The sequence below is a fragment of the Nymphalis io genome, chromosome 1, assembly GCF_905147045.1.
Source record: "Nymphalis io chromosome 1, ilAglIoxx1.1, whole genome shotgun sequence".
In the NCBI taxonomy this organism is placed as follows: Eukaryota; Metazoa; Arthropoda; class Insecta; order Lepidoptera; family Nymphalidae; genus Nymphalis; species Nymphalis io.
The window spans coordinates 1,124,447-1,334,607 of record NC_065888.1 but is presented as its reverse complement, the minus strand read 5'-3'; the positions used below and the strand labels follow the sequence as shown (position 1 = coordinate 1,334,607).

At 33.6% G+C, this 210,161-nt stretch overlaps 8 protein-coding genes across 15 annotated transcripts; 6 read left to right on the top strand and 2 right to left on the bottom strand.

The window, feature by feature from the left end:
- Positions 1 to 574: 574 nt before the first annotated feature.
- Positions 575 to 2,108, bottom strand: LOC126771347 (nucleoporin Nup43). The gene is made up of 3 exons (XM_050491205.1): positions 1,679 to 2,108; positions 1,388 to 1,559; positions 575 to 1,267 (listed from the first exon to the last, which is right to left on the bottom strand). Exons 1-3 carry the CDS (start codon positions 2,029 to 2,031, stop codon positions 767 to 769), a joined length of 1,026 nt encoding a protein of 341 aa, XP_050347162.1. The 5' UTR covers positions 2,032 to 2,108; the 3' UTR covers positions 575 to 766.
- A 278-nt stretch (positions 2,109 to 2,386) lies between these two features.
- On the top strand, positions 2,387 to 4,200 carry LOC126771356 (queuosine salvage protein). The gene is made up of 4 exons (XM_050491215.1): positions 2,387 to 2,601; positions 2,708 to 2,923; positions 3,001 to 3,460; positions 3,830 to 4,200. The coding sequence occupies exons 1-4, from the start codon at positions 2,494 to 2,496 to the stop codon at positions 4,057 to 4,059; spliced, it is 1,014 nt and encodes a 337-aa protein (XP_050347172.1). The 5' UTR covers positions 2,387 to 2,493; the 3' UTR covers positions 4,060 to 4,200.
- A 625-nt stretch (positions 4,201 to 4,825) lies between these two features.
- LOC126771079 (uncharacterized) lies at positions 4,826 to 97,295 on the bottom strand. 5 transcript variants are annotated; one of them, XM_050490783.1, is made up of 14 exons: positions 97,093 to 97,295; positions 67,654 to 67,770; positions 66,563 to 66,663; positions 66,121 to 66,267; positions 16,949 to 17,151; positions 10,965 to 11,105; positions 9,949 to 10,060; positions 8,920 to 9,558; positions 8,550 to 8,667; positions 8,400 to 8,443; positions 7,919 to 8,282; positions 7,631 to 7,775; positions 5,678 to 6,307; positions 4,826 to 5,416 (listed from the first exon to the last, which is right to left on the bottom strand). In XM_050490783.1, the coding sequence occupies exons 1-14, from the start codon at positions 97,194 to 97,196 to the stop codon at positions 5,105 to 5,107; spliced, it is 3,177 nt and encodes a 1,058-aa protein (XP_050346740.1). In that variant the 5' UTR covers positions 97,197 to 97,295; the 3' UTR covers positions 4,826 to 5,104. The 5 variants fall into 5 exon arrangements, 4 of the variants coding, with proteins under 4 accessions (XP_050346740.1, XP_050346758.1, XP_050346748.1 ...); XR_007669512.1 differs by lacking the exon at positions 4,826 to 5,416 and having other exon boundaries at positions 6,190 to 6,307; positions 6,836 to 7,775; positions 97,093 to 97,291; XM_050490814.1 differs by lacking the exon at positions 4,826 to 5,416 and having other exon boundaries at positions 6,190 to 6,307; positions 7,251 to 7,775; positions 97,093 to 97,291.
- Positions 97,296 to 99,380: 2,085 nt separating this feature from the next.
- On the top strand, positions 99,381 to 101,088 carry LOC126781244 (uncharacterized). The gene is made up of 2 exons (XM_050506140.1): positions 99,381 to 99,575; positions 100,639 to 101,088. The coding sequence occupies exons 1-2, from the start codon at positions 99,381 to 99,383 to the stop codon at positions 101,086 to 101,088; spliced, it is 645 nt and encodes a 214-aa protein (XP_050362097.1).
- A 2,756-nt stretch (positions 101,089 to 103,844) lies between these two features.
- LOC126771374 (uncharacterized) lies at positions 103,845 to 105,899 on the top strand. Its single transcript, XM_050491241.1, has 2 exons — positions 103,845 to 104,395; positions 105,154 to 105,899. The coding sequence occupies exons 1-2, from the start codon at positions 104,018 to 104,020 to the stop codon at positions 105,703 to 105,705; spliced, it is 930 nt and encodes a 309-aa protein (XP_050347198.1). The 5' UTR covers positions 103,845 to 104,017; the 3' UTR covers positions 105,706 to 105,899.
- Positions 105,900 to 108,031: 2,132 nt separating this feature from the next.
- Positions 108,032 to 114,386, top strand: LOC126771483 (proteasome subunit beta type-2-like). Its single transcript, XM_050491383.1, has 4 exons — positions 108,032 to 108,143; positions 111,213 to 111,406; positions 112,975 to 113,137; positions 114,215 to 114,386. Exons 1-4 carry the CDS (start codon positions 108,032 to 108,034, stop codon positions 114,373 to 114,375), a joined length of 630 nt encoding a protein of 209 aa, XP_050347340.1. The 3' UTR covers positions 114,376 to 114,386.
- A 24,758-nt stretch (positions 114,387 to 139,144) lies between these two features.
- Positions 139,145 to 193,098, top strand: LOC126771252 (uncharacterized MFS-type transporter C09D4.1). Of its 2 annotated transcripts, none has more exons than XM_050491043.1 (7): positions 139,145 to 139,804; positions 178,864 to 179,088; positions 187,739 to 187,880; positions 188,423 to 188,622; positions 189,170 to 189,384; positions 189,925 to 190,030; positions 190,264 to 193,098. In XM_050491043.1, the coding sequence occupies exons 1-7, from the start codon at positions 139,439 to 139,441 to the stop codon at positions 190,423 to 190,425; spliced, it is 1,416 nt and encodes a 471-aa protein (XP_050347000.1). In that variant the 5' UTR covers positions 139,145 to 139,438; the 3' UTR covers positions 190,426 to 193,098. The 2 variants fall into 2 exon arrangements, with proteins under 2 accessions (XP_050347000.1, XP_050347008.1); XM_050491051.1 differs by lacking the exon at positions 139,145 to 139,804 and adding an exon at positions 152,564 to 153,177.
- An 894-nt stretch (positions 193,099 to 193,992) lies between these two features.
- LOC126771101 (putative uncharacterized protein DDB_G0277255) lies at positions 193,993 to 209,168 on the top strand. Of its 3 annotated transcripts, XM_050490827.1 has the most exons (16): positions 193,993 to 194,220; positions 194,423 to 194,642; positions 196,103 to 196,258; positions 196,792 to 196,875; positions 197,689 to 197,739; positions 198,617 to 198,704; positions 199,941 to 200,118; positions 200,672 to 200,796; positions 201,348 to 201,464; positions 201,619 to 201,708; positions 202,772 to 202,914; positions 203,688 to 204,439; positions 205,119 to 205,286; positions 206,184 to 206,294; positions 206,617 to 206,665; positions 207,488 to 209,168. In XM_050490827.1, exons 1-16 carry the CDS (start codon positions 194,067 to 194,069, stop codon positions 207,633 to 207,635), a joined length of 2,634 nt encoding a protein of 877 aa, XP_050346784.1. In that variant the 5' UTR covers positions 193,993 to 194,066; the 3' UTR covers positions 207,636 to 209,168. The 3 variants fall into 3 exon arrangements, with proteins under 3 accessions (XP_050346784.1, XP_050346793.1, XP_050346802.1); XM_050490836.1 differs by lacking the exon at positions 201,348 to 201,464; XM_050490845.1 differs by lacking the exon at positions 203,688 to 204,439 and having other exon boundaries at positions 202,772 to 202,895.
- Positions 209,169 to 210,161: the final 993 nt, after the last annotated feature.

Here is a 210,161-nt window from a genome sequence, read left to right as displayed (position 1 = left end):
CAAACCGGAACACAACAATATCAAGTATTGCTGTTTTGCGGTAGAATATCTGATGAGTGGGTGGTACCTACCCATACGAGCTTGCACAAAGCCCTACCACCAGTATATATATGATCTGGGAGTCTTACCGAACTAGGTTTAGCGTCGTGGGCTCCACTATTATAACATTTTCGTAAGATTGATATAACTTTTACAATATTCACCACTGCAAGATTTACTTGAGACTGTTAACATTTAGTAAAATTAATATTTTAACTAAATATGTAACAAAAGCCAGACAGACTGGACATGTCAATTTTTGTCACGATCGAAAAACACAAACATGTTCGGCTAAAGCTCATTATTCAAAATTTTATTTAGGTAACAACTTACAAAAACCTGGCAATCCTATGTATGAGCGATTCCTCTGAAACTCTGTCACTATAATATATAGAGCTATAATATGAGATAAAGGAAACAGTTTTCTGTTATTTAAGTGTAGGTTCTTTCAATTATAATTGCTTTTTTAAAAAACAAGTTTCTTGTTTTAAATTAAAACTCATTTTATTTGTTAAACACAACTATAATCACATTACACAATCAATTGTTCCTGTTTGAGACAGAATAAAAAAATTATAATGTGTTTGAGCACATGTGTTTATTGGTTCATTGGCTGAATCGTTTTTAACCTAAAACATTTAAATATTCTGAGCTCTCCTTTTACAAGGAAAAAATTAATTATACATGTATTTGCTCGGAATGCAAAACAAACAAAAAATTATATTATTCAGTACTTGAAGTTTTTAATTAAATAGATAGCTTCATTATCAGCACCACAGAGTATCCTTCCTCTGTCACAGTGCAGAGAATTGATCGCCTTATGTAGAGTTGGCATTAATGAAGTAACATTTAATGCAGTTTTATCATCCAATGGAGCATATTCATCTAGACCTTTCTTTGTCAATGTTTCCATATTCCAATCCCATATTTCTCCAGAAACAGAACTTGTGAGCAGCTTATTAGGATTTTCAGGGTGGAATTGCATTTCTGTAATACCAGCAGCATGAGCATTCAGTAAAGACGTCGGGAATTGATTCACACGGAGGTCCCACATAGCAACAGCACCCGATTCACTGCCGGCTAATATAATATGAGGTTGTGTAGGATGTCGAGTTATACATGTCGCTGCCAGCTCATCTCCAGCGAGCAAAAATGCTGCAACAGGCTTATCATTTGTTGATCTCAAATCCCATATTTTCATGTGACCTCTGATGTTGCCTGTTATTACCTGGTGAAGAATGACAAACCTTTGAGAAAAAGCTATATTATTAAGCTATTTATTATATACTTTTAAAGTTATTTGTATAACAATTTGGCATAAATAAATGTGTAAAGAAATATTTATTACCTCATTTAGTTTGATAAAACAAACAGCATGCAAAGAGCAGCTATCTGCTCCTTTAATACTTCGTGTTATGTCTCCTCTTCTACTGTTTAGAATGTTTATATTACCATCTTCACCTATGCTTGCTATGTCTCCTTCTAAGGTATCCAATGATGTGCATGAACATTTCTCTGAGCTAAAAAAACATTTTTTAATAACATTTACAGCCACAAAATGAATTTATAAATTATATTATATTATATTTGGAAACAAATGTTTCCAATAGGTTAATGTGATTGTTTTTTTTTTATTTACCTAAAATTGTGTAATGTTTTCCAAGTATGAACTTCTTTTAGAGGCGTCTGTCTATCATAGGCGCTTACTTCTAATATTCGAACGTCTCCGCTCGAAATAGAAACAGCAATTGAATTCTTGTCTACAAACTTTATATTCGTTACATCCCCGTCTACCTTGTACTCAGATAATTGTCTTGGATATTCAACTTCTTCATCTTCATTAAGAGACTCGAAACTCCAAACTTTTATAGAGTTTTCTTCATCATCCCAACTTCCAGTAAAGAAATGTTTAGTTTCAACATAATCTTCGGGTATCCATCTTATTTTATTGATCTTTTGTGAAACAAAAGTACCCTGCACATCTAACGGCATTGTTTAGCAAGTTACAATTATAATTTGGTTAGTTATTACAGTTATATTATTGAACACAAAAAATCCGTTTATGCGGTTTTAGGTTAACAAATTGTCATTGTCAATGTCAAATAATAATATAAAAGTCTAAAGCGTATTCCAATAAACGCTTAAATCCAAATATGTGAAGTAAAAATCAAATTCATTATATGATAAAGTTGATCAATAAAATATCAACATTTAAAAAAAATGAATATAGTGGTTGAGTTTGGAATTCATTTGTTCTTGCTTAAAATGTCCACCACAGTATAATAAAGATCTTATATTTTTTTCAACAAAAATGTCATTGTCAGTGTCAAAAGTTGGCTTTGTTGACTCGAGATTTTGATTTAATTTAACGATAAGATACGTTTGTAATTGTTAAAAATTATGTGATATTTATAAAGAAGTAATTATAGAATTTATTATAATTCTACAGGTATCATGGTGCGTAATGGATTTTTATCACCAGCGGAATCTGGTAAATTTATAAATACTCGAGCGCAACACGTTCACATTGACGAGGCTGGTTTAGAAAAACTTTGTAATGAGGTAGGTGATATAAAACTTAAAAAAAAGTAAAAAATAAACTATAGAATATAATAGCTTCTATACGCTATCTAACTATCTATCTTTTAAATTTGTATAATCTTAACAGGTGTTCTCATCTTTGAAAGATAATAAACTGCAAATACCAGATGCAGGAGCAGACTCAATTCATCCCAATAAAGATCATCCACATGCAGTTGACTGGATATTTGTTACGGATTCTTTGAACTTCTGTTTTTGGTCACAGAGTAAGGAAACACAGTGGACTGTTAATGGATATACTGGCTACTTTGCTTTAGAAGCAGCATTACATAGAGCTTTAAAGGTGCAATTATACTGTTTTTTTTATTTATTGAAATTACATAAGCAGGTCAAATTAATAAAATTAACTAATTGTTTTAGGAAGGACATGACATCACTAATCCTGAATATTACTCAAAGTTGACTGAACAACAACTATCACACATCTTGAGAGGTGACACCAGTGCCAAAATACCGTTGTTCAATGAACGAATATCTGTCCTACATGAAGTTGGAAGTATATTGATAGAAAAATATGATGGATCATTTTTGAACTGTGTGAAAGAAGCTAATAAATCTGCATTTAAGCTATTGGAGATTGTTGTGAATAATTTTCCATGTTTTCGGGATGAAGCCATGTACAAGAAACAAGGAGTTTCATTCTACAAAAGGGCCCAAATATTAGTAGCAGACTTGTGGAATTTCTTTGATGGTACAAGATGGGGAGAATTTAGAGATATAGACAAAATGACAATGTTTGCCGATTACAGAGTGCCACAAGTTCTGGTTTATTTTGGAGTTTTGAGTTACAGTAATGAGCTGATGGAGAAATTAAAAATTGGTGACTTTTTAATTTAAAAAAAAAAGTATAATTAAGATTTAACAATCCTTTAATGCAACTGTCATTTAGAGATGTTGAAAAATCTAATTAGCCAATTAATATGTAAATTTGAATCATATAATCTATTTGTGATACAGAATTATTTTCAGTAAATATCAGAAACATGTATAATAAGTACGACTGCTGTACAACTTTATTAATTTCTCTCTTTAATTTTATTTTTTAGATAAGTGGTTAAATTAAAGTATTAACTTCACTTTATTGTTATTTCTTAATCCTATGTATGGATTACCATCGGATTATTTCACATTTGACAAGGTCACTAATTAAATGAATGCCATTATGAGCCAACATTTAATATTTTTACAGATGATAACATTCCAAGTGGATCAGAAGAAGAAATAGAAATACGAGGGTGTTCAATACATGCCGTTGAATTACTCAAAATGAAGTTACAGGAACTGATAAAAAAAACTGGTCTAAATTTTGAAGTTCCTAATTCAAGCCTCATTGATTATTATCTGTGGTGCTACAGACGGAAACATGCTAAAAAATTGGAAGTAGTTCCCTATCACAAAACCTTAGGAATATTTTATTGATTATCTGTGATTATTTATAATGTTGAAATTTTTAGTTTTGTTATTTACTGTTAAGTATTTATGTTTGTCGATATTATGAATAATTAAAAATAGTATCAACAAAGTATATGCAGTATTTGGAAATAAAACAACTTATATTTACTGTTTAATTTATTACAATAATTGACCTCTTTTTCTACATCACAAAAATATAATGGTGTCTCAAATTTTTACGGAATTTTAATTGATTGTATTTATGTTTAATTACACAATCATTATTTATTTTTATAGTCATTTGTTAAAAGAACTATTTATTATCTGTGGATTTCATCTTATGATAGTTATTGCACATCTTAAGTCACTAAATACCAAGTTAATCATATGATTACACACAACCTCGAGATATAACCTACCTACCCACTAGTAATGAATTTTCTATTTACAACTTATATAAATATAAATTATATTTTAATTTGGAAATATAAATTATATTATACTTTGGCTTTAGCTATAAATGATTACAAATGGCACTAAGTATTTACACCATAGCCTAATGGATATGAATTTACTATCTACTGTGACCATTTATTATTTAATTATTTTAATTATATATTACGTTCAACAATTTAATTACAACCACACCATAATATTTATACCGTAAGGAACTGCTTAGTGTTTTGAAGATATCCATATTTTTTTTGTTTGTGCATAATGGCATGGCCCGTTTCTATTGGACTTTCTAATTGAATTCTTTCAAATTTCTAATAAAATTTAGCGGTTTGCACTATTTTTGTTTTGGAACTGAAACTGTACTCATAAATTTTTTCGTCTATTTCGTTTTTTTTTTTCATCGAACTACTAACTACATAACTAATTTACAAAATAGTAAATAAGCCGTAGTCATAACGGAAGTTAATTTAACTTAGGTAATGGAAATCAGAAAAATGTTTACTTATAGAATTCAGTTCTCCATAAAAGAAGTAGCTTTTAAGTAATTAATACATATTAATTAATGATTAATATTTTCGAGACTGGCTTTCAAGAAGATTCAATAGCGTAATACAACTTATTTGTTGCTAAATCTTTCTTTTAGACTTTCGAAAAAGGCTAGCTTTGTCTTAATCGTTCCAGGTTCGGGAACTGGACTTCCTGGTCTACTGGATTCCCTCGTTATATCTTCTGTACCTTCTGGTATTTCTTTGGCTCCACCTGGAACTTTAAGGGGGGTTGCCATAGACAACTTAAGTTCTTCCCTGAATTCCTTAGATATACTTCTCGCAGTGAGGCTGTGCATATAATTCAGCTTGGAAGCAGGTTTCGCGTCTGAACTGAGGATATTCTCTTTGCTTTTCTGTCTTTTCAAAAGAGGCTGTGGCGTCTGAAAATGTATAATGATTGCAAACTGATGTTTTAGAATTTAATATTAACAGTACCTATGAAATAAATTGCCTCTAATGTCTGATGTAATAATATCTCAAATAAGAGATTACATAAATTTGGATGATATTTAAATGACGTTAAATACGTATAGTATATTATGGTTATAAATGTCTTAATACATAGGGGTTTTCATCAAGCATTGTTCAAAAAAAAAAAAAGATCAATTATACGATAAAATATTTTCGTAGTTGTTACTGACCTTGACAGGTTCGCTGAGGCTCTCCATGCTGACAAATTTCCTCGCTAGTTCCTTCACACTCGGCAGATGAGCTAACTCGTCTAAATCACTAACTTGCTCTGGTTCCTCCTGTAAACTGTCGATTGTTACCGCTTCCTCCCCGACATCACTGCCTTCAATGGACGTTTCTCCTGCAATGTTCTTATCAGGTATATCGATGTTGTCATTTTTGTCAGTCGTTGCGTATCTCGTTGATATCTTATCTTCTGGTTTACATTTCACAATCTCACCAGTTTGTACGTTATATATTTTAATTGAATCTTCAACACTGCTCGAAGTTAGTGAATTTTCTATGCTCGATGGTGATTTCTCATGTTCATTAATTTCTTTATCTGTTGTTAATGTAAATGATTTTTTATCGGAATTATAAGCGCATTGTAAAATTTCTTCGAATTTTTTGTCTGTATCTTCATCCGTATAGCCGGGCTTAGCAGCAAATAGTGTATGTTCATTAACATCTTCATATTCTATTATTATTTCACTTTTATATTCGTTTGGCATCGTTGTTATTGATACATGCTCGTTATCTTTACTGAATTTCGTGTACTGCTGATTGGTAGCAATTGTGTTGAACTGATGTATTAATAGTCCCTGAAAGCATAATTGACATGATAGTATCTAATATATGATTTTATCTTTGTGATAAATATATTAATGATTTGTGGTCTTTTTGAAGATATTAAGATTATTCAGTATTGTAGTTAGGGGTTTTTATTTCATTGATTGAATCATAAAATCAATAAACATACAATCTGTTATACTTAAATAATTGTTAAAACGAATAAAATTATAATAAATAATAGGTTTACTTTAAATATAAGTACATAATTTTTGCAATGATTCAAACCGCGATACTGAATGAATTATCTGAATTTTGTGAGTGTATTATTTTATGAAATAATCAGGAAATACCCAAATAAGATAAACCGTTACTCAGGTTATTTAAAAAACGTGCGGGTGCTGATTAATTTCCTTGAGACAATGGTGATTGTTGCGTTGTTATAAATATTTTAGTCGAAGCGTGAGTGCTGTTGCCTTTAAAACGAAAATACGTCTTGTTAGTTCGATGGAAAGCTTTGAGTTAGTCAAGATTTTGCACCAAAAACTTACAACACTCACCACTAACTTCTTGGAGGATTACTGTTGTTATAGAACTGAAAACTTTTATAAAAGAACACAAATCTATGAGTGCAGTTCTAGTCATTTATCGTTAAAAGTGCAGAGTGCTGTTAGTCAGTCAAATTTTAAATTCATCATGCCAACTTTTACACTCGCAGGCATTTTAGTATAAGTCGGAAATATTACGGGGCTGCAAGTAATGCTTTCACCATGTTCGTCTAAAGGCTATGGTTATGAGACATGAATGAGTTCATTAGAATAAATTATGTTCGACAGTTCGGCTATGTACGTACTGTACATAGTAAACGAATATTCTTTCTGATTTTCGGTATCTTATTTATCAGTGAGTGCTATGGGGGTGTATTAATCGGAACTTTTTGATCACCACAGATCTCTACGAAAGCCGTCGCTTAACCTTACGCTTCCACCGAAAGTGAAATTGAGGCCAGGCCGACGCTTCGAGCGAAAGCACAGGTCATCGCTCCTCAGCGTGCTACTCCGCCTAATATCTGCGTATTTTTCGAAAAGGTTCTCCATGATCTCGGGCGTTTTCGGTATTTTAAGCCTAACTACGTCCCCGTCGCCGTCGTCGGTGCCGGGTCCGACGCCGGGGCCGGCGTCCGGGCCGGCGTCGGCGCCGTCCGAGTCCGAGTCGGGGCGTTCGCGCCTGTCGGTTTCGAATATGGGGTTGATAGCGAAGTTGGGGCTCGCGTGGCGCGGGCTGAGGGCGGCGCGGGCGACGCTGTGGCGCAGCGCGGCGGCCTCGAGCTCGCTCAACGAGCTGCTGGCACTTACTGGCGAGGCGAAATCTCTATCGAAATTCTCTAAGCTGGTCGATTTGTTTATCGAACTCGAGGGAGAGCTCGCGCCGTCGAAGGCTCCCCTCTTGCGCTCGCCGGACGACGATCTGGCCTCTTTGATATAGTAATCCCGCCCGTATCTACAATGTTTGCGAAATAAACAGAAATATATTTATATGTATATACATGACTTATAGCGTAAAAACATAAAAAATCGTCAATTTATTTTTACATGCAATTATAATAAATTGTATTCTTAATAAATATAATAAAATGTACCGACCTCTTAAATTGAGGAACTTCATCTGAGAGCACGTCTTTTAAAACCTTGGGCGATGGGCTCATCGATCTTCTTTCATTCATACTATCATCTGTGCTTATGCTTAAATTCAACTGTCGTTTATCCATTTTAACATGAACATACTCTTCCATGGAATCCTGTCTGTGAACTTCATTATTAGTTTTTGGAACGTTTTCGTCAGACGGTATATTTGGTTCTTCTAAATCTTTCTTAGTTGTTATAATATCAAACAACGAGGAAGTATTTTTAGCGGAAAGTCTCTTTTTGATAGCTTCTGGGGAATATGGATTGTTTGGCATATCCACGTAGTTAAGCCACTTCTTGCGTTCTCTATCAGCTATAGACCCTAAAATTAATGATCTTTATATAAATAAAAGACTACCATTTTTTTGTTGCTGTATAACAGGCAACCCTTGCGCCTTACAAATAAGTACATAAAAAAAAATGTTAATAAATATCCTACCTGGTATTAATTCCTCTTCTTTTTCAATATTAGGCGTAGAAAATCTGTAAGTAAATAGAGATATATAATGATAAATTGGAATTTGTATTTCTTATGAATTTCTATGGAATACAGTAAATATTGTAACAAAATTTTTAAATAGTAACTTACTGTTGAGGTTCGTCGAAATGTTTTCTACGCAGACTGTCGGCATATCTCTGAACTGGTAACGCTTCTGTTTCTTCGTAATCTTTCTCGCGCTCCGAGCGGCCCAGTGTGTTCGTAGATTCTAAAGCGATAGCGGATAAAATTAAAAAACGATTACTATATAACATTTGTAAAAAATCGATTAATTTTTTTTTCTGAAGGATATCGTTCATTATTTATTTTACATTATTGATACAAATAGCATTGTTGTAAAAGTAGGTCATATCGTAGCCATAATAAATAATAATAATTTTGTAATGTTAGTGTATTTAGGATTTAGTTTTATTAGTTAATTATCCTACTTTAAATAACATATTGTCATATTATATTTTACCTTTAGCATGCGTCGTAATAATCGAGTCCGGTATGTCTGTACTAATGCTATCATTTTCAAAGATTTCATCGTGACCGTTTAAAGTAGTTCTATGAATTTCTTCTTTTAAATTAAACTCTGTTTTTGTGATAGGTCCGCTATCAACGCCTAACACAAGTATAGAGTCATGAGTATCGTCCTGTGAATAGACAATATTTTCGTTGTCCACATGTTTTTGGGTGACTAAATTTGAGTTAGTAGCCGTTATCGGTTCCTCGTTTGTATTATTTTCATTTTCTTTTTCATAATCTTCGGTTCCATCGATGATCATTAAGCTGTCCGGCTCGAAGTCAAATTCATCTACTTTAGGCTTGCCTCCAATGACATGTTTGGAGTTTAAGACTTTTTTGATATCGCTTGTGTATTCTAACTCTTCTTCATTATCGGTTGCATTATCAGAAAGGTCTGTAGTGTCATCTGCATCTCTGTCGCCGATGAGAGCTCTATATTGTGTATTGGAGTTCGGTACCAGCATTGGAACTGGTGCTGACTGAATATTCTTTATTTTTTTCTTTTGGAACAACCAATTTTCCTCCCAAGTTCCATCGACCGCCTGTATATCACTACCGGAGACTTCATCGAAGTCACGAAGTTCGGTATCTGTAAATTATTTTATTTGAAATTCAAATATTAAGCAGAAAGAAACATGTAAATCATTTTAGTTAAACATTATCTTATAATTTGTTTATTACGTATGTTTACCGTTATTTGAGTATTATTTATATTCATGATTGTACTCTTTGCATAAAAATAGTTTATTAAGCCAATGGAATTAAATTATAAAGAAAATACTGAAGATAATAATAATTTAAACGAAATAAGTCATTTTAATTTCGTATTTACAGTCTCAGTTCAGGCACGATATTATGATCTTCGACTCTTGAACTCTGTTCTTGTCCTCGAGTTCTGTTTAATGGATGACCTATGTAAGTGGCCGCTATTGAATAATTATGTTGATGGTCGAGATAACCTTGAATAACCCTTAATTACCTGATGTATGTACTATGTCTCCTCCAAATTCAGGGAAAGGTACACGTCGCGGAACTTCAACCGCATCGTCTGTGCCTTCTTCCCAGTCAGATGCATCGTCTTCATCGCGAAGCTGGTATGAATAATAATTATCAATATGTATATTACTTTTAATAGCTATCTATGTGTTATTCCTGACTTGATAATTTTGGCGTTAAACTTTATGATTAAAGTAATATTAAGTTATTACTAATATAACTTATTTGTTTTATTTGAATGAGAAGGCTACGGTTGATGTTGGCAGTTTCCATGAAGGTTTTTTTAGTACAGTCAACTTACAAGATGTGCCGCGTGATTCGTATCTTTATTCACAAAACAAATTACCCGGTATTAAAAATATACCGGATATTAACGGCTGGTAAAAAATATTAATGCTTAACCAAATATTATAGATGGAAATACGAAAGTTGAGGAAATATATTAATAGACATTCACTTGAAATAAAAGTTTTTATAAAACTAAAGGGCTGTGTTATCTCTAAAAATTGTAAATTACTATTATTAATTTTCCGATAAAATCGGAGTTTTTTTAAAAGGCTATTTAACACTTTGTTAGTATCACTGTAAGATTATTATTAGAGGAAAAAAAACCAACAGTAACATAACAACAACGAATACAAACGGATCTGAGATCAAAGAACTCGTTACAAATAAATTGGTACGTCATGCAAATAATTGTTTATCTCATAATGGGTCGAAAAAAAAACTCCATATTTTGATTTAGCTTCATCATTCACTGACTAAAAATTCTTATCCTACATACATCAAGATACTTTCGACGATACAAAATACGCTATGGTTCAAGTCAATTTTGAAACTCAGAAGTCGTCAGAATTTTTGCTGACAATTAAACAAATTGTAACAATTTTTGTTTACAACTGACGGCTATTATAGAAGCTACTGTCACAAGTTTGCAATTTTTCTTTTGTGGATCGCAGTTTTATTTTATTGAATATATAAAACTAACGTAACACTTACGGGTGGGGTGATATCTCTTGTATTTCTAGAATTAAGAGAGCGTGGGGATGATCTATCAGAGTGTGAAGGGCTCGCGCTGGCGGAGTGTATCCCGCTACTGCGTCCGCCTGAGCCGCTTTCAGTTTGGTAACGTTCGATGACCTGAAATAAAAAAATAAAATAAATCGTAGCGATATCGATCATATTTGATAGTTACCTCTAATATAATCACTATTTCCAATTGCATATAAGTAAGTATTACGATATAGCCGAGATATAAGAACGCGTGAATCTTAATTGTGGGTTCAAACCCGGGTAAGCACCACTGAATTTTCATGTGTTTAATTTGTGTTATACGTGAGTAAACCTGCATGTGTTTAATTTCAATGAAATTCTGTCACGTGTTATTCCACCAACACGCATTGTAGCAGCGTGGTAGAATAAGCTCCAAAAACCTTCTCCTCAAATAAAGGAGAGGAGGCCTTAGCCCAGCAGTGGGACATTCATAGGCTGTTACTAAGTATTACGAGAATACAGAGACAGAGAATATATACGACACATATTTAGTTATTGCCTAGCAAAAGATGTAATAAACACAAATTAAGCACATACAATCTCAGTGGTGCTTCACCGGATCGAACCCGCAATCATTGATTCTTCAACCACGTTTTCTATTCAGTGAGCCATTTCATCTTGTAGGTATCATGACTGAGCTAATTGGACTAGTATGGACGCAAGTTTTCCACTATACAATAATTTATTCGTCAAATATTTCCTCTAACAAGAATGTTATTGTATTATTTGCAAATAAAACGTTGCTGATTGCTATTTCAGTGACACGCTTTATGCAAATAATTATTGTATTTCCACTTTTCGATATTTAATTTCATAATTGTATGAATCGATCGAGTTTCAAGTTTGTTTTCACTGATAAGCAGGTGTTAACTTATTGTATTTGTAGTTTAGTATTTGGTAATTTGTCGCGAAATGATCGTAAGTTGTTATCGTGGGAGCATGAAATCGCATTTCTCAGACCTTGAAAAATGATAATATACTACGAGATACCTGTATTTAATGATAATTTTACATTAATATATTCATTTTCGTAGATTTTAATATGTATTTATTTAAAACTTTAAATAATTGCGGGATGTTTAATCTATATAATTTAAACGTAACGCTTACATACGAAATTTTAGCTAAAATTACTAAGAAATATTTATAATTTTAAAAATATATGTATTTTGGTATGTATTGTGATAACAGACTTTTTAGTTCAGTACACACATATATTTAAAAACAATTAAAAGTATAATATATTCGTCTACATAAGAGATTTCCGTAAAATAATCTGTAACCTGTAAGGAAAGAAATCATCTAGTTTTGTGTCGTCACGTAACAAACTATATCAAGCAATAGAAACTATGAATACAATACCTCGTTTGTATCGGGAAAGTAAACAATGATGAAACTGTGCAACATCTTCATAAAAACCAACGATAAGATTATGATTTTAATTAGGCCGACTGCTGCTTTTAATTGCGATATAAGTATTGAACAAAGATTCACACGGGAGAGATCGGTCGCTACTGTGATGCGAGAATGCGTTGAACGGAATAGGGTTGACAATTCGAAATTTAAATAAATGAAAACTTATACATTATTAAAAAAAACATTATCTAAAAACCTCTTCAATCAACACATAACCACCACTAATTTGATATACGTGCATGTAATATTCGCTATAACTCAATTTTAAAATTGAATAAAATCACAAATAAATCCAATCGATAAAACAGTTATAAAGTCTGATAATAGATGTCACTTTTACTAACAAAATAAGTAAACTCACCCAGCTGATCACATACAACATTAATACTCCTAAAGTCATATACAAACTCAACATACTGGCCGGTAATATAAGTCACACTCGCATTAAAAAATATAGAACTCAGCCCACATCAGCACAAGGCATAATTACGCACGCTAATTGTGAAAAAGAATTAATACTTACCATTTCTTTATACCGACGGTCACTTCGGTCTATCTGTAGCTCAAACCGATCCCGTTATCACGATAACGTCTTATCTAAGGATAGTGCGATAACGCAAATCGTGAAATCACTCGCTAGTCTAAATGTAGAAGTAGGGAATGTATTGTTGTAATCCGGATCTTTAAATCGCATATCATTTATGAAGCGGCTCAGATTTAATTCTCGAACGGTTGCAACGTTGATAAGTTGTTTTTTTTTTTAAATTGTTTTGTAAATATTTAGTATGTTTCATAACAGATTGTAACCTGAAATTTTAGTGCTTTTTTATTTTCTATAATACGTTTACAAAATAAGAATAAGGTATGGATTGTAATTAACGGAATAAACTTACAGTTTTTTTGGTTTATATACTGTTTGTATTAATTTTATTGACTAATATTATTAATTTTTTAGAAAAATCAAAATTAAGACTTGGTCGAAAAATATGTTTTAATCAAAACGAAATAGTAGTTTTTAAAATAATTATTAAAACACAGATATCTTTTGTTTTGACCCCCAGTGATAGCCCTTAATTAAATGAATGATGCGTAGTTCGATTATTTCAGAAGTCGTAAGGATTCTTCGCAAATGTTTTGTTAGCATGGTTTAGTTGGAAATAACCTGTTTGTGTGTAATAGAAGGTTAATATGGTACATGGTTGAAACATTTAATTATTCTACATCTTATTTAAAAAAGTAACGAGAAATCCAATACGATGACACTTATCATATTGATTTTCTTAATTAAAGAAATTATATTAAAATACTGGACCGCATATTTTATAAATTAACAAGAACGCAAATAACTTATAGTTATATTATAATGTGAGTAATATTATAATATATATTCGGATCGGTGTGATTTATTCATCTCATCTCTATCATCATCATATCGTAACCTCAGTTACATTCTAGAACATGTAATTTCCTATACCGTCAGTTAAAACTTTTTATAATTAAATATTTAAATTACAGATACATAAATATATATCATTTTATATAAATATATATTTTTTATTCGCGCTTCAAAAATGAAGGAGTTTCAAACAAAATTTCATCCCCTTTATCACTACGGGTTAAATTTTCAAAAATTTTTACTGCCAAAAAACCCGTATGCAAAATTTTTAATTTTTTTTTTTTAGTTTGTCCTGTGTCTTGACATGTTAGTTATTATATATATAATATATATAAAGGCTGTTTAAAGTGAAACGGTCATTAAAGCATTACGTAACAACAGCGACAAAGCCCTTCTTTTAATAAATATAATTAAAACGATTTATTTATTAATGAACCTTGACAATTGTTTGTAATTGTCAATTACACCCAGCCAGTTGTTAAGTTAAGATATCATGTGCTGATTAATGTTTATATTCCTTAAAACTAATTAATAAAGACGGTGTTATCGTACATATTAGATTATTCGTGACGTCATTTACAATTGATTGCATCACTACTTATTTATGAATTTGGTATTTGTTTGTTGGTTCGTCCTTCTTGTATGTAGCAACGGGTCAGCGTTCCTCCTTATAGAGGCTGTGTAATTACCGGAGTGTGACATAGACATTTTATTCGCATTTTTTATGCAGACGAAACTGCGGGTAAATACTATAGACACTTAATATATTCTTTAATTACTTAGTATTAAATTGAAGTTGTTTCTATTAAATTTTCTGGTTCTTTTCTAAAATTGGAATTTTATCATTTATTAGATTAATTAGATATAATATTTATGTAATTAATTAGATTAAACGAAATTCTTATCATTAAAATTTTCGATAAAAATAATATTTATCTCTATAATCTGATGCAAGGGAGGTTCGGCTAATAAAATTAATAATTTAATTTGTTTAAATTACGTTGACTCAGATTTATAATTTATTGTGTATTAACTTTTTAATTTTTGAAATAAATATTTTTTTAATTAATTTTATTGTATTATTTACTATATAATGTAACGATCGATCGAAACAATACCAATACATTTGCAGTTAGAGACGAACAAAAATACCAAACTAGATAAATAGGAAATTTTAATCAAAGAAACAATATAAGGTTTTATATAACAAAGCGTTAACATTGCGTTTTATTATTAAATTAAAGATAAATTAATTGATAACCTTGCAAATATCACAATGAATTGTAATTTATAATTTGAATAAGAAGTAATAAATAACATTTGAAAGCGCGGGTGGATGCAGATTTTCCTTTAATTCGTATTATAGATTGCCCACCAAGCTAGGCTTACCTACTCGTAGTTACAAAACACCTCGCGTGCAACAAATGTATCCTTCGACATCAGTTGAACAAGATTTTATTATAAAAATTTTAATGCAAGTTTTTTTCTAGAGTTTAAACGTTTAATACCATGGGTATTTGCCTTGGAAATATGCAGATAACGAAGCTAAAAACGACAAGTATGAGTAGTCGAAAGAAATCTTGTTAAACAGGCAATATTTCTTGAGTCTGCTGTTATTTGCCGACAATATCACGAAATGATACATTAAGTAACGAAGCATTATACTCGTATAGCCGTCGTGTCAGTGATTTCCGCATTATGCGTGCATAAATAGTACAGAAACGACCTCGAATCAATACAAAATAAAAATAAAACAAAATAAAAATAATAATCAAAGTTAACTGGTACATGAGTATATGAGCGTCACGGTAGCATGCCAAAGCAATCCCGTGGCGCCCTTCGTTAAGACGAAAAAGGTACCGCTGGTTTTTTAGTGGGTATTCCGATGATCGGAGCGCACCCGGCGCTTGGACACCGGCGAGCCCCACGTACACGTACACTGTTCCCGTAGGGGAAACGCATAACGCGTTTTTCCAGCGTTAAAAAAACTGCGACTTTAAAATCGCTAGACGGCTAAACTATTGACGCTTCAAGTTAAGTCTTCATGGATTTCAAATAAAATGCCTTTATAATTCTTTGTTGTCTGTGAAATATTGTGTGCAATTAATTTATAATCTGTAACAAAGAAACGACAGACGACAGACGGATGCCAATTAAAATATTATCGGTTATCAATATTTTACGGTTCAATTATACTTCAATAACGTGTCTATAACACATAACGTGTAAAATACATGCCATCTATTTTCATTTAAATATATTACTTACAAAATGTTTAAAAAAACACACCTTTACATTTGTTATCACTCACATGTATTTAAGTTTATAACATAAATGATTTGATATTACATAATTATATTACAATTTTTGCTAAATTTTACTTGAAAGGGAAGTGACATTGTGGCTTGACAGAGTTTTATAAGTTTTTGTCGCAAGCAAAATGTCGCTGGCGATGACGCTTGTTACTCATATTATGTTTATTTTGTATATGAGGCATGTGAGAAATTACAACTCGCTATTATTATTTATCAAAAGCTTTAGACTGTAGAATAAGAACGGTAAAGCTTTTGATCTCATTTCCTCATACTTGACTCAAAGAATTCAACAAGTTTCCACGAATGGAACAAAGTCTGTTCTATCTATAATAAGATGTGTCCGCAAGGATCAATTTTAGATCATTTCCTATTTTCGTTATATTTAAATGATCTTCATTTGATATTGTTTGATTTGAGTGTTTTTTAAATTGTCAGAAAACAAGCTACTTATTAGGACTTAGCAACACACACACACAGTACACATTACGTATACATACGTATTGGTTTACAACAAATAATTTAAAATCTTTGACGGGAGAGTCAATTTTTTTTTGAGATACAATTATTTTATTGTTCGGTCCAAATAATTTACAACAATATTACGTTAATTCACCAAAATTACAGATGATTGTCATAATCTAGCTAGAATTTAAACTAATTATATGATTAACGCAAAAAGGTTCTTAGTTACTACGTATTTCATGAATTTCCTTCTATGCTCTTTTCTTACGTCAGTTACGTGTGTTTGTGTGCATCTCTTGTCTACATTTTGTTCAGACAGTAATGTTTTTTTTAATTTTTACCTTATTTAATATAGCAGTGGCTAGCAGATCTTCGTATGTTGATGACTCTGTAGGTGTGTGCGGTTCAGCGGCATATCGTGCAAGTGCTGGCAACGCTGCAGCTTCTTCCACAACTCGCGCTACCAATCGCTTCAGCTGCGCGTGAGCTCCGCTCGCACCGGTATGGTTGTGTGCGTTGGGTCCCAAGCGTTGTTGTGGTAAATCTGTTGATAGATAGATTGATTTAGAATTAATTGCTAATATAATTCGTTTTTTGAACATATTATAATATATTGAATACAGGTATTTAAAGACAAACATTTTAATTATCATACTATGATAAAAAATAAAACAAACTAATACATTATTTAAAAAAAACTTTATAATTTATTATTTTTGTTAAATCAGGTGAGTGCAATATTATCGTGAACTATTATTTAAAAAAGTATTAAAAATATAAAAATTATATTAGAAGTTATGGAAGTGAATTAAATAAATATTAACATTTATTTTGTTATTCTTCTCAAATAATGTATTGGTTAAGTTATGAGTAATTTGTCAAGAATATTAACAAAGCGGTATTGTGATGCAAATTATAAAGTGCCAAGCAATAACATTCCGGGTGGATGAGCAGTCATCTGCACGCAATCAAAAGCCCTACAAAATAATGCAAAAAAATTATGAGAGATTTGTATTAAGTGTGTTTAATTTTCAATTTGTTACTTTAGATTCACTATCGCAAACATGTAATAAATATCTCGTTTATAGTGATTTAAACAAATTAAAATGTCTAGTAGTTTAGTTCATACTCTCTTTGCTGATTATAAGCCATAAATTATATTGCAAAAAGTCGCATTTTTATTAAATTATGATGTTTTTATGATTATGTACCTTTTCATTACTTTTTAAAATAGGTAGGCGAGCTGATAGATAAACCTTCATCATCGCCCATATACATTGGCATTGAAAGAAATATTAACCATCCCTTCCACCATTAATACGCCAACAATATTGCGAACTAAGATAGTTCAAACAATTTTCAAACGACAGTTTTTTTACCTTTAATAGCGTTTGACCATTGACTTGCCTGATGTTAAGCATCGACACGGTTTAGGATGTAGCACGCTTGCCTAGAAAAAACCTGTTCAACAGTATAAAAGTACTGCTTTTTGACGGTAGAAAATGTGTTGATTGGGTGGTAGTCACTTGATAATAAGTGGACACCATGAAATAAAAAACATTGATCATTCCATATACCGTCAATTTGTCGCCAACAATAGGAAATCTAAGATGTCCTTACTCATACTGAATTACTAGTATGCCTCTAACTCCCCCGACTGAAAAACAGCAACATATATCGCTGTTAAGAATTATAATAATGAATGAGCGAGTGGTAACTATATAGAAAGGGTTTGCACAAGCAGGAACTGGAAGAATTGATTAAGGGTGCACTGTATTTGTACAACGCCCAACGGTAGTCACTATATTGCGTTGCGTGTGCCCTTTTTCATTTAAATTTGACATTTGTACACTAGATTCATACAACGCATAGATATTTTTTTAAATAATGCTAGCAATACCAGTTCTAAGAATTACTAATATTCCTATTTTCCTCTCAAATAAAGAGCAATTAAGTTTTATGAATCAATTGGCAATTAAAATAATTTTACATCAATTAAGGACTGGGTTAGATGACGTGAATCGAAACCAAAGATTTTTTTATATAATTCATCTTGAGCTTGGTGGAGAAGGAAAACATTATGAGAATCTGCATATGTCAATTAAAATTATGCCATTGTATCCACTAAACCGCATTGGAGCAGCATGGTGGCAGAAGTTCCAATACCAAGAAGAAAATTAGTTTTAATTTTTTTTTTCTGTATATCAATTAAATTATATGTTTCAAGCAAGTTGTCTTGTAACTATAAATATAATCGTTTTGTCGTTCTTTATAAATTACAGTAATAATGTATAATTTATGAACAATTATATACGCCATTGTGATGTTTTTGACATGGCAACCCTGAACTAATGATCTTAATTTGTTTTGTCGTCTTATGTTATTTTACTTAGGTATATGTATACATTTTATGAGAAATTCAAAAGAATCGACACATTGTTGTATTAAATAGATAAAAGAAACTTGTCTTCTTTTTCTTGTGTCTCTCCACTACTGGAGGTTGGTAGTCAGCTCAGCGAATTTTTCGCGGTCTCGCGCCAAGCGAAATAGTTTTTCCAGGCTGGCGATCTTCGTCCATTCACGGATGTTATGCAACCAGGACTTTTTGAGTTTTCCAGCGCGTCGTTTGCCCTCTACTTTGCCCATCATTATAATTTGGAGCAGTTGGTATCGCTCGTGTCTCAAGACGTGGCCCAAATACTCGGTTTTTCTCTTCTTGACGGTTTGCAGTAACTTCCGCCTACTGGCGACGCGCTGGAGTACTCTCACATTCGAAATTTTCTGTGTCCAGCTAATACGGAGCATTCTGCGGTAACACCACATTTCAAAAGCTTCTAGACGTTTCTGGGTGTCAGCTTGCAAAGTCCATGTTAAGTTCGATATATTTTTTTTTATTTCGAAGGTTCCTATTTGTTCCCTGGCCTTAAATTTGGAACCTACATGTAGCATACACGTGAGGCATTTATAAAACCAGTGCTAGTATAGTTTTACAGTAAACGATTTAAGAATTTATTTCTCAAAAAAAGAATACAATTCACTTTAAATATTTAAGAAAACAAGATTAACATACTTAAATATTACATATACAACACACGGGCGGTACACAAAAATAAAGAACAACAAATTAAACTCTTCACTTAAAACAATGTGGGTATGACAAAACCAAGATACAATATCGTTCGTGTTTTAGCAATTAAATTATTGTCTTTAGTTAATTTAAAGATTTAATTTTGTAAGAAAAATGCAATAATCAAATAATATATCAAATAAAGAAAATGGTTCACTTATATAGATAGTAAAGGTAACGTTAAGTTATGTAGATGAATTATATATATATATATATATATATATATATATATATATATATATACATATATATATATATATATATATATAATTATATATATATATATATTAGAATAGATATAGAATAGATATAGATAATTAGATAAATATACCTAACATTAGAATCTGCTGCTGTTATGTCTGAGATAATATTCGCGAAGTGGACTGATGTACATTTCAGAAGATGTACCTATATGGCCTTTATAGACTGACAGCGTCAGGTAAATAACGAGCCTGAGAACTCGTAAATCAGACTTTGACGAAAGGAGTTTTGTGCATACAAATTATTACATAACGTTGTTTAAAAATATATAAAGTTAGTTAGTTATTAGTTACATATAAAGCTATAGTAAAAATTCTTTGAAAATTAACTTAGTTCCGCAAAATATAATTAAAAATGCAAAATCTCCAACAGAATTACGTTACGATGTTGTTAAGACTTGGTTTTTTTTTAGCAAAATAATGAAGCGAGTATTTTAACTCGTGTGATTAATTTTAAATCAACAAAAACACATAATATGTTCTCATATTTATTCATTACATTTATTTTATTTTTTAATTGCTTTTTTTTTGCGTCAGCTCATCTTAAGTTTTTTTTGCAAAAGTCTAATTAGTTATCCTGGCGAGTTTTGATCATTGTAATTTTTTATGTTAGTAGAATGAGTTTAAGATATCTTTGAGATTAAAAATAATTATTATTAACTTTTATATTTTATAATTTATATATTATATTGGCTCTTTTTGATATACATTGTATTTCTATCTATTTGTATACATATGGTTTTTAAATAAGTTATAAATTATGATCAAATCGTGTAGGAAACCCATCGCGTTCGAAATGTCTTACTAATAATATTAAGTTACTTGTACCGGCAGTCAATAAATAGAAAATGAAATGACTGGGATCCACAAAAGAATGCTTTGCGTCTGACCATTTTGTACGAACACATTTCATTATATAACTATATTTTAATATCGCACGCTAATGGAAGTTAAACTTTATATAAAAATTATTTCCGGGTATAGCATTTACAAAATTACGTTTTATATACATCTACCTTTTAACACCGATTTCGTACGTGTAATTAGTAGTTTATTAAATCAGTCTCTTATTAAGGAAGTATTTTTTTCCCAATGGTATACAAATTTCATCAAAATCAAATTAGCCATTTAATCGTTATAAAATAATAGGCAAACACGAGAACAGCCATGAATAAAATTTTTGAAATGATGTGTGTTAAATTAAATAACAATAATAAATATCTTTATTGCACATACAAAGAAAAATATATATATGAGAAAAAAAAAGATTAATAAACGCAAGCGATCCCGTGGCACCCCTCGTTAAGACGGAAAGGTACTGGGCGCTGGTTTTTTAGTGGGTTTATGTTCGGGGCGCACTCGCTGCCTTGGACAACGGCGAGCCCCACATACCCCCCCACTGTTCCCGTGGGGGAAAAGCGTAATGCATTTTTCAGCGTAAAAAAAGGGGCGGTCATATATATGAATTAGTGATCGCTTCTAGACAACCCTGTATTAAATTCTCATTCCACTTCAATGTGCTTATATTTGCATATACATGATTAATTAATGTTTACTGTTCAGCTAATATTTATTGTGTAATGTGATCGTGCATGCTGATACCTGTAATTAGTAGAACATTTACTATAATAATTTCAAAATGTAATATTGTTATATTACAATATTGTTATATAAGTCAAGATGGCCTAGTGGTTAGAACGCGTGAATCTTAACCGACGATCGTGTGTTCAAACCCGGGCACCACCACGTGCATTTTCATGTGCCTAATTTGTGTTTATAATTCATCTCGTGCTTGACGGTGAAGGAAAACATCGTGAAGAAACCTGCATGTGTCTAATTTCAGCGTGGTAGAATAAGCTCCAAACCTTCTCCACAAAAAGGGAGAGGAGACCTTTAGCCAGCAGTGGGACATTCACAGGCTGTTTCTGTATACAACTCAAAAGTGATTAAAAGCGTCATCTTATACAAATAATACAATGATTTTGATATTTACTAATGGTATATACTCTTGTAATCTTGCTCAAGGGCACTACTAATAAGTTTGTGGATTGTTTTAGAATTATAAGTATATATTAGATTATAAGAATCTTGGTCACGTTTTTGACCGTATATAGAACCGTTTTTTCAACTCTTTATTGAGTCTAAAATTAGTATCGTTTGTATTCTGTAAGCAACTTCCCTTAAACCGTAATATGTAAAACACATTGTTTCTGTATGTGCTATGTCATGCGATGTTAAAACCTAGTTACATGTAGAATATCGGTTTTATATACAGCATTTATTATATATTACGGACGTAGATACCTATATTATAACTGCCTCGTACATAACTGCCTTATGCCTAGCTTATACGGCCGTGGATAACACTGTCCTGAGATAAAATCCCTATTTGGTTATTCTGTCAAGAAATTGTCAGCAGCCGTCCGGAGTTTGGAATACATGACAGAACATATGTAAATGTACCTCAGAAAGTCAACATATTACAAGTTCAATTAGAAGATTTTAAGAACAAAGGTTTTGTTAAATTTTTTATTCCAAATATTTATTTTCCTATTTCTGATATAAAACATTTGTTTGCAAACTCAAGCAGACCAATCTCCAATGTTTTTGTCATTCAGCGTGACATTGGTGTGATAATTAATTGGTGTTTACTTGATACGATTAAAACTACCAAATATATTGAATGCTAGATCAGGGGGTTGAACCCAGAACCTCGGGATCTCTGGCCTTATAAACTAGCCACTAGACTATCGAGTTATTTTGGCAATATATCTTATCCAATGCCAGACCACTACCACCAGATTACTACTATAAAACTATTTGCTTTCACGTTATTCATATTAATGTAATATTAATTAAATATTAATTGAAGTTGAAAAGAAAAAAAAAACAAATTTTTGTCAGTCAATATATCAGTCTATATAGCTCGTCGAAAGAAACCAAATGAGCTTAAAATCGAAGGGTATTGACGTATCTTTTATAGTAATTTTAATAGTTACATAATAATAATGTCCACCAGACCGATTTCGGCCACGGCGGCCAATCTCAAGAGAGATTAGCCAACTGCGCAGGAGATATTATAGTGCACAAGTATGTGCGCAAACACAAGTGCACTCTTTATTCCCTAACTCTCATAATCCGATGGGACGGCAATCCAACACGACCGGAAAGAGTTCAGGCGCAGGACCAACGGCTTTACGTGCTTTCCGAGGCACGGGAGTGAACACACTTCCAACTTTCAGACTCCGGGCTGTTACTGAGAAATTTCTGACAGAAAAACCCAATAACTTTTTATTGGCCTGACCTGGGAATTGAACCCAGGACCTCCGGGTCTGCGGCCTTACATCAAGCTTTACTGGTGGTAGGGCTTTGTGCAAGCTCGTCTGAGGAGGTACCACCCACTCATCAGATATTCTACCGCAAAACAGCAATACTTGATATTGTTGTGTTCCGGTTTGAAGGGTGAGTGAGCCAGTGTAATTACAGACACAAAGGACATAAAATCTTAGTTCCCAAGGTTGGTGGCGCATTGGCTATAAGCGATGTTTGACATTTCTTACAATGCCAATGTCTAAGGGCGTCTGGTGACCACTTACCATCAGGTGACCCATATGCTCGTCCACCTTTCTATTCTATAAAAAAAAAGCCACTAGACCAATGAGACAGTCAATAGTTACATACAAGTGATACTTATAAAATGTGTAAAAAGCATAAAATGAATTCTTACCGAGTATTTCCTCTAGCCAGAAGCAGGACACGTAGAGGAACAAGGCCACCCCCAGCCAGAACCCGAGGAGGAGTACAGCGAGATAACCCCACATTTTGACTATTTCATAATTGTTACTTTATCACTCATTGCGCGCCATTTATATTATTGCATTAATATTTTTTAAGCATTTGCGTGATTGTATAAATATGTTCTCTTAACCTGTTCAATATAATTAAAATGTTTAATTCACGAATTACGTCTAATTAATCAATGTACGACTATATCGTGCGAAAAATGTTTTAGTTTTAAATAGTTATATCTAACAAAAATGTAAATGTTTGCTTTTATTGTTTGAACAGTTTTGTATGACTCATATTCAAGTTATAATGTCATGATTTGTAGTTTTTGTTTAAAATCGCACTTAAACTTAACTGCTTTTTATAAACGTGTGAAAATATAATACAAATTTTTATTTCTTTTTTTTAGAAATTTAAAAGTAACATAATATTTTCCTAAGTATTATATTATATTTTTATATGAGTTTACATTATATACATAGTCAAGTGTGAAACTTTAATTACTTGGCAAACTGGCTTTATCATTTTCGAAAACATGTTAGATGTATTTAAAGGTAGAAATCTTGCATTGTAACATAAACGACATTTAGAGGTTTAAATCAACGTATATATAATAATTAGGTTTATATTACCTATAACTATTTACCTAATTATTATTTAAGAGCTTTGTATATTATATTATTATCATATTCATAAGTTTAGTTCATAATTTTGAAGTCAAAGCTAGCATATAAATAAAATATACTTCTATTTATCTTATGCTAAAGGTCAAACAAACTTACGTAATGATAATTACAATGATAAATGTTAAGTATTTAAACGCAAAGACACTCTGAAAATTACAGATACTTATAACATAAAAAAGTAATCGTTTTTATTTATGCGTTCATGTTTAAATTTTATTATTTACTTATTTTTTTAAGGTCACCAGTAGACACGGGCACTGCAAGGATTATTAACTCTTACTTCTTAAACTGTCAATTCGAGACGGATTATAAAATAACCATGGATTCTAAGGGTTTTTTTTTCTACATATACATAGGAGAGCGTCTTTGTTTTCCTGACACTGTTTTAAAAGTTTTTCGTAATCTGTGGTCGTAGAAGTGTTCGTGAATTAATTTTGAGACAACCGCAGTGGAATATTATTGGATTAGAAGTGCCACATGGAAGTTTTTGTCCAGCAGTGGGAACTTTATGGGCGGGATTATTATTAATTTATGATATTTACGCGTGATAGTTTTAACTTTGTTCACTTATCGTTAAAATTACGAACAAAAGATACAAGTTGTGTTTATCAGTAAAGTTTAACCCATAGATGGTAATTTCAAACGTTTACGACGTTTCAAGTCGCCTTCGGAAGGTCATCCTCGTCGTGATTTTTAGCATTCATAGTACGCATGCGTCCCAGTTTCCGCTGATTCGTGGAAATTTATGTGTGGCTGCACATTCCTAAGGATGTAGTAACATGGTTACTAATGGTAACATGATTATAGTTATGGCTGTAACTGTATAACTTGAATTGACATTTCGTGCTTAACGGTGAAGGAAATTATCGCAAGGAAACCGGCATGTGTTGATTGAAATTGTATAATGTATGTATCCGCGCGTTCGCATTGGAACAGCGTGATTGTGGGCTTCAAATCTTTTCCCTAACAACTGTGCTAATCTGTAAGAACTCACTTCATTACCGACATGTGAAATGTTGACAATTGATTTATGGTGATATAATATATGATGCGTGTATTTTTGAAATGTTATAATTATTACAATATTAAAAGCCGAGATGGTCTCGTGGTAAGAACGCGTGAATCTTAATCGATGATCGTGGGTTCAAACCCGGGTAAGCCGCACTGAACTTTAATGTGCTAAATTTGTTATTATAATTCATCTCGTGCTTGACCGTGAAGGAAAACATCGTGAAGAGACCTGCCTGTGTCGAATTTCACTGAAATTCTGCCACATGTGTATTCCACCAACCCGTATTGAGGCAGCGTGGTGGAATAAGCTCCAAACCTTCTCCTCAAAAAGGGAGAGGAGGCCTTAGCCCAGCAGTGGGACATTCGCAGGCTGTTACTGTTACTGTATAATTATTACTGTCAATGTCGCATATCACTTTCAGACATTTCGAGACTGTGTTCTGCGGTGAGTTCGAGATTGTTCTTATAAAATACTGCCTTACTGAAGTGACAGACTATGCCTAGTCAGCACAACGAACGCATGAACTGGCTTTTGTTTTATATATTCAAAGTCCATGTCAAAATATACTTTTATCCGTTTGGACAGTACACCCATCATATCTTAACCTATACAATTCACAGATCATTAATTATGTGGCTACCGCAGCTTCCGAAGTTGGAAAACAGAGAATACTTTGCGCAGCACCTGCATTCAAACAAATATACTTAATATTGATGTGTTCAGGTTTGAAAGGTGAGTGAACCAGTGTAACGACAGGCAAAAAGGGCATGACATAGTTAACGAGGTGAACTACTTTTATGTCAAAATTAAGCTAAATAATGTAATAATTTAGCTTAATAATATAATAATATGACATTATTCACACACGGCCATCTGATCCCAAACTAAGCAGAGCTTGAACTATGGAAACCAGACAACTGATATACTACATATACTATTTTTCTTTTGGAAATACATACTTATATAGATATAGATAGATACAAACAGACATGTTCATGCACACAAATGCGAACCCACAACGGCGTGAAAGGCAAGTATCTACCAACTACGACAACCGGCTCGTCAAAAGATGATATAAATTATGAGTAAGTATTCATTGATTTTAATTGAGCATATATAATTATTCAATTGTATTTAATAAATTTATATTAGCGGTTCTACTCGGTAGAATATACAATGTAATAGTAACTTTAAATGTGATTGTTTTAGACGTTTTAAAATCCACTAGAATATGGTATAATTTATTTATTACTTACTTATAATCATAAATTCAATTTATACATTTGCTATTCATTTTAGAACATCAGAGGTTGTGGTTAAATCAAACGAAAACAACTGTTACTGTTTGTTGTTAAATTTTGATTTACATAGTTATTATAGTCACAATAATTTTCAGCTTTTTTTTAATTTGAAATATTTTGTTTACCGTCATACAAAGAGATATAAAATGACAAATGACCAATGTTTCCGCCGACAGAGTAGTCGTATACACTTTCCCGTTACCGTCTCGTAGTGACCACTTTCATCAGCAAAAACCGGAATTCCTTTATACGAAGATATGTTTAAAAAATATATTGAACCAAGACAAATGTGTAGATAATCTCTCAACAATATAATTATGTTAAATGTTGTCACGTAATGAAATATTAATGGCTTTAGCTATCCACTCTTTTTATATTTAATATAAGTATACTTTATATTTATACTTTCGTTAATAATTTTTTATTATTAGAAACTAGATTCCACCCGAGGTTTCGCCTGCGCGTGAACAGATATTAGGTATATTATGTCCTTTTCTGTACCCCTGAGAACGTATATGTAAAATTTCATGACTATGGGTTAAGAAGTTATGACATGAAAGCATAACAAACAAACTCACTTTCGTATTAATATATATAGTACCTTTCATTACAGTCATTTCTATGGAAGGTAGGTATTCCCTAATAACCTCAGCCCAAATGAAGTTGAAAGCAAAAATAATGATAGTAAAAAAAAGTAATATTTCTAGTATTACTAAATAAGGAGCGCAACGGATATATTGACGCTACGAAAATAGGATTTCCTTTCATCGAGGTGAGCGTCTATGTAGGGAAGCTAGGCCCGGTCAAGTGACTACACTTTCGCTATGCAGTTCAATGATCATATCGAAACGTCCTTGAGTTACGCAAGTGATGTATGGGAGAAACTTGGTGGTTTTGTCCGTGTAACAAATTGGAGGGCGCTGGAAAGGATGATCATTTGTATGCTGGTTCTAGAAAACTCGAGACCTATCGATTTTATGTTTATATCGTAAGTACGTGATCTTTTCTCTAGTGTTGGGGTCTTGTACAGCCACTTACAAATTTTTATTAGGTTCCAGTTTTAATGGTGAGCGTAAACAGTATAAATAGGTGCTACAGACTTATTACTTTAATTATTATTATTAATATATACTCAAATAGATCACATACCTTTTGTAGTAATTTTTAATTGTAATTATTCTTTGTAAGATGTTTTTCGCGAGTAATATAAATAAAATTATTATTATTATTGTCTTAGATCATATCGAGGCCCGTTGACAGTTTTAGTAGAGATTTATATTTCTTATATATATTCGTCCATTTATATACCAGTATATATGGACGAAGGAAACCCCTGGCTCATCAGGCCTCTTGCTAATTTCGCCAATTTTAGGCGTCAAAAAAGTTTTGTTATAATCAAAGTAAAGCCTTCGAAAACGCGGTGGCGGTAACTTTTATTTACGCGACTACTGATCTCCGACAAGATTAATAATTTTTCCATTTCATATCGTGTGTGATTGTTACGTGTAATATTAAAAAAGGATAGCGAGTCATCATCAGCTACATAGGTAACTTATAATATCACACAATATATAAACTAGTATAGACTAGAAAAGATCAATCTTCTAAAAACCTTCGAAATTAGAATCGCGTTATAAATTTCTATTTATATTTTGTTATATTCTTATAACCGTTATCAATAAAATCGAAACAATTAAAAATAATAGCCTTAAATAATTTTAGAATTTCACGTATACCTTATATGGTTCAGGAATTTTTTAAATTCAGTCAGACTCGAATCAAATCAATTGATTTCTTTTTTGTGATAAAGTCATTAAAAGGATGACTGGTATGGATTTCTGGATACAATAATTATACATGATTGTTAAATTAATTTCAAGTTAGTTTGTATGATTGCTTATGATTGTTTTAATTAATATATCGGGAATAATAAAAAAAGAAATCTTCTGATTGCTTCAGTTGTATATAGATATTGCGATTTTATTATAGAATGATTTACTCCAACTCCTTGGGTTTTTGTCGTATCCACCCATAAAATACCCTAACCACAACGAGTACATAATATCAAGGTAAATACTGTTTATAGAAATAAATGAAATAATAAACGAAACGTGGGATCGTGTGGATCGTTTGTGTGTGTGTGCGATACATGCCGCTCTGCACATTACTGCTCCGACCCGTGGGTCGTAGCGAGATGTTAGGTATACCTCATTATTCAACAAATGTAGATTATATTAAAATATATATATACTTATATTATACTGAGTATATGTACACGTTTATAGTTTTATTTCCTTTGTATATTTTTGCATTAACTCAAGTTCCATGTTAACATGATTACATCCGCAAAGGTTGATGTAAACTTAAGATTACGTAAATATGCTTTAGTTTATATTTCGTTTCGTCATTTGTCGCTTATCCCATCCTACTTTTCCTTCTTTAATATAATCCTCTTGTATTTTACCACTCTATTGTAACATTCATCCATTTCCATTTTATGTCAACAATTAGTTTTAGCACTTTTTGCAAATTACAGAATAAGCGGAAATTTGGGACTTAACCTGAATTGCGTCATTGAAACGGGTTTCATCATACGTCAGAATTTGTGAGAAATGTATTTTGTTTCTTTACAATGTTATTCTTAATCATTATTTTTAATATATTCTTTAATTTGGTATTAATTGGATGCTACCATCCTATTTCTCCCTAAAGGGATTCGTTATTTATTCGTCTTTATCGAGGATTCCTCGATATTATTATATTATCGAGGATTTTCGAATAACAAAATAAAACTGGAATAAATTTTAAGTAAATAAATTTAAATAAAATAATAATAATTTTGTATTTTCACTTGTAGGCTGTTCAAGTCACTAATTATTATAAGCAATGTTTGTCAAGTGTGTTATCTTTGGTTAAGATAATTAATGCAAGTCTTTTATTTTTATTTTTAATAACAGGTTTTGCAATAATTTATTTTTGAGAATAAATCGTGAGGTATGTATGCAGTTACTTCAAATTGGTATAAACAATTTAAATTTAACTATACATTTGTTACTTTTTGTATTGCAATTCTTATTGTGTTAAATCAAGTTATATGGTAATCAGTCTTAGTTTTCGATAAGGTTTAAGTTATGTATTACTTGGCCATGTATATAATATATACGATTATTATATATTACTTCTATAAAATTTAAAATGTTTTTTGTAATTAAAATTAAATAATAATAAAATTTCTTACTAAGTGTAGTCATATTTCTAATTTACAAAATATATCAAAATATAATAAGAAAAGAATGAATCGCTTAATTGTGAATAAAATAAGACATGCTGGTTTATATTTAATATTCCTATTGGTTACTTCTCGTCTTTTTCTGCTATCTATATTTGTTATGTATAAATTTATTTCGCGTATCTATATATATTTCAGAAATGGCTATAACGATTTGTTTTAAATTTTGTATCTAGATAAAGTTATAACTTTATATATTTCAAGAATTCTTGAATAAAACGTAAATTTCCACCATTTTCTTGTAACTACTATAATTAAACTAGAGCCGAGCGAATCTTGATTGCCCAGGTAATTTATATATTAAAGAGACTGACCTGAGTCCTAAACGGATTCTTTCTAGAACAATAGACAATAAAAATATTAGTTATTCCTAAATAATGTACAATTAAATTTATATACCTCGCATGAAAAAACAACTAATACAAAATCCTCGCTTTTTTCTCATCTATATAATCATGTAAAGAATAATATGCCTTTTTTTAATAATGTATTTTTTTAAATAAGTTCAGATTTAATTAATTTTACTGTTCCTGTAAAAATATTTAAAGGATATATAAATATACCAATGAAAATTATCGAACACGATCGTCGATTGTGTGATGTAACGTGTGTGTTAACGAATTTTGTTAAACCAATTAAACATTTCCATCGCTTCGCATAATCGGTCATCGCTTCCTAATTACGGCATGAAAAGTGATTAAATTTTGCAAATATATATTTCTTGTATTCATAATGCGCGACCATTATAAGCTATTTAGATTCACCATCATTTTCGCAAATTGCTAAATGAGAGAAACTTGCTTAGTCGAGAAGTCACCGATGATTTATGTTACGCGAGATCTCACAAGGCGGTGAGATCTCGTGTAACTTAAAATTGATTGATTAATAATAATAAATTATGATCACCATTATGCAATTAATTATCTAAGAATTATATAATTTAAAGTGTTTTGCATTTTTATAAAATATAACCCATTCATAGGCAAGGTCTCCTCTTCTCTTGAGAAGAAGGAATCTCCTGTTAAAATTCACGAGTTTAATTACTTTTTTTAACGCACTGGTAATTGGGTCCCTAGGATGTAATGCATTCTTAACCAAAGAAGACATTACAGGCGTTGCAGGGGTTGCAACTTTCCGGCTACGCATCGACGAGGCTAAAAGATTAATCCGATATAAGACAGCCTCGGTCCCTTCCATGTTGTGTTTCACTCGTGGTTTGTCTGATCTCTTTTTACATAATTATAATTACACTTTATTTTATAACATAATCATATATATAATCAAATTTGATGCATTGCTAAGTGAAACATAGTAGTACATTTTCGGGCTTGGCTTCAACTTAAGGTATTGCATAGTGCTATTGTAGTACATACGAAACCTTTTAATGAATACTTAATTAAGTTATTTTTGAGTTTTTAGTCAAGTGAAGTGTATAAGTGTACCTCAGTATATTTTTTTAAATATTCTTTGTGAAATACGTTGTTTAAGAGATTGAGTTGTAAAACATGATACACAAAACTAAATTCCTCAAATAATAAGACGATAATATGAGAAAATCTAAAACACACTGACCCGCAATGGACACGCTCCAATACGTTCAGAATCTCTTATATTACGATTATATGAATAAATCTGTAATCAGTGCGAGTCAATTTTTCGACGAAAGTCATATCAGATTACATCAGTAAAAATTGTATACTTAGTTGTTTTATATGCAAATACAAACGCTATAGAAGAATTTACATAAAATGCTTAGCACATAGCATCTACATTTTGCAAATTATTGTGTACACTTGTACTTTACTGTACAAAAGAAGTTAAAAGTATCTTAACGGAATATCGCATGTTATAGCAAGAAATCCTGAAAGCACCACCATCTCCTTCATTTATGTATATAATTTATACCGTGGCTCGGCGGATAATGACAATATCGTTAGACCTGTATGTGTCAGATGGAATTCTGACACATGCTTATAGACAAACCCGCAGTGTGGTAGAAAAAGCGAGAAACTTTTTTTTTACGTGGAGAAGAGGCTTTTGTCTAGTACTAAAATTTTAGCGACTGTTATTTTTTAACTTAAAAAAAAACTTAAATAGTTTTAATTTTTTTTGTTTTATGTACATTCTTAGTTGCTTAGTTATAATTTTAGGTTACGCCTGCCTTTATTTGTTTTTTTTAATATGTGGAGACTAAATTCGTTTTTGTGTATTTTAATTTTTTTACTTATTTATTTTTGATTCGATATGTCTAAAGGAAATCATCTTTGGTCAAAAGTATTACTGTCTTTGGTAATACCATATAGGTATGTAACTGAAACTTACTCTTACGTTGTAGATAAACATAAGATACTATCTACTTTGGACACTAATGATTGCAATCAAAGGTACTTTAGAGAATGTGTTAGGAATATGATAATATCAATCTAAAATCGCTGTGGTGAGTCATAATGCACCAACAACGCAATTACTTTGATCTCTCTGAATGTTACCTCATACACTAATTTTATCGTTTCGCATTTGTGGTACGATTTGTAAAGGTAGGGGACAAAATAATACATACAATTTACTTCTAGTTTATGAAATGTTGGTCAAAGTGAAATTAATTAATTTGGCTTTAATCTGAACGCTGATTGGTTGTTCATTGCATCATCGGCTGCCACTTACCAATGACAATACAATGCAAATATACTTGTACACCTAAGAATAAAATTAAAAACAAAAATACTGACCATTAAGTAATAAGATAAAGACCAATAAAATCAGTGATTCAAAAAGAGAACGTTACAAAAAAAAATAAACAATATTCAAAGCTAAATATCGTCACAAAAAAATAGCAATTTTTTTCTCAATTTATAGAACTAGGCTAATATCAAAAGTAGGTTTAAGCTAACGTTCTAAGATATCATATATTTTCTCTCATTACAAACTATCTGTCATTCGACTTGATGAATGATTAAATAATGCGGAAATTGAACTGAATCCGTCAATTATAAACTTGGTACCGCAGCTTGGTGAACTTTCAGATCGAGATTGCGTGAACAATGACACTTTTTACGACAAAACATTACACAAGTGTTACATTTGAGACACGTGAAATGATGATACTTAGAAAAGTGTTTTTTGAATCATACGAGCATCCCGCCGCCATATTGAAAAAAACAAAACACATAGATAACATATATCTAGGAATAGTAAAAAGTTTTCTAAGGCCATCTACAAAAATTATATATGCATGAAGATTACATATATATTACTTGTTCTGTAAATATAAGTCTATTGTTAAATAGACGTCTAGGTCAACTGTCAAGTGTACGGAAAATAGTCAAAGATCAGTTTATTCCAATCGATGAAATAGTACAGATAAATAAACTTTAAAATTACATCGCTGCGATTTTTTAAAAGCTGTGCTATAATATACACTACAAACAGTCCATGATTAATATATCTATATTTATAATACAACAGCGTTTTACTACTTATATCGACTTTTATTTTATTTCAAAGGTTCCGATTTTCCGTTCAAAACGCCATTTTTCTTTTATTAAATATGAGGTAGGCTTGCTTGCAAAGGCCACCTGGTAAGTGGTCATCACCGCCCATATATACAAGAAATATTGACTATCTCTTACATCGCCAATGCGCCACCAACCTTGGAAACTAAGATGTTATGTACCTTGTGCCTGTAATCACACTGGCTCATTCACCCTTCAAACCGAAACGTAACGATACGATCATAAGTATTGCTTTTTGGCGGTATGGGGTCCATAATTAGAACCAATGAATTGAATTCGATATCACTTGAATTCAACATCAAAGTCGTTTGTCTTTACTGCACCCGTGGTTGGAATAGACTATAAGTATGTAATTAATTTTATACTCGTAATTCGTGTATAAAATTAATTACATACTTATATTATTTTATATTATTTATTATTTTATACACATTATTTATTCACTATCAAATACAAGTTGCTTTTACTTAAATAAAATTGTTCTGTATATAACTCATTTTCCTTAATAATCTTGCTGATTTAATTTTTTTTTTACGATTTTAAAGCAATAACAATATAAGGATAATAATAAAACCAGTTAAGAGTACATAGTCCAAGGTAATGCGATGTTTTATACTTTATACTTTTTTTTAACATCTTAATAATTACTCGACAAGTTTCAATTGTTATTTTTTAACTCTTGCAACAAGTATATTTCTATATTATATCTGTGGTTGTGCCGTCACTTCGATCGCGTAAATATAACAGTAACAGCCTGTTAATGTCCCACTGCTGGGCTAAGGCCTCCTCTCCCTTTTGAGGAGAAGGTTTGGAGCTTATTCCACCACGCTGCTGCAATGCGGGTTGGTAGAATACACATGTGGCAGAATTTATTGTTGCGAGATGAATTATAAATACAAATTAAGCACATGAAATTTTAGTGGTACTTGCCCGGTTAGAACCTACGATCATCGGTAAAGAGTCACGCGTTCTAACCACCAGGCCATCTCGCCTCGCGTAAATATATGTTAATGAAATTTGAGATTTTAAAATGTATTGTATATATTGAATATCGTGAATGTAATTTCCGCATATACCTTATACATATAAATGTAGATTCTCTATTGAATAAATATTTATTTATTTATTTTTTATAGAATAGGAAGGTGGACGAGCATATGGGCCACCTGATGGTAAGTGGTCACCAAACGCCCTTAGACATTGGCATTCTAAGAAATGTCAACCATCGCTTATAGCCAATGCGCCACCAACCTTGGGAACTAAGATTTTATGTCCCTTGTGCCTGTAATTACACTGGCTCACTCACCCTTCAAACCGGAACACAACAATATCAAGTATTGCTGTTTTGCGGTAGAATATCTGATGAGTGGGTGGTACCTACCCAGACGAGCTTGCACAAAGCCCTACCACCAGTACTAGTATTTATATTAACTTTAAACATATTTGTTGTTAGTTTTAAACTTGTTATTTGTAATGTTCATTTCATCTTATTTATATAAAGATCAAATCGCTTATCTAGTTGCAAGATGGAAGTAAAAGATTAACCCAACGCTCTGTAGTAATGCTGGTTTGCGGATACTTCCTTCTAATTATGAAGCTTGTTCGCAATGATTATTTCCTTGCACATAGAAAATGAGTAATTTGTTATAATCTAAGCATTAGTATGAGAACAATGATGTTACACAGTCATGTTCAAATTGTCTGTGTTCACGTAAACCAATCAAGGACACGGTTTGAATATATTTCTAGGAAGAAGAATCACACGACGGTTTTTTCATGGTAATGTTTTTTAAAATAATTTTGTATGCAATATATTTAATAATTAAAGTATACTTTATCCAAGTAAGTACGTTCTTACGAGAAATTTTGAATCAAATTCCAAAATTAAATGAAAATTTACCGCAAATTAATACATAGGTACGTTAATTAGGAACTATATAATATATTGGTTGGGTTTGGAAAACGTATGGAACGATCTTAGGTAAATTCCCGATGATGATAAACATAAATTATAACTAAGTCGATATTTGGTATAATTTTCATTGATGTAATGAAGTTGTACAAATAGACTAATGTATCGAATTGCCTAATGCAATGTTCATCGATTTATTGATTTCAAGATTACGCTCAACAGATGTTTACGTTGTTTTTATATAGTGGATTATACTTATTACTTGATTGGTTGCGATGACGTCAAACATCAAGTAAATTGCTGCAGTTAAGATTTAATGCGGTCTCTCGTGATCAGTTCAAAGTTACTCGTAATAAGATCTAAGTAATCCATAGGAATAAAACTTGTATATAGATAGAAAAATAAATGTTGGTATGCCTGTTTAACATTATTAGAGTTCGCCACCGTTTGACCGATAACCATGAAAATTGAAACAAATTTGTTTTATTCTATCCACTTTGGCGTAATTCGCTACCAGATGGCGTGACTGCTCACTAACTCAGCACTGAAAATATTGTTTCGTGACTATTACAATGCATGCCGTACTTTATCTAGTAACTTATATATGACAAATGATTCACATAATTGTGGCAAGTCGTTGTGTGAATTTTCTAAAGACTAGTTAAAATGGAGTTTAAGTGGTTTCTTATGGACGACGCGCGTTGTCTTTAAATGATTGCTTATCTTATATATACAAATTAGTACTTTTGTTGTTCGTATATAATGCGTTCACGCCGCGTGCGTCCGTTGTAGTTTACACTAGTGAGTTTATGATATAAGTATTACCATATACAGGTCACGCGTGTCACTTGTAGATGAATATTGTATCGGATAATTGTTTACGAAACGATTTAAATAAAAAACGTATACACAAGTTTTAAAACCTAACTACGAAATAATGCAGTTATCATTTCTGTTATATATTTTAATTATTTTATTTATATATATCTACTCGCTCTAGCTGAGCTGACATAGTCTGGCTGACATAGGTTGTGTTCTAACCATTGGGCTAGAACACAAAGCATAACTGAAAGTTACGGAATCAATTCAGGTCAAGCATTAAATTTTCATTTGCTTAATTGTCTTTATAATTCGAGCTGAGTGATGAATGTCAGCACTGTCCGTGCTGACAAAAAATCAGTCACACGTGTATCCACCAATCCGCACTGGAGCAGAATGTTGGAACAAACACCAAGCCTTTTCCTCAAAAGGAGAGGAAGTCCAGATGTGCAATTTTGACGTATACTGAAAAATATTAATCTTCTACAGCATTACAATCTTATTTATAGTTCTAAGTAGTTTTTTTAAACGTGTGTCCTGTTTGTTTTAGCCACTTGCCACGCTAATGACGAATGTAAAATAAAATAGGTTTTAGCATGTTAAAACTATATCTCCTACGGGCCAAGGTTACATAGAATCAGGGAGGCTTATTTGTAAATAATGTAAATATTGATAACACAAAGTAAACAGTTAAAGTGTGTCTGATAATCACTTTACATCACTACGAGGGCATCTATTTATACAATTAACAATATGTAGTCTGTTGCCGGTTTAGCTGTGGCATCATACCGCAGTGCCTCGAATTTGAGAAATTTAAATTTTGAGCACCATTTTTTTAACGTAAATAGAGTGGGCGCAAGCAAGAGGACAATTTGAACGAATTAACTAATTTTGAATTTAATATTTCAAGACGGAAAGGCTTTTAGAACTTTGTTTATCTCAGTTTGAATTATTTTTTTGTATAATCTTTAACATATTATGAGTTTTTCCAATTAGGAGTTTAATTCAATACGCGGCTTTTTTGTTTGACGTCGGCTACTACTTATATTTTTTTAAAGACTCGGTTTATAATAGCTATTTCCGTCTCAATATAACATAATTAAATTACACACATAAATCACGAACTTATTAAAAAAAATCCAAATGTGCCTTGGCTTTACGTTTTAGGCCATGATCGGCTAGCACATCAAAAAAAAAGAAAAACTTTCGTAATATATTCACGTTGATTTTTTTTAAACATTTCTTTTTTTTATGGACTTGATTGATTAAAAATTTACAGTTCTAGATAATAATATGATAACATATAGCCATCAAATAACTATAAATATAATATTAGTTAATTTCTAGATTGGCGAAATCATTTCAAAGTTTTAGATTAAAACGTAGTTTAAATTAATTAATGGTTATTAATTTTCACTCGTAATAAATAAAATCTCGTTTCGCTAAATTGTATAAAAAAATCGTTTCGTATTTACAAACTTTTTGTACATATTCGTTGTATTATATTTATTCATATGCAGTAAAAATGATTCAGGATTATAAGGCGAAATTACTAGGTTTTCTTCAAGTACCTAAGTGCTAATAATACCCAGCGTGAAGAGTGCAATGACCTCAACACTTGGAACATTAATATAACTCACTATTAATATACATATATATTTTATATTTCATTTATCAATAAGTAACTATTGAATTTTATTTATTTTTAATATAATAATATTGTAATGTAAGTTTAAATTATCATCTAAAATTTATAAGAATAGGTTTTGTAGTATGTAAGTGTGTATTAGATGTAACTTAGTATATATATATATATATATATATATATATATATATATATATATATATCCTATAGCTGTAAGACTAATAATTTGCGACTTCATTATTAAACAGACAGTATCATTCGTGTGTTTCAATACCCTCTTCCCTACGTGGATCCTGGCAGGGTCGCCTTTAAATTAATAAAATGCTTATGTAAAATATTGATCACCATAAAATTATAATTGCTTAGAACATTTTGGTAAATTGGCACGTCCTTAAAACTTCAGTATAAAGTATGACGTCATTCGATGTGTCGATGACGTTACTAACAAAACTATTATAGATAACACAAGCCTATATTATTAAAACGGGAGATTATAATTATATCTCAAATACATGGTACATTTAAAGGTTATTTGTTATACAAAACAAAAATTTTACTAAATTAAAGTTACATGATGAATTATAAAGTAAAAAAAAACAAGTTAGAAAGAGGTTTTATTATTAAAATCAATTTATATTATATCGTTATTGTAAAGTTGTATATTTATCGTTGAACGAGCTACTCTCAGGAACTAGTAGTCCGATTTCAATACATAATTATTTTTGCGCTAGATAGTTTATTGAGAAAGGTTGGTTATATAACTTGATACTACGATAAGGAACGAAGTAATAAAAGACAACTAATAAGGCAAGTCGTATTAAACAGACAAGTACTTTTTTTTGCTTTTTTTTTTAAATCGTTTAAGAAAAAATAGCAAAAAGGGCAAACAAAACAAGGTAGTGGACGGTAAGCATATATGGCATGATTCAATTAAAATATTTAAAATAAGTGACCAAAGTTCCAAATTTTGGACGGGTGAAAGCATATTGTAAAAATAATATATTAATAAATAAATATCTCTAAGCAATTGGAAAAGTGCTATAAACTATCTTAAACGTTATGAAATTTAAATAAGAAGCACCTTTATTTATTATTTATCGAATAACAGTTTTAGAAGTATTTTTTATCAATTTGTTATTCTATCTTGACTAACTTTATTTTAAATATTTGTCTGTGGTAGGGTGGTAGGTGTTGGACAAATTCGTCCGGGTACGTCACACGTCTGCACATATTTTACCGTCCAGCTTAATTTTGTTGTGTTCCCGTTTGAATGATGAGCGAGCCAGTATAACCACAGGTAGAAGGAAGATAACATATTGGTTCCCAAGGTTTTTGGGCCTGTGTAGGACAAAAGTCCCTAATTTAAATAAAGAAAAAAAAAGTTTTTGGGCCATTGGCTATGTAAGGATTGGTTAATATTTCTTATAGCACTGATGTCTAAGGTTCACTTGTCATGAGGTGGCCCATTTGCGCGTCCGTCTACATATGATACAAAATAATAATTATTATAATGCGCCTGTGTGTTTTATTGCCAGACAACATCACAATTTAAATTTAGAATTTCAGAAGCATTATATGCTGTTATATGCACAATAAGCTGGCTTATTGATGTTCAAAACTCTGACAGCGGCTTGGAAAGAAATACCGTCTTACTTCCTATATCCGTATATAACAACAGTAGAAGATTTTTGTTAGTTTCGCCGGGTTCGATATAATTTTTTCTATATTATAGAATTTTATTTTCTGACTGACTATGAACGCACAGCCAAATCTACTGAGCCTGGAAGCCTGGAAAGTACACTAAAAAAGGATTTTTCGAAATTTCAACTTTAAAGTGGAGTAGAAAAATGAGTTTTTTTATATATAATAGGTTGGCGAACGAGCACATGGGCCTGATGGAAAGTGGTCACCAACGCCCATAGACATTGGCATTGTGAGAAATGTTAACCATCGCTTACATAGCCAATGCGCCACCAACCTTGAGAACTAAGATTTTATGTTTCTTGTGTCTGTGATTACACTTTGAGATGAATATCCAAAGATATAAAAAATTGATACAAATATCAATTTTGAGATAGAATTGCAGGTACTGGACAAGGAGCCGAAGATATGAGTCGCGAGGAGCAGTTAGTGTTCTTTAAATTAAAATGTAACGCAGTGTTGCAGTGTTATACTTGAAAATATTTTCTGCGGTTATTTAACTTGTAATAAGTAGTGATTTAAGATACAGGCAGACATATACATAAATGACATTAAAATGAACCCCAATGATAATAACATAGGTATTAATAATATAATAATTAATTAACGATGTTTAAGGTTATATCAAAGTCATTTGAAGGTGATATATTATTAATTATATGTATCTACGAATATTTTTAATATTATTTTATTAACTTTTTTATATTTTTTCACTACTTGACATACTAAATAAACTATGGTTAAATAAATCTAAATAATTTAAATAAAAGTATAAAATGCTTTTGCTTAATTAATAAGTATACCTAAATTTTCAGGTTTACCTACAAACATTTTTACTAAGTGTTGAAGCTTTTCCAAGAAGTGGATACGATAAAATTAATGCATCGGGTTAGGTCATCTCATCGCTAGCCGACTCAAACTCCGTCATTTTGTTTTTTTTTTATATTTATAGAAATCACTAAGTATACTGTACTGTATATAATTTTTTAAAGTAAAAAAAACAGCCACTTTTGTATCACAGCCGTGCAAAGGCCACTTAAGAGAACTTGAGGAATAGGATTTTACTAATTATATTATAATTTGTATATAAATGATGTATCCAATTAACTTATATATGTGACCAAAATAGCCACGAAGATACTTATGTTTTCAGAGGTTATCAGTTTGTTTACATATTACATGTTAAGATAAATCTGTCTATTAATATTGTAAATTAACACATTTATAATCTATAATTAATATTTCATATTTAAGTACAAACTTTTTTTTTTAATACGCATTACATCTTTAATGCCGAACAACGAATATTACATGATTTTTTTTATTTTTTTTTTATTTATGCGCGCTTGTTATTTTATATATTTAGATTAGTTTGAAGCAACTATTATATAAAGAGATATTACGAATTATAAAGCTTAAGTTTTGATACGGATTATTAATATTATATTTCTATGTTCATTAGGATTTTTCTACTACTTTTATAACTATTTTTAATACTATTTTTATAACCGTCTTTGAAGAAAGACTTAATGTCGCCTTTTAAATAAATACATTTACTATTTAATATGTTATCTCCTAATATTTTGATTGCTAAAATTATATGTCGTCGTGAATCGTTAATAGGTAAGCCATAAAATTGCGTCAACCTTGACAAAACAACCGCCTTATCGTACACCTGCTTAAATATAATGTAAACTCATATACAACACTCGTGGAAATAGCCACTTACACTTTCATAAATCACATCACTACACTTCGCGCCAAAAATTTGTCAGTTTTCTTTTTTTAATTAAATTTGTTAAGCACTTCAGTACGTGTCTTTTTTAAATTTAAATTACGTATTTATTTGCTACAAGCATGATTAAATATATTTTTTTTAAAACGGAACGTTGTTTCGCGTTGGCGCGAATTCGGAGCGCGCCGTCTGACGCGCGTCGCGTGCAAAGTCGAAGGAGTCAATGCGTGCTCTAGTGGAAATACTGGAAACAGTCATGTTACGGTGGCACCGTATTGCTCTTAATTAATAAATAAAATATCCCATTTTGATCAGATCTCGTCGCCAAAAGGCATAAAGCAAAGATGTCTTAATCGTTAATGAAATTTTTATTTAACGTGACGGCTTTTGATAGTTTAAATTATTATATAATTGCATGGTTTAGATTGTCTATGGGCAATATTTAACAACCGCTTATGTAACGACCCATCAAAGTTCGACCTAGGAATGCCCACTTGTAGTGTTGCATCAAATGTTTGTACAACAAATAATAAGTATGTACTTTGAGTTTTGACGCAATATAAGTACAAAGATTAAAATGTTATGCTAATGAATTGTTTTTTGGCTCAACGCAACTATAAATATATTCGCGAGATGGATATTTTATATTTAAATTATAAGACAATAGTATTTTTATTTATGTAGCTGAGTCCTGTGGTTTATCTTCAATTTATATATTTATTCAGTTTCATTAACTGCTGAGTATATAACAAGGTGACTTTCATAAGCAATAAATTACAAAAATAATACAGTCCGGCAGTATTGTAACGGCTCGACGAAAAAAAACATTTTTTTTTATAATATTGGAAGGCGGACGAGCATATGGGCCACCTGATGGTAAGTGGTCACCAAACGCCCATAGACATTGACATTTTGACAATGACAGACAGACAACTAAACCATAGAACTTAACCATAGAACATGTAGTTCCCTATAGTATAATTATTACTTTACCTAGAAATGTTAATTAGAGGTTTGGATATGTTTAGTTAAACGATGTTGTGTCTTCTTCTATCGAATGTCAAATTGATGAAGACAGAAAGAGTAAAATCAGCGTTTAATAAAACATTCGCTACGTTTAGAAATAAGGCCGTTACTAATTAGGATTTCAAGAATAATGCCTTTGCCTAATCAAAATTAAAAACTGGTGCAACCGGCCCATCTGCTTCCACTGAATTTTCACGCGCAATAGCATATTACACGAGAAACGATCTTAATTTCTTAATTGGATATAAAACTGTACAGATGTGACATTTGATTTATATACGATTATATATACTTTATTATCACAATAAACGCGATTCGGATTGCTATACTTAAATTAAAAAGCCGTGATGGCTCAGTGGATAGAGCGCGTGAATTCAACCGAAGGTCGCGGATTCAAATCTCTATAAACACCTTTTTTTCAAGTGTTTCATTTATGTTTATTATTCATTTCGAGCTTGTTATGTGTATTGATGATATTCTGACAAAATTTATCACCCAGGCTAGTGCAGTAGCGACAAGAAGCCGTTGATATTTTCCTTAATTTTTATTTTGAAGTCTAGGATTTTCTATTCATAACAGCAACGGGCCATTAGTGATTCATAGCTGGAGAAACGTTTCATATTCAGAAACTAATACGTAGTTTAATTGATTAATTACGCAGTGTATCCTATTGTAATTAGGGAGCATTTGGTTTTTTGTAATAAAATCTTGCATAGCAGAAAAGACGATTGTTAAAACTTTAGCAATTAACAACAAGAGACTTAGCACTCGAAAATAAGTCACGTGCAAGATTAAAATTTACGAGCTTAGCACATTTTAATCTTCTAATACGATGTGTAGAATATATATGGGATATTTGTTTCGCCCAGAATAAGTAAATTATAAATATGCCGAGTTTGTTTAACGTATACACCAGTATTTTTTTCTGATGATAAAAACAGAGGAATCCAAAATTCTACGAAGACAACTAACATCACTTCAAAGCAGTCAAATGGCAAACATTCCGAGTCAATGAAGAAGTCATTTGGACTTTTCGAATGCAAACCAATATTTATATTGCAATATTATAATGAATACAGTATTTTGGCCAATTTCTTAATCCTGAAACGTAGTTTGTGATGCTACCTGGTAATAAACAGGCACATTAAAATAACATAAATATAAATTATAGACAAGATACATTAGAGGCACGGGAAACACGACAGTGCAGATAAAATTCAAGAGACAAAAATGAGTTTTCATATTTTTATTTTAATATTTGTTTTTCTACCTTTGCCATACAAGATATTTTTTTTTTTATAGAATAGGAAGGTGGACGAGCATATGGGCCACCTGATGGTAAGTGGTCACCAAACGCCCTTAGACATTGGCATTGTAAGAAATGTCAACCATCGCTTATAGCCAATGCGCCACCAACCTTGGGAACTAAGATTTTATGTCCCTTGTGCCTGTAATTACACTGGCTCACTCACCCTTCAAACCGGAACACAACAATATCAAGTATTGCTGTTTTGCGGTAGAATATCTAATGAGTGGGTGGTACCTACCCAGACGAGCTTGCACAAAGCCTTACCACCAGTAAAAGTATTGTGTACACCAGTACCACAGTATTGTGTGTGTGTGTGCTTAATCATGCTTATATAATTATATATATATCATTTAAAAAAAGAACAATAGTCAGAATATCAATTTTTTTTTAAATATCAATTATAAAAATAGTTTTCATTGCAAACGATGTGTTAAAATATCAAAGTTGCAATAACATTAGTCAGTATTTTCTTAATTTACATCTTATGAAATCATATAATATTAATTCTTAAGCGCATTAAGAGTCTCATGTATAGCATGTTATATATTTTGTAAATAAAAATCCAGCTAAAATCCGGACATACATTTTCCGCATATTTAAAAAAAATCCTTGAAGATACGGTAAAAGTAAATTTAAAAGGTTGACATTAACTTATATAGCAAGGGCACTATCACCGTCAACTTTAAAATCTGATAGATTGAGAAGTAAATAATTAAGACATTTTTGGTAAAATAAAATCAACGATACGAACGAACGAAATTTATACATAATAGGCACGCATTTTGTATCGTCTCGACGTCCTGGGTGCAAACCCCGAATCAATAAAAATATATCTGATTTTTCCGTCAATAAATGATCAGAAGCAGGCTAGCAGTTGAGTTGGAAGTCTTGGCGGATTGTCATTCTGACTGTTTCTGCTCACACACTTTTGTGCTACAATATACTTTGCGCATTCTGCTTATAACCGTATTCGAATGAAGGCTGTGACCGAAATCAGGGGAACATAATCAGTGTCATAATCATCATGATTTATTTTAAGTACAATTAAATATTTGAATTGTATAAAAACATACGTTACTCAAGTAAGTATATTTTTTCTTAGAAGGACTTTTGAATCGTCATTTAAATAAATGAATAACTTAAGCACCCGTTTGTAATGTAGATTCTAAAGAGAAGAACTAACAATTATTGCTTTTTTATATTAAACTATTTTTTCTATATAATATATAAATAGCATTCCGTAGTTGATACTTCTATCATACAATAAGTATCGAGGCGAACAATTTCCATTTTTAGCATAATTATTAAAAGCATATTTGTTAAATGATAATGTATATATTGTCATTAATAATGTCCTTAATATTTTCTCTTGCATTTGGTTCAATTAATTATTAATAAAATATAAAACCCAACGGCACGAAGTAGAAAGTTTAAACGGCAATTTTATTAGACTTTGGGCTTACATAGGTAAAGCCTTACTAATTGAGATCTTCCACCTTTTTTTGAAGTCGTTTAAAAATCAGAATAGCGTCTCATCGTAATTAGGTTGGCAATTTCACGAGTGAGTTAATGTTTAAGACATTCATTTCCTAAAAAAGGACAATGTCCACCTAAACTAACCATAACTTATAAGTCTACATTTTGAGTCAGTAAACAACTTTTTAATCTTTTTCTGAATATATTAATTGAATTTATAACGTCTTATGAAGTGAATCCATACAGAATAGTATTTTAGATATAAAATTATTCAAAGAAGCCGATAATAACGTGCAAAATGACAAAGTCCTTTGTTTAAATTAATAATACAAATATCAAATTTTATTTATAGCGAGCGAAGCGGGCTCATAGCAGATAGCACGTTATATAATATTAGTAAACGAACTCATATTTGTTTCTAGATGCTAATGACATACAATTTAGACTCGATAGAAACACTTAAGTTAGAAAACTATTGGATGACTGTACATTATATTAATTTCGTATTTTCTCTTTTACATGTTACAATATTTTCCATAATCATGTTGAATATATATTTATATATAAATATAAATTATGCAATCATATTGTGAATAAAGCTTGCTAGCTACTTTTTAGTTAAATGGCCTACGCTAAGAATTGGCCGGAGACTAGCGCAGTTCACTGGATAAGCATTTGAAATATTTTAATTAACCTCGAATGGATTGATATGATATGAGACAAATGAGCCTAAAGCCTGTAATTACATATTAATTACATGTATAATAATTGATGAGCGAGTGGTGGCCATATCACCAAGTGAATTCTGAACAAGAATATATAAAGTATGGAGATAATGTTTTATTAGATATGAATAGATAAAATCTAGTAACCAAAGGTGATTCCCCTCATGATTCGCGCAACTAAACCACGGCCCCTAGTCCCCGGCAGCCCTGCTATTCCTAGCCTTGGTAACAGCTGTGGTAACGGCGGGGCAGGGGGTGCTAAGAATCCCCGGCAGATTTCGTGTTACCAACACCGACGACCTCTGGCCCTGGCAACATATAACACGCGTACACTGCGGACCGACGAGAAGATCATCGAACTGGAGGAAGAATTGAGCAGGTTACACTGGGATATCGTCGGATTATCCGAAGTCCGAAGACAGGGGGAGGATACGATGATCCTGAAATCCGGTAACCTTCTCTATTTCCGAGAGGGCGATCAACTGTCTCAAGGTGGTGTCGGGTTCATAGTCCACAAGTACCTCGTTAACAACGTTGTGAAAATCGAGAGTGTGTCGGCTAGGGTGGCGTACCTTATACTCAGAATCACCAAGCGGTATTCTTTGAAGGTCATACAGGTATACGCGCCGACTTCGACACACTCCGACGATGAGGTTGAGGTCATGTATGAGGATTTATCTAAAGCCATACATACCAACAAGACTCATTTCACTGTTGTAATGGGGGACTTCAACGCGAAGCTGGGCAAACGATTCGGTGATGAGTTAAAGGTGGGACCTCATGGAATTGGAGACCGCAACACTCGGGGCCAGATGTTGGCCGACTTTATGGAGAAGGAGGGACTCTTTATGATGAACTCCTTTTTCAAGAAGCCAGGTCAGCGTAAATGGACCTGGGTGAGCCCTGATGGGAAAACCAAGAATGAGATAGACTTCATCTTGTCGACGAGAAGACAAATATTTAATGACGTCTCCGTGATCAATGCAGTCAAAACTGGGAGCGATCACAGACTCGTAAGAGGCTCGTTAAATATCAATGTTAAACTCCAGAGGTCCCGACTGATGAAGTCTACGCTCCGACCATCACCTCTTCAAATCCGAAATCCCGAAGCCTTTCAGCTCGAACTCCAAAACCGATTCGATTGCCTAGCAGACTGCGAGGAAGTGGACACATACAACGACAGGCTTGTGGAAACTGTCCGTACGGCTGGGTCTAAGACCTTCAAGACCAGCCGTACAAAAGGAACCAAAAAGATCTCTGCCTCTACCCTACGGCTTATGGAGGAAAGACGGAAAATGATTCTGACGTCCCCAGCTGATGCTGCCGGCTATCGGCTGATCAACAGACGGATTTCAAAGTCTCTAACTCGCGACACTCGCCAATTTAATACAATGCGCATTAAAGAGGCCATCGAGCGGAACAAAGGCTCTAAAGTGTTCGCCAGAGATCTGTCTGTTGGTCAGAGTCAACTGACAAGGCTGAAAACTGAGGATGGCAGAATAGTCACGTCAAGATCTGAGCTGTTGGAAGAGGTTGAGAAGTTCTACGGTCAGCTGTACACGACAGCTCAATCACCTGTCAGTAGTCATGCTGCAGATCCCAGAGCAAGACTAACCCGACACTACACTGAAGATTTTCAGGACGTCAGTCTTTTCGAGATTAGAATGGCTCTCGGACAACTCAAAAACAACAAGGCACCTGGTGATGATGGTATTACAGCCGAGCTTCTGAAGGCGGGTGGTACACCGATCCTCAGGGCTCTTCAGAGGCTTTTTAACTCCGTCATTGCCAAAGGTCAAACGCCAAAAGCATGGCACAGAAGTGTGGTGGTACTTTTCTTTAAGAAGGGTGATAAAACCCTTCTGAAGAATTACAGGCCCATCTCACTGCTGAGTCATGTTTACAAGTTGTTTTCGAGAGTCATTACGAATCGTCTCGAGCAAAGGCTTGACGACTTCCAGCCACCCGAACAAGCCGGATTCCGGAAAGGCTTTAGCACCATAGACCACATACATACGCTGCGGCAAGTTATACAGAAGACTGAGGAGTATAACCAGCCACTTTGCTTAGCGTTTGTGGACTATGAGAAAGCCTTTGATTCGATCGAAACCTGGGCCGTGCTGAATTCTCTTCAAAGGTGCCAAATTGATTATCGGTATATCAGGGTGTTAAAGTGCTTGTACGAGAACGCCACCATGTCGATCCGACTCCAGGATCAGAACTCAAAACCTATCCAACTGCAGAGAGGTGTAAGACAGGGAGACGTGATATCTCCGAAACTGTTTACCGCTGCATTGGAAGATGTTTTCAAGCTTCTGGACTGGAACGGACTTGGCATCAATATTAACGGCGAGTACATCACTCATCTTCGATTTGCCGATGACATTGTAATTATGGCTGAGACCTTGGAAGACCTCGGCACTATGCTCGATGACCTCAGCAGGGTTTCCCAACAAGTGGGTCTAAAAATGAACATGGACAAGACGAAAATCATGTCGAACATCCATGTTGCACCCACTCAAGTCAAGGTTGGAAATTCTGCACTCGAAGTTGTAGACAACTATGTCTACCTAGGTCAGAACATCCAACTAGGTAGGTCCAACTTCGAGAAAGAGGTCAATCGTCGAATTCAACTCGGCTGGGCAGCGTTCGGGAAGCTACACGATATCTTCTCATCCCAAATACCGCAGTGTCTCAAGTCGAAAGTCTTCGACCAGTGTGTGTTGCCAGTGATGACTTATGGATCAGAGACGTGGTCGCTCACAATGGGCCTCATAAGAAGGCTCAAGGTCACTCAAAGGGCAATGGAGAGGGCTATGCTCGGAGTTTCTCTGCGAGATCGAATCAGAAATGATGAAATCCGCAGGCGAACCAAAGTAACCGACATAGCCCGAAGAATTGCTAAATTGAAGTGGCAGTGGGCGGGGCACATTGCTCGCAGAACCGACGGCCGCTGGGGCAGAAAGGTTCTCGAGTGGCGACCACGAACCGGAAGACGCAGCGTGGGCAGGCCCCCTACAAGGTGGACCGACGACTTAGAACGAGTCGCGGGAAGCCGTTGGATGCGGGCAGCGCAAGATCGGCCAACGTGGAAATCCTTGGGGGAGGCCTTTGTCCAGCAGTGGACGTCTTTCGGCTGATGATGAACCAAAGGTTCCTTCTTTTAAACCCAAGTCGAAATAACTGTATTCAAAGTTATTATTTTTGACACTTGATAATTAAAATTGTAATCCATACATTGGAACCTTATTAATTGAACCTTATTGAGTTTTTTGGCCGCAGATATGCACCACCCAAGGATCTAAACGGAAGGAAACATTAACACATTACAGTCACAGCACTTCCTCCAAGTAAAGGAATTCGTTTTGTAGGTATTTTTTTTCTAAATCATTACTCTCATTTACTAAACAGTTACGACCTGATTACAATCCGCTTTTATTTCTCGCCGGTTCTTCTCAGGTCAGGATATTTTATTTTTCTGTCGTAGTTTTTAACTTGACAATCAATTTATTAGTTAATTTGTTTAATTTTTACGCATTCACGTCTTAACTACATAACCTTTTACACAAATTTTGCATTCACGTTGTCCGGATAACAGAAAATGACATAGGGTGATCAACACTTGCCTCACTCCTCCTCATGAGGCAAAGCTGCGGGCGAAATCCAGTACCAATATAACAAAGACTTAATTTGATTTGATAACGTAATCTAATATCAAGTGTTTGGAAATATTATTAAAAGCTTTTCTCTTAAATGTAGTGGGGCGTTTCAAATTGACCAATGTTCATTTATCCTTACAATTTCTATATAATGCAAGTGCTTTTATTTTATTTAGAAAATTCACTTTTTGATATTGGAAAGTAAGTTTTTATCGAATCGCCACGTGCCTGCTACCAAACGAATCGATTTTCCATACTACATCCGTGACGCACGTATTCGTAGCGAAACTATAATTGCGTAAAATAATTGACCGGAGAAAAGTATTGAAGGTCAAAATAACGATATAAAAGTTCTTATTTTTCCTTTTCAACAATTTTTCTTAGTCGATTTTCAATATTTACAAACTTTCGCTTAAACGCTCGCTTTGTTGAAATTTAATATTACATGGAAGTGTATTCGCAACGCGACTATTTTTTCTATATGTTTGATTTATTTTACAAGGTCCAATTCCAGTCAGGAGCAATGTTAGAACGGGAAGAAGCGGTAAGTCTGGGTGGAGACTTAAGAGGAGACGTACCTAAGTAAATAGACCCTTTTTCTTTAACTTTAGTTATTGTTAGCAGGCTTGGTGGAGTATTGGTGATGTAATGGATGTTATTATTTCTTACAGTACCAATGTCTATGGGTCCCTAACCTCTAACGAGGCGCTTCGTTTGCGTCTGCCTACCTATTTTAATATATATATTAATTAATTATTAATTAATTAATTATTATTATGTTCGAAACTTATGCATGATAAAAATAAAGCAGTTACGTAAAGTTTTTTATCGAATAAAATTACCAGCAACGTATTAATTTAACCTAAAGTATTGTTATTTCATTTCGAACTAAATTTAATGAGATAATAATTTACAGTAACAGCCTGTTAATGTCCCACTGCTGGGCTAAGGCCTCCTCTCCCTTTTGAGGAGAAGGTTGTGGAGCTTATTCCACCACGCTGCACCAATGCGGGTTGGTAGAATACACATGTGACAGAATTTCAATGAAATTAAACACATGCAGGTTTCCTCACGATGTTTTCCTTCACCGTTAAGCACGAGATGAATTATAATCACAAATTAAGCACATGAAAATACAGTGGTGCTTGCCCGGGTTTGAACCCACGATCATCGGATAAGATTCACGCGTTCTAACCACTGGGCCATCTCGGCTTTTATATAATAATAATAATATATAATAATTTAAATTGAGTAATTTAAACATTCAGCGATCAGTGTATATAATTATAATGTCATATACTTTTACATGTTACGCAACCGATTCGCTCGAGGCGAGTAACCTCAAAAGTTGATAATAATTTAGAAGGCCTACTGTCACACTGTCGTGTAATCCTAGCTTATGAAGTGAAAAAAAAAATTAACATTTGTAATCAATGTAATGTAATTGCCGTGGAGTACCGGCTTAGAATAGTACTCCCCCAATCTCATCCCGTGGGTGTCGTAAGAGGCGACTGAGGGACGGGGAAAAGGGGGGATGGGCAGCAGCGTCCCCCCTCCCATAAACATCTTACCCCCTACTGCGCTCGCCAACACGCCTGCCCAGCGCGGCGAGTATGGGCAAACCCCTCCCTTAATGGCAGATGCGCCCAAAAAAAGGCCCCCAGTTACCGGCAAGCCCGCTAGGCCCGACCAAGGTAGCGGTCGCGGTATCGGCAGGGCAGGGGGTGCTAAGAATCACCGGTTCACGGCAGGCTACCGTATAAAACGACTGAAAATGGCAACGTATAATGGACGCTCGATGAGGCTGGACCATCACCTCGCCGAATTAGAAGTAGAGTTAAGTCATATAAACTGGCATATACTGGGGTTATCTGAAGTCCGAAGACAGGGGGAGGACACGATAACTCTAGAGTCCGGTAACTTACTCTACTTCCGCGAAGGTGATAACCTCTCCCAGGGTGGTGTCGGTTTTCTTGTCAAAAAGGATCTCATTAGCAGCATTGTGGAAATCAGTAGTGTGTCGAATCGGGTAGCGTACCTTGTCCTAAAACTTTCCGACAGGTACTCCCTGAAGGTTGTACAGGTATATGCGCCAACTTCGACATACTCTGATGATGTGGTCGAAGCGATGTACGAGGACATCGCAAAGGCCCTCAACGACACCTCGAGGGCCCACTACAATGTTGTTATGGGAGACTTTAATGCTAAAGTGGGAGTACAAGATAGCGGTGAATCGAAAGTCGGACCTTACGGCTTGGGCTGCAGAAATCACAGGGGGCAAATGCTGGTAAACTTTCTCGAAGCGCAGGGGCTTTTTTTTGATGAATTCTTTCTTTCAAAAGAAGCCTCAGAGGAGGTGGACCTGGCGAAGCCCCGATAACGTGACAAGGAACGAGATAGACTTTATCATTTCGAATAAAAGGCACATATTTAGAGATGTTTCAGTGATCAACAGGTTTAATACCGGAAGTGATCACCGCTTGGTTCGAGGCACTCTAAATATCAACTTAAAAGCCGAAAGATCGAGAATGATGAGGTCTACTCTCCGACCTACCATGCTCCAAGCTGCTCAAGGCTCCGAAAAGTTCCAAATGGAACTTCAAAATCAATTCACCGCGTTGGAAACCATAAGCAGCATTGATGAGAGAACCGACACGCTGGTCAAAATACTGCAAAACACATCCCGCAAGTGTTTTCCGCCACAGAGAAGAGACAACGCACCAAAACTCTCTGCTGAGACACTCGAGCTCATGAGAAAACGACGAGAACTACCATCGTTTTTGTCAGATAAGGCCTTAAACCGAACAATAAAAACGCTGACGCGACGCGATCTCCGACGCTCCAATACCCGTGCCATCAAGGCTGCGATTGAGCAAAATCGGGGATCGAAAGTGTTCGCTCGCAAGTTTGGGAGGCCGCGTCTGACAAAACTTAAAACTGAAAATGGTGGGGTCGTTACCTCTAGGCCTGAGATTATCGGAGAAGTAGAGAGGTTTTATGGGCAGTTGTTCTCTTCAAGATCGGATAAACCCGTGGGAATCAGTATTGATGACCAGCGCGCCCCTCTTATGCGCCATTACTCCGAGGAGCTCCCGGTCGTTGACCAAGGAGAGATTAGGGCGGCTCTAGAACAGCTTAAAAACAACAAAGCTCCGGGAGATGACGGAATCACAACAGAGTTGCTTAAGGCAGGCGGGACTCCGGTCCTGAAAGAGCTAGCAAGCCTCTTTAATTCCGTCATCCAACATGGCAAGACCCCGGAAACGTGGAGCGGGAGTGAGGTGGTACTGTTTTTCAAGAAAGGTGATAAAACCCTCTTGAAAAACTACAGACCAATCTCCCTCCTGAGTCACGTGTATAAGCTGTTCTCAAGAGTCGTCACGAACCGTCTCGCCAGACGACTTGACGAGTTCCAGCCCCCAGAGCAAGCCGGCTTTCGATCAGGCTACAGCACCGTGGACCACATCCATACTGTTCGGCAGATTGTGCAGAAGACCGAAGAGTACAATCAGCCGCTGTGTATGGCATTTGTGGACTACGAGAAAGCCTTCGACTCCATCGAAACCTGGGCAGTGCTCGACTCATTGCAGAGATGTCATATCGATTGGAGATATATCGAGGTACTGAGATGTCTGTACAACGCCGCTACAATGACTGTCCACATCCAGGACTGTAAGACGAAGGCGATCCAACTGCGCAGAGGGGTGAGACAGGGGGATGTAATATCCCCGAAACTGTTCACCAACGCGTTGGAAGACGTTTTCAAAACGCTGGATTGGACTAGGTATGGAGTCAATGTAAACGGCGAGTACATCTCACACCTTCGATTTGCCGACGATATCGTCATCATAGCAGAGTCGCTGGAACAACTCACCGAAATGCTGCGTAGCCTAGGCGAGTCTTCCCGGTGTGTCGGTCTCGGTATGAACTTGGAAAAGACCAAGGTCATGTTCAATAGGCATGTCGTGCCGGGACCGATATACGTCGAGGGGAAACCTCTCGAAGTTGTTAGTGAATATACCTACCTAGGACAGATAATACAAGTCGGTAGGAACAACTTCGAGAAGGAAGCCGATCGAAGAATTCGCTTGGGATGGGCAGCATTTGGCAACCTTCGTCAAGTCCTCAAGTCGTCTATACCGCAATGTTTGAAGACGAAAGTCTTCAACCAATGCGTCTTACCTGCCATGACATACGGTGCCGAAACGTGGACACTAACTGCGGGACTAGTCCACAAATTCAAAGTCGCTCAGCGTGCTATGGAGCGAGCTATGCTCGGAGTATCTTTGAAGGATAAGATCAGAAATGAGATTATCCGGAAAAGAACCGGAGTCACCGACATAGCTTGCAAAATTAGCAGGCTGAAGTGGCAGTGGGCTGGTCACGTATGTCGTAGGACCGATGGCCGTTGGAGCAGACGAGTCCTAGAGTGGAGACCGCGAATCGGCAAGCGCAGCGTAGGGCGCCCTCCAGCCAGGTGGACCGACGACCTCAAGAAGGTGGCGGGCACCAACTGGATGCGGAAGGCGGAGGACAGGGAGCTTTGGCGCACCTTGGGAGAGGCCTATGTTCAGCAGTGGACAACGATTGGCTGTTGATTGATTGATTGAATCAATGTAAGTTGATATATCGTAATATTTTACGTAAGAATATAATGAGCTCGAAATGTTAAGAGAGATCTACGCGGATCTTTGAGATAATTAGAACATTCATACTGTCAACAGTCAAATCAAGAATCAAAACAGTATGAATATAATATATATATATATATATATATATTATTTTTATTGATTAATAAATACGGCTTATACAGTGGGAGAATAGTTTATTTATCTATTCAAATAACATTTTAGGCTCAATTACTGACAACCTTTCGTTTTGCTTTGAGGTTGGTTAGGAGCGTTCAGTCTACTTCTGTGCAATAAAGTACACTTAACACTTCTACATACATACTATTTATTATATATATATGATATTTGCGAATGATAAGAATTATTAGTAATAATAAAAAATATCTCCATTTAAAACAGCGAGTAGTCGAAAAAAAAAATCGCAAACACCGTATCGCTTATAAAAAAATTATATAAGACCGTACACAACCTGCCGGTAGGTCAAGTTCTTACAAAACTTATGTATACCATATTATAATTTGAAGATATTTCACGGTCTATATATTTATATTTGTTAAGCTTAATCTGGAGTGAATATTAAAATAATGAATTACTAATTATAATGTTTAATTTTTATTATTTAATGTGTCATAACGTTTTTGTAAATCTGCAAAATTTTAATTAAATTATAATCGTTGTTAAGCCGGTGATTAGTTATGCTACAGCCGCTGAACAACGCTTATGTGTAAGGCCGCTAGGTAAGAAATTGAGCTCAGGATAAGAAGAAGATACTATTTACATTAAACGTAAAAAATAGCAATAAATACTATAAAAAAAAACTTGTATAACAATTAATATCTTTGATTCATATATATTGATATATTTTTCAATATTATGTTTAATTTATTGGAAGCTGCCATTGGTTTTTTGATTCTAAATACTAATATATATAAAAAAAGTTTCACTCTATGTACAATAGCAATAATTTTAGTAACCGGCTTAAACCGGATTCTATAAAAAATATGAAAAACACTATAAAATCGGGAGAGATTTTTGGGAATTAAATCAATATTTTTTTAAACACAGGACCGGACAGCTTTCCGTTACTTGTTTTATTAATACGCGTGTTTTCGAAAGTAATTCTCAGTTACGTAACCATGTGATATAAGGTTATGTATAAAGTATTCGCGCAAGTAGTAATTTAATGCAGCCTTATATTTTGAAGGGCGGTGTTGTGTTACGGGTTCGGCACTTGTCGGGTTCGAGGTACTGAGTATTAGCAAAAAACATATAAAAACAACATGCCAGTTTAAAGTGATAAAGACAAATGATAAGCAACCTTAGTTTTCAAGGTTGTCCGCGCTTTTGCAAGATATCAGGGGCATGTTTTCAAGACTAAGCCCTATATAGCCGCTATGCTAGAATGTTCCATCACAGAAGTGTCGATATCTCATTAACAATATAGGCTTTATAGACAGAAAAAAGAATTCAGTGTGTAACACTCGCTAAGTTTGTAAAGGTCGTATGTATATTTATAAAAATATGCGTAAATTATATGTAATTTGTCGCGGATGCTCTTGAGAAGAAAAATATATCTGACCGTGAACGACATAGGAGCCCACATGCTATAAAATGATTGAGCTATGACTACGATTTATAATTGATTTCCTTACTTCTTCAATTCCTTTGTATGTTATTGTACATATATTCATTTTACATTAAATAATGTAAGTATTTATTTTACTGTAACATCAAATATAGTCGCTGAACCAATTATTTGATGTAATAACAATCTAGTTGCTTAATTAAAAAGAAATTCATCGAAATAGGAATGTTCTCTTTTACCCCTGTAAGTTTTGTAGACAATTTTTTTAGAAACAAAACTTCCGTATTGTTGGTTGGACCAATGGAATAGTTAAATATATTTATTTATCTTTATATAAATTGGTATAATTCTGACACTGAACTCCTCTTAAACGATTTTAATAATTTTTTTGTCTATTTTAGTGGGTAGTTAGATAGTTTAGATTGATCCGTAATAAAACAAACAGTTATTTCAACCGTACGAAGTTTGGATGTACAGCTAGTTTTATTAATATACATATAGCTTTCGCGATAAGTTAACTTAGATTGTTTTTTATAATATAAAGATGCATAAAATACGCAATAGCCCTAAAAGGAATTCCAGTTACCTAATTATACGTAACCCGTCATCAGCGGCAAGAAAAGTACGTAAATTGCACGCACCTGCGCGTGCGCACTGATTCACTTGTTTGTGCAATTATGAATGTAATGTTATATAATTATGTTATTGTTACGATCGTTAAATTATTATATTGTTATTTAACTTGAAAGCTACAATCGATCATTAACAATTATTTATTGGTTAGTTTTATTTACACAGTACTAGATTAATTTTTTTTTTTGTTATATACATATGTACATTTATTTTATGAAACTCAATGTTCCCCTTAGACAATATTGTTACATAATTATATACAGCCAGAGCAATGTCTGCAATGGTATTTGCTAGAATATTTAACATATGATTGTTGTTTAAAAAATGGTAAAAATGGTTTTACAAGATTAAATTAAATTTTAGTTAGTAAAATAGAAAAGTAAGAACCCACCTCTGCCCAGCAGAGGCTTTGTCCTCTTGTGGAGCAAGTTTGGAGCTTAAAACACCACGCTGGTTGAATACGGATTGAATAATACAAGTGTCAGAATTCGATATATACAGGTTTCCTCACGATTTATTGTTTAACGCTGACCATGATATGAATTATGTACATCAATTAAGCAGTCAGTTGTACTTACTCAGATTTGAATTCGCAACCTTAAGTTAAGAGTCACGTAGACAAAATAATTTTTTTAAAGAGCTTATTTAACTTAATAACACATTATAATATATGACAAAATAAAACAATGTGAACAAAAGCAATATCAATATAGTTTAAGTAATGTAATAAAAATGCTGAAGCTGGCAAGCGGTGCAAGGAATCAACTGTAATTCGAAATGAATGCCGTGTTTCTTATTTGTTTATCTTTGTGACGTTTACACATGTACGAGGGATAGTGTTAAATAAGTTGTAAGAGATAGCATTTCATTTGTTTCCCAGAGATAGCGCCGCCCCTGGGTTAGAGCGAGACGAGCGGTCGCTCTCGGCCCTATGTAGCAAAGGGACGCAAAAATGTCAAAAACAATTTCCAGAGGTACATAAGCGTTGTTTGTTTTTTATAAACATGGCAATTATTAAGCACATAACATAAACTGAAATGCAATTTATGTGAAGTGAAAAAGTCGACCAAAGGGCGCTGAAAGACAATCTCGCTCTACCCTGATCAAGGGCCGGGGCCGGCGCTGCCCAGAGAATCAGAGTGATCGACGTTGAAATGCTGCTAACATTCTCGCCATTTTTCCACGCGCCACGCGATCATTTTTGTGCAGTAGTTATTGTTAATTGTGATGCATATAACAAGTCATTAATGTAACCAATTTTTATGCAATAATTCAGGGAAAATAGTTCGTACTGTAGTCTTTTTTTCTTTAGAAATAACAGAATAATACTTAATTCAATGTACACCTTCAAACTATAGCAAATTAATCTAATCACAATAATTGTTGTCTTTTGTTTTATCCAATTAATAAACTATACATATTATTATTAATAATTCAGCATATTATTTAACATATATTTATATTATAACTAGTTTAACCATATTATTTATATACTCAAACTATTATTGTATGAGATGGACATCAACGAAATTAATAATTTGACAAGATATATAAATAAAAAAGTAAAAAAAAAAAACATTTTTAATAACGATTTGAAATACAATTACGTTTAAAACAAAAGTAAATCAAGAGTAATGAGGTATTTCAATATTATCGACTGTACCTTTGGAAAGGCGTAATAATCACATTTTCGTAATGCTTACATTCGATCTAAGAGCTCGTTGCAAAAGCATTCATCTTGTTTCTGGCAGGTGTAATGAGATGACCGCATAGCGCATACACAATGCGAGTCACACGCTGAGCGGGAGTGGTCTAAGTCAGAATATTATTTTAAAAATAATTGGTGTGTACTTTTTGATTCGAGTTTTTGATTTTTTAATTGTTTAATTTGTAATATTAAGTGAGCGATTTCGGTGATGGCAGCGATTCAAAGCATACAGTCAACTGCACTATAATATGTCCTGCGAATAAGAACAATAGCTTACTAGCAAAATTGAAAAACAAGCACATCAATATATGCAAACATCTATGACAATTGTTTCCGCCTGCGGCTTCAACCGCGTGTTTAGGGGTTAAGCCCCCCAGGCTTAGGATCGGTGGTACAGAAGTTAGGTACTGTTTTACTAATACATAATTGTCACGATAAGTTTCCGGTTCTATTCCGATCCAATCGCAACTGGATCGTTGTGTTAGTATAATAAGAAAACGGTTAAACGGCAACGATTACGGTTCATTTCGATTGCGATGAAGTGTAAGCAAGTGTGTGTAGTGTGTGTGCAATTTTTTAGTAGAATTTAGTATTTATTTTGCATACAACCCTTACTCTCCTTTGAGACTGGACGTTGTGGCCGATATTGGTCTGGAGGGCATTATCAATTAATACTGATAAATAGATGAACAAATAACTTAGCTTTTAATTTCAAATAAAAATGGAGCGCCGTAACGCAGTAACGCTTAATTGCTAGAGACGACTGATTCCTATTGATATGGAATTGATTCCTTATTAATACGAAATATGACCAAGACTGAATTGTTCGCTAACTCAAACCATTGAATATACTACAGATTGAATTGTTTCTAGTTTTATATATCCCATGGTTAATGACGCCTTGATTCAATAATGGTGTAAGAAAAGCCAGCGTCTAAAGGCGAAGTGGACCACTTAAAAATAATAATAATAAATCCATCTCATCTTCTAATACGATCACCTAGACCCTACTCGCGCTTGGCTACGGCCCGTGTGTTTTGTTACCTCATACGAGAGAAAATGTAAATTAAAATAGAATAATATTAATAATAATGTCCTCCAGGCCGATTTCGGCCACGGCAGCCAATCTTAAGAGAGATTAGCTAACTACGGAGGAGATATTATAGTGCACGAGTGTGTGCACAAACACAGGTGCACTCTCTATTCCCTAACTCTCATAATCCGATGGGACAGCAATCCGACACGACAAGAAAGAGTTCAGGCGCAGGACTAACGGCTTCATTTGCTTTTCGAGACACGGGTGTGAACACAGAATTTTCTGACAGAAAAACTCAATAACTTTTTATTGGCCCGACCTGGGAATTGAACCCAGGACCTCCGGATTTTCGGCCTTACATCAAGCCACTAGACCAACGAGGCGGTCGGACCGCTTGAGATCGTGTAGCCTAGCCTGGTAGCATTTACTCGTCTGCCTAAAACTAAAACTATTCCATAAATGCACTTAGCTGTAATCCTATAATTAATTTTAAACTTGTACCGTACGCCAAACGGTTTTTTTAATACCAGATTTTTGATGGGGCAATGCCCATTAACGGAATATTTACTAGTAATCTTACCCGACTATAGTCAATATAAGCGTCAATAGCACAATGGTTTATAGGTTGTCTAGCGATGTATAAGTCGCAGTGTCGACCCTTTGGACTATTGGCATCCCCACTCCTAACTAGGGGGTTGCTAATATTCTTTCAAAAAATAGCATAGAAAGTAATGATTTACTGTTTATATGTTATAAGAAAACCCTATAATTAAGAGAATCAATGGCTCACTGTTAGGCATGGATGGATACGCATGCCAAATGTTTGATGTGCTCATTATGTTTTACCCCGAGCACAAGGTGAATCATAAACACATTTTTGCACATGAAAACAGTGGTCCACGCCCAGTTTTGAACCCGAAATCTTTGGTTTACATTCAGGTGTTCTAGACTCTGGATCGGCTCTTGAATATGAATAAAAGTTGCACATTGACATAAACTTATTACCAAAACGTGAAAGCTGTCATATTACATTGGGAAATATTAAAGGTTCACACTGCACGAAAAAGTTTGTATGATGTTATGATTATATAATCGATCGCGATTGTATATAAGGATATAGTGTAGCTTATACCAAGGTCGCGGGTTCAAATCCAATTTTTTTTGCAAGGTTTTAATTTGTGTCTTCGTTTTGCGTCGAGAACATAAAATCGAATTAAGAGGCCTTCGCCCATTAGTAGTACATTAAAGTACTTTTTATGTACATACGTTTGGTTCGTTTTATAATGATTACATTATGAGATTAGGTAAAACCTTATTGGACAATTTAAAGATTATTTCTATACATACTTCAGCATTTTGCGTTTCAAATTACTTCATCAGGATTCGGTCGTGCTGTAATTAGCTTGTGAATTATTTTTAAAATTTTGTTTATACTGTAAGTAAGTAGTTACACATTTATGCACTTACACTGCCAATAATAAATGGTCGTCGTTCTCAACAATATTAACGTGAACCGACTGCCGGAGCGGTTGCAGAATTTTATATTTTTCTTTTTCAAAGCGTCTAGTGCTTTTTAATTCTCTATAACAATATGCGGCTAGTCCTGTTACTTTTCTTTTTTTGATTTCGCGGTCTCACGCTCGGCTGGATATAATAAAAAACCTGATATTGCTCCAGGCAAGTGCGACGCGGGAAATTATTTTATAGTTTTTATGCAATAGTTCCCAAGAAAAATAACCTATATGGTGCGAGTTTTTTTTATTTGTTAATTATTTTGTCCTTACCGCATGGAACCTTTAATATTTTTTGCGTTATAATTTTACTATACAACATGTCGTATCAGTTATGATTTAATATTTTAAAGTATTATTTGAAAAATAAGAGAAAAACATTTTGTTAGTGAAATACCTAATTATTTTATTACCAATGCTTACATTTGTGAGTATTATATTTAATTCTTCTTACACAACGTACTCGTATAATTGTAAAAATACCCATATAGACTCACTCATATAAATAATTAATGTACAATTACCAACGCGAATGAAGCGTTACGATGCGCATGCGCATTAGCATGAAAATTATGTATTTTTTAGTTTAGTTCTTATATTTTAGAAGTTAAGATTCAAAGTATTCTACATTTCAGATACAGTTTTTGATCGGATATGAATTATAGCCAATAAGTTCCATAAAGGTCAACGTAGGTTGAAGACCGCGCCTGGGTATTTTTTTATTGTACCTACGCAAAACAACTTAAAACTGAAAATGGTGGGGTCGTTACCTCTAGGCCTGAGATTGTCGGAGAAGTAGAGAGGTTTTATGGGCAGTTGTTCTCTTCAAGATCGGATAAACCCGTGGGAATCAGTATTGATGACCAGCGCGCCCCTCTTATGCGCCATTTCTCCGAGGAGCTCCCGGTCGTTGACCAAGGCGAGATTAGGGCGGCTCTAGAACAGCTTAAAAACAACAAAGCCCCGGGAGATGACAACAGAGTTGCTTAAGGCAGGCGGGACTCCGGTCCTGAAAGAGCTAGCAAGCCTCTTTAATTCCGTCATCCAACATGGCAAGACCCCGGAAACGTGGAGCGGGAGTGAGGTACTGAGGTACTGTTTTTCAAGAAAGGTGATAAAACCTTCTTGAAAAACTACAGACCAATCTCCCTCCTGAGTCACGTGTATAAGCTGTTCTCAAGAGTCGTCACGAACCGTCTCGCCAGATGACTTGACGAGTTCCAGCCCCCAGAGCAAGCCGGCCTTCGATCAGGCTACAGCACCGTGGACCACATACATACTGTTCGGCAGATTGTGCAGAAGACAGAAGAGTACAATCAGCCGCTGTGTATGGCATTTGTGGACTACGAGAAAGCCTTCGACTCCATCGAAACCTGGGCCGTGCTCGACTCATTGCAGAGATGTCATATTGACTGGAGATATATCGAGGTACTGAGATGTCTGTACAAAGCCGCTACAATGACTGTCCACATCCAGGACTGTAGGACGAAGGCGATCCAACTGCGCAGAGGGGTGAGACAGGGGGATGTAATATCCCCGAAACTGTTCACCAACGCGTTGGAAGACGTTTTTGGACTGAGTATGGAGTCAATGTAAACGGCGAGTACATCTCACACCTTCGATTTGCCGACGATATCGTCATTATAGCAGAGTCGCTGGAACAACTCACCGAAATGCTGCGTAGCTTAGGCGAGTCTTCCCGGTGTGTCGGTCTCGGTATAAACTTGGACAAGACCAAGGTCATGTTCAATAGGCATGTCGTGCCGGGACCGATATACGTCGAGGGGAAACCTCTCGAAGTTGTTAGTGAATATACCTACCTAGGGCAGATAATACAAGTCGGTAGGAACAACTTCGAGAAGGAAGCCGATCGAAGAATTCGCTTGGGATGGGCAGCATTTGGCAACCTTCGTCAAGTCCTCAAGTCGTCTATACCGCAATGTTTGAAGACGAAAGTCTTCAACCAATGCGTCTTACCTGCCATGACATACGGTGCCGAAACGTGGACACTAACTGCGGGACTAGTCCACAAATTCAAAGTCGCTCAGCGTGCTATGGAGCGAGCTATGCTCGGAGTATCTTTGAAGGATAAGATCAGAAATGAGATTATCCGGAAAAGAACCGGAGTCACCGACATAGGCTGAAGTGGCAGTGGGCTGGTCACGTATGTCGTAGGACCGATGGCCGTTGGAGCAGACGAGTCCTAGAGTGGAGAACGCGAATCGGCAAGCGCAGCGTGGGGCGCCCACCAGCCAGGTGGACCGACGACCTTAAGAAGGTGGTGGGCACCAACTGGATGCGGAAGGCGGAGGACAGGGAGCTTTGGCGCACCTTGGGAGAGGCCTATGTTCAGCAGTGGACAACGATTGGCTGTTGATTGATTGACGCAAAAAAAAAAAACAATTAAAAGAACGTGTAAAAGTGGTGTTGGTTCACTAAAATATATTTTTTCGTAAGAATACTGCATATTGAGAACTTAAATAAACATATAGAAATAGCTACTTTAAAAATCATGACCGTGAGACGGTAGCAAGCAAATATGAGGAAAAAAGTTCTAAATCCCAAGAAAATCGTTATATTGCGGTTAAAATCTAAGTACTGACTATTAATGTAAATCTCAGCAGTTGAATATAATAAAATTAATTACGATTCATGGGTCAAGAACTAAGTAAATTGCTTTTATTTATTCTTAATTACATTAAAGTGTTTTAAACAATGGTCTTGAAAAATATATATTTCGTTTTATTTATATTAAAATAAATAGTTTTCATTAATATATAAATTCTGAAATTATGCAGATTGGTGACGCTACAAATTAAAGAAGAGTCAAAATGTAATCCCAAGTCCTATGTTCAATTGTTCAGAGAATTGTTGTCATAGTACGCGACAGGTTGAACAGATTTATTTTTCATACTACTACAAACTAGCTGTATCGTTTTGAATTATAATATTATATCAGTTAATCTATCTAAGTAACCTTCTACTGTATTCTAGCATATGATGATTCTTGCAGAAGTTTCGAGAAGTATTTTGCAATTCAATATGAATTACTTCTCGAAACATGTTGAGCATTACACAATAAATAGAGTTATTAAAATCGAAATAAATAATACTTAATAACTGCATTTTTTTTTTAATTTACATATTAATTGAATCAAGGTATTTAATAAATATTAATTGATTTATATTTAAAGTAAAACCTATAATTACCTTTACTATAATACATTAATGAATTTTTGAGTCTAATTTTTTTTTAACGTTAATAGGTATTATTAATTGATTAAACAATAATAATAAGTATAACCCTCGTGATGTCCAAAGAGACCAATCTTAAAATCAACCAACTGTGCTGTAGGTAATATTATAAGTGCAACTGTGTGCGTAAACATTGGTGCGAGCGCTGTTTTCTCACGACCAAATAAGAGATTATAAGCAGAAAGATTAACGTGCTTTCCGAGGCTTTACTGGCTCGACCTGGGATTTCATTTCAGGACCTTGAAATCTGCTAAAAATGTATATTTAAAATATAATATTTATATATATTTGTAAGCTAGCAATACCAATAATTCGGAGGCCTAACAAGGCTGTTGTAAGAATAATTATAATCGGATTAAAAAATTTATAAGATAATATTTTAAAACAAAAAAAAATATCTGCCCCAAGTGATCTCACGTAAATGCATTGACGTCATTATAAACAAGTTTTTATTTAAACTCATGGCAAAAAAACACAATAACATTACAAAGAAGGTCGTTGGGGCTTTTGACCTCTAACTTATGTCATTTATATACGCGTTGATGTATTGGATATATGTATGTACATACAGTTTATTTTTATGACCAAAAACATGTAAATATATATATTTTTAATATCTTTAATATAACCATAAATTAAGCCTAATTACATAATTATTTATGTTATACATGTATGTATTCAGTATGGACTGCCAGGATGTTACAAATGAAAGCACTTCCTTAAAACAACAAAGCTAATCTGTTAACATAAGACATTGCCACGAAAAAATATCAGGAGCTACTTTATCAAATTATACACGATTACGAAATTTGATTAGTACTTAGAAATATGAAAGCTTACAACATAGTGCAACTTTAAAGTAAAGTGCTATCAGAACATTACTAAAGTGCTTCTTTGTAATATAATCTTCTATAATTGTTCAATACTAGAAGATCATATTATAATCTTATAGTATTCTCAGAAAAATACCCTTGTAATACCTTTTTTTTTTATAAAACAGGAAGGCGGACGAGCATATGGGCCAACTGATGGTAAGTGGTCACCAAACGCCCTTAGACATTGGCATTGTAAGAAATGTTAACCATCGCTTACATCACCAATGCGCCACCAACCTTGGGAATTAAGATATTATGTCCCTTGTGTACAACAATACCAAGTACTGCTGTTTTGCGGTAGAATATCTGATGAGTGGGTGGTACCTACCCAGACGAGCTTGCACAAAGCTCTACCACCAGTAAAACAATAGAAATAAACAATATAAACAATAGTTACCTGATCAGTTCATAAAATATGTAAATATCTAGAATTTATTTGGTAACAGGGGCTACTATTGTTGGATTCATTCTAAGTTCGACAATAAACATAGCATATATATATAAATATTGGTAACTCTGCTTATTATGACTACAAATGTAACTTACGTGTGCTATTACTTGATCAATCAGCGTGTGCTAACTCTAACAATCCAACCTGCGTATATATGCAGACAAATTAATTAGAACTCTAACTATTACTAATGCAAGCTGCGTGTACACAAGAAAAAAAGTGCAATTATAGATTGTGCTTCAGTGCATGCCAGCTTACATTTTAGCGCGTCGCGAAGCGCGTTGCTTAAGGCGGCGAGAGTGTCGCGAAGAACTTCATGATGCCTCTCGAACATGCTCATATCTATATCATTTTTGTTTTTGTTACTGTTTTTTTATATATTTTACTTGTAATTTCACTCTATTACAAGGACTGAACGTTAATATTAAAGAAAATTGAAGTGGACAGCAGACAACCGATGTGTTAAAACTTATCATATCTGTCCTAAAAAAATACCCGGGACAATAATATAATATGATTTTATTCAGATATTTACATAATAGTTTAATATAAAATAATTAGAACAACATGTCCAAGAGCGACATTCACATTTTATATACATGGACTTTAAATAACGAGACAAGCCGATTAACACCTAGCGCATCAATGTAAAATTATTTGCATGCTAACATTTCGTAAACGTGAAATAATGTTGCCTTAAGCCTGTTTTATTTACAAACTGGGAGTGTTTGTGACTTTTCAGGTCTCCTTTATTTATTGCCCATTTTATTAAAAAAAAAAATATACTAATCCTTCAAAAGTGATAGCGCTTATACTTCATAGGATAGTTTAATATAAGGGATACTCACAAGCAGGATGTGTATATAGTGGCGAGACTCTGGTTCCTTCTAGTGGACCACCCGCGAGTCGCGATGAAATCGCCTCCAGAAATTCCCTCACATTGTGTAAGTCACTTCTTGTTTCTCCTGAGCTGGAACCCTCGCATTCTTCCTCCTCTGCAATTTCAAAATTTTATATATAACCAGTTCCCTTTTCTTTGTACCGAGCTCAGTGGATATATACGTGGATCTTAACTAATAGATAATTATTATTAGATCGTGGGTTTAAATACGCACAGGCATTACTAAGTAATAATGTGCTTAATTTGTTTATAGCATTTTATCCTGTGTTTGACTCTTACGTTTGACTCTTTTTCGATGCGAATTTTGTAATATTTTATCTGTGATCAGATCTATAAAACAAACTCCAGAAAACCTAGTCGCTCATTATATAAACATTTCAGCTACTCACCAATTTGTTCCAGTCTGTCTGTGCTAAAAGACCACGGCATAAGGCTGATGGCTCGTTGTACTTGCCGCAAAAACCAAGCACCTGATTCGAATTTAATAGATCTGAAAAAAAATAACTTGTCAAATACTGAAAAGACGAAAGTCAACGAAAAATACTTTACCAAGGACGCCTGGTAGAAAAATAAGGCAATTTTTTTTGCTACAATATTTGCTATTATTTGAACATATAATTTCTAATAAGCAGACAAACCATTTATAGTCTATTCTAATCACTGGAGCAGGAAAGACAAATAGACAAGTTTAGTATTGAATTGACGCATTGTTCGTGATCCAATATGGGTTGGTTATATGACGGATTAAATTTGAAATTGAAGCTGTTATCAAAACTTTGTAAGTCAAATTAAAGTATATTAAACTTATAAGGGATACAATTAGTTAAGTGGAATAGTGTTGTATTATAAATAGAGATTATATTCACTGGTGGTAGGGCTTTGTGCAAGCTCGTCTGGGTAGGTACCACACACTCATCAGATATTCTACCGCAAAACCGCAGTACTTGGTATTGTTGTGTTCCGGTTTGAAGGGTGAGTGAGCCAGTGTTATTATAGGCACAAGGGACATAAGATATTTGTTGCCAAGGTTGGTGGCACATTGGTGATATAAGCGATGGTTAACATTTCTTATAATGCCAATGTCTATGGGCGTTGGTGACCACGTACCATCAACCATATGCTCGTCCGCTTTCCTATTCTATAAAAAAATAAAATAATCAAGGACTGTTTATAATGCATAATATAACAGAGCTATTAACAAAACGCATAAAATACTACTACCAATCAACCAATCAACAATTATGTAATAATTAATCAGCCGAAGTTCTGTTCTTCAATTATAATCTATACCAATATTATAAACGCGAATGTATCTCTGCTTGTCTGTTACGCTTTCACGGCTAGAAGACTGAACCGATTACGAATATCAACTAAGGAGATGGGCTTTACTTTTTTATAACAACCTAACCTAATATTCTGGCGAAGCCGCGGGCGAACAGTACTAGGCTGTATATTACAGTGGAACTATGGAGTAGCTTACTCGTAATTTTGACAGATGCAAGGAACCGCACCTCCAAGCTGGTCACCGCCACATCTACCACATATGTGATGGTCGTTTGTTCTGATGCATTGCCGCTTTATTTCTTTTCGTCCGTCGCTGTAATAAAAAATAAAGTTTAATTAAATATTAGCCTATTAAATATATATATCGTTGTAAGAAAGAAACAATGTAATTAACGTATATTTTAATAATGTGTAAAGAGTCAGTCTGACGCCTGTAAATGTCCCTCAGCAGGGCTCCTCTCCTTTTGATTCTCCTCAAAAGGAGTTTTTGGAGCTTTACATACCTACATGTAGCAGATTGTCGGTTAATCTCGGCTTCTCCGCGGAAAATGAATTTATTTAAATCAATTAAAAAATATATAAATATTTTAATATACAGATATGGTCTATCGTAATTTTGTAACAACTTTTTTAACTTTACGATAGTGTGTGAGCCAAATGAAACAGCATTTTAAAGCCGTTTTGAATTATCAATCAATTAACTGATATTTCGCACATACTTTAGGCGCTAGTACAACTATCCTCAATGATATTGGAATTACTTCAATAATTAAATTAAATACTAATTTAAAAAATTACATTATTAGATTTATAGATTCTAAGTGAATGGAACAAAAATGTATTAAATTTTGATATTTCTATTTGACACGTTTCGAACAATCTAGACACGCGGTAGCGTGTCCAAGTCAGACTTTAGGCTTCAATATATTATCCTAAGTTATAAGAAAAATTATATTTTAAGTTTTTATAAAATATTTACGTTGGTCTAAATAAATTTCAGGACTGACCATTGAACTTGGCACCCATTTAGATCTCACTTCTTTTGTCGTTGAAGTCAAGAACCAAGCCATATATAATAATATTGAACTTGGCTCTCATTTCACGTTTATGTTTTTGATGGGATTATTTGATGACTCGCGGATGTTTGAAATCATAAAACGAAGCAATTTACTGTTATCGCAACATCTAAAATAAATTAATGCTTGAGGACGTTGTGTGAATAAAATAAAAAAATATATTAACTTTTCTTTACGTTGGTAGTTTTACGTTAAATTTGATGCTATAAAATAATTTAATAGTGTTTTTATGAGCCTGCTCGAGTATTATATATTAAACAGTCAAGGTATATGTTTATATTATATTTATTATTTATATAAATCGAAAAAAAGTTGAAAGCAGTTCGTTAATTTTCGTGCAGGATATATAAATTTAATTATAATTAATTAAAATGCATATGTACGTACTGTAATTTGTACAAAAAAACTTAAATATACTTCTTGGTGCGACCTCGCTTGTTAAAAAATAAAAAAATATTTCTGATAGGAAACTAGAAACTCATGAACTATGTGAATATCAACAGTACCTACTAAAAATACAGAAGGTATTGCATTCCATATTCGAACTTACCTTCAAATATATAACATGCCCTTACGTTAACATAGTATATAATCAGTTTTTTCCATTCGGAAATTACCAATGGTTGAGTAACTAGTAGCTACGGCGAATGTTATGTTGGCACACGCCTTGCACAACCTGTGCGTTAAGATCAGACTTCTACTATTGGAACTCTCTCGATTTATTATTATCGAGTTCACAAATGAATCTAGTAATATTGTATGACTTATTTATGTTGAAAATATGAACGTAGTCCGAACTTAATGACGATAAACCTCTTTAGTGTCACTCTCTCTACTAAAAGGAAAATGTCTGTCATTGTATTCACGCTCCGTCTTTTTATTTAATCTTTCCCTAGCCTAGCTCTGTAAGTATAAACGAATACTAGTTTTCATTAATTTATTATAAAAATAGTTTTTATTGTCATCTCGTTGTTTTTTTCTATAACAGGAATGTTAAACGTTAATAGGTATGCAGTATGCTAATATTCATACCGCTCATTGACATGGGCAAAAGAAATATTAATTAAATAATGCAAGGACCACTATCTAAAAGGAACCTCTATTTAAGTAACCTTATTACCGTAACCGTATACGTACAACATAATATTGCGTACATGTAGTCCATCTAAGTTGCTTATCATGTAATGTACAACATTAAAAATTTAGTTGATTTGTTTTTAGGAAATGGTTCACTCGTACGTCGTTAAACTGGTACACAACAATACCAAGTATTAAGGTGCCGCAGGGTAAAATAATTGATTAGTAGGAAGCCCATTCAAACACGTTTGCAAAACTGATTGAGAATTGAATATAAAGAAACAATTTGTAAATCACTCCCCGCTGGGCTAAGGCTCTCCCCTTCCTAATGGAGGAGAAGGCTTGGAAGTCATTAATTACCCGGCCCTTTCGTTATATTTATTTGCTGTATTAATTATTAATGTTTTTATTAGAACTATATTAAATGCATTTTAATAAAAAAAAATATAATATTTAATTTAAGTTAGATATTAATATTTAAACATAGACTGTATCTATTTATTTGTTTAATATCTATTTAGTCATATTTAATTTCAATTAAGTTAGACAGCGCCAGTGGTTAGATATTTGTTTTATAAATGTGGGACCACACTTGAATTATAACTTATCGAATATAAAAACCATTATCATTGATTTAATCAATCAGCGAACACTAAGGAACAGACACAAACAAAAATAAAATAAAGCTAAACTGATGACCTTTTTAAGGTCGTATAAAAATTAAGGAAGGCAATTTTATTTATTTATGTGATTAACATTATGTGATAAACATTTAAAACAATTAAGTAACATCTATATGGTATATATGCCAATTACAGATAAGCACAACATTGACTGGGTAACTTACTGTCTAGTTGCTTGACAAAAAATAATCGTAATAGCTACTAAATTTTTTTATATATAAACGAGGAATTTTAAAATTGGATTAACTAAAAAATTTTTGATAATCATTGGCTCGAAATATTGAAGCGAAATAATATAAACACAAATGTTATATACTTAGCAAAACAATAAACAATTCGGATAGTAATAATTATTGTAAGGTGCTAATAACTTTCGCTCAAGCTATCTGACAATGACATAGTTGTTTCACCTCGCACTTAGACACAAACGTCCGTCTGTCCGTGCCAGGAATCATTATTGCTATAAAACAGATTAAAACGACATAAGTGTGCTAACTTAATATATGGTTATCTGATTATATACTTTATTTATATTCATACTTTTTTTGTTTTTTAAATCATTTTCATTTAGTATAACATTTAATACAATCATACTTTGTAATTTAATTGACGGAAAAGAGACTGTAGTGGTTATAAAGAACAAAGACTACTTGGCGGTAGAGAGTAGTGCAACCTGAGTAGGTAGAACCCTCTCATCATATATTCCACCGCCAAATTGCAATACTTGGTACTGTTGTTTTCCGGTTGAAGTAATGAGTGAGCCAGTATAACTGCGGGCACAAGCGACGTAACATATTAGTTGAAGTTAATGATTTGTAATATTTCTTACGGCGCCAATGCCTATGTGCGGTGGTGACCACATACATCATGTGACCCATTTGCCCATCCGTCTAGTTATATTATAAATTATAAACATAGCTTTGTAAATTCATTGTGAAAAAAAGTAAGGTGTAATGTAATTATCAAATATTTATTTTATTAAATATATTTAATTACTTAAATAATAAAAATATAAGAATAATGTGCTATTCTTTTTAAATATTTCAAATTTAAATCTAAGAATGAGATATTTTAGTGTAGAAACGAATACTTTTTCCCAGGTAGCATGTATTATCTTTGCGAGTCGGAAGCCTTATGTTCTAAGTTTACTTTTTATAAGCTATCAAATGTTGTATTATCTCTTGTTAAGCTCTGCTTAATTTGGGATCAGATGGTCGTGTGTGAATAATGTCCCAAGATTTTACTCCATGTTTATTTTAGTGAAAAAAAAGGATATCCCACTTCATCACAATTATTCACAACATCGAGAAACATTATTATGAGAACAATATTCTTTATTTAAGGATATACATACGCACTAACCATCGGATATATTTTATTATAAATGTAACATTATATAAAAACTATTGTACGAAATTTTATTTACAAGTTAAAAAGTCTAATATTGAAATGTTCGACAGTAAAGTTACTGTTTTAGATATTGTAAATAAAAGTGTCACAAACCTTGTATTATCCGTGCTTTTTGTGTATCTAAACAAAAAGCACGGATATTATTTTGATTGAGGTTGGTGTACCAGCGTGTTGTATGTGGCGTGCTGGTGTGTGTGTTTTGATAAGTTCAACTTTACTTTATACGTCGCTGATCTTATCTAAATTATTTATATTATTCTAAACATATGTAACATTGTTGTCAACATATCGTGACACTATTCTGTAATATACTGAAAGGTTATTAGTTATACTGCGGCACATTTTTAGGCCAATGTATAGTTTGTTGTTAAAGAAATATATAAAATAAGAAAAGAAATATATGAAATATATCCGATTTCGAGTTACTTATGACTTTTAGACACATGGTAGTAAACTTAAGTCAGCTTCGTATTGCACTGTTTTAATTATTTCAGCACAATTGCAAAAGCGTTTATTTTGTAAATACGAATATGAAGTTAGATCTTTCACAATAAAAAAATTTAAAAATCAAAATCAAAAAAAAAAAAAAAAACATTAGAAAATATTTCTATATGTGAACAGTTATTTTAAATTACATAGATACACCAGATGTACCAGTATTTCAGTAAAATTAGACACATGCAGGTTTCCTCGCGATGTTTTTCTTCATCTTTAAGAAGATGAATTATAAACACAAAATTAAGCACATGAAAATTCAGTAATATGTAATAAATGTTAAAATATATTAAGTCCCTATATCTATTTCTTCATTTTATTTATAAGTCGCTATATTTACAAAACAGTAGCAGTAGTAGTAGTTTGGAAGTATTCATGCATTAACATTTCACTTGTGAGATACAAAGGTAGTTCTTATAGCATTTTTGATTCGTATTTCTATTTCGGCGTTGTTGTGGTACGCACACGATAAAATAATGAATTTTAATAAGATATCATTACACGTGTCGGCCATTAAAAATGGGTTCGTGTAACTTTGGAACAATGAAAAATTATATTTGTTTGTGGGATCAAAAGTTGACGCTTTTGTATAGGAGATATCTATTCCATATGAGAAATTATACGGTTACATCATAGTTCTTTATTCAAATAAATCCTTACTAAAATATAAATGCGAAAGTTTCTTTGTTTGTTACGCTATCACGTCTAACTATTCAACTGGATCATCTTGAAATTTTTCATACACCTTTTCAGGTGTACCTAACAATTGCGCTATACCCCCACCCCCGTGTGGGCCATGCGGGCGAAGCCGTGTTTGGAAACTAATATGCTTTACTCTTAAAACACATTCGCGTGCTTTGAAATACTCTCACTCGTTTCTGATTGTGTGATTGTTTCTAAGTGCTAAGTGTTTTGGTATAAACCGTCCCATGTTGTTCTATGTTAGCTATAATGGTGATTAATTTGAAAGTAAAATAGCAAAATTCGCTTGTGATGGATGGCATGTAGGGATGGTTGCGGGCTATTAAATGCATTAAAGGTCGCAGTTCAATGGAGTTAGGCTGTCATGTTGAAAATCACTAAACACGTCTTTACTACCTACTACTACTCTATAATAGTAGATATTAAATATCTTAATTAATAAATAAATTTGTTAAGTACATTCTTTTTTTTTGTAATCATTTCTGCAGACGATAAAAGTTATAAATACTTAATCGGTTATCGGTTGGAAAACAAACGCATAAAATCTGCAAAATTGTATTACGGGTTTTAATTTTTCATTTTGTATTGACACATAAATCGTATTTTATTATTATTATATTAAATATATCTGACTACAGGTTACGCAATGTACATGATCTTGACATTGTATTACATAACGTTGTTTTTCCGGCGCCACACATTCGAGATGTTCGTAGTATAAATATGTTGGTTAGTAAGTTGAGTGCCTCGCTGTTCTATTGGTTAGCTTATTATACAAGCCCCGGGTTAGTCAAATGAAGAAATGCTGGATTAAACTTTAAAAAAAAACAACTAATATTTAATATTAAGCAATTTTTATGTGTCCATTGCTCCTGCTTCAATCTCATTATTGGATTATGAGAGTGAGAGAAAAAACTGTGCGCTTATGTTTTGGCACACAGTTGTGTATCATGCTATGCGCAGTTTGCGAGTAAACAGCGGTCACTATCGCATCTACACCTCTAAATACAACGAAATCACCGTGACCGTATATTATTCACCCTCGAATCGAGTAGTATTGCCTGGATTTATCCCTTGATTAGGATAAAAACGCTTCTTATACGACTATTGTCCAATAAAATGTTCAATAAAAAGCATTCTATTGATTTTTAATTTCGATGATTAGCAATAATGGAGTTTTTTAAGGTTTTTAAAAATCTTAAATATCTCGTCGATGGAAACAGGCCAATTACGATGAACACATCTTTAGTTTCGTTTATTTTATTTTTTTCTTTAAAGCATAATTCGATACACGACATTTGGTTTCATTGCATCGTTAAAGCAATTGACATTCAATATATAATCTTTAAATTAGCATTATTTTCGAATTACAGTCCACTATTTGCTACAACATTTTTCAAAACTAGCAGCCGTCTGGAAACTTCTTATGCCGGTTTTTTCTTCATTATCTTATCACATTTTTATTAAATCGCTTTGATCAATGTCTGTAAAGGAGGAAATTAATAATTTATTTTTATATAATTTCCTGGTGAGTAAAATGTTGAGTTTAAGAGTGAGTTGAAATGAATATATCAGGATTGGATGATAATACACGAAAAAAATCTAATATATTAAAAATATTTGAATAATTATTTATAATTTATATCGTGATGCTTGTTCTAGCAATTTTCTAACAATACAAAGTTTAAATTTACTGAGTGGACTACAACAGACGCAGTCTTAAGTCACTAAAACAATATTAAGGCTTTAAAAGTCTAATCTAATGTAAAATTGTCTTTTTTTTAACTATGCAAAAAAGATACAACCAACAAAATATGAAACAAGAACAGCATCAGTTACATTTTCATATTTTATTGATTTTACAAGTTTTCATGGTAAATTGGATTATATTAACGTATCTCTCCTTATCCATTATTATTTCTTAAATACAAGGAGTATTTTCCAATAAAAATGGTTTTTATTAAATGGTATATGGTTTTTATTAAACAATCTACCTACTAACACAGGTCAGTATTTTTTTTTTTGTTTGTCAACAGATTTTCTTGTTTTTTTTATATTTGTTAGCTATTGACGAACGTTAGAGTTCTTAATAAAAAAATAAGAGTACAAAAAAAAAGTGTTCGCAATTTTAAATTCATACAAGCATGCAAATTACGGTCGAATAATCGTGACCGGGACTTTACACAGAAGTAGACCATTTACAGGCATTGCCTCTAAGTATCGTGTCGTTTTTCTTTTCATATTTACATAAATGGTATTAATTATCTTGTAAAATTTGTAAGTTTCCGATAATATTGTATAAATTAATTAAAATCCCGACAAGTTTAAAACATTGTAAAGCTAATTTAAGCTCATGTTTCACAAAACCTCGATGTTTTTCGCAACAATTTGCAACTTAGATAAGTATTATTATAGTGATGCAAGAAGATATATTAGTTCGCTGGTTGGTACAAGCGAAGCGATTAGTTGGAAGTATTAATGCGTTAACATTAACAGTAAACACTGAAATAATAATGAAATGCAACGCGCATGGTGTATTTATGTAAAACATAAACATATACTAAAGGTTTTCAAAAAATATATAATACAGTTTTTTTTCTTTTATTATTAGATTTTTTTATAATAATCCACATTATTAAAAAAACGAAGCCACCTGTTTAAATTAAACTACTTACGAAAAACGCATAAAACCCTATAAGAGACGTTTTTATTGTTAATCACGGGATAAATACAGGCAATACTACTCGATTCGAGGGTAAATAATAACGGTGACATGATTTCGTCGTACTTAGTTGATAAATTATATCATATTTTTTTGAGTACTTAGTTGGATTAATTAAAATATTACATGATTATACTTTGTACAATCTATAATATAATAAAATAAACTAAAAAGTTTGGAATTTAGCATATGGTTGCTAATATGGCAAAGGATATTTCTGTTCATAACTGAGTTTTCTAGCAACTTACTTTCCTTATGTAGGTTTCAGCTTGCCCAACAGCTTGCCCAATCGCAATGCTGCTTTAGCCGGGATTGGGACAGTAGCACGGAGCACAACCGCAAGGTCGACGAGAACTTTTTCCACATAGACACTTGTTTATTGACAAATGTATGGTTTATGAAATTTAGAATAAAATGTTAACGGGCGACGTTCAGATCACGGTTCTGTTTGGATGTTTTATATTATGATACGGTTCAGTGAACCTTCACCTTCACCTTGTTGTTATTTAAAGATACAGATTCCGAAGACCTGGGTTCGGACCCCGGGTAGGGCTAATAAAAAACGTGGGTTTTCTGTCAAGAAATCATCATCGAAGTTTGGATGATGGCAGTGTCAAATCTCCCGTGCCTTTCAAAATCTACTCTACCAGTTCGTAATTAATTAAATATGAAATGTAAAATTAAAGAAATTGAAGATGCGAGTTACCAGTAGGTCAAAACTAGGCTTCTCGCCGGTTTTACTTCTGATAGTAGGGCTTTGTGCAAGCTCGTCTGGGTAGGTACCACCCACTCATCAGATATTCTACCGCAAAACAGTAGTACTTGATATTGTTGTGTTCCGGTTTAAAGAGTGAGTGCGCCAGTGTAATTACAGCCACAAGGAACATAACATCTTAGTTCCCAACGTTGGTAGCGCAGTGGCGATGTAAGCGATGGTTAACATTTCTTACAACACTAATATCTATGGGCGACCACGTACCATCAGGTGGCCCATTTGATCGCAAAAAAAAAGATTATTCTCGGTGTAATCAACATTTGAAACTAAAACTATGATCAATATTTTATATTTCAAATTGTAACTGCCATTGTCCCTTGACAGTGGAACTGAGTTTTCACCTAAGGACCCAGGACAAGGATGTCTCAAGGGTGAGAACGCTCTTGGTGCGAACGTCGTCGCCGCGAGTGAGAATACCGTGGTAACGATTCGAACCAAAAAATCTCTGCAAGAATAATATGATCATGATAAATATTTTATTAAATACTTTTTTTTTAAATTTCGAATACTACATGTTTGCTTAAAAATTATAAAGATAACATAATCTGGTAATCATTTTTTAATTTTCTCAAGGTTACGCTAAAAGCAGGAAATTCTTTTTCTATCGAATTAAATAAATCATCATCTTTTTATGCATACCATTAAAACATATTAAAAAAATACAACAAAGTTTAAATACTTCACGAATTTGTTAATGAAAATGCAAAAGAGGTTTTATTCTTAAAATTATATCCGGCACATTTTGTCCGTGAATATTTAATCTGTTAAGCAGAAATCTTTTGAAATAAATTTTCTCAATGACAAATTTATACAAAAATATGACTAAGTATATTAAAAGAAAGAGAAAAATAAAACGTTACAAAAGTTTTAACCAAAGTTACAAGTAAAATTTTATCAAAAGAAATGCATACAAACATAACCTTTACTACTAAAAACAAGGGTATTTGTTTTCAACTCCCGCAACTTGAATATTTAAGAAGTGCATTGGCGGTTTAACATAAGATTACCCACATATTCAAAGAAAGTGAGTTTGTATGTTTGTTATGCTTTCACGGCTTAACTTTTCAAGCAGTCATCATGAAATACTGGTGGTAGAGCTTTGTGCAAGCTCGTCTGGGTAGGTACCACCACACACAACGGACATAACATCTTAGTTTCCAAGGTTGGTGGCGCATTGGTGATGGTTAGCATTCCTTACAATGCCAATGTCTATGGGCGTTGGTGACCACTTACCATCAGGTAGCCCATAGGCTCGTCCGCCTTCCTATTCTATATATTCCTATATCTAAAAAAAAGCGTACACGTTGTCAGTCTACTTATATCTATGTGTTTCGATTATTATAGAGTATATTATATTGTTGTTTGTCCAGAGGGTGGATCTACCAGTTATCTGTCCGATAGCTGGTTGGAATCACTACGGGTACGCGACCCCGGACCGCTCTAGCCACTAGTGTCACATTCCTGTATCTTCCGTGATCACAGTATCCTCACCCCTCTCCTTGATACATTGTTTCCGAAAATTATCCCAGCGTCACGCCAAAGAAGAAGGAAAACTAATATTAAGCCCGGAGCGGTGCCTCCGTTTAGGCGTAAGCCTGCGGCCAAACCAGCACCACACGTATTGACTCGTCATTCCTGCGGATCCTGCTGCGGAGGAGGAGAGGGTGGCATGGGTACTGGGCAAGCCCGTGTTGCCATAAAGTCGCCTGGCCCAGGCGTAGCAGCATCCACGGAGAGGACACTTCGCTCACCTGTCTTGCAGGTGGAAAACAACACGGAGAGTGGCAGTCACCGGTTATAAGTCAGCACGAATAGGCGTAAGTGCAAACGCCAGGGGTCACTCTTGACAGTAGGAGGATCCATCGTAGATCCATTGATCAGTTACCGCGTGCTTTAAGTCGGCCAGCCCCCAATCAATAAGGTACTGATCCGCCTCAGCGTTAACTTGTTCCGCCTGGGTGAACGGAACACAAGCCTTACAGCTAGACGTTGACGCTGTGTTTTGCCGCTTAAATCATCTGTCAAAGATGCAGAGGCCTATATATTATATTGTATTATATCCACCAACATATACCAACTTTATTATTTCATTTCTCCTTTTGTTTATTGCCATCCTTGTAATGATTGATTGATATATTCGTCCATACTTTTTAGATCATGAAGATTTTTCTAAAACTAAATTACATTTGTTTTTGTTTAAGGTTTATTTATAGTAATTTTAAATCAATTATTGAATACTGTTTTATTTCAATTTACGTATCAAATTGATATTTATACTGATTGTTAATTTGACGGCTTAAGCAAGTATGGGGTAAACCTACAAGAACGTATCATTTAAAATTAGGGCTATTCTGTGAGCGCAAACTCGAAATTCACCGCAGAAAACGGTATTGACATGTCAGTATGTGAGAAATATGCGATGTTGACGATAATAATTATAACATTTCAAGAATACACGCATCAAAATAGTATATCACCGTAAGTCTACTGGTGGTAGGGCTTTGTGCAAGCTCGTCTGGGTAGGTACCACCCACTCATCAGATATTCTACCGGAAAACAGCCGTACTTGTTATTTTTGTGTTCCGGTTTGAAGGGTGAGTGAGCTAGTGTAATTACAGGCACAAGGGACATAAAATCTTAGTTCCCAAGGTTGGTGGCGCATTGGCTATGTAAGCGATGGTTGACATTTCTTACAATGCCAATGTCTAAGGGCGTTTGGTGACCACTTACCATCAGGTGGCCCATATGCTCGTCTGCCTTCCTATTCTATAAAAAAAAGGTCGGTTGACAACACAGGTGAGTAATGAAATCAATTTAATTATTCACAAACATAATTACATTAAAAATACTCTTGAATCTATAACAAGACTATAAATGTGTTATACAGACTCTCAAAGAAATGTTAAAAAATAAAATTACAGTAACCATTAAAGCGTTAACTAAGTGATTTATTTTTAATTTTATTGTTTTATTGTTATAAAAAAATGCTATATATGAATGATACTCTAATAAAGTGCTATTTTCGTCCAATTTAAATTAACTAGTAACAAGATTATGGATTAATATCCAAAATAATAATATACTTATATTATTATAAATAATAATATAATTATATTTATCCAATATATATAATATAATAATCAATAAAACGCCAACTGGATTTATTAATAAAATGGGCTAAATACAATTCACATATGTAAATGAAATTGCATTAAATTAAACAAACAGTGTCCACGTTTTTGCATCTTAAATGAAGCTGAAGATCGAGCTCAGTGGCGTGCCATTGGAGAGACCTATATCCAGCAGCGGAGGAGAAAAGGATGATGATGACACCAGACCGACGCGCCGGAGTACTATGTTTTGTTATATGTAATGACACCAAGCAGCTTTAAGGAATTAATAATATTATTTTACCCTCAAAGCGGAAGATTATTTAACCTGTAAAAGAGACCAAGGGGTCAGGGTCGAAACTACGTTAGATCAAAATTAAATAATAGTCTCGAAACTTTACAACTTATTTGTTAATTTTAACACAATTTTGAATAGTATATTGAAATGTTTATATGCTTACATAATAGTAATATAAATTATATTGTATAATGTTCGCCTTTATACCTACTTATATTTTTAATTTATTATTAATTTTATTTGTTTATTTTTATTGTCAGCCGCCACAGGGTCACCTCGAGAGTGTTACGCGTCACACGCCGACTCATAAGATTGTTTTAGCTACTCGCACATAAGTATTAGGCTCATGAATATTTTGCAAACAATTTTTAATAGGATATTGAAAACTAATTATTGTTAAGCATTAGTTAACAATGGATAAACTATAGTTAAGACAAACAAATGACAAGGTCGTTCTTTTGTTCCTGCCGTAACCCGGAAGATGATTTGAGTGAGCTGATGCTTCTATAAGAAACGTTAATTAGCTTAAACGCTTAACTGTTAGAGGTCAATGGTTTAGTTATAAGTGTTTATCTTCAGTTTAACATTGATTTCTCTCTTTCTGTCATCTTTGATTTGACATTCAGAAGAGGAAGACACAACTATGTTAAACTAATTACTTCCTAAACAACACTTATAGGTTAGAGCCGTTACTGATTAAATCGTAGTCATATTTTCAATAACAATATTAATGACTTAATACTGTGATACACATTGAAACCGATAATTTCTGGTTTTTGCTAGAATGTTCTGTCAGAAAAACAAGTGAAACACTTAGGCTTTTTTCTTTAATTTTTGGATCTAAAAACGTTTAAAGGAATACATTTATATTTTAAATATCGGATTTTATTACGTATTAGCTGGTCTGCATGTAACGATTATATTGAAGGACAAACATACTATGACAATATTCTTGTTTTTTTTTGGACTAGAAACCTTCTCAGGCTCACGCAAAATAACTCACCAATTTTTTATTACAATCGGGTCAATGGCTTAGGAATGCATAGTGGACGAACATACAAATATTCATTTTGATTTATCCTGATCCTTATCATGTCATATTCATATATCAATTAGCATAATTAAAAGCTATTTATTTGCAAAAAATGATTAAAAATATAATTTTCATACAACATAAGACACGCTTATTGGAAGTATATATTAATATTATAAATGCAAAAACAACTAATAATAATAATAATGTATAAATATCCTAGGACATTATTCACACACGGCCATCTGATCCCAAATTAAGCAGAGCTTGTAATATAGAAACCAAACAACTGTTATACTACATATACTACTTTGGTTTTGTTAATACATACTTATATAGATAATTACACCCAGATTCAGGACAAACAGACATGTTTATGCACACAATTGTCTGTCCAGAATGGGAATCGGTCCCACAACCATCGGCGTTAAAGGCTACCAACTACGCCAACTGGCCCGAATCTGCCTGTCTGTTATGCTTTCACGGCTAAACAACTGAACCAATTTTGTCTTTGATATGTACTTACGAACCCCAAAGAAGGATATAGGCAATTTTTATAACCTACACGGCAGGTGTTCACTTTCACCCCTATGCAGGAGAAATTATGCAGGAGAAGCCGAAGTAAATAAGAGATAAAGTCTATGTGAGTTGACATGCAAATGAGCTTTCGACAAGATCGTTAATGCAATTATCACTTGCCAACTGGACGAATTATTGTCAATTTTTAAAACATATGTATAAATTTACAAGTCATCAGAAAAAAAACTCAGTTCACAAACAGAGAAGAAAAACATACTGCAGTTTTATTATTGCCTATACATATACAGATGAAATTAATATAAATGTAATAATAATTAATAACAATACAACATTATACCACAAATTATGTGATCGTTAAATAATACGACACGGCATTTGGTTTACGAAACAAATGTCAAATAAAACAAGCAATAAATGCTAATATTTTAATTTCCAATAATAGGTATGTATCTAATTAGTTTAGTGCATTTGTAATCCATAACTAGAAATATTTTAGACATACAAAATAATGTACGTAATAGAATCATCACCAGTGTTTTTTTATGTCAAATATTTGGTAATGAATGGCAATTAGATGCCAATATAAAGTTCTCTAGAATGTGTTTCCAATTCACCAACAAAAGTAAAAATATAGACGTAGAGACGTAAGCGTTGTGTTATGGATGGTTACAGTCAAGTACTTTTATACAAAAGTATTGCGTGTAGACAAAATTGATTTATTGTTTGTTTTTTTCAACCGATTGATGCTTCTATTATTGTAAATACTAAAAAAATTGCACGAATTTTCTGATGTTTATTTAAAGATATTTGGTATTATTTTAAAGACTTAAAAAAGAAGATGCATTCCCTTATAACTAATTTATTTTACCCGTACATATAATAATCGTTATATTTAAACAGTGGATAAATCACATCACTATTATAACACCGTCCATCATTGTAATCACTCATCGTCCATGTCGAACCACATCGATGTAACACTAGTCGATTGCTCCCTGGACTGTTCCTCGGTTATAATCTTCAAGACCACAACCTCCATCATACAAAGCGCGAAGAATACGACAAAAATTGCGAAATTCGATCCCTGATGGTGGAATTGAAAAGAGGTCGGAGTCGGTCCCGGGGGCGGCCATGCCGCGACACTAAATGTGACTATGCTCGATATGGAAAGCGCCATTATCGATTTTTATATCGATATAAATAACATCCTTATTTCGTGGCGTTCCCTTTATCACATTATTGTTTTCGATTTTTAAAACTCGATTGTTATAATAGTTTCCGTGTTTCGAATAATTACTATTTGTAATTCGTTTGTTCTTGTTCACGTACGTGCGGATGTTCGGCGTGTCGCTAGGGCAATGCTTTTCGTTCGCGACTCGCGGCTCGCGCGCAATGCGCAGCGGTGCAGCTCCGGCGCTGTTGTAACGCACTCTTATGAAATATGAATCGTTTTAGTTAGATCCACCGTTGAGAAACGTTGAAATACGGGTGAATGCAACTGTTTTGCGGTCAAGGCTGAGCGTGAGTAGTGGGCGACGACCTTTGTGCGGTTTACGATATATTTTTTAACCCTTAACTCACGTCGATTTTCAACGTTAACTGTAGTAATGCATGACTTATTGGTCTCATCTGTATCAATATATACAACACAATGAAATAAAATATTTAATATAGATTCATAAAACCGTTTATAGCGGGTCTTATAATTTATAGTTTAAGTAAATTACGTAAATGGAATTGCTATTCGAAGTAAATTTGCTTTTATTGTTCTAGTTATTATTATATGTAAAAAACAATTTACTTGGCAGAAAATTAAAATATTTAGTACCTATTTAGTTTTAAAATTCTGACCCACAAAAACTAACAGGTGAAGTTTAATAAAAGCTTGGAAAAAGTGCTATTACCTTATTTATATTCACAAAAGGATAAGAAAAGCGTAAGTACTATTTTAAAGCGTATTGACATTACAACTGTGATATTTATTATTAAAATCTGTCTATGATAGACAGCGAAGGAAAACACTAAAAGAAAACCTGTGTCGGATGAAAAGCTTCAAACTTCCTCAGGTGATAAAGGAGGAGGAGGAACTATAGCCCAGCAGTGATACTGTGACATTTATGGGCTGTTACTTGACTTACTCAATGGCGGATTTACATATTTCCAGGGCTATAATATAATTTTTGTCGCCTTTCACCTCTACAATTGCCAGTACCTATATGGCTAGTTTGTTTTTATAAATCAGCAATTTAGTTTAAATTTCACAAAAATATTTTATATATTTTGAATGTACAATGAAAGCAAAACAGGAAAAATTGTCACAAGACTTGAAGACTTTCTAGAGGGCATCAGAATTCCGTTTTACAAACCTAGTAAAAAATGTTCTCTAAATTAGTCAGATCCCTTCAAATCTACCACTCAAGGCTTACACAGCCTGCCTGTAAATCCACCACTTACACTTTTTTTTTAACCTACAGTTTAAAAAAAATTTTTTTTTTCTAAAATCGACAATCATGCCTGACTAATGTACCTAACTTGTAAATCCACAGTAATTCACTTCGCCTCCGGTTTCGTCTGATTTCCGTTAGAAAAACTGTACAATGAACAATTCAATTATCGAATCATTGAAGATTTTTTACGGCGAGACAATGTTTAAACGCATTCAATATGCTTTACAAATTTGATGTTAGGCTCCTATTTTTTTATTTGAAACATCGATTTTGATAACAAGCGTTTAACACTCGGTTTCCGTAGTTGTAACGGAAATTCTAAAAATACTAACGATATATAATACTTCTGTTGGATTAAATTAATTAAGACATATTGAATTATTGACTTATTATGACGTTAATCAGCGGGAATGCCGGTACTAAGGGGATGACTTATTGGCTTACTTCTTTATTATATTTATTATTGATTGGCTTCAGATTCTGGTTTCAATCCCAGATCGAGCCAATAAAAAATTCGTGGGGTTTTTCTGTTAATTGGGTAATGACCTTTTAACCTTGGGAAGCACGTAAAGCCGTTGTTTCTGCAACTGATCTCCGTCAGGTCGTGTCGTATTCAACTGTTATATTTTCTACGCAGCTTTTTGGAGATTGACCGCCGTGATAAGACATTATTACATTATTATGGTAGGGCTTTACTGGTGGTAGGGCTTACTGGTGGTAGGGCTTTGTGCAAGCTCGTCTGGGTAGGTACCATCCACTCTTCAGATATTCTACCGCAAAACAACAATACTTGATATTGTTGTGTTCCGGTTTGAAGGGTGAGTGAGCCAGTGTAATTACAGGCACAAGGGACATAAAATCTTAGTTCCCAAGGTGGTTTATAATTCATCTCGTGCTCGGCATTGAAAGAAATACCTGTATGTGGCGGATGAAATTCGCCATATATGTATCCACAGACCCGCAATGCAGCAGTGTGGTAGTATATGCTCGAAGCCTTCTTCTAAAATAAAGAGGAGGCGGAACGAATGAGGAAAAATTGACAGGGTTTTTTTACTTCTATATGTTGTTAACGTTTATCTGTGGACTTGAGGTGTAAAAAATACATTGTCATTGTCATGGGGCGACCTTTGATTTTCATTATCGAGCCCATCGCAAATTCAATATCAATATTAATCGTTATGTTAATTGTATTTTTTCTTATATTTCAAATTTATTCATATTACATATTCAGTTTGTGTTATTTTTGGTCATAAATATTTCAATTTTCGCTAAATGAACATATCCCATTTTTCTCTTTGATTTATTTAATTCTGAACGTGGGACTTAAAAAAATTTAATTTAAATATTTTTAAATCTCAACTTGATTATTTAAATTTTTCGTGCAACTTAAAATTTTATTCTAATATGTTTGGTTTTTGCATTGCGACTTAAGCCTTTCTATCAGTCTCAAATCTAATTTAAGTATAAACTGTTTCCGGCTTATGTACGCAAAAAGAGGTCTTGGTGTAATGTCAAGTTAGAATCGGTGTTATCTATGTATAAATAGACAGAGACAAAACATTTCTGATCGTTCATTTCTCCTAAACAAAAGGATATAATTTTTTTTTGCTTTAGTGTAATCAATAAAAAATGGAAATAAAAGAAAAAAAATGTCGTAACATGCAAATTAACCCTACTTTCTTGTTGAATTAGGTGGGCAGACTGGCAAGTGGACTGGTAAGTGGTAAGAAATATTATCCACCCTTACATTGCGAATGCACCAATTTACTTTACTGTATTTACAAAGAAATTTAAATTAGAGATAGCTTACCCTGACTCAACACATAGACTATTTAACAATTAGACCCCCACCCGTCATACTTCACACCCATACCCGCAGGCGAAGCTAGTTTAATAGATTTGTGTTCTTAAAATTTTCGCTTAGCGAAAACTATTTATTAAAATGCCTCGGATTAGTTATAGTCTGACGCAAAATATTCTGGCAATGTTACGTATAAATTAGAAGACATACATGCAGTATATTTAGTTGAATTGGTCAAGGTTTAACAAATTTCGTAACTTCTCCGAGTAGATTGATAAGTTGATCAACTTCAACGTATCGTCAATCTAGATGGATTGACGATAGGTCGATTGATTGATAGGTCGAAGTATATGTGTATACCTCTATACACCTGTGTATCTCTGTGTTACCTTGGAATTAAGAACTAAGATTTCCAGAAATTGTGTTTTGTTCAACATCAAAAATAGATTTGTGAACATTATGACATTATTATTTGTCGTCTGATATGATAAACAAATGTTATGTACACATTGTTTTCGAAACTAACAATTAGACAAAATATGATTACATACTCTTTGCATCGAGAGTCGGTACCTTTTTTTGTAAACTCATTGTATGTTAATAAACGTCATTTATTACGTCAAAAGTATATAATCTTATTTAAATAAATCGCAATTACTTTGTTATTATTAGTATTGAAAATCTTGACTGACACCGCTGTATCCAAAGCGATAAAAAAGAAAATAAAAAACGTAATTAAAATTTATTTCAATTATGTTCATTAACATCGCATACAAGGACGCACCGGAGCTGTCGACTGTGAGGCGAAGTTCTTCCGAAATAGATCTCTCAGTTGAGAAATTATTGTTAGTCAATCCAAACTGTCCGGTTCGAATAATGCTCGAATATATACGAAAGAAGTGTCGGCTTGGAGTTTTCACACAGTTCGACTTGTGTGATGAAAATGGTATTTTAAAAGGTCTTTTTAGCATGCCCACTTATGTGTACGCAACGGGTCAATTTGAACACAAGAAAACATACTACGTTATTGTAATTAAGCAGGTAATTATGACAAATATTTTTAGTAAAAAATGCTTTGTGTCTACTAGAAAGTCTATGTTACATTATGTATGGATATAAGGTTACTAGTTAGTATGGATGTTTTGTATATATGGAATACATATCCCTGAACTTTACAAGACGTAAACATTTTCGTAAAATACTCACACTACTTGTTGACACAAATATTTCTTGCCAGTATACGATTATGATGTCGATGATATAATGCATGGAGATCTAATTAGATGATGATGTTCTCTTGGCTTATTTTAATCACAGTAATCTTTGTCAAAAGATTAGCCAACAGCGCAGGATATATTGAAATGCATAACTGTTTGCGCAAATACGAGAGTTCTATCTATTATTTTACTCTCATAATAATATTGGACGGCAAATCCGCTAGACCAAAAAGTGGTCCTTACCTACTTTCCGATGCAATTATAAACACTGTCCTTCATAACACCTTCCAAACTCCGAGCCACCTTTTTATTGGCCCGTCCCGGGCATTGAACCCAGAATCTCAAGTTCTACACCCTTATAAGTTAGCCGCTTAACCAGAGAGGCAGTTCCAATATCTCGAACGGATTTAAGCGACGAGTTTAAATGTAAAAGTGAAAACGATTCTAAAATATCTGTGTTTGTTAATAAATAACCGACTAGAACTGATTTGAACTGGTATTGTCAGTGGGTGGCATTTAACACGAAGTATAAACCTGTCTGGCTAAATGCCGCCCGTTCACAAATTATTATTGACGCATTCAGGTACAGGGGTAATTGACCCAGTGTTATTTAAATCACTACGTACAAATAAATAGAAAAAGGAACAATTTAAATACAAAGACAGGTATTTCTACCAAATAGCGTGCTATCTATAATACCAGAGTTTTAAGGGTCATCATCGCAATCTCAAAAGATGAGATATTTATTTAAAATTATCGGCAAAGTTAAATAATTATTTATGTTGACCTAGATGTATCGTGCCTTATCAGTTATGCACTATTTGCTCGATAATATTCAACCAGTGGACCTCAAATTATTGCGAATTCTGCACGCAATGTTTACCAACATGTATCTATTATTGTTATAATTACCATTCGACAAGTTTGAAGCAAATATTTAAAAGTATTACAGCTGCTGCTATCCATACAAATCTTTTATTATTATATTATTTATACATTTGCGTTTATTTATAGGTTTCTCAGCGAATTATTATTCGTCAAATTAAAAGCAAATAAAAACCTCCAGAAAACACATACTCTACATATTATCAAAACATAATTTATGTATATACACATTAAATCGAAGTTTATTTTTAGTCGAATTTTCATTGGCTTAATTAATGTATATAAATCTTCTTCAAACGATGAAGGAGAACTTCACGAGGAATACAGTGTGGAGCTCAACAGCTCATACTGGAGCAACATTGGAGTATGATGCCTTTTCTTATACGTTGCTCGTAATTTCATGTTTTATTCAACAGGATGTTGACAAAAGATTATCCGTGCTGCCTCAAATTAATCATGAAAATAAAATCTACTTGGATCTAAAAACGAAACTGCAGAAATATCTAAAGTAGTAAAGTAACAGCCTGTAAATGTCCCACTGCTGGGCTAAGGCCTCCTCTCCCTATTTGAGGAGAAGGTTTGGAGCTTATTCTGAAATATCTAGCTGTGGGTGATATCACCCCTGTGTCCTCGCCACCCGTGGGACCGAATCCACCTTCCGATAGAGTTAGCCCACCAATAAACAAATCACCCGCAATTAAACAGAGTGGAAAGAAAAAGTGAAACATTAACAATATATTATATACGGAAATATATGATTAATATGTATGAAAATATAATATATAATACAAATATATATGCGAAGTTATATCTATGTATACATATAACTAGATTTTATCTTTTACTTATTCGTTTCCCTTCGTGAAATCGAGCAAATCAGTGATAAAATACCAAAATTAAATCTTAAGAAACAAACTTGATATATAATGTCATGTAATGATTATTGATAAATTGTATAAAACGGACGTTGAAATGCTATTTTAATGCGTATAGTAACAGCCTATGAATGTCGCAATACTGGGCAAAGCCCTTCCCCTTTTTTAAGAAGGTTTGGAGCTTATTCCACCACGCTGCTTAAATGCAAGTTGTTGTAATACATGAAATGCGTATATCCTTAGTAAAATTAATGGGTCTAGTAATGAAGGGACTATTTCGACGTATACATTTCAGCTATATTATATATTTCTAAATAGAAAATATTTTTCTAGTTGCCTTAGTTTTTGTAATTTTCTTTGTCGACAAAAGGGTTATCAGCTAAAGTTAAAGCATGCTTTAAAAATACGTCAATTCAGAGAAATATCTCAATTTAAATGTTTATTTAACAGGTCTACCATACGGATTAGAATGTTAAAATGAAAACTGTTTTAATTATAGCAATGTATGTGACACAAGTTTTTGCTCTCGATATAGTCGCAGGGCCCTCTTTGCAGGCGTTTTATTAACGCACACAATATAAAATACTCTCTAATTCCATGATTCCTAATCTATTTTAATATTTATTTATTTTAATTTTTATTATATGGTATTAATTAAAGTTATTATTAGAATAAGTGTTTATTTTATAATAACTGGAGTATAAAACTACTGAATAACAATGAACATTATTATAAAATTGCTTAACAAGTTGATTTTTGAGGTTTTTTTTGCGTTTTAAATGTTTTATTTCCTTATACTTATTTATGGTATATGTGTATTACTTCTTGACTTTTCCTTGAATAATATTGACATAATATAACATATTTAACATGTTTTTATTTTTTGTGATACAAGCGTAAGCTTATTAATAAATATAGTAAAAATAATTCTAGTTACATTTACCTAGTCTTCATAGGCGTCTAGGTCTTAAAACGTGATGGGCATATAAATAAGGTTAGGTCATAAATATTGAACCACAGGACGCAACGCACGTGTCCCGGAAAGCGGATGTCCTGTGGACCGAGGGATATAAAAACGTTGCCCATTGTCACGCGCTTAGTGATTATTGTTACCAGTGGATTAAATTTTAACACACCTTTTTCAGCAAATGGTGTCTTTGAGATGTACGTTCTTGGCTTAGAGCAAATAAAAAGGTTTTATTAGCGTGTTGCAGTTGGATTTATTTCTGACTAGTAACTTGTTATAAGTTTTCTTAGTTATAATATTAAAGTATTTTTTACCATTTTGCATTAGTCCTATACAGTAATGGATTTATCAGCTGGTTGTAGACTAACAGCTTTGCACGAGATAGATTTTAAGCGTTTATACACGTCAGGTGGCACGAACTCACCTTGGTGGTAGAGCTTTGTTGTAATATCGACTACATAAGTACCATCCACTCATCAACTGTATTTTCCGTCTCTTTACCGCCCGTTTACCTTCGTCCTTCTATAGAGTTAATCAAAAACTAACATACCAAAAGATCTCTGTGCAAAATTCCGATGTTTCGTTGATATAAATATTGGAACAGCTTTCTGACGTTTTTGCATTTTCTTTGTTTGCTTGGAATCATTTTATGGAATTTAGAAATAATATTATCAATAATAAATTATGATGGTACGTGTAGTTAATGATCAAAGCCTGCTGTCATGTTTAATCTATCTGGTCATATTTATCTCTCAGGAACTAACAGATTGCTTCGTATTTGTCCGCGCTTAGTAAATATTTTCGACAACATTTTATTATTATTTTCGACAATTCCTTTTCAATGGAGGATGCCTAGGTCTAGTTATGGGTCATATACAGTCTGGTTCTTTTTTACAGTAAGCTGTAGGCTTTTTCTTTCGAGATGATAAAAAATAAGATGTAATATTCAACAATCAGATGTATATGAATACCACGATACAATAATATACATATGTATGATAATAATCAGTGAGCATCATTTATATCATTTTTGTATTGTAAATATATTAAAATAAAGTTCTGGTTAAATTGTATGATTAAATATTTTCTAACTACTATATTTTATCAAAAGACGACATGCCGTAGAAAATTGAAAACGGTATTGTGTAATGGCAGTAAAAAGAAAAAGACATCTTTTGGTGCGCAGTTGCTGTTACAACGGAACAATACGATTGACTTTTACTTGGGCGCTGACTGCAAATTCTACAGCATAATTACAATGCACTGATGCCAATGGTGGGATTTACATGAAACGTGTCACGATCGTACACATACATCACAATCGTGTTTAAATTAAAAGCGATCTTTTTACAATAAATAAGATCTCGGCTAAGTCACAGAGTTGATTGTTTAAGTTACACAAGCGAATTATTTGTATAATAATATACTAGTACTTCGAGCATTATAGCTAATGCGATCTTTTCTTTAAATTTACTTTAGTATCGTTGCATGCGTTATAGCGATAGCAAAGTTTTTTATTATTTCATTTACGATACACAATCTTATTATTATATCACAAAATAAGAATAAACTATGGAGTGTTTTATTGCGAGATATAAAACTCATCAAGACGAATCAATAAGGGTCCTAATGCGCATCGGGACAATTTTTGTTTCCGCCGGGTCGGGCCGAGAGAAGTTATTGGGATTTTCTGGTTTACGTTAAATTCATCTTTCAATACCAGAGATGAATATCGAATAGTGCCACAGTTATATCAACCAACTTGCAATGGAGCAGCGAATCAGAATAACGTCCAAAAACTTATATAAAAAAAAAGACCTTTACCAAACAGTGGGTCATTTTAGGGTTAGTGTTCTATGTATGGGTAAGTACGTATTAACTAATGCAAAACTATGTGAATCTATTGTTTTGTTGCGTTACGCCAACGATAACAGTTTTGACAACGGGGCAGCGGACCATGACTGACCGCCAAAAGTCGACCGCGATGATAATTCATCTGGTATAATGAAAGTTGCAACATGTATATACGGCATTAATATTTATTATAATGTTCGTAATCATTATTCGTACTCCGCAGTTGATTGATCAATTATATTAGTTAAACGAATAATGTACTATCGATTTATCTACTGGACACATAATTAAAAAACAATAGATTTTTATTTTGTATGTTGTAGTATTCTAACCCGTAATATAAATAATAATAATTGCACACAAAAAATACGATATTTTACTTTTAAAATATTTTTTTGTTTATAGTTATAGTTTATGACGATAAATATTAATAATTAGTTTAACCTTTTTGGTGAGCAATCATTATCTTTTGCAGTAAAACCGATATTAATGATAAGATTAAACTCAAGGGTCTTTTATTATATTAATATAAACTCATCTCACATAATATATACAAGAGATTCATATATATTTAATGAACGTATAAACAAATTTAGTATCACATTAATTACTATAAATAACTTTAGCTTTCTTGAAATTTTCATTTTATGTTATGGTATTTTTCTATGATATACCTACAATATAAAAAAAACGTACCTACCAACTAATGTTAAATGGTTTTCAATGTGATAATCCTCCTTAACACAACACTACTAATAAAACAAAACACACACAAAAACAGTTTTACATCAAAAGCAGATTAAAAATCATTAGAACTATTTTGTATCGAAATGTGACAACAGACACAACAGCGGCCAGTGTTTTGAATCGAGTATTGGCGCGAACTGACTGTCATCGCGTCACAGCCGGCGATATGGCTCATGCATTCCTAATTTAAAATTCTCCCTTTATCAGGGATCAATGATGGTAACCAGTGTATACAGGTGACTAATTCGATTTATTCAATATGAACTCCGTACCGTATATTTTATTTATGAAACTATAGTTTTTGAGTAACTGCTATCTGTAATAAATTCTCTTGTAGAGCGATTTTAACAATAAAATCCAAATTAAAATGTACACTTGAAATATTATAAGCTCTTATAAATGCTTAATATCGTTACTTGTAATTTTAATAATGAAATTCAATTACAATAAGTATAATTATTATATATGTATTTTGTGTATTTGGGAGAAGCGGGCCTAACGATTTGGACCAAATTCTGTGTTTAAGTAAGGTTTTACTTTTAAAGTGTAGCTTTAGTTTTTATTTATATTTCATGAAAAAAACAATTTATCATAAAAAAAAATTATTAGAGCCGAATGAAGCTCTGCCGCCAGGTTATTTAAATAAAACACAAGGTTATATAAAAATACAACAATAATTAATTAAAAATGCTTTTTTCTAAAGAACCCATTTAACATATGCGTAAATTTCTCTAGCGACGCGGTGTAGCGTGAAATGCAGCCAATATGTTCTCGATGAATAAAAAAGTAACAGTATTCGTCGTAATTATTTACATTTTCACATATATATGTATATAATAATATTTTATTTAACTTTATTGTACAACAAATATTTAAGTCGCACAAATAAGCGGGCTTGTTTCTACATTTTTTAATATTTTACCATGGCAGGTGGCCCTGCTGGATAACAATACTTAATACCGATGTGTTCCGGTCGAATGGGGGAGGGAGCTAGGGTAACTTCTTAGGGTAATTAATGGTATAAATTTTTTATCTTGCATCACTATCTATAGCAAAGATACCATTGAATATGAGTAGAATTTAATTTTCAATCCTTACGTATATAAAGTGTATTTTATTTATTTATTTTTTTGTAGAAAAGGAAGGCGGACGACCAAATGGGCCACCTGATGGTAAGGGATCACCAACGCCTATAGACATTGGCATTGTAAGAAATGTTGACCATTGCTTACATCGCCAATGCGCCATCAACCTTGAGAACTAAGATGTTATGTCCCTTGTGCCTGTAATTACACTGGCTCACTCACCCCTCAAACCGGAATACGACAATAACAAGTACTGCTGTTTTGCAGTAGAATATCTGTTAAGTGGGTGGTACCTACCCAGACGAGCTTGCACAAAGCTCTACCACCAGTGTTTGGAAAGGGTGTTAGATATAGAAGTAACCTATGTCCTTGCTTGGGGTTCAAGTTTGCTTCATAACAAATTTCATCAAAATCGCTTTAGTGTTTTATCCGTGAAAGTTACAGACAGAGTTACTTCGCATTTATAATATTAGTAAAGATTTTACCACTTGGGAAGTACTTTTTGTTGTATGTATATTACACATGAGTTAATGACAATAAAAAACTATCAGAATTGACTGTCAATCAGCGAAAATATCGCATAACTTACGAACGAAATAAAATTATCATTCCATATACAACCAATATACTTTAAGTAACCCGCCTGTTGGCATCCCACAGTTGGGAAAATATCTATTCCGCTCTTAAGAAAAAGTTTATCAAGGTTAAATATTAATACTTAGTATAGTTATGAATGCAAAAGTTTTTGAGTTCAAATGTACTGTACTGAGTACTTACTATGCTACTAAATGGATTATAATGATTTCTTTATCGAAATCGATTAATTCGTAGACAAAGTTTAAAGGAGCAGGACCGTTTTTTTAATTTCTAAAAAAATAATATAAATATATCTATTGAATAGAATTAATATACTATACATCCACTCATTTATAGGAACTCTGTACTAAGCAAATATCAACGAACGCCTCTAGTAAATTAATATCTATATATATGAAACAAATAGTTTTTCACCGTTAAACTTTAGCGATTAAGTCGTAGTGAATTGATAGATTATAAAGTCTGTCTATCTTTTTCAATAATTGGGATTTCAAACAACCAAACTCTTTAGTATTATTATACCTCTCAATCCGATACTTTGATAAAGCGTCGCAACGTGCGTGCGCGTATAGCCCCTTACAGCTAAACCCATTTCGACCCGTAGGCGTCCCAAGGACGTGCTAGACTCCCAGTCTACCCAGTCGATGGACTCACCGCTACAAACATACATCTGTTAGGGAACACAAACAACACACACCGACCCCGCCGGTGGGTTCGACGACCCTTGTTCGTTACGTCCAGTCGACGCTTAGGCGTATGGCGGCGTTTAAATTGCACGTCTTTCATCCCCCTGACTTCAACGGTATCCTAAGCTGAGGCCTCTCAGGAGGCACCCTTAGGACGTCCGTTCCCCTTAAGCCCCTTATGTGGGCTCCTAACATCCGGCTTGAGTTCAACTCGCCCTTCCCGCCCGGTGACGCTGTAGAGGCCACTAGGGCCAACAGCAATACACATTTCGAAAAAAAGCAAATTACAAGAATTATTCATTATATTTTTGCTTTTTATTTCAATATTCCAGATAAATTTTCTAGAAAGTGATGATCTCACAAACTTTGCGTGGCAATTGAGTAATATTTTTGATTCGCGTTAAATTGGCGTGCAGTATTATCAAACCGGGTAACATAGATTATTAAATATTGACAAAACTATTTCACATTTTTATTATACAAAGCATTGTGCCGTCAGTAAAATTGTTTGTTTGTTTTTTTTGTTTTTTTTGGTCCTGCAACCACTGTCCGACCTCATACACGAACTTTTGACTCTTCATTTTACATGATTAAATTTAATTTAAAGCTACCGCCAGCTATAAGCTACCTATAAGAATCAGCATGAATCTTAGAAGTTAAGTAGGTACTTATTTTCATCAATCATATACAAATGATAATCATGTTTATTATGTGGTGGAGCTTTGTGCTAGCTCGTCTGGGTAGGTACCACCAACTCATCAGATATACTACCGCAAAATAGCAATACTTGGTACTTGGTGTGTTCCGGTTTGAAGGGTGAGTGAGCCAGTGTAATTATAGGCACAAGGGACATAACATCTCAGTTCCCAAGGTCGGTGGCGCATTGGTGATGTAAGCGATGGTTGACATTTCTTACAATGTTAATGTCTAAGGGCGTTGGTGATCACTTACCATCAGGTGGCCCATATGCTCGTCTACCTTCCTATTCTATAAAAAATATGTCTTGTATGAAAAACAACGTATGCTATGTCCAAGCTCTTAATTTAATTATTTTTAAATGTAAAATGTAATAACAATCTACAGGTCATATCACCATATTACATATTTCATGCGAAACTAATTTGCATAATCATTATCGTTTTGCTTATTTCCATATTTCAAGTACTTTGTAATAACAGGTAACAAACTATATTTATTATTTATTAAAGCCAATACTTTTAACGCATTAATTGTTTGAGATCACATTCAAGCTTTTCTTATAAATATAAATAGTTTAATGGTTTACTGTCCAACTAGCAATGTAAAGTCGTAGGTTCGATCCTCACCCGTTAGGTTATTGCCGTATCCACTCGTAACTACAAGCTGCACGCTTAATAGGAGATAAATAAAAATATTTGTAATTTATTACAAAACGGAATTGCTAGTAATTTTTTTAATCGTGATTTATACAAGTCGTGACTTGTGATAATTCGATCCAGCGGATTTACAGTATTGTGTGTATAAATTGTTAAGCTATAAAGTAAGTCTTAGGACAGACCGTCTATGTTCCACTAGGATTATTTGTTATAGAGATATAGGGAGCCGGATTAATGAATGTACATGGTAATTTAATATGTGTCTTCTATGTATTTATTAATTTACCTTCCAAAATTTGCACATCTTAAACACTCGATGGTGTCAGAACTGTTTTGAACCGGCGACTTTCAGTTTCATAATTGCGGTTAAATTATTCGACCGTGGCGGCTAAGCTAAGGCTGTATAAATTGCAACTGATCTGCCATCTATGATCCATTTAATGTACTCTTACTAGTGTCGACAGGTCGCTTTGGAATGACCTGAGAGCTTTAAGAGTTACTCGATAGATGGCGTTAGAGCAAATAAATTAATAATGTATAAGTCGCAGAAAACTAGTTAAAATATGAAAAAACTATATTATCATTATATTATTTGACTTTGTTGTATTTATTTTTAATACATAGTTTTCGTGAAAAGTTGTAGGTATTAATGTATTGTAATTACTATTACATTAAGATAAGTTGGAATTAACGCAAAATAAATGGAAGAGGAATTTATTTAAAAGAAGAGATTCAATTTTTAATTGATAAATTTATTAATTATAAAGAGAGTTAGTATAGTACGAAAAAATGTAATCAATTTCTCTAAGCACATGACGATTAAATACCGCGTGTCAAATTACTTTTGGAGATGTGAGAATAAGAAAGTTGGTGTTAGTATTCAGATGAAATAACCGATATGGTCTAACGAATAGATCGCTTCGTAAGGGACTCAGGGCTGGAAACGTATTCCAAGCTTATTTAAATAATTCAAATTTAGATGAATACATCTAATGTAATTTTGAAGTTGTATTCTTTTTACTCAAAAAAAAAATTTTACACAAAAAATATATTTTTTTGTTGTAAATAGTTAAAATGAAAGTAAAAATTTATGAACGATGTTATGCCGGGCAAAGGCCTCCTCTCCACGCCGCTTTTCAAAAATGTTAATATAAAAATTATTTCTTTAAAGTTTTAATGTAGTGCAAATAAAACTTACCTCGGCCGTGACATCCCATTAGCAAAGAGGTAACAAACTCCGGACACGATCCCAGCGAGCAGCCCCAGGCTAACCCCGGCGGACAAGGACAGCGTGTCTGGCATTTCTCTTACACTGTTTAATGTCACTTTCAAACTTTTTATCACTGACACAATGAACGTCTCATAATGACGGTACAAAATTTATCCAAATTAACTTTGCGTGACTTAGCTGGTTAGCTTTTCAAAATGTATTTAATATGTACCAGTATTCATGAGATATTTACGTGATATTGTATGTAAATTCTATAACGGCTTATATAATTCACTAGAGTTGAAATTTTAAATATATATATATATATATACCCCCTTTACAAAATAAATAGTTTAGGAACTACTTCTTAATTTTATTTTTTATCCTTTGGATATATATAATAGCAAAGCCTTTATTTATGGGTACGAATATATATATATATATATATATATATATATATATATATATAGTTAAAATTTATTTATAAAACAACTATAAATAAACAAATATTAACATATTCATAAAAGTTAATAACAATACGTGACAATACGGTGCAAATATGTACATTAGAGGGAAGTCTGTCGAAATTTAGCGCCAAATGCCTTCGGAATTATAAATAAATTGTGAACATTTAATTTTGATATAAATATAAAGACAGGTACATTAAACATATATAGAATTACAGGCACAGGGGACAAAACATCTTAGGTCCCAAGGTTGGTGGCGCATTGGCGATATAAGTAATTATTAACATTTCTTACAGTCCCAATGTCAAATATGCTCGTCCGCCTACCTTACTATAAAAAAATAGAAGATAAATTGTTCAAATACAATAATGTCAGAATGTGATCAATTATTCAGTTGCATTTTTTTCGTTTAATAGATGAATGTTGCACGGAAATAATTAATACTATCGAAAACATACTTACAACAATCGATATCGATTTAAAAAGGCAATAGCTGCGTAAAATTACAACAGACTAATTTCGAATAAGATTCCACACCAAAAAGGTTTTATATTACAATGCAAAATTGCATAAAATAGCATAAAGCTTAACTTTTCACAGACTAAACAATGTAAGATAAGGTTGTCCCATCACAATAAGTAATGGGGCAAGAGCCCTGGGACATTCCCAGGCACACCGGACCGAGATAAGACGTAATGTTCAGGTTAAAGATATAGACCCAAACACGTTACTTAACTATATGCTACCTACGCATTATAATTGTTTATTACTTGTTATTAAAGGTGTAAATATATTTATTATTTGTTATTACATAGGTACTTATGTTTTCTGTTTACTTAGTGTTTGAATTTTATTATATTTTTTTCGATAGGATGTTTTAAGAGGAACATTTTCTATTATAGTAATTTAACACATCTATTAATATTTTAATGATATTTATCACATTTCTTATGTATTTTTAAATAATATTTGTTATGCCGTATATATACCTTATTCATAAGTTTACCAATTTAAGTCTTAAATACTTAAAAATCTCAAACTATTTGTTGTATTATTATTATCAACAACTCCAATTCAACAATTTGTAACGTAGCCAATTATTATTTGGTGGAAAACGATTTTACTGCAATTGATGGTAAGTGGTAACCGTTGCCTAATCTCCTTAGGTATGAGTGTTTTATTTTTTATCTAACAGTTAGTAGTTTTTATTTTAAAGTAGGCCTTAGATATAATACTTAAAAACATTACTTATATAAAAATGAAAAAAAAAACCGTTTCAAAAAGGAATTCATTGTTGGACAATTTACATACACAGACGAAATCGCAGTTAGACAAGTTCTTATAATGATTACATTCAGTATTGCTCGTTTATACCTACCGTGTGTATACAAGCCAATGTCAGTCGATCAACTGCTATCAACTGCTAAAAATAGAAAGCAGTACGAGCCGTCCAATCAAATTGAAGCAACAAAAATCGATTCAATAAAGTTCCCCCCACTTCTGTTGAAACCGGTCTCTCGTTGAATCGACACGTCGGAATGTTCGGACGTGTTTCGGGTAGTCGAATTCAATGATTTATTAATTCTACGCCTCCACCGAGTACTCGGTACGTTTCTGATTGATTCGTTTTGTTTCGGACGCAATATGTCAGCGAAAAAGTCAATAAAGTGGTCTGATAATATCATGTCACGCTTCTTGGAACTATATCAGCAATATGATTGTTTATGGAACAACAATACGGAGGAGTATAAAAATAGGGATGCCCGAGAGGCGGCTATACAAAAAATCATTAACAAGTTGAATTTGAAAATGACTGAAGCTGACATTAAGAATAAAATTAAAAGTATCCGCACCATGTATAGGAGGGAATTACTTTTAATCATTAAATCTAAGAAGAGTGGTGCTGCACCCGACGATGTTTATAAGCCGAGACTGAATTGGTTTAATCAAGCGGATTCGTTTTTGAGGGCCGTAACAGTTGCAAGAGAAAGCATATCAAGTTCAGTAAGTATTATATTTGGAATTAAAATAACAATACAATATTATTTTAAAATTAATTACAAATTTAAAATTAATTTTAGTTTAAGCCCTTTTAATATTTGAAGAACGTCAAAATTATTTGTAAGTCGGGTTGTATATAGTTTTCATTTTGAAATATAGCTAATTATGTAAAGATATGTTTATGTTAACAGTACCAGCATTTCAAAATAATATCCTGAATCTGGAACCCTAAATACGATTAACATTATAGACACCAGATCGAGATTTTCGAAACACGATAATGAAACGTCCGTAACGTTCTAATAATAATTATAATATTTTAAAGAAACATCAATATAGCTTATCACCTTAAATCGGTTTTTACCATTACACGAGTGAGGTTAGAAGTGAATTCTATTATAGAAAAACATTGCCAAAAAGAGTACAGGTTATTTGCCTGCGACGGGTTAAAGTTGAGGACATAACATTGTTTTAGCGTCTAGCGAATTCTATCTCAAACAAAAATACTTTTTATTAAGCTATTATATATATTAGGGATATCATAAATCTAGAAATGTAAAATCGATCGATTGTGAGTTCAAAAAGCTGAGATGGCCTAGTGGTTAGAACGCGTGAATCTTAACCGATGATCGTGGGTTCAAAACCGGGTAAGCACCACTGAATTTTCATGTGCTTAATTTGTGATTAAAATTCATCTTGTGCTTGACGGTGAAGGAAAACATCGTGAGGAAACCTGCATGTGTCTAATTTCATTGAAATTATGTCACATGTGTATTCTACCAACCCGCATTGGAGCAGCGTGGTGGAATAAGCTCTAAAACCTTCTCCTCAAAAAGGGAGAGGAGGCCTTAGCCCAGCAGTGGGACATTAACAGGCTGTTACTGTGAGTTCATATAATTGTTATGTTTGAATAATTGGGGTTTTTTCTTAAATAATAGTTATACTAATATAAAATAGTTATAACAATACTTAGTAATGTTGTTATGATGTAGAATATGGGTAGTACTTAACCAGACGAGCTTGCACAAAGCCCTACCACCAAGTACAGCGTATTATTTTTTTACAGGATATCAACGAAATTGCTGGGGGAGACGTTGAATCAACTATCGAGGCGACATCGCCAATTTCAGAATCAATTGATACAAGTGAATTTGTTCGACCCAGCACCTCTCAAGCACCAGCACCACAAGTATTTCAAGCATCATTTCGCAAACGCAAAAAAGACGTTATCAACGAGAGAATCCATAAGTTACATAAAATATCCAGTTCCAAGGATCAGGAATTAGACGAATTCGATTATTTCGGAAAATTTGTCACTGCACAGCTACGAAAAATGCCTGAATATGACGCCATATTGTGCCAGGAAGAAATGCACGGTATTATGAGGAAGTATAGGATACGTTTGCTTTCTGGATCTTTAAATAGTTCACCTTCCGTGTCTGAATCAGAGCATAGTGAAACGACTACACATTCTCCAGCACCTCCTCAAATATATATAAAAAATGAAATAGAATAGAACGTGAAAGAAATTGACTGAAAAATGGGTCCAGCGGCTCAGAGGATATTATAGAAAGACCACATACTTCTCTAACAATAGTAACTCGAAAGCCCCAGGTGATATATTATAGTATTAAAAATTTAATATTTATTAAGAAACTTTATTGTATATGTTACGAAAGAATATGTGTCCTACTAATAAAAATCGTACTAATTAAATATTAAAGTTACAAGTTAAAAAAAGCATTTGTTACCGGTTATCTATATAATATCGTAACCGTACTGTAACATTCTGTGAATGTCCCACTGCTGGGCTAAAGGCCTCCTTTCCTTTTTTGAGGAGAAGGTTTTGAGCTAATTCCACCACGCTGCTCCAAAGCGGGTTGGTGGAATACACATGTGGCAGAATTTCACCTCACCTATATAATAACACTAATCTAACTAATGGATTTCCTGCATTATGATAAGTAATAGTTTAGGGACGGACATAGCCCATATTGTATAGTATGTTTCTTTTCATATATTTTACGTCAACGCTGCTAAGGTTGTAAGATATAAAGGAAGAAATTTTATTTATATTTGTATATGGAGAAATAGTAACAGTCTGTTCATGTCCAACTGCTGGGCTAAGGCCTCCTCGGTATTTGACGAGAAGGTTTGGAGCTTATTCCACCACCCTGCTCCAATGCGAATACACATGTGGCATACTTTCAATGATACATGCAGGTTTCCTCACGATGTTTTCCTTCACAGTCAAGCAAGATGAATTATAAATACAAATTAAGCACATGAAAATTCAGTGGTGCTTGCCTGCGTTAAAACCCACGATCATCGGTTAAGATTCACGCGTTCTATCCACTAGGTCATTTCGGCTATATGAAGAAATAAGAATAGAAATGATAATAAGTTTAGTCAAAGTTAACATTGTTATATTTAATGAAGTTGTTATAAATAAAGGATATCATTCGTTCAATTTACTTGTGTAAATTGTTGATTTATCCACAATGAACAACGTATCGTTTTATTAAATGTCATGTCATGTCTTGTTATGCTAAAATTTTCGTGTATTATATACGTATGTATATTTTTTTTATTTAATATAAGTATGTCTACTTATTTAACTGGCAAATAGACCTGAAGGTAAGTGGTCACCGCCACCCATATTTTATAGATACATTAGAGCTGTATAAATATTACATCGTATATTCTTATAACCAACCTTTTTTTATAGTGTAGGTAGGCGGACAAGCATATAGACCACCTGATGGTAAGTGGTCACCAACGCCTTTAGACATTGGCATTGTAGGAAATGTTAACCATCGCTTACATTGCCAATGCGCCACCAACCTTGGCGACTAAGATTTTATGTCCCTTGTGCCTGCTGTTACACTGGCCCACTCACCCTTTATGCCGGAACGCAACAATACTAAACTGCTGCTAATTAGCGGTAAAAAATTTGATGATTGGGTGGTACATACCCAGACGGGCTTGCCCAATGCCCTACCACATAAAAAAAAATATGCTCGTGGCAAGGGTTCGGGAGCAATGGCAAATTCACCTCGTTTAAATTAAACAAACCATATATAGCTATGCTTTAATATATATATTTATCATGAAATCAATAAATTTATTTGTTCAAAAGCATGGGAACCGAATTTGATGTTTTTAAATCATACATTAGAATTATTTTTTGGATAAGTATATTACAGTCAATAGTCTTTATACAATACACGTATTATACAATAATAGAATTATATTTCCTATTCAGTTCAGCCGACGATAGCTATTTCCAAAAAAAATAAAGGTACCATCAAAAAATTGGTATAAAAATATTTCGTTAAGTAGGTACTTTTGTTTAAGATTAAAATATTATAAAAATATGTGTATATTCTATCCGTGTTATCGTTTTATTTTCATTAAAAAAATAAAAGCGAAAAAAATGTAATACCTAAGTATTTATAGCAATTAGTGACGTTATATAACGATGACAAATCTAAAATTATAATCACCTCGCTGTGAAAGTCGATTGTGTGTGGTATTGTTTCTTAAAACATTGAAGTAAAACTCAAATAAGTATCAAAATATAATACATGTAATAAATTAATTTAAAAAAAAAAAACTTGCTATCCTTTTTTAACCCATACATTTAATAGGGATAGCAATATTTGTAATACCGTCCCAACTCGACACGTATGATAAAATATAATAAACCAAATTATGTTAAATCACCTTAAAGCGTGTTTTTACTCTCTTTAAGGTTTCCTAAAATACATTTAGTAATTTTGCGATGTTATTCTCATAATGTAAAACAAAAATATAGTTTTAAACCTGACGCATTATAATCTTCTAAATACCTACTGATACCGGGCTCATGAGGGCTGCCAACATCGTAAATTCATAATTATAATGAAACTTTTTTTGTGTATTCTCATAAACGTAAACATAATTCCCGTCGCTTATTAGCAATTGTAATATTATGAATAAAACTGAAAGTGGTTATTTAGCCTTTGATCTGATTTATAAAACTATTATTGTTTGTTGTATATCTTACATAAAACTTAATAATTGTTTGAAATTTTTATTTCAATTTTTAAAATTATTATATTATTATTGGTGTTTGTTAGAAAATTGATGACATACGCGAGCGCTCTCAAAGTTACCGAATTGTGCAGGAAGTGTAGCGTAAAGTTACACAAAAATATGTCCAATTATATACATTTAGGTAGCCCTGATTCACACGGTTCGTGTTCCCGCGCTCGAGCACGCACTGTGCGCGTCACTTGCACGTGAGCGAGATAGCACTACCCGTTACTTCAGTCCGTTAAAGCAGTCTGCGTCTGTGCGAGGGCGTGCGGAGACGTGCGAGTTTGCGTTAGCGTGTCGCATAACAGAAACTTCTAGAATCGAACGCGTTCCATTATTGTTTTTTTTTATATAATCTATAAACAATGACTGGACAGTCGAGCAATGTTAACATGGAATGGAAAACCGATACGATATTCCAATTCTTGAATCTATATCAGAAAGAACCGTCACTATGGAACACTACGTCTATGGAGCATAAGAATAAGGATGATACGTACGACGCTTGGAATAGAATTAAACAGCAATTAGGTGATAGAAATATACCAATTAAAGAAATTAAGAGGAAGAGAGACAATCTAATGTCTACGTACAGAAGGCTGAGAGGTAAAGTCGAGAAATCACGATTGACAGGCGGAGAAGAGGAAATATACAAACCGGACTGGCCGTTCTATAACTTTATGGCGACGTTTCTTGACGATATGTACAATCCGAGAAAATTGCCGTGTCCGGACGCGAGTATTGTAAGTGGTACTATATTAATATTTGTATACTAAAAGCAATAATATTATCACATTAAAATGTATATTTCTGTTTTATTTCTTTTATATAAATAAAATTACATTTATTATATTAATACGTGAACAATGAAAATTGTAGTAAGTTATTGTTGCCGATTTCAACCGAAATACATAAAAAGTACGTTATATTTTTGACCATTTAGGTTTTTTTTAATGGAGAGGAATTAAACATGTAGTTTGAAATGTTTATATAACGCTTTGCATATTTTATATAGCAAAATTAGACCAAAGACGATACTAGTTCATTTAAATACTAGGTTATAATACAGTTACAAATTGAGTTAAACGTAAATAAAATAAAATTATGTTCATATATTTCAAAGATAATAAAAGTTACATTTTACTGTCAATTTTATTTCAAATGTCGTTACTCAATCGATATATAATAAACAAAACTCGAAATTCACCACAGAAATCGGTCGTGAAATGTCCGAAAATGTTATGCGACATTGACCATAATAATCATAACATATCAAAAATACACGCATCAAAATAGTATATCATATTATATACCATAAGTCGTTTGTCAACATTTCACGGGCAAGTAATGAAGTGAGTTCTTACAGAATATTGTTACTGAATCTCGATACAATTGCGCATATTAGACAATAAAGTAATAATTAATTATTTGTATGCACCAATACCGGTCCACTTGTCGATCACGTATTAAACATTATAATAAAAATTTGTAATTATTTCAGTCCTCCGTATCAACATTTATCAAAGAAGACTCTAACTCAGAATGTAATGAAGAAGAATATTTTAAAAAAGAAACAATACCAGCAACGAAAACACCTAAACGAAGAAAGATTCAAAGTTCTGATCATAATAAACAATCGAGCGAAGGTAGCGAATGCTTAAAACGAAATAAAAAATTAGATCCGGATTTAGAAGAATGCACACTTTACACCCAATTGTTATGCAAAAAGCTAAAAACATTAAAGGAGAATACGCGAGAGATAGCGATGCTGGAAATAGATAGATATATTTTCAATTTAAAACAACAAGAAAAATCAAACTTGGTTCTAGTTCCGCCAACGTTAATGCCCGTTGAAGGACAATATTCGCCACGATATCACCTGTCACCACGTTCTGAGTATTCGTCAGTATCACAGCAGTCACCAGAATACAAGCCGGAGTTCTCTATTAATTTGTCACCATATCCTATTAATTCTTCTCATCAACCATCAGAGGAGCAGTCCAATGAATCGCAACCAACGTCAGGTTCAGAAAACTCTCAGATGCCATCGTGACATTAACGGGAATTACGACTTGAATACACAAAAACACTTCTTACCTCAAAGTATTTTACAAGCTTTAATTAACCTCACTCGTATGATTTATGGGTAAAATTCTGCAAATGACTTTTGTATGGGTAACTGAAATTTAAAACTTCTTTGAAAGCAACAACGGTAACAATACAATCTAGTACTAAATATTTTTTAAACGATTAAAATTCAGAGAAGCTTACTATCAAGATTATTTCGGTACCAAACCACTTATATTAAGATTATTGATAATAATCAATAAATAAGTGTAACGTTTCAATGAATATTGAATAAGGATTTTGAATTAGAAGATTATTTTCGAAAATACATCAATACTTCTATTTTTATAAGTTAATTACGTATACCTATTTCTTATTATTATTATTCACTTAGGAAAATGTCATAAAATTCCCTAAATAATGGTGAAAAATATATATAAAGTTTTATATTTTTATAATATACATAAGATAAGTCTCACGTAACACATGAATAAAAAAAACTCTGTAACATTTTGTCTTAAACTTAGCAGGTCGCTTAGAAACCAGAATTAAAATATTATAAGAAAATGTTACTCATGTTTTATTCATAATTAAACGCAAGAAATAATTATATGATGTAAGTATTATTACGAGTAAAATGTTGATTAAAAATACATATTAAGACAATGAAGCAAGTCCATTGTGCTACTTTCCAAACATTGTTTTGTATACAATATATGTATTTATATAGTATAAATGTAGCTTAGGGAGCAATTAGTTAAATAATGCTGCGTCTTCTTCTTTCGAATCTCAGATCAACAATTATAGAAAGAGAGAAATCAGTGTTTAACTAAACATTTAAACGACGTTTATAATAAGTAAGGTTCTTAGTATAGTACCTACAGCTACAAGTAACATTAAATTAAAGTTATCTAATATTTCTTAATATTATGTCATAAGTCAAATTGATTTTAACAATTTTTGTTCGACAAAATAGGTAACAAAAAGTCATTCACATTAAAAATTACAACGCGCGTAATCGGTATTATTTGCGTTAGGTACGTTCCACTTAATCGTTACATATAAAAACGTTATCCTAAAATTTGAAATTTTACTGCCAAAAAATACAATATCTAGAAAAAAAAAAATCTTATTCTACCTTTTGTTCCCTACATAAGATCTTTAATTAGATAACATAATATTTTACATAATTCAACAAATTATAAACACAACAGTGTGTAAAAGGGCCTCTATTAACGATGCCTAGCGCTAGAGTTATGTGTCATAGCATTATCGTACTAAAAACCAAACACATAAGATCCTTTTTGTCAAATGTGTGTAGAATGATAAGAACAGCTAATATTGACAGTATACACTACGCGTTGCGAAGCGTAAATATATGTTTCGTAACGAGGAATTCAGATAGACATCGTAAAGTAGGATTTAGGCTTAGTCTCGACAGGGTCGTAAAAGGAAAAAATGTTTTCTCTTTAACTTACGAGCAGCCATAACGTCATGTCGGTTTTCGTGACATTTTGAACGAGATCTATGGGAGATTGTATAAATGATTTATAATCGTATCAGAATGTTACTATATTTTTAATCTATTTTTTTAAATCTTCGTCTTATTTTTTTTTACAAACTAAAATAAGAATCTGACTTAAACTGACGTTCCAATGACATTTGCGAGAACGTAGACTTAGGGTTACATACAGTACAGTTAATAAAATCTTCTTACTTTCAAGGAACATATCAAGGCTTATTAACGAGTTTTGTCTGATGGCATGAGAAATCTAAAATTGTGTCCATATTTTCAAAATGAACTGAGTATAATAATTAATAACCACGCGATAAGATTTTTGTCGGACTATATGTATTTGTAATTATTATGTCCACATGTTATCCATAAACATAAGAATAAGACAAAAGATAAGCTATTTTTTTTAAATCTTTTTTTTCATATATTATGGTGAAATTAAATTTTGTTAGATGTTTAAGGTGTTTTTAAAGCTTGACAATAATTATAAGGATATAATTTTTTTATTAGTTATTATTTACTGTAGTGATTTTAAATACTTTATCATATTTTTAAAATTACAATTAGCAATATACACTTAATTTTTTACTATAAGTTGATTTCATACACGTAGTTAATTCAGATGAGGTAGATGCCTTGTACTTGTTGTAATTTGAAAAGCTCAAAATGTAACATGTCAGTTTCGAAAGAAATATTTTTTTTTATCTGTAGAATAACGATTTTTGACAAGATTTTCGATTATTTTAGTTTATTTTTCTTTATATAGATATATATTTTATTTCGTAAAGATATCGTTATGGCAAATACGAATTTAATTATTCAATGCCTCCTCGGAATACAATGCAAGGAGTTCACAATCATCGCCGCAGATCAGATGAACACACAAAGCTTCATTATTATGAAAGATGGTGAGGAAATATATACAATATTGCACAAAATAATACTTAACCTTATAGTGCTTAAAATTGAAATAGAAATAGAAATTATTCAATACTAACTGTATTGCGCGATTTCACCCGCGTTAAACATTCCTGCTTCGCCCTCGTGTACCGTAACCTTACTCAAGAATTGGTCTATTGATCTAAAATTTTTTTCTCAAATCTGACTGGTGATTAGCCAGAGATTAGCGCGTTCAAACAAAGAACAAACAAACTCATTATTATCGATTAAAACCTCAAATCATTTTCTAAAATACGTCTTTGAGATTGCGGTCGGACTTTGATAACGTCTAAGATTTCCGAAATAAACACTTTAATAGTAATTGATTTTAGTGCCTTTGCTAAATAACTTTTTTCAAGTGTTACAAATAAATGGATCTAAAGCAACCATTATTACAAGCTTTTTATAAATTTCACCTATTAGTTCTCATACGTGTGGGTGAAAAGTGACGACTGACGATAGGTTTTAACCGGATCCGCCCAAGCAATCAATTTGAAATTTTTCCTCTCAGTTTTACTATTTATGAAAATACGATCTATTATACTTTCACCGTTTATATTATCTTTATTCAGTTCAGAGCACAGATTAAATAAAAACTGGCAAGTTTTTTTTTTAAATTGTATAGTTTTATTTAACGCCATCCCTTGGATATAATTACAAAAGATAGATGTATTAACTATTTTTAAAAATATAGTATTGAAATCTAAAGCCCTTAATTGACTTTACTTGCAATATGTTTAAAGTAAAGCATACATATAATGATAATGTGAAAGTCTTATGTCAATCCGATTAGTAGTTTGTGCGTGAAACCGGAAAAAAAAACAAACAAACTTTTCACTCAATATTTGTATGATTAGTGAATACGCGTTTTGTTGGATTGGTGTCGTACCCAATTAATAACATGTGATTTTGTATATGAAATCGATATAGCGTTAATAAACATTCAAGCAATGTTGGAAGACGTTAGTTATAATAAAATAAATATAAGCGAAAAGCGAAAAGCTTTGATAAAATCGACCAATAGACAAAATGACTGGAAGGTATTGACACAGTGGCTGTTGGCTATATATATAATATTATTATATCATTACGTTATAAATTAAGGTTTTTTTTAAATATTTCAATCAATCATTTCATAAATAAATGCTCAAATAATAAATAAAATACGAGAATATAAAAGCATAGATTTTATTTCGCTGTTTTTCTTGAATATTCTGATGCGATGCGAAATCATTATTCAACCATTCTGAGACCTTGTTAATAAATAATTTTCTGTTAAGAAGACAAGCAACGACGCAAATTATTATACCTACTATTATTTTTGACCAAATATCCCCCATTGTTTTTGCTGTTTACATACATACACGTCACGTAAAAGTCACGCAAGCAGTACATGATACGTAGTTGTGTCTGCAGATTAACGATTAATGTACGTGTGAGAAGATTTCACATATGACCTGCTTTGAAATCGTTCGAAATCAAATAAATATTAGTACAACATAAGTTTTTACTTGAATAATATTGAATCCATGTACCAATGTAGAATCGGTTCATAAGGAATAACATTATGTATATAAGGTATGTATATATATATATATATCTGCCTCCATACCTTATAATTTTAATTATATTGTCCAAAAACTGCCAATGGTTCAAAAATAGTTCAGATCTTATAAGAACGAAAGTTACTCAGCGAGATTTTTTTCTTTTTTATCTTGCTTTTGATATGAATAGACTCAGGTAACGTCGCGAATCTTAAATTAGAATATTATGATAAAATCAATGTCAGTTAGCGACCTTGTAGGGTCACCTCGCTCCCAATGCAGTGATAATAAGTTACTGTTCTATGTTTGCTGATGGCTTTGCCTGCGGGTCGCATTACTTCAGATTAGTTCAGTTATCACGTTCAGCGCTGTTTGTAAAATTATGTACCTGCAATGGCGATATTTGGTTTTATTTATATATGATAACGCAGAGATGAAGGAAAAAAATAAGAGATGTCCTGACAGATTCCAGCCATTACCGTTCTGAAGGGAGAATAAGGTCTGTGTGGGAAATATTATAATGCACAAATTTCCTCGCTCTCAATCTGTTGGGACGCAAATTCTATACGACCAGAAATAGTTTAAGCGCAGCACATACATTCGACAAACTTTGTATATTGTCCGAAGACAATATAAACACTGCCCAATTTCAGCCTGCTGTTGAGAATTTCTCGGCAGAAATACGCAATATTTTTTTATCGGTCCAACCTGGGTTTGGGGACCGTGAGATCTGTTTCCTTAAAAGCATTTTATAAAAGAGTCGTTGTTAACTAAAACATTAATATAATATTTAGTTAAAAAAATATATATGTGATATTCTCCTTTTTTAAGGACAACTGCACTTCACACAATTTGCATTGCTCTTCTGGAGGCACGGCAGTGCCAAGCTACTCTTATTTCCAATTAAAAACAACACATATGTACAACACATATTATAGTGTCACAATAAGCCCAAGTGTCAGTCGATGCGGGTATTAATTTTATATATAACAGACACTATGTTGCAAAAATACACTAACGTTAGTTAAAATCGATAAGAGTTGTTCTTGATATATAAAAATAAGAGTGGCTAATAATAAAATGGCTTCCCACGGTGCGTGATTCTGCAGATCATTCACGCACGGTCGATGCACCGAGACTGATCCAACGTTGCGTATTAGTCAGTGTTGGTTTTGAGATTTTAAAGCCATTTTGTCATTCCAAAATAAAATGTGAAAGAGAACGTATCACAGCCGCCACGGCTCTCTCACCGCACCTTTGAAGTAACCGATTTCCTTCACATCTCTTCCCATGGTGAGTCGGTGCGGGCTCATCGGCGTCCGTCCGTAATATCAAATACCGTGGGAAGTCACCGTAAGATATCGCGATCGAAACTGCGACTTTCACATCGGTATCACTGCGTATACCGTTTAACTATTCAAAGCGTAAAGGAAAACGATGACAACTCGTTTCTTAATGGTTTATCTCTTGATCGTTTTCACGTTGTTGATACAGATGCGGATAAGATCATTGAAATCTCAGAGGGACTGGTAATAGGTGTGAATGGAGACGCGGCAGATACGACGCAGTTCACTCAGTACGTTGATAAGAATTTGCAGCTGTATTCGATGAAAAATAAGTATCAACTCGACACACCAGCGGTTGTGCACTTCATGAGGAAGAGCATGGCGGATTCTCTGCGAGATGGGGTGAGGACTGAACTGTATAAAGTATCAAAACTTAAGCACCGCGGCACATTTGACATCAAAAATCAATAATTAAATAAAATTATGTTTATACGCTTTACTAACAGATTAAAAATGTAATCCCATTATATTTCAAAAGAAACCAACATTGATTTTTTTTATAGGATATGAACCACCTGATGGTAAGTGGTCACCAACGACCATTGATATTGGCATTGTTAGAAATGTCAAACATCGCTTACATCGCCAATACGCCACCAACCTTGGGAACTTAGATGTTATGTCCCTTGTGCCTGTAATAGCACTGGCTCACTCAACCTTCAAACCGAAACTCAACAATACCAAGTACTGCTGTTTTGCGGTAGAATATCAGATGAGTGGGTGGTACTTACCCAGACGAGCTTGCACAAATCCCTACCACCAGTAAAATGCCATATTATAATAATAATACTAAACGTGTAAACCGAAACGATTGAAATTTTCGTGTTTAATGTGTATTATATCATGTAGTTGTATCCTAACAAAACAATTGAGAAATTACTATTTATAAATGTCAGAAACTTCAGGAGTATTTAATCCTTTATTACAAATTCTCGAAGGTTGTTTTGCAAGTTATTATATATAAGTATCTATTGAAGTTAGGCATTGACTCGTATAGTAATTGCGACATAACCAAAATTAGATTTGGTATTTATTGCACGGTCAATGCTTACTCGGTTACACGCATCGTATATACAAGCGATACTTAGCCTTTTCTTTATAGAGACCATAAAAACGTGCTAGTCACGGTGTCACGGGCCGCAAGCAAAATTTTGTTTTCGGGGTTGTTACAAATTAAATTAAACAACTGTGAAGGGATTTATCGCGTATATTTTAATATATTTTTTTATCATTTCATGATATTTTAAACACTACAGGGTCCGTGGCCACAAGCAGTTGCTTAATTCAATTCAAAATTAATTGATTTAGGTGTTAAAAAATCCTTTGAAATTTAAAATATGAGAAAATAAAGTAAGAACAGGCGGGCCAATAAGAAAAGCCCGGCGGCGATGCAGCCCGCGGGTCGCAGATTTAGTACCGCTGGTATAGCTAATCTAATACCGCGCCAGTATAATCGCAAAACCACTAACAACCTTACTTTAAACGCTTTAACTCTATAGCGATTGCTTTGTAACACAATACTGTGTCTTCTCTGAACTGTTTACTTACTTTGACAGAGAGAGAGAGAAACAGCAAAAGTGAGAGAGAGAGAAGTGGGTGTGCAAAAAAAGGCTGCAATAAGCCCTCACCAAAGTACCTAACATTAATTAATTGTAATAGCGTTCAATTTTTTTGTTATATATTTTATTTATTAATATAAGAAAGACCATCAGATTATTTACAAAATAAACAAATAATAGCGACTATAGTAAGCTATAATTACAGGCATTTACAACGATGATTTATCGACTCCATTAGGCTGAATTTAGTTAAGTAATCCTACATTAAAACAAAAAAAAGTTCAGTCTTTAAAAGCAGCGACTCTTGATTATAGTAAGAATAAAGAAGTAAGATCGTTCGTTTTGATGCAGAATCCACGTATATTAAACATGTTAATTGCGGGATATGACGATGATAACGGCTGCCAGTTGTACACAATGGACTTTTTGGCATCCTGCATGAAGGTTCCGTACGCGGCTCATGGTCTCGGCGGACTATTCAGCATTTCAATTCTTAATCATTATTATAAACCAAGTAAGTTGACAAGTTTGATTTCTTATAGTTCCGTTACATAACCATCATGTTTTACAGGTGATTATTGAGTCTATATTGACGGGGGGGGGGGGGGGGGGGTTGGCGTGGTTGGTAGATATTTGCCTTTCACGCCGGAGGTTGTGGGTTCGATTTCCACCCAGGACAGACATTTGTGTGCATGAACATGTCTGTTTGTCCTGACTGTGGGTGTAATTATCTATATAAGTATGTATTTACAAAAGAAAAGTAGTATATGTAGTATATCAGTTGTCTGGTTTCCATAGTACAAGCTCTGTTTAGTTTGGGATCAGAGGGCCGTGTGTGAATAATGTCCCAGGATATTATTATAAACATTAGCTTTATTATATTAAACCTCAACTGTGGTGGTAAATTTGCTGCCAGCGAGTAATCCGTAGTATCTGTAATTACTCTAGCTCACCTTTATACCTATATACAGCAATAGGTACTTAGTACTAAGCATTGGTATTTATTGTTATGATATCTAATAAATAGTACTTATATGGATAACTCAGCATGAAGTTATACAGTTAATATAAATGTCAAGATTAGCTCAGTCAAATATAAGAGTGAATATAAAAGGTATATATAGTCATAGCATGTTATCTGTTAATGTGTACAAAAACAAAATCGAATCGTAGCGTAATCGGTACTGTTGCTCCATTTTCATATTATTTAATTCAATATTGAAAAAAAGTTAACAATTAAGTTTATTTTATCATATTACGAGAAGCCTGATGAGAGATGGCCTAGTGGTTAAAACGCGTGAATCTTAACAGTTGATCGTGGGTTCAAACCCGGGCAAGCACCACTGAATTTTCATGTGCTTAATTTGTGTATATAATTCATCTCGTGCTCGTGCAAAGAATTTCATATTTCCTTCAGCGTAACCTAGAGCTAACGACGTGGACGTAATAAGTTTTGTAGCTCCTTTTCTTTTTTTTTTTCTTTTTTTTCAAATATTATTTTTTAGTTTGGCACCCCCGCAAATTGGCGCCCCGAGCCGTCGCCCCTTCACGACCCCTCCCCCTAACGCCGGCACTGATTTTATCTAAACAGGTTTATCGGAAGTCGAAGCGTATGAGGTAATCAAGCTGTGCGTCCATACGATCCAGAAGCGGTTGTTCATTACGCTGCCAAACTTTCTTGTGAAAACTTTGTCCAAAGATGGCGTTAAAATACTTCCCGCTATCAATCCAGCCAGTTTTATAAAATCGTGAACATGTTTATTGACGAATCGATGTTGACGGTAAATGAATATTTTATTTATATCGTATATACATGTCTGTGTTTCAGATAAGTTTCTTTAGAATTTGTTAATGATGTTCTATAACTTCGTGTGTTTACAATATGAATATTTTTGTGGGTTTTATTAAATTTCGTTAATGATAATCCTTTTATTTATTTAATTTAAATAGATGGTCCGGCTAATTACTGGTTACACTTGCTCATAGACATTGACACTGCAAGTTGTTAAAACCACTTATTAAAAGTTCTTCACTGGCGCTGGGTGAGCCTTCAAACTGCAGCAAAAACATACACAGTTTGGCGATAGAGAACTAATCTGTGTGTGGGCTAAGGCCTCCTCCCCCTTTTGAGGAAAAGGTTTGGAGCTTATTCCACCAAGCTGCCGCAATGCGGGTTGGTAGAATGCACATGTGGCAGGATTTCAATGAAATTAAACACATGCAGGTTTCCTCACGATGTTTTACTTCACCGTCAAGCACGAGATGAATTATAAACACAAATTAAGCACATGAAAATTCAGTGGTGCTTGCCCGGGTTTGAACCTACGATCATCGGTTAAGATTCACGCGTTCGAACCACTAAGCCATCTCGGCTTGGAGTGCTTGGAGTTGCTTTTGAGCGGCTAGGAGTGAACAAATGCAAATCAGCTTATATATAAGTTTATCACGTCATCAATGATAATGTCCCACTCACGCGAGGCTCATTATCACCTAGATCTTAATACCTATCGCTGGAGCAGATATAATATATTTCAACAACTGCAACTGCGACTTTTTCAACAGAAATTAAAAACGCATAATTTTATTAATTTTGGATTACATGCGAGTCAAATCGAAGTATTAGGTTTTTTAAAAAGGCAGGTATAGATAAGGCTTTTTAAATTTTTTGGTTACAAATTTTACAAATATAAAATGTACCGATGTTTTTATGATGTGATTACATTTTTTGTTTTGAATTATAACCAAAAAGTATACCTTGTGTGTGATTGCGATGCTGTCTGTAATAAAGTTAATCCAAATTATAGAAACGATACACCAAAGGTATGAACAACATAGAGAGATACAATTATATGAAGAATTATTATTATATTAAACTAGCGAAAATCGTTCAATAATAGCAAACAATCAGTTATCAGCCTGTCGGTCCATGAATCGGGCACGTTTTATCAAAGAATCGGAGTACATTAATTTGTTTGAAAATATGAGATAGAAAGTGAAATGAAAAAAAATTGGTGTCAACTTCCAATTGGTTCCTACTTTTGACAAGGGGAAAAAAGTTAAAGCAATAAACTTACCGCTAGTTTTTTTTTTCTTTATTTAATTTAGGGACTTTTGACCTACACAGGCACGTCAGTCCCATTGCCCCTTCTATATTTTGTAACATCACTTATTATTTATTGCTATTAGATAAAATTCCAGGAGCATCCTAGCAGATTCTGATAAAGGATCTGATAGAATGTTCTGAGCTAATCCAACAACGAACAAACTTACTTTTAAATTATTTTAGAGTAACTTCCTCTGATTCTGTGTCTACACCACCAGTTAGTGCAGTTATCAGGAAAATTAGCGGGTGTGTTATTGTGTTGTTATGGTGGTCATATTTTCATTTAATAAATTTTATTTATTGTTATGTATACAGTAATTCTAATTCACTCATCATCTATATTCTCTGTAAACTCGCATTTTACAACTTAGCTTCAATAGAAATAACATAGAACTGTAAATCTTTATGAGTTATGTGTCATTGTTTATGTTCATAAAATATAACGTGAAGGTACTAGCAACTAGAAGGGTTTAAGTCCCAAAAACAAATTTATATATTACTTTCTGTAAGAGCATTGTGTGAGCTCCTTATCCAATAATGTCATTGCAACTATTTTTATCTGTCACTTAGATTCTTTCAGCTCTGCCACCTTCAAATGTATTGTAATGTACAAATATATATGAGGCAACAAAACGTCGTACAGTTTATCGTCATATTGTCTGTTTAAAATGATTTTCCTCGAATACAAGGTTTTAAAGCGTTGCTTTTGTATACTTATCGACACGAACAGCCAACGATATATTTTGCATTGCTGTTAAGTCGTGACGTTAAGGGAATACAGAGGGCTTGACTTTACGTGCTGACTGAGGGATGGGAGTGTAACACTGACATGTTCTTAACTCCAAGCTGCTACTGATAATTCCTTGATATAAAAGCCTAATAGCTTTTAATTTACCATTATAATTTATAATTGACATATGAGCCTCTGCAGCCTCATAAGTTAGCCACTGTGGCTCATTGCAATCGAAGAAAGTGTCAAAAAATCTTTGATTTACGTATTCCTTGCTATTTATTACTGCTCTGCTATACTGTGGACTGCAAACAGTTCTTGATTAATATTTTATCTTTATTTATAATACAACACTATTCCACGTAACTAAGTACTTATCTACTTATAAAAGTACAAATACAGTAAAACTGACAATGTTCTGACAACAACTGCGCCGTCATTCAAATAGCCATCTATTCTCGAATACATTATGAATACATAGATTCAAGATCTCGATTAATTATTATCTAATTCCGTGATATATATCAGCTTATCGCCGTCCACTGCTGGACGAAAGCCTGCATAGAACGCCAACCATCCCGATCTTGGGCAGCCCGCATCCATCCCGTACGGCAGGTACCTAGTTCAAATCGTCGTTCCACTATGCCGCAATTCCGTGATAGAATGGATGATATAACTTTGTAGTGGTGAGAATTTACGATAAAAATATTAATATCGTTTGTCATATAAATGTTTAAGTTTAAGAACTATAATTATGACATGTAAATATAATAATTCTGTGCTAAATTCAATTATAAAAAAAATCGTACTGCGATGTTACAAGGTTATTTCAACTGTTTACTATTGTTTTGTAGACTAGCTATTATGACCAACTGCCAGATGCCAAGAACGCATTCTGATTTTCTCAGCGGCCTGACTTTAGTGAGTTCTGCTTCGACGCCGATAGAACTGTTGTTTAGTAACTATATTTAAACTAGATTTCAAGACTTACATTTTTGGCATGTAAGCTGAATAAGTAATTAGTTGAGAGTAATTTGATTTGTATCTTTTGTTTTTTCAGCGGAACAGGTATAAATTTACACGTTATATTTATCATCTTGAATCTGAATTGTCGATTAAAAACTTGTCAGAACATTTGTTGCCCTTATTAATTATTTTTTGCTTAATTATTCACTTGTTTAATTACCGTAACTTGTCAACAAAGTATTTAAGAATATATTATTTATATCTGTGCGGTGTAAAGCACCGTAAACAGCAATCCATAATATGAGGACTATATCAAAATGTTATATTGTGTTTGTTTATATATGAACGATAACGATAAAACGATATAAATTGAATAGCTCCACTCTCTGCTCGAGTATTTCATATTTAAGTTTATATGTATTAAATAAACTGGCACATAACTACTACGAAATTACACAATTATAAAGTATTTTAAGGATGTTTATATTTCGAATGGAGAACGCGGAATACAAAACAGTATAGAAAAGTTAACCGAGATATCGACTGCAATAAACAATATTTCGTGGCGTGTTTGTACGAAAAACGAAGGTATATATATACAAAATAAAGTTTATTTTCGCATCTATATTGATACCAAACAGTAAGTACCTAAGTTATACCTTAAAACAATAATAACATTTCTGTTTTTATAAACATCAATTTCATAATGACATCAGCATATTAACTCGCTAAGCGCGGAGGTTGTGAAATGTCTACACTAAGCTCATAGAGATAATCAGTGACGAGAATAGTGAAATTTATGAAATACACACGAATATCGTACTCATAATTGAATTCGGCGTACACTCATCAAGAGAATGTACACTTTCGAACATGTTTTACTTTCGTTATCGATCGACATCGCTTGTTATGTTTGCATAACACATTGAACGACGAAATAAATCGGAGCAACTTGAACAAAACAAATGGTTTGAGTATCACGATTAATGTCCTGTATTATTGTCATATCTACACTTATATTTAATATACAATTTGTTTTTTTTTATATGGATATCGGTCAGATTGGTCTTCGGTTAGTGTTCGTATTTTCCTAATTATTTGTCACTATATTACTAAATTACAGATATATGTCACTCCTTTTGATGGCATTTGATCCTTGTAAAAATAATAAAATCACTTTATTAAAATTTAAATTAAATATTAATTACAGATAATATTAAATATTGTCATTAAAAATATATTTAATAACAAAGGTATACGAAGTAGTTTAATTTTGTCGTCAAAATTGATCGACAGGTTATTGACACGCAAACACTAAAGTTTTCATATAACAAAACTTATATTTTTTATAATATATGCCCATAGATATTGGCATTGTAAGAAATGTTAACCATCGCTTACATCGCCACCAACCTTGGGAACTAAGATATTATGTCCCTTGTGCCTGTAATTACACTGGTTCACTCACCCTTCTACCGGAACACAACAATACCAGGTACTGCTGTTTTGTGGTAGAATATCTGATGTGTGGGATAGTGCCTACCCTAGCTTGGACAAAGCCGTACCACCAGTAAAATCTAATCTCCTTTATATAATTTATATTTTTAAAAGAGATTTGTTATGTCAAACAAGGTCTTTATTAATAAGCATAATTTTAACCTGATATGTTGAATACAATCAAAATACAATTGTTGAACCAAAATCAAAAGATTTTAGATTATATTTCTTAATAATAATGATGTCAAAAGTTATGCAATTATCTTTGTCAGGGTTATTATTTTTTTTTTCGGTATAACCCTATTCTCCCCGCGCAAAGCCCGGACCGGTTTCTAGTACCTAAATGCTAAAAGTTTTTAAAGTAAGTATTTTAATAGTTCGATTAAGGCATGTTCATGGAAGTAAATAGGCTTTATGTTTTTCAATAACAACAATAAACGAGTTATTTTCAATTAAAAAATCACGTCTAATGTATTTTTATTTCTCCATAACATATTTAAAAATTTCGTATTAAAAATAGCTTGAGCAACAATGCGTTTCAGTAATAATGAAAAAGTCTTAAGTATAAATACAAAAATAATAACAAAAAACTATGTAATGTTTATAAATTTTATAAGACGATAAAATAAAACAGTCGAATTCGTATGTGATTACGCTTTCTTAAATTTGCGTAGCCAAGACTCAATTATATTCAGCCAGCGATGCGATTAATAATCTTTCTTCGTTCATAATGACGTTGAGTTTTAACAAATACAGAGTATATAATGTGTTTAATGATATTTTTTATTGATATTTGTCTATTGTTGTTTGGTTTGAGCCATAAATTAAAAACTTTTAGCCCTATCTCAAGACTTGCCTAAGATCAGACTTTGTCCTTCCAAAAATGTAATTAAATGTCCGTTAATATAAGACACTCATTAAACTGGCACGGTAACACATGTAACTCCTTACATCATCAACCCATTGAGGAAGATATATGTCCCTTGTCCTAACTTACACCAGCTCACTCACAGCAATAGAAAAAAAGCTGTTTGGCGGTAGAATAACTAGCATAGCAAGAAGTAGAATAACAAGGAGAGATAAATTCGTATTAGAAAAGTTAAGTAAATACTTCATAGTAATTATTTATTTATATCTATAACTTACAATTATTGTTTTTAAACAATCATTTTATACGTAGCTGTATTCTATTTCATTGTTATCATCATAAAAATCTTCCAAACGTTTATTCTTGAATGTTAATTTTCTCTGTCATTTTATAAGATTTCTAATTGGCTTATCTTATATTATAATACCTGTATGAGTAATTACTCAAACAAAATCAACTATTATTATATACCTAGAACTTCAATCCAATTATTTAATTTCTAAAACAACGTTTATGTGAAACAAATCTTGAATACATTATATTAGTTATATTTGATTATTCAAATAGTTTTTTGCCCAATAAAATAATATTCATTAATTTGCTTCAAATAAGGACTAAACGATGTCCTATACCGATGAAATTGGATCACCTTGAAGCTACTGAATCCAATGTGTGGAGAGAATCATTGAAATGGGATTATAAACAAGAAAGTCATACATAAATTTACATTTTTATACGTATGTACATGTGCGAGAACTTCCTCCTATTTTAAAGTTGGCTAAAATGTTCAACCCGTATATCGCAAGTTTAAAAAAGTTCATTAAGTACGTTCTTATGTTTCTATTTCTATTTAAAATACGAGCTCTGTAATGATTCTAAATTACATATATTTACTTCGTATAGTACTAATGACGATTAAACTAAAGGTTGCTAACATGCTATTAAAACGGCTTTTATAATATTTAAGATAAGATTTCAGAACGGAAAGAAATGTTCAAAAATCGATTAGCGGCTTAACAAACTTTGAAACAGTTTTATTAGGAAATTTAATTACGTACTAATAAACATCCGACTATAATATGTTATAATGATTTCTAAAAGAAATTGATCGCATTCTGACCTGTATCATACAATTATATAAGCCGTCACTTGCACACCTTATGTAAAACAATAATAAATAATTTATAACACACACACAAGCCACGTAAAACCGTAAAATAAAATTCACGAATATGAAAAATCAAGTCATCAAGTCGAAAAAGTCACTATAACTTATTTAATAAGACACAATTTCCAACGACCGTAAACGAAAAGTAAAGACGCGGGCGCACGCTACACCGCGCAAGCGCAGATGACAAGAAGGCTGTTATCATGAGACTGAAGTGGTAATAATGTAACCATGAGATTACAAATAATCAGGACAGTGGGAAGGAAAATGTATTTGAGAATAAAGTAATTACATTATTCATCAATTGAATTTGAATATAAGGTGTTGGTAGGGAACTTACATAGGAACATAACATCTTCCACGTTATATCCGGTGTTTGTCAGCGCATTGACCAGGTCTAAGAAGTTTTTAGTTCTTTCTGTGACCGTGTCTAAGGCTGGTGGTGCCGGTTTATCATCTGGTAGTGTTCCGGTATTCCTGATAATTATAAATATACACATATTATTTTCTCTTGAAGTGATAATAATAATATTTATAATAAAAAATAAAGAAACTGAATACAGATTTGTATCAGTCACATGCAGGTTTCCCGATAATGATAATTTTTTTCGCCGATGAGCTTCCCTCGTGGCTTATTATAAAACCCAAATTAAGCACATGTTCATTTTGTTGTACTTATTTATGTTCTATTGATATAGAAAAAGGAAATCTTATAAAAATTAAATTGAATTTATAAAATTTCATACAATTTTAGCTTGATTATCAGACGAACATCTTAACTAACATACTTATAATATTATGTATATAAATAAAGCTTAAGTATATACGGATAAACGCAGATTATTATTATTTTAATATTCCTTAACACATATTTGTCACAACTTGTCCATGGTCACTCTTGCGCAATGTAAGATGAATGAAAGCCTGCCGGTGCACGCTCGACAGACACTGAGGTGTTGATGCCAATCGCTTGTTGCGCATGCGCAGGTGAACTCGTGACATGTAGCTATGCTAAATATAAGTGATATAGGTGCCTATATAGCGTTATTGTATGCTTGTATAGGTATTACGAAACAATTTGTATTTACTAATTTTTAGTGTACTGGCTTTGTATACAAATAAATATATTATATTTAAATATAAATCGAAGAAATTAATAATTATGTACCACACGGTGGTAGCCTGTATATATCTCAATGTTGGTCGAAGGTATTCTATTAAGAAAAGGTTTGGAACGTAGTTTTCTACCAAGCCGCTCATTTAGTAGATACTAGATAATCATGTAGTGATTTTTTTAACTTTTACTTTATACTTTATTGTACACCGCAAAGAGAAAAAATACAAAACATGGATACAGCCTAAATAAAAGTAGCATACAATTTTGGCGACCTTGTCGCTACATAGCGATCTCTTCCAGGCAACAAACGGTGTAATAACTCATAGGATGTAATATAGCTGTAATAATAAATAAAATAACATTAATATATAATTAAAACAAACTAATAAATAAATGTTATTATAAAATACGCATATTTATATTTATATATATATATTCCTTAAAATATTTTTCTTCGCCGCCAAGCAAGAAGAGAATTCAATCACGTAATCACAGATTAAGCACATGAAAACTCAATGGGGCTGCAATTCGGCTTATGCACTTTTATTTGTTGTTTTCCGACTTCATACAAATTCTCGTAGGTACGAAATGGTTTGATTATTTATTTATTTAGAACAACCAACACTAAAGTAACAGCCTATGAATGTCCCACTGCTGGGCTAAGGCCTCCTCTCCATTTAAGGGGAAGGTTTTGGAGCTTATTCTACCACGCTGCTTTAATATGGGTTGGTGGAATAGACATGCAGGTCTCCGCATAATATTTTCCTTCACCGTCAAGCACGATGAACCAGTGCTTGAACCCACGACTATCGGGACAACCAATACTAATGTTTTAATGTATTATTTATATTGTAAATTTATTATATCTAGTGTTGGTTGTAAACATTACAAATAAAAGTTTTTCGTTGATTGTTCTAATAATGATAAGTTATCACATATGTAAAATAATTCCTTCGAGGGTGGCGATTATAATTTAAAACACCAATTTACTTTCACACAATTTTATTTTAAATCACTTCACACATCAATCACTCTTAAATCATAATACAATTATAACACGGTTTTCTTTCACAATTATTAGCCCTTAATTAAATCGCGATTACACTTTATGGATGTTACGACTAAGTTGCCTTCGGGCAGCGTAACGATAAACTGATCTCGAAAAACGTTTGAGACCCTTTTATACTCTTTATTTTATACATATAAATGTGGGTAAATCGTAATTTCTTACACATATAAAACATTACATTTGGAAAAACAAATATATTTAAAACATGGTAAAACCATCACAGTAAAACTCAATTCAATATACACATACTATGTATAAATACATATAACATTTATATGCTATTTTGCCATTCGAACACAATTTGAATTATCGAAATAAAACCGCTTTAAATTCACTTAAAAACTTCGATAACAACTTTTACCTATTTCAAAACTCCATTTTTTACGAGCTTTTGTTTAACTTTACTAGTTATGGGACTTTTAAACCAGTTCCGTCCAATCGACAGAACTGAATTTTGCACTCTTTTGATCTTTACAATCCTGTACTGTACTAGACTTGATTCGTTTACACATAATTGTAGAATTCAATATAAGCTTGAATATGAGTAATAATAGATTTATTATCTTTTTTTGGAATGACTATAAAGTATTTCGCGGTTTTTGGAACAATATTTCTTCTTTGTTCGTAACAGTTTCTATGACACGTGTAGAATATTTTATAAAATATCGTTAAAAGTTTTAATATTCATTCCAGTCAGGACAATGTTAACTAAAGTCAAATAAAACAAATAAACGAGAACTATTTATTTTTTAAATACACAATATTTTATTCGTATTATTTCTCTTCATGAGCAAATATCAAATCGCCGCAAATATCATTTGAACTTTGCGTGACATCTCAATGTTAGGATTTATTTAAGTAGAAATGTATTTATTTATATCGCTTAAAAGTATATAAGGACACCTCGGTTTCTAATAAAGTCTTTACAAGAATAATTCAATTTTTTTAGATCTCAAATCTTAAGAATAAAGTTGAATCTTAAGAAGAAAGTTGAGTTGAAATAAGTTGGTAAAAAAATAATTCCAGATCACAAGATTGTAATTTTTTTTTCTTTGGACAGCTTTTTAACAGAAAACGTACATGCAAAAAGTATATCTTATTCGTGTCCACGAACATACTTCGCTTTGCTTTGAGTTCGCACAAGTTAAGCAATTGCAGGAACTCTCAGTGCTATAGGTTCCGAAAATGTGGATAACTACGCAGCTTTACAGCTGCAAATGGAGATGTTCTCCACTCGTACACACGCCCATAGTGCGAAGACAAAGCGATTTAGTAAATACCTATTAAGACCAGCATAACAAATTAAAATAAAAAACATTCTAATTTCATGAGTAAGCCTCAAATTATTCACTAATTATAGCTGCTATTTAAAAAAATATTATTTAATAGTTATGCTTCTCGCTCATACTATTAAACGTGAAGTGACGAATTGACCTAGAAATTTCTGACCGCGGGAAGTCCTAAGCACTATTTATTGCGAAATTAGATTGTTTTAAGTATTATATCACGATATATTTCATGCACTTCCGTATTTCAAAATATCTATAGAAAAAATTAATTAAAAATATACAATACTGAAGCTGTCTAGCTTTGTATTAACGCCTATATATATGTTTCCTGACTTTTTTTCGGTCATTTGTAGCAGAGAGGCGACTTGCACAGCATGTATTACCTCACTCTCAGTCCGATAACCGGATGATGATCCAGACGGCAATCTAACACGATTAAAGAGAGACCAGGGGCAGCACAAAGAGTTGCGCGTGCTTTAAAAGGCTCGGGAATTTCTTGACAGGAACACAGGATAAGAAACAATAGAGGCTGTCTATCTTATCTATTAAGCATACACACATAAATATACACTGATTTGATATATTTATTCTGTTATTTATACATTATTCTATAACAAACAAAACTCATATTTTACAAGCTTTAGCATAAATCATTCTCCGATGCGGTGTGATAGGAGAAACCAACAACGGCACTTGCATTTTTAACATGAATACACATTATATGTAGATAAAATATATTTATGAAGCGACACGTACTAATAATACTTTAAAAACAAAACAACTTAATGAACTTCGTGACTTCGTACAATGAGACAGTTATGTTTAACTATAACAACACCAATGTTTCTTTGTTAGCTACATTCACGGTAATTGAATATATTATACCAAATTACAAAGTCAGTTTGGTTTAAGACTTAAATATTGCCTACGATTATTGTTAATATCGAAATATCGGAAATGTGCTGCTTAATGCGTTGTAAGTGGTCTCCTTCGCTCAGAGGTACTAACACGACGTACTAGCCTAGATAAAAACATACCATCAGTAAATGGTCTTATTAATTTTATTTATATAGAAATATTCCTCTACTAGCTTTAAACCCCGGTTACGCCTGCGCGTCCATCCTCAAAAACTTTCGCGTTTATAACAGTGGTAGGACGTAGGATGTTAATAATTTCACATTCGTTATTTCACGTACATATATTAGAAAAAAAACATGCTTTTGTCATTGAAATGCGTGGAATTATCAAAACATATATCGACAAAATACAGCGAATCCAGAAACGATTTCTGTACCACCTATCGTACACAGACTTTAAATGTTGTCAGCTGTTCACATACGAATCTCGTCTTACTCATTATAATATGAAGTCACTCAAGGAGCGTCGAAGGGTTGCAGATGTGATTTTTTGTCTAAATTAACAAATGGCCTAATTGATGCACCTGAACTGCTCGAGCGTTTAAGTTTTGCAGTGCCTCGTGACGGTAGCCGCTTATAGAATCGGAAGACGTTTTGTTTGCATCATACAAGAAACAATTTGGTCAGCATGGTCCGCTGTATAGAATGCTAGCTTTTGCTAACTGTTTTAGAGATACTATAGATATCTTCAACGATAATATCAGGACCATTAAAAAGAAAATGTCTACCCAAATCGGTTAATTTTTAGTTTTATTTTTATATTATTTATTAATTTTTAGTTTAGTTTAATTTTGAGCTTTAAAGTTATTTATTTTTATTTTATAGGTGATAGTTTTTATAATTTTTTTATGTTCGTTTTAATGTTACGCTGTGTTTACTAACTAATGTAAATTTTATTTTATTTTTGCTTTTTAAGCCCACATATAAGCATGTAATGTAATGTCCTCATCGAGAAGACTCAATTGTAAATATTTTCGGTTTAATGTATTACTGTATGTCATTGTCGATTGTTTAATTGTAGTCAGTTTTGTGGACCAATTAGAAAAAAAAACACGTTTCAAATGAGCCTAATATCGAGGAGCTTACAAATAACCATTGCATTGGAGAGATATTAAAATATATTCTCTCTCAGTTCTTACAAGGGTACAAATTGATACGATACAAACTAAACTACCTATAAATTATTAGAACGGGGTTAAAATCGACATTCTAGTTTTGTTTTGAATTTAATCAAATATAAATCATCAAAAATTATTTTGGTAAGGTTCAAGTTATTTTGGGGTGCATGTCAGTCACCTCCACGTGGTGCACCCTGGGCAACGGGGTCGACCAGCAATCCGATGTTTTGCCGGATTGATTGTCGACCGCGGCTGAGACTGACGCGGCGGAAGTGTCGCGGGCCGCTCCTGGTACTTCTCTGTTCAGCAGAGTGGACCAGCGAGAGGCTTTGTGGCAAGTAGGACTCCGGGGTCCTTTTGGGCCGCCGGAGATAGAGAGGAGGAGTTTGTCTCCGGGGTCCTTGCGGGTTCGCCCAGTTTCGGTGTCGATGCTGGGTGGACAGACTTTGGTCATCGCCTTCTCAAACTCGTTTCCCCATCCAGGCGTCAGTCTGTGGTGGGACCGAGGGCCTTGCCTTCACCGGCTGGGCCAAGAGGAGACAACCTCAATAAAAAACAACCGATGGGTCGCGGTGGTGTGCTAACGCATTCCCATAACCCCGTCACCATGCGGTGAGGCGGAAACGAGGAGGTTTTAGTGGGCAGGACAGTGGCTTTCTACCCCGTGAGTCCCACATACCCGTCCCGGTCGTGTCCGGGCGGGAGGCGTAAGTGCCTTATATTTATGATTTTATATTATTTGTATTATATATGTATATATAAAAGTTAAATGACATACACACATTCTGTACGTTTAACTTATCTTAAGTAGCAAAATTTGTTTTTATTTTTGTTTGAGTGGACTTGAATAAAAAAATTAAAAATATTATTTCACCCATAGGAAGACGGCACGGACAATCTTATACATAAAAATGAATAATGGTGTATAATTCTTTCGAACTGGTGGTACCACCATCTGGTATAACATGATATATTTATAAATAACGATTTAAAATGTCTATAAGACTCAACTTGTAAAGCATTCATGTATATTCCATTGTCTATGTAAATCTGACCATTGGAGATAATAATTTACATATACATATATGTACATGCTTTCCATATAGGAAAAAATGAAAACCTAATGTTGACATATTAAACTTAACTCATGACATTTTACTTTTAATAAATATTTGTCCTGCTATTTAGAAATACCTAATGCAACCAGTTTTAGATATTTGTGAAAACTTTATTGCTAAATGTACAATTTTTCAAAATAAAATAAATTAATTTAAATTAATATATATTTAATGGAGGTTTTTATACCATCACGTTGAAGCAGAAGGCGCCAAATCAAATTCTAATACAGAATACTTTCATGAAACACAATAATTCCACGAATTGAATTGAAATAATTAAGGAACATATGCGAACTTTCCACGACGATGAAAATACCTGAATGTTGAAAAAAAGAATGGCTTCAATAAATTTAAGATTCAAATATATATTGTACATCTCGGGGCAGGAAAAATATATCCATTGAAAATTGAACAGTTCAATTATAATTCTTATATCGTTTAAATAAGTGTTTTCTTGACTGGAATACTTGACAACAAACTAAACTACTTAGAAATATATAGTTATATATATTGTATGTTATATTCAAATATCTGTCTGATTAGAACCTCCGAAACACGAAAATAGGTCAGTCTGTCCGGATATCCGGTTCCGGTCCGGAAGGTTCCGATTTAGATATCAATATCAAAATTTGAGCTAACTGGCTGAATACGTAAATTAAAGTAAGTTTGTTTGAGGCACTCTAAATAATTTGTAAGCAAAAAAATATTTAAATAGTATAAAAGTAATATACAAAATTATGTCTGCGTAAGCGTTATTGTCAATAAATGTTTTGCCGGACATTTGCCATTTCATCATTTTGCCATTTCTGCTGGGGTATTCTGTTCCCCCCTGCCATTACCGGTCTGGTCCGACGAGCTGAGGCTGACTGAGCAGGAACTAAACCACGCGATTGATCGCATGCGGGCTCGCAACACCGCACCCGGCCCCGACGGGATTCGGGGGCGGGCGCTGGTGTTAGTTTCGGCTTCATTGGGAAGTCGGCTGAGGCGGCTGTTTGACAGCTGCTTCCGTACTGCCACGTTCCCCAAGGTCTAGAAGGATGCGAATTTGATTCTCTTGAAAAAGGATGTCAAGGCTGCAGAATCTCTCTCTGCGTACCGTCCCATATGCCTGCTCGATAAGGCTGGCAAGCTTTTTGAGCGAATTGTCGTTTCTCGTCTGTGCGGGCATCAGTCGCGTGTCGGTCCCGGCCTGGTTGAGTGCCAGTTCAGCTTCCGACAGGGCTGTACGACGGTACGACGCAGTCCTGCATGTCACTCTCCTTGAAGGTGTCAGCATCGTCTGCTATGCAGACGACACGTCGGTGCTGGCAACGGGGGAGAATTTCGAGAGAACCAAAGAGCTCGTCGAGCTCAGGGTGAACACTGTCGTCGAAAAGATCTGCAAGTTGGGCCTTCGGATCGCATCCCATAAGACGGAGGCGCTAAGGTTCCATAAACTGCCGAGGAGCAGGGAACCGCCCGACTCGCACGTCCGCGTTGGTGTCTCATACGTCCAGGTGGCCAGGTACATGAAATACAGGCTTCACCCTGGATGGTCGCTGGGGATTCGAGGAGCACTTCGAGCCATCGAGATGGATAGCGGGTGCTATGCACAGCCTAATCTCGGGGGACCGAGGGAGGAAGTTCGCCGTTTCTATACCGATGGAGTTTTACCGATGGCCCTCTAAGGGGTACCCGTTAAATCGGGTTAAATCTACCACCGGTTCGGAAATAAGCACCTCAGACCTGAGAAGAACCGGCGAAAGGTTTTTTTTATATCTCATTCCTTTACAAGAATGTATTACATATACAACACTAGCCAACTTATAAATATATATATATATATATATATAAGTTGGCTAGTGTTGTATATGTAATGCATTCTTGTTAATTTTTGATAAATATACATACAGTACAGTACGAAATGGTATGTGATGTAATATATATATATATATATATATATATATACAGTACAGTAACAGTACCAGCCTGTTAATGTCCCACTGCTAGGCTAAGGCTTCCTCTTCCTTTTTGAGGAGAAGGTTTGGAGCTTATTCCACCACGCTGCTCCGATGCGGGTTGGTAGAATACCCATGTGGCATAATTTCAATGAAATTAGACACATGCACCACGATGTTTTCCTTCACCGTCAAGCACGAGATGAATTATAAACACATATTAAGCACATGAAAATTCAGTGGTGCTTACCCGAATCTGAACCCACGAACATCGGTTAAGATTCACGCGTTCCACCACTATATCTATATCGACTTTTTAATAATTTTAATTTTAATATACATAGTGCGGGGATATCGCACGATATCCTACGAGGCAGCAACCGTCCTAGCGCGCTTTCCGCCCTTGGATATTCAGGCGGATATGGACGCGAGGGTCTACCAACCGACCCGCGTCCTCCACCAAAAAAGTGAAAGCGGGCCCTCTTCGAGTGCACTCGAGGCGCTGAAGCGGCAGGAACACCGGAGAGCTCTTGCGACGTGGCGCGACTGTCTCTGCGAAGAACAGTACGCGCGCAAACGCGTCGTCGGAACGATCCTGCCAGCCTTCGAAGCCTGGATGAAATGAATGCGACGAGTCAATTTCGACTTATGCAGGTAATGAACGGTTTTGGAGAATACTTGTGTAAGATCGAACGCGAATCGTCGGCGATGTGCCACCACTGCGGTACGGACCGGGACACCGCTCAGCATACGCTGGAAGGAGATCGTGGTCCGCGAAGTCAGACAAGACCTGCCCTGCGAGCAAACGTGTTGGCGATGCTCCGCAGGGAATCGGCGTGGAGGGCCGTAGCCTTCTTCTGTGAGACCGTCGTGGTCCAGAAGGAGACGGCGGAGCGGGAATGGGAAAGGGCCGATCCTGCTCGGCGGAGACGACGTCGGCGTAGTCTCGGCCCTCCCACAGCCTCGACGTCCGGTTCTTACAAGATACGGCGTAACCCTGGGGCCGTGGATGCATGAGGTGGGGGCCTCGCGTGTCTTATTTCAGACGGCCCTGATGAGGACGGCAGCCGGGATGGCCTCGCGCTGCCATACGCACTAGCGAGGAGTGCGGGGGGGGGGCGAGAGCCACGAGCGGAGCAAAGCACGGGAGAGGCCGCGGATGCGTTATATCAACACGATTCGTGCCATCGCAGTGGTTTTAGTGGGTAAGAATCCCACATAACTCAGTTCCTCCCCCCATGGGAGCTAGGTACCTTACTGAAGGTTTCCACTGCGTAAAAAGGTCGAAATAGTATATCACCATAAGTTGATTGTCAATATTTTACGGATGAGTAATGAAATAAGTTCTTACAGAATAGCACTACTGTCCGGAAATCAGATTGATATTTTATATTGCTCATCGTAGCGGGCGGGTTTGCAACTATTACATGTTTATATCTAGATTTAGCAGTTAACTACCACGAGTGTAATTGTAATTTCCCTCATATGACACCGGCTAAAATTACAGACAGCTTCTTTTGATCTCTCATACCATGCTTGACGTTCACTATATATACCATCATTACCCCCCCGCTGCCGCCGCTCGCTACACCCTTTTATATGCGTGACGCGAATATTATTGTTGCTATATATAATTATAATAAAATAAAAATATTTATATTATTAACGAGACTAAGTTTTTATTTAGCTTACTATTATATATTTTTTGTTTCTTTTTTAAAATTATGGATTATATCAATAACCATCAATTTCGATGTCTTACATAATACAAGTATTTTACAAACATTTTATCATGTTTTACTATAACCTGAGACTAAAACTAAAAATGTTTGTGTCGTTTGTTTTTTTGTGTTTTTTTCTTTCGTTCACGTTCGAGTGTTTTAAGCGAATATTTGAGTATATAAATCCGAGAAAAAAATCAAATGCAAATAACCCTTTTTTAAAGGATCTGAATTTTTAACTAACTGAATCGACGATGCACTATATTTTTGCATACATAACATTTTCAAATTTACGAGAGTTGCTCAGTAAGGGGTTTCCATTTAAACGCGTACACTTTTTGTGTCTCGCACAGATGCTGTATGGCTATTTCTTTTTTTTTATTGGATTCTCGTTTACGTATTCAACATTTTCCGCTGCGAGCGTTAGGCGAATGTCCAATAAAGTTAAAAAAAGAACTAAAATTTGTGATCTTTAATTGAAAGTATTCTGAAATTTCAACGAAGGATGTAGAATATACGATTTTAAAGAACGTAAGTGCTTATATTAAATTTTTAAAATATTTTATTTATATCTGTCTTATGTTTTGGGACTAATTCTAAAGCAGAATTATATAATATTTAAAAAATAACGAATACTCAAATCGGATTGCCGTCCTATCGGATTATGAAATACTACAAAAAATATAATATATATATATTTACTTATATATATACTTTTATATTAATCACATACCATTTCGCAAGCTAAAATTAATGTTAAATTAAATCTACATCAAGCGATGATTGCTGCACAATATATGACATTTTATTTTTGTGGTAACAGATGAAATAAAACAAAATCCAATTTACCGGAATTGGAAAGACATGGGGTCTTTCTAATCCTGACCCAATTCCTCGCTCGTCCGGTGGATTTATTTAAATCAATATGTCAACAGTAATCGATTTAACTAAGTGACATTGCTTTAAGTACTGTCGCACTCATACATTATATGAATTATTATACGTAATTTTTATTACACATTTAATTTATTTATATCACTAATCCTTATATTTTGAAAATATAAAACAGGTAAACATATATTTTGCTATAAATATTAAACAGGAGCTTTAAAATTTGTACCAATAGTTTTAGATGAATCTTGCAGTATAAGTTATTACAATATATGCAAAAGCAGAATTAAAATATATGCAAACTTGTATTGTAATCTCGATAAAATATGTCTTAGTCTAAAATGCACCGAGTGAATACTTGGAAGTAGGACTTTGAGCAGGCCGTTTAGGGTACCCAGTCATCATCCTTAAAATGCAATAATTAATAAGTCTTGCTTTGTATCAGCTTAACGGTTGAGTGAGTCAATGTAATTATAAGAACAGTGAATATAACCATCTACGGGCGTTAGTTACCTACCTCACCAAACCACAGGTGACCATTGCGCTCGTAGGCCTTCCTTTTTTTTGCTAGAAAAACGCATTTACACGTTTCCCCCACATGAGGTCAGGGGGAAGGCGCCGGAATACCCGTTAAAAAACCAGCGATACTCACTCCGTCCTTTCGAGGGCTGGCCTGCTTAAGCGGGCCTCTATTCTTAGGGGGGGTTCTCGGGGTACGGATTACCCTCCTAGCACCGTAAGCGGCGCTTACGGCGAGGGGAAGAAAGTGCGCATAGCATCGGCACCTCCTCCCAAGTCTTCGGAGGCCTCGGAGGTACTTGCCTCACGCTCCCGCTCCGCTCGTAAGCCTTCCTATATATTATAGGTAATAATAATATATGAAACTGTTATAAGAATTTAATAATTAGACGATCTAGTCCAACTTTTAATTTTTGTTTCTTTAAAAATATTATAAGTTCTAGAGTTCGTTGACTTCCTCTTAGAATATGATGTGACGGACATCTATTTATTAATAATAGCAATTGCTCCTACCCACTTGTTCACTTCCTCAAATTTCGAGATTCCAGTATACAATAAAAACAAATTACCTTTTAAAGTGACCGTAGTCCGTAGGTAGGTTCCCGATTTAGTTATGCTTCTTTGTTCCTATGGTAAATACATATTAAACACGAATTCAGTCGTAATTATACACCACTTACTTACAATAAAATCGTAAATAACGCCGCCTAATTCTCTTAATTTCTGAACGTAAAATTAAAAATAATAAAAGAAAGTTACGCATGCGCGCTGTGCGGTCATTTCTCACGGGGCTGTCATTCGCGTAGCTAACATAACCTATAAAATACCGAATCAAAACAATAAAAAATATATGTGCATAAATAGACTGTCCTTCAATTGGTCGATAGATCGAACCATGTTTTAAATTGGAGACTACTTTAAATCGTTTCAATTTGTGTCTATCATTGAAGGGGGAATCAATAAATCGCTAGCCATCGTGATTTTGTAGTTTTATGTGAACTAAGTGTTTTAAATGTGTAATTTCTATTGAATATGATTCAAAATTAAAGAATATTTCGATGTTTTTATTATATTTGACATAAAAAGGTGTTATTTTGAATGCCGGAAATACAACAGCTGTTGCAGGTTAGATAAAGATACATATATGCCTCTGTCTCTTTCTCAAAAAAATAATGGAATTAAGAATTCGGCAATCGCTTTAAACTAATATTATTTTTGTTTCTTTAAAATGATTGAATGATTTCAAATAATGAATTACCTGTACCTGTCGCATTGCTTTAGACGTATTAGTATAAAATTGTTTATAATTTCTAGCTGTCCTTGAAGCAATGGCTTGCTTGCCTTGAAATTATTGATAGCGTAATCATGTAAAAACTAATTAGGTATATTGTGTGTTATTATGTATCATACATTTTGCAATAGAACAACTGCTTTATTGATTAAAGAAAAAATGCTTAGAAATACGTTTTAATAATTTTAATATGATTGTAAATATAAATCCTTCGATATTATATCACTTAGATTGTTTTATTTTTCATTATTTGAAATCAAATCAAAATAAGATCACAATAAACGTAATAAATATTTTTATTGTTAATGGAATAGCGAAACTATTAAATTGCAATGTTACAGACTGATAATAAAAATAGAAAGTAGATGCGCAGACGCTTAAACACAGTACTCTCTAAAGGAATTCATATGCTTTAACATCTAGGAATCTATCAATTTTCCATTGATCAGAGTCGAAAAGAATGAGTCTGTCGGCAAGACCAAAAAAATTCCAGCTAAGACCGGATTTACACAATCATGCCGTATGATAAATGTTTGGCCACGTGATCAGCATCGAAATTGCAGGGCTGTTTGTGTTTAGTTTGCTCGATTATGAGTGAGCTCGTGTGGGCTTAAACGTGGTTGCGTCATAGATTATTTCAAAATAAAATCGATACTGACTTTTTTTCGAGGAGACATCCACTATTTGTCAGATATTCCATGCACCCATTGTGTAGACAGCTGAAAGATTTTACATTTATTATAATACCTATTATAGTAATAAGTTATGCATATGCAATGTAAGATTATCTTTCAATCCAAAACTTTTCAACGTATTTAATATCTGAAAATATGGTGTCTATGTTTATATTATATATTCTATGTAATGTAACGTATACATATATACATTACTAATTACTAAACTAAGTTTTTTTCTATAGAATAGGAAGGCGGACCAGCATATGGGCCACCTGATGGTAAGTGGTCACCAACGCCCATAGACATTGGCATTGTTAGAAATGTTAACCATCGCTCACATCACCAATGCGCCACCAACCTTGGGAACTAAGATGTTAAGTCCCTTGTGCCTGTAATTAAGTATAATCCAAGGGCAGAAATATAAACAAAACTAAGATGTACGTATTCCATTTCCCAATAGCTATGTTATTTTGTGCACTACGATCAGTTCTTGATTAATGTCTTTATATTTATTTACAATCACTATTCACATAACCAAAAGGGAATGTTTTAAAGAAAATGTATATTTAAGCATACCCGACTTTATCAAATCTATATTATCGATCGATTGTATTAAGTACCTAATTAATGTATATTAAAGTAATAAAATAAAAATATTTGAACATAGATCTATCGGCCTGTAATCGCAATATCTGAGTCGCCTGCAAATTGGCGCAGGTTAAGTTAATATTTTAGTGCATATTAGATATTCAAAATCAACTAATTGTATATCTAAATACATGAGAATAATATAATATTATGATATATATAACGCTAACGATTTTAAAGGTTTCTATAAAAATAGCTATTATTTTCGTGAGTACGTACGGTTAACATTCAAACGAAGTTATCCGTCCCGTTTTCTCTCCTTATAGTTGTAATTTTCAAAAGTCCTTTCGAAGCGGATGCTTACGTTACAAAAAAAAAGGACTCATAGGGACTCCTAAAAGAAGTGAAAACTTGAAACTTTTAAATATAATTGTCCAATTTCCGCATATAGGCACTCAAACTAATAATTCTATCCCTTTTTATTATATAGCTTTTTATTCATCTAATACACATACAAAATGTCGCAAATTCGGTACAAAATATGAATACAGTTATTATTATTATTTATTTAAATTTATAGTAGACATATCAATTTGGGAGAGGCCTATGTTCAGCAGTGGACAACGATTGGCTGTTGATTGATATCAATTTAAATAAATAATAGTTAAAATACACTTATATTATTTGTATATACTGTTATTATTTACAAAAATTTCAATCATTATTATCCTCATTAATTTCCACAATACTAAAATTATTTGTACTTTCAAAGATTTTATTATATTAACATTAGCATGCGACGCGAAGCCACGAGTCTATCCCCTACGAAGTACGATAAACCAGCGCAACGTGCCTAAAGGAGCTTTCACTTCAAAAACATATTATGTTCCAATTTTAGTGTTCTAGACTGAGTAGATATGGCTATGCGTTGATAGGCCAAACGATTTTATAAGTATAGAGTGCATAAAAACATATTTCATATACACATAATTCATTCATAATAAAATGTATGTATGTAATGGTAGCAACTGGTTTGGAATGTAGATTCTCAAACCAGCTACAAGTCAGTAGCTATTCATTAATTAAATAACATCATCAATTATAATTTGATTTGATAAACGTAGGTATGTTATTTAACTGTAAAATCCAACATTTGTCAATTGTCCCATGCTTAAGGTTGACTTAGAATGCTGTGACTGAATATAAATGGGGTCGGTGATATTCTGCTCGCCCCTTGCAAACTTGTTAAAATTAATCCCTTGTTTGATATGCTAAACTAGCTTTTATTTAAATGGGGAAGTGGCGAAATTACGTTGTCTCACCTGACTTGTTAGAGAAATAAATCAACTGTTATTATTTACGCGGTTGCTACTCGCTAGTCAGTCAAAGAAGCAAAAAATTCAAGCAAAAAACACCATTACCGTTATATCATATTACGGTATATTTACAAATAGTGAATTCGTTTCATATATTTTAGATTTTTTTTCTAAAGAATAGTAGAAATGCCCGTTTCTTTGAAGAATTACTGATATTCTTACTTACCCCTTCAATTAAGCGTATAGCTTGTGTTGGAAGTGAAGAGAGCCTTATTGTTGTCACCATGTTTGTCCGGTATGTGTTCCTGTTCTTAGACTATTCACCCGATTGTGATGAAACATTGGTTAGGTGACTCAAAAAAAAAAACAGGAATTTTTCTTTGATTGTAAACAAATTTTTAAAGGTTTCTGTATACCCTTATTTTGTCCGAGCGAAGCAGAGACTGGTAGCTAATATACAGTTATACATACTAGTAAAATGTATGGATGTAATCAACTGATTTTTACCGTAACCGTATCACTATGCGGAAAAATAATAAAATAATAATCCTTCTTTTAACTTTTGTAATTCAACAATTGTGAATCGATTTTTTGAATGGCTACCCGTGAGCAATAGTGACGTCACATCCGACTGCCAATTGGGAAGAATTAAATATCCGATTCAGTCATTTAAACGTTATGGAAAGTTATTCGTTAGTTTATTCAGGAGAGACTGTTGCCCATGATGACCTGAATGGCATGACATTAAAAATTGTATTGTATTGTAATAAAAGATACATTGGATATGACGTACGTTATACTAGTTGTTATTGCCTCTCGTTTCACTTATAATTTTATAGTGATCCCATTTTAATTTAGTGAAATAAAGAAAAAATCCATTCATCCAAAACTAGGGATTCGTTGCTAGTTTTTCTTAATGTCGCTGTCTAATTTCATACGCAGGTTAGAAAAATATAAAATCCGTTTATTGTTTTAATGTAATACGTAATGTTTACTAGGGCTTAGGGTAGGGCTTTGTGCAAGCTCGTCTGAGTAGGTACCACCCACTCATCAGATATTCTACCGCAAAACAGCAATACTTGATATTGTTGTGTTCCGGTTTGAAGGGTGAGTGAGCCAGTGTAATTACAGGCACAAGGGACATAAAATCTTAGTTCCCAAGGTTGGTGGCGCATTGGCTATGTAAGCGATGGTTGACATTTCTTACAATGCCAATGTCTAAGGGCGTTTGGTGACCACTTACCATCAGGTGGCCCATATGCTCGTCCAACTTCCTATGCTATAAAAAAAAACACGTCCTAGTTAGTCAAACAAAAAAAAAACACGTCCTAGTTAGTCAAACAACATTTTGAAATTTTAATATTAATATTGGCTAAAGAATCTCTTAATCTTTTTCGAGTTATTTTACAAGGGTTTATTCACTATTGCATTTATTTTTATTCACATATATTATATACAAATAAGTGTTACTTAATATATATTTACATATTTTCATAGTTTTTGATTCAATATTCTAAATGAAATAGGGTAGAAAGATTAGTCGCTTAGCATCGCACCATTTCATTTTACGGGCATCTAATATTCCGTCGAAGCCATCGTTTCCAACCACGCTAACAGTAGTACCGTTGACATAACAATACTATTAATTCTACTATATATAAGTGGGATTAAAAAGGTCATGAATGTAAAAAAATAGAAATCCTTAGACTTTATCGCCGTAATATTTTCCATATCATGCTATTTGTCAATATATATATATATATATATATATATATATTTTATTTTTATATTTTATTATAGTTTATATTTTATTTTATTAATTTCAAAAACAAATGCGAAAATGTATTTTTATGACGTATGTAATATGTTAAGAAGTAAAACGTAAAAACATTACAATCAAACGAGTATAAGATGATGACATTAAATAATTAATGATCAATATCTACAGAATTCAGTATGTGCATCGTTTTTGCAAGAGTAAATGAAGTATCACCAACTAGCCATATTATTTTTAAATAAAATTCCAATACAATAGTCAAAAGGTTCTTTATATATAAGATCAGCCTGATCAGTAGAATTTTCTGCCATTATTTAAATAAAAAGAGACTAATTTTAATTGGCTGACCGTACTTTTAAGTGAACCATTGTTCAGTGAATTCGAGTCATTTCATATAATTATTCATTTGAACAGGAGTTTAGTTTTTGGATTATTTTTAGGAACATTTAAACGTTTCTGTAAAATCATTTTTATACGTTTCAGTTATCTATAAAAGAAATCACATTACTGATTACTCCGATGTGATTTATTGAAAAATCTTTCTCGAGACAATGTCTGTAATTATCTTCCTTATCACATTAGCTTACTGACGTAACCCGACCTACTTGTAAAGGTAGCTCCGGTAAATTAATCGTTAATTATTCACGTACTTTTCCATGTGTTCCAGTAATGTTTTTATTATGTAACTCATTTCATTTGTATCCACCGTTAAATGGTGACGTTATTTTACACGTGCAGTTATAACGCCTAGAAGTGAGAAAGAGACAGACATATTTCTATAAAATCACCTATGTGTAAATAATGCCGGCCGTGAATTGCAGAATCGGACAAGCTGTAAAAACAATCACACTTAGACGATACGGAGGGGCTACTTGTAATTTATTAACATATATGTATATTAGTTCAAACAAAAGTTCCTTGTAATATAACAAAATCGACGTAATAAAAGACTGATAAATTGATAAGTAATTTAAAACGTATTAACGATCGAAGTGAATTGGGGACCAATACCAACATAAAAGTGATTAAAATAGATTATAGGAACCAAGTGTCTTATTGCAACAATAAGACTTAAACGGCGGTTGATAACGTTTGTGATAAAATTAATACTATCGAGGATTTCAAAGTTTTACAAATGACAGCTAAGACTGATAACGTAGCAAATGGGATCCATAATCCATCAGAGCCGATCAGTTCGAAGCTGTTCCTCTCAGACGAGAACCACCCGGTGAAGCATGACGTGTCCGGGAGTGTTATGGACGGTCTAATAATGGAGGTGAAGGATTCCTACACGGTTTACAGGATTCGATGGTTGATGCTGGCATTATTCGTGCTGTATTCATCATCGAATTCCTTGCAGTGGACTCAGTTTACGATAATATCGGATATTATAGTGAGGTACTATGGTGTTTCGAGCAATGTTGTGTCTTGGACTTCAATGGTTTATATGATAACGTACGTGCCCTTGATATTTCCGGCTAGCTGGCTGCTGGATAAAACGGTGAGTGTATTTATGTTTTATTTATTACCGAACCATTATTATTAGTTATTTTATATTGATAATACTCGAATGGATTTATTGAAAATAGTTGAAGAGTATTTTCTTTCTAATTTATAACATTTAATGATTATTTTTAAGATTCTTATATTCCTTTTGTTTGTTTTTTTAATGTATGTGATTATTGCCTGCACTGACTAATAACACATAGTTTAAATGGTATTGACATAAGTTTGGAATGTGTCAGTTTGTAATAAAATATTCTTTTCTCTGAATATAACGGTTTTCTTTTATTCAACCTTCTGTTGTAGTAATAATAACTTATTTACAATAAATTACAATAAATTAAATAATACTTACCGATGCGTACTGATAAGATTGTCTGTTGCTTCGGTCTTGTAAAATCGCATGTTTCTTATCAGACATTTAGATCAGTCGTGTAGGCTTAAAAATATACGCCTTAGTAATAAGTAAAGTGAATGTATAACATGACACTTTTCCTGCTTTGGTGATAATATTGCCGCTCCACTTTCCCACACTTGTGCTATAAAATCTGGTCTCCTTTAACCTGGCGCCTTGTTAACTGTAAACAAATTAAAACAACATGTTAATGATGAAATTCTGTGTAGTAATAGGCTATATTATATATATATAGTTATATAGTACATTTCATAAATTACAATTTGTCGCAATGTGAAAAGATTTTAACGATAATTTGTGTGTTGGGTGCAAATCAGCTCCCAGTTGGTTGAGATAACCCAATTTAATTATTAGACATAGTTAATTTAAAATTTTCCGTTTAAATTTTTTTGAAATATTTTTCCATAAACGAAAGCATCTTTTGATATGCAACTTGTCTAGCTTACAGAATAACATACTAACGAGACTAGAACATCAAAAATAAGTGCTTTAAGGAGACTTTCAGAATCTGAATATTTCAAGGAGCATCGACTATGCTTGACTTGCCTTTATCCGATATGTTCATACAACTGAAATCGAGTTACTTAAATTGAAAAGATAAAATGGGAATGTATTTTCGCTAAATCGTCGTGGGGAGCTAGATTCGGACCTTCTTACAAATTTTGTTATTGGAAATATACTACATTGAATTTTCTTCATAATAATGTATCGAAAAGATTGTTGAAAAATGTTTTTGTTTACAAAACTGCATTATATTTCATTTTAAAATAATCATTTATATTATTACTAATACTAAATTTAGGCGCGATTAAAATAGGACTAAGAAAAAAATACTTTTATTTTATTATTTTTCTCTTTTTTATTTTAAATATAAATAATTCAGAATTATAGCACTTTGTTGTTTGCCGTGAAACGATTCGATTCGATAACGATAAACTAGTACGGCATTAAAGACTTGTGAAGACATCATTGTGATATTATCTACTTAAAGTTTATCAATCTATTTCACATTGTCGGATTTTCTAGGTAGAATCTATATTTCTAACCGGTGGTATTCTATTATATATACTAAGATACTGAGTTCATATAAGGAATCGACTTAGAAAATTACATCCCCTGTTTTAATTTCGGACTTCAAAAAGGTTGTATTTTATGTTGTAAGGAAACCCTATTGATCCGCTTATATCAATACTGTTTTAATAACAAAGAGAATTCATCAAATTGCCGGACACCGGACCTCGCAACATGTCCGCGAAATTAATCATTTCACATTGTTCTGTTTCCATGTACGCTCGTTGATAAAAGTATTTGATGATATTATTAAAATACTTTAGTAGGTCATTTCATTATTGTAATATTAAAATCAGTTTTATTTTTAAAACGGGCAACACTTGTCGAGAGATCGTAAAATGAGTTTTTTATACTTTGTATTCAAGATATGTCTATTTTCTTACAGAATTCCCTGAATCAGATCCGTCTAGGTAGATTTCAGCCACTCATTCAATACAAACAGCAATAATGTATATTGCTGTACAGTTTTAAGAGTGACAAGGTAGTATTGTTAGAGATACAGGAGTATCTTAGTTCATATGGTCGGAATGTTGTTGTTTGTTGTTGAAATGAATTTTGTATGGAATGTTGGTTACTATGTACCTTTAAGTAGCATCTTCAATATGAGGAAGAATTGCATAACGCTTTTCAATTTAGAACTCTTGTACTTTTGGTTTGTGAACAAATGAGGTTGTTTATTTAATTCTATACTTTTTTCTACATTTTGTTTAAATTTATCATTGTAAGTAACCGTAACGCAGTAAGTAACCGTTCTTTGATAAGGAATAATTATTTCGATTCACTTTATGAGTCAAGACCAGATTCAATAGCTATATTTTTAATGATGAAAAGTTTTTTTTATTTTTTTTTCTCATTTTAAGTACCGAGTCACTTGGGTGACTATGTTGCTCTTATATATAATATTAACAATTATTATAATATATTGTCTAGTTTCGCTTCTTTATATTATGTTTACCTATATTATATATAATTTTGGTTAGCTCTGAAGTTGGGATTTGAAAGATAAATATTACATAATCCCATTGATCTATCTAGTTGTGATAGAAGGGGTTCGCTACGAACATACTAAATTAAAATGTGGTGTACTCCATTATTGCGTGGTAAATGTTTAATGATGAACACTTATTGTGTTAAATTAATTTATCGTTTTTTTTACTTTCTAATTATTATTTTGTCAAACAACGATAGTCTTCTACTATTGTCTTATTAGTAATTTTGGGCAAAGTTTGAAATTATATTCCTTTGTTAAATAGTTTTGGAGGTTACTGTACCCGTCCCTTAACCATAAAATGACCTTCTAATACCGAGACCCAACAATTTATAAGGAAACTAAACATTTCTAAACATACAATGTACTTATTGCTGTCAGAATTTAACAAGATAACACGTCGCATACCTTTGTAAATTACTTGTTTTAAAATAAATTTATCTTCAATAAATAATTTTTATCACATTATCTTAAAAGGCGAATAAAGACGTCATTTAGGCCGGAATTACAATAAAGGTTTTATTTGATAAATATTTTTTGTTCCAATTGCCTTGGGTTATTTGTGCAGCTGTAAGATGAAAGACTAAACAACGATCGAATATGAGGCACCGGAGAACAAGATCGTGAAATGTTAAAATGTGATATGCGACTTATATATTTTATAACATTATGTGTACTCGTATACTACGTATAATCATAGCGTATCAACGTAAGTTTTCGACATTTCATAAGTGAGACGCAAAGTGAGTTCTCACTGAATAGCAATGCAGATCGTGTGTGATGATTTATAATATTATTTTAAATTATTTATGTATCATAATTATTGTATCGGTTCTTCAATTATTTAAATTTTATCTTAATCGAACACTATTACAAATTAGTGTTGCCTTAATACGTTCCTGATTTGCATAAAAATTGACTGGAGATTGCCCTTAGGCATAAAAGTCAGCCTTTTGTACTATTATGAATATTTTTTAAAGCTTTTCAATTAAATATAACGTAAGAATTAACATTACAAATTTAATGAGTTGGTTTTAACGTGCTAATCTCATGGTGCTAATAAGACTGATTTGGAATTTTTTTTTTTGTGGGAGCGTCCGGATTACATAGTTTATATCATAAGGCGCGCAATTATATTAACGCGCTAATGTCAAAAATATCAGCCCAATTATATAAATTTAATTTCGCATTTTTAACGCAACGAATTAAATTATAGCTTTAATGTAACTCACCACTTAAAAGAGTAGAGTGGTGTTCATGTACGTTAAACAATATTGCCAAATATGGAACAGGCGCGTATAATCCAAGTTTACCGCAAGCGTAGCGTTGGGTTCAGCCAGGGTAACATAAATTCTAAAAATAAAATGACTTTGACATCTTGCTTACTTCCTTTAGTAAAGAGACGGTCGAAAATTTAATGTGCCGAGAATTCCATCGAAGATTATGTAAACCGATTTTCAATAGCTTACGCTACGTTGAACGAAAAATGTAAATAATATTTCACCATGTATATTTTTATATGTAGTAATATTTAATCGGATATATATACTTGTTTGTTACTGAACGGAGATAAATTCAACGTTATATTGATTTATTGTCTTTTACTGATTTAAACTAGCCCGTTGGAGCAGTTGGCGATGACCCTGCTTTGCACTCCGGGTTTGCGGGTTCGATTCCCACCCCGAGCCTGGGGGTAATATGTATGTAGTATTATATATTAATTCAAAATTATATATGTAAATATGTATGCCTACCTTGTCGCCTACAACGTAAAATCATCATAAACTACTCATGATTAAATATTAACATTTTTTTTTATTATTCAGTACACAAACTACGATTCCACTGACTTTTCGAACATTCTACTTGAATAAAGTATATTTTGTGCTATATTGCACAGAGAATACACGAACATTTGTAACTAAAATCCATACGATCGAAGGAAAAGCTTACAGGCGAAGCAGAATGTTTTATAATATTTTAATCAATCGTGCACCGTCTCTTCCGCTGTTCCGCAAATGGGGAGCGTCTTGAATTAATCGTCGATTCGTTTTCCTTAAAATTTGAATAAGTCGTTTACTAAGTGCTTACATTTTATTTAACAATGATATATAAACATTTTAAAAAGTAAAATTTTAAGTTACATCATATTTCCCACGCTGAGTAAAAGCCTAATCTCTTAAAGGGTTTTATGACGTAATCTACTAGAGTAATATCGATATGTATTATATAAAAGTTTGTAGATCATTATTCTACCAGTGCGAAGCCGGGACCGGGTAGCTAGCACCTCATACACAGTAGATACGTGCTTGTATTTTACTAGGAGTTTCATCCGACAGAAGCAAGTTTCATCACAATATATTCCTTAATCGCTGAGCTTGAGATTAATTCACGCATACTATATAATAATCGTGTTGCTTTTTGTTCAATAAGCAATATAATAATCGTATAAAACAATGAATATCAATGCAATAAAGAAAGCTACTAAAAACTCATATCGGCCACATATAACTTTTATGCGGTTCGTTAAATGTGACCGGGTAACTTATATGTGATGCTTGTTAAACTTATATTTATACATTTCAAGAAAATATGCCGAAATATAATATAAAAGAAAACTTACAAATTTTCAGCATACGCAAAAAGTTTGTCGAACCGCTTAGTGCTACAATGGAAACTTAACGTAGCGGCCTCTTTCCCCTCTACAGTTGGATAACTCTATTTCCTGTTTTCAGAGAATGTTCCGTTTATAGACTCGATTTCATTTGCTGCCTGCGAATTAACTTATTTTCTACCATTGTCTACCATTTATGTTGCTTTACCTTCAAGTCTTTTCAAAACCCTTACAATTAAATATGCAGAAATTTTAACAAACATATTGCGTTGCGTAGTTGCCTAAATTAAATATTTACTTAAACAGCAGTTACAGTAGGACATTTATAGCCTGTAAACGTCCCACTGCTGGGCTAAGGTCTCCTTTTTATTTCGAGGAGAAAGTTTGCAGCTTGCAGCGAACTGTACGAGTTACATAAAAAGCACTAAGTAAGCATTTGTAAATTTATTCAGTGGTGCTTGCACGGATTTATACACATAATCTTGGTTCAATTTCGTGTGCTCTAGCCACTGCAACTCGTTGTAAACTTACGTGTTAAATTATTAAACATAAATAAATAGGATGGATATGATATAATTAATAAGTATATTTATAATTTGTCAATCAATAAAATGTTGTCAAAGAAACAGGAACTTGGATTTTTTTTTGTAATTACATTTTACATTTCTTTTATACACGATATAAGATTCACGTGATATTTTCAAATACAGTTATGTTTTATCAAAAGCATTGTAATGAGAAGTGACGAGAGTGATGTACGGTTGCGTATGTACCAGGGTCGTGACAGTGGTTAGGGAAATGATATATTGCGCTCAAAGTGTCTACGTGGTTCAATTTAAAGCCCTGTGTGAAATTCAGTGTCAGCTCTTTTGAACATGTGTCACTAAGATGGAGATATATAGATATTAAAATTGATATTTTTAAAATGTATTGACATTTTACTATTGCTGTCAATATCTTGTATGTATTTTTATTATTTCGTATAAGATTCGTGAGAAGCAATTATTGTTAGGATTATTTAATTACCATCGCCAAGTTTTGTGTCGAAATGAAATAACCTTATATAGGTGCGATGTATGTATTGTAAACGTAACAGCCTGTGAATGTCCCACTGCTGGGCTAAAGGCCTCCTCTCCTCTTTTTGAGGAGAAGGTTTGGAGCTTATTCCACCACGCTGCTCCAATGCGGGTTGGTAGAATTCACATGTGGCAGAACTTCAGTGAAATTAGACACATGCAGGTTTCCTCACGATGTTTTCCTTCACCGTAAAGCACGAGATGAATTATAATCACAAATTAAGCACATGAAAATTCAGTGGTGCTTGCCCGGGTTTGAACCCACGATCATCGGTTAAGATTCACGCGTTTTTTTTTTTTATAGAATAGGAAGGTGGACGAGCATATGGGCCACCTGATGGTAAGTGGTCACCAAACGCCCTTAGACATTGGCATTGTAAGAAATGTCAACCATCGCTTACATAGCCAATGCGCCACCAACCTTGGGAACTAAGATTTTATGTCCCTTGTGCCTGTAATTACACTGGCTCACTCACCCTTCAAACCGGAACACAACAATATCAAGTATCGCTGTTTTGCGGTAGAATGTCTGGTGAGTGGGTGGTACCTACCCAGACGGGCTTGCACAAAGCCCTACCACCAGTATCGTTCTTACCACAGGGCCATCTCGGCTTTTTTATGTATTGTAAATGATTGTAAATTATTTATAACTTTGTACGGTATGACCCAAATAAAAATAGAAATTCCATTGCATTTAAAGCAGCAAAAAACACCGCTATAGAACAGAAATAAATTGTTTTATAATAATTAAATTAATTTATTATTTACGACGGTCTTATCGCTAGGAAAGCTATCTCTACCAGACAACTTTTGGAGAGACCATGAGATGGATAAAGCGGTAAGGATTTCTACACATAGTGAAAATATATACGTTTTATAACTCTATTGTGTAACTTAAATGTTAATATAAATTTTCGACTTTTCCCGTCCAAATTCGCACTGACTGAGTATTCGGTATTTGTTGTAATATGTTTCTAATGCTCCCTTAATTATTATATGATATAGAGGCTGCCAGCTGTCAGCTGTCAGCTAAAGGTACTATTGCTTCTAATTTATTACCAAATATTCCAAGTATTGTAACTTGAGAAGTGCCATGAAATGTTGATTTATTTGACACAAACTATTTTAGTAACCAATGTTAAGTCATAATGGAATATATCGACGGAATATTTTTTTTTAGCAATAATATATATATGAAACTTGGCTATGATTTTTTTGTTAGGCACTTGTAATATTTTTTGATGTATATGATAATTTTCGAGATAGCATAATAAAAGTTAAATTAATGTCACATCTATTTGTTCACGTTCAAACATGTGCCAATATCAAGGTTCGCTCCCTACTTTCTTCAATATATTCCCGTAATTATATGGAGACATAAGTTCCGCGGCAGCTGTTCAGCTAACGACCTCAGCAATTTGCTGAAAACGCTGCTATCCACTTTTCATAGAGTTTAATTACGTGTCTCTGATGCAGTTTAAACATTAGACAGTCTTCTTGTCGTACTTTTTAATAACGCTAATATTATGAATAGTAAATAACAGCCTATAAATGTTCCGCTGTTTGGCAAAGTTTTTACATGACAATTTATTTACAATTTCATCTGTCATATGCAGGTTTCACGATTTTTTCTTTTTAACAGTTTTTTTCGCCTTTTTAATGTTATAAAAATGAACGTATTCATAATATATTATCGATTCATTCAACATTGCATAAAATAATAATAGACAATTAATGTTGCATGCGTCCATACTAAACCGCTGGTTTGTATTAATTATTTAATTTTAATATTAAATTATATTTAGATAGTTAAAAAAAAAATATTCTCACATGAATACTATTTTATTATATTCAAAATATGTAGACATATGTCTTTAAATGACAATAAGTGAAAACCGAGCAAATTCAAGGCGCGTAAAATATATGTTCGTCTGTATAAATTTATAGCGATGAGAATAAGCGATTAAGCGAGTAAAGCAATCAAATTATTATATATAATAGAATACATTGCGTGTATAATGTTTTTATGATAAGAAGAATGATTTCAGTCAGTTTGTATGTATGTAAGCATGTCCATCTGTTCTCCCATAACTTTTAAACTACTTATCATAATTCGACAAATGAAGTGTTGTTAGAAGCGTCTTTATTGACCGCTGCCTTTGTAATCTCTAAATTTAATATGGTGCCCTCTATATGGAAATAAGGTCGTGTACTTAAAAAATATATTATTTTGAAATGTGTTGTGCTTTGGTTCAATAATTATAAAATGACGTCATACTTTTCAAAACTTGATTTTTACGTAGTCGTGTTTTTGTTTTTAAACTTTAACGTGTGCGTTATATTTTTTAAAATGTCGAATGTTTGCACTTGCCCTATAATTTATCTAAATTAGAAGGAAGCAAAAGCAAAATTTTTAAAGATCTAGATAGCCACGTATCTATAACCTTATATTACCTATATATATATATATATATATATTCCTTACCAGCTCACGTGTTCCCCTCCTCTTACAACCCGGGTTCCTTCAAACGAGGCGTGAAGAGGCATCTTGCGGGCCGGCAAGGCGAAGGCGGCTAGTGCAGAACGTTTTTCCCGTCTGTACTGGCCGTCGTCGCGTTTGGACTCTACTACCACTTACCATCAGGTGGAGTAGAGTCATTTACCCTCCCGGCGAATATAAAAAAAAAAAAAAATCTATAACATATAATTTGTGAGATTTTTGATTTGATTTTGAGTCCTATGTGGGAAAAATTTGTAAAAGCAATTGTAATATCAAGATATTTTATTAGGTATTTGTTCCGTTTGCAGTTGAAACGCTTGGACCTCGGAATAGGGCAAAAACTTAAATTAAAAATATAACATCTCGTCTTATTGCTTCCACTGGTAACAGGAGAGCTGGTTCATTTTTCGCCCAGAGAATCGTTTCAAAAGAGAAATGCTGCTAGCTATTATTTCCACAATTCCACGCGGTCGTGATTTATACAGTTGCTATTTTTAATTTTTATTTATATACACTGTGCATTAAGTACACCAGTAATTAGTACCTGTGACAATATACAAGATATTTTTTTATTTAATCAGTTACACTACTGGTGGTAGAGCTTTGTGCAAGCTCATCTGGGTAGATACCACTAACTCATTCTATATTCTACCGCAAAACAGCAGTACTTGGTCTTGTTATGTTCCGGTTTGAAGGGTGAGTGAGCCAGTTTAATTACAGGCACAAGGGACATAACATCTTAGTTCCCAAGGTTGGTGGTCTATGGGCGTTGGTGACCACTAACCATCAGGTACCCATATGCTCGTCCGCTTTCCTATTCTATAAAAAAAACTACACTATGAATATAATCAAATAATCACCACAATTTCTCAATAAATAACGCGGAACCGGAAATAATATTCAAATAATTGTATTTTATTCTATAACTACAGTCATATTGTATCAAATTAAAATAAAAATAATTTACAACGTTTATCCTTAGAATTAATTGTTTAAATAAGCTTGCCATTAGCTTTGGTATAGAAAGCCAATAGCGTTTGTATAAAAGGTAGGTTGTAGTAGAGTACCTCTACTGTTCATAATTGTACAAGAGTTATGCGGGCTAACATCTGTTAATTATCTCGATCTCGATTGCCTATGTTTTCTGCGAGCAAAAATAAAACGCTGTTCGTACCCTCGTTATGCATTTTTTAGTTTCTGGCTGATGAAATAGGCTCCCAAAAGACCGAAACGGAACTCCCACCTTTTTGAATAGGTTTCGTCGCCGTTCATGAGATACGGTAAGCATACGACTATATTTTTACTTAAATATTTTACGTAACGTTAAATTAAGGCCTTTTGAAGGATCCTATTGTTTTGTGTGAATTTATATACCTTGATTAAATTGAAAACGTGTTTAAAGATGTTTTGATTTCCAAACAATGACATTTCCGAGTTTTCTTTTGATCCTTTCCTTTTTGTTTTAAAAATTACATGTTACAGGCGCGCTTTGTTTGTCCAAGGTTATAAAGTGTATATTGTTTCACTGCTTATTTATTTGACGTTAATTTATTAGTAACGTACACAATAATGTGGAACAATTCACCTACATATATATTTTTAAAAAATTACACTTTTTTTTTTAAATTATAATTTTATATTTGTAACAGGCACAGAACCTACGGATCCCGATATCAGTTGTAATTATTATTATATTTAAAATTTAAAAAGTATATGCGGTATGTATGTAATGTTAAGATTTATAATTAGACAATAACCGTATGGACAACATATCTTAACAACGAAGTGTCATAAATATTGGTTTTTCAAAGTACGAGTAATATAATAGTACATTCAATACAAATGTTTTTTCCTCTTTAACTGAACGTGCTTATCGTTAAGTAATTATTTTAATTGGTGTTCGTAGATCCACATAGAAACGATACTTAAACGTCTTGAAGCGCCTTGATAGTGCTTACTATCAAGGCATTCATCAAATAACTTGATCTTGAGCCACTTGCACGCACTCTACTCGGAGTGTTGTTACACTAATCGTAAGCAAATATGCAAGTGGTGCCAGTTTAAGACGAATGTCAGTCGAACAGGGCTTGAAAATTGACATTACGCATATATTGAAAGGCAGAAAGTGTTATTTTTAAAAGCCGATATGGCTCAGTGGCTAGTATACGTGAATTGGCAACCACAATTTTTTTTTTTATTAGTGCTTATAATTTTTCTCGTACTCGGTGGTAAAGGAAAACAATCAATCAAACATCAGCTAATCGCAATCCAGTGCTAGATATAGTCCTCTTTCAGAGTCCACGCAAGGCTCCAGGCTCTCCGCCTTTCGTCAGGACAAAAAAATTCAAACATCCGATGGAATTTTTTCACATGTAAATATATCATCCACGAGGACACCTTTGCGCTTTATTATATAAAAGGAACATAATATATACCTACTGTTCAACTTTCTAGTGATTAATTGTTTGAATTTTAGACTCTTTATTTGTTTTTATATTCGCATCGAGAAAATACCTCAATCTACAAATAATAATAATGATGACGAACAAATGTCATATATGACGCAGCTTTTAATCCAAAATGACAAAACTTAGGCCGTATCTACGAAATATACAATTTTGTAATCGTTTTGTTACTATTTGCATACCTATTTAGTAAATAAGGACAATAAAAAGAGATGGACGAAGAACCGTTACTCGTGTGTAGTTCTGATTTTGAGGTTCTGATTTAACACTTTTTATTTCGTTAATTGTTGAATAAAATTTTGTCTACGTGGCTGTTTATACATTTTTTTCTCATATATTATGATTTTTAAGGTAGCGTATATAATGAAAAAACGGATAAATGATAGGATCCTTCTCATGTCTGACCGTCATTGTCAATGAACGATTAAAATTGGTACCCAAATAGAGTTAGGTGATCCAGTCACGGACGTATTGAGTAACTAAGGAAATTTTAATTAGAGCGGTTAAATTTGGAGGCAAATTAAACAACAAAATAAAACATTGTATAAAAAAACTAATGGATTCGTAACGAGAAACACACATATATATCTTTCATAATTTATAAAATATACAAATATGAAATTACGATATGAATTCTTGAGAATTTTTGTTTTTTTCTCTGTAAGTATTGATCCTAAAATGTTGTCAAAAATACGAAATATGGGATATTCAACGATTTATTAAAATAGATTACATGAAAATATAATATAAAATAGTTTTCAATACTCACTCATTTTTTCAATCTTATTAATGAAAAAAATCTCACTTTTGTATGTAGCGTGAATATGAAAAATGAAATTTGATAAATGGCTGATGTAACTTCTGTTTCACCATTGTTTTGTAATTGTTCAATAGACCGGGGGAGGTATATCGGATATGACGTCACGTGTTTCAAATTCTATCACTATATGCAAAATTTAACAATAGTCACCGCGTTAAGTTACCTTTACATAATATATTTGTGTCGATTGAAGTAGTTAAATGTGCTTTTCACCCTTTAATTATAATTGTAATAAATAAATTGTTACGTATTAAAATTAAATTTTTAAGGGTTTAAGAGTATTTGCAATTGACGAACCGTTTGGCCAGGATCTATGTAAATTGCAAACCTTAAAAAAATATACCTTTTATCATATTTAAATTGGAAAGGAAATCGTTAGAAGTGATTACTTATGTATAACATAACAAGTAATAATAATAACTAGAAGTTTATTAAAGTAACAGCCTGTGAATGTCCCACTGCTGGCCTAAGGCCTCCTCTCCCTTTTTTGAGGAGAAGGTTTTGGATCTTATTCCACCACGCTGCTCCAATGCGGGTTGGTGGAATACACATGTGGCAGAATTTAAGTGAAATAAGACACACGCAGGTTTCCTCACGATATTTTCCTTCGTCGTAAACCATGAGATGAATTATAAACACAAATTAAGCACATGAAAATTCAGTGGTACTTGCCTGGGTCTGAATCCACGATCATTGGTTAAGATTAAGTCAATGATATAATTACATATCTTTGCATAATTCGTTACATCACTATATCAAGATGACTAATAACAGTAGAACAACTAGTCTAGTCTCATCGCTTATCAGAGTATCGTTCACGGAGGGTGCGAAGGAGCACTTCGGTCCGTGATTGAGGAAAATTGAAAACAGTCGACTGCGGGCGGCCGCGCGTCTCTCACGCTTACAGACCAAGCACCGCGCTTTAAAAAAACGCGCGGAAAATTGACAATAATATTATATATTAAACTGAAAACGCTTAGCGTTACATACAATAAATATATATATAACATTATTAAGATTTACGTATTTTTGTAGACTTAGTAAATTAATGTGCCATTGAAGAAATATATTCTTCACGACGACAATAATATAGAAATATTTACAAAAATGACGGATTCAAAGAATCTTGAAGTATGCGGGAGCGTGATGGACGGTGTAGCGGAAAAGGGGGGTGTTCTTGATTCTCCGTCTAAGAAGCCGACGGTTGAATATAATGTTGTTCCTATTAGATGGCTGGTTTTGTTCATATTCGTTCTCTACTCGGCCACTAATTCGATGCAATGGTTGCAATACAGCATAATTCAGGACGCTGTGGTAAAGTACTATGGGGTGACGAGTATCACGGTCTACTGGACCTCGATGGTATACATGATTACGTATATCCCGTTGATTTTCCCAGCGAGCTATCTTCTAGATAAAACCGTAAGTTACTTGTATTTTATTATCTAATAATTTAATTCTGTTTCATTTTAAGTTTACTCTGTTTTTTTACCGGTGTGTACTTAATTTTAGTTCTTATTTTGTTAACATTTTATTTCGGTGTTAACATTGAGTTGAAACGTCTTCTAAATATGACAAGCTTTTATTTAACTGTACCTGTAGGGTGCGATATCCTGTATCTCAATGTTGAACCAGTCCCGCTCAACCAATTGAAATACACGATTTGTTTTGATGTTGATTTGATTTTTTAAGAAAATATTGTATTGTAAATAATATTATCTTTCGGTGGAAATGGCTGTATAACCACGTTCCTTATTTTATGTGATAAAATTATTTTTTTAATGGATTTTGGAAGAAGTAACTAAATACTTTTTTAAATTTTATACTTTTCGTAATCATAACCGATGATCGTGTGCTTAATTGGTGTTTATTATTCATCGTGGTGATGAGCTGCATGAGATGAGGAGAGGAAGTTTAGCCTAGCAGTCCCGACTGTTACTTTAGTTTTAACTTGATAACTTATTTCTTATACGTTGCGTCTATTTTTGTTTAATATCTCAGTAACTATTTACTAGTTATACAATAGGTTTTAACTACAATGTTTAGATATTAACGGTAATAAGTAATCAAGTGACTAATATGTTTATTTATTTTGATAAAGAGTAACACAATGTTACAAGTAACCCGCTTATTGTGATACGACTTTTATTTTGCAAACTTTTTTTATTTTATGTCGCTACTTTGATTGGAAATTCCGTGGCGTTTTATAACGTAGCAGATTTTTGCACACATTCGTCTTTTAAAAATACCTGAATACGGTGTCTAAAGTTTAATGTTTTCGTATTTAATCTTCATCAAAATACCAACCAAACATAGTTATTTTAAATAATGCAGTTATTTTAATAACCTTAAATAAAAATAGCTCTCAATAATAAAATAATATAATTGTATATATATTTATATCGTTGTGATGGTAATTAAAACATATAAAATAACATATCATGAACTTGAAATGACCTTCTTGTTAAGGACAAAATAAAAAAAAATTGTGACAGAAATGAATTATATCAACGGATATTTTTTTTGATCGACTAAATTTTAATTTTTTATTAACATATTATTCTATGCAAACAAATTAAGTGGACCGTGAGAGATCTGTCAATGAATGACATTGGATCCGAAACAAATACCGGCTCTGATCGGAAATGAACACCATTCGTAGTTCAACTATAAGAATGCACTAACGCTAAAATATATATATTATATGTTCCCACGTCAATTAACATGTTTATTTAAAAAGAGTAAATATATTTTAACATAAAGCTAGTTACTACAATTTTCTATATAGTTTTTATTTAAGTATATGTCACAAGAAATCATCCATGCGTCAAAACCTATACTAAATATCAGCAACTTGAAGCAATGTATCGGGTTCAGCTCTAGATTGCTCTAAGTATAAAGGGCATTCGTGCATGCTCGCCCTGGTGAAAATCTGACACATGTGTATCTACCACGCAGCAATATGGTGAAGTACGCTCTATACATACAGCCACAGCCAAGTTATGGCAACCTCTCCAGATTGCCGTAACTTGGCTGTGGGAAATAACAAAACTGTTACGTCTAGTAAGCAGTAGTATGTAGTAAAGATTTAAACTAACGAAATATCAGACAATCCATCACCTTGTCTACTTTCCTAAAGTCATTAAAAATTTGGTTTATGTTTAGTTTCTTACAAGAATTTCGATATTACCCATTTATATTGATGGTTTTCCACTCGGATCCAAGGATATTCCTTATTAACCATTTCTTATAGTTAATATTTCTTACGGCGCCAATTTCTATGAACAATGGTGACCACTTTCATCTTCTCGTCCACCAACTTATATTATAAATAAAAATTGACAATCTTTAAAACTGACAATCTTTATTGAAAAGAGATTCAGCATTTCCGTAACGATTACGGTAATGAAATAACTTCAAACTTGTCATTTTTGACATAATACCAATGCAGTAATGTAAGGGCGAAATAAAATACTTCAACAACTTACAAGACTTCGATTTTGCTATATTTCATATACACATACATTGGTGTCAGGCATCGAGAACATTTTTTAGACCGGAAACTACGCGACCTTTAGCATGCATGACGTAACATTATTGTGGTTCGTTCCTTTTGATACATACATAATATAAATATAGAAATTCACTTCCTTGTTGATCTAGTGGCTAGATATAAGGCAGATCCCGAGGTGCTCGGTTGACCCAGGTTGGGCCAATAATGTTCTGTAGTAGCCCGGAATCTAGAAGTTGGAAATGTGTACATTCGGAAAGCACGTAAAGCCGTTGGATCCGCATCTAAACTTTTTTCGGTCGTATCAGATTTGCCATTTCATCACATTATGAGGGCGAAGGAATAGAGAGTGCACCTGTATTTGCGCAAACACTCTTTCATATGTTCTGCACAATTGACTTATCTTTCTTGAGATTGACCGCCGTGACCGAAGGACATCATCATACACCGAAATTAGTTCGGTAAACGGTTTTTTAATGCTTGAGACTCCATCAAGCCAAAGGTAGCCTTTAGAGGAAACCATTCGACAGGATCTTACACGCTTATTGCGGGAGCAGTGCATAAATGATATTACTGCGATAATAACGACATACCGCTGTCACCTTGTCATCCGGTGACTTCCGCCCATACGTGGAAATTGCGATTGCGATTATAGCGAGACGAGCTATTTAACAAATAACAATTATAAATTATCAACTCCCGACTCCAAGGTCTGAGACATTATGTTCGAACGTTACCCACTTAAGGAAAATTGCGTTAAGGTAAATTACATTGTTATATCTTTTATGATTATATAAAAGTCCGATACAATCATGTTATTATTGTATCGGCTAACTAATATGTTATTTCAAAGATTAATCGATTTTAATTTTTCTCATAATAAAAAACTAAATACTTGTAATTATTTAATGGGAAGGAACTGACTTCTGACGCATGGGTAACACCAGTTCAGGAGTCTGGGCTACTTTTTATAATATATGTATAAGTAACGGATAACAATAAAGTATTATTATTATTAATAAATAATATAAAATGGAAAATTTAGTTGTTCAAAGGAAATCGTTTCGTAAAAACGATTTTATATATTGACTCTAATTAATACTCATGAGAACTCCAAATATTATTCATTCAAAAGAAATATTTATTTTAATAATCTTACATGTATTTTAATACCTCAAGTTTGTCGGACTTTTACCTTATAAGTAATATTTTTAGTCATGACTTCATAATTACGGAGTCATGCTTTCAGGACTTATGTTTGTATTTTATGTATGTTAGTTTCTTTTTTCCACCAAAACATTTAAATGCATGAACAGATTTGGATGAATCGGGTATCGTTAGAATCTTACACTGTATACAACATTACAAGATATTAATAAAGTCCACTAAATAAAATAAAATTGCAAAGTATAAGCAAATTTTAGTTCAATCGCCCGAGTGGGACTGGCTTAAAATTATTTTCTATAAATAGACCAAAATATTAACAGATGAAATTATATAAAAGGTTATCTTACAAGAACAAGAAAATCAACAAATTGAACCGATGTGGGTTTATATTCAATAATAAAGAAAATAATTAAAGTTCAATACATGGCCATTTAAAAGTGCTATAGAGCCTTTTTGAATAAAGTATATATATTTAGATTTTGAGCAAACCTTATTATCTAACAAATGTACAAAGCTTTAGGTACTACTAGGTTTCGTGTAGAATTTAAGTAGCTAAACTGTATAATTTTGCATCTTTTATTTATTTTTTATAAAAAAAGTTGCGTCCCATATATCACATGAGGGGAACAATAATAAAATACTTTACTATACATCAAATAAAATATAGGTAATGTTACAAAGTATGCAATCTTCAAAGAGCTGTGCAAATAGGCGGTCTTATTCTCAAAAACTACTTTCTATCAGACATTCTATACAGAAAAGAATATTCTACAAAAGACAAATAAGGGAGCAGGTGGCGTAACATATATTTATACAATTTCAATGAGAGATACTATGGAACAGTACAATAACAGATTGTGAACGCCCCACTGATGGGCTAAGACCTTCTCTCCATTATTATTTTACCACGCTGCTCCAATGCGGGTTGGTGGAATACACATGAACCAGAATTTCAGTGAAATTAGACACATATAGGCACGATCATTGGTTAAGTTTCACGCGTTCTGATCACTGGGCCATCTCGATTCTTGAGATGGGATTCGGATTTTAATGTTGATGAACAAGAACATTCTAGAATTTTTATAAGAAATGTAATTTGATGTACATAGATCGAAAATCTAAATAACTAGTGCGTTAGTGTTTTTAGGAATGGGTATAATTTTAAGTAGTTTCCAGTTCAGGGGCAATATGGCAGTTGTAATAGAAGAATTAAGATGATATATGTCAGTAATAATAAGAAATGTTACATAAAATAAAGAAGTGGTCATCTTACGACTATTATTATTATAGTCCACCATATCTGATGCATGTGACGGTATTTGATTCTTAACATCACTATCGGGGAACTGACAGAAACTAAAAAGGAAGTCAGGGCATGGATGAGATGAAAATAAGGGGTTGTATTCATTTAATATAAGGGGTTGTATTCGTTTAAAAAAAGGGTTTTATTCATTTAAAAAAGGGGTTGTATTCCTTTAAAAGAAGGGTTGTATTCATTCAAAAAGGGGTTGTATTCGTTTAAAAAGGGATTATATTCATTTACCACTAGCAAGAGTATTACAAGATGTGAAGTGTTCGTTTTGGTCAAGGTTCATATTACTCGAAAATGAATTAAATGTGCCTTGCCATGACTTGCCAAATCCTATTGAATATAGATGTTTTTACACCTTAACAGGATCTTCATTCTGACCTGATTGACGTATGCAGCGACGACATACATGTCTTTACTTACTGCTGTAAAAAATATAGTACTGTTAATATATATATACATATTGTATACATATGAACGGTACGATACTTATAGTTTTATAACTTGAATGTAATTGGCGGCCAGTACCAATGGAAAATATTTTAAAGTATTCTACAACAGAAATTGAAGTAAACGATTACAGAAAACTTGAATTTTGAACAAACTGCAATAGCAATCAACATTTAAACGTTCGAGAATTTCTACCAAAGGACGCTCCAAGAAAAAATTAATTAACTTTGAAAGTTTCATTCGTCGAGTTGGAATTTCAAATAAGGGTTGTAAATAGAAATAAATCGATATAATTTTAGCAGAAACAACATAATTTAAATTGATTGCGGTTTTTTCATTCTTAAATTATATTATCAAACCATAAGAATTACCTTATTACGAACTCTATTATATATACCGAAAAATAAAAAGTATTTATTAAAAACAAAAGACAAAAGATAATTCAGAATCAAAGACATACTATTATCCCGTCAAGGGATTTATTATTCGTCCGGTTCTTATATTTAATGAATCTCAAGAGAGCTCCGGCCTGCTATTGAGAATTTTTGACAGAAAAATCCAATAACTTTTTATTGGTCCGACCTGGGATTTAAACCCAGAACCAAAGGGTCTGCGGCCCTCCATCTAGCCACTAAATCAACAAGGCAGTCAACTGAGCTGTAAGTGTTCCTTACACACTTGCAACCTATTTAAAAAAAAGAAAAATGTATTTTTTTCTTAAATATTTTTTAGTAATAATAAGTAAAGATATACGTGAAAAATAATTGTTAAAGCTCTTAAAGATCGACTTCGTTTTCAATACACTTCGCTGCTAAATTACGTGTCGGTTTCATTACGTTCGTCGTCCATGAACAAGATTAATTACAGTGTTGTTAACACTACAACTAACTGGGTACAGTTCGGGTACCCAAAACATAATGTATATGTTGCTTGGGATGTGAACTAACACGATATATGTATAATATTATTACCGAAATAACAGGTGCACCCGCTAGGCTTCCTAATTGTACGGGCGTTGTGCACGCCCGTATGGGTGGAATCACCCACTCATCATATATTCTACTGCTAAACAGTAATAATTAGTATTGTTGTGTTTAGTTTTGAAGGGTGTAAGCTAGTGTAACTACAGGCACAAGGGATATCACATCTTCGTTCCCAAGGTTAGTGGAGCATTGGCGATTTTAGGAATGGTTATTATTTCTTACATTGCCAATGTCTACGGGCGGTGGTGACCAATTACGTGATGGTGTCCCATTTGCCCGTCCGCATAACTACACCATAAAAAAGACTAACACGCTCTGATATATATACATATGTGTGTGTATCAATAACATGAGTACACACCACTCACACATATACCTATAAACTATTAAACTTATTTAATAATAATAATAATAATAATAATAATAATAAAAATTTATTGCTTCAGATAGGTCGTACATTACAAAGTAACTCTTAAGAAAAAACATACATATTTTTATGAGATACAAATTATTCATACTGGACACATTTTTCTAATTTACCACTCTTTTTCATTGACGACCGTATCGCAATTGGTTGCAAGCTCAGCTATGTGCTGTGCTATGCCCAGCGCTGATTTTCAGCTTGCTCCTTCTATATTATGTTGATTTAGTTGAGAGCGCCGCACCGTTCCGTATCATATTAAAATATAATGAAATAAAAAAAAAAAAACAAAAACTGATATAAAAGCAAGTAAAAGAAAAACCAGTGTCATAATTATATAGCACAAAAAGAAGTAAATAAGCAATTTCTCCAGGTCAATAACTACATTTTAAAGCTGAACATTAATAGAACAACCAAAAACTTAATACACGCACGCGCATCTTCGCATCATAACAACCATAACTCTATGTGTACGTCATGGCTAGGACAATTGAAAGTTTTTAGGATTCTATTCTTTCATATTTTGCTTCATTCGCATTAATTTGTAAAGTTTTTGTTACGTAGCCACTTCTACTTGTAGACGAAGGTAATATTCTTTAAGGCATTTTTTTAAAATTACAATTTTACTGTAAACAAATTATACAAATAGGATAAATAAACAAAAACATAATGTTTGTATATGTTCGGTGCATTAAATTTAATGTATCAAGTAAAGTTAAAATTATTTATCAACTTATCAACAATTAATATTATCGTTATTTAGACATAGATTTAGTAAAAATAAATAGTATTTCACCATTAGATACGATAAATTGTATATTTTTAAATCGTTTCTTATAATAACAAGTAGGTAACAGGGTTCTATGCGACTGATGTTTTTAAAGTTAAAAAGTATAAATCATACCAGTACAGAAAGAACATAACGTGCATTACGATAAAATTTTAATTACCTCATTTAAAATTACAATATCTCTTTTTGGAATAATTTGTAACATCTTTGTTAACTAGTCTAATATTTAATATGTTTTGTCGTTAGTCAAAGTCAAAAATATTTATTCAATATAGAAGCGTTACACTTACTTATTGATTGTCATAAATCTACCACCGGGTCGGAAATAAACAACTCAGACCTGAGTAGAACCGGCGAAAGAAACTCCGTAACCGTAACAGCCTGTGAATGTCCCACTGCTAGGCTAAAGGCCTCCTCTCCTCTTTTTGAGGAGAAGGTTTGTAGCTTATTCCACCACGCTGCTCCAATGCGGGTTGGTGAAATACACATGTGGCAGAATTTCAGTGAAATTAGACACGTGCAAGTTTCCTCACGATGTTTTCCTTCACCGTAAAGCACGAGATGAATTATAATCACAAATTAAGCACATGAAAATTTAGTGGTGCTAGCCCGGGCTTGAACCCACGATCATCGGTTAAGATTCACGCGTTCTTACCACTGGGCCATCTCGTCTCTTCCGAAAGAAACTCAGAAACGTTAAAGCCACAATGGTAAATAAGACGCAAATGGCAATATAATACAAGGCTATTTCAGGATTATAACCTTAGAATGGAAATATTTAATAGAGATTATCCTATCATGGACAAGCTGGCCGAACACCAGCCATCGTCTATCTCGTAAAATGACGATCTAAAAGTGTTTGTAAGAGTTTAGTTGAATAAAATGTAATTTCATATGAACGATAAAACTCGGGTTTACTTAATATGAAGTGAAAATATCTAAATGTGTTTGTGTAATTGAAATATAGTTATCCGTGAATATCAATATCAAATACAACATTTTTCATATTCGAACACAATTTCATTTTGTGGTAGTAATAAATAAAACGTAGTAAATCTTTTTCGATAATACTTCCTGCGCAATAAATTTAGTTCAGATTCAAAACGTGTTTTATTCGATTTACAAATAAAATAAGCAAAATATTAACGTGCACATTTTATCAACTTGTTTTAATATAAGCGTACCTATATACATAATATGTGACCGATATACATAGTTTGTAATTTGAACTCATTTTCAATGATCTCTTGAGCTTACGAATATAGCTAACTATTAAATCAGGGGCCCTCTTGGTGGGTACCGCTAATTGTTAAACGGCAGTACTGTTTAGTACTTATACATATATACCTAGTGTTGGGTGTTCAGATTGGCACAACAAATTCGCTTTACGAAATACTAATTTATTTATGTAATGAAAATTGAAATGCTACTTTTATATAAGTATGTATGTCCATGTTTTTGTATTTTTTTTTCTCTTTGTGGTGTACAGTAAAGTATAAAGTGATTTAATTATTATTTTTTTGTTTATTATTGAGTATTTTACTAATTTTCTTTCAACAACATTCATTTTTATTACATTTTATCACGATCGCAATATTTAAAAAAGTACTACGGCGATTAACATGATAATGTTAGCTTTGTAAAGCTAAACTATTAATAATTTTAAAATAAATATTGATTTATGTGAGTCGATTCAGTTGTTCGCGAGCAGGTGGCTCTTGATTCAGAGTAGAGCAAGATTGCCTTTCAACGCCCTTTGGTGGACGCTTTCACATAAATTGCATTTCAGTTAATGTTATATAAATAATATAACACCAAATTTATAAAAAAGCAATTAACGCTTATTACCCCCGGTTTTTTTTTGACATTTCGCCCCCCTTACTACGTGGTGCCTAGAGTCATCTCTCGCTCCTCTCGCTTTACCCCAGGGCCGGCACTGTTCGCGAGTGTAGATTAGCCTTATACGTTAAACGCAGGTGGCGGCCGAATATTCATGATTCAGATATCTCATTAAAATGATTTTCTAAATCCCTTTTCGAACTGTTTTCTTATGTGGGATAATGGATTTTAATTGTACATTTCAAAGTGACAAACGGCTTATTCGTTTGGATCGTTTGCTAAAAAAGATTCTACAAACGAAGTTATAATGACGATGAATCCAAAGTCTTTTTGTTTTTTTTTTTTTTAATTAAAAAATGTTATGACTTGATTCACCTTACGTTATTTTTATTTTGCTGTAAAAACGCTTTTTCCCCACATTAGGTTGAATTGCGATTCGTCGTCGCTTAGTGTGCCGTAATACCCACTAAAAACAAGGAGACCCCTCTCCTCGTTTTTAGGGGGTGTTACGGGATCACAAGCTACCGTGACGCCCCACTGGTTTACCAACCTAGACCAATCCAGGACTTCCGGATCTGGACAAAATATTGAATATGGAGTGATTTCAAACATGGTAAATGTAAACATAAAGAAAACGTACACGAAGATACAGAGCGCGCCCCTGGAGGTACGCCCCTGGAGGACAGTACACATAAGGACTAAACAACCATATAATGGAAGTAATTTTGTCACATATATCACCAAAATTGCAGTAACAATAGTGAACAGCGTAGTAGAAAAACTCCGTGTTATTCGCCTTACCATGATCAAGCACTTTGGATTCGTTTTGCAATGGCTTTACGTAGTTCTGACATCACATCTGACAAACACAGTATCTACTCCATCCTCAACCCTTTCCCCCTAACTCCTCTACAGGAGACGAATAGCCAATGTAAACTCCTACAGCATTACTTGTTTTATATTTATATACATTAAATATATTTACTACCCTTTACGCCAATAATTTTGATCCAATACGCGTTGAGGTTCTTAATTAATGAGGGAACACGTAACTTTAGTCACACAGACTTAAATAGCTACTTAGTAAAACGATCTTGACTTGATACTTTGATTGCTCATAACGAGGCCATCGTCCTTTAACGACAATTCTCGCTGCAATAAAATAAATAAATGTATGACAAATAAATGAGTAAACAAATCATATATAATCAAATATATTCTCTACCGAACAAGCTACGTCACGTAAAGTCATAGTAATGAATTAACAATTAATATTGAATTAAATACATTTTTTCATTTATTTCTTAAACTAACATGCTTACATTATATGTTTTTTGTATTTAGGTAAGATTCTAATAATAGCTCCAGAATATTTTTTTTGTATTTATTAATGGAGTCCTCGAAAATTTCAAGTAACATTGAGTATTTCTTTTGACTGTTATTTTAGTTATCATTTAATTTAACAATATAATCATAATTTAACATACTCTTGTAAACGTATCAATATTTGCACGAAATATTGATACTCTTATAAAGAGCAAGTGTCAACATTAAATTGCTTATGTTTTTAGTGCTTACATAAATCACTACCAGATTTGAATAAGTCCATTAAGTGCGTAAGCTCTAGAATGCTATTCAGTTATTATTCTGCATTTACAATATATTTATGTACTTCGATCTGAAGTCACTTAAATTATAATTTACAACATATACATATTAGATCCCAAGATTGGCGATAGCTTAACTGTGAATGTAATTAGAGAATGGAAGTAATGGGGAAGTAAGGGAATGTTTTATAATCAATCGTTACAGTGTCAATGTCTACGACTAGTTGAACCATTAAGGCTACTGCCCTTTAGCCCTGTGAGTATTATTCTATTATTAATTATAAAATAAAAACGTCATAAGTAAGTACGAAAAGTTTTCCGTTACATTTTAATTTATACATAGTAAAGTTGATAGATAATTAGCAGGAAAATCAATCTCGCCACTTCACCTTTGAATATGTTATCGCGCTTAGAGTTCAAAACCAGAACTTGACCCGTCGTTGTACGTCATCGATCCACTGAATTAATTAATGCGAAGTACGTTAAGATAAGTTAAAAATGAATTGCAGTGTATGAGAAAATAGCTCAGCAACGTGAGACCGTAACATTGCATAGTTAGGAATTCTGTAATGATTCCCCTAAAGATTCCTTGGTTTCAAGATTGAATGCATCTAATCCGAGGGTCTTCACTACACGGTCTACACATAAATGTCGCACCGCACCGCAAAAATTGGTGCCAGGTACGGCCCTTCACATCGCAGAAACGTTCGGCGTGTATTACGTTGCTTATTACGGCTGTATGACTACTTACTGTGGGTGACTTTTATTTTAGTTAGTCCCTAAAACACAAGACTTACGCGCGTTTGTATGACAGACATCGAAAACTTGATTGAAGTCTTAAAATAAAATCTTTTCATCTATTTCTAGTAGGATTTTCGATAAAAGTTATCATAATTTTCAGTGTCCTCTTGATAACAATGATAAAGGAAATATGCTTATAATTATACATTTCAGACATGTTCGCGATCATGTGAAGAATGGTCATCTCACGGTAGAGACGCTAAACGCACTGCGACGCGACAGTGAAACGCAAACGCCTTTTCCCCTATGTCTGTAGGCCTGCAAATAGTTTGGTTACGGTGCAAATACCAACAAGCGAACAAGTTCGGATGCTAATCATGCTGGCTTTATATTATCATTTTAATAACAATATCAAATTAAAAATATATCTAAGGAGGAATGAAATGTTTATTAAGAGATCACATCAGTGTAATTACAGGCACAAGGGACATAAAATCTTAGTTCCCAAGGTTGGTGGCGCATTGGCTATAAGCAATTGTTGACATTTCTTACAATGCCAATGTCTAAGGGCGTTTGGTGACCACTTACCATCAGGTGGCCCAAATGCTCGACCTTTCTATTCTATAAAAAAAAATTAAAATTAACAACATTATACGATTTTGTATTTAATTCAATGAATGCAATTATACAAACGAAAATTATATATTATGGTTGCAGAATGTCATCATATCTAGACGTTCTCTTCACATAGAATTTTTTCCAATATTAAGATAAATACAAAAAAACAGGAATGATTTATGTCATAGCTTATAATTACTGATAACATACATTTTTTTTTATAGAATAGGAAGGCGGACGAGCATATGGGCTACCTGATAGTAAGTGGTCACCAAACGCCCTTAGACAATGGCATTGTAAGAAATGTCAACCATCGCTTACATAGCCATTGCGCCACCAACCTTGGGAACTAAGATGTTATATTCCTTGTGCCTGTAATTACACTGGCTCACTCACCCTTCAAACCGGAACACAGCAATAACAAGTACTGCTGTTTTGCGGTAGAATATCTGATGAGTGGGTGGTACCTACCCAGACGAGCATTATTATTTGTTATGATTTTATAATTGATAATTATAGAAATAATCACATAAAACCATTTGATATACATATTAGTTTTCGTTGTATGCAGATAATAATAATAATAATAAAATAATAATTTTTAACTAGCTTTCAAATGTGCTGTGCTGCTTCGTTCCCTTGAGGTTTTTTCTGAGATATCTGTAAACCCTAAAGTATTGGCTCCGTAACTCTGTAAAACAAGGACGAACTATAGAACAAACTTTTGCATTTATAATATTATTAATAAATAGTGATGATATCGTCCTGATCTATCTCGGAGAATGTACAATTATGTCCTCAATCACAGCTGCACTGTTCCCTCACTCTCATAATCCGATCGGATGGCAATACAATACTACCGCGGAGAGTTTAGACGCAGGACCATCCGTTAAACTCTATCAAAGGTACGGGTGTGAGAAATTACGGTATGTTACCGAGAATCCATGGACATCTGCATAAGTTCTTATCAGCCCGACCCGGAGTCTGAACCTAGAGTCTCGAGTTCTGCAGGCTTATAAACGAGCTGCTAGATCGACTAACCATACTGATTAGTACTGCCCTATATCCCTTTATTAATTATTTCCGAACCGGTGGTAAATTTTTTTTGACAAACAATAAGGAAGTATATTGAATAAAGATTTTTGACTTTTGAAAAATCATTCTATTTACATTAATTTAATTGTAAATAAAATACTATATTATGTATAAATAATTTTCTCATATTCTATTATTTTTTATTCGTTATGAAAGAATTTCTCTTGATTTTAGTTTTTTTAAAGCGTCATCAACCTTGCCGTCTATAAGGATGTATCTTGCACGTAATTAAACTAGTTCACTCGAACAAACTAAAATGTGGATATTAAAAGTTATATAAAAAAATTTCTTTAAAATTTTTTTTTTATTTATTTTTTTATTTATATAGTATAGGTAGGCGGACGAGCATATGGGCCACCTAATGGAAATGGTCACCAACGCCCATAGACATTGGCATGATAAGAAATGTTAACCATTTCTTACATCGTCAATGCGCCACCAACCTTGGGAACTAAGATGTTATATCCCTTGTGCCTGTAATTACACTGGCTCACTCCGGAACACCAATTACTGCTGGTTTGCGTAGAATATCTGATGAGTGGATGGTACCTACCCAGACGAACTTGCACTAAGCCCTACCACCAGTAAATTGTTGTGTTATATTTTTTATACCAACATTTATGTAAAAATATATTAAAATATATTTCTGTGTAATTACATAAAGTACTACCTACTACTTCTTCTAGAACGTATAAAATTAGATAGAATACATATCTCATTTAAAAAAGTCAATATTTGAACCAGATCAGTGTGATGCAACAATGACGCCAGTAGCGCAGCTTCACCTGCAAAAACAAATCGTTTCCATAGGATCAATGTTGACCCATTTCGGTAAGTGGGGGTGACGAAGTTAGGTAAATCCCATTATTTGCGTATTCCAATTTCTGCGGCTCAGAGTCGTATATCTACATTAATATGGATCACCTCGTTAGCATAATGTATTCGGACTAGTTTTCCATAGTGGAAAAACGTTTACCTTAGCTTAGTTCGAGTGACACTAATGGAACGGAGAGTCTTCTTCTTCCTTACCTTCAGCATATATTGAGAACTAGTTTCCGCACGCGGCTCCATCCGCGAATGAGGGTGGGTAGGTCCTTCTCTGTACCCCCAGACAACATGTATGCAAAATGTTATGATCGGTTTAGAGGATATGATTTCACGTCTTTACACGTAACGTAACAAACAAACTCACGTTCTCATTTATAATATTAGAAAGGGTTTCCGCTTCATCCCGTACAATAGCGGTGCTAGAGCCGGATCTCTTGTTCTATTGACATGTGCTTAATGAAGCATTGAATGTTTAGCTTAGCTTTTATTGTTTCCTTATGTGTGATTTAAAAATAGAATGCATGATACTTTCTTAATGAACCAATATCATAAATAAATAAAGACTATTATTATATCTACTCGTATAAGTCCGAGATGGCCCAGTGGTTAGAACGCGTGAATCTTAACCGATGATCGTGGGTTCAAACCCGGGCAAGCTGAATTTTCATGTACTTAATTTGTGGTTATAATTCATCTCGTGCTTGACGGTGAAGGAAACCTGCATGTGTCTAATTTTATTGAAATTATGCCACATGTGTATTCTACTAACCCGCATTGAAGCAGCGTGGTGGAATAAGCTTAAACCTTCTCCTCAAAAAGGAGAGGCCCAGCAGTGGGAGATTAACAGGCTGTTACTGTTACTGTATAAGTCCGTACCTAAGACAATTTAAGATCATAATTGAATTAAGCATAATAAAAATAAGACGAGACGATTTTTGTAAAAAGAATATATTAAAATGCGATACAAATTTTACCATTGACTTAGATCGTGTTAGACGTGAAAATAATGAATAGTGAAACAACAAAGTCGTATACTATTTAGCCTACTTTAAAGAAGATTGTTAATTTTTGAAGAAGATCTATTGTTTTCATGTCTTCGGCCACGGCGGCCAATCTCAGGAGATAATAGCCAGCCTGGGACGAGAGTATGCGTGAACAGAGGTAACTCTATTCTCTAACCCACACAGGTCTGTTGCCTTATCTCTAGCCATTATATATAGACTAACGAGGAAGTCATTCATTACTAATTAACTACCAACTAAAATTGAAATGTGAACGCAAATTAAGTAGTAAAAAATCTTCCAAGTGTTTTCCATATTATAAACCACACTATGCCATCTCTAAATAAATAAGAAAAAGACAGAACTGTGAATTATAATGTTGGAAGTCAGCAAAATACGTTGTGAAGTGGATGGATAATAAAAAAAATTCACGATCAGACATGCCGAATAGCTCTACGAATTTATTGACAATTTTGGATTTTCAATTTATATCATCGTTGTGTTTTGTCAGTTTTCAAGTCTCTTACCTGAACAATAGAAAACACGTCCAACAACGAACATAATTCTTACTCGAATAGAAATGCCGGTAAAATCAATATGGAATCGTTCCTTCCATTGTGTAAAATAGTAATATGTGTTAAAATAATGAAGACGCTCGAATAAAAATATTAGTTACTAAAAAATCATGTGAAAAAGCATACATTTTGAAAATTATTTTTTCCCTAGAAGAGAAGGTCGCAAAAAGCCCTCGTAACTTACTTAATCAGTTTTTGTCCTCGTATTCGTGTTAGGTATAAAAAACCTATATACTTCCTTGAGGTTCGTAATTCCATCAAAATCCATGGTTTAACCGTGAAAGCGTAACAGACAGATGGACAGACAGAGTTACTTTCGCATTTATTATATAAGTTTAGATGTAAAAACGGTCCGAATACAGGTATATCTAGCTTGATCACTTAGCGACCGTGAACATTGGGTTTGAGATTCTTTCACTATACAGTTAGTTATTTTCTTTTTTTTCTTCCTAAGTTTTATTATTAAGCACCTCTGAATTTTCATGTGCTTAATTTCTGCTTATAATTCATCTCGTGCTTTTCGGTGAAGGAAAACATCGTGAGGAAACCTGCATGTGTCTAATTTCATCGAAATACTGCCATGTGTATTCCACCAACCCGCATTGGACCAGCGTGGTGGAATAACCATACCTTCTCCTAAAAAGGGAGAGGAGGCCTTAGCCCAGCAATAGGATATTTACAGGCTGTTACTTACTTACTTACAAGTTTTATTAATATTTAATATGCAGGTTATATATTTATAATCGTATTAAAATTAAAAAAAAAGATAACTTTTGCCTTAGTCTATATATAGGCTATAAACTTAACTTTATAACTTTTTAGAAATGGCAAAGTTAAAAAAAAATCTAGCTATTTATGTTATGTGCGTGGTTTGATTCGTTTTTTTTTTCATTAAAAATCGACGCACTTTTAAATTATATAATTTTAATTCTTTTCTTACGTAATAAATATCAACGAAATAAATATAGTAGGTTTTATTTACACGTTGAGGACAAATTCATTCATAGTTTGTTTTAATGATTACTCTCAAATAAGCCGTAAGTCCTTTCAATATACGAACACTTATAACAATCGTAAAGATTTAAAATCTGCGAAATCTAAAACTTTATATAATATTTACACGTTAATTAAGAACTAAAAATGTTTTACAACTTAACAAGATGTTGTAAAATTCGGCCTAGATATAAATATGGATTATGTTAATTATATTTGCGTTGAATAGCTGAAATTAAGAACTCTAATCCCGGCAATGATAATTTATTATTTGAGCTGAAAAATATTTTGAGTTGACATAAATAGGTTATAATTATAATTTGCACTCATAAAAAGTGATTAACTGGCTCATGGTCACATACTGGTGGAAATGATTGTGCTTAAAATTCTCAATGATTCTTGCGTGACTTACTTAGTTGTACTAATAATGTTTAAATATGTATTTTATTGTCCATTATTTCGTCATTTTATTAGTCCTTCAACCAGTTCATACAATATCAACGAATATCAGTCAAATGCGTTCTTATAGTGCAATGTCCTTAATCGCATGGTCCACACATATAATTAAAAATACTCAGAAATAGATCTGTTCAGCATGTCAAAACTAGCTTTTAAAAAAGCTATAATTAAAAAAGATAAAAATTCATTATAACACACACACACACACACACACCACACACTCACACTCACACACATACACGCACATATTGGATTCCCACCCGTAAACAGTTTTACTTTTACTACCGTCTTCTAGTTATTAATATGTTTAAGTTACCCGTGTAATCCTATTTTGGTTTTAATTATATGTTATATAATAGTCAATATATCAACTTATGTATAAAAACTGTTGGATTACCAATTTTAAATAAAAAAAAAAAAATGTGTGCGCAAGCGCAGGGCTTTTACTATATCCGTACATTAAAAGTGCGATCGTTAATTTTTAATGATTGGTAGATTTTTTTTATAGTACTTTGTTGATCAACGTCTGGCGCCGATAGAACTATGATAAGACACCATGTTAATAAAAATATGTGTGAATGAATGGTAACCATTATAAAGGAACTAATGTTCATTATTGGACAAAAACACTTAATGTCCGTCAAGTATCAAAAGTTTTTGTTTCACATCGAAATATTTCAAATTATATTTTTTATGGGCACAACTAATAACTACCGCCATAGCGATTATTAATGGTAATATGTTTATGTCATTACAATTTGGATTTCAATTATGTTGTGTTTTGTTGGTTATATTTTAGTATTATAGTATTTAAATTGAACGCATTTCAATAACAGAATGATGTCTTGAGTTAATTATTTTTTTTAATATAATAAACTCGTTTAATTCATCATTCATTTAACAACAGTACAAACCTACACGACCTGCTAAAAACTTTTGTCTTGTATATTCATTTTATTGTGATAATTTCCAAAAGTACTTAAAGTACTGAAAATATATATGTATACTCATGCCAAAAATGGATTGATTTACTCAATGATATTAACACGCTGTGTATTTCCTTATTTGACACGCAAGTAGGTACATATATTGAAACGTAAATTGAGTTGACATGAGCTGGTTCACATCTTTTGTATCTTCTACTACATTCGATGACTTTTTTCGAATGGTTTTTACAAAATTCAATGAATTTTGTTAAGTATTAACGATATTACAAAGCGCTGTTATCTGCCAAAGTTGAAATACATATATAAAAACGTAAACAGCTTTATCTATCAATGTTGTTTTTTTGTAATGTGTTTATTTATGTGATGTTTAGTTACATATAATATAATATGCTGTGACTTCTTCTTGCGAATGTCAAATATGACAAAACTGAAGACATTAGTATTTAACATATTCAATAATTAATCACTCGTAAAATTTAAATTTATTTATTATTATATAATTTATTTTATTATAGTGAAATTAAAGCAGAACTCTACTGTAATAAGAAAAAAAACAACAATGTGGTTATAAACATATATGTTCATGTAAAGAGTCGCCAAAAATGAACACGGTACGATGTTTTCCTCTTGTCGACGTATTGTTGAACTTCACGCTGGACTCAAATACAATGGAGAACGTCAGTCATTGTCAAAACAAAGACAAAAAGTTATTATAGAAAAATCTTTCTCCAAGCACCCGCTTAAAAAAGAAGTTTACAAAACATTGTCTAAAACTGACGACACATGTAATAAAAAGCTATTTAAAAGTATTTCTTTTAGCAAAAATACTCCCATATCCCATTATGTATTCATGACGTGTTCTCTTTCCTGTCGTGTCGGATTGCCGTACCAACGGAAGATGGGAGTCACGAATAGATAGAGCATTTATTTTTGCGTACACTGCTAAATAATATTTCCCCTGAAGTTGGCTCATTCATTGCACAATCCAAACTATTTCATTTGTTATTACCACGAATTCTTGTAAGTTTTGATATCGAGTGCTGTTTTTATATGTACGAGAGTTAGCATGTAAACAAAGTAGCCTGAGTTAGCCTGTAATATTACCGGTTCTTCTTACGCTCGAGCACGTTTATGATTCACTGCTCTTGCTTTTTCGTTACGTCGCTTTGAATTTTTAAACGTAAATTTTTAAGCGCAATCAGCGCTGGAAACTCAGTAATGTTTAAAACGTACACTAACAAGCTCACTAATTTCTGCACCTTCTTTTAAAATGCAGGCTGGATCTTACAACTTAAAAGTGGAAGTGATTACGATGAGTGTGTTATTTAAAGATCGACCTTGAATACAATAATTCTATCTGTAACGATTTGTTGAAAGGTTTTTTTTAATTGATTCGTCTCGTAACTTGTCTTGTGTAAAGCATATTCCTACATCTTTCTGTTAATGCGGAAATAACTGAATTTAATTAGATTCCGCATTGTGATATGTTAACTTATTTTATATTTATGTACATACATATATATTGCATTTATATATCATAATATTAACCTACATGCATATGTTAAGTGGTCATTAACAAAAATAATGCGATGCTAAATAGTACGTATGAAATTCAACAGGGAAGTGTTTTGGGACCGACCTTACTTCTAAACTATCCTAATGAACTCTGTGACGTTGATTTAATTGGTGAGTATTTTCATATGTTGATGAGAAAACATTAGTTTTTTGAGGTTCTTTTGGGGCGTTGTACATAAGCCAATAGAAATATCATAAGAGATAAGACTTAGACCGTAAACATTTTTATAGCATCACATTTACTGATAGATTTTAAGATTAAAAGTTTCTGTTTATCGTCAATAGGAGCTCGAGATATGCAGTCATAGAGGTAGTTTTTTTTTTAAAGCAGAGAATATCTTCGAAAGATCCTGATATGGGTTATGTAGAAGTCCATTACGGTCTCATAGAAGGAGCCTACAGCCCTCCACGTAGATCCCTGCGGAGCATTTCATCACGCTGCTCGATGGCGTTTCCACATGTGGCAGAATGTATCCGATTCGTGTAGGTCCCCCCTTACAATGTTTTCCTTTACCGTCGAACATATAAAAATTAAAAAAAAGATTACACATATATATAATGTAAAAAAATAAAAATACTAACATAATCAGACCGTAGTTAGTTAGGTACTTCTGTAATATAAAATTGTTTTTTTTAATAAACTTTCGTTGCCTTTCAAATGTCTGCTTATACTTTTATTATTCATTAAATAAACAATTCAAATCTTTACCATTACCCTTTATACAATAGAAATTTTAATTCTGATACTCATTTAAATTAATGACACTTCGGATTGTTACATAATAGCCGTAATTCTAATGCTTTCAAGTTTCGGTTAAAGATAATTCTGAAATTCTGTCTAACGACAGTTGTAGAAAATTTTGATACTTAAGTAAATCGGTTCTTCGACCACCGTTCTCTTGTAGCGTATTTTTTCCTTAAAATATTCAGACTGCGTTTTGAATGCTAACACATTTTTTTATTTCAGTTATAGTATGTTTTGTAATTACAAATGTCTTAACCCTATGTTCGTATTGCAGAACTTATAACAATATTTGTTACTGAATGAGGCACTCACACTGGTACATAAAAATATATTTGTATGTTTTTTTTTTTTTTTTATAGAAAAGGAAGGCGGACGAGCATATGGGCCACCTGATGGTAAGTGGTCACCAACGCTCTTAGACATTGGCATTGTAAGAAATGTCAACCATCGCTTACATATCCAATGCGCCACCAACCTTGGGAACTAAGATTTTATGTCCCTTGTGCCTGTAATTACACTGGCTCACTCACCCTTCAAACCGGAACACAACAATATCAAGTATTGCTGTTTTGCGGTAGAATATCTGATGAGTGGGTGGTACCTACCCAGACGAGCTTGCACAAAGCCCTACCACCAGTAAATGTGTATATGTGTATGTGTATGTGTGCGAAACAAATAATAGAAAAATGTCCCGACGGTGATATCATATATCTCATTTCGCCATAAGGATAAAATTTGAAAAAATAGTTACTATTATCGAATAATGATACACGATGTTGACTGCTGGCCTTAACTTTACAACGTTCTATGATTATACCTATTGTTATTGTCAGTGTCATTGTCATGAAAACGTCCCGTGCTTGATAATGTCAGCAACTTTGTAATAACCGATTTGTCTTCATAGTTCTGTGCATTCACGTGTTAGTACCTATACGTTGATGTAGGTCTATATTGATACAGATACCATAAGTTTAATTAATTTCTTTATAATTTATCTTATTTTTTGGAACAGTGGGAAATTGGAAATTTTCCATGTCTTACAAAAGACGTAAAACAAAGTTGATATTCGGTTACGTAGGTTTCTCTTCGTCGGATTATCAAAGTGAGAGTGGAACTTTGTCATCGCATATCTCCAGTGCAGTTGGTTTGTCTTGGGTTTGGCCGTTAGCTTGAAATCCGATCAGGACAACATCATAACTATTACGTTGGTTGTAGTGTACACACATCTACAATAATGTATTAATTAGTATTTTATAATATGAATATATATTATCTGTGTATCTATCCATCTGTCATCTCGGATGACACACATCGCGGAGCGCGGGAAAATAGAATATATATTTGGGTATTGGCGCGAAGTGAAGACGATGTATGTGCATAGCGAGCTGATATATAAAATGTAATATGTATTATTTAATTTGTAATACCGATATTACGACTTGAGTTAAAGCACGGTTAAAAAGTGAACATTACATTGATGAAATACGATGATGTTAGTGGTTACTTTGAATTTCAGAATTGACTCTATGATTTTGTACATCCAATGAAATAAATAAACTCATGTAGGATTTCTCAATCTAAATCTATTTAGTACAATTAAGGATGTAAAGCGTAAACAAGTAAGCAATTGTTATAAATATATAGTTCAAAGGCATTAAAAAAATACATAACATAGGCATTACCCGAGGCTTAGAGAATAGTTCAAGCGAAAATCCTTGCTTTCACACGAAAAACTTAAAATATTCGTAACATGAAAATGCAAACAAAATATACAGTCTAATTTCAGCGAGACAAAACAGCTTCAACTGGTCTAGTGGGTACTTTAGTCGCCTAATAGCACGGAGTAGTGTTAAAATGTAAAAGTTTATATTTTTTTTTTCAGCCTTTTGCCGTCCACTGCTGGACGAAAGCCTCCCCCATAGAACGCCAACCATCCCGATCTTGGGCAGTCCGCATACATCCCGAACCTGCCACCTTTTTTAAATCGTCGGCCCATCTTGTCACAGGGCGTCCTACACTACGTTTGCCTAAGCGTGGTCTCCACTCCAACACGTGTCGGCTCCATCGGCCATCAATGCGCCTGGAGACATGAGCAGCCCACTTCCACTTCAGCGAGCTAATTCTAAGCGCGATGTCGGTGACTTTAGTTCTCTGGCGAATGTCCTCATTTTGGATTCTATCTGCCAGAGAAACCCCAAGCATCGCACGTTCCATTGCTCGCTGAGCGACCCTAAATTTGTGGACCAGTCCTACGGTAAGTGTCCACGTTTCGGCACCGTAAGTCATTACAGGTAGGACGCACTGATTGAAGACCCTGGTCTTAAGCGACTGTGGGATCGACGATTCAAAAATATGACGTAACCTCCCGAATGCCGCCCAGCCCAAACGTATTCTTCTTTTAGCCTCCTTCTCAAAGTTGTGTCGGCCAAGTTGTATAATTTGGCCCAGGTAGATATATTCCTGCACAACTTCAAGTGGAGAGCCATTTACGACCACTGGTCTCGGGGATACATGACGGTTTGCCATAATTTTGGTCTTTTCAATGTTCATCCCGAGACCTACTTGTCTTGAAGAATCGCTCAGGCTGTTTAGCATCTCTTCCAAATCCTGCAGAGTCTCCGCCATGATGACAATGTCGTCGGCAAATTGCAGATGTGTAATTATATTAATATAAAGTTTATATATTTCTTATTAATTTCGTACGAGTAAAACCTTAGAAACTTAAACAATTCTATACCGGATAAAAAAAATTTTTATTTCGTTTTTTAACACTTACATGCTTTTATTTACTTCACCTATGAAATCTTTATGAAACTTAAACCAGTTCCAACTAACAGTAAGTTTTTTACATAAATCATTGCCTTCGCGTCGAGCTGAAGTCGTGCTGCATTCAAGTGAGGTTGTAGTTATTTATATTTTTTTAATGTAGTATACATAGAACAGATCTTGTACGTGTTGTCTTGTACGTATCATCTTTTTTTTTACTTTTGTTTCTCCACAGAATGCGTCTGCTCCTAGGTAATTATTAAATGCCTTAATTACTATACCATACCAATAAAGGCTTGGGTATTTGTGATTCAGTAAGGTTACGCTACAAAGGAAATCATATGAATTATTTCTTTTATTGGCGCATTCGTTATACAAAAACGAGATATTTTCTTTATTTAACATTACAGTTGTTTTCGTCGGTCAAATACGTGTCGATTTACTCACTGGCTTTTATATAGAGGAATCATTTATAATTATCGTCACGATCTGCAGTCACGTCGCGCACAAGGAAAATTTTACGATGTATAGCAAGTAAACGAAGGTTAGGGGTTCTCATTTTTTAAACCTAACCATCCCGGCTTCGCACGGGTATAAAAGAAGAAAAATGTATTTTTTTCTTTTTTTTTCGAAATGTAAGTTGCTGTTGGCCAGAGTGGCCTCTACAGCGTCACCGTGGGGGGGGGGGAGGGTTCAAGATGGACTCAGCCGGATGTTGGGAGCCACACGAGGGGCTCAAGAGAGTCGGACATCCTAAGGGTGCCTCCTGTGAGGCCGGACCTCGGCTTAGGACGCCGTTGAAATCGGGAGGGGAGGAAAATGTATTGTGGGTTGGATTTGCGTCAATTCCGTTCTTAGTAAGCGTCTACGTCGGGGAAGGAGCAACTGTGACGGATTTCAAGTCAATCGGACGGATAGTTTAGGAGATCTCGTGATGACTTGATGACCTATATATATATAGAAGTGTGCTCTGTTGCTGTCCTACAATAGGGCTTATGGACGTGGCTTCGGAATAAATAAAATTAATATTACAATTAAATATAAATTTCATATTAAGAACATTTTGAAGAAGTAAATTTTATTGTTCATTTAATTTTATATATAGTAGTGATTATAGAGTTTTCTGTCTTCTTTCTTTTAATATTAGTCTAAAGACTTAACATTAAACTAGACTATACAGGTAATATGTCTTTATTTTTTTGGTTAAATTTATTAATAGTTTTAATTTTTATTTATTATCATATTACCTCTTCTTTGTTGACAAAATAAAATAAAAAAATACATGAAATAATACGTGTTTTTGTCATGATAGAGTGTCGGTTATGTTGATGTGTTGCAAAATCAGCTTCCGGTCATAAATACATATTAAACAATTTTTTAAGCCATTTTAATGAAATACAATTTAAAAATAATAAAAACATCCATTAGTATCGGGAAGTTCGAGTTTGTAGTTTATAACAGCAGTGCTGTAAGAACTCAATTATTCACTTGTGAAATATTAACAACCGACTTATGGTGATATTTTATTTTGATGCGTGTATTCTTGAAATGTCATCATTATGGTCAATATCATATGTTACTTTCACCGTTTTCTGCGGTGAGTTTCGAGTTTGTTCTTACAGAATAGCTCTAGTGTTTATTAAAGTAAGGGAAATCTTTTATCTAATTTTGTAACAATAAATGTTCTAATACTATTATTTATTATTATTATTAGTATTTTTATATTGATCATCCAGTCTGCCCACTGATTAAAAGTTGATACGAATGTAATCCGTCCGAGATAAATTATGCCAGTAGGAATTAATGAATGTGAAAGGTTAATTTATGAACCGCTCTCAGCTAGGAATAAAGAGCTGTGGAAAAGCTATGTGCAGGACCGCCAGTTAAGGTACCACCCACTCACCAATTGTTCTAACATAAATATTCTGTATTGCTCTGTTCCGGTTTAGTCTCCGAGTGACCATTTACCTCCTTAAATAAATACCTACCATTAGCTATAATTTATTAATACTATTTGGAGACCACGCTTAGGCGAACGTAGTATAGGATGCCCTGTGTCAAGTAGGACCGACAATTTAAAAAAGGTGGCAGGTACGGGATGGATGCGGACCGCCCAGGATGATTGGCGTTCTATGGGGGAGGCTTTCGTCCAGCAGTGGACGGCAAAAAAAAACAAAACTAATTTAATATTCAATCATTTTGGTGGCAATACACCAAAGTATTATATTAGCGGCAAATTTTACCATCTTTTCGATTTTAAAATAGATTATAATACCTAATGTCTTGAATTTATTATAAGAAAGTATTATAAAGAAAATATGATAAATATTTAATCGATTAGAATATTGAAATTATTTACCTCGATGTAGAAAATAACTTAAATTCCAGGCTTCATATAAATTGTACATCTTTGGTCTTATTTATATATTTTTAGTTATTTTCCGCGTGCACTCAATACTATGATTAAAAATTAACATTATAAATTAATTCTGAAATCAATATGTATACATTAAATAGATATGATGATGTGTTGTGTGAAGTAAATATGTGATTACGGATTATAATTTACTGTTTTCAAATCGATCTCCTTAGCAATAACACAAGATGTTGACAATAGGAGATCATAGCTCTGGTCTTCAGTCGAAATACTTAAATATTTTTTTGATTAATAATCTTATTCTATTTCAGGGTCTTCGAATAACGACAATCATCGGGTCGTTTGGAACATGCGCGGGCGCATGGCTGAAGGTGTTCTCAGTGCCACAGGACCTGTTCTGGCTTGGATTCACTGGTCAGACTGTGGTGGCCATATCACAGGTTTTCATCCTGAACGTACCGCCGCGCTTGGCTGCAGTCTGGTTCGGAGCTGATCAAGTTTCATCGGCCTGCAGCATTGGTGTTTTTGGTAACCAGGTAAGACTTATATGAACACTATGAAAAACTATTTATTCTTTTCGAAATATTCAAATTATTGACATCTAAACTGATGATACACAAAACCAAGTTTAAAAAACCTCACACTCAACTTCAAAAGTTACGATTTTTTAACAATAATTTAGTCATTTTGGGGTATATGTTTATTTAAAGCTTTCATAAGATACCAAACACGTTACACTTGTATTATTTTTATATCTTTGGCTTAATTTTTTATGCTAGTTATATCATCATGACGAAGGCTATTAATACCTTAATTGGCAAAATAGGGTCTGTTATTATAAAGCAAAACACCAATTGTTTTTTATTGCTTTGTCAGGAAGACAGAAGAGTTAGTGAGCCAGTGTAAAAATGACAAATTAGATCACATGATCTACGATTGAGATCTTATTTACTCAACAGAAGTAATTGAGTATAATGTTAAATCCACAAATAATCAAATTTAATTTCATGTTAATCTAGCGGGGACGTATAAGAATTTTTTTTGAGTCAAAAGACAAAAAATTAAGTTATTCAAATTAAACACTAACAATATCAATATCCCTATAAATCCTGCAAGGACTGCGAGACCGTGATAAGGTCCAAACAGGAATCTTCCACTTCTTAAGTCACTATATAAAAGCTTACCAGGACCAAGCTTATTATAACGGCTCGGGAAATTTTCGGCGTTGCAATTTCCGGAAATCATTCTGTATTATGAAGTGAATTCGCGGTCTACAAAAAATATAGCTTTATCAAATAATGAAATATCTGCGATTAAATTGTTATTCCGTAATCATCGTAATCTGTCCAAGTAATGTCCAATCCTATAGGATCAGTAGCAGATTGAGTTACTATCGAATTTACAATATTCGTGTAGAAAATTTTTGTGTGCAATAATTTTTTTGATTCAATGTCACGCAACATGTTTATCGTTTGGTATTATTTTGAATTGGAATAATTCAAGATCCAAAGATATAAGTTTATTGAAGTCCAACTTATTTGGACGCGGTGAGAATAAGTTTACAAAGTCGAATTTGAGTAATGTTTCTGACGTACAATCGTTTTATTTCTGCCACGTGTACTGAATCGCATGCGCTTTATTTAATTTTTTTAATCTCAATCAAACAAGTTGAGCAAAAACAAGTTGTTAATAAAAAAAACAATCTTTCCTAATTACTAACGAATACGCCAATGTTTATTTCTGTATATTTGATCTTCCATATAAGGCTCTATAGAATATTCTTTTGTTTATACAACTACAAAACAGATCTATAAATAAATTGTAGTATTATTCCAGTACAGATGGACTCCGAAGCGATTGCTTACTCGGAAGCGTTTATTCAATTGTTTTGAGTAGGGGGGCCTGGACTGGTGTGATTTAGTTCATATCATTCATTCTTATAGATCTATTTAGAGCAATGATATGTAAAGTACTGAATCTCTTGTTTTTTTTTTTAATAAGGCACGAAACCTTGCTTACTTTATACTTTATTGTACACCACAAAAAGAAAAAAAAATACAAATATACACACATATACAGATACAGCCTAAATAAAAGTAGCATACAATTTTGGCGACCATAGTGATCTCTTCCAGGCAAACAACATATTGCTTCATAGTAACTATAGCAATATATTAAATATAACTAACAAACTAACTCGTGAACTAAACTTAGTGTTATTAGTTCTTTTTTTTTTTTTTTTATAGAATAGGAAGGTGGACGAGCATTTGGGCCACCTGATGGTAAGTGGTCACCAAACGCCCTTAGACATTGGCATTGTAAGAAATGTCAACCATCGCTTACAGCCAATGCGCCACCAACCTTGGGAACTAAGATTTTATGTCCCTTGTGCCTGTAATTACACTGGCTCACTCACCCTTCAAACCGGAACACAACAATATCAAGTATTGCTGTTTTGCGGTAGAATATCTGATGAGTGGGTGGTACCTACCCAGACGGGCTTGCACAAAGCCCTACCACCAGTAGTTCGTAGCAAATATTATTAGCGAAAAAGAAAATTTCAATGACTGATTACTAAGGTCAATAAAGATATAAAATATAAATATTTAATAATCATTTACACAAAGAAATACATAACACACATACATAACATAATAATTAATGCAATTTTGTTGACACCACGGATTACGATCACGCTAATAATTTGTGATAATCTCGAGACGTGATTTTCACAGATGTCTTAAATGATCATTATAATATAATTATATCGTTTCTAGGTTATGTTAACCTGACATATAAACGAATAACTATTAAAATAAATGAAATCTTTTTATATCAATCGATACGTGAACTTCAAAAACTGTCTAAGATTTTTATCTTCGATTGATTTTGTATTCTCTGTTAACGCCATACAAGTGCAAGGTATTGTTCGACGTTCATGCAAACTAATTTCGTTCATAATACAGACACATTAGAAAATATCAAGAAATAGAGTGTTCAAATTTTATTTCATATGAGTAATATTCTGATAGTTGGAAAACAAAAATACGCATGGATCAGTCTTAGCGTATTAAAAAATAACTTTAATTATTTATAAAGCAAACATAAATAAAGAAGCAATGATTATATAATTCTCCAAAAAGCTGACAAGGCTTATGGGTGTCAAGAATAAAAATAAATATTTTGTTGGTACAAATAAGTAAATAAAGTTTGCCGCAAGGCAACATCACTGGTCGTTTGCTATTTAAACTGAAAAATTAATTACTTTCTTATGTCTGCAGATATATTTACAACTAGCAGTGCCCGCGTTTTCACCCGCGTATAACTTAAAAAAATTACTAAGAGCAGGCTTATAATATTTCAGTATATATTTAGTTTTATTTTCGTGGAATATTAGTATTTTATGCATATGTATAGTTTTCGCCGCACCGGGATCTAGATAGAGCAACAAACCATTGGTGAGAAAAATAGCATTCCCTTATATCTATTCCGATAACTAAATATATATTCTCCTATTTTATATTCCTGAAATTTGTTAGCGTATAGTAAAAATGTAATAGATTTCCTTAGTTACAATCTTTACCTACTAATATTATAAATATGAAAGTATATAATGTAATGTAATAAAATAATAACGATTTCACGACTAAACCCCTGAACCGATTTTGATGGAATTTATATGAAGCAATCTTGAGCCCAATACGCTTTATACCAACACCTGTTAGAACCCAACCCGCGGGTGAAACAGAGGGTGAAAATTAGTATTTTATATATTAACGTTATCAAAACAAATTATAAACACTTCATCAATTATAAAATAAATGATAAACTAATTTAAACCTCTAAAATCTATAATATAGAAGTATTATGAATTAATGACTTGTGGAATGCGATAGTTGATTGACAAATAATGTTTATTTAAGTATGCTTATCATACTTATATGCTTATCATTGACTCACTGAAAGCAAACTATAATAAAAATTCCAAGTCCTGTAGGAAGGCATACACGATAGCGGATGCACAGCGCATTGTACAGATTGGTCATGACCTTGTTTCGCATCCTAGGGGCTCCCGTAGCTTCTGGCGTCTGACCAAGTCTGTGCAAAACAATTTCTGCCAACCTTCGCTGCCACCGCTCAGAAATCCGGACGGATCGCTAGCTCACAGTCCGGAGTCAGTGCCGGAGGCTTGGAGAAGAGCTAATGTGCAAGCGGTTCCCAAAAAAGGGGATCGGTCTGACCCGGCAAATAATCGGCCAATAGCTATCACCTCAGTACTTTGTAAGGTGATGGAACGGATTTTAAACAACCAACTGATCCATTACCTAGAAGATCACTCTTTAATTAATGATCGTCAATACGGGTTTCGACCAAAACGGTCCACAGGTGATCTTCTAGCGTACGTAACGCACCTCTGGGGTGAAGCTATCGACAAGCATGGAGAATCGTTGGTTGTCAGCCTCGATATCTCCAAGGCTTTCGACAGCGTCTGGCACAGAAGTCTTCTCTCCAAGCTACCGGCATATGGTCTGCCTGCTCAGCTATGCACCTGGATTGCCAGCTTCCTACACAAGCGTAGCCTTCGTGTTTTAGTAGATGGTTGCGCTTCACAATTCTATGTAGTGAATGCTTAGGTCCCCCAGGGCTATCTCCCACACTCTTTCTTTTGCATATCAATGATATGCTCTCTCTTGGGAACATACATTGCTATGCAGACGATAGTACAGTGCATGGTGGATACCACGGACGCGCAGTGGCTGGGCGAGCGGAAATTGAGGAGAGACGGAAGAATCTTGTCATTGAACTCGATAGGACGTTAGAGATCATCGCCAAATGGGGCTCTGATAATCTTGTTGAGTTTAATGCCAAGAAAACACAGGTATGCGCTCTCACGGCGAAAAAGTCAACATTTTCCCCTCTTCCCTCCCTCTGTGGTACTCCGCTGGTGATGCAAAGCAAAATCGCCATGCTGGGGATTGACGTTCGCTGCGACCTTAGTCCAAGGGATTACATCGAGGCTGTTATAAAAACAGCTTCACGGAAACTCGGAGTTCTGAACAAGATGCGGCGCTTTTTCACGCCACAACAACTGTGCCTGCTGTACAAATCACAGGTACGGTCTTGCGTGGAATATTGCTCGCACCTTTGGGATGGCTCCGCTAAGTACCTACTTAAGGCCTTGGACCGGTTGCAGCGACGTGCCGTACGCATTATTGGCGACGTAAAGGTCACAAACACCCTTGAACCTTTACAATTGCGTCGTGAGATAGCAGCACTGAGCGCTTTCTATCGACTGTATCACGGCGAGTGCTCTGAGGAATTATTCTAATTCCTGCTTCCCCCTTCCTTCTTAAGTCCACGCGAGCTGGTTCTCGATGTCACCGCCTAACTGTGACATCAATTCCATCGCGAACAAAGAAATTTGGCAACTCCTTTCTTTGTCGCACTTCCAAAAAATGGAATTCCTTACCAGCTCACGTGTTCCCCTCCTCTTACAAACCGGGTTCCTTCAAACGAGGCGTGAAGAGGCATCTTGCGGGCCGGCAAGGCGAAGGCGGCTAGTGCAGAACGTTTTTCCCGTCTGTACTGGCCGTCGTCGCGTTTGGACTCTACTACCACTTACCATCAGGTGGAGTAGAGTCATTTGCCCTCCCGGCGAATATAAAAAAAAAAAAAAATTACTGTTGTCATATACTAACTTAGTGTTTTTCTTTATAGAAATACCATCATTTGTAATAAATTATATTCGGAATTTCATAAGAATAAATAAAAACCCCAACGTTATATAATTATATATTGTATTATATTGTATAATTTCGTCAGACAAAAATGGCTACTTGCACGCTGTGTTCGCAAGAAACGAATAGAGAACATAATCGATTTCTTTAAAAACATTTGCTAGAATCACAGCATTAGTTTAAACGTGTTTGTGTAACAAACATTAAACATTCAAAAACTTTCCAATTTATAATATTAGTAAGATTTGAAAAATTTAGAATTGCAAATTTGCTACTAAAACTTAGCTGTTTGTAATCCCAATAGACATCCATGTTATTACTGTTCCGTGTTTGATGACGTATGAACGTTAGTCTCTAAGAGAAACCTAGGTCTATTAATAGAACGTATATAACTTGACCTTAAGACTTAATATGCATCATTGTATAAGTTGTAGTAAAGAAAAATGCGGTGATTTGGACGTTTCTATCATTTGTCAAACACGTAATCAACCGTGCTCTTAACATTGTATGAGATTTGCGTTTCTAATTGTTTATCTCACTGACATTGCACGTATGTGATTATTGGCGACCTTTTGATACCGCTTTGGCTATATTCACTTTATTTTCTCGTTTCTCGTCTATATATTATGCTTATACATACTTTTTGCATGCTACGTTGCATAGCAGCATTTTTTGACTATGTAGACCATAGATATATTACAATAATATTATGGGATACACGGCCATCTGACCCTAAATTGAGTAGAGCTGGAAACCAGACAACTGATATACTACATATACTACTTTTCTTTCGTAAATACATACTTATATAGATAATTACACTCAGACTCAGGACGAACAGGCATGTTCATGCAAACAAATGTCTGTCCTGGGTGGGAATCGAACCCACAACCACGCCAACCGGCTCGTCAGTATTAGATATATATTAGACTTTATTAATTATTATTATCGATACAATTTTAAAAGAAATATTGTTGAGAATATCGTGTTCACATAAGCAATCCAACTATAATTGGTTGGATTTTAATTGGTATGATGCTTTTAGTTCAGATCAACTTTAAATGATATTTTTGTATCGAAATATTTTCATACAAATTTCAAGGTCGAGTTCAAGTGCTCCTCTTCCATATGCAGAATTTAATTGAATCGCTCCGCACTAAATAATTTTTATATTTGCCAAGTTTAATATGTTGCACGATATTTTTTTAATTATCAGGGTTTTAAAAGTTTCCTGTGGAAAGACAACAAAACTGTTACTGATTGAGTGCTGGGTGCTCACTTCCTCATTCATTATGACCCGTCAACTCCTATACATGACAGCGTAATGTATAGCACACATGCATCCTTCTTCCCGATGTCGACGGCGTCCTAAGCCGCAGGTCGGACTTGCAGGGCTTATGACGAGTATTCTGAGCTCTAAGTGAATTCTCTACATCCGCCTTGAGTCTCAGTACTCGTCCTCCCGCTTAGTAACGCTGTCAAGATCAGTAGGGCCACCAGTATACGCAATACGAAAGAAAAAGCTGATCTCGGCTTACTATATTATATAGAACTCACCGGCTCTTGAAATGTCTGTGTTTCTGTGTATCTATGCAGAATGAAATAAATATTGCTAAGCGTGAAGCCGAGATGGCCCAGTGGTAAGAACGTGTGAATCTTAACCGATTAAACCCAGGCAAACACCACTTAATTTTCATGTGCTTAATTTGTGCTTATAATTCATCTCGTGCTTTACGGTGAAGGAAAACATCGTGAGGAAACCTGCATGTGTCTGATTTCACTGACATTTTGCCACATGTGTATTCCACCAACCCGCATTGGAGCACCGTGGTGGAATAAGCTCCAAACCTTCTCCACAAAAAGAGGAGAGGATGCCTTTAGCCCAGCAGTGGGACATTCACAGGCTGTTACGGAAGCGTGGTGACCGAACAAGCCTTTTCTGATTACTTCACTGGTCAGCCACGTAGTCCAGATATTATCTACAAATGTCGATTATTCCTCGATAAAAATGTAGATTATACCAGAATTGAAAACGATAATGATTTCATTTATAAATAAAATAGCCGAGATGCCCCAGCGGTTAGAACGGGTGATTCTAAACCGATGATTAGCAGGTTCAAATTCGGGTAAGCACCACTGATTTTTCATGTGCTTAATTTGTGTTTATAATTTATCTCGCGATCGGTGGGGAAGGAAAACATCGTGGAAAACAAGCATGTGTCTAATTTCATTCAAATTCTGCTACATGTGTATCCACCAACCCGCATTGAAGGAGCAGTGTGGTCGAAAAAGCTCTAAACGATCTACTTAAAGGAAGAGCAGGCCTTAGCCTACTAGATTACTAGTAAGAAGAAAAGTATAGAACAAAACTGACTTAAATGTTAATTAATTAGATTCAATGTCGCATATCATTTTCTGAAATTCACGGTCGTGTTTGCGGTAAGCTTAGAGCTTGTTCTTACAGAATGCTCTCCGGTTCGTGATGTTAGAGGTATATATGTACATACATATTGAATCCATTATATAACGTTATTTGTAAAGTTATTGCGACTATTTATTTTGTTAATTTCGCGGATGCCTTTTTTGAATAACACCTATTGTCCGAAACCGCGCATGAGCTAAGATGTGTAGAAAAAATTAACGATCACTTTTAAATGTTTCTTGCTACGTACATATTATATGGTCTGAGATTATTTACTATTCTAACATATATGATAAAATCTTATAATAACATCACACTAATATTATCACAATATGTAAACAAATTTTGGCTAGCAACACTTTTGAATAAGTATATAAGGATACAGATTTTTTTAATTTAAATAGCACGCCCATAGTCATCGACACTGTTACAAATATTAACAATCTCTGACGTCGCCAATGCACGACCAACAAGGGGAACTAGGATAGATTCTAGTAATTAGATAAGAAGAACTCACTACCGGCTTTGTACAAATTCGTCTGCTAACCGCTAAACAGCAATACTTACGTAAGTTATTTTGCGTTCCGGTTTGAAGCGACCATTGTCTACAGCCAGCCGGTACTACAAGCGCAAGGGATATAACATCTTAGTTTCCAAGGTTGGTGGCGCATTGGTGATATAAGGAATGGTGTGACCTTTCTTTCAGGTGGCCCATTTGCCCGACCGTCTAGCTAAAACAAAAAAAAAATGTTATGACCCTTGCGTCTGCCATTCAAACCGGAACGCCTAATATTGCTTTTTTATAAGTGAATAAAGATATTAATAAAGAAGTTACATATGTGAGTATACTAACTAGATTGGAAAGATGGCCTTGGCTTTGAATTTTGGATGGATATTTAAAGTTGAGCTCCGAGTTATTCAGAGTTTTTTTAATTCCTCGATAACCCGTGTGAAAACTTTAGGTTAAAAGTGTTCGACGATATAGCAAATAAGCCATGTTGCTTAATGTTTTGGTTACATTTCCAGCTTGGCGTAGCTCTTGGATTTCTGCTACCTCCGATGATAGTGCGCGCACAGGGTTCCGTGGAAGAGATCGGCGCAGACCTACAATTCATGTTCTACCTCGTGGCCGGAATAACAAGCGTGCTTTTTGTTTTCATTCTACTGTGTAAGTATATCGGATAATTATTGTTAAAGAATATATGTTTAAAATCAATTTTATAAAGAATTTGAATATGTGATCAGTATAGAAAAAATGATGCCATATTTGTTTATGTTCAAAAGATAGTAAAGTTGAAAGAACACGAAGTTGGGCAATTAAAAATTGCGTTTCCAATTCTCGTACTCAGCGGTAAAGGAGGAAAATAGTGAGGAAATGTCAACATTAAATTATTCGATTTATGGTATACTGGCAGAATTCAAATTGAACCTTTTTTGATGATGAACCTTTTCTCTTATAAGGAAAGAAGACCTTTGTTTAGCAGTAAGAATACCATAATACTTGTATGTAAAAAATATAAATAGTCCATTTTTCTCAATATATTCGGATTGTAATCGCGATCATACCTTCTTCATTATGATGTCTGCCGTTTTGATAGAGTTGCACCTGCGTGATCACGAGCTGACTGACATTTGGGTTTTCAACCTGAATGTAATGTACGAAAAGTACCACATACATAGGGGAATGTTTAAAGTGTATGTTTTCTATAGTCTTCAAAGCGGCTCCACCGAGTCCACCGTCAGCAGCTGCCGATTTCGGATCCAGTTTAGACTCGAACTTCCTCAAGTCGATTCAGAAATTGCTCACCAACCGGAACTACATCCTGCTACTTATCTCCTACGGTCTCAACGTCGGCGTCTTCTACGCGATCTCGACTCTTCTCAATGAACTCGTTCTCACTTACTATCCGGTAACAATCATGATGATTTTCTTTATCTATATTTAAATATGCATATAGCAAGATTTAGTACCCTGCTGCCTCATAAAGTTCAAAAGATTAAACAACTCAACGGTAACCGGGCCTGCGATATGAAAATTCACAGTGTCGGTCCCTTAGACTCTGGAGTGTTATCGTTAAGCTTAAGTGGAAAGGACAAAAGCACAATATTAATAATAGTAATTCGAGGTGAGTTCTGCTCTCTCTACCGGAACCACGAGAATATTATACGTTACTAACACCTAAGGACGCATAATATAAGCACATAATAACTACGTTTTATACTCGTACCTCCTTTTTTTATTTAATTTTTAAACATTTTTATAGTATACAGCTATCTCCCGCGTGTTATGGGGGGGGGGGGGGTATGTTTTAAGTATAAAATAGCCTATGTCCTTCTTTGTAGTTCAAGCTTGCTTCAAAACAAAAGACAGAAATACTTTGGCATTTATAATATTAGTATAAATTACCGTTAAAGTGTTGAAATTAATATTCTGATCGTGTTTTATTTTTATTTCAGGGTGCAAACGAAGACGCAGGTCGTATTGGTTTAGTAATCGTGGTGGCTGGAATGATTGGCTCAGTGGTGTGCGGTCTCATCCTCGACAAGACCCACCGGTTCAAGGAGACCACGCTCGCCGTGTACGCCGCGTCGGTGGTAGGAATGATCATCTTCACCTTTACCCTGGACTGCGGATACATTGCTGTTGTTTACTTCAGCAGTATTATTCTTGGGTAAGTTGCTGTCTCGGCTCTTGATACTGGATTAAGTTTTTATCCTAATAAACCGTACAATATCTGGCGGCATATAGATAACAAAAATCTGGTACTAGACTAGATTGGATAAATAAAATTTACAATAACTACGTATTTAACCAAGCATAGAAAAATACAAATTCAATAAGTGTTTTCAACTATCCGTAAAGTGGGTGATAGACAAGGATAGATGTTAGACTTACGGGCTATAAAATTGTGATTAACGTTCTCACTCGGCTTGATAGTAACACATGGTAGCTTATCTCATATATAGCTGCTGTCGTCTGAAGAAGGTTAATTGAAGAAGTAAATGTTCCACTGCTGGAAAATGTCCTCCTCTCCTCTTGAGGTAACGATTACAGCGTATTGGATGGATTTTACCGTGTATTGGCGTAGTTGAATATGTTTCAAATGTTTGAAGGTGGACGAGGCTTTTGCAGGCCAGCAGAGGCTTAATTTATAAGCAGCACATCTGAGGTGATTAAATGCAAACTTGAAAGCAATGTCTTATATTTTCAGTTTCTTCATGGCCGGCTACTTGCCCGTCGGTTTCGAGTTCGCTTCCGAAGTTACCTATCCTGAACCCGAAGGAACCACTTCTGGTATCCTCAACGCGTGCGTTCAGGTACTCTTTTTATTTTAATTATATAAACTAAAAGCATTTTTGGTAATTTACAAGCGTAGAGTGAGTACTCCTTCATTTTCATGCATGATATATAAGTTTCTAATATTTCAAATTATCTCCTAAATCGGTGGTAGTTTTATATTTAATTTAACCTCGTTGATTGCCTTAAAAGTGTTCGTAAAAGTTGAAGCTGATTAAGATTCTGAGACATAATAGTTACCCCGACCGGTCAGATATTCGGCATAGTGCTGACGCTGATGTTCGAGTGGATGCTGGGCGCGGCGGGCGACCGCTGGGCCAACCTGTCGCTGTGCGCGCTGCTGGCGCTCGGCACCGCCGTCACCGCCGCCATCCGCTCCGACCTGCGCCGCCAGGCCGCGCAGAACAAGGCCTAAGGCTGCTGTACTGCTGTTACCGTAGCTATATTACTTGTGTGTTCTTTGTTATGGCTTGCGAGTTTTGTCTTCTTTATTTGTTTATTAATTACATACTAAATATTGGTGTCCGTTGGCGGATTATAGGAGTAGGCCTTGATAATAATTCGAATCGAGGTTTTACGTAAATAGACTATGTATTGTATTTTTATTTTAATCAGGGAAACGTTAAAGTTAAAACTGCATCGAACATGAGTTTGAAATAATATATACGGTGCAATAATTGCGTTCAGAGTGAAATTATTTTCGTGATTTAATTTATAACACTAATTTATATGAGTATTTTATATTATTCTATATGTTTAATATTTGTACGTTTTTGAACTAACATTTTTTTATATTTATCAGATTTTTTCTTTGGTCACCTTTTTAAATTATATCACCAATAATATTTATAACATTACATAAGCTTAAAGTCGAATTAATAATGTATATTAAATTATAAAATTTAGTTCCTTAACCTCAGTAAGATGAGTACATGAAATTGTGAACCAATTATAGTACACACCCACAAAATGTTTGTAATAGTAAAATTTAAAAATATCACTATTCTACGGATACGCGAGTGGAGATAGCGGTGCGATAAAACGAGGTTGCAACGCTGTAACTGTTTACTGCCCAATATATTTTTTTAATGTAATAATTCAATAGTTGTACTTGTTTTTATTTTTATTTATATAGTATCGGTGACGCAGTGAAAACTATAAAGCCTTTTAGAAAATTATATTTACAACAATTTAAGTAATTGCCTTTGCTATTTTGAAATTGTTTAATGTAACCGAGATAATATTAAAAAAATATATAAAAACATTCAAAATGGCAGCTAACGTAATGGCACATTTTGGGCGCCATTTTAAATTGATACTTCTAGTGGATCCCGTAAAGGTATTGTAATTTAATTTCTGAACTTATGCAATTTTTAACCAATTTTTGACCACGCGAACATACTAAACTAAACTCCTTAAAAATATTATATTTATTGTAAAACTTATGATTAAATTACAAATTTCAATTTAGCCATCCATAGACAATATAACTACAGATTTAAAAGTTTTATGAAATGGCAAATATATATTATATATAAGATACTTTTAATATTATAGAAGTTTTATTTGCTTTAATATCGTACCGTATATTAAGATTTCGATGTATAACGAAATAAAAATTTTAAAAAATTTAAACGAATATACATACATAAACTTTATATATTAGATGTTTTTGTAGAAATTTTACCAAATAAAAGCCTAGCTTCGATAGTAAATAATAAACTTTAAAATCCGTGGGATTTTTAAGGTTCTTTAAAACGTGACAATAATTGTGTGACTACGACAAACAAATGGGAACTAATTAAACATTCTAACATTCCAAAGTATAGGCTTTAGGATATCCGTGTGAGAGAATAGGTATTTTTCTTATAGTGATTGTAACATACGATTAGAGTTTTGACAAAAATATTTAATACATATTCGTATTTTAACCGATTTGAAATTTTAAATGTTAAGTAAATCGTATTTTTATGAATTCTAAAGCGTAAAATGCTGGCAACACTAATTTCGATCACATATAGGTTATTAGTATTAAGTTTTTTTTTTTAATAAGGCTAGTTTTATTTATTAAAGTAATATATTCATACTACGACATTGCTTATTATATTTATGACAATATTAATAAAGTGAACCTTAACCTTTAACCTTCTCCTCAAAAAAGGGAGAGGAGGCCTTAGCCCAGCAGTGGGACATTTACAGGCTGTTACTGTTTACTGTTACTGTTAATAAAGTGATATACAATTAGGTGCATGTTGATGAAAATACAATAAAAAACGTAGTTTGTAGGTATGTATTAACATTGTTTAATGTGTATTTACGATAATTATTATAGATCTTTTTTTTGTATTGCATTGTAAAATTATTGTATTTTTTTTGCCACAATTTGCATTTTTTTCTGTAAGCAAAGGCCTGTGATTTAGTTCTAAATGAAATTACAAACTTTGCTGTGAGTTTTAATATGATCCAGTATTATTATATTTATTGTGCGTTATGTTAGTTTATAAGGTTTTTTTTGTGTACATGATAAATATTACAAATGGTGTTATGGTTGTGTTAAATTTAATATTTGCGAATCAATCATAAATGTGGAACTTGCTTTATTATAAGTGGATAATAAAATTTAAAAAAAAACGTATGATTTACCTCAAGTTTTTCTTGTCTGTGGTTTTTTAATTTATTATCTTAATTGTTTATTAATAGCAATTTTAAAATTATTTATTAATAGCAATTGTAACTAGAAGTCAAATTTTCCTAAATAAATCACATAAGCTTTTCTATTTTAAAGGATATTTTCATCATATTAGTTTCGTTAATTTACTAAAAATGAATTTAAATCAAATGAAATGTAATATTTTTTTGTAATATCGACATTGTATTAGAGAAAATCGACTTACCGCTTAAAGACAATAAAATAATGTATGATCGTAATTATTAATATTGTATTTTAAAAATATCGAATATAAAGTTGTGGAAGTTAAAAAACTACCCACATTTAAAGCTACAATTATTATCCATGCGTATTTAACAAATCGATATTAGAAGTAGTGTTAAAGAACTGTTAAAGTTGTTTAATAAATATTGATGTGTACGATTTAGTTATTTATTTCAAGAGATACCTTTACTATATACTACTATATTTACTATATAATATTTACTATATTTACTGGTGGTAGGGCTTTGTGCAAGCTCGTCTGGGTAGGTACCACCCACTCATCAGATATTCTACCGCAAAACAGCAATACTTGATATTGTTTTGTTCCGGTTTGAAGGGTGAGTGAGCCAGTGTAATTACAGGCACAAGGGACATAAAATCTTAGTTCCCAAGGTTGGTGGCGCATTGGATATGTAAGCGATGGTTGACATTTCTTACAATGCCAATGTCTAAGAGCGTTGGTGACCACTTACCATCAGGTGGCCCATATGCTCGTCCGCCTTCCTATTCTATATTAAAAAAAAAAAAAAAATAGTATTTATTTTTTCAAAATCAATATTGGATTGAGTTTTATTTGTTTTAAATCGAAATATGTATAAATTATTTTCATTTAATATAAAAATACTTTGTACTGTAATTTTATTCCGTTTATTCAAAAAACATTTATAATCAACTAGCTAATCTTTCCGACTACGCGGATACATAAGAAGAAAAATGTATTTTGGATAGGATTTGCGTAAAATCCCTTCTAAGTGAGCGTCTATGTCGGGTAAGGAGTAACTATGACAAATTCCAAGGTAATCTTACGCATAGTTTACGACTTTACGATATTTCGTGATAAGTGGTATTACTAAGTTATTTTGTAAAAATAAGTTATTTTTGTCATTGAAATTATAAGTTTCGATTCAATTTTTCTTTATTATGGTCTTTAATTAGACTGTATGACTGCAAGTCTTTGCCTATCCAGAATTGAAGCAATGAAATAATAGTAACCTCTGGTTGTTTTTGTTGACAATATGTCAATGTTGTTGCTATGGCGGCATATTTGTATTCAGAGTTGAATATTATGTTATTCCTGATTTCCATTTATTCTACTAAATCAAAATAATGTATGCTTTTCATTAATGAGTAAACTAAAAATATACATTAAATTTAATTTTATGGCATTTATATTAATAATAACCATATTTAATAAATTAGTTATGATGATTCGTGGTAAAGGTGATAAAGATATTGTGTATGGTACATGTAAGAGTCATATAAACAGATCAGAAAATGGTAAGTTTGGTCACCTTGAAGTCAAATTTATATTAATTTATTTGCGAAATAAAACTTATTTAAGCAAGTATAAATTAAAAATACCTCATATTCACTATCGAATATATTAAATTATGTAATTTAGCTTATTAAATTAGGCCTAATTGAGAATGATATCGAAATTTTAATAAAATATTATATATATCCATGTATTACTTAACAGATTTATACAAAATATGTCCATCGAAATTAAGTAAACAGGAGTTAGAGGACTTATACTTTGCATTATTTGAAAGCAATATACAATTGAAAAAAACCTTAAATGGACAGAAGGATGAAATCAAAGTCCTAACAACAAAAGTGCAAAGATTGACCGCAACAGGAAACCGTAACCAGGCTTGCTGTGCTAAAAGTTCAGCAGTAATAAATGAACAAAAAGAATTGTAAGTAATGTTATTCATAAATAAATGACATCCACTAGTTTACAAAGTAGTAGCCTGACTATATTTAGGCTCCTAACCTTCTCTTCAAACAGAGAAAAGCCCATAGGCCAGCTGTTGGTCATAAAAAGGCCATTGCCTAGCTTTTAATAAATAAAATTTATAAATAATGCTGGACTGTAAAGCGGCACACACAAGAGAATGTCCACACTTAGCTGTAGGTGAATTTTGGCTTCAGTCAGTTGATTATGATAATAAATAAGTTTTGTTAAAGGATATCTATTGTATATTTCTGTAATGTCATTAAATAAGTAAATTTCAATATCAATTTGACAATTTTTTTTTTGTATCTGGAAGGCAGACATGTAAAGTAACTGTGCATCAGAAGAGAAGTGTTCGACATGACCCTAAAAGATTATCACTAAGAAATATAAATAAATTCTTGCACCATCAATTTACTGTTCACCATGTGGTCTGTGTTATTATTCTTTTGTACATGTATTGATTTTTATCAGAAGAATTACCAATGAGCTGGTTGGTGGGTAGCTCTCTTATCAGGCGCCAGTGATTGCAAAATAGACTCCAATATAATACTATCAAATATAATGAATAATTGTTACCAATGGTAGGATATTACGCAGCTCAGTGTTTCGGGCCAGCCACCCCTTTTTAGTTATTCTACTATAAGAGTATTAACTCACTTGGTGGCAGAGTTTTGTGCAAGACCATCTGGGTAGGTACCACGCACTTATCAGATTTTCTATTTTCCACTTACAACTCACAGCTATACTAAATATTGTTGTGTTTTGGTTTGTTGGGTGAGCGAGTTAGGGTAACTACAGGCACAAGTGGCATAAAATCTTAGTTCCCAAAGTTGGTGGCACATTGACCATTGAATGGCTAATATTTCTTACAGAGCCAATGTCCCATAGGCATTGTGGGAGTGATCAATTATCACCAGGTTGGCCATTTGCCTACACACCAACATATTTATAAAATAAATAGCGTATGGTTGATGTCAAAGCATCATGTGAAAGCCGAGATGGCCCTGTGGTAAGAACGCGTGAATCTTAACCGATGATCGTGGGTTCAAACCCGGGCAAGCACCACTGAATTTTCATGTGCTTAATTTGTGATTATAATTCATCTCGTGCTTTACGGTGAAGGAAAACATCGTGAGGAAACCTGCATGTGTCTAATTTCACTGAAGTTCTGCCACATGTGAATTCTACCAACCCGCATTGGAGCAGCGTGGTGGAATAAGCTCCAAACCTTCTCCTCAAAAAGAGGAGAGGAGGCCTTTAGCCCAGCAGTGGGACATTCACAGGCTGTTACGGTTACGGTTACGGTATGGTTGATGTAAGTAGTGATTCCAGCAGAGCCAGTGTCGATGGGAGAAGATAACCAATTACTATAATGTGGTACCAATTCCCAGCAAAAACAAACTAACATTTTTTTTTCAGAATATCTGACTTAAATAAGTCTAATGGGCAACTCTCAGAGAGAATTCGTCTGCTCAACATGAGACTTTGTTCTGCAAAGCAGTTTTTAAGACGCGGCACGTCTCAATCTACTTCACGCTGCTCAAAATGCTGCCTTGCTTTCAATACATCAATTAAGTATGATATTCATATATTGAATATTTTTTAACAATACATAGCATACTTGTTAAATATATTAAATTTTACTACATTAAAACATCTTGAATGAATTTGTCAGTTACATAAAAAAAATATGCACTCTAATGTAACTATATAGATACTTGCCTTTCACACCGAAGGTTGTGGGTTCGATTCCCACCCAGGACAGACATTTGTGTGCATGAACATGTCTTGTTGTCCTGACTGTGGGTGTAATTATCTATATAAGTATGTATTTACAAAAGAAAAGTAGTATAATGTAGTATATCAGTTGTCTGGTTTCCATACAAGCTATGTACAAGCTTAATTTGGGATCAGATGGCCGTGTGTGAAAAATGTCCCAGGATATTATTATATAATATTATTTATTATTAATGAAAATATTCTTTTTATTCTTTAAATTTTAAAAAGTAACATAACGGTTCATAATGGACTGTGAAAATAATGGGTATGTATAGTCTGTATAAATTATATATTCTCAAACATTATTTTACATTAGTAAAATTTTACAGGAACTCATCCATGAGTGCACTTTATACCAAGAGGAGTGTAGCCAATGTTGGGATTGAAGCCACGTCGTGTGACTTTTTAGACAAGTTAGTATAGTTTTCATTTCTACTCGAATTAATTGGGGCCCCTCCAATGATGCGTGTAATTGTGTAATTACAGGCACAGGGGACGTAACATCTTAGTTCCCAAGGTTCGTGGCGCATTGGCGATGGAAGCGATGGTTAACGTTTCTTACAATACCAATATCTATGGGCGTTGGTGACCACTTACCATCAGGTGGCCCATATTCTCGTCCGCCTACCTATACTATAAAAAAACCCTTATATCCGGGCAAGGTTGGAGTTTTTATAATAAAGCTTAATTTGTGCTTAGAATTCATCTCGTGTTCAGTTTTTGTATAATTCAATGGAAAACAGTAATTGGCTCTATTGTCTGATATTTTGTATAATGCTGTTGTTTTCCTTAAATAAATAAATAATGTAAACGTATGTTGTTAAATAAAAAATAATTATTGAAAACAATTGTTTAAAATTGTATAAGGCTACTCTTTTTTTATTAATAGATTTGCAGGTAAATTTTATCAATGCAAAGCAATGTATATATGTCTATTAAAATTTTAAATAACTTCGCCAGTGTAGTAGGTATGTCTTGTAACTTTAATTTGCTACTTGATGGTAAGTGGTCACCATTATCCATAATTATTGGCGAAGACTTATTAACCATGCTTTGCATCGCCAATGCGCCAAACCTTGGGAACTAAGATGTCACGTCCCTTGTTCCTGAAGTTATGCCTGCTCTTTTACCCTTCAATATCTGATGAGTGGGTGGTACCTACTCGGACCGGCTTACACTAAGCCCTACCACGATGTAATTGTAATCAAATACATTTTCAATTTCAGAGAGAACATTCCGGTGAAGTTAATAGAAATTGCTTCCAATCAAAATGAAATGTAAGCTTACATTTAGATTAAGCGTGCGATTAGAATTTTTTTTTTCGCGCAGTTCAAACCCTTAGAAAGGTTCCATGCCCCCCATGGAACCTGGAAGAACTGGGTTACGTGTGATTCTTACCCACTAAAAACTGCGATGGTCGTCCTCGGCACGGATCGGAGGGGCTGCGGGATCGTGTTGATATAACGCATCTGCGGCCTCTCCCGTGCTTTGCTCCGCTCGTGGCTCGGCGGAGCTCTCCTCAGGGGGCGAAGGTAATCTGCCCCCCCCGCAATCCTCGCTAGTGCGTACGGCAGCGCGAGGCCATCCCGGCTGCCGTCCTCCTCAGGGCCGTCAGAAATAAGACACGCGAGGCCCCCACCGCACGCACCCACGGCCCCAGGGTTATGCCCTATCTTTTAAGCCCCGGGCGTCGGGGCTGCATCCGATACGACCTATCGTAACTGAGTCCGGTACCGGACCGGACCGGACGCGGTCGCGTCGATGACTCGCGAGTAGTAGTCATTTGTTCGTTTGTGTGGAATTATTAAATATTTATGCTTAAACAATTATTTTAGTGTTAAGATTATTACCTAGATTAGAATAAGAAAATTTTAAAAGGTTTTGTAGATCGGTGGTTCAATTTTGGGCAAGTATCACTTAATTTTCATGTTCTTAATTTGTTTTTATAATACAAATCATCGCAGTGGAATAAGCTTCAACCCTCCTCAAAGGGAGATAAGGACTTAGCCCAGCAGTGGAATACTTAAAGGCTGTTAGTTCACTTCTAACAAGTGAAATTAAAAATATTTACACTAAGAATGATGTATTGTTTTTTTTTTCAAACATCGATAAATTCGATTAATAGTGAAATTAATAATTTCTTCGATAACATAGTAAGTCAGCCCGAGAAGAGAACTGTCACCAGAACAAGTGTCGAACTACGATAGACGAGTTGAAAGAAAAGATTTCTATTCTGGAAGAGGTAATGTATAACAGTATGATTATATATTTTTTTTACATAACTAGTATTTACTGTTAAAATTATAAAAATAATGTCCGTCATAAAGAAAAACCTCAAAAAAGTAAAATACCAAACTACTATAAGTAACTTATATTTAATGCAAGCGTCGCCGCGTCGGATGATTTCGAATCAAATCGGAACTTTGAAACTTGTTAACACTTTTGTCAAGTAATAAATGAGCTGTTAATCTTCAAACGCCTGAATAGATCTTCATAATTTATAGCTTAGAAGCATCTCCAGCACAACCTGATGTGTATCAAGCAGAAAAAACCGCATCAAAATCGGGTTTTTTTTATAGAATAGGAAGTCGGACGAGCATATGGGCCACCTGATGGTAAGTGGTGACCAAACGCTTTTAGACATTGGCATTGTAAGAAATGTCAACCTCGCTTACATCACCAATGCGCCACCAACCTTGGGAATCAAGATGTTATGACCCTTGTGCCTGTAATTTCACTGGCTCACTCACCCTTCAAACCGGAACACAACAATACCAAGTACTGCTGTTTTGCGGTAGAAAATTTGATGAGTGGGTGGTACCTACCCAGACGAGCTTGCACAAAGCTCTACCACCAGTAACTGTGATTGGACTGGGAGCTACGATGTCACAAATAGACACATAATACACACGTTCAACTTATAACCCCTATTTTTACGCCGGGCCTTAAATACTCAAATACATACATGGAAATATACTTACTTATAAAATAAAAACGCAATTGATAGAAGTGTTTAGTTTTCAAAAGTCACATATATAAATGTTCACTGTAATTCGACTACTAATTTCTTTTGTAATTCATAGAAATTATATATAATACATTATATCAAAACAAATATCATGCTTAATTTAAAAAACAGTAACACTTACGTAACTTAGTAACTTATAAATTCAAGGTGTTGAGCAAAACAGTCCTTCCTGAAGAAGTGCTTTATAATTCGGCTCGTGCTGTATGGTAAAGTTAATTATGTTACCAGTTGTATATCAGCCACTACACATCTATATATATATATATTGTGGCCTTTGTGTAACACGCTCAAACCTCTTCAAGCGAAGAGGCCGCTCAAACTGATGAACAAATCTTAAGACTTATTTGTCTACCAATTCAATGAATACGTATAAGTTATCCGGTATAGACCCTAATCAAAGACATTGAGATGAGGAAATTTCCTACTTTTTACTGTTTGTCTTAACACCAGGAGTTAATCAAAACACACGATCAGTACTCGGAGAGATTGAACAAATCAATCGAGGAGGTGGCCGCTCTGAAGAACGAGAACACGCGAGCGAGATCTGAGGCAGCCGCCGCCGAGCAGCACCTGCAAGCGCAGCACCGACATCTGCTGGAACTGCTGCGGGCGCAGGAGCTGCGAGCTGGTGGGTGGCATCTTGTACGTTATATACGGACGAACACCCCTGGACTCACAAACAGCATACTAACCCTGAGTAATCGGGTAAAATTAGTTAAAAGTTTATGCTTGTTCCTAATTTTCAGTATGTACATCACAATTTCCACACCCGTACACGTACATACAAAACATTATCAAATATATATTTAAAAGCAACAGTCCTTATTTTAATTTCATTAAATTTATACCTTAATGAATATTTTGGCTATTCGTACAATTTATAACTCAAATATATGTTCTGCAGTACAAAAATCGTATTAATATCGGCTACATAACCCCCAGAGTAGAATGCCATGAGACTTTATACTGTGGAAATAACTAACGTACACTAGGCGAGCTGTGTCATTTATCAAAACATTCTATTTTTTTAGCACGAAGGCGGCACAGATGAGTCGACTCTCCATTCTACTTTATATCTTTCTCAACAATAAACGATAAAATACCAAACCACACATACTAAAAGTTGCTCGTATAAAACCTTATTAAAACAATTCATTTTAATATTGTTTTTTAATCTGTAGATGACTTAGAAGCTCAGTTGATGGTTGAAAGGGGCAAAGTCTCCGAGTTGGAGATGCGACTGAAGTCGGCAGATTTATCGAGACACGTCGCTAAGACGTTGGAGAAACAATATACAAGTTCAATCGTAAGTACATTTAGAATGCATATATATATATATATATATATTTGCATGTATGTATATATATATGTATATATAGCAGTAGAGTACAGTAACAGCCTGTTAATGTTCCACTGCTGGGCTAAGGCCTCCTCTCCCTTTTGAGGAGAAAGTTTGGAGCTTATTCCACCACGCTGCTCCAATGCGGTTTGGTAGAATACACATGTGGCATAATTTCAATGAAATCAGACACACGCAGGCTTCCTCACGATGTTTTCCTTCATCGTCAAGGACGCACATTAAGCACATGAAAATTCAGTAGTTCTTAATCCACCAGCAGTTGTCGGTTAAGGTTCAAGAGTAAAGCTATCACGGCTCTCGGCATTTTTTTTTGTACCTGCTATAGCCCTCGCCCTCCTATCACCCCTTAAAAGCCGTGGCCGATACATATTTTTGTTATTCATCTAAGTAGTTTTAAAAGCAGCTTATTTTTTGCAAGGCTATCGTTGGTCTTTTAACTTAACATGTACTCAAAAATACAACTTCAGGGTAGGTGATAATATTGAATTATTCCTTAGGCCCTGGTACCCAACAGTTGTCCATCAACGACGTTTAAAGCAAGTTCAGATAAAGCGAACGATGACTCTGGTTACGCGGAGACGAGCCAAGATAAAAGTCGAGGGAATGCTGATAAGGTGATTTATCAGTTTGAATTAAATCTGAACACTTTTTCATTCCTATTGTCGAATTGTAATATAATCCGCGCACGGGCATCGGATGCGATCGTCCGCTTGCCTATTTTATATAAAAAAAACTACTCAGTCTAATTGTTGTTGGGTGTCGTTCCAGGGCTTCCCTACTGTACCAAACAACGATCAAGTTATCTTAGACCAAATAGTCAGCCTCCAAGCGGAGTTGGCCAGCTTGAAACACTCTCTCGTAAGTATTGTTCATATTTGTTGTCCACGCACACTCGAAAATTGGCTTTTTAAACTGAGAAAGGAGACAGCGAAGCGGAGAACGGTATTTACGAAAATGGAACTTTCCATTGTTTTCTAGTTTTCGATATATATGTCAGAGATAATAAATTTAAGCGCGTATACGACGTCACTTATTAGAATAGCAACACCACACAACGTGATATATGTCATGTAGGTTGGTCGGTTGTCAGACGTCAAGTGTGAAAATTATAAGACGGGTGCCTATTTTATTATGTAGCCGACTGATGGAAATATAAAATATGAAGGAGTATGTCAGTAGCGCGTGTGATCGTTCGTCGAGCGACCCCCGCGGCCTCTTGGCCTCTCGCTCTCAGGACAGCGCCGGCGCCGGACGTGCGCACTGACTGATTTAATAAAATCAACATATTGGACAACAATGGCGGCCATTAAAATGGCAATCCATTTGAATCCGCGACATATATATACCGAATATGTCGCATCGTCATGAAACCTTCTTGTTTAGACATTATGGTCGATCTCGGGATGGATTGTACTTGAGGTACAAATACATAACTTTTATATAATTGAATTAAAGAACTTCTAACAAAACACAGCTGTTCCCAAGCAGTGTGTCGGTTGCTGTTCTCTAAGCGACTGACCGATGAATGCCGATTACATCTCACTCGCGACTCGCACTGCGCGACGTGGTGACATTTGCCTTTCTCTCCCAGATTTGGACTAATATTTACAGTTTAAAATACAGAGTTCGTTATACAATGTATTACAATAACAATTGATACGATCACATCATCATCATCCTTTTCTCGTCCACTGCTGGACATAGGTCTCTCCAAAAGCATCCCACTGAGCTCGATTTTGAGCTCTCAATCTCCAACCGCTGCCAGCCACCTTGCGTATATCGTCATTCCACCTAGCTGGAGGGCGTCCTACGCTACGTTTGCCAAGGCGTGGTCTCCACGATCACATACCTCATATTTATATTATAATTATACTGATTCGAGGGATGACGTCAGAGTCAAAGTCAGTCACGATGATTTCAGAAATATCAGAAGGAAGCTTTAAAACAGGAACATACATCGAATTCCGATAACGTCTTGAAACAGAAATCAATTCATGGGACGAGTTCGGAATTAGACAACGGACACTTTGCTTCTCGTATCGGAGGTATTGAAAACGTCAACGCGTAAGTGTTTTTATATCAATACATTTTACTATGTAATGTAATGTATATAATATAAGTTCGCGGCAAACTATTATAGCTTACATTGTAGTACAGTTACAGCAGTACTTGATATTGCTGTGTTCCGGTTTGAAGGGTGAGTGAGCCAGTGTAATAACAGGCACAGGGCACATTGGCTATGTAAGCGATGGTTGACATTTCTTACAATGCCAATTTCTAAGGGCGTTGGTGACAACTTACCATCAGGTGGCCCATATGCTCGTTCGCCTTCCTATTCTAAATAAAAATAAAAACTACAATGGGTAGACAAAATGATTGGGGTGCGTTATCGTGGATTGAACTATCTGTATTCATTTCATACATTATAATAGGGTTTTAACCGCGACCGTAATTTGAGGCACCAGTTGTCAGGGTGGCCCGCGCTCACCACCGTCGACTGTACGGGTCTCTCTCCTGTCGCTTTGTTCTCCATTACACTTTATTAGAAATCTAAGATGTCACGGTTAAAACCCGATTAATCTTTACTAATATTATAAATACGAAAGTAACTCTGTCTATCTGTTACGATTTCACGACTAAACCCCTGAACCTATTTTGATGAAAATTGATATAAAGCAGGCTTGAAACCCAAGAAAGGATATAGGCTACTTTTTATACATAGCTCCTAACCCCTTCCCTAACACGCTGGTGAAGCCGCAAGCGAAGTCTAGTGTATGTATACTATATTATAAAAAAGCTGTCTATAAACAATATTTAAACTCAACTTTATTACTTAGCCATCTCTCTGTATTAAGAGAAGGAGACGAAGGTGCAAATGTTGACTTATATAAAGAACGCCACAGAGAAATAGATGAATATAATTCAAAAGATCTAATACAAGATTCAACTGGCAATGTTTCTAGAATACCACGTTTGAAAAATTATATCAGAGACGCTATAACGGAGCTAATCAATAATGAATCTCATAGAAATAGTACTATACATAGTAACAATATTGATAATGAAACAACAGAAACGTTACCGACGAGTGATTATTCAAATGAAAATAAAATCGGTCTCAGCGATGGAAGTAAATCAAATAAAAACGGAAATGACGATGAAATTCACAACGAAGTTAATAATAGACGGTCTAGTAGTACTATTTGCAATTCAGAACTAAAGCGAAATAGCGATGATGTTACTAGAACAATATCTAATAAACAATTATCAGCAGATTCTAGTAAACACAAAACTGTCTCACAAACACGATTAAGCGAATCTAACGCGACAAATATTGAGAAGAATGTCGATTCGAGAGACAGTAGTAATCATCAAAATGAAGGTGTCAATGAACCTTATGTCGATAAGATTAAAGTTGAATCTCCAAAATCAAGAGAAGATCTAAAAGCACACACTGATCATAATGTTGATAGAATAGACAGCAATGAAATAGAAAGGTATGCGAGCGATAAGAGGAGAACGTCATACGTTATTGAAACGAAATCAGTCAAAGAGAAATTAACTAAAGTGTCGAGTGATGATCATCTGGGTAATTATTAAACTTTTTTTATTCATTAACGTCCTCCAGACCGATTTCGGCCACGACGGCCAATCTCAAGAGAGATTAGCCAACGCAGGAGATATTATAGTGCACGAGTGTGTGCACAAACACAGGTGTACTCTCTATTCCCTAACTCTCGTAATCCGATGGGACGGCAATCCGACACGACCGGAAAGAGTTCAGGCGCAGGACCACCGGCTTTACTTGCTTTCTGAGGCACGGGAGTGTACACACTTCCAACTACCAGACCCCGGGCTGCTACTGAGAATTTTCTGAGAGTAAAACCCAATAACTTTTTATGGCCCGACCTGGAAATTGAACCTAGGAGGCCTTATATCTAGCCACTAGACCAACAAGGCAGTCAAATATTATTATTTATATAACAGGTGTTTAAACATTTATGCTGCCTCATTTGTGTAGTAGCCTTATATACCACATATAAGCCCCAGAACCCAGGACGGGTTCAAACGCCCAATCGGCCGTGCTATTGGGCGGGCACACAAGTGCGGATGTTAGCTAGTAATAAAATAAAATGTATAATATTTTGATCCAATAAAAAAAAAGTTATTTTATAAATTATTCTTGTTTTACGTGACACTTATCGTCGTATGTGTTTTGGTTTGAATAAGAAAAAAACATATTTAAAATTTGACACCTAATATTTTAGGATCGAAAACTTACTCACTCGGACCTAAAAAACCGGCTCCCCTAGCAACCTCGAGTCCACAAGACAGGACCTACCGTCGAGGTTCCGCTGGAGTGCTGCGAGCCTCGTCTCCCGACAGCACTGAGGGCGAGATATCTTCTCTCACAGACCTCCCCGATGAAACCGATGGTATGGAACTTTGACTTATTATTAAAAATGTAATCACGGCACAAAAACTTGAACAATATATATTTTTTTTATGAAAAGTTAAGCAAACTGGCAAATTCGCCACCCGATTATAAGTGGTCACCACCGCCCACATACATTGGCGATGTAAGAAATATTAACCATTCCTTGCATCGCCAATGTGCCACCAACCTTGGAAACTATGATGTTATGTCCTGTGTCTGTGGTTAAACAGGTTCGCCCATCCTTCAAACAGGATGGAATATTTTTGTTAGGCGGTACAATATCTGATAAGGTGGTACCTGATAACCTATCCAGAGGAGCTTGCACAAAGCTCAATCACCAAGTCACGTCATGATAACACGAATATTTTTGTTCTTATGTGGTAAGTTTCATTGCGAACCTTTGTACTTACGCGTAAATAAATTAAATCAGATATATTTTAGAAAAATATATGAAATGAACAAGATTTTACTGCACAATCATAATTATAATTTTTAACATATAACACAATTCTATTATTATATATAAAGTTATTGTATTGCAAATATTTAAGAAAAATATATTGTAAAAAAAAATTAATATTACAAGATGTGTATTCGTTTTGCATCATATTGTTTCCATAACTTGTCGAATTGAGAAGAAAATCATCACGAAATCGATACGGACATAAACTTTATTATAATTATTTATAATTACGACCGCTTTAATAAGTCTAAAGTATCCGATGTCTGAAATTAAAGTTTAACCTTGAAACTAATTCCTCTTGTCTGATGCCATGAATCGATTTGTTAACTTTTAATATTAACTGTTCTCGTTTTGCTGACGGTATTTATCGTTGAATGTGAGGAATAACAATAAAGTATTTTTTTATATAAAATATGATTTAATACGTTACAGATAAAAGTCCTTTCGATTACATGTCGCCCGGAGAACGGGGCGGCAGCACGAGTCGTCTTTCGACGAGTCTTTTATCCGACACTTCGCTGAGTGAGGGGGAGCTGTGCCCAGGTACACAACCATACACACATACGCATACACGCACGCACATATGTAAGCACACACGCACACACGTATATACGCACACACGCACACACCTATGTTAGCACACACGCGCACCGTAACATTTGACAAAAACCCATTCTTTTTTCATCGTGATTACCTCACGCAATTATAATTTTGATCAATTAATTATTTGAAGCTTCAATAGCTTATTGCGTTATATTATATACTTAATAACTGATAAGTGTCTGTGGTCCGCTCAAGCGGACCTGCACGAAGCATAACAAAAGGTTCAATTTCATTGTAATAATGTACAAATTTAATTTTACAGCTTCAAATTCGTCGTGTAACGATATTAACGAGAAATTTGATATTACTTGGTGAGTATATGTGTTAACTTAAATGTATACATCGCAAGAAGGATAATCATATACCTGACTCTTCTTAGTTCTTAATTAGTTTAATCTTAAATAGAGAATTTTTAAATCGATTAACACTCATCTTCATTGTGGTAACCCCAGTGGTTTGGGTGCAACCCACAGTTGATATGTCTGTCAGTTATTCTATCAATCAAATGATATATCCATTAAATTTATATATGTCGTGTGAGATTCAAGAAATATTTATAACACACTTTAATATAATCTTATATTATAAAATTTTCTGCTATGACTTTTAACGAAATGATGTGGCCTGGTGGGTTAGATTTATTTATTCGAAGCGATTCGCTAATAATGCTACTATATAATGCACTATAAACAGTTCTTGATTATTTACATCTTTATACTATAAAGTATTTTTTATATAAAATTTTCCTTTTTTTGTCTCAAAGTTATTTTGTATGGATTTCTTCCGTGGTTAGCATAGGTTATTACCGTAACAGTCTGTTAATGTCCCACTGCTGGGCTTAGGCCTCCTCTCCCTTTTCGAGGAGAAGGTTTGGAGCTTATTCCACCACGCTGCTCCAGTGCGGGTTGGTGGAATACATATGTGGCAGATTTTCAGTGCAATTAGACACATGCAGGTTTCCTCACAATGTTTTCCTTCACCGTAAAGAACGAGATGAATTATAGTCACAAATTAAGCACACGAAAATTCAGTTGGCTTGCCCGGGTTTGAACTCGGCTTTTCTTAGCATAGACTATACTGAGGTTGAATTACTTTTGAATTAAAGGTACAAATGAACTCGTATGTACTTCCAGTCGTGATTCTTCCATGCAGGAAGCTCTCCGCGCCGCCGGGGCGGAGGTGAGTCGCTGCAGACGTCTGCTGCGGTCACACACGCGCGCGCCGACGGACGTCGACTCTGTGTCCGGTTACCCTTATAACTACACCTTGCCTTTAATTTAAAAAAAAAAACAATAATGATATTAGATTTATATAAAATAATTAAGGGTTAATGTGACAAGTTTTTAATTTTATTTGATGTTTGTATGCTTAAAGAATTTAAATATGATTTATGTTTGTATTCGTAAGAATAAAAATGCACACCGCTCTTCCCATACTCTTAATATGACGTTAGTATTACTGCGTATATAATAAATTTTCTTATTGTTTATTTACAATAAGGAAATGTATAGTGTACATGTTTTCAATCGCCCAATCGCGACACGTCGGAATATCGTCAGAAAGACGCGTGTATTAGAATGTCACTGACTTGTCTGATCTAATCTATTTAATGAACGACATGTATATAAGATGTATATATATGTATACAAGCTATTTAGCTTACTTAATATAAGATATATAGCATATTACTTAAAATAGGCATTGTTAGTAATCTTTTAAAAAAATATATTTTTATCTTTATATATGTACTAGCTGAGTCGCGGACGCTTTGCCTGGTTTTTCTTTATGTATTAAGTATATATGTAATTATATCATTTTTTGTTAATTTTGCCACTGAATTTATATTGTAATTGATAATCTAATAACAAATCTCGTAATCGTAACAGCTCGTGAATGTCCCACTGCTGGGCTAAGGCCTCCTCTCCCTTTTTTGAGGAGAAGGTTTGGAGCTTATTCCACCACGCTGCTCCAATGCGGGTTGGTGAAATACACATGTGACAGAATTTCAGTGAAATTAGACACGTGTTCCTCACGATGTTTTCCTTCACCGTAAAGCACGAGAAGAATCATGAACAGAAATTAAGCACATGAAAATTCAGAGGTGCTTGCCCGGGTTTGAACCCATTATCATCGGTTAAGATTCACGCGTTCTAACCACTGGGCCATCTCGGCTTAATAACAAATCTACTTTTATATATTAGTCATATTCTGTAAAAATCACTTTGTATCTCACTCGTGAAATGTTGAAACCCACTTACGGTGACACGCTATTTTGAACCTTATATCCTATTAATGTTAGGACTATACCAGTCAATCTCATTTTTTTTTAGTTAATTAGATTTAATTTTTTGCATGTGCATTGATTTTTTTAAAATGAAAATGTATTTCTGAATATGTTACGTTTATAAGGAATGCCTTCATTTTTGATAAAATAAAATAAAAATAAAATATATAGCAAATAATGTTCTGTCATATCGCGTCGTATTCTGCAGTGAGTTTCGTATTTGTTCTTACAGAATAGCTCTGAAGTTTCAAGTGTAGTATTCGGTGCTTTATTTCGAATTTATCGTCCAAGTTATATTTATTTATTTATAATATTCAGAATCACGTTTTGCTTAATAAAGTCCCCTATTGTGTATGTATTTTATGGTTAAATCTTTGCAGTACAAGTCCAATGGTTGTGTTAAGTTTTCCAGTATTTAAATATTTTATTTAAGAATGCAATATTATTGTATTAATCTAACGATAACTCAATACAAATTTTGTTGTTATGTATTTATACTGTCATCTACATTATCTGTGGTTACTGTCTTAACTGTACTTGATAAATTAAATTAAATAAATAAAATAATTTTATTCGACATTGATTGCCAAATATAAATCCTTTGTATCGTTTTTTGATAAATTAAAAAATGTATAGTTTATAGATTCTTAAAACATATTCTGTTTGCTGTATGAAATATAAAATGGTACCGTCAGCAGAACTTGTTGATAATGATATAATAATACAGGATAGTATTTTAATTTTGTTCAATAGTCGTTATTTTTTAGTAACGTAATGGAAGTTATAATTTTGTCTTCCTCTTAATTTAAAACAGGATCTTTCAATTATAATATCGATATTTGTTATCTGTTGTTTTGAATACGAACTTCGGAATCAAAGAGAATAAAAATTAATCGTGAATAATTTGGCCACTATTAATTATATTTAGTTTTAATAAAAAAGTTTAATGTTTCGTTTTAAGCTCAGTAACAGTAACAGCCTGTGAATGTCCCACTGCTGGGCTAAAGGCCTCCTCTCCCTTTTGAAGAGAAGGTTTGGAGCTTATTCCACCACGCTGCTCCAATGCGGGTTGATGGAATACACATGTGGCAGAATTTCAGTGAAATTCGACACATGCAGGTTTCCTCACGATGTTTTCCTTCACCGTCAAGCACGAGATGAATTATAATAACAAATTAAGCACATGAAAATTCAGTGGTGCTTGCCCGGGTTTGAACCCACGTTCATCGGTTAAGATTCACGCGTTCTTACCACTGGGCCATCTCGCCTTTTAGCTCAGTAAGTACTAATGTAATTAGAATGTTTGTCAGATATCATTCGTGATTAAAACGTAAACAATTTATTATCTCGACACACTTAACTTTTGGCAAGGATCATGCAACTATTTTCGAGTGATCGATTGGTGAATTTATTTTTGTACATTATAAAATTTAAACCAAAGTAACCGCGCACCTATAAATAGATCCGTCTATTTTAATTTATAACTTAATAATTTTTAACCGCGTGTTCTGAGGGGGCGTTCT

Bases quoted from the DNA above. Each gene is read 5' to 3' on its own strand.
- LOC126771347 (XM_050491205.1), bottom strand. From the start codon at position 2,031: ATGCCGTTAGATGTGCAGGGTACTTTTGTTTCACAAAAGATCAATAAA. The intron at 1,560-1,678 runs GTAAATAAAAAA...ATGTTTTTTTAG, and splicing joins AAAACATTACACAATTTTAG to CTCAGAGAAATGTTCATGCA. The intron at 1,268-1,387 runs GTAATAAATATT...ATTCTTCACCAG, and splicing joins GTTTTATCAAACTAAATGAG to GTAATAACAGGCAACATCAG.
- LOC126771356 (XM_050491215.1), top strand. From the start codon at position 2,494: ATGGTGCGTAATGGATTTTTATCACCAGCGGAATCTGGTAAATTTATA. The intron at 2,924-3,000 runs GTGCAATTATAC...TAATTGTTTTAG, and splicing joins CATTACATAGAGCTTTAAAG to GAAGGACATGACATCACTAA. The intron at 3,461-3,829 runs GTGACTTTTTAA...ATATTTTTACAG, and splicing joins GATGGAGAAATTAAAAATTG to ATGATAACATTCCAAGTGGA.
- LOC126771079 (XM_050490783.1), bottom strand. From the start codon at position 97,196: ATGCCAGACACGCTGTCCTTGTCCGCCGGGGTTAGCCTGGGGCTGCTC. The intron at 66,664-67,653 runs GTAAGCTACTCC...ATTTTTTTTCAG, and splicing joins TGCATCTGTCAAAATTACGA to ATCTATTAAATTCGAATCAG. The intron at 10,061-10,964 runs GTAAGTGTTACG...TATTCATACCAG, and splicing joins CAAGAGATATCACCCCACCC to CTTCGCGATGAAGACGATGC.
- LOC126781244 (XM_050506140.1), top strand. From the start codon at position 99,381: ATGACTGAAGCTGACATTAAGAATAAAATTAAAAGTATCCGCACCATG. The intron at 99,576-100,638 runs GTAAGTATTATA...ATTTTTTTACAG, and splicing joins GAGAAAGCATATCAAGTTCA to GATATCAACGAAATTGCTGG.
- LOC126771374 (XM_050491241.1), top strand. From the start codon at position 104,018: ATGACTGGACAGTCGAGCAATGTTAACATGGAATGGAAAACCGATACG. The intron at 104,396-105,153 runs GTAAGTGGTACT...TAATTATTTCAG, and splicing joins CGTGTCCGGACGCGAGTATT to TCCTCCGTATCAACATTTAT.
- LOC126771483 (XM_050491383.1), top strand. From the start codon at position 108,032: ATGGCAAATACGAATTTAATTATTCAATGCCTCCTCGGAATACAATGC. The intron at 108,144-111,212 runs GTGAGGAAATAT...TTGTTGATACAG, and splicing joins CTTCATTATTATGAAAGATG to ATGCGGATAAGATCATTGAA. The intron at 111,407-112,974 runs GTGAGGACTGAA...GTTTTGATGCAG, and splicing joins CGGATTCTCTGCGAGATGGG to AATCCACGTATATTAAACAT.
- LOC126771252 (XM_050491043.1), top strand. From the start codon at position 139,439: ATGACAGCTAAGACTGATAACGTAGCAAATGGGATCCATAATCCATCA. The intron at 179,089-187,738 runs GTAAGACTTATA...TTACATTTCCAG, and splicing joins TTGGTGTTTTTGGTAACCAG to CTTGGCGTAGCTCTTGGATT. The intron at 187,881-188,422 runs GTAAGTATATCG...TGTTTTCTATAG, and splicing joins TTTTGTTTTCATTCTACTGT to TCTTCAAAGCGGCTCCACCG.
- LOC126771101 (XM_050490827.1), top strand. From the start codon at position 194,067: ATGAGTAAACTAAAAATATACATTAAATTTAATTTTATGGCATTTATA. The intron at 200,119-200,671 runs GTGGGTGGCATC...TTTAATCTGTAG, and splicing joins GGCGCAGGAGCTGCGAGCTG to ATGACTTAGAAGCTCAGTTG. The intron at 200,797-201,347 runs GTAAGTACATTT...ATTATTCCTTAG, and splicing joins AACAATATACAAGTTCAATC to GCCCTGGTACCCAACAGTTG.